The sequence below is a fragment of the Rhinopithecus roxellana genome, chromosome 14 (assembly GCF_007565055.1).
Source record: "Rhinopithecus roxellana isolate Shanxi Qingling chromosome 14, ASM756505v1, whole genome shotgun sequence".
NCBI lineage: Eukaryota > Metazoa > Chordata > Mammalia > Primates > Cercopithecidae > Rhinopithecus > Rhinopithecus roxellana.
This window is the reverse complement of record NC_044562.1, coordinates 86,081,724-86,333,510: the sequence shown is the minus strand read 5'-3', so window position 1 is coordinate 86,333,510 and position 251,787 is coordinate 86,081,724. Positions and strand designations below refer to the sequence as shown.

At 39.1% G+C, this 251,787-nt stretch overlaps 1 protein-coding gene and 1 pseudogene across 3 annotated transcripts; one reads left to right on the top strand and one right to left on the bottom strand.

Moving 5' to 3' along the window:
* The first annotated feature begins 25,769 nt into the window (after nucleotides 1-25,769).
* Nucleotides 25,770-227,904, top strand: SATB2 (SATB homeobox 2). Of its 3 annotated transcripts, none has more exons than XM_010373689.2 (12): nucleotides 25,770-26,022; nucleotides 36,644-36,724; nucleotides 41,068-41,295; nucleotides 63,482-63,658; nucleotides 115,072-115,198; nucleotides 116,400-116,523; nucleotides 128,188-128,290; nucleotides 147,892-148,364; nucleotides 167,905-168,117; nucleotides 172,738-172,893; nucleotides 189,317-189,514; nucleotides 224,696-227,904. In XM_010373689.2, exons 3-12 carry the CDS (start codon nucleotides 41,127-41,129, stop codon nucleotides 225,155-225,157), a joined length of 2,202 nt encoding a protein of 733 aa, XP_010371991.1. In that variant the 5' UTR covers nucleotides 25,770-26,022; nucleotides 36,644-36,724; nucleotides 41,068-41,126; the 3' UTR covers nucleotides 225,158-227,904. The 3 variants fall into 3 exon arrangements, with proteins under 3 accessions (XP_010371991.1, XP_010371999.1, XP_030772884.1); XM_010373697.2 differs by lacking the exon at nucleotides 25,770-26,022 and adding an exon at nucleotides 32,053-32,325; XM_030917024.1 differs by lacking the exons at nucleotides 25,770-26,022; nucleotides 36,644-36,724 and adding an exon at nucleotides 39,072-39,827.
* LOC104670468 lies at nucleotides 25,992-27,199 on the bottom strand (annotated as a pseudogene).
* Nucleotides 227,905-251,787: the final 23,883 nt, after the last annotated feature.

Genomic DNA, 251,787 nt, shown 5'->3' with positions numbered 1-251,787 from the left:
TATTGGCTTGTTGGGAGCATCTCCTCTCTGCTTCACAGCATCTGGGGCCTCAACTGGGATGACTCCAGTAGATGAGAACTGGAACATCTGGGGGCTGGCTAGGTTTCTCTTTTCTCTTCTCTTTTCTCTCTCCTGTCTTCCCCTCCCATCCCCCATCTCTGTACCTCTAATTCTCTCCTGCTTTCTACCCCCCATGTAGATAGCTCAGGCTTCCTCACAATATGTTGATCTCAGGGTGATTGAACTTCTTTTACATGGCAGTTGGCTTCTCCCAATGCCAGCATTCTCAGAGTCCATGGTGGAAACTCCAAACCTTCTTATGATCTAATCTCTAGAAGTCCTAGAATATCATTTTTGCTGCATTCTACTCAAGTAAGTTACAAAGGTCAGCTCGGATTAGAAGAAAATGGTACTAGATTCTACCTCTCCATGCCAAGAATAGCAAAGAACTTGTAGCCATCCATTATCCATCTAAAACCCCTTTCATCAAACAATGTTGCCTTTTAAAAAAAAGTTTGTTAGGCCGGATGTGGTGGTTCATGCCTGTAATCCCAGCATTTTGAGAGGCCAAGGCAGGGGAATCGTTTGAGATCAGGAGTTCCAGACGAGCCTGGCCAACATGGTGAAACCCCATCTCTACTGAAAATACAAAAATTAGCTGGGCATGGTGGCTTGTGCCTGTAGTTCCAGTTACTCAGGGGTCTAAGGCAGGAGAATAGCTTGAACCCAGGGGGCAGAACTTGCAGTGAGCCAAAATCGCCCCACTGCATTCAAGCTTGGGTGAAAAAGCGAGACTCCAACTCAAAAAAGAAAAATAAATAAAGTTTGTTAACTTAAGAATCACACAATCTATAAAATTGGAAAAGAGACTTTATTTCTTACAAAAGGTTACAACCTGAGAAGTGGTCATTCCGACAGGTTGGAAAGTGTAGCCTCCATTTGAAGCCAAAAGGCAGGCACTTTGAGGGAGAGAGGGATAAGACAGTAATTTAAGCTGAATGGATTGGCCAAAATACACATTCAATACGTTACAGCGGAGCTATGAGTATTCATGAGGGTGGTCCTGACACATGCATATTGAACAAACATGTATGTTACATATGATCCATGTTCACCTTCAGGTGGAGACTTAGCATTTATTTTATTTTATTTATTTATTTTTGAGACAGAGTCTTGCTCTGTCACCCAGGTTGAAGTGCATTAGAGCAATCTTGGCTCACTGCAACCTCCACCTCCTGGGTTCAAGCAGTTCTCCTGCCTCAGCCTCCTGAGCAGCTGGGACTGCAGGTGTGAGCCACCACACCTGGATAATTTTTGTATTTTTAGTAGAGATGGGGTTTCACTGTATTGGCCAGGCTGGTCTTGAACTCCTGACCTAAGGTGATCCACCCGTCTTGGCCTCCCAAAGTGCTGGGATTACAGGTGTGAGCCACCATGCCCAGCTGAGTCTTAGCATTTAAATGTGTTACAATTAGGTCCTACACATCAAAAGGTCTTTTCAGTACTTAAAAGCATTGAAGTGTACAGCCTCTGTAAACCAGCCAGAACCAGTCCATGGTTGGTGATCTTCCTATCATGGGAAAGTTACTGAAATTTGTCTCTTGTCCAATCATAGTTATGGCTTGTGGAACAGAGGGGTGGGGTCAGCATCTGGTGGTGGATGAGGTGCAAATTGTTTTCATATTACTTATCTTGAGGCTAGTGCTTATCTGGCTGCTAAAGAAAAAGAAAAGCTTTGTGTCAGTTAAAACATAAGTTTATTCACCCTTGCCTGGCATGGCCTTAGGTCCTGTTTATAATTTGGCATCTGGCCAGGTATGATGGCTCATGCCTGTAATTCCAGCAGTTTGGGAGGCTGAGGTGGGTGGATTGCATGAGCCCAGGAGTTTGAGATCAGCCTGGGCAACATGGTAAAACCCTGTCTCTACAAAAAATTTTAAAATCAGCTGGGCATGGTGGTGCATTCCTATAGTCTCAGCTACTTGGGAGGCTGAAGACAGGAGGATCACTTGAGCCCAGGAGGTGGAGGTTGCAGTGAGTGAAGATCATACCACTGCACTCTAGTCTGGGTGACAGAGCGAGACCCTCTCTCAAAAATAAAAATGAAAAATAATAATTTGGTATCTTATTGCCACAAAGAGCCCATTTTATCACTCTTATAACCTCTAGTTTAACAATAATGCTGGTTAGTTGTGTCTAAACCACAAAAGGGAAGGGTCATAATAAGGCGCGTCTGACCTCCCATCCATCGTGGCTGGGAATTCAGTTTTTAAGGTTTCTGTGGAGTCCCCTTGGCCAATAGGGGGTCCATTTAGTCAGTTTGGGGGCCTCAGATTTAATTTTTAGTTTATAAGTTTAAATGCTGTATTAATTATAATACTTATATTTATTAGTAATTTAGCACATCTTTTTGAATTGTGCTGGTATATTCATCTTAAATTGTGATAGCTGTTAGTAATTTAGCTACTTCTCTAATGATTAAGTTCCACAGATTTTGAGTGGTTTGCTTCAACTATATATTCTCCACGAGCTTGTGGTTTGGCATGCAAGATTTCACAAAACTCATCATTTTCAGGAATATGTATGTCACGTATACACCATTTCAGCAGTAACACTTGTAAATACACGTGTTTACAGTTCTAGTACCTTCCCTGAGTGTTTCAGGCCTCTGCTTACATCCACCAATTTTTAAGAAGCCCCAATCTCTTCTTTTACTCGTTGATCTCGATACAGAAGTACATAGTTATCTCAACAACACTCATTCATTGAGCAGAAACTGCCAGAATGAGGCAGTAATAAAATCAATCTGCTGTGATGAAGATGGAGGTTTACTTCGAGGTAAAATTGAGAAAATGATTCAGATTATTGTTGTTCCTGTTCTTTTTTTAATTTGGCACATTGTTACATGTGTGTCATGAAAGATAATTGGATGTAAGGTTAGATGGAGACATGTAAGGCATTTCAGCTGGCATAATGCTGGAGGAGTGCAAGTGTGTGTGCGTGCGTGTATGTGTGTGTGTGTGTGTGTCTGGCTCATCTGTCATTCAGAAGCTCTGCTGAATTTTTTCCATGCCTTCTTATGTTCTTACTACCCCTTTGTTAAGTACTTTCCAAAACACAGGGACACTGGAAAGAAACCAAACACCATGTATAACTAAAGCTAAGACACTGACTTTTCTTCTAGTCACATTCTCTGTGGACATAAAAACATGTGCACACACACGTGTGTAGAGGTGTACCCATGCACAGACACAGCTTAACACAGAACTTGAGCCCCACTGCTGAGGGGTGGATCCTAGCACCAGATTTCTGACCTAAAATTCTATGTCAACATAAACACATTCATAAAAAAATACAATACTGGAAAAATTAGTAGCACCATTGAAATGAAAATTATGAAACCTTATAGTCACAGGTCAAATTTCAATAAAAATTTCTTGACAGGCTGCTGTATATGAGAAGGCTGTATGAAAAAAAGCAATTAATTTCCTATCACTCAGTTGCTTGGACCAAAAATCTAAACTGCACTCTGTCTTCTCTCTTTTTCAAGCCCTCAGTAACTGCTCTAGAATCTGCTGTCCCAAATAATGTTTAATCCAGACTCTGCTTACCACTTCCCTGCCACCCTCCTAGTCCAGGCCATCATCTCTTCCACGGACAATGGCAGGAGCCTCCTGACTGTTCTCTGTTTTTCTACCTCCAGCCCCAGATCCATGCTATCTCTTCTCCACACAGCAGCCAGGATGACCTTCTTAAAAATTAAATCATGGCTGGGCACGGTGGCTCACGCCTGTAATCCCAGCACCTTGGGAGGCCGAGGCGGGTGGATCACTTGAGTTCAGGAGTTCGAGACCAGCCTGGCCAACATGGTGAAACCCTGTCTCTACTAAAACTACAAAAATTAGCTGGGTGTGATGGCCTGTACTTGTAATCCTAGCTACTTGGGAGGCTGAGGTGGGAGAATTGCTTGAACCCAGGAGGTGGAGGTTGCAGTGAGCCGAGATCATGCCGTTGCACTCCAGCCTGGGTGATGGAGTGAGACTCCATCTCAAAAAAAAAAAAAAAAAAAAAAAAAAAAAAAAATTAGATTCTCCAATATCTCTCCAGCACGGCTCAAAATAAAATCCAAACTCCTTACCATGCCTTCAGGCCCCTGCCCCTCTCTCCTACCTCGTCATCCACACTCTCCTCCCTGCTCACGCTACTCCAGGCATGCTGACCTGCTCATGATACTTGGATCACAACTAGTTCATGTCCAGCTCAGGTCCTTTGCACTTGCTGTTTCTTCTGCTTGGATTCCTCCTCCTCCCACAACCCTCAATCTTTCCTTCTGAAATTCAGTTGATTTGGGTCTCTACTCAAACATCACTTCCTCAGAGAGGCCTTCCTTGACCTAAAATATCATAGCTAGAATAGCAGAGATTCCCAACTCCTCACTTTGTTCCCTTGCCTATTTTTTGCGTGTGTGTTCACAGCCCTTTTCAGTAACCAACATTATGTTATTTATTCATTTATTTTTTAGAGACAGGATCTTGCTCTGTTACCTAGGCTGGAGTGCAGAGGCAAGATCATAGCTCACTGTAATCCCAAACTCTTTGGCTCAAGTGGCTGGAACTACAGGCATGAACTGCCATGCCTGGCTAATTTTTTAAATTATTTTGTAGAAACAGGGCCATGTTGCACAGGCTGGTCTTGAACTCCTGTGCTTAAGCTATTCTCCCACCTTGACCTCCCTAAGTGCTGGGATTACAGGCATTAGCCACCACACCAGCCTATGTATCTTGTTAACGGCTATTATCCTGATGCCAAGAACAGTGCCTGTCACATAGTGAATGCTGAATAAAAACTTATGCTGGAAGCGCTCCCGATCTATACTGAGAGGCAAGCTTGGAAACTATCATGATCATACAATATGATTGTGTTGTGATAGATGTGTATACAAGGTGTTTGAGGAACTCAAGAGGATAGAGTCACTGGCGGAGTGGTTTCAGCTAGGTCTTGAAGGACGAGTAAGAATTTACCAGATAGAGGAGTCTACAGAGGACATTTCAAGCAGAAGAAATAGTGAATGCAAAGGCTCAGATGTAAAAATATTAAATTGGGGAAAAGCATGTCATATTATTGTTCCTGGATAGCAGGATGTACTCAGCTCAGGCCCAGTAATGACTTTCCAAGGAATTTGGAAGAGCCATTGGATTTTAATAAGGTAAAATAATCTTCAATGTTTCAGAAAGATTCTGCTGGCAGCTGTATGGTGGTTAGTTTGAGGCAGAGAGGCTTTGTTTTCCTCCTGGACAGAAAGAAGTGGGAATGGTGAGAAGATAATGGATGGGAGTTGCATTTTGAGAGCAGATTAAGAAGGCTTAGTGACCTATCTGTGAGGGACAACAGAAAGGGAGACAGAGGCCTGAAGATTTTTAAACTTGTGTGATTTGATGGCATTTATCCTGATAGGAAAGCAGGAGAAAAAAAAGCACTCATTGAGAGAGTAAGGAAGAGGAACAGCGGTCCTTCACATCTGCCAGTTTCCTTCTTCACTGTGCCCTTGAGTAGCTGTTTCCTAATTCCTAGCCATTAGTTAACAAAATCACACAGGGCTGGATTCACACCTGTTCTGCTTCCACCCACTGAGCCTTGGTTAGTAGGCCACACATGAGTGCCGGCTTCTCTCTTCTCTTGGGACTAAACCTCTCCCAGGTGACTCTTTATCTGTCTTGAAAATAGATTCCTAGCAATTCTACCCCAGAAGGCATGCTCAGACTCACCAAGTCCCAAGGGGAGACAAGACTTAAGATCGAGCCTGGACCTACCCCAAGCACACATGTAACGTGATCAGGTTTCTGGTCTGATTTGCATGTAATTTTTAAATTATTCCAATAAATACTTTCCCATTATTTTAAAAAAAATGCAGACAATACAGAAAGACACAAAGTAGACTTGAAAGACTCCTTGAAAAATAAAGGAAAGGCACAAAGTAGCCTTTCAAGTCTACTTGGTATCCTTCTGTATTGTCTTTTTCAAGCCCCCTCCTTGAAAAATAAAAAAAGTCCATTCTTTCTATCTTTTTGGCCAGGCACAGTGGCTCACACCTGTAATCCAAGCACTTTGGGAGGCCGAGGTGGGTGGATCACCTGAGGTCAGGAGTTCGAGACCAGCCTGGCCAACATGGTGAAACCCCATCTCTATGAAATATATAAAAATTAGCTGGGCATGATGGTGGGCACCTGTAATCCCAGCTAGTCGGGAGGCTGAGGTGGGAGAATTGCTTGAATTCGGGAGGCAGAGGTTGCAGTGAGCCAAGATTGCGCCACTGCACTCCAGCCTGGGGGATAAAGCGAGACTCCATCTCAAAAAAAAAAAAAAAAAAAGTATCTTTTTCTTTTTTTCAGTCTTCATTCTATGTAGTTACAAATAAATATATTATAAAATATTATATATATTCATATAGAAACAAGATATGGTTTTATAGGTTATCATCTTTGGGCTCAGCTCAGAGTATTTTGAAACATTTTTTCCACTTAAAAATCTGTCTTCAGGCCAGGCTAGGGGGCTCACGCCTATAATCCCAGCACTTTGGGAGGCTGAGGCAGGCAGATCACTTTAGGTCAAGAGTTTGAGATCAGCCTGGCCAACATGGTAAAACCATGTCTCTACTGAAAATACAAAAATTAGCCAGGTGTGATGGTGCATGCCTGTAGTCCCAGATACTCAGGAGGCTGAGGCACAAGGATCGCTTGAACCCAAGAGACAGAGGTTGCAGTGAGCCGAGATCACGCCACTGCACTCCAACCTGGGCAACAGAGTGAGACTCGTCTCAAAAAAAAAAAAAAAAATCTGTCTCCAAAGATTTTCACATTAGTGAATATAAATCCACTTCTTTCTTTTCAAACTTCTGAATGATATTGCATGGCAGAGAGACATATTTATCATTTAATCATTCCCCTCCTGACAGATACTTGGGATGCTTCCAAGTTTTCGAGATTATAAACAGTGCTGCGGTGAATATCCTTGCACACCTTTTTTGGTATACATTTATTGAGACAGATCCTTGAAAGTAGAACTGGTGGGCAGCCCTAAAGTTTAATTTTGCTAGAAGCTGCCAGTTTTCTAGTCTATTTTATTAGGTGCTTCTAGATAACAAGATTTGTAAAATCGTAAAGTAAGTTATTTCTTGACAGGATCCATCCTAAGGCTAACATTAATCCAGAAACAAACCCACCAGTCCCTCTGATAATTATGCTGTATCTCAGAAAGCTAGGAATACTTGGCCACAGGCACAGTTCTTTAAGCTTTTAAAGCTTTTCTGAGCCAGTTGTGGTGGCTCATGCCTATAGCACTTTGGGAGGCTGAGGCAGGAGTTACTTGAGCCCAGGAGTTGGAGATCAGCCTGGGTAACATAGGGAGACCTCATCTCTACAAAAAATTAAAAAATTAGCCAAGTGTGGTGGTGCATGCCTGTGGTCCCAACTACTCGGGGGACTGAGGTGGAGGGATCACTTGAGCCTGGAATGTCAAGACTGCAGTGAGCCATAACTGTGTCACTGCATTCCAGCCTGGGTGACAGAGTGAGATCCAGTTGAAAGAGAGAGAGAGAGAGAGAGAGAGAGAGAGAGAGAGAGAGAGAGAGAGAAAGCTGTTCAGGAAGCTGTGCAACCTAGCAAGACCCCACCTCTCCAAAAAAATCAAAAATTAGCCAGCACACCACTGCACTCTAGCCTGGGTGACAGAGCAAGGCCCTGTCTCAAAATAAAAACAAACAAACAACAAAAAAAGTAAGTAAAGCTTTTCTGGGGTCTGCTAAAAAGTTCGAGATCTGGAAAAATTGTTCCCTTCAATATATAAAACCTAGAGAACGCTGAAGTTAGCACAGATTTGTTAAATCTCTACAAAATTTATAATTGTGTTAATGTCATTAATATTACATTTAGTATTCATAAATATTTCATTGTTGGAATTCTCTTTAATTTTTTCCCCAATCTGCTTTCCTGCCTAGGTTGAGGGACCAACACCAACCCTCTTGGTTTCTCCTTAGTGTATTCAGAGAAAAGATTCGCCTAAAAATAACTTAAGGTCTTTCTTTTTCTCCTCTTTAGTTTGGGTGTCTTTCTAAGGGTGATTGCCTTCTCATTCAGGAAGAAGGCAGCTTTAACCAGGACAACAGTTTGGGGATGGAGCTTCCTTCCCCAGGAGGGGGCAGTATTGGGGAGAGAACTGCATGTGTCCAGTGACAAAAACTAGGGGAGAAATTCTTCAGTCTTCTGAGAGAGCCCATGGAAGACAGTGAGACCTTAGAGGGCAACAGACCCAATTCATTTGGTGGGTTGATAGGGCAGGGGCTGTGGGTCACAGACTCCCTGTTGAGGGGGTTAGGTGGCAGGCAATGTAGAGGATCTCCCTCTCAATTCAGCTTTCATTCTGAGTATCAAGCTCTTTTTTAATGTACTTGTTTTCCTCTAGTGCTTAATTCTTAGCAATGACGCATCCTGCTACATTTCATCATAAAAATATTGTGTTTCAGCAGCACTTTGAGTTAATCAGTCCTGTCAGGATAGGCTGGGAGCCTAATCAACAACAGTGTTTCTATGGGAAAATGCATTCAGAGTTTCCAATAATGGACTTACACAGGAACCTTTGGAACACCATCCATCCCTGACTGGGCACTCTTCACACGGGCCATGTATGAGAGGACCAGACGTTTCTGTTTTCCAAAGAAGTTTGTGATTCCCTGGGAAATGTCCCAGGCCAGGGAGTTTTTTGTTCAAGTTTTCTCTGTAATAAGTACTGTGTGGGATACTTTATGGATTGACCTGGCTAAATTATGTTGTTTTTGTAAGCTGGTGATTTTGTAGTTTACAAAGTGATCCGCAGAGTTTGGCAGTTTGCAAACATTAAAAGCTTGAGATGCATTTCTAAGAGTACAAATGTTCCCTTTGGCCATTTGGGCCACAAAACCCTGAAGGTTCCCTTGCTAGGAGATTGTTGGTGGTCTTCCTTTTCTCCAGCCTGGAGCTCTGCCTGGAGCATTTAAATGTGAAGTGGACTAAACTCTGTTAAAATTATATGAATTGCCTGACTACTCCTTACCCTTATCCCCATGAAAAGTACCTGATTATAAACATCTCTTTATAGATATATCCAAGATCTGGTGACTTCAGTTTCCCCCTTTGCCAGACAATGATTTTTCCTGTTGACTTGTGTTCTTCATCCTATAGTTCTCACCTACACATCCAGGAGAGCTCCAAGGGAGCCATAAAGGTTCACCAGTGGATTTCAGTGTTTGAGAAAGTATCTCAAATGTCATATGTTTACTTCTCTGAAATAAAACTGCACAGAAAAAGAAAACATCAACTGTCTTTTGCTTTTGGCTGAAATTGTATAAACTCACCAGTTGAGACATTGGCCATACGGAGATGAGGAAGAGCTGGTCCCTATTTTCAGGGTTTTCTATGTCTAGCAGGATACTTGGTAAGTACTCAACACATGCTTGTTGAATTAAATTCAGAGCCAAGAAACACTTGAGGTGATTACATTCACTAACTCTGTCATCCTTAAATGGCCAGATCCTGAGGTTATCCCTTATCTTGGCCACTGCACTGTCCCTATTCAAGAGGATGCAGGCTGGGCATGGTGGCTCATGCCTGTAATCCCAGCACTTTGGGATGCTGATGCAGGCAGATCACTTGAGGTCAGGAGTTTGAGACCAGCCTGGCCAACATGGTGAAACCCCGTCTCTACTAAAAAATACAAAAATTAACTGGGCATGGTGGCACACGTCTGTAGTCACAGCTACTCGGGAGGCTGAGGCAAGAGAATCACTTGAACCTGGGAGGCGGCGGAGGTTGCAGTGAGCAAAGATTATGCCATTGCCTGCACTCCTGCCTGGGTGACAGAGCAAGGCTCTGTTAAAAAAAAAAAAAAAAAAAAAAAAAAAAAAAAAAGTTTAAGTTCCCATTGAAATACAAAAGTTTCTAGGAGAAGTGGGAGGAACTTGTGTATTTCAAACATAGTGTGCGGGGTTGTGTGTGGTGTTTGGCAGTTAATAAAGGGAAGAGTGGAGAGGCTTAATTCTTCTAATTCCCTCTTATTACCATGGAGCCTCCGGTTATCTTGTTAGCAGTTTGGAAACCTTGGAAACCTGGCTTTGAGGATCTAGGAAACAAAATGGCACTCAGCAAAGTCTCTTGCGCATGGCAGTGACTGACTTTAGTGCTACACTGTCCAATCCAGTAGCCCCCAGCCACATGTGGCGCTGGAGCCCTTGGAATTCAGCTAGTCCAAAACTGAGATGTATTATGAATATAAAATACATACCAGTTTTCAGAGTTAGTGTGGGTAAAAAAAGAACATGAGATATCTCAACAGTGTTTTGTATTGATTACATGTTGAAAATATTTTAGATATGTTGGGCTAAATAAAATACATTATTAAAATTAATTCTACTATTTTATTTTTAAAAGATGGCTACTAGAGCATTTAAAATTACACGTGTCGTATTATATTTGTATTGGACAGCATGGCACTAGTGGCTAGGAGGACAGACCCCCACCTAGAGGGCGCTGAAGTCCAGTGTATGGGCAGAGGTGCCACCGAATGAGACTGCAAAGGCAGAAATGTCACTAGTAGAAAAGGGTGGCCTCAAAGCAGGGGGAGTAACAAAAACTCCCCAACGTGTTTGGTTTGCAGCCTGGCTAAACACACAGGAATTTCCACCCTGTCTTCCCATCCCAAGCACTTTGATTTCCTTTGTGTGGGCTCCTGTCCTAGAGAATGGTGTGGGGATGAGGTGCAGTTCTCTATGACTCTAACTAGATTTGACTTGGGGTTAGCTTCTGAGATGATACCAGGTTCTACATGTGGAATCTACGTTTGTAGATTACTGAGATTTTGGATAAGAGCATGTTACCACATCAAGCTTAGGAAAGCTGATAATTCTGTTTATTTGGTTGATATAAAAATTTCAGATAATACATTTTATGTGTAAGAACTTGCTTTATTGTTTTTCTAAACTGACATTGTGGTTTGACTCATAGACATTGATATCAAAGCAGGAATAACTGAATTTTGCATAGTACTTTACAGTTTTCAAAGTCCTTTTCAGCAAATTATCACTTTTTATTGTCACAACATCTTGTGAGGCAGACAAGGCATGTATAGATTTTTATCCATATGTTATAGCTAAGAAACCAAAAAAAGGTTGCCTTGACCAGCATTTAAAAGCTGTTAAGTGACAGAACTGGTGATGGATCATGGAAGATCTGATTAGATACCTTGGCTTGGTCTTTGGTGGCTTCTACTGGTGCATAGAGGATGACCGAGGTGGGGCAGGGAATGAGTGGTCCACAGCTGTCTGAATTCAAGCAATTATGTCCCTTTAAGGGTGAGGAAAATAATTTATAGGATTTGGATGTCAAGATTTGGAAAGCTGCCTTTAGGAAATGGAGGGAAGGAGCCTAATTGGAGTACTGCCTTCACTCAGCATGAATGGCTTTGTTTGATCCCTGTCTCTGTTTGATTCCTTCAGTGACCTCCCTGCTCTGAAAGGCCCTGCTGGTTCCTCTGCTTTAGGCAGAGCCCAGCAGAGGGTGCTGGGAGCCTACTTCAGGGTAGGATGGGTGCAAGACCTGTCCATTTTGCAGAGATGGATCACTGGAAGAGGAGGAAACCTAAGAAAGGAATGGTTGTTAGAGCTTTCCCATCAGCAGAGTGATGATGATGGTGACCATGATAGAAGTAGAAGCCTGGATACACCTGGGGGTGTGGTGTGGTCTGGAAATGTTAGATGGTCTGGAGCAAGTTTCCTCAGTTTCCATTATTTGTTTAAGTCCTGAAATGGCAGCCATGAACAAGCAGGGAATGTGAGACAGAGAAGTTAGGAAATCAAAGGGCTGGGGAAAATGGTAGCAATGATCTCTACATCAATGCCACAGATGCTAATTGTTCTTAGCCACACTTTTGTGTTGTATTTAGAAATTACCATGATTTCTGACATGAATGTGTTATAAAAATAGGTTCAACAACTTGCCTAGCTCCCAGCAAATCATTGCACAGACAAACTTAGAACCATAGTCATTTGACAGAGTGACAGAGTCAAAGTGGACCCAAGGGATGGTTCCATCAAGTGCTTTCACTTCCTAAAGAAGGAAAATGAGATCCAGGGAAGGGAGAATACTTATCAAAGGTCACACAGCTAGTAGGGACATGTCAATATAATTGGTCAAGAATACAGGTGATGGGGCTGGGCACGGTGACTCACGCCTGTAGTCCCAGCAGTTTGGGAGGCTGAGATGGGCAGATTGCCTGAGGTCAGATGTTTGAGACCAGCCTGGCCAACATTGTGAAACACCATGCCTACTAAAAATACAAAAATTAGCTGGGTGTGATGGTGGGCACCTGTAATCCCAGACACTCAGGAGGCTGAGGCAGGAAAATTGCTTGAACCTGGGAGGCGGAAGATGCAGTGAACTGAGATTGCGCCACTGCACTCTAGCCTGGGTGACAAGGCGAGACTCTGTCTCTAATAATAATAATAATAATAATAATAATAATAAAGGAGATGACTGGACCTGGTGGCTCACACCTGGAATCCCAGCACTTTGGGACGCTGAGGTGGGTAGATCACCTGAACTCGGGAGTTCGAGACCAGCCTGGCCAACATGATGAAACCCCATCTCTACTAAAAATAAAAAAACTAGCCAGGTCTGGTGGCACATGCCTGTAGTCACAGCTACTCCGCAGGCTGAGACAGGAGAATCACTTGCGATCAGAAGGTAGAGGTTGCAGTGAGCTGACATTATACCACCACACCCCAGCTTGAGTAACAGAGCAAGACTGTCTCAAAAAAAAAATGTTTTTAAAGGCCAGGCGCAGTGGCTCATGCCTGTAATTCCAGCACTTTGGGAGGCCAAGGCAGGTGGATCATGAGGTCAGGAGATTGAGACCATCCTGGCTAACACGGTGAAACCCCGTCTCTACTAAAAATACAAAAAATTAGCCGGGCGTCGTGGCGGGTGCCTGTAGTCCCAGCTACTCAGGAGGCTGAGGCAGGAGAATGGCGTGAACCCGGGGGGCAGAGGTTGCAGTGAGCAGAGATCACACCACTTGCACTCCAGCCTGGGTGACAGAGTGAGACCTCGTCCACCCCCCCCCCCCCAAAAAAGAAAAAAAGAATACAAGTGATGAAATCAGATCTGGCTTCAAATCTGGGTTCTGACAATTATTTATCCTGTGACTTTGGGTAAGTTATTTAACTTTTCTGATATCATTTTCCTCATCTGTAAAATGGGATAAGAAAATATATCTCTCTAAAGGTTGCTGTGAGGATTTAGTGGGATAATAAATGTGAAACATTTACAAATTACCTACTAATAGTAAACATTCAGTAAATGATAACTACTATTATAATTAGAACTCAGCTTTTCTGATTTCCAGATCACAATTCATTTTTTAGACCATGTGGCCTCCCTCAATCCCACTCAAGTCTCTGCATACCTATTATTACTTCTGCTATAATATCTTCAGGAAAGATTGTATCAATTATATAATGACTGAATGAATGACAGTAGGTTTATTTGACTTCACAATTGCCTTACATATAAAATATGATAAAACTAGTTGGGCTACAGAAGGACTCCTAAGCAGAGTGACTTAAGCAGGATAGGAGCTTATTTTTCTGGTGGGACAGTCTGCCTTCTTCAATGATTGAGTCTTGGCCAGGCGCAGTGGCTCATGCCTATAACCCCAGCACTTTGGGAGGCCAAGGAATGTGGATCACTTGAGGTCAGGAGTTCGAGACCAGCTTGGCCAACATGGTGAAACCCCGTCTCTACTAAAAATACAAAAATTAGCCAGGCATGGTGGCAGGCACCTGTAGTCCCAGCTACTCGGGAGACTGAGGTAGGAGAATCGCTTGAACCTGGAGGCAGAGGTTGCAGTGAGCTGAGATCGTGACACTGCACCCCAGCCTGAGTGACACAGTGAGACTCCATCTCAAAAAAAAAAAAAAAAAAAATCCAAAAAACCAAACAAAAGAAAACAATTAAGTCTCATCGTATGTTCAAGGTGGCTTCTTAAATTCTTATTTTTTTTTCAGGCATACAAATAGTTCGAGAAGGCTACAAATGCCTGATTTTTATTTTATTTTATTTTATTTTTTAGATGAAGTCTTGCTCTGTTGCCAGGCTGGAGTACAGTGGCGCAATCGTGGCTCACTGCAACCTCTGTCTCCTGGGTTCAAGTGATTCTCCTGCGTCAGCCTCCCGAGTAGCTGGGATTACAGTTGCCTGCCACCATGCCCAGCTAATTTTTGTATTTTTAGTAGAGATGGGATTTCACCATGTTAGCCAGGATGGTCTCGATCTCCTGACCTCATGATCCACCAACCTCAGCCTCCCAAAGTGCTGGTCTGATTATTTTAAAAATAAGACCAAGATTAGCACCCATCACTTACATCATTTAATTGGCCAAAACTTGTCACATAGCTGCAAGAGGAGCTGGGAAATGTAGGCTTCCTCCACTGGGAAGTCATGTGACCTGATGAAGACCTGAGAACAATATTGGGAACCTGAAGTCAGTAACAAGCTTCTTACTATTATAGCAATGAGAGCTACTCTTAATGTAAGTGGTGTTATGTATTTCTGAAGATCTATCCACCTCACTTTTCACCACACCAAAAAAATGCATTGCCTAGAAAAGTATCTTCTCTTTAAACAGTTTGGTTATTTGTTGTGATTCAAAAGTAATGTAGAGGCTGGGCACAGTGGCTCACGCCTGTAATCCCAGCACTTTGAGAGGCCGAGGCAGGAGGATCACCTGAGGTCAGGAGTTCGAGACCAGCTTGGCCAACATGGCGAAACCCCATCTCTATAAAAATACAAAAATTAGCCGGGTATGGTGGCACATGCCTGTAGTCGCAGCTACTCGGGGAGGCTGAGGCAGGAGAATTGGCTTGAATCCAGGAGGCAGCAGTTGCAGTGAGCCGAGATCGCATCACTGCACTCCAGCCTGGGTGACAGAGTGAGGCTCCATCTCAAAAAAAAAAAAAAAAAGGATAATTTAGAGGCAGAGAAGTTGCTGGTGGTTATAGAGAGCCATCCCCTTCTTCTGCTCCTTTTCCCTTTCCTAGGACTGAAAATATCCACAGAAGTGATAAAAAACATATAGCTGTTTTGTAGGAGGGGAGGGAAAGAGCAAGAAAGTTGCTACCTCAGGCTCCTTGGTTCTGCTTTAGTTTATAATAGCCCAGTTGGCTGAAGTGGGACAAGGGTTCCCAGCATAGCATCTCACCTTAAGCTGCCAAAGAGTATGATAAAGAATTGCTAGTGCAAAACAGAGCTGGAAAATGAGTGCGAGAAGCATGAAGCAACTGAGAAAAGTGATTTGCTGGTGGAGATGGAGAGAGCAAACATTGAAGTGCTGTGGTGAATTATGAAATGTGGATGCTGTTTTGACCATATGGGGGTTACATTCTCTTCCCTGAAGGAGATGACTATCCAGCATATAGCTAACCCAGGAGCACCATCTACACTTGCTCAGTTTGTAAAGACTTCAGGAGGTCACTCCAAGAGTCTGAATCTATGAAAGTGTTTCTGAAAAGCTGAAAAACAGTTTCCAGAATCTCTCATGCAGATAGTAATTTCTAGAACTTTAGTACTCTCTTGACCCACTTTGGGAATATTTTACTGGGATCAGAACAGTTTCTGAGACAGTAGGTAATTCAGGCTCTGAAAGAAAACAAATGGAAGAGGTAAACCCAGGCAAAGATTCTGATTGCTATGCCCAGGGGCAAGGACTCCAAAAGGCTGGGAGGACTCTGTGCAATGCAGTTATCAGAAGAGAATGCCTGGTGGTGCCGTCCTCTTGAAGATCTCTCAGATCTAGCCTTTCCTTCCTGTTCCCACTGCTACTGGGCCTGGCTCTCAGGATTCTCACAGGCTTATCTTGCTGCCTATCTTGCTGGTAACTTGTCTCCTTGCCACTCACCTTTTGTTCCTCAAAGCTGCATATTATTGCCACAATAATTCCCCAAATCCTTTTCATTGTGAGCCGTCTTTACTTCAGAATGCACCAAGTAGACTTACTAAAGTTGTATTATATTTCTTTTTTCATTTTTTGTTGGAGCTGATGTTTTTATTTTTCTTACTGTATTAAATGCTTATACAGTAAGTATGTATGACTTTTGGAAGAATGAAAAAATGAAGTCAGTTTTCAATGCCTCAAAATTTGGGGGATGGGAGACACAGTCAGGAGCTACTTTGGCTTTAGGTTCTTTTCTGACAAGTCTAAATGTTTTGGGCAGCATTTGAAGCCTCCATAAATAGTCCTACTCTAACTCTCAAATATACTGTTCCCCAGCCCTTCAGCCTGGACTCTGAAGGAAAGCCTGCATAGTTTGCTTATAGCATCCAGCTTCTGCTCTTGTCAATCCTGGCCCTCACAGCTTACTTAAGTCACAGCCATTTTTCCGGATCTCACCTTTCTGGACCAAATTAATTTTTTTTTTTTTTTTTTTTGAGACAGAGTCTTGCTCTGTTGCCCAACCTGGAGTACACTGGCATGTTCTCGGCTCCCTGCAACCTCCACCTCACAGGTTCAAAAGATTCTCCTGTCTCAGCCTCCTGAGTGGCTGGGATTACAAGTGCCTGCCACAATACCTGGATAATTTTTGTATTTTTAGTAGAGATGGGGTTTCACCATGTTGGTCAGGCTGGTCTTGAACTCCCGACCTCAAGTGATCTGCCTGCATGGGCCTCCCAAATTGCTGGGATTACAGGTGTGAGCCACCGTGCCCAGTCTGGAGCATATGAATTCTTAAGCTTATCTGTCATGTCTATGACATTTTATTTATGTCTGTACCACATCCCTTGGAAAATTGATTATGTCATTTTAGTTGTTGCCAACTATTTTACGGGTGTGATTCTTGTATCCTAAATAAATTCCAAGTTATTTGAGGACAAGGGTGAGATCTTGCAAATTCCCTGCTTTCCTCACACCATCTGGCATAGTTCTAAACATGTAATAGATATTCCATTGATAATTATATTTTGAGAACTTTATTTACAACTTTGCTATATGACTTAATATGTGTCAGACCACTGTGTCATCCTTCTCACAAATATTTGTAGGAAGATTTTATAGGGATGGTGATCATAAATACAGAGGAATAGAAAACTAATGGGGGGACTTGGGGTGTCAGTAACAAGCTGATTGTATAACCTTGGGAAACATGAACTTTGCCCTGACTTGCCAATCAACCACTCTCCCTGTGACTCTTGTTGACTATTCTCATCACTGCTCCATCTTTTGTCCTTAGCAAACTGTGAACCTCATTGTCTACACCAAGTTTCTTCCCTTATTATTGTGGACAGCTCTGTTCATTTGTCTTATTTTCATCAGCGTTGGAGGTACCTTTTTCTCCGTGGAACAGGCTTCATATTTCTTTCTTTCTTCCTTTCTTCCTTCCTTCCTTCCTTCCTTCCTTCCTTCCTTCCTTCCTTCCTTTCTTCCTTCCTTCCTCTCTTTCCTTCCTTCTTTTCTTTTCTTTTCTTTTCTCCTTTCCTTTCCTTTCCTTTCCTTTCCTTTCCTTTCCTTTCCTTTCCTTTCCTTTCCTTTCCTTTCCTTTCCTTTCCTTTCCTTCCTTTCCTTTTCCTTTCCTTTCCTTTCCTGTCCTTTCCTTTCCTTTCCTTTCCTTTCCTTTCCTTTCCTTTCCTTTCCTTTCCTTTCCTTTCCTTTCCTTTCCTTTCCTTTCCTTTCCTTCCTTTCCTTTCCTTTCCTTTCCTTCCTTTCCTTTCCTTTCCTTTCCTTTCCTTTCCCTTTTCCTTTCCTTTCCTTCCTTTCCTTTCCTTTCCTTTCCTTTCCTTTCCTTTCCTTCTTCCTTTCCTTTCCTTTCCTTTCCTTTCCTTTCCTTTCCTTTCCTTTCCTTTCCTTTCCTTTCCTTTCCTTTCCTTTCCTTTCTTACAGAGTTTTGCTCTTGTTTCCCAGGCTGGAGTGCAATGGCGCAATCTTGGCTCACCACAACCTCCACCTCCTGGGTTCAAGCAATTCTCCTGTCTCAGTCTCCCAAATAGCTGGGACTACAGGCACATGCTGCTCTTGAACTCCTGACTTCAGGTGACCCACCCACGTTGGTCTCCCAAAGTGCTGGGATTGCTGGCTTGAGCCATGGTGCCCAGCCTCCCAAATTTCATCAGTGGGTTAGAAAGCCCACCTCCTCTATGGCCTGGACTTTCAAATATGCTAATTCTCTGCAATTGTCACTAAAAAATAGGAACTTTTGTCATTGTACATATGGCTATAAAACCTCTGTTTAGTTTACTCATGTATTTTGTCCATTATCTGTGTGATCCAGCAGGATGTGATCCAAATAATAGTTGATCATAGATTGTAAACTGTGAGAGGGTGCAATGTTGTATTTTTTTAATGTGCCTAGGGCAGCTCCTGGCTGGCAAAGGTATTTCAAAATGATTACTAAATGGTGCCTTTAGAAAAGGCCATGAACTTAAAAACCCATCTCTGACTTCTCACTGTTATGCTAATGACAGAACTAGATAGAAAGAAAGTATGAGTAGCTCTGATCTTAGTTAAGCCCCATTCCTGATTAGCAGTGTGACCTTGTGCTAATTATCTAACCTCTCTAAACTCACTTTTAGAAGGAAAATGTGGATAATAATAGTACCTAACTCATAGTATTGTTGTGAGGATTAAGTGAGATAACACATGTAAAGTGCCTAGAAAAATTCATAGCTATCACTTTTGTAGTTGTTTTCATTATTTCTTAAGATAAAAGACAAGCTGGGTGCGGTGGTTCATGTCTGTTATCCCAACACTTTGGGAGGCTGAGGCGGGCAGATCACTTGAGGTCAGGAGTTCGAGACCAGTATGGCCAACATGGTGAAACCCCGTCTCTACTAAAAATACAAAAATTAGCCGGGCATGGTGGTGGGTGCCTGTAATCCCAGCTACTTGGGAGGCTGAGGCAGGAGAATCGCTTGAACCCGGGAGGCAGAGGTTGCAGTGAGCCAGGATAGCACCACTGCACTCCAGCCTGGGTGACAAAGCGAGACTCTATCTCAAAAAAAAAAAAAAAAAGATAAAAGACAGCTGAGTAATAAATGAATAAACCAGTAGCTTCTCAGTATAGCTGTTGGATTAAATGGGATCTGTGAGGTCTCTAATATCAGCAGAAGCCTGAACCTTTCAGTCAATTCAGTTGGGTGGCTATTATCCTGAGCCATCCCCTTTTTCTGTCCTGTGTCCCTTTCCTAGGACGGAAAATATCCACGAAAGTGATAAAAATGAATGGCTGTTTTGTAGGAGGGGAGAGAAAGAGCAAGAAAGTTGCTACCTCAGGCTCCTTGGTTCTGCTTTGGTTTATAACAGCCCAGTTGGCTGAAGTGGGACAAGGGTTCCCAGCATGGCATCTCCCTTTAAGCTGCCAAAGAGTATTGATTGCTAAAAGGCAATCAATTTTTGTTTGGTTTGTGGGAGGGAACACAGTCTGCAAGGTCACTGAAATTTTATTGTCGGAATGTTTCAAACCAATGTCAATGTGGAGGCAGAGTTCACAAAGAACACAACATTGAATCAAAAAGAAAACCAGACAGAGCAGCATCTTGAGTGCTTTTCTTCTGACCTTCTCTTTTTGGGCCTGACAACTCTTTGCATTTTAATAATTTACCTCTCAAGTCAAAGGCAGTGGTAGGCCTGCCGACGGAAGACTTGACTTAGTGTGTGGACTTTGAGAAATCATCTGAAAAGAGACACGGAGGACGGAGGCAGTGGGCCTTTAGCTGTTCCTTCCTACAATCTGTTTTGCTTTTGTGAAAAGTTGGAGGGGCAGCTCTTTTGAGTCTTCATGCAGAACCGCCTGGATTTTCATGTGGTCTTGCAGGTAAGTGGACAGAATGAGTTGGTGTTGTCATTCCTGGACGTCTCAGCTTTGTCACTGCCGCCTCCTGGGGCTACTTGTGCTCTCAGTGTAGCAAAAAGAACACAGTGCAGAGAAAAAGCTGACCACAGTAAGAACAGCATAGGAATTTATAAACTGGATGGAGAATATTGCCCAATTCAACAAGGTGAAACCAGTTTCTTTCATAAAATCACATCATTGTAGAGAAAGAGAAATGGGAATGTCTTACTACTTTGTCAACACCAAACAAAACACTATTAGCCACTGTGCAAGTTTAATTCTGAAGACAGAGATGTTTCTCAGAGTAAGCCTGGGATCTTTTCACCCATTTGGTACGACACCATTTGTTCCTGAATGAAAGACTAGAGAACACAGTTTCTCTGAGTCTCTTTTTCTCTTCTCTGACCTTGATAATTTCACATCTCTGGGACTATATGATGAAAAGTTCTACTTGCCCAAGCACAGCCTTCTATGAAAGACTTTGAAATGGCCTGTCAGCCTGTAGTCCTGGTAATGTTGGCTCACCTTACCCAGCTGAGGAGCCTCTGGTGTACAGGAAGATAGGGTGCCATACAGCTGAAGAAAAGGTACTAGTGAGATGCTTAATAAAATCCAGAGACAGTTCATTGCTAGTGAAGTAACAGGGTTGTTTGAGTTATTTTGTCTAAAAGAAAATGGATCAAAGAGAACAATGTGACTCAATCTTCACCTCCTTGTTCAAATCCAGTAATTTGCAGTGTAAATTGAGTCAACTGGATCAGCAATTCCCACACCACAATAATATACTGAACATTTTGCTGAACACTTTCTGAGTTTTTACTATGTTCTGGGAACTGTTCTAAACAACTTACAGGTAACATTTCATTTAATCCTCACAGTTTTCTGAGATACCTATTGGTATAATACCTATTTGACAGATTTAAAAAATGAGGCTCAGAGAGTCTCAAGCTGATCTTTGCAAGTTTACACAGCTAGTAAATGGCAAAGAAAGAATTAACTTACTCTGTAGGTTTAAAATCCTAAAGCATAATTTGTTTCCTTCAATATTTACAGAAATTTTAATAATCTTTAATAATCATTGCGAAGATGGATACTATTGCGTAAATAATTGTTTTTTTTTTTTTTTTTTTTTTTTTGAGACAGAGTCTCGCTCTGTCACCCAGACTGGAGTGCAGTGGCATAATCTTGGCTCTCTGCAACCTCTGTCTCCCGGGTAAAGTGATTCTCGTGCCTCAGCCTCCCAAGTAGCTGGAATGCTACTACACCCGGCTAATTTTGTATTTTTAGTGGAGATGGGGTCTCACCAGGCTGGTCTGAAACTTCTGGCCTCAAGTGATCCTCCTACCTTGGCCTCCCAAAGTGCTGGGATTATACGTATGAGCCACTGCACCCGGCCTAAATAAAAGCAGTCTTTTAAAAAGAGAATCATTTCCTTCATCAGCTCCACATAACCTTCTTAAAAGTGATCGTAATTCTTCTTTCTCCATCACACTTCCCTATCCAACATTTTCAACACCAGCCTGAGAAGGGAGGATTGGGCAGTGGAGAGGGGCGGGGAGGGATGTATGGGGGGGTAGGTAGGCAGTGTTCCAGATCCTTCTTCCAGGGCATTCTCCATCTAGTTTCTCCTGGGATAGCGAGAGCCTGTAATCCAGGCTCAAGAGTGGGCAAAATGAACCATATGCTCTGAGGAGGGGAGAACCTCTCTTCACCATACTCTTCCCCCTACTCCAGCACACACAGGCATAGAAAAGTCAAGCATTGTTGGTGAGCAGGGATTTTCTTTTTTTCTTTTTTTGAATTGAGACAGAGTTTCACTCTTGGTGCCCAGGCTGGAGTGCAATGGTGTGATCTTAGCTCACTGCAACCTCTGCCTCCTGGGTTCAAGAGATTCTCCCAAGTAGCTGGGATTACAGTCACCCACCACCACGCCTGGCTAATTTTTTGTATTTTTAGTAGAGACGGGGTTTCACTAGGTTGACCAGACTGTTCTCGAACTCCTGACCTTAGGTGATCCACCCGCCTCAGCTCCCAAAGTGCTAGAGTTACAGGCATGAACCCCCGCACCTGGCTGAGCAGGGATTTTCTAAATGATGGTGCTAAGCCTAGAGGATTGAGATAAATGAATAGAAAGCTGGGAAGACAAAAATATTTCATTCTTCTTGAAGTGGGGAAAGGGAGCGGGAAAAACAAAGTAGCTAGCATGCAATTGTGTTTCAAATGTATTACGGTAAATCTTTGCTGGTACTCAAGGCAGCTCACCTATACAAGGGAGAGGAAGTCCGAGGTTTGTTTTTATTCATATATTTTCAGCTTCACTGTAGATACTGTTGTGTATGGTAATTCCTAGGCAGAATGTGGAGCTTCTCTGGGCGGTTTAGTTGGCATTTATAACAGGACTTGGATTAAAAGTCTTTCTTCTCAAAAACTGGTTCAGTGATTGAGGCTGAAAGGAGCCCTGCTTTGAAACTCTCTCCTAAAAAACCTAAGACAATCACAGCAGCCTTACTTTCCTTATTGTCATGGGTCTGCTGTGAACCATCACAAGTTTAGCCCACAGGACACTCTCAGAGACCCCCCACTCCACCCAAGGTGGGAAGTCACACCAGTCCATGGACCACAGAAGACCCCTCGTGAGATTCCCAGCAAGTGTCAGTATTAGAGATATTACTGTGCTTATAGGACCCCAGAGCAGAGTTTATGGGGTCTTGTGTTTGAAAGCAACAGTACATACACCATTTCCTTTCCTGTGATGTTCCTCTTTTCCTCACGCTCCCCTTGTAGGTTAATTGAAAACCTGGTGCTTTTTGACTTCTAAAAGGCTGAAATTGGAAGAGTAAATAAAATGATAAGGAGAAGAAAAGGCAAGTTGATCAGCTGAGTGGCCTCAATATCATCTCGTTATGAATTTCTGTAAGCAATGCTTCTGAATTGTCAATTTTATCAGCCAAATGTAATTTTTTGTGTGTCTGTGTGTGATAGAATAAGTATTGCACATCTCAGCCAGCCTATGCCTTTCATTCTTCTCCTCAATTCCCAAACGACTTTGAAGAAGGGAAATCAATAAATCAATTGGTACTTTGTCCAATACCCATTTCAATGACATCACAGCACCATTTGCTAAAGATTGGACATCAGTTACGGAAAAAGACTGAGACACTTTCATTTGATAATGTATCTCTGCCTTTGTGAACAAGAATATGAAAAGGAATAGTGAATTGACCTTGTAAATAGTAAATTTTGGGTTGATCCTATGAAAAAACAAAAAGGGGATAATTATAGAAAGGATGATAAAATATCATTTATATCCCAGGATGTATGATAAAGTCAGTGGTATATTTTGGGCTTATCCTTTAATATTTCATTCAAAAAAATTTCCCTACTTTTGCCAAATCAATTTTTTATTAGATTTTTTTCAAATCTTATTTTAGAAATTCCTGCCCGTTGGTTCTTAAAAATGACACCAAAATCTAACACTTAAAATCTATAAACAAACACTTAAATTAAAGACTAAGTTAGGTCTGGTTTTTGGAGAAAAAATACACAACTTGGAAGAATGCTTTTATAATACCAACAATCCCACCTTTTTCATTCTTTTGTTTGTATATTCGTTCATTTATCCACATATTTGCATGTGGCCAATATTCTTTGTTTTGCTTGGAGACAGGATCTCACTCTATCCCCTAGACTGGAGTGCAGTGGCACAATCTAATTGCAACCTCCCTCTTCAAGCGATTCTTCTGCCACAACCTCCTGAGTTGCTGGGATTGCAGGTGCCCCACACCATGCCTGGTTAATTTTTGTATTTTTGACAGAGACAGAGATGGGGTTTCACCATGTTGGCCAGCTTGTCTTGAACTCCTGGCCTCAAGTGATCCACCTGCCTTGGCCTCCCAAAGTGCAGGGATTATAGGCGTGAGCCACTGTGCCCGGTCTCATATATCCAACATTATTAAACAGGGATAAAACAATAAAACTGGCCAGGTCTGGCGGCTCATGCCTCTAATCCCAGCACTTTGGGAGGCTGAGACAGGTGGATCACCTGAGGTCAGGAGTTTGAGACCAGCCTGGCCAATATGGTGAAACTCCATCTCTACTAAAAATACAAAAAGGAGCTGGGCATGGTGGCAGGCATCTGCAGTCCCAGCTACTTGGGAGGCTGAGGCAGGAGAATCGCTTGAACCCGGGAGGCAGAGGTTGCAGTGAGCCAAGATAGCACCATTGCACTCCAGCCTGGGTGACAGAGTGACACTCTGTCTCAAACAAAAACAAAAACACACAAAAAAGCAATGAAACTATATTTTTCCAGTCTTTCCCCCAGATATGTCAATGTTATATGTAATGCCATTTCTAAGATTCAGCCTCCCTTGGAAGCAACTGTTACACTCTTTTAAAGATCTTCCAGATTTTGCTATCATTACAATAGTGTTAAAGGAGTATGCCTAACTAAGAAGGCCAAAATATGTGGGAACATAATCACAATGATAATGAGTGCTCTGTAGTCAAACTCACTGGACTGAGAGTAAGAAGAGGAGAGTTCCAGTCTCAGCTCAGTGCATGGGGCCTTTCTCACCTGGAGTGTGATTCCTTGCCTCTACTCAGTTCAAGCTCCTCACCAATAAACTTTAGGTTTCCTTCCAAGTTTGAAATTCTTTGTTTTTATGATTCTCTTTCAAGAGGCCTTGATGACTTGGCATTAGGAGAGTTGTTATGAGTTGTGGGTCCCCAGCCAAAGATGGATTTGTGTATAAGGAGAGCCTTCAGTCTTTTATCTGTGGGAGTGTTGACCAGGAAGTCTCTGGCCGTTCAGCACAGGTGTACTGCCACACTGGGTGCAGTTGAGGGTCTGCAGATTCACAGTCTAACTGGTTTCCCTTTGACCTTGGCTTAGTTTTGTTCTCTAAACATTAGTCATACCTTAAAATGAAAGCCTTTAAACCCTTATTAAGTCTATGGAGTCAGAAAAAGAGAGACTCTTTTGATGACATTACTGCAGCAAAACCGGCAAGTGTCTTCTGAGCGCCTATTTTGTGCTGGGATCACCTAAAACTCTTGGAAATAAGTGACTTGGAAAATACAGTGAGAAGGGATTATGCCACCTAAAATATTAAAAGGGATTAAAATTTGTGGAACTGAGACTAGTTCTAAACCACTGCTATACACATACATACACACAGGTACATATTTATATATGGCATATACATATATATGGGCAAACACATGTAATGGATATATTATATATGGATATGGGCAAAGGAGGTGATCTCACCCACAAATTTTTCAACAATATTTAGACCTAGAGAATATAATTAGTTCTCCCCCAACTTTGCTCTGCAACAACAGGGAATTAGGAGGGAGCTTGGCCCTGTGTTCCCTTCTCTGCTCATGGCGCCTTATCTGGAGGGCAGGTGAGGAGTCCTCCCGCGCTCTGCTGGGAGTCCCGGCCGTTGGCAGCAGGGCCCACCAGAGGCCAGAACACAAGCCGGCCTGGCGCCCGCGGCGGCTCCCCCTACCGGGAGTCCGGAGCAGCGCCGATGGCTTGGTCCCGGGTGGCACAACCGCTTCCCAGCCGCCCGCTCCACGGAGGCCCTGCGGGAGGGATCAGCAAGCTGCAGCCCGCCTGGGCTGACCGCGCAGAGCGGAAGCGCTCCGCGCGGGTAACAAGCATTTTCCAGCACAGGCAATTAGTTGCAAATAAACATCTGAAACGCCGGTTCTGTAAACCGAGTGCCCAACGCACGCCTCTAAACGGGCGGGGCCGTGGGGGTAGTAGGGGTGAGAATGATAGGAAAGATGCTGGGCCTGGGAAGGAGCCAGGGGTAGGGGTGGGGGCAGGGAGGCGCCCCATCAAGCGCTCCCCGAGTTCAGAGGCACTTAGGTTACCAATGGATCAGGGCTGATCTCAGGAGAGGTAAACGACCATCCTTGGAACACGGAGCCCTTCTTCCCTGCCTGGTATCTGCGCGTGCTTTGGGTAGTTCGCACAACCCACCCCAGCTCCGGATGCCCTGGGATACCCGGACCCGGGAGAGAGAGCGTCAGCGGGGCGCAGCTACTTTGCACTCGCCGATTCTGACACAACAGATAGTTAATTGGGGCCTTCGAAATCAAGGACTAAGGTGAGCAGAGGATTCCCCCAGCCCCTGGCTCTAGACTTTGGGACCTCCCTCCCGCGTCTTGGGTCAGAGCAGCGTCCGCAGCAAACTCCTTTGGGGTGAAAGACGCGGGTGCGAATTAGTTTCAAAGTGGAAGGTTGCTTACACGTGAGCGGGGTCGCCAGCTCTTTGAAGGGCGCACGTGCGGAGGCTCCGGCAAGGATGCAGTTCCGTGCGCGTGTTAGCGCAATGCGCACTCCGCTGGGCCCAAACAGTAATCAGTTCTGCCAAGTGGGTGCTGTCCGGGTTCCCACTGGTGTGGTGGCTAAGTCGGGAGCAGAATAATGGAGCGCATTACCTGGGAAGCCAAATTTGCAAAGCTTAACCCAGTCCTCCTCGGGGGCACTTCCTGTAGAATAAGCCGTTGGTGTATAGCAGCCATACACTTAACAAAGATGTGGGCATAAAAAATGATAGAAAATAATGGGGTGAAGGTTTGACCCGCCACCAGGCTTCTTTTCCTCGCCTGTTCCGCAGGCCGAGGTCAGTTTTGAATCAAGTGCAATACGCAGTGGGTGTCACCCGACCCTCTCCTGGCTCTGCTGAGGTCGTGATCCCTCTGACCCAAGCAGAAACCCTCCAGCTTCGGAGCAGCTTGGGACCTCCGTGCCCCAAGTTGGCATCCCCAGACCAAGCTCCAGGGAGTCGGAGGTAAAGGAAGGCCGACGCTCAGAGCGTCCCCAGCGTCTTCCTGGGGATCCTCCGGCAGGGGCTGCGACCTGTGTGCGGAAGAGTCGTCTCAGCCCTTTCCAGTATGGGGCTCTCAGGCATCAAGATTCCACGGGAGACTGTGACGACCTTCTCCAGCTGCCCACTCTTTCTTGCCCAACTGGGCTGAACCCGATCACAGAGACTGGTGTCTTCCCAGCCACACACTCCTGATTCCCAGCCGGGTGACCAGACCGGTCTAGAGAGTAAAGGAAGGGGGTAAAGGGGAGAGGAGGAAGGGATTCGTTTCCTGCCTGCTTTCTTCTTATCTCCGCGTTCTCAGAAGTTGGGCTGTTACAAAGAAAAACTTTCTAAGCTACCTCCCCATTTTTGTGGAAGGTGTTGTACACATCTCCCCTCCCCCCAAATACACATACCTTTCTCTACCCCCTGCTCCTCCCACTTTCCGGGAAAGTGTAATAGGTGTGAACATCGACTAAGCCCAGTGTCTGCAGCACTGCAACAAGCTAAATGTGGGAAGGGGTTTCGCTAGTGTTTATTTCTGAAGTTGCTGATGTACTCGTGGCAAGGGAACTCGGCTTGTTGGCGAGTACGAAGCCGAGCCCGGGGCGCCTAGGCTGTGAACACCTCGTGCGAACTTGGTCCGGCCTCTAGGTCCCTGGCCTCCGGCCCTTAGGCTCTGCCGGGGGCCAGGATCAGGTTCCTGAGAAAACAGAAGAGTCAAACAAGTGATCTCGCTACTTTACCCTCCCTGCCCAACCTCCCCCCGCCCCCGCCGCCCCACCCCCACCCCCCGCCACCACCACCACTTTTCTTTTCTTCTTTTCTTTTTTGGTTGATGGTCTGTCTGTACTGGGCGGGTATCCCAGAGCTGAGGTGCAGGAGTAATCAGTGATGCCGGGGCTGGCTCTCCTAAACTTAGGAACCGCCGGGGGGCGGAGGAGAGTCGAAGGGGCATCCACTTATTTGGAGCAAGGACGCAGTTTACTTCCCGCAGACTACGGGCGGGAAGACCTCGGAGCTGAGGGCTTCTTGGGATGGCTCTTTGAGCAGGTAATTCTGCGGCGAAATCGAGAGCGGGTGACTGACACGCTTGGTGACGACGGCCAGGCGGGGCAGCACCCTTTCCGGTTATCAAGATGATTAAGCTTCCGGCCTTGCCTGTAGTGGGATCTCCCCTCCTCCTTCACCCACCCTTCCTCCGGGATTAGGGGGTGCTCTTTTCAAGGAGAGACTGGAGACTCGAGATGTGGGCCCTTCCTCGCCTCTGCGCGGCCTTTCCTCGGAGCCGGGCTGGGGAACCCGGTGAGGCACGCAGACCAGTCCCTTCGCGACGCCCGCCTCGCGGAATCGGGTTCACCGGCCCGGTTCCTCACGGTCCCCTGGGTCGTCTCCCCCAGCAACCACTTGTCTGAAACTTACCAGATTCCAACCTTAAGGCAGGAAAAAAAGTGTTTCATATACAAACCGATCAGGGTATTTGCAGATAATTGCGAATGTCAAATACTCGGGCGTGATGACAAAGTGCAGAGATTGCCAGGGCCTGAGCTCGGCCTGAGGGGCGGGGGCTGCTGGCGGGGCTCCAGGGCCACCTCAGGCCTGCCCAGAGGCGGGCCTGCGAGGGGGTAGGGCAGTCAGCCGCAACTGCCAACAGCCCATTTAACGAAGACGGCTGCTTCTTCTACCCCTCCGCTGTGGAGCTGATTCATAGATTCATTCACTTAGTCTGGAGCTCCACTCAGGGAGGAGGTGCGAGAGTGGATACTGCACCAGCCTAGGTCTCTCCCCGTCACTGCCCGCCCCAGATGCACAAATACCTCACTGCAAGATGCCCCACAGGTGGGATTGCTGGGCCTCAGCTGGACGCCTAGGCCCAAAGCGAAGGCCCTGCCAGGAGGCGCTCCCGGGGTTAATGTCCTGTGGCAGAGTAGGAGCAACTTACAGGCCACTTTAGGACAAACAACTGCACCCTTCTTATACTGAGGATAGTCTTCAACAGAAATAAAGAGGGACATTAAAAAAAAAAAAAAAAAAGGAAGAGGAAGAAATGAAATACTGGACCCACCCACCCCAGTCCTCCTACCGGGTTGCAGGAAGCCATCTTGGTGCCACCAGAGCCTGGGTGCACACAGCCCACCAGAGCTGACCCTGCCAAGGTCTCAGTGACAGCGAAGGTGGCTGCTCTCAACAGCTTTCAGCAACTCCACCAAGACCCTACTGCAGGCACACTCAGAATGTTTCAAGTGCCTTGGATTCTTAAAAAAGAGAGAGAAAAGAAAGAAAAGAAAGAAAAGAAAGAAAGAAAGAAAGAAAGAAAGAAAGAAAGAAAGAAAGAAAGAAAGAAAGAAAGAAAGAAAGAAGAAAGAAAGAAAGGAAGGAAGGAAGGAAGAAAGAAAGGGAAGGAAGGAAGAGAGGGTGGAGTGTGGAGGGTGGTGTTACACTTGTTAGATTCCACATCTACTGAAAACTGAGTGGATCAACTATAGGTGATACCATGATGTTGGTGGCAAGTCTGGCTTCCCAGGCCAGAATCGCAGGGGTTTCAGGGCCTGGATTCTGAGACCCAGAGAAGCAGTGGGAGGCGGGGACACTCCATTCTGTATTAGGTGGCATAAGCCGCAGTCACTGAGGCCCTGGCCCCGGGGTCCTCTGTCCTAGGCCAATGTGGTGGTGGTGAGGGGGCTGGTAAGGTTATACTGGGGTAGGGATGCTGAAAGACCTTGACCTGACTGCTCTCTCCTTTCTGAGAGCTAAAGAATGTGGTGGGAATTCTTCCGAAGCCGGAGGAAGGGAAGACTAGGGTGTGCTAGTGGGTGCAACTGGGCTGCAGAGGGAGGGAAGTCAAGCAGACTACAGACAGCCCTCTGTGCGCGTCTCTCTCCCCCGCCCTCAGCTCCCTTCCCCTTTCATTGAATGCCTGAAGTCAGAGCCTACCTAGAAACCCTTAAAATTTTACTCTCCACTTGTCCGAGGTTTCCAATGATGACAAACTTGAAAAACGCTTCGGCTGAAGCCCAGCACCTAAGGCTGAGAGTTGGGGGGAGGGGAGGCTGTTGGATAAAAGCTCCCTAGAAAAGAGAGTCTTGCCTCGCCCCTTTTTCGCCACGCAGAAACTGGCCGGTCTGGACAAGGGAGAGCGCCGAGCTAAGGCCTCGGGCTGGGGAGAGCTCCAGCAGCCTGAAAGCGGAATCCTCAGAAGTTAAACACCTGGCTCCTTAGCCACCCAGCCAACAGGAGCGCTTTGGGCGTCCCGCCCTTCAGGCCCGAATCAGGAAGGCCTGAGTCTGGCCGGGAGACCTGACTTGAGGTCTCTTGGGAGGAGCAGGGGCGCCAGTTCTGCAGGGGACTTGCCCAGGTTCAGTGAGGCTGATGTAGAAAACAACAGCTCTGTCCTCAGCCTGGGCGGCCAGCTGGGGCGGCACGTGTAAGATGTGATTCTATCTGACTTTCCAAATCCAAGTGCATTGATTGAGGCCCAAAGAGTTCACGGCGCATAACTGTCTTAATTAAACCTGTTATAAACAGACACATCACTTTTTGTTCTTGTAAATAGAGCTTGGGGAGATGGCACAGGGTCTGGCAAAACTTGGGGGACATTCTTTAAAAAGGAAAAGAGTACTGAGACACAGAAAAAGAATAAAAGTGGAGTTTCCACATCTTCAGAAAATAGCTCAACTGAAACCAAAATATGCCATAGCAGGGAGGTAATGGGAGACACTCTAAGTTCCCAGAGCAGCTCAGTGGAGGCTGGTAGCCCGGGATGGGACCAATAGTGGAAAATCAGGGAGCGGGAGAGACCACAGGTTGTTTAGGGGAGGTCAGGTGCCCATTGCTGAGGCTCTGAGCTACTCTACTTGGCCCTGCACTTTCCTTGCCAATCCTTGATCTTTCCCTGCCACTGATCTCAACTTCCTGGTACTGAGAGACAGCGCTGGGAGGACAAGTCCTCTCTCAACTTGGCCAGCTTGGGGACAAGAGCTGGTCACCAAGAGTTCAGAGATGGCAACAACTGGGGATGATGGGTGATCATAGGAGTCCAGCAGGGAGCAGATGGGAAGAAAAGTTGTATGTGATCCTCTGGGAAAGCAAAAAATGGGGAGTATGTATACCCACAGCTCAGATCCTGCTGCAGCTAAGTGCGGGCAAGAGCTGGGGAATGATCTTGAGAAGGGTCAGGTGCTCCAGTGCCCCAGCTCTTGGGTGTCCAGAAGAGGTTAGATGGGTGGTGGCTCCGGGAAGAATGGGCGAGATGTCCTTCACTTGAAATGTGCAAAGGGCCAGGTCCGTCTCCAAGTAACTCTGGGTTTCCGGAAGTTACCTGGCAGGGGCAACCCTCAGCGGACGTTGGGTCTTACAGCATAAAACCAAGTGAACTAAGGGAAGCCCATTAATTTTCTAGCTAAAAGTGGAAAGGAAAAGTTGTCTATAATATGTAAATACAGGAGATAAGAGTGCACAGATTTGGGTGGGTTCCTGGTAACTTATGGAGCCGGCTTTTCCCTGGTCTTGGTTTGCAAACTTTAATTCCCATGTATTTTCCTTTACTATTTAGCGTATGACTCTAACAATAATCTGATTCAGAAATACTCTTGATTTCGTTAGGCTAACATTGATAAGGAATTTAAGTTCAGGTAAATTTTAGCACAACACTTTTCTAAAAAGTACCTTTAAACGTGTTTTTAACTTCCACACAACAAAAACGAAAAGAGTATATATCACTATGGTTGGAGAGGAACATTCTTAGATTGCCTTATATTTCAGAGATGTTGTATAGGTGCCAGCAACTCCGCAGACACTAACAAATGGGTTATTTGCAGTTATTGTTCATGAAAGGTCTTTTATATTTTTAAATTACAGCATGGTTCCCAGGTGGAAAAATTCCTTACAATTAAGAACTGTTTTTCAAGAAGATTGGAAAACCAAAACAAAAATTTCAATGTTTTATTATATAGAAGTCTTTACTAAAAACAACGGATATTGAGTTGAAGTCAGAATGTAATGAAAGTTAATTAAAATGCAAACTATTAGGGAAACACTGCAGATGTCTTTCTGTCATATCCAACGGGACAATCTTTAGAAACTCCACCCTCCCTTATATTATATTTGTATTGTGAGACTTGAATGGTTGTCAACAGTTTTCTGTTGACAGAAATAACAACAGTTCACCTTTGAAAACTCTTCACTCAAAGCTACAATGATGATTGCTCTCGAGACGAAGGACTTCTGAAACAAATAACTTTCACACATCCACACTCACACTTGCACATCCCAAACGCACACGCAATTGCCGGTTTTTGAAAACGTTGCCTCTAAATGAAAGAGAGAGAGAGAGAGAGAGAGAGACTGAGAAAGTCGAACTCGGGCATAGGTAACCAACAAACCAAATTACTAGGCTTTATTGATACTAAAAGGAAAAGTTCCCCTCGTAAAATTTCTCTGAGCTTATTAGTTATTTAAATCAGCCCCAGGGCTGGACGCGCGACGCCGCAGGCACCTTCTGTCTGCTCCTGGAGGTGAGCAGCCAGCGTCCCCACGCCGACCCACAGCCCCTCGCTCGGTCCTGGGCACCTGGGGCGAAGGCGGGCGCAGCGAGCCGAGGTGAGCCACTGGGCAGGGGCGCAGGGCCCGGCACGCCGGGAGAGAGCTCCGCGTGGCCTAGGGTAGGACACTGGGCACCAGACTTTGGAAAGAAACAGGTCCCAGCCAATAATAAGGGAGTAGGCGAGTAGACCACGCGGCCGCAGGGCGCCGGAGCTCAGCCGGCCCGCTGCGTGGCTCCCCAGACCCCGGCCCGCTGGGCACCGGCCCCTGCGACCCGGCCGGAGCGCTGGTGTTCGCGCCGAGTCGGGCGCGGGGCAGCTCAGACCTCCAGGTTTCGCTAATGTTTTGTGTGGATCCGGGAGCTTTGCAATTGGGTGGGCACCAGGTGAATTTACACCTTTCTGGATAGCTGTCTCAATAGTTGACAAGTCCCTCTGTGTGTGTGTGTGTGTGTGTGTGTGTGTGTGTGTGTGTATGTGTGTGTGCGCGCGGGCGTGCGATTGGTGGTGGGGGTGTGTATGAACGCCTGAATTTATTGAAAATAAACCCCAACCTGCCCACTGAAGTCCTCTAAGCCCGACTCGGGGTTCCCAAGTCCAGATGTGGCGCCGGGACCGCGCGAGGTGATGCCTTGTTCCTCTGGGCTTGGCTGTAGGGCGGGAGGGAAGGCACCACGGGTGGGGGAGCACTAAGCCCGAGTCACAGCCGTCACAGCCACCTGGGCCTTTCCCGGAGGCCAAGGTCTTGACTGACTGAAAGGGTGTCCGAGGGGATTCGTGATACCGAGAAAACAGGCGAAGCGCCAGCTCGGGAAGCCCTCTAAGTTGGCCCCCACTCCGTACGAGTTTGGGCCGGCGGATACACTGCCCCCCCCTCGTCCCTCGTAGGTTTCTGGGACCTTGGGTCCGGCAGCGGGCTCTTTCGCCCTCTCCGCTTGGTTCAAGACCCGCGTGGGCCCACAGCCGCAAAGCGTTCGGGAGGCAACTGCGGTTTGGGCCCCCTTGCACCCGGCTACCTGAGCTTGCCCGCCCCTATGAGAGGTGGGAGCTGATTTCTGGACGCTGGCCCGCCTGCCTGAAATTTGGGATGCGGACGGGGTGCTATGGGTTGGGCTTTCCAGGTGTGCTTTTCATTTCAAGGGGTTGGGGCAAACTGTTCGTATTTTGCACGCGCCAGAGCGTTTTTGTGTTGAGTGGCCGGGTGGTACCCTGGGCCAGGGACCTGCCCATCCCCCGCCACATCCTTAACCCGTGGACTGTAGGCGACGCGGAAGGGTTGGCTCCAGGACGCGACGGGCAGAGCCGGCGCCGAAGGTTTCGGCCTCAGCCCACGCGGTGGCGCTGTCGGGAGAGGACGCCGGGGCTCGGGGCCGGGACCCCGGCAGTGACCCGGGCTCGAGGGTGGCGGGACCTTGACGCCAAGCCGAGGCATCGGGGCTCTTAGCAGCCACCTTGGGCCTGAGATCCTCTGCCTCATTCGGTGTTTCCCTAAGGAAAACGCAGCGGGTCGGGAGCGCCACACCGGGCCCCAACCCCAACAGCTCCGAGGTGGGGGCGGGACGCAGCGGCGGCTCCTTGGGCGCTTCCTTTTCTTCCCCCACCCTTGCCTTGTTGCCCCGGTTTACAGTCGATTTCTACAAGTAAACTAGATTAGCAGGGCAGTCATTCGCTCGCAGCGCGGTTGCAGAAGGGGACCCACCTATTACACTCCGGGCTCTGCAAAACAATAAAGGGCGCCCCGGGGGGCGTTGCCCGGTGTGGCTATGTTGGTGCTCCAGGCCGCAGGACCCTCCGTCCTGCCCGGTCCCCCTGCCCGCAGCCGCCGAAGGGATACCAGATCTCCCACCAACGACTCCCCCAGCTCTGAAACCTATTTCCTCGCTTTCTTCCCCCAGGGCAGGCAGCGCCCACACCCGAGGCCCATCTCCTACCCCGGGGAGCCCAGTGCAGAAAGCTCTCCGTCCTCGCCCGAGGCAGCTCCTGGGCCGACCTTGGCACCTCCCTTCCCGCCCACCCAGCCCCTGCACGGTCGGCCCCACTAGCCCCAGACCCTCGGGCCTCTGGGGTGCTAGGCTCATCGCCTAGCGCGGATTGTTGCCCACCATCCTTCCCCATCAGTCGTCCCGGTGAGGCGTATCTCTCTGCTCGGGCCGCAGAGGCTCATTCGTTTGGGGCCGGGAGGAGGACCTCCACCGTCTCTACCTCCGGCGGTCGACGGCTTCCTCCCCTCTCCTCCCCCGCCCAGGCCCCCTGAGCCGCCGGGGGAGCCAGGAGTCATCTATCTTTGCCTGGCGCGGGTTGGGATTTGTCCGGCTCTGATGCCAGCGAGGAAGGCGTGCGGATAACGAAGTAAGTGTCCCCCGCCCTGCGCTCGGGTCAGTCCCCAGACGCCCGGAGCACTCTGGGAAAGGGCTCAAGCCCACCCTGGGCGAAGCGTCCTCCAAGGCGCATCCCCCATTGGGGTATTCTGGCCCCTGGCTCTTGTCTTCTTGGCGCATCCGATTTCCAATCTAAGCCCCTCGCGGTTATGCCGTCCGAGAAAGTGTTGGTCGCCAACTCCCCACGGACAGTCCGCGGCGGAAATTGGCTTCAGAGCTGGCGTGGGCTTCATTTGAAAGAAATGATTCCCTCCCGCCCTCCTCCCGCCCCCAGCAGGGCAAGCTCCGGAGGAAGAGGCAGGCCCGCTTGGGTTCCTAGAAGCCGTCGAAAGCTTTTGACGCGGGCGATTCCCATAGTTTTCCCTGCGTGTTCCAGGGTTGAGGGAAAACGCGGCACAACTTTCCAGGGCTCTTTAAGAGGCAGGATCTCTCTGCTTGGGTGACCGAACTTGAAAGCCTTGGAGCTTGGGGATGGATGCCGGGCCCTCGGAGCTCGGGATGGCCCAGGCAAGAGCCGAAGTCCCGCGCCTGGCACCCTGCACCCTCCACCCCGGCGACCAGGCCTACGCTGTCCGGAGTGGGCCTCTAGGAGGGAAGGTTGACCAGGGTGGAAAGCACGCACAACAAAAACTTGGTGTCGACAAAGAGAAATCAAGAAACATCATTAGACTGCAGGCCATAAAAGAAGGCCTGACAGAGAGAAAAGGAGAGAAGATGGAAATAAGAAAAACCATACACCTTTAACACCAGCATATAAAGATCTATTGATTTTTAAAATAACAAATCCGTGTTTGTGAAAGACAGGCGGCCTTTTACTAAATGACATAAGAAAAATTGGGGAGGTGTGAAGAAAAGGGGAAAAGTATGAGCAGATTCCCGACAAAAAAGTCAGTTAGAAGGAAACTGAGGGATAAAAATGTCCCCCAGATGTGAACTCCATGTTTTGAGCACGGAAGCAAACTATCTCCTAATGCACAAAATCGGTTTTAGATAAAAGTATTTTAAAAAATCAAACGTAAATAAAACAACTCTTTTCTTGTTATTTTGTTTTAAAAATGTTTGGAAATAAACCTTTTGAGGGATACAAAACGAAACCAAACAAATATTCTTGAATCATCATCAAATTTATTTATTTACTGTTTTAAACACTAGAAAATTCTAGAGAAGGTAAAAATATTATTTAAAATATATCTTATTGTCGAAATTAAATCTGCTGGAAATAATCGCTTCAGTTGAAATAAAGTCAACACAAAAATTGTGCAGTAAAAAGCGTATGTAATTTGAAACAGAAAAGGCCTTTATTAGAGACAAAACTCGAGAGGAAAAAAACCCACACCGGACATACATCACAAAACTTCCTAGAACTCTCCTTTAAATCGAAAGAAATTTGTAAAATGTGACATGAAATACAACTCTACAAACATTCAAAATACATTTCTGGTCATAATTAATCGTATTTGACATTTTCCTCTAAGTTTAATGCAACTTTAAATAATTTAGGTTTTTTCCTAACATGATAGATTTTTTTCAGTATCAGAAATGGACAAGAGGAAACTCCAATGAAGAGAAAAGCAATGGATATGAAAGGGTGCAGAATCTGAAAACAAACTAGTCACAATGTACATTTAATTGTACTTAAATGTGTATTTCATTTAAATAGTCCTTCTCAGGGGTTTAATAATTTAGAATCAATAGTTCCCTTCAAAACATAATAAAATATTTACACTTTATAAAATATTAACCGATTAACAATACAGCCGTGTTGTTTATAAGAGTGTAACTGAAGTCCTGCAAATCATGTTGTTGACACAAGCCTGTGAGGTTAGCGAAGTGATCCTTAGCAAAATGTAAATGAAGATCTTCAGACAGTGGTGTTTATAAAATAGCTCATTAATGACTTAGGATTGAATCGCTCCAACCATTCGCATCATCAGATATAATAATAGTGACGAATCAGACAGGAAAGATCCTGGCTAAACCATTTGCATTTTTTTCCAGAAGTACTCAACTCCTAATATCACCAATTCTTCTAAGTTCCTGGACATTGATCCGGAGGAGGATTCGCAGTTCAACATCAAGGTAAGGAAGGATACAGCATTGTTACCGTTGTTGAGATATTAGTAAGAAATAACGCCTCTCCCCATGTTGTAAACGGGCTAAGTTTGACAGTGGTAGTTGGCTTTTGCAACACCCCCTTCCCATTTCGACATATTACAGATTGAAGAAAAAGTTTGTTGCTCAAACTTACAGCTTGTTTCTTTGCAGCCCCAAACCTTTTAGCTACCACCACGGGTTGATTTACTAGACCCACTTTGCTCTCACCGACTTCGAACTGTGCATTTTCTCCCACCCGTTTGACTGGGGGTGGGATGCAGGAGGAGGATGGGGCTTGGTGAAGAAAACCAGGGAAAGGCAAACGCTGCCTAAAACTCCCAGGGTGGCTCCCCTAAGATTTGCTATCCTGCTTGTTTCTTTTCTCGGCCGGGATCCGACCGACTCCCGGGTCGCCTCGGACTTCTTTGGAACTTGGTGGGCGGCGTCTGGGTGCCGGGTTCGTGGTGATCTGGGCGCCGACACTTAGGCCGGGGGCAGGTTTCCTTCCTGGGACCCTCTCTCTTCCAGAGGCTCTCAAGCCTCTAAGCCCGCGCGCATGCCGCCTACCAAGGAGATGCGGCTAGTGGAAGGCGGTCTTGTCCCGGGCACAATCGGCGGACTCAGCTTTCCGCAGTCTGTGCACCCAGCCGGGATTTCCAGAACTGCTCCCGAGAGCGTTTCCCGAAACCGAACTTAGTTTGGCCCTCTGGCGCCGCCGTACAGTCAACGCTTCTTAAGGGGGATCGGTGGCTCTTGCTGCGGGAGCTGTGGGAGAGCCCTCGGGGTCTTGGGGATTAGGAGGGAGAGTCAACATGTGCGGGAGGGACAGGAGGCGCAACCAGTTGAGGGGGATTCTCTGGCCTCAGGGCCGGCGGGGATGCGTCCACATTTTCTCGCCTAAGGTCCTAGCGGCTAATGTCCGCCGACGCCCCTGGCATCTCGCGGGGGCAGCGGCCCTTGCCCACGTGCTTTTCCTTAAGGAGGCACTGCGCCCAAGCAGAATCGCAGGGACAAAAGCGCGGCCAGAGGCCAGCCTGCTCGGCTAGTGCCCGCGCCACCTTAAATGAGCACCGCGGCCGGAGTCGGGCTGCCGCGGCCGCGGCCGCGGGAGTCGGCAAAAGTTTGTGGCTGTGTTACGCCTTCGCGGGACCTGCTGGGGACGCTCCTGTGCGGCCTCCCCCAGGGCGGGGAGGCTGGGTCCTCACGGCACAGCTCTGCAGGCGCCAGCAGCCCTGGGCTCGAGCAGCTTGGGGTCCCCAGGAGCCCCAGTCCTGTAGCCCGAGGACAGGCAGCCCCACCGCCCTCGCCGCCACCGCGTCACGGGCTCCAGGCGGCCCGGTTTGCGCCGCTCGCGATGTCGCCGGAGCGGCGAGCGCTCCAGGGATGCCATCCAGGGATGCACCCTACTCTGCACCCACCACGCAACCCCCATTCCTGTGCCACCCACAGCCCGGCGGGCAGTGGCCGTGCTCCTGCCATTCGGGACACCCGGGCTATTGTTCCGGACTCGCGGCCGTGCCAGCTCTGAAGGAGAAGCGGCCTTCCCTGCGCGCGCGGCGGCACGAAGCGCGGCGGGCCGGGACGTTCGGCTCGGCGCGGAGGGGGAGCTCGCAGGCACCGGGAAAAGTTGCTCGGAGGGGCGGAGGCGGTGGGTGGTGGGCGGAGGCGGTGGGTGGGGGAGGCGATCGCCCTCCTATCTCCAAAGTCGAAAGTACTCCGCGCAGTTAACAGAGCTGGGAGCCGAGGCAGCCGCGGTCGCCTCTTGCGCGTCGGTCTGCGTCTCCGCCGGCAGACACGGCACCCAGCGACTGCCTTGTCGCCGCCGCCTCCGCGCCGGGACGAGTGCGCCTAGGGGCTGAGCGAGGCGACCGCGCCCTGGACCCGCCACAAGGAGGAGGACCAGACCCTGGGCCCCGGTGCCCGCCTGCGCCCAGACGCACCCACCCGCTGGCCGCGGCCACCACCTCGCGCCGCACTCGGTCCTCTGCCATCGGTTCTTCGCCGCCTCGTGCACGAGGTCCTCGTCACCCCGCTCCGACCGCCGACTCCGCTTCCTCCTCCTCCCTCCTCCCTGCCTCCCACCCTCCCCTCGCCTGTCCCTCTGCCTCCTCCGCAGCCCAGCCGCCGTTGGGTCGCCGTGCTCACAGCGATTGATTGATTGATGTTTAATTTCCTGCCAGGCGGGGCCCCCCTCCCCCCGCAACCTCCCCAGCCCTCCTCCCCGCCCCCCACTCCCCTCTTTTCTTGCGGTGGACCAGTCTGGCTTGGGTTTAGATCCATTCCCCCCACCCCCATCCCGAAATAATCCAGAGACTTCCCCTACCCCCACCCCAAATTATTATTTTGAAGGCGCTAGATCTGGGGACCGAAAGGGGGAGGGGGAGAAATCGGAAACCGAGGACAACCCAAAAGGACTCACTTTGCCTGATGACTCAACGCAACTAATAATCATCTCCCTCTCAGTGTGTCTCTCTTTGCGGCTTGTCAGTGAGTCCGGCTCTGGCTGCTGGCAGAGGCGGCCGAGAGGGGAGAGGCTGGAGGTGACAGCTTGGGCGGCCGCCGCGTTTCCTCCCGCGCGCGGTCCCGGGTCCCTGCGTCTTCTCGGCTCTTGGTGTCACCGGTCCCACCGCTCTGGCCGCGCCTCCTCGCGAGCTAGCTGCCCTGCCAACCGGCAGCCCCGGCCCGGCGCCGCTGCCTCCAGGTTCTCAGCCCTTTCTCTCCCGAACGGGTCTCCTTCCCGAAGGTGTGAAAAGGCTCTTTCAGCCTCCTTCTCTTTCCCCCTCCTCCGCCGTCCCCTCCCCCGCTCGCTCGGGTGTCCCTTTGGAGGAGTCCTTTCCTTCTCCTCCTCCTCCCCCTCCTCCCTCCCCCCCATCATCATCATAACAACCATCTCCGCACCAGAAGAAGACACCCTGACCCAGGACCTTAAACGTTAGGACCTGGGGAAGAGGGAAAGGGAAGGAGTAAAGAGAGAGAAGACTAGGAGAACACCGCAAAGCCAAGCACCAGAAACTTTCCACCCTGGATTCTCTACTTTTGCTCCATGGACAGAGCGCCAGCCAGCCAAGTTTCAGACAGACCGTGAGCAGTAAGTACGCAGGGCGAGGGCTCCCGCGCTGCGCTCGTGAGTTCGGGGAAGCCCAGGGCCAATGAAGTTCCCTCCCCGCCGCTCTCGGCCTCTCGGACCGCGGAGTCGGGGAATGCAGGCGGAACCCTCGTCCGCAGCCCTCCTGCTCGGTGTCTTCATCTCGCATCCTTCCTTTCACCTCCCCCTGCCACCTCCACCTAGTCTCCTTGACCCGTGGCGCCGACGCTGCTCGCGCAGCGAGAGCGCCCACCAGGATTCCCAGCGCGCACGCAGTACGGTGCCGGGGTCCTGCTTCTTGCGGGTGTCAGTGACAAAGCGAGCGCCGTTTCATCAGGTGTTTCCCCTCCTTCCCTGCCCCCCCCCCCAATCCAGGGGTGTTGAGACCTGCGGCTTCCGTGGGGAGCGCACTGCCAACCTAGTGACCCAGAGGAAAACTTTCTGGAGTGATGTTAAAATTGGGGCGGATGAAGGCTGCTCTTGCACTAAGAATTAAAATGCTTTTTGCTTTTGTGTTTTCTATTGAAGAGCTTTAAAAAAGCACTCGGAATCAGATGAAGATAAGAACGCTCCAAAATAATAACGATTGTAGCGCCCGCCTTTGTGATGGAGGTTATTCTGATAAATACCTCCAAGTGTTTTCGGATGCTTATTAATGTGGAATTAGGGTTGATTTTATGCAGGTGTGTGCTTACCTCAGGACTTGCTCCGTATAGGTAAAAGGCGGGTTTTATTCAAGGGGTTCTTTCGCCCGGCCTTTTGCTCCTGCCTTGCTATTCACAGCGCATTTACCGGGTGGTTAATTCGGTTATGGACTTGAGCACAGCCCCCACTCCCTTCCCATGTGGGTGGAACGTCTTTTTATGAAGTTCACTTATTCCACAACCCTGACCCCGGGACGGACTAGGCTGTCGCACCCAGGAACGGTTTATGCCAACCCCGTCCCAATGAATGGACCACTTCTAGGCTCCCCTGGGTGCCAACCCCGGCCGCGACCCCGAGGGCTGACTTCTGGGGAGCTGCGACTGGGCAGAGGCGCCGAACCGAGGCGCTGGGCTTCCTGGGGGCCTCGCAGTGTAAGGTTGGGACCGGCTTCCCGGCTTGGGCCCCTCGGGCAGCGTGGGAGGAAGTTTGTGTGGCTGTGGTGCAGCGCTCTGCCACTGGCCTGAACGTCTATCACGTGTGTGAGCGGTTTTCCCTCTTTTTTCTCCCTCCCCCTTTCCTCCCCCCACCCCCTCCCTAGGTCCCTGTGCGTTTTATTGCGACCTGCCGGTGGGAACTTTGTCTCCGAGTCGGAGCAGCATGGAGCGGCGGAGCGAGAGCCCGTGTCTGCGGGACAGCCCCGACCGGCGGAGCGGCAGCCCGGACGTCAAGGGGCCTCCCCCGGTGAAGGTGGCCCGGCTGGAGCAGAACGGCAGCCCCATGGGAGCCCGCGGGAGGCCCAACGGCGCCGTGGCCAAGGCCGTGGGAGGTAACAGCCCGAAGCAGGGAGGCGCGCAGCCCGCGGCCCAGTGATAATGGCCTGGGTGTCAGGGTTCAGGTTGATTAGGCGCTGTCGCGGTGTAGGATTACAGGAAGTGAATTCCAGGTTGCCAAATAATGCCCCCGTCGCCTCTCATCTGCAACTGGTAGCTTCATCTTGAGTTAAAACAAGAAAGTGGTTTTTACCCAGAGGGTGGCATTTTTTGGGCATTTTGCCACTGTGTGCTGAGGTGTTGGCAGGTTTATGTCACAGCCAGCTAACTGTTTCTAGATTTTCCTAGAGAGCTTTTTAGTGATTTAACTCTTTTGCCTTGCCTCAGAGTGTGTGTTGTAGGGATGAAGTTCACGTGCGTTCGCTTTTAGGGAATAAAATAGTTGTTAATGCTCAGGCGAGTACAGGGACAAGGAGAGTTGATGTTACTTTGTAGTGAGGACAGTGCTTCAAGACAGATGAGTAACAACTGGGAATATTTCCTGCCACGTGAAATGTGGGAAATAAAGAATCACCATGAATCCATCAGGCCCTTAGAAGCTTAAATGCTGCAGTTGTCTATAGTTTAGTCATATGCATTTGTAACTTTGTTATAGGACAACAGATAAAAATAGGAAAGTAGCCTTATCAACTACATGCAGTTTCCCCTCCCAAGAATTTAGTAATCATTTTATTTAAAGAAAATCTTTTGTAGTTTTTACTACTTAAGCAACTACTTTCTTTTAAAGTGGTCAGGAAAAGCAATCATACAAAATAAAGATATGGGAGAAATTTAAACATTGAAATATTTTGGAGTTTGTATGCCGTTTGCTTAGTTGTCTTTTACATGTAAAATCCACAATTCTACATGGCATGCAGGTTTTCTGTGTGTTTGGGATAAATCAGTAGTTTAATTTTTTTTTTCTAATGTTTTTTCTCTAATAATTTCAACAATAGGCCATTTAATATAATTATATTAACTTGCCTTAAATGATATAAAACCTTGGCAAACCTTAATGATAAGCTCCTACCCCCTTGTTATAAGAGTCTATTTTGTATGTATTTCAAAATAGTTACTTACCTCTAAAAATGTTCATTTCACTTTAAAGAGTTAAACACATATGTTTTATAAAATCGTAGTTTTTTCTTTTACTTATTTGCTGTTTATATTTCTTCATGGTAAATACTCAGGATGGTTTGTCTCAGTTTTTCATATTAATCATCTCACTTGAGATGCATTCATCCTTTCAATGTTGTAAGTTAAAAAATTTGGTGATGGATCCTTTTTGGGACTTGAAAATATACTTTATTGAGGCAAAAGAAAACTTAACAGTTCTGTGACCCACTTTTAAAAAGAGAGGTTTATTAATTTGTCCTGATACTGGAGCAAATAATGTCAGGCTTTTGGCATAATCATTTAATATATGCATATAAGAAATAAAAATTCATAGAGAGTATGATGGTACCAATTATGAGGTATGCTAAGTGCTCAAAATGTTTGAAAAAGTTCTGGAAATCCTTGGAGACAGTGTGTTCCAAAGTGGCCTTTGTGGACAGAAAAGGCTTGGACTTAAAATTTTGGTATCTTTCTGAAGATCTAATAAAATTCACTAAATTGAAAGGAGTCTGTAAACATTTTAGAATGTAATTGTTAATAATTGTGCTTCCCTAAAACAAGTTTTTTTCCCCCCCCTCCTTCTGTATCATGTTGAACTATGAAAGTGCCTCGCTCTGTTGACCAGGGATACATTTAGTGTTAGTGATTGCTTTTCAAATTTTCTGAGAATATAGTTCACATTTGATCCATTATATGTTTAATATAAACTAAAATTATTATCTTGGTGAAGAATAATAGATTTGTTTCAACCAGCTGCCTTAGACACTTTCTCTTAATCAACTTAATTTAGTAATAGCAGAGGTCTTATTAGCTGCTTCCCAAGTTGAAAATAAAAATGACATTATTTTGTCTCAATACATATCGTTTATAATACGTGATAGTAAAGTGGTTAAAATTGTTTAGTGGAATTTAAATTTTTTAAAAAAGAAAGATTTTACTCTATATAGCATAATTATAAAGAGATTAATTTAGACAACTTTAGAATATAACAACTTAGAAGATAAGATTTTGATAGTACAAAGGTTTCTAATTGAATGTTAACAAAATTATTTTATGAGTTTAAGTTTATATAATTTCCAAATGTATGTTAAGATGTTAATAATTTATTTGTAACTTTTAACCATGTATATAGTTTGGAGCAAAGCCAAGCCTTTTGAAAAATGCGCATTCTAAATTTTTTTAAATGTTTAAAATAAATTTTTAGTTAGTTTTTTTATAATTAAAGGATTTTTTGAACATAGAGTAAATATAGATATTTCTACCATTCTATGTTCTTTTGTTTAAATTTTCTTTATAAAGCAATATAATAAGCATAGATAACTACACAAGTATTTATAGCTCTTTATCATTTATTAGCATTTTCAGATATATTGCAGTCTTGTCAATGTTTTAAAGATGGATACAATAAGATTTGCCTTAAAAGTGGAGCCAAAAATTTGGGAGTACATATTTGTTAATCTTTAGTGTTCTCTTTCTTAAAAGCTGTTCTTTTAAAAATAAGGGAGATCAAGTTAATTGGTTGTCTAATCAAATAGCAATTTATCTTACTGTTTTTGATAAGCAGTGAGGTAAATATATTTTAAATATATTTCTGAATGCATTGATTGCAATAGTAAATTCTGCTATTATTCCACTTATTTAGGTAGAGGGAATTTACTGTGTTTTTCGATGAGAACTAAGTATTCATAAAAAAGGGGGCATTATTTTAGTGTCTGAATTTAAATAGTAGAGAGGGTAGATACACTGTCACTAGTCTTTAAGGTTGTGTTTTAACAGGGGACTTAAAAGTGTGTTGTTTACTATGTGGTTAACTTTAGAAGACTCTATTAAAAACTAGATCAGTTTTGCTTTGTCTTTCCAACACTTTCTAGGATATTTTTGCTCTTATCTGAGCAGTGTGTTTTAAAGCATGTATGTAATAAAATGTAAGTGCTCAGATGTGTATGTCAGTCAGCTTTTATAGAAGGTCCTTAGAAAAAAAAAAAGGCTAATATCTCTTTAAAAAACATATGAAGGCTAGGAGAGAGTTTAGAGCTAGCAAGAGCACGATGGTGTTGACAGCTTTATATCCCTGCTGGGTAACATTCACTTACTAGAATTGGCGTCCCCTCTCAGCTAGTAATTCACTCCATAAGGATTTTGAAAAAGGATGATTAATGGTGAGGAAATTTATATTTGTGAAATTGTTGATTAAAACTTACAGATCTATTTGAAGATTAGGAAAAGAAGAGATTATTAAGGATGATGAAAATAAAAATCAGATGATCCTTTTTACCACTATTAGCATAAGTACCTAAAATGTTCTGTTGTATGGAATGCTTGCTTCAGCCATGCAACTTACAGCATAAAATGAAAGTGATGCCAATCAAGTTACCAGAGGAAGCAAGGCATTCTGCTTTTTTCCTGGACTGCTGAAAGGTGCTGGCCAGTTGTGCTTTAATAGCAATAAATTGTTGTGCTTCATTCATTGTTAACACAAGCATTTTCGTTTTTTAATGTTTGGCTTAAAGAAGAACTTTCAGACAGCTTTATTTAAACTGAATGAACAGCGCTTGAATATACCAGATGGTGTATTTGCTGATAGGAGGCATTAAACATCAGAAATCTTTTTGATACTTTTCATTTTCCCATGAATTTTTATGATTTTTTTGGTGTTAAATGTTCTAGATTTTAGGGAAAAATATTTAAACATTGAAAATATCTTTTAGAGAGATTTGCTTTTTATTTTTTTGAAAAAAACTTGCTTATTTCTGAAAAATAATTTATGTTTTATAAATAACAATGTAATTTTGTTGGCATACTGTCTGTGGAAGTTATCTTATAACTAGTCTACCTGAAGTAGACCTGTTTGTGCTACCAGGCAGCCCTTTCAAGAACATAACTGTCTTGTTGCAAAGGGAAAAAAATCATTATGAAGTACACACTGATGTATTCAAATAGGGAAGCAAATGTGATCAAGATTGTTAGTCAGGGCCTCATTTAAAACTGAACATTGTCTACAACAACAGTTAGTTTAATTGTCTACATGCGGAACACTTCCTTTTAGATGAAAAGAAATGCAGTTCGGGTCAGGTGTAGTTACCATATCAGTGACAGTAGAGAGACATTTAACTTTTTGAAAGGAGTGCAGATATGACAGTATAGATAGGTGTATATTGAGATTATATACTACTTAAAAATTTAGAAATATATTGTTAACATGGGCAAAATGGAGAAAACTCCATTTCCAAGGATGAATATCATAATACTTGTAGGAAGTATTCATTACTTCAAAAGAGAAAAGATTGTATTTTCCCCTCCCACTCCCCCCCCCTTTTTTTTTTTTTTTTTAGGTTTTAAGATCTTTTAAATAGAATGAACTTAAGCTTTGGGGTCATCCAACAATCTAGCATGTCCTCTGTAGTTTTGCTGAGGTAGAAAAATAACTCTTCTCTAAAGTGTTTTTAGTTCTTGGCCTGTTATTAAAATAAAGATATACTTGGTTAAAAAAATATATGCAATGGAACATACACATTAAACAGAACATAGGGTATCCGCCCCTCAAAGTCCTGAGCATAATTTGATGTTTCAAGTAATTTTGGAAGCCTTATGTTCCATCAGCAGAAACCCACTGACCATTGTATACTCAAGATCATCTGTAGTGTAGTGTGTGTGTGTGTGTGTGTGTGTGTGAACTACACAGATGTCCCTTAAGGCATCTGTTTTTTAACCCCTGTAGAAAATAAGCAATATCATCCTTTCCCAGAGGGTTGTAACCAGCAAAGTCTGTACATATGAGATATCCTGTTTGAATTCTTCTTTTCTTTCTTGAATTTTGTTTTAACCAATCTGTCTCTGTAGAGAGGGGAAAACAGACTAATCATCATTTATTAGATAGCTAAGAATATGAATTTGAGTCATTTTAAGTATATGGAAATCAGTTTTATTCTAGGCAAGACTACAATAATTATTTGGTATATCTGGCAAAGTAATAAGCAGTGAAGTTTGGTAATTATAATTTAAAACCCTTATTTTTCTTTCTTTTTAAAAAGTATTATAGAATTAGCATATATGTATATATTTAAAAAGACATGTTAAATTTACAGGGCTAGATGAATTACAAATAGTATTATTTTCTTGGGTTATACTTATCTTTTAAAGCTTTTTAGGTTTCTGTTGGAATAAAATTTCTCACCATTAAAATGTTTCTTATGACTAAGAATCCCACATTAGGTGTGTAAAATATGTACATAGTTTGTTTCATTTCAGAAAGCCAGACTTTATCCTACATAGCATGTAAATTAATAAAGAATTCTTTATATTCTTTTATCGGTAGGCTTTTAAAAAACCTATATAACTAATATATGGTAACATAGTAATTTTTACTATCTTTCTTACATGAATACTTAGATACAATGGCATTTTGGAACATATTTAAAGATGGAGCATTTGACAAAAGTTGTATGTGTAACAGTTTGTCAGTGAAAAGTGACAAGTGGGAAATGACAAATGAAATGTTGGCATCATCACTCTTTATTTTGATAAAAATGTCTCAATTTGCAGTGATATAATACTGTTTCATATTATTTCATGAGTTGTGTGAGAATGCATAAGGGGAATTTAGATTTTGTGAACGAAAAATTAGCAGCCCAAACTCTCTTTTCAGAAGCTTTGGCAGCAAGTTCCCCGTCTCCCCCACTCCCCAAGAATAAGAACAGCAGTGAAATGTTGGATCTAACCCATACATTTTAACTCATTATTTTTTGGGAAAAAAAAAGAGAAATAACCTAAAACGGTTTCAAGTAGGAGACCTTTATGCTTAGCTCAAAAAAATGAAAAAAAGAGTTTGCCTTTTAGTTTCTATTCTTTTCTTTGTGGCAATTTTTAAATGAATGATTTGCCTCTACTGACTTTGATTGTATGGGTCTTTTTTCACTTCCAATCAACACTGCTCTCCATCATTAACTTAGGGTGCCAGTAAGGAGAGCTGTGAATTCCTGTTATTTTAAAATGCAATAGAGGTTTTGAAAATGTCTGTGGTAAAAATGGATTTTTATATACAAAAGATTCATCATCCTACTACTGAAATGTAATGTGATAAATATTTCAAAGTCAAAGTAGCTGCCCCGGGTGGAACTGAGGTATGACTAAAACAAAAACCAATTGAGGACTTACAGAGTTGGAAAAATGCACAGTTGTAGCCACTATAGTGTGCTATTTTCCGTTCCTCTTTATTGTTAGCAATTAACCAAACATTATTTTTCTTCTTTTACGTAGAAACAAGCCCCGTAAGCATAACATGCTATAGTGTTTTTGTAAAAATGTTCCATGGTGGAGTTTTCCGAATTATGGAACTCTAGCTATATATATTTGTTTCAATTAACAGAATTATTTTGCTTCTTAATAGCAAGTGATTTAAGAATTGTGGTAAAATCAGTATAATTAAGTGGCACTGAAAGGCTACATCAGAAATTGCATTCTACAACTTGCGTATCTTTTGCTGCTCAATTAAAAGTTTTACTTATTTTAGATTTTTAAAAAACTAGATGAAAAGACATAATATGGAACAAGTGTGCTTTAGATATATAATTATGACAACAGGATTTATGGCATGCATTTTTCCCCCTTTTAATTGATGTCCTTTAACTTAAGTGGATGTTATGGTTATTAGTTTGACACATGCCTAAAATGCAGATCAAAGCATTAATAGAAATTTTGAGTATTTGAAACTTGCAATAAAGTTATCAGCAAACTATGTCAGTCTTATAGTAAGCATATTCTTTATTAATGGTTATGACATATAGGACAGGAAAACCTTCTGGGGAAATGTGTTTCAATTTTAGTTGCTCCTGGTACTATTACTCATTAATAGCATGTGGGCAAATTCAGTTCTGCTCTTATCTAGTAGCCTTATCATTGGAATGGAGTTCTGTCGTAGCACAGTTGGTTATTAAACTGTAAAATAACAGCAAAGATCAAAAAAGGGGAAGCACTGCAAGCTACCATTTATCAAAAGGGATCTATTTCAAACCAGGGTAACTGGTGCCCACTGATGGTTGCACAGTTACTGAAATGTGCACAGCAGCTCAGTGTCTTTCTTTTGTTTATTTGACTGAAGACTTACACAGATATTTATGTATATAATATATAAAATAAGAGACTCTAGTTAGAGCAAATGCTTTCCAAAGTACTAAGATCTGACAGAGGTGATTTGCAGGTATTTGTTGTAGAAACAGCTTGAATTTCATCATGTTAACCACATATATCTTCTTCCTTCTTTAAAAAATACCTTTTACTTGTTTTTGCATTTGGCTGGAAAGCAAGTATATCGGTTCTTTCATAACTGATTGTGACTGATTTTTTTTTTTAAACACAAGAAAATATTTTCTTTGCAAAGAGAGCAAATTTGATGGAATACCATGCCCAAGCTTCCTAGGAAAGGACCAAAGGCCCAAAGGCATAAAGTAAAAATAACTGTATTTTTAGGTTTCCCAATTATGTCCTATATTAAAATTGAGTACTTTTATTGCATTTGTTTCAGTTATTATTACATATAAGGAAAGGCAGCATTGATATATTTAATAGCTTACTGAGAAGATGCATTCATATCAAAACACTTGAAATAGCAATAGCATTTTTGAAATATTATTTTTTGGGGGTTAACAGAATAAGAACTTTCTTTTGTCATAATCCAAAGATGCTAACAGAGCAGCATGATAAATGTCTCTTTAAGTGTCGTAGTAAAAGAAAATGGCTTGTCTTCTGAGGCAGTGGAGAGTTTATGTTGTTTTGGACCCATTTCCCAAGCAGTGATCGAAAACAGATTACAATAACAATTATACAGTCAGAAGATGCAATATCCATTTCTGCTTTAATTGAGTGAAAGAATAATAAAAACATCATTAAGAAAAATGAGGTGGACCTGTCACACAATGTACAAATTTTTAGTCTTGGAGAAGATGCAGAAAAACTGAAGTGCTTTTTGCTTACTTTGTTGTGTTTATTAGCTAAAATCTGTTTTGGGGAGAGACCATTTGGCTCTCATTCTTCCCTGAGAAGTTCAGAGAGGAGCCCATGGGAAGTGGTTGCCCAGGAGACATTACAAATGACCATTGACTTTGTCTTCATACACAATTTGACCAGGAAAATCCCATTTTCTTAAATTCTACCTGAGGTGGAACTACTCTCCCCCTCCTTTTTTTGTCTCTGTAAATGGAAATCAGAAGTAATGAATGTTCCTCTTGTTACAAAGCCCAGCCAAGTAAGAGTTAGGTGTGGTTCCTAGGCCTGCTGTTCTTCCTCTTCCCAAAGTCCAAACCAGGCTGAAGGGGAGAGAGAGAGTGGAGGCCGAATAGTGAGCACCCTCATTTCTTCTCGGCACACATGGGAGTAACCTGAGTTGCTCTGTGGTCACATCACCTGAGGTGTACTCACTTGACTGTCATCCGAAATGCAGAGGCTTTTGCTTCGACCTGCAATCCTCTGAATCATGAAATCGATGTCCTTCACGTTGCTGAGACTCCAGATCTCATTCCACAGAGCTACGCTTTCAGCAACTCCGAATGAACTGCCAGGCAGCAGCCAAGAATCAGGCTCGTTTCCCCTCATTCTGAGCTGTGTTTGTTACTCTATTCATAGAAACTGTGAGCTCCTGAAGAAACCTAGGTGGTGATGGTGGAGTTCACCCGGGAACCCTGGCTTAGGGTGGGGATACCTGAGGTGGGGATAACTCGGGTTACCCCCCGTGTGTGGTGGGGATACTAAAACTACAAATAATGTCGGCCATCAGAGTAGTCGGAGCTCCAGGTTTTACTCAGTTGACAGACTTAGAGGGGAATATTTCTTTCATCTGTCCCTGAGTTTCTTGGGTTTAATATTTAAAAACCTTCCTGAGGTGACAAAATGAAAGAAACAAGATAAGCAGTACATCCTCCTGATGGAGGTCTCATAATTTCCGAACGCTCCCAAGCATTTATCATCCCTTTTAGAGTGGGATGTATATCAAACAGCCCCAAAAAAGCTTTTTTAAAAAAGTTTTTTAATCCATAGAGTCTAGTTAATAGCGCCTTCATTAAAATGCTTTTGTCAGCAAAGGGTTTTCAGTTTTAACATTTACATAACCTAACAGTGTTGATGAAGACCATGAGCTTTAAGGGTCTATTAGTGGTTCCGTTTCTTCTGGACTTTATAATTTAAACCTAAACATTAATTCTGGGTGGAACTTGGCATAATGTCTTTTTGCCTTGGAGGGAATTTTTGTTGTACAATTAAAAGAAAGTGTTTTGGTTTTTTTTTTTTTTTTTTCATACGATCACCTTCTCCATGTCCCTCTTCCGCAAGTAAACAGCAATTAAATAGTCAAGGTTTTGAAAGGGCTTCTTTAGTTTAAAAAAAGGAGTGGTTATTTTAGGTGAATTTAACAATTTTCCATTAGTTCACATTGCAAACTAGTGCTTTGGTATTAACAAGGAAGTTCTGTGAGGCTGATAATGCAGTGGAAATATTTTTCTTTTCTGTCTCTCTCCCCTGTATACAAGAAAGCCCTGTAGTAAAATTTTTTAATAAAACCATTTTGCATGACAGTTGAAACTTATAAATCAGTTGCTGCTATTCTTCATTAGAAGCTGAGAGACAAACACTTTTTAAATTTTTTGTCACCTGTGATTGTAACATTGACTAGAAAGAAAGAAATTGGAATCTTAAGTCATTATGTGACTGAAAGTATTATTTTGGAAAATAAACTGTGATCCTTAATATGATCTTTTTGATGTATTAATACTATGTTAAAGTTGAGTTATTGTAGTAATCTAATTATATGTTAAGTGGGAAATTAGAAAGCACTAAAGAAACCTTGAATGATAAATTGTCTTCATCTGAAAACCAGAAGGTATTCAGAATGTGAGTGAAGGTGCCTGTCAGGAGAGAAGCATTCCTAGAGGCTCCATTCAGACAAGATGTTGTCCTTTAGATTTGGGAAATGTGGTATTAGAACACCCCAGACCCTTCAGTATCGAGGGAGTATAAGAAGAGCAAATTGTTCTCTGAATAGGAAGTTATTACACTTTTAATACCCAGGTAAAGCCACTTTACAAGGGTAAATAAGGTGATCCTGACTTTTTTCCTTCTCAAATGAATCTCTAGGTAATATTCAGCAAAACTACCTCTATTTACAGCCTCATTCATATGGCAAGTTTGAGCCTTAAGCACGTTTTTACAGCTAACTTATAAACTCCTCCAAAACTGGGGCTTACCATTGAAAGTCGGCCAACACTGTTACAAATGGTCATTAGTTCCCAAGAAACTTTGAGGAGAAAAAGAACTGTAGGAAAATGCCATGGCTTTAGTAAGAACCGTTTTGTTTCATGTGTATTTTTGCCGCCATGGCAGAACTGGGGGCTGACATGCATGTTCAGGATTGATACTGAACATTCTCCTGTGGAAATGTATAGGATTCCAATTAGTGCAGGGTCAGAGCATAAATGTACCTCTTTTTTCACACTGTTCCAAGTGGTTAGTGGGAAACAAGCTGCAAAGTAATTCCCTTGGCCCCCCAATAAAAAGATTTATAGCAAAATAATTCTCAGCTCCATAATGGGACTGTTGTAGGTTTGTGTTTGATATTTGTAGGACTGAAATACAGTCCATGTACCCAAACTAAGCATTTATTGTAAACAAGTTAACTGCCAAGAGCTTATATTCTGTCAAACATAATTATATTGAAGATTGATGTATAGCTTGAAAGTGAGTTTGAGGGAGACAGTTCTTTTTAACCAAGGCAGGCTTCTCAGATGCAGCTCTCTTCTTCCTTTGCTAGAATGACACGGTAAAGCCATCTCTCGCCGCCAGCCTCTCATATATAGAATAAACACAGGCTTGCTCTTTGAAAACATAGCTGTTTGTCGATCCTATTTGTGTTAACAAAATAAATGAACTTATATTCATAGAAACTGTCATGTATAGTTTCTTCTATCATCTCCATCTAGATCTAGCAGTGATGGTGCCAAGATAAAATAGCAGCTCTTACCTCTTGGGTGATACTGAAGTTCACTCACAAACTTAAACGTATACTGTTAAGTTAACCCCAGATGAAATTCTTTTCTCCTTCAATATGGAGTTTGAAATAATGTTTGACTTGTGTTTCTGTTATTTTGTATTGGACTTGTCGGAATAGAACTGTTTTGAAACTGGCCTTCTAGGGGAAGGGGGACAACACCAATACCTTTATTTCGTGGCTCAGAAATTATATTTTATGCTTAAATAATTTACGAACCAAGGACTCTAGGGAAAATGAAATCTTTTTGAGATTAAGGTGTTCATACCTGGAATTACTCCCCATTTAAAATGCTGCAGTAGTCTACCAGGGTTTTTCTTTGAGGAAAGTAGAATCTTACATTTTATTTAGGGTAAATATTTCTCACTTTTTTGTCCAGGAGACAAATCACTTTAGGCTTTGATAACACTTCTCAAAGGCAGTAAAAAGTGGAATAACTCTTTCTTTGGCTGGGTGATAGCCTTTGGATAAACATATTCAGGATGAACCTAAGGTTTCCAGGAGATTTGTATGCAGAGACTTAAATAGTCTCTTTCATTTTTAAAATATTAATTTTAATATTTTATTTTGGAAATTATATGAATTATAAAGAGGATATATTAGAACCATAAGGTAAAAAAAATACTAGTTTTCTCTGTTCTGTTTTTCTGATTAATTTCTATAAATTACACAGGCACTACATATATACTTAAAATATTTTGTCTGGGAAGTATTCCATCAGACCCTGGTTTCCCTGGTCTGTAGGCTGGGTTTTATTAAGTTGATCTGAGTCACAATAATAATATCCTATGTATTGCAAACCAGAGGTCTCAGTCATATCCCCTAAGGGGACTGGAGAATATACACTATGATTTTGACTTTCTTGCTCTTTCTCCCTCCTGTTTTTTTCTCTTTTTCCTTTCAGTGTTAGCCCTTTCACCAGTTTGGTTATTATTGCGCCTTGATGGATGCATTTGTTGAATATAAGAATGAGAGTGGCTTTTAATGACTGGGAAATGAAGGTGGTAGTTGCCTGTCTGCTTAAGCTCGGCTTTGTGAAATCTGCATTCATTGCACAGTGTTACTTTCTACACATCTATTAAATATCCATAAATGTTTTGCTGTTTGAACTCTAAACATAGACAGTAGGATTTTCTTTTTGTGAGGGAGAAAGCCTTTTATTTTTTTGCTATAAAAACTTTACTTTTCAGTTTTTTATTTGATAAAAATCTCTCCATTCTAGTATGATTTCCTTTGAGGCTCTGCACCAGTGTTTGATCTCAATTTTTAATAATTTTTGTGAGTTAAACTCCCCAAAGAAAACATGCTTGTGCTATGAAATATTCCCACTAGAAATCCGGGTAGTCTTGTCTTATTGAGAGCTGAACACTTGATTCCTTTATTAATTCCTTTCAAGAGGACCTCAGTACAGTTAACCTTTCCTTAACACTACACTGGAGAAATTAATCAAGCTTTTTTTTTTTTTTTAATTGTTTGAATTAGATAAAATAACATTTAGGCAGAGCTCAAAACCTGAAGTAAATGTTAGTATAAGGACAATTTTCATTGACTCTTTTTTTGACGCATGGGACTCTGAGTTGCAAATAGCTTTTCCAGAGAGGATGATGAGAATAAGGTGGGGAGATGAATCGAGCTCCGCTTAAATACTATTTTCAACAGAGTAAGACTCTGTCTCAAAAAAAAAAAAAAAAAAAAAAAAAATCTTCTCAGAAACCTCCAGAATGAAATTTTACTTAATGAAGGACAGAAACCCTGGCATTCATAAATTATGGTAGTCATTTTTAACATGTGGTTGAGTCTCAGGACTTATACATATATGTATTTTTAACCTATTGTGAAAAGAACCTGAAGAATTTAGGCTTGAACTAAGGATACTTCGACAATATGCCATACACTTGAACTTTTCTGTTATATTCAAACTTGTATATCCTACTTTTTTCCTTTCTATTTTTTAAAAATTATTTAATTATTTATTTTAGAGATGGGTCTGGCTCCGTAACTCCGGCTGGAGTGCAGTGGTAAGATCATTGCTCACTGTAGCCTCGAACTCCTAAGCTCAAGTGATCCTCCCACTTCAGCCTTCCAAGTAGCTGGGATTAACAGGCTCCGGCCACTGTGCCCAGCTCTTTTGTCCTTAAATTTTTTTTTTTTTTTTAATTCTAGGATTATTAAACATTTTGTCTTTCTGTAGTTACTAAATTTAGAAAAGATACTGTAGTCCTTCAGTGCAGGACATGGGTAGGACTGCCAACAAGACCCCCGTGGCTCTAGGGTGTGTACAGAGCACGGTGCAGCACGCCACTTTGTTGCACACCCATCCATGCGATGCCCGTGGTGATACACCGACAAGTTCTGTTAATAGTGGTCATGCACAGTGCTGTGATCTGGCCAATTTCCCCTGGACAAACATGGAGCAAGCTCCTGAATCCACTTGTGTGGATCATTTCCTAGAAAGCTTTCCTTGTCTGCTGATGCTGAGTGCAGTGCAATGGGGCCAGAGTGATATGGACAAGTTTGACAGCTAGGCAGACACTGCCTATTAATGGTGGTGATTAATATCTCAGTGGAATTGCCATTTTGTTAAACTAAACCAACATTTATTTTGGGCCTACTATATAGGTCAGGCTCGGGTGGGAGGGGCATGAGGGAGCTAAGTCCAGTCCATGTTTGAGGAGGAAAATGGTGGGCCTCTCCTCTACACCCACTAGAGCCTCGGCATTCCTGACATCGGAGAATTTAGTTCTGTGGGTCAGGCTTGCTGTGGCAGAGTTCCCAGGTGTGGCTCAGGCTTCTTTTGTTTAGATAAGCTTCCACAAATTGCCTCCTATGTGCCTGTGAAATACTGTTTTGCAAACTGCCTGGCCAGTTTGATCTTGCCACTTAATTTCTATAACAGAAGGATGTTTAGAGACCTGGAGTTTCTCCTTCAGCTTTCGGACCTGACTTCAGGTTGACTTGTGGTTGCTTTGCCTGGAGTCAGTCCTGAAATCAGAGATGTGAAAGGCCAGAACTCATTTCCCTTCCCTACCATTTTAGGCTCAGTTTGATCCTTTGGGGTCGTCAGTGAGAGAGGACTAGCGTCCACCCTCCCATCCTCACCCCCACCTATTTTTGTTCTTATTGTCCAAAGTTAAGATTGGCTTCAGGGGTTGCAAAATAGTGTCTGGTTTTCCTAGAGAGAATTCTGAGAATAAGCTGTTTCTTGATATTCTCAACCCCACTGCCCCCACAAATAGTGGGAGAGCCATCAAGACGATTTATTATTGAATAAATCAATATTAAATATTATTTATTATAAAATTGAGTAATAAATAATATTCGATATATTGTAAACTACACATTCTCTGAAGAATTCACTTGTTTTTCTAGTTGGTTTTTTTCTTAACATGTATTCAATATTTCTTAACTCTTACTCAATTTCTTACTCTTATTCAATATTATTGAATATTATTTAGTTGGAGGTCTAATCCTGAGTTGCACCTGGGTCATGGGTAAATATGAAATTGAGTTATTGTATGTTTGGCTCAGTTTGTACCTAAGAATAATTATGATGTCTGGGCGAGATGGCTCACACCTATAATCCCAGCACTTTGGGAGGCCGAGGCAGGCGGATCATCTGAGGTTAGGAGTTCAAGACCAGCGTGACCAACATGGAGAAACCCTGTCTCTACTAAAAATACAAAATTAGCCGGGTGTGGTGGCGCATGCCTGTAATCCCAGCTACTCGGGAGGCTGAGACAGGAGAGGTAGAGGTTGCGGTGAGCCGAGATCGCGCCATTGCACTCCAGCCTGGGCAATAAGAGTGAAATTCCATCAAAAAAAGTAATTATGATGTAGAGTTTGCCTTTCTCATAATTGGAAAATTGACTGATCTCTACCTGTAAACGACTTAGAACTTGCTGCTGTCCCACCTCTGTCTTGGCTTCTGCTTCCTTTACAATAAGAGTAAGAAAAAGCCAATTAGAAAAACAAGTGAATTAATGTTTCAGGGAATGTGTAGTTTACAAGCAAAGGACAAAGAGGAGCGTTGAAAACTGGAGCAGTTGGGGGAGCCTAGAGGGCCTCTGGTCCACCTGTGGACCTGTGGGGGACTCCCTTTGCATCCAAATGATTGCTCTTCCCTCTCCTTTAAAATTGGTGAGATTTTTTTTCTACTGTTTCTTATTATACTACCTGAAATTTCTTCCATGAGAAGTTTATTTGAAATAAAATATATATTTTACAGTGAAGATCTAGCTGAGGAGATTAAGGAGAACACTAAACCATTCAAACAGTATAGCAAGCATCTTTTTATCTATTAATCTCTGGAATTTTTGAGATTAGCCCCTGGGGGGAGTAGGAGGCTGGAGTGGAATGTAGAGCCTGCGGCTGCCTTAGCCCAAGAGGTTGGGTGCCCAGTAGAGGACAGCAGGGCCGCAAAGAGGAGACTAGGAAGGACGCATTGCATCCCTTTTCGAAATTTTTCCTGGGACCCCAACAGGGAGGTGAGAAACACCCTATTCTTTCTTTCTGTTTACGGTTGCAATTTTAGGTGCTCAGGCTTTTCTTTATTATTATTATTATTATTATTTGAGGCAGAGTCTCTTTCTGTTGCCCAGGCTGGAATGCAGTGGCATGGTCTCGGCTCACTGCAACCCTTGTCTCCCAGGTTCAAGCCATTCTCCTGCCCTTAGCCTCCCAAGTAGCTGGGATTATAGGTGCCTGCCACCACGCCGGGCTAGGGTCTCACCATGTTGGTCAGACTGGTCTCGAACTCCTGACCTCAGGTAATCTGCCCGCCTTGGCCTCCCAAAGTGCTGGGATTACAGGCGTGAGCCACTGCACCCAGCTTCTTTATTATTTTAGGATGGAAAGAAGGAGCTAGAGGTTAATGTTGGCAAGTTACTTCTCTTCTTGTCTGTGACTCATTATGTATGTATATGATTGTGTCAGTGAGAGAGAGAGAGAGAAAATGAGAGTATAAGGTTATAGAACAAGTAAATCGTTATTTTGATTTTCTGATAAATTTACAATAAGAAAAATTAGTAGCCATGCCTCACTTTTTCTCTCTGTCCTCTTGAAGACGGTTATTCACTCAGTTTATGTGATAAAGTTTGTTTCAGTATTTCAAACAGCTTGTTCTTTGGTACTTCAGGTTCAGTTTTATACAAAGAAAAGATAGCAATCTTTATAATCTCCAGGTAGCCCTGGGACCTTCTCAGGTGATAGAACTAGATATGCTGCAGGCCCCAGGGAAGGGAGTGGGCTCTGTCTGCTGCCTTCCTTCAAGAGACAGATGGGCTTCTGGAGTCCTTTGAAAGAGGGGAGGCAAAAGCCTGGCCTCCTCTCATCTCAAACTGGCTCCTGTCATTCAGGAGTGCTGGTGGACCAAGGAGACAGGGCTAGGGAGGAGGCTGGAGACGATGCCGAGTTACACTAGAGTATGACCATTCATGTGAGCCTTTCTTTCTTTCTTTCTTTGTCTGTGAATAATGGAAGGGCAGGAGCCGTCTTTGATTCCCCCTCCATGCCTAGCATGGTGCCGGACACCTGGTAGGCAGGCAAAAGGTGAATTCACTTAGGAGTAGCACAGGTTGCCCATTGGACATAGCAAGTGGTAAAGGGTCCTTTTTATTAAGAGGCCAAGCCCTTAGATTTCAATGGGTGTGGATTCTGGAGTGTTGTTTCAACTCTTGGGAAAGCAGCCTGCTTAGGATTTAGAGCTGGATAACCTGAACTACTCTGCCCTTGCCTCACTGTGTTTCTTAGGGCATGTTACTTCTCCCATAGTTTCAGTTTCCTAATTTATCAGCTGAAAATAATGCTAACCCTGTTACAGGGTAAATGTGAGAAGATAAAGGTGTGTATAGTAGACTACATGATGATCTAGGAAGTGCAGTGCAAAGCAGGAGTTTATTTCATGTCCCAACTTTGGCACAAGGCTCTTGAATCCTGTCACCTAGATGCCCTGCTGCAGCTGCACCATCTTTCGTCTTTCATTGTTGAGTTAAACGTTTAGAGTCTTCGAGAATATGCATTCCTCAGGTCACTTTCATAGCCAGTATTGTGACATTTCCTGAAGTCTGTTCTTTAGAATGAAGGGAAGGGGGAAAGAGCTGTTTCCTAATAAAAGAAGTTCGATTAATATAGTTAGTAATAAAACAGCAGCCTGCAATTGCAGATAAGGTAACACATTGGATTTTGGAATTTAACCAAGAGTGCTTCTGTCTTCAGGACTCCTAAACTCTGGAACACAGAGGAAAGACAGCTAAAGGGCTCATGACAGTCACACTATTGGCCTAGTATCAGTTTGTGATAAATGTATCCTGTGTGAGAAAAAATCGTATATTGTTATTGGGCAGATTCATTAGAACAGTGCTCTCTGATATTAGTACAAATATAAGCCACATGTATAATTTTAAATTTTCTAGTAGCTACACTAAAAGTTAAACAGATGAAGTTAATTTTAATAATATATTTTATTTAACTCAGTATGTTCAAGATATTCTACACGCAATTACTGTTAAAAAATCATTTATGTTTATTTTTATTTCTTTTTGTTATTAAGTCATTAAAATCTAGTATGTATTTTATACTTACGGCACATCTCAATTTGAGACCAGCTATGTTTCAAGTACTCAATTGCTACATGAAGTTAGAGGCTACTGTAATGGACAGGTAGTTTTATTGTGCTTTTAAGCACTTTCACCTTTTTTGCATGGGACATGTTAAACACTTTAAGCCGTTGCCATTTGCATAATAGGCCATTCAATGATTATTAGTATCATCTTTATTCTGAAGAAATGCCTTTTAGTTAGTATCCTAAGCATTGATTACAGACCTTGAAAAAAATTACTGGTTAACTTTTTTTCCTCTGTAAAATGGTATTAATACTGATTTTGAAAAAAGGAAAACAAATAGATTCCATTGTTTGAGAGCTATCTGTCAGACAATTTAAATATGTAATATTGTTTAATCTTCACCACAGATCTATGATGTAGATATTGTTTGTGTTTTGGCTAGGAGGAATTTGAGCTTCAGAGAGGTCAGATGAACTACTCAAGGTCACACACACAGGTAAAGAGGGGCAGTGCCGGGACTTGACCTTGACCTGGTGCTGTTCATCACCACATCTCACCATTTTCGCACGTGTCTCAGTTCTCACAGCTGTTGCCGTGAACAGTGACAGTAACAATAGTTAACGCTTTATAAATTATACACACTTCTTCAGAAAATTAATGTCAGAATGAAAATGACAGTTTCAGTATCATCACTAATGACAGTTGGAAGAATGCATTTTTCTCATGTAGAGAGGGTACCAGGCTTATTTTGCCTCTTTGACGACAGAATTCATCATTTATCCCAATTACCAGAACAACTCTTAATTTTTAGCAAATGGCTGAGGCCAAGCGCCTGTCCTCTAGATTAAACTACCTGCTTACCTGCTGTGATTGTAAAAGACTTAGTAAGGCTTATGATCAGAAGGTTCAAAGTTCTCTACTAGATCATCTGAAAATGGGTCTGTGCTACAATAAAAGAAAAATAATGTTAGAAGCTCAAGATACAGGGCTAGAGCAAGATTTTCTTTTTTCTTCACCATTTCTAAATTTTGTTGAAAATGGATTTCAGTTTACATTTTTATTCTTTTATTGGAACTTTTAAATTCCCCCCATTCTTAATTTATTTTGTGAAGTGCTTTTCAAGCACCTCCCTGTCTTTCTATCCATTGTCACTTTTCTCTCTCTTTTTTTTTTCTTTCTTTTTCCCTTTTTTTGCCTGGGACGAGTTGTGAATAAGATGGACAAATCTCTCTCTCTCGGCATATGTTTTTACTCATCCTTTTGTAGTGTGCTTCCCTTAGGGATTTTCAGTTTTTAAAGGACTTTTAAACCTATGCCTTAATTTTCTTCTTTCTACACTTGACCTCAATTATACTATTTTACTATTTTTTTATTTCTCTTGTTATTGTCACTAGAAATTGCATCCATTTTTCCTCCTTTATTCTTCTTTTGTAAAACTTACATTTCATTATAAAAACCGTAATTGTTTAGATGGGTCAAATTCTAGTAAGAAGGTAAATTTTTCTAAGTATAAGCCTTTTATGATATTCTCCAGTATCTCATGTATATGTGCTGCAGAACAAACCCTATTATCATACATTCCTGGTTAATACTCTTTTATTTTGTAAATGACCACAAAGGTTTTTTTGTTTTGTTTTGTTTTGTTTTTAATAGGTGATGCCAGTAGGGGATTGGTGCGTGCTTTTTGTAAGAAGTTATTACTGTTGTGTCAGTTAACAATTGCTTCCTTCAATCACTGAACCAAAATGTTTAGGAACTATTTCAGTAATTGACAGTTATAAAACTTAAGTCCCTACATGTTATAGATCCCTGTGCTTTCATGTTATATTTCATATCTAACTGAACAGTTAATATTATTTTTAAAAGTTAATAGGATCTTAAGTTTTTTCAGTTGACCATAGACTTGAGAAAGATTTATAGTTTCTAAGTAATGGAGACATGATAGCTTATGGAGCAGTTGGATTCATTTAAAGATCTTATCTGTGATTCCCAGATGTGTGACATTCAGATGTTGACATTAGGAACTGCACATGGATTTTCAGCATCGAAACTTATGTACACACAGGTATTAGTGGTGAAGTAGCTTATGGCACCATGGACTATATGGCCTTATGTGTGCATATGCTTTAATCATTAGAAATAAAAATCTACCTACTTCCTTGGGCAAAGATTATATGCCAGCATGTAAGAGGTAAAAGCTCTAAATGGGGGCTATTCCTTGCTGGTATGGACTGTCATGAATTAGTCCTATAAAATGTCATTATGCTTGCTTAGGAAGGTTTTACAACTCCTTTAACTACATTGAGGGCAGGAGGGATATCAGACTTGTTCTTACTTGTATCCCTGGAGCCACTGGTGGTGATACCTGGCACGTAGTAGGTGTTCAGGGAATAAATTCTGGATATATGAATGACTACAAAGATAATTTGGAGCCAGGTGTGATGGCTCATGCCTGTAATCCCAGCACTTTGGGAGGCCAAGACAGGTGGATCACCTGAGGTTAGGAGTTCGAGACTAGCCTAGCCAACATGGAGAAACCTCATCTCTATTAAAGGTACAAAAATTAGCCAGGCGTGGTGGCGGGCACCTATAATCCCAGCTACTCAGGAGGCTGAGGCAGGAGAATCGCTTGAACCCGAGAGGTGGAGGTTGCAGTGAGCCGAGATCTCGCCATTGTATACCAGCCTGGGCAACAAAAGCGAGAGAGAGAGAGAGAGAGGAAAAAAAAAAGATAATTTGGAGGATATCTAATTTATGTTATTCACTACATGTCCTATATATATTTGGGAATGAACTTGGTAGAAATAAATAAATAAGCATTTCATGTACCAGTAATGGTCACAATTAAAAAATATATCTTGCAAGGCATTGTGTAGCTATCCTAAATCTTCTTGTTTAAAAAATCAGTCTGCTCCACCCATATTGTATATTTTTAAATAAATCTACACTATGGAGAGTGTATCTGCAATGGACAGTAATACTGCTTTCTTGTTCTCAGGAGTGAACACTGAGTTGTCTTGTGTATGATATGGTTTGACTTGTTAGACTGTTGTGCTGTCTTAATAATAATTACCATGATCTTTAATGATAACAATTCTTAATGAGTATTATTATTGTTAATAAGGATTATATTTAATAATTACACCTAATACTTATTATCTTTAATAATAATAATTAGCACATGGGAACCAGTTGCACCATTGTATTATCTTGAGAACAAATACCTCAATCTGTAACCCAGTAGTTTGCAGAGTATCTGCTCCCACCCTTGGCTTTCCAGATCAGAGTGAGTCAGGAGGCTTCTAGGGTTGAAGCCACAGGGAGGGTTCTGGAAAACTCCTGTGCATTCTATGTGTCAGGGGCCATACTCCCATCTAGTCATTTCACACAGAGGTCTTCTTTTTGTTGTGAAGTACCTTCACCATGACCATGTAACTTACTACCTCCCCCGTCTGCCTGCTCACCCATTCTTCATAAGTTTTAATTTTTCTTGCATAAAAAGAAGACCTGTAACATACTAATTTGTGTGAATTGCATTAGGCAGGGTCCATGTTTCTTACTCGTACGTTGGTAAAACTTTGATCTTCTTCTGCGTTGGTTATGTTTAGATTTAAGTGCCTGTATGACTTTTTTAAAAATAAAAAACAGTTTAAAAAAATCTTTGGTGAATTAAACATTTTTTAGCTTTTCACACTTTGATACAAAGCAGAGAAATATTTCAGTGACAACAGATTTCAACAGATTTTCAACTAGACTAATTTGCCTTATTCTTTAGGGTAGTTTACTTATTTTCTCTGAAAACACAAGAAAAGATACTCCCTTTCCAGTAACTGATGTTAATGTATAAAATAATTTTACATAGGCAAACTTTTGTATTTGGATGTATATTTTGACGTAAATGTAAATTAAGACGTTTATGGTCATGTTATTTTCAGGCTGGTTGATGACCTATTTACTAGGATTTAAAAAAACAACAACATGTAAGAGGGACTTATTTTAAATTTCTATTGACTTTCTTGTATTCACATAACAGCTTAGGCCTTAGAATCAAACATACCTCCTTAGTAGGAAGGAGCTGGAAGCTTTGAAATATCTTTCTAGACAAGAAAATAGATTACTTTTACATGTAATATATTTCTAGACGAGCATATCTGATCTGAAAATACTAGTGGTAATAGTTAATGATAAAACTATAGACATTAAAGATTCGAGTGTCTGTATAGTCACCTTCATCTCACCTATGTACCAGGACACCTCTGGTTGGTGAAAATGACAGAAATCTAAGGGCTTCTGCCACTGCCCCGGGCAATTCTGTAATAATAGAGGGGGAAAACTCACAGCTTTCCATTAGGCCTATATAACTGAGAGGCTTGTTTAATCTAAACCACTGTCGATCACAGATGAGTGACTTTTATAACTGTCGCTTCCCTTCTCATTGCAGTGACTGAGATTTGCTTTTTAATGTTTGTGTTTTGCTCTTGAATTTTGTCCCTTCAGGTTTGATGATTCCTGTCTTTTGTGTCGTGGAGCAGTTGGACGGCTCTCTTGAGTATGACAACAGAGAAGAACACGCTGAGTTTGTCCTGGTGCGGAAAGATGTGCTTTTTAGCCAGCTGGTGGAGACTGCGCTCCTGGCCCTGGGGTATTCTCACAGTTCTGCGGCTCAGGCCCAAGGTATTAATGCCTCTCCCCTCTCCTCCCAAGTCTCTTGTGTGTCATAATTTGAGGAGGAATATGTTTTCTGAAATAGTTCTCCAAACAAAGGTTGAAGGATAATTGTTAGACTTAGCATTTCCTAGTGAGCAGTAGAATATTTCTTGTAGAAGGACTTGTTTCTTGTTTTCTTGTTGTTTTGGGAAGCATTTGACCAGCACTTCTGGAGCCACAAAATCAACTTGCATTTCAAACTGATCATAGGTTTCTGCATTCATAACACTGTTATTTTCTCTAATTAGGGCCAGTGCTGAGATATTTAACTCCTGAGTTATCCAAACTTACAATACATGACTTATAAAACATTCAGTTTTCCAAAATTTATTTATTGCTTTGGGCCTGTGGCTTCTGCACTTTGTGATAAGCTTTTAATTAAACAGAAAAAAATGAATGCCTCTTATCCTTTTGTATCTTTGAAAACTTTTGTAGTTTTGATGCGGTCCATTCAGTTAAAAAATATTGCAGTGTCTTTATGATCAATTCCTTTCACTTATTTAATTAAATATTAAAATTGCATCATTATTTCAGTGTGTATTGTACAATACTGGGGAGCCCATTGTGAGCTATACTTGCCCATTGTTCTTTCATGCCAAATAATTGACAAAACAAATAACAAAAATTCCCCCCAAACCTTGAGTAATGGAAAAAAAAATTGATCTGATGGAATTTATTGTTCTTGTTTTTCAGCTGAAATGATTGAATTATATTGTTTGTGATTATGGTTAAAACCAAAGGAGAGAAATCCGTAACTTCCAGATCTTAGTTTATATATTAGTGTCCTGGATTACTATCTTTAGTTAACATTTGTGAATATGCCAAGGATGTTTTTTATTTTTTAAAATGAGTTTCTCTTCATATCATTCCTAAGAACTATCAGTCAGAGCTTCATTTGTAACAATAAGGATACTATGAGAGATTAAACATTGATATAAAGTTACAGATGTGGTGACCAATGGATTTAAATTCCCAAGCTCTTGAATTTGATTCTGTAAGTAGATAATTGCTTTTTAGGAAATATTTTAAGCATTTAAGTTATACTTTAGTTCAATCAAGAAAGCAACCTGATTGAAATTAGGAATGTTTTCCCAGGGCAGGTAGTACCCTACTAGTTATTGTGAATCCCAGCGCAGTCTGAATCTGAGCGCTGGCCAGGCTGGGTGCAGTGATAATAGCTGAATCCTAGAGTCCAGTGCTTTCAAAGCAGCCTGATAAAGGATGATTCATTTCCTTTTTTCTGACGACTTTCCTTCTTGTGTGAGGGATTCACGATTTGATCGTGAGCAAATTGCATACTGGGCACCATTGCTTTTATGTCATGCTATGTACCTAAATGAAATAAAATAATCTCCCTTCCCTTCCCCCTACAAACTTTTCATGCCACTTTAGGGATATTTTTCTCTGAATGTAAAGGTCATTGTATCCCACTGCTTGCACCCTGGTGTGCCAGCTTCCTGTTTGACAGGGCCATCCATCTCAGTTAGCACAGCCGTTCAGCGCGTCGAGAGCTCACATGTGGAACATAGAGCACTAAGTGGCCAAGATTTGATTCTTGGCACATGCTGAGGGAAGGGGCTCTCAGGAAATTTGCACTAGGGAGCCACACTATTCCTTTCAGGGATTTGGACTAAGAATTCTACTCACCAAGGTGAGAAATATGAGCAGATAAATGTCATCTACCGTGGAGGATTATTAAACAGGGGACAAGTCAAAAGTGATTATTTGCCTCCTCAAAGTTTTTGAATATTAAGGTTAAAATGCTAAATATTATACTATTTATAAGTTGAATCAATATTCCTGTGGTACTCTAGAGTACAGATACACTTTATAGGTAAGCAAAGATTTTATCACTTGGTCTTATACTGTAATCTCACAAAGGAAAAAAAATCAGTTTATTTTAAATTAGGCTGCTGATCTGTGTTTTGGGGAAATGGAAAAATCTTAGAATTGTTTACTTTGAAATAAATGTATTAGATCGTCGTCTTCATTCAGATCATTAAAAGTATGCTGTTTGCTGCATGTTTATTATAGACCAAATAGTATGCATGATAAGACAGGTAATTCATATGCTGGACAAACAGCAGCGTGTAAGAAAGATAGAAAAGGAAGTAGAACAAAATATGACTTTTGATGACTGAAGGCATGACGTTTTATGGGGGTAGTTTTTTGTTCATTTTTGTTTGGCTTTGTTGTTTGTTTCATGTTTATGTAATTCCTCTAAGATGAGGACCTGCGGGACTTCCTGGCAAATCCATTTAAAGCAAAGAAATGGCAGTGTTCTTGAATCTCTTTTTCATATGCTGAAAAAGTTGGGCAGAACTAAACTGCAAGGATAGTGGGTTGCTTTAGCCATTTTAAAAATCAAGACTCTTGAAATACAACTTTTCATTTTGATGTGACCAGAAAAGAGTTTCGGTAATTGAATTGGAAGAATATTTCAGATTGCCTGTTAAGGAGGAAATACATTAGCAATGTCATTATTTGGAATGGTCCTCAAGTCCCAATGACAGGGCAGCAGGTCCATGATCTTGTAAACATAGGATAGTCAGTTTCTTTTTCTCAGAGGGTATTCCCTCCAGGTGAGTTGAATTTTTATTAAGAAAGAATATTTTCTTCTAAAGAATGATAGAAATTCTACTAAAATGGAGTTTAGGGATTTCTTTCCCTGTGTTAAAATAACCTTTATTTGAAGGCTAGATATTAGGACCTAAGAGAGAATAATGTAAAAAGATACTGTCATAAACCATGGTAACTGTGTTTCTAGCTGACTCATAACCTCCATTTCCCAATGCACATACTGTTAACTCTGATTCTCAAGGATATGAAATGCAAGATTCATCAGACTTGCTGTTTTGCATATGTAGAAAGCCGAAAACTGGCAGGCCCTTTGCTTGTACCAGAATAGCTGGACTAAGGTCTAATGAATGGCAAGCACACTTTATGCTATATGTATGGTGGGCCGTGAGTACATGTCTCTGCATTAAAAGGCTTTTGGAAGAGGCATGTTAATCCAGGGTACTGCTGCTACTCTGGGAACTGCCCCACTCTCCCAACTTAAAACTCACCACTTCCTTTACTATTCTTTCTTCTTTCCTTTTCATCCTTTCAGTTCTTCCCCATAAGGCTTTTGGCAGTAGCCATGGAGCTCCCCACACTGTCCAGAGAGTTCTGGAGCCAGTGCACTGGTTGAGTAGTTATTCATTCACGTTGGCAGTGTGAATGGTGGGCTTTGGGAGGCAGCCGTGATGGCAAGGTGATGCCTCACTGTGCTTGTTTGATTTAATTTTTAAGTGAGCATTTTCTCTCTCCCCTACTTTGTTAATTTTAAAATGCATTTTAAAATTAACTGTTGATTAATTTAATTAATTAATTTATTTTGAGACGGACTGTCACTTTGTCACCCAGGCTGGAGTGCAGGGGCGCAGTCTTGGCTCACTGCAACCTCTGCCTGCTGGTTTCAAGCAATTCTCCTGCCTCAGGCTCCCAAATAGCTGGGATTACAGGCGCCTGCCACCATGCCTGGCTAAGTTTTGTATTTTTAGTAAAGATGGGGTTTCACCATATTGGCCAGGCTGGTCTTGAACTCCTGACCTCAGGTGATCCGCCCACCTTGGCCTCCCAAAGTGTTGGGATTATAGGCATGAGCCACTGTGCCCAGCCGACAGTTTTATTTTAAAACAAATGTGCTTAACAAGTAAAGAAGCAAAAATCCTTTCTGACTGGATTTTTTTAAGGTCAAAATTATATGTTTAAGAAGGGGTATATTGTCACTGTTTCTTATTTATATTGGAGTAATTACATTCATACAGTCATTTTAAATGATGTTTCTAAAACACAGAAAAAGTGTCTTTAATAAATGTTATGTGAATCAAGCGGGGTGCCAAGTACATTCTCAATGATATAAAATTCCAAACATATATGCATGGAAGAAAGACAAAGGCAATGTATTAAAATAATCAACAGAGTAGGTGATGGGATTATGTGGGATTTTCTTCTTTTTCTAATAAAAAAGTAAATATCAAATTTTACTTCTTTCATGAATTAATTGAATAAATGAGAAGATAATTATGTCTATCTTATTCCCCAATTTTGATAAGCTGTTCACTTTGTCCCTAATTTATCCATAAATGTGAAAATTTATACATGATACAGATGCATTTCTATTTTTTCAGTGGAAGTTTAAAAAAAGAATCAATAAATCATTAATGAGCCCCTGTGATGTATAAACCAAGGGATTTCTTAGAGTTGGTTTTTTACTTTTTGAGACAGGGTCTTGATGTATATCCCAGGCTGCAGTGCAGTGGCACAATCATGGTTCACTGCAGCCTTAAACTTTTGGGCTCAAGCAATCTTCCTGCCTCAGCCTCCTGAGTAGCTGAGTGGCCATGCCACCATGCCCAGCCTAATTTTTACTTTATTTTTTGTAGAGAGAAAGTATCCTTATGTTGCCTTAGGTGATTCTCCTGCTTCAGACTCCCAAAGTGTTGGGATTAAAGGTATGAGCCATGATGCCCAGGCAATTCTTAGAGCTTTAATATAATGCATGGTAACAATTGAGCAGTTACTATATGTTGGGCACTGTTCTAAGAGATTTATATGTACTGACTCATTTAATTCTCATAACAGACTTTTGAAGTAAGTTATACATTTCCCATTTCACAGAAGAGGAAACTGAGGCAAAGAAGAGTAGGGGAGTCACTTTCCCAGAGGCACAGGCTGGTGGGTGGAAGAACTGAAATCTGAAGTCCATTGATCTATCTCTAGATTCAAGGTCCTTAACCACACAGCTGTCCTGTGAACAGTCTGATTGCCAGCACTTGCTCTTTACTTTTGGACATAAGCCCTAAAAGGTAGGACTTTTTGGATTAGGTGGTTACTAAATACATGCTGATTATATATATTTGATAATGATGTTTATATATTTCATTTCGTGATAAAATATATAGATACTTTTTCAAAATAATAGAGACAGACTTCATTAAAACTTAAAAGCAAACAAAAAGCCAAACGTCATAGAACTGTCATGTACTGAAGCTAACTTCTAAAACTAAATACTTGTGGAGGGCCTATAGTAGGTTGAGCATTTCAAATACATAATACGTGCTTATGTGACCAAAATGAGTCCTGATACAAAAATAGAACATATTCCTAATCTAGAAGTTTCTTATCAAGCTTACAAATGTTTTGTCAGTGTTGATCTGAACCTCATCTGCTTGAAGGCATTGTATGTAGAAAGCAGAATTTCCATCTATGAACTGGAAACAATGACAAGAATAAAAAAGATTTAAAACCAAAATACCAAGGATATTTTTATAAAAAATGAATGCCTTTATTATCTCTTATTCATTTATTTATTATATATATTTTTCAATGTACTATCTCTTTACAGTGTACTATTGGGAAGATCTTTACCTAGAAGCTAATTTCAAGGCAAATTTTACTGTTAGAAATAAATATTCTTTCAGTTTAAATTGTTCAGTGTTTGAAATGCTCTGCTCTTAAATTCTCTAAAATCAATTTTTATGGAAACATGCAACATATACAAATTTGAGAGACTTGGTATTAAATATTCATGAACTCCTCATCTAGGATCAACAATTAGAAATTCATGGCCAATCCTGTCTTGTCTCTGTCCCTACCTGCTTCTCACCCGCTCCCCTACTGGATTATTTCAAAGTATATGCTATATATTATATTTTGTTCATAAATATTTTAATAAATATCTCTGAAAGATAAAGACTATCATAGAAGGCCGGGCGCGGTGGCTCAAGCCTGTAATCCCAGCACTTTGGGAGGCCGAGGCGGGCGGATCACGAGGTCAGGAGATCGAGACCATCCTGGCTAACACGGTGAAACCCTGTCTCTACTAAAAATACAAAAAAAAATTAGCCGGGCGTGGTGGTGGGCGCCTGTAGTCCCAGCTACTTGGAGGCTGAGACGGGAGAATGGCGTGAACCCAGGAGGCGGAGCTTGCAGTGAGCCGACATCGCGCCACTGCACTCCAGCCTGGGCGACAGAGCGAGACTCCGTCTCAAAAAAAAAAAAAAAAAAAAAGACTATCATAGAAAACGTAAACCACAATACTATCATAACTCCTAAAAAAAGGTAATTCTTTAATTTCACATTTAGTAAAGATTCAAATTTTCTTAATCATTTTGTAATTTTTTTTAGTGTTGCTTTATTCAGATTAGGAGCCATACAAATCTATAAATTGCACTTGGTTGATGTGTCCCTTAATTTTTTTTTGAATCTATAGGTTATTCTTTTACACTTAAAAACATTCTTTTCTGAAACTTAGGTTTGTTGCTTTAATTCAGAATTTTTGTTTGCTAAACTTAATGAGAGTCCTAGTCCTATAAATGCCTTCAAATACTATGATTTTAAATAAACAATTAGTGGCTGTGCATGATGACTCATTGCTGTAATCCCAGCACTTTTGGGAGGTTGAGGCGGACAGATCCCTTGAGGTCAGGGGTTTGAGGCCAGCCTGGTCAACATGGTGAAACCCCATCTCTACTAAAACTACAAAAATTAGCTAGGCATGGTGGCAGGTACCTGTAACCAATTCCAGCTACTCAGGAGGCTGACGCACGAGAATCACTTGAAACCAGGAGGTGGAGGTTGCAGTGAGCCAAGATTGAGATAGTGCCATTGCACTTCATCCTGGGCGACAAAGAGAGACTCTGTCTCTAAATAAATAAATAGGTAGATAGATAGACAAACAGATAGATAATTAGTAAGCGCAGTCATAATCTTGGAAAGGAATTCAGAAATTCACTTTGTTTCCTTTTTTCTTTTTCTTTTTCTTTGAGGGGAGGGAGGGGGGGGGAGGGGGTGGGGGGAGGAGGAGGGAGGGTCGGGATGGAGGGAGGGTGGAGGGAGGTAGGGAGGGAGGGCGGGAGGGGGAGGGAGGGCGGCAGTGGGGAGTTGGCGGAGGGAGGGAGGGAGGGAGGGAGGGCGTGATTGCGGGAGGTAGGTGGGGTCGGTTAGGGTCGGAGGGAGGGGGAGGATGGAGGGTTCGGGGTTCGGGGAGGGAGGAGGGTCTTTCTTTTTTTCGTTCTTTCTTTCTTTCGTTTTCTGTCTTTCTGTGGGGGTCTGATTATTTCTTTCTTTCTTTTGGATTTCTTATTCTTTCTTTCTTGTCTTTCTTCTTTTTTTTCTTTCTTTCTTTCTTTCTTTCTTTCTTTCTTTCTTTCTTTCTTTCTTTCTTTCTTTCTTTCTTTCTTCTTCTTTCTTTCTTTCTTTCTTTCTTTCTTTCTTTCTTTCTTTCTTTCTTCTTTCTTTCTTTCTTTCTTTCTTTTGAGAGAGAATGATTAAAAGATATATGTTGTCTGGAACCAAAAGGTTTTTCATGCTCTGAAAGTTTGACATTTTCCCTAGTGAAAATATTTAAAATGGTCCAGGCACGGTGGGTTCACGCCTGTAATCCCAGCACTTTGGGAGGCCAAGGTTCCACCTGAGCACCTGAGGTCAGGAATTTGAGACCAGCCTGGCCAACATGACCAGATGGCCAAACCCTGTCTCTACTAAAAATACAAAAATTAGCCAGGCGTGGTGGCACACACCTTTAATCCCAGCTACTCTGGAGGCTGAGGCAGGAGAATCACTTGAACCCAGGAGGAGGAGGTTACTTGAACTGAGATCATGCCACTGCACTACAGTCTGGGCAACAGAGCAAGACTGCATCTCAAAAAAAAAAAAAAAAAAAAGGAAATTTAAAATGGTTTAATCTTGTCTCGCTTTCTCTATTTCTTCCTTTCACTCTCTCTCTTTTCCCTACTTTTTCTTTAAACATTAAATGTTTGGGAGACTTTCAGCAGTTTTTTCTTTATAAGGGCAGTGTTGAAAAAAGATACATATTTAGAAATTTTAGGCCTTGGAGCTAACATTTAACAGACAAGTTGCTTTTTAAAAAATTCTGTGGCTCCCTAAAGAGAGCTGAAAATGCTACCCCAAATTGCTGTGAACCGTGTCTCAGCCTTCATTAGAGCTGGATAGGCCGCAATGTAAAACACTATTTGGAGGACACAATTTTTCAAAAGACCCCATGCTTTCTCCTCCTCTGCTATATAAAATTAAATATTCATACATATGTATGTGTGTACATATACATGTTCATATGCACACAGTGAAACCTGAAATACTAATTAAATGCCAGCGGTAAAATAATGCTCACCTTATTTCCTCATCCCAATACATAGTTAAGATTGAATATCTAATATAATATTTATAGTTCCATATTTCTTATATTTGTTTATGTTGGCATAAATATGTAACATATATAGATATATAATAATGGCTCACATGACGGTCAAGTGATGGAAATATTGTTTATATGTAAATTTGTAGAGGGTGAAGACTCTATCTGACTTGATTTTCGGGATGCCTAGCAGTTGACTAGGTAGTGCTTGATAAAAGCTGTTGAGGGCAAGAAATGAATGCATGATCTCACTTTACCTCTGACCTTGCAATTTCTACTTGAATGCCCACTAAAAAAAAATCCTATCAGTGGAAATAATTCATTTAAAAGTGTAGCTCATTATTTCCTCCACAGTGTGGGAAGTATTTAGCCGTGTTTTCAGTCATCTGTTTTGTTTGGGATGATAGGCCATGGTAGCAATTAACTTTGATATATTTTTTAAACTGCCCAAAGTCCTTCTTCTCCAGAGTTTAGGCATTAATGCCCATGACCTGGAGGGGACTGGTCATCTGAGACATTCATGTAAAATGATCCAGGTTAAACCGACTAACCCACAGATATATGCAACCTTTATTTAATAATTAAGGTATGTCTCATTAAAATATATAGCTTCTAGGAGTTTCAAGTGTGAAACCTACAAGCCTAAAATTGGTGGTACTGTGATATGATATATATCATGTTTAATTTTTTATTCTGCTCCCCTTTAAAGCATAACTATCTTTTACGAATTTATAGATTTTAAATGCAAAATAGAGTTGTTTGCTGGATACGTAGGTTTGTTTGTGTTTTAAGAAGATGTAGTACAGATTTCATTCAAGGAACTCATTTGGTAAAAAACACATTCTTTAAAGCACTTAAATTTTTCAATAGTGCTGTTACTTTTTTGGTACATTCTTTACATTTAAACTTCTCCATTGATATAACTCCTAGTTTTGATGCTGTACCATTATTTTCCAACTCTAAGTAAAGTCTATTTTGGCATTCATAATGGACAGTAAAAAGTCTTGGCCACAGAGCATTTTGTAATATTAAAATGCTTTGTAAGAAATTCCCTGCTTCCTGTTTTGTCTTTTTTTCCTTTGGAAAAGATTTCTCATCCTGTGAATCTTATAATTTCAGTTAATTATTTACAAAATTGTGAAATTTCAGAATTGTAGGTCTTTCACTTAATATGTTAGTGTATATTTTACGTTTTAATACTTTGTTCAAATTTTCTTAGATACATTGTTACTGTATTTTTACATTCCTATGGGATCCCAGTTCCATAACTATTCATTTATCTCTGTGGTATCAGTAAGTATTCAATTTATTTATTACTTAGTTCAAATAGCTTGGCACATAAGTGGGACCCAGAGCTGTTAGGGACTTCCTCTGCAGTATGACAGAAGAAGAGCTCAGTGGTGGTTTTGAGAGGCAGGGGTGAAAAGTGAGCATTCTGCTGGCTGTTTGGTCACAGTTGGGCACCTTGGTTTGGTTTCCTAGGTGCCAATAGATTTTGCGATGACTGTGATGAGCATTTAAAACCCAGCACTTTGAAATGTAGGTTTCTTTTGATGGCAGCTTGGAGAGCTCTAAAGGGTCTTAAGTCAGGGCTCTAGAGCACATGCCACTTGCTTGCTCAAAAGCAGTAATTGGCAAAATTATTTTTGTGTCAGTGAGAGAAAACACAAAGGTTCTTCCTCTATCCGTCTGCCTCTTTTTGGTTTGAAGAAATATCACTCAGGACAGAACAGCAAATCTGTACTGCTATTTTACAAGCTCCTTACTCAGGTTGGAAAAGATCGCTGTAGGCTATATGCAAATCAGACAGCGCTGAGGTACCCCTTAGCTTCCAGGTTGAGCTCAGCAGAGAGATGCTTCCGAGGTACTCTTTCTGTCAGTTTTATAAATCAGAGAATAGGATGCTGAAAATCTCCTAGAACATTTAAAACCTCTGCCCTCAATGATTTGGCTGCTCAGGTCTAATAATCTCCCTGGTAAAAGCCTACCGTCATGGGAGCTGAGCTCAGAGGGCAGCATGTTCTTGATTGAAAGGTCTCACCAGCCTTACCGACTTCCAGTGGTGGTTCTTCTTGAGAATCTGTGCCCCAGAGCCGTGGTAAGAAATAACAATTCTAAATGTCTTGTTTCATTACTATGAATACAGTGATTCCTTAAGGGGGTGAAGAGACTTCTTTAAAGGGGGCCTATGTTAGATTATCTGCAATGAAAGATATATCAGAATTGCATGAAAAAATCTTTCCATTCATAGATTTTTCCATGCCATTCTGATATATCTTTCTTTAAAGATCTTAAAATTAAGATCTTTTGCACTATTGAAAGATAGGTGGTTGAGTTTTACTACTCTCACTTTGCAGAAAGGAAAACTATTAAGAAACTTTAAAAGAGCACACCTAGAGGCTCTGGTTCTCTAGCATCATATCATTTTATTCACTCATTTAACAAATATTTTTCGAGTGTCTATTATGTGTTAGATGTTCTAGGTGTTGAGACACAGCAAAGAGCCAAATACATAATGTCTTTGCCCTCAAGATACTTACATTCTTGTATGTAGGGGAGATAGAATATAAGCAATTCAATATGTAATAAAATGTTAGGTAGGACCTGACGTTATATTATGCTTATTTTGATCTTGTTCTCTCCATTTTGTCTAGAAATAGGGTTTTGGAAAACTTAGGCTTCTGGAAAGAAGCTACTTAACCAGAACAAAATGACAGGTTTTGAATATGTTTTGAGGATTAAAACTAAAATGATATGACACTAAAAGGGTTAAGGTTCAGCTCTCTGAATTATCTGAAAAAATTACTTACATGACTAACTCATGTTTGGAATAGGATAAATGTAACATTGTTAGAATTAGCTTATATTAAGTCATGGTTTCGCTTTTGTGAGGGAAACTGAAGCTTTTACATAACAGACCTATTATGGATATAATAAAATTTGTTAATATATTTATTGAGTGCTTCTTATGTACCAGGCACTGTCCTAGGGCTTAACATTTACTAACTCATTCAAGCTTATAGTAACCCCGTGAAGTACGTAATATTATTGTCCATATTTTACCAATGAAGAGGCTGAGGCTCAGAGAGGTAAATAGCTTAACCAACACCACAAACTGGCTTCAGAAAATGTATACTTAACCAGTATCCTGTTTAGTGGCATTGTATTTCTAATCTGTCAATTGAGTCCAGAATGCAGGCGAATAGTAATTATACCTTACAGGCATAAACCAAAGATTGACATTTTCAAATTGATAACTTAATGAATATATGTATTTTTAAATTGAGTAGGGAGCTTGTTTTGAACTTAAATAACAAAATTGAACTTGCTATCATGGATGGTATTTTATAAGAACCTGTTAGACCCTATTTTTGTATATTTGTATATATAAGCTCCTTATAAACTTAGAAAGTTTAAATTTTTTTTCTATTTATAAAGTGTAATACTTGTTAATTACAAAAACCAAAAATTTTAAAAGTAGAAACAAGACAAAATTCTCTCATAAACCAACCATTCTAGAGATAAAAATAGGTAATATTTGAGTTACTTCCCTTTGGTTATAGTTCTATACATACTTTTACATAGTGGAGGTCAGATGTATGCAATATTTTCACTTCTAGTTCTTACTTAACATTATAATGTATAACTTCCATAGTCTATATTATTAATTTTAATACTACGTAACAGCGAAGCTTTGGATTTTCAAATCAAATGAGAAACATTAGTTTTCTCTTGATTATCTATTAATGGAAGGATTTAGTAATGGTCAGTAAATTAGGAAGTGTTAAGTGCAGATACTATACCCAGCACATGCTGGGCAATCAGAGTAATTTATGTCAACATTTGTGTGCATTTACAGTTGTTCTTTGAAAATAAATTTATTTTCATTTTTTCATTGCAGGTGCAAGGCCAGATTTTTTTTTTTTTTAAACTTTTCTGACATTAATGTTCATTTGGCTTGCTTTCTTATCTTTGCCTGTAAAGAATTAAGTGTTTGTTTTTAATGTGGAAGAAGGCTATAAAGACACTGTGTCATTTAAGAAACTTCAGTTAATTGATTTCATATTTTGTTTTTGTAATAGTCTTGTTCTTACCCACATTTTGTTCATTTTCTTCTTTACAAAACATATACACAGTATTGTGCTTACTAGTTTTACGATGACAGTCCTGTGTTAAGATGTTTGCCCAGGAATTAGTAACTGATGACAGTTTGTCCATTTGTTAGCCTCTGTTTTTTGCTGTGTGCAGTAGGATGGAGATTTTATGAAATAATCTTTGGGGAAACTCTGAAGGAAGGTTTTTTCTATGTTTGAATTGCTTGAGAACAGCCCATTATTGGAGGTAGGGAGTTTGTCTGACAAATCATGAAATCTCCCATGTTCGCTGGAGCAATGGGTTGCAATCCTTTTTGGTTGTTTGTTTCTATGGAACCTCAGGTCCTGCTGGGCATGGAAGAGAGATAAGCATCCCTCTATCTCCCTTCTGCATTATATAATTCTAACGTGACCCAACTTCTTTTCATAGTCTGTCTTATAGCGTAGCAAGTATGAGATGGTCCTAGCTGGAACCTATTTGAGCACCTACTCTGAACCTTTTTCTAATAGTGTCATTGGCTCCATTCTGATTGTTTCCCTTCTGAGTGTATGTCTGGAGTCATGCGGCTCATACTGAGGCCTATCCTCAGATATTGGGATCGTTCTCTTCCTATGTGAGTATGTTGGTAGTCCCAAGATAGAAGTATTTGTTTTCAGTAAATATTTACCTGGGTTTTCATAATAGATATAATTGGCTAGCATTTATATAACTCAAATTATCTGTTAAAATATATTCATGTAACCACAAATATCAATTTATATGAAAAACATTAGTTATGAAACCAATGTTTCATAATTAAATAAGTATACAATAAGTGTACAAATCAGATATCTATGTAATATATTACATTATAATTTGCTATGTTCCTTTTTTACTTGTGACTCCCACTAGGTATTAAAATGCACCCATTTGCACTTTAAACTAATGCAATTAAGATCATTAGTTGCTTTTCCATCTTACTTATTAAGGGGGAATTTCCTGTTGTGACTAATGACAAGATTATGAATTTGTCTGAGTCTCTTGGCATATATTAATTTAACCAGGTAAATTAAAAGGAATAGACCCAACCCTGCTGTAAATCAGGGGATTAAAACATTTGGGGTGGCACGTTCTACCAGGAGAATGAGGTGTCACTTAGTACTCAATAAGGGATGCTGGCCACATTGTCTTGGAGTTCCCTAAAATAACCAATTTGTCATCCAAACAAGCACCCACCAGTAGGATGTTTTTTTCTCGTCTCCTGTTGGAATGCCTTAAGACATAGTCTTACTAGATTTTTATGTCCATTTAGTTCTAAAAACAACAAAAAAAGAGTGGTATGGGTGTTGTTGCTAATGATAATGCTGGGAAACGTAGAGCTTACTATGTGTGAGGCACTGTTCTAAGTGTGTTACACATGTTAAATAATTTAATGTTCGCAAACTTCGTATGGCATAAGTATAATTATCTTCATTTAACAGCTGAGGAAACTGAGGCACAGATGGGCTAAGTGACATACCCCAGGGTACACAGCAAGTAAGTGATGGAGCCAGGACCTAAATGTTCAAACCCAGGCATTCTATTTCTTGAGACAGTGGCTTAGCCACCACACTCCTCTGCCTCTAGTCTAGGGCATGATTAAGACATTGTTGTAATAGTGGGTTATCATTAAGAATATGAATAAAAGTCCCTGTAAGGCCTGACCTAATATAACTAGATTAATTCATTAAAATGCTAAATATTTCTCTCTCTTTTCCTTTATTTATTTATTTTTTCTTCAGGGGGGTGGATTGGGAGGAAGGGAGAGAGGAAGAGAACTTCAAAGACATTACAAATGCATTCTACTTAATCTGAAATACTTTGATGCTTCTGGAAAAGTGAGATGATTTAATTTCGTATATAATTGCATGAGGAATTATAAATTATGTTTTCTGAAATACCTATGACATGAAACCACAAAATGAACAGATAAAACTGATTTGTTCTCTGACAAATCAAGATATATGGCAGTGTTTTCATTACAAGTGCCGTTTGTGCGGAGGGAGCAGCTGAGTATGCTACAAGATGACAGGAACCGTTCCCAGGCGGCACTGCTTTCACATGGACATCCCGAGGTAATTTATAACCCATGCTAAAATTTTTAAAAAACGTGCTGTCAGGCAAAGCCAAGGTTGAACTTCTAAAGTCATGGAATGTAGATACATCTTTCTAATTGACCATCTTTAGCATAAACTTACTCCTTAGAAATAAGTTGTTTTATTCTGTGGGGAGAATGGACTATTTTCAAGGCACTAGGAGTGCCATTTAGAAAATTATCTCTCTTAGTGCATTTAATAGTTTCCTGGAAGATATGTGTTGACTTCTGCTGGAGGGTAATATATTCATAGTAAAACTGACTAAGGATTCTTTTTACTTCCCACTGGCCTAAAAACAGTGTGTTCTAGGCCTCCGTGGTGGTGGAAGGTGAAGACTCAAAATATGGATGTTGTGAGTTGAAGCACTTCTCAAAGGACCTGTGTCCCTAAGCTGCCACAGTCATTTGTTTGTCTTGAATTTTAAAAGGGCTTTGAAATGTGTGGAACCAAAATAGTTCTGTTTGTAGTACTGGTGATTCTGGGAAAATGAGAGCAAGGTCGTCTGTGTGAGAGAGAGCTGATGTGGGTCGATTACCAGTGGCACTGTATTGTGTTGGTTTTGCTCTGCAGTGATGGGTTTCTCACTGAGCTGCCCAGAATCACTCACTGGATGCTTTGCGGGATTGATGACATTTGATTTGTAATGAGTGGGCAGGAACAGGAGTGGAGACCAGATCTTTGGGTCAAAGAGGGAGAGCAGGAACTCCATACAGCAGATGATAGTCTGTTTTGCATCTGATTCCAGCCTGGTGAATTCCCACACACAGGGGTCATTATTCTATATAACTAAGACTTGTATTAGATGCTTTATGTAATGCTTTCTTTTTGGGTACATTTTCTAGTATGTGTAACAAAACATTGGCTAAAAGTGTTTATTTAATAAGAGTTAGAATTTACTAAACCAGATCAAACAAATTGAATTGTACAAAAATGTTTGGCTGTAGAAGCAAACCAGGTTAAGATTTGAAAATAAATTCACACTTTACATTAGTTTTTAAAATAAAATTAATAAACTAATAAAATGTGAAAAACTTCACATTTTACATTAGTTTTTAATATAATTTAATTTTAAATATAGTGAAGCGTAGATGGTGAAGAACAAATTGATTGACTAGTTTCTTTCCCCTAAGAAGTGGATAAGCAATTGATCACGGTGGCTTCGCTCACTTAGCAGACCATTGGCCCTCTAGTTCTGTGTCTTTTACAATCTGGCTCTGATTGAGGGCATTGTTGTATAGTGCAGTGGTTAGGTGTTGTGGGCTCTGACTGCTGGGCTTTTCATCGTGGTACTCCCCACTTCGCAGGTCTATGATTCTCTGCCTCAGTTTCCTCTTCTATAAAATCAGGGTAGTAATTATAATTCCTCCCTTGTAGAGTTGTTAGGAAGATTAAATGAAACAGTCCAAATAAAGTGCTTTACATTGCCCTTGACACAGGGTAAGGGCTGAATCATGTTAGTTGCTGCTATGATTCCTGTTGTTATTATTATTACTTTGCAATGCAGAAGCCAGATACAGTGTGTTAATTTCTTTTGTTTTCTGTAGCTTTAATTCATATGAGCCCTCATTCTGAGATACCGGATGTGAAGTACCAATATTAAATTTTCTTAAGGTATAGAAAAACTAGGTCTTCTGGTATTCATGTTTTTAAATCGACAATATCCTATTCCATGACTGTGTCAACTTAGAAGAATGTTATTTTCTTTTTCGTGGATAAATGGTTCTGTACTACATTGCTTCTTTCCCCTTTTCTTCAGAGTACTTAAGATATTTGCACAGGCTGACAATATAATAAAACTTCTACCCCCATCATCTGGTTAAAATTGTGTATTTTAAAAAATGAAATATCCTTAACTAATGACAAATGAAACTTTAAATATTCACTGATAGTTTTGTAATTAGTGAGTTATGGTCTCAGGACAAATGTTTTTTCTGTTCCTTTGTTTTTCTTCTTAAAGTTCTAAATATTGAGTTACCTCAGTACAAATGCAGCTTGACTACAGTGAAGCCATTTTATTTAATCCAACTCTTCCCGCAGTCATGTTGAGAAAACAGATGATTTTGCCTTCCATTCCTCCTCTGAAATAGTTGCTCATATCTTTTCTCTTCTTCTCAAGTGGTTCCACTTGTAGAACTGCCTCAAAGCAAATCTGGGGCTACGTGGAGCAGAAGGGATGTAAATGATTTCCTCTGGGGAGGCGTTGTCAGTGGGTATTTGTATGCTGGAAAATGTGAATGTAATGAGAACTGAACTTGTCACCCTTGAATCATGGTTCCTTTTTATCCTCTCTCCTAGAGCATTTCACAGGAGGTAGCTTCATGCTGAATTCTATTATTTTGGTGTACTTTTACCTGGCCTAAATGATCATGGCTTAAAAAGAAAAGTAAATGGTGATATTTGTATGACTTAAGCGCCCAGCACACCTAAAGACAGCAGGTCTTGTTATGTTATAGTCAGTTGTGTTACAGCATAATGAAATTAGCCTGTAAACAAGGCAGTGAGAAATGAAATGGAGGGGAATTCAAAAGTGGTAGTTTAATTTATTCTGTTTTATTGACTTTTTCTTCACCTCTCCAGTCTTCTACTTGACTGTTTCTCTCCCTTTTCTTAGTATTTAAACCCCTCCTGTCTTCCTTGATTTTTGAGCAAATTCTATTCTTAAAAAAAAATTACACATGAATTACCTGTGGTAAAACATAGCATTTGAAGAAGACCTCTCTCCTGCCAACTAGTAGATGTGTGGTCCCACTGTGTTTTTGGTGTGTTTATTTTAATATTAGAATTACCAACTGAAAGCTAATAATACTCTAAGAAAAGTATAATTACGAAGGTAAATCTGTATCAAAAATTGTGTGGTGTACCTCAAGGTCAAATATAATTATTAGTGGATAGTCTGTTTGATAATTACCCATTCATAGATTTGTACATAATGTTTTCAAAATTGTACATTTTAAAAATTCATTCAGTTTCCCACAAAGTGTAATCCACTAGATCATAAGCAAAATAACCTCCTTTGGTATAATAGAACCACACCTATATGGAAATAACTGAAACACACCAAAATAGAAATATAATAGTCCTTGTGCAAAATATTGTAATGTAACTTCTGCTGAGTCCTGGGTCCAGTGGTTCTACTTTTCCTTTCCTTAGTACTCACCCCTGCTGAGGCCTATGCATTTGACAGCTACCTCTGTACCCTGTGGCCCTTGGCAGCGGCAGTGAGGCAATGATGATGCTACAAGTTGGCACACAGGCTTGGTGGGGCTGAGGACAACTTTACAGAGAAGGACAGCTCACATAGAGTGGTACTGGCCCTGGAGGATACCCGCAGAAGTCTCGGAGAGCAGGGTGGAGCATCATGCCAGGAAAGAGAAGGGCTGGACCAGGAGGGTCACAGTGCAGGTGCCCCAGATCTAGCTTCTCATCATAGAGCTTTGTGTGGCCACAGTAGACCCTTGTGGGAAGGCATTAGAGAGACTGTGGGCCAGGGGTCACTCACCAGGCACAAACTCATTGGATAAATCAGGGATTTAATCATTTAATCAAACTTCTGATGAGTGAAGTATCCCCTTTCCCATCAAATTAAATAACTCATCTGCAGTATTCTAATGTAATTTGGATATCCATATATATTATCTTAATGTAAACTTAGTTATGTTTTACCCAGGATGCATTATTGGTATTAAATTCTTCTTACAGCAATACAATTTTAAACATGATATTATACATAGCAGCTAATAAGTTAAAACAATACTATATAGCACTTTAAATGATTCATATGGCTAATGATTAGTGACTTATTCTTGGAGAGTTATACTAATTTATGACTTGGTCTCCATTTCAATTAATTGTGTACAACAGTTAACTTTGTTTTAGTCATTTTAAATGGTTATTTCTTTGAGACTGTGGCCACTGGTCAGATAACAGGCTTACAGCTATTCTCTTCCTGAAGATAACTTCTTCCTTTGGGACTGTAGTCACACATATGTGAAGTATGTGTTATAAGCCTGTACTGTGGAGGACCGAGTGTTTCTTGCTTCAGGTCCTATATTTTAATACGCACATTATTATGACGCTCATTCTTATGTTGTTTTGTTTTTTAGGTTGTATTTAAATTACATAGTCTCTGTTGCGCTCATTGTGTAAACTTTTCCTGCTTTTATTTTCCCCGATGTTTTGCAACCTGAACTTCATGCTGCTTCAGTGCTGCATGTGGGGTGGCCTTTGCTTTATGGGAAGACTGCCGTTTTGCCTTGTCTTGGCTGTCTGTCACGGCCTGCTGCCCGTTCACCCCCTCTTGCACATGTGCCAGGGATCATTCCTGGTGGCACAAGTATTGCTGTCAGATCCCAGTGAGACCTTGCTCCCAGTCATTGTTTTGTCTGTGATCCTTGGGGAGAAGAGTGACCGGCTATAGGCTTTTCTGAAGGAGAAGCCACATGGTGCTTCGAAAGGAAAGTCTTTTGCAGACTGGGGTCCGTGACAAGCAGGAGAGGCTGGCACTGGAGTCTTGAGTGAGCGCTTTGACACACCGAGTCACAGCCCATTATCACTTGTTCTGGTGTCAAAACAATACAGCAGTTTGAACTGCAGCTCAGCTCACTCCTGCTGTCACACAAGCTCCCTCCTAAGTCATTAGAGTGCTGGCATGGACTCTTTCCGGATCAGTCAGAGATGCATTAGGAGAGGGGGAAGTATTTATTAATTCAATTTAATAAGTGACTATTAATCATCTGCTGTGTATCGGGCATTGCCCTGGTTGGGGGGTGGATGGGGAAAGAGGAGGGTTCCTGTACTAGTACAACAAGATCCCTGACCTGAAGGTGCCCTTGCCCATGAGAGCACACAAGTACAGTGGCTATCGTGGAGACAAAATTGCTTTGAAAATTCAAAAGAGGGAGAAATCTCATCAGATTGGAAGGATCAGTTTAGATGGATGAGGGAGGTGATGTGTGAGGGGGCCTTGACAAGACTGCAAGATTTTGATGGGCAGAGAGAAGGTGAGACAGACAGTTGGCAGTGAGTTCTGCTTGGCTGGCATGCAGGATATGTTTAAGAGGTATCGGGACTCAAGAATCTATTGTAAAGTACCTTGGATGCCACACTAAAAAGTTAATGTTTTATTTAGTGGTCTCTTGCTTGAGACCACCACTGAAAGGATTTGAGTCAGTGGAGTGACATGTTAGGAATATGTCAGTCCTTATTAAAATGTTAGCTTAGGTATTAATCAGTTAAGATTGCAAGTGACTATATGTAGCAGAAACTCTTCAACAGTTGCTTAACCAAACAGGGGTTTTATTTGTCTCATGTAGGTGACCAGTGCAGCATCTTCGCAATGCCGCCAGGGGCCTGGACTCTGGCTGTCTCCTTGGCCTCTCCAGATATCTAGTTGAGATTCCAGGCAGGAAGAGGGTAGGGAAAGAAGAGCAGAAGGTCAAATGCCTCTTGCGAAGCTCCGCCTTTATTATTCTGGAATGGACAGGCCTTCCTTAAGACTTTGTCTTTATCTCAGTCTCAGGACTAGAGAGCCTGGGAAATCAAGTTTTTTATTTGACACAATGCTGCTCAGGAAAAAAAAAAAAAGGGATTCTCTAGTAGGAAAAGTGGATATTGGGTAGGTAAGGAGCACTGTTGGCCACTGCTTGTTTGTGAATCTATCGTGGGAAATCAGAGAAGGCAGAGAGCAGAGGGGCAGAAAGCTAACAGTGCCAGCAAGGAGTCCTGATGAGATTCAGAGAAAATAATCTCAGAGAGCAGTTTCCATTTTAGGTTTGTTTGATGAAAGAATATGGGACAATGAGTTAGGAAAACCAGGCTTTAGCTCTGGCATCATTATTAAACATGGATGTGTTGAGAGAAGCTACTTCTTTGAACCTCAGTTTTCTTATCTATAAAATTGGGGACTTCAAATCCTGTAAGCCAAAAGCTGTGATGCTAAGAAAAGATTACATATGTGCCTTGGAGTACTATTTTCAGATTAAACACTGAGTAAGTTATAAAATAAACATATAGATTATGAGAAGATATACATTTTATTAAAAAATGTTTTCTCCTAATTTGAGGAACTAAAGAACTAGCAAACATATTTCATGTATTAATTTGAAATATATTAGCTAAAAAAACATTCTGTAATATTCCTTGGCACTGGTGTTTTCTGTTACCAACTAAACAGTACTTGTATTTATTTACTGTAAAAGAAGTAAGAGATAACAGATTCATCCCTAAGCCCCTGCTCTAACAGGATTATTTATAATGTGACAACTTATTATACTCCATTCCTGATAAATAGCTCAGCTACATTCTCCATGTATTTTACAGTTTCATCTGGGGCAGTTTGTCCCCTACAAAGTGAAGATACACAGTTTTTATTTATTTCTCATCTGTGACTTGTCCCCATTAGGGAGGCATTTTGTTTTTTTTTCTACTCTATGCCTGATTTTCTTCTCAAATCATTGTGATAAAAGACTGACTCATATGTGTCCACATTGTTTTAATATGGAGGGAGATACAAAGAAATAGAAAATATGACCACTACCTTTGGGGGACTTATTGCCTAGTTGGGGAGAGAAGACAAAGACACATAGAACAAATAAGAGCACAGAAGACAAAGTAATGCCGTGCCGAAGCAGGTGCTTTAGTCTTTGTGTGCTGTGCATTCAGTAGCGGTGTGTGGCAAGGGGTTCCTTCCCCTGCCCAAGGGCAGCCTCTCTCCTTGCTCCTTCCATTGCTGACTCTCTCACCCTTTTTTTTTTGGGATTATGCTTTATTGTTTGTCCCCAGAATTCTTGTATCTTTTATTTCTCATACTTCATTGGCTTCTTCTGTTTGTAATACAGAAGTGCTCGGTGAAGACTCCTGCAGACAAAACCAGGAATTCTTAATACTTGCTTCCTGACTCAGGCTACCACCATATTTTATATCCTCCTTGTTAAATACTTTCTAAGTATGCATCACTCTGACCTTACAATCTAGCTCTCAATTGCCTCAGATAGCTTCACACTCCCCAGTCAGTAGTGCTTTTCTGTTCATCAGATTTTGGGCCTGGCAGTCAGGCTCCGATCTTCCTTTTCATTCCCTTTAACCATGTGACTCCTCACATTCCCCACCCTCATTCAGAGCTGAATTTGCCATAGTTTGTCAAATACTCCATATTTTTTTCTTGAATCTCTGTCCTTACACATTTTCTGAAATGCTTCCCCCTCTTCAATTCACCTGAGAAACGTAAGATACAATTACAATTAAGGTTATCAGCCTGGGAGGATCATCCCCTATCCCACTGTTCACCAAATAGCATTAGTTACTTTCTTCTTTATGCCCCTATAACACTTATCTTTGTAACAGTAGTTAACACAGTGGGTTATCATTTATCTGTTTACTTATCTCTTTTCTCCCTGTTCTGTGAGTTATTCTAGTCTAGGGACTAGTCCTGTCCACACCTACGACTTGCCCTACAGTCCAGACTGCACTATAACCATTATAGTGATGAAAGCACTGGCTTTGGAGTCACACGGTAGGGATTCATACATTGATTCTGTCACTTGCTTGTTTTGTGACATTGGGTGTATATGTTGACCTCCATGAACTTCAGTTTATCTGTAAATAAAAATAACATCTACCCTCATAATGTTGTGAGGAGAAAATGACTTCCAAACAATGTTCATAGCATAGTTCCTAGAACATGGTAGGTATTCATATTAAAATAGTATTTGTTGAAAAAATGTTAATAAATAGAGCAATATTCATTTGTTGGTAATACTCTCTCCCTCTTTTTCACTTCTTGTTTGAAGGTAGATATAAGCAAGGAAAGTTAAGGGGGATCGTCATGCATAGATAGATGCACTTGGTGAGTTTCTGGATGGTACATTCTACTTGTAAGGATGGAGTTAAGTTTTAAGTGAGAGTGGGAGGACAAAGATAAGAGGTGAGTTTTTTTTTTTTTTTTTTTTTTTTCCTGGACATAGTGACTTGGAGAGAACACGTCACAGGTGGCAAAGGAAGCTTTGTTAGAGAATGAAAAAGGAATGTATGTGGCAGAGGAGAGTAAATGATTCAGTGTGATTTGTATTTGATACATAGTAGCATTGTCCAAATGAGATTCTTATCATAAGAAAGAAACTACCCAAGATTAATGAATGCCATGTATTAGCAATTACTACTTGGGCTTCTTTAATTAGGAAAAAAATTTCAGGTGTCTGTGATCACTAATGGAGCTTTAGAAGTAGAGGCAAAAGGGAATTTTATGACTTTTTAAAAAAACTTTATTTTTATATTTACAAAGGTGAATGTAAATGTTTTACCAGACCATAAGTGTATGTTTTGATCTACTTTTACACTTATTAACTGCTTAGTTATAGTAGGAAAATTCATCATGGGTTTTAACACTTGCTTTTATGATACCCTTATGATGTCATTCCTGTGTAGTACATTGCATTAAAAAATAGAGTGACCACCTGAGCAGACTGTTAAAATAATGGAGCATTCATTCTTCTTGAACTGAAGTCTAAATATTCTATAAAGTTATAGTAGCATGCACTGGGAGGGCAATGTTTCAGAGTTGTGGTCTCACCTCAAGATTGGAGATTGGTAAAGACATTAATTACCAGCATTCTTTGTCCAATTTTTTGTGAAGAAGCAAGGTTTGCAGATGGTACTGGAAAATATGGAGTTCTGATAAACGAGGCACAAATATAGTCCTGTTCTGATTGTGAAGTCATCTGTACTGAGGAATAGGCGATCAGTAATATCAGTTTAACTCAAATACCAATTGAGACAAGAAGACTCTCCCCGAGGAACAATGACGCATTTTACAATGTGACCACAGAATTTAGCACGGTTGATCCCAGCTGTCTCAAATATCATTAAACTAATCTCAGAGTCTCGGATTAGATGTGGCTGACCCAAGTGTCCTTTCAGGTCAGAGTTCAAGGAGTTCTGCTTAACTTTCTGGGAGGAGGAGCAGGGAGAAGAATCTGTGCCCGATATTCCTTTAAACAAAGGTTTTATTCTGTAGTGCTTTTAAGATCCCTCAAATAGCCTGAACTGCTAAACTAACACACACAGAAAAAGGCAGTTTGTGATCTCTAGAATAGTCTGTTTGCACAGGTTATTAATCACTCTGGGCTGTGATGTATACAGACCAAAAGAAAAAAAAAAGTCAGTGATGGTGGGGGGCAGTGATGGAGTGATGGGGAGCCATGTTGAACTTCCTCCCTTCCTCGTTCTTTGTTGATTTATAATTAAATCCAGACTTAGCAGGAGTATCATTACATTGTGAAGATGAGCTAGAAACTCTTTTCAAGTTAAATTTCTTAACATTACCCCCTGCAGTAGAAAGGGCATTCACATTGTGACCAATCTTTAAAAACAAAACAATGATAAATAGTGCTTACATATTCCAAGCAAAGATTCCTCCTTCAGAAAGACTTGGCATTTGTTGTGAGTGGTGTTATGACACCATGGTTTAGAAAAAAAAAAAAAAAAAAAAAACTTGGTTTTTTTTAAAGTAAGGTGTTGAAAATACAAAGTAGGCAGTATACTTTAGCCATGATAAAATGTTAATTCACCATCTTGTCCATGGAAAAAGCTGTTCCTTCAGTAAAGTCGTATTAACTATGCAATATCTTGCAGACAAATATTGCTCTAGAAAATGTTGGAGGTTTGCGGCTGGACGTGGTGGCTTATGCCTGTAATCCCAGCACTTTGGGAGGCTGAGGCAGGCGGATCACCTGAGGTTGGGAGTTCAAGACCAGCCTGGCCAACATGGCAAAACCCCGTCTCTACTAAAAATACGAAAACAAATTAACCAGGCGCGGTGGCACATGCCTGTAATTCCAGCTACTCAGGAGGCTGAGGCAGGAGAATCACTGGAAACTGGAAGGTGGAGGTTCCAATGAGCTGAGACCAGCCTGACTAACATGGAGAAACCCTATCTCTACTAAAAATACAAAATTAGCCGGGAGTGGTGGCGCATGCCTGTAATTCCAGCTACTGAGGAAGACTGAGGCAGGAGAATTGCTTGAACCCAGGAGGCAGAGGTTGTGGTGAGCCGAGATGGCGCCATTGTACTGTAGCCTGGGCAAGAAGAGCGAAACTCCACCTCAAAAAAAAAAAAAGAAAAAAGAAAATGTTGGAGGTTTGCACATGATCTAAATTCAGCTTTCTAATTATTATTTTCTTTAATTTCTGTTTTATATCATCATGCCCTCCTCTCTACTGAAGTATAAATCACCATTAATATGACATAGCTGAGTAGTGTATAGGAGTGTCTGTGAAAATAGAAAAACTAGATGGCTGTTGGGATTATTGTTGAGCCATAAAACATAATTAAAGATATCTTTTCCCACTCCCTCATTGTGTTCAGTGCTCTCCTCCATGACTTCCATGGTGGAGCTTGATCCAGCCTTTGCTTGGCTACTTCTAGAGATGAGGAGCTCACTTTTTAGTGAGGCTGTAGACATCACCATTTGCTCTTGTTTTACTATTTCTAGGGATTGTAAAGGAAATCATCTGGAAACTATACTGACACAGTTCTTTTTTTTACAACTCGGGTATTTGGAAACTAAGATCATGCCCTCCCTCTTTTTTTTTTTTTTTTTTTTTTTGGTAGACTAAACAACCACAGGGGTCTTTGTATACATTTGGTCTCTTTTCTCTCCTTTCATGTTGTATTAGGTTGGTGCAAAAGTAATTGCGGTTTTCAATGCCTTTCAATGGCAAAAACCGCAGTTACTTTTGCACCAAGCTAATATATCACCCTTCTATCTGGTTGCTCATGGTCCCTCTGAAACTAACTTATCTCATCACCTCATTGTGGTCTTGACTTTCTATAAATGCATTAACTTGTTTTAGCAGATGTTCACAATAGTGGCTTATATTAAGTGATCTCGATGTAATCGTTTGTTTTTTTTTTCCTATTTCACATAAATTTATGCAAGGTCAAAAATTATATGTATACATATATAATTTAAAAAATAATTTAATATATTCTTATTAAGTTCTGTTTTATTTTATATAGTCAAGGGTTAGAGCCCATCGTTTTGAATCTAAATCATATTATCAACTATATTAACCTTGCAAAATCTACAGATTTTATAAGCATCTTCATCCAACTCATTGGTAAAATGTTGAATAGGCAGGGCCCAAGATAGTACTCACTGTGTAACCCTGAAGACCATCTTTCAGGCTGTTAATTTTAAGACTAGTTATTCAACAAGGCACGAACTATGGAACTACCCTGTCAGGTCCACAAAGTCATCGTGGAAGACTTTCTCACGTATTTTTGCTGTTCCTGTAAGTCTGATAAAAGGACAAGATCATGGTTTGGCGTTACATATGTGGACTGAACTTTTTTACTTTTTAATTTTTGAACTTTGAGTGAAAGTTTTACTTGTTCTGGAATTTCTATTCGTTCATGATTTTATTTATTTATTTATTTTTACCATCAGATATCGCTTCTGTGCATTCCCCCTGTACCCTGGAATGTGAATCTCTAGGTCAAGAGGTTTACACTCATTTACTGCAGCCAGATATTCTTTTAAGATTTTATTTTCTGTATTAGCTCCCAGGGCTTTCTTAGCCATTGTTCTAGCATTTCCAGTTTGAAACTTCTTTTGGTCTAGCAGATAAAATAGAAATAGGTGGGTAATTGGGTAGTTTTGCCTCCACTTTCTTTATATTTTTACATGACATCATCTCCCACAAGCAGTTGTCCTATGTTTTTCTAGATCATCATTAAGTTCCTGGCTTCACTTAATAACTTTGTCGAAGTTAGCAGGTTTCACATATCTTAGATCTCCTGGGCTGTAACCTCTTTGATAAGGTTCTTAGAGATTCCTGCTTGTTTCTCTGCTTCATTTTCAATAATAGTTACCTAGTCTTAATAATTTAAGATCATGAGATAACTTTCAGATCCTGGCCTCACCTCTTATTAGGGCATCTGACCTCAGGGAGTTGCTTAACTTTTCTATGTTTCTTTCTTTTCTTTTTTCTTTTTCTTTTTATTTATTTTTTTGAGACAGAGTCTCGCTCTGTCACTCAGGCTGGAGCACAGTGGTGCCATTTCAGTTCACTGCAACCTCTGCCTCCCGGGTTCAAACGATTCTCCTGCCTCAGCCTCCTGATAATTTTTTTGTATTTTTGGTAGAGATGAGGTTTCACCATGTTGGCCAGGCTGGTCCTGAACTCCTGACCTTAAGTGATCTGCCCACCTCGGTCTCCCAAAATGCTGGGATTACAAGTGTGAGCCGTTGTGCCCAGCCAACTTTTCTATACTTCATGTGTAAAATAAGATAAGAACCCTCCTTACTTTAAAGCAGTTTTAAGGATTAATTGAGATATTATTTTAATGATAAGTGGCATTGTATACAATTAATGTTACTCTTATTACTACTATTTCTCATGATGATGCCCACTCATCTTCTTTTTCGTAATTGTGATCATACGAATATTTCCACAGCTTCACAACTCTTTTAAAACATCTCCCCTAACATGATTTCATCCATGGAATCACACCCATTTTTTTTTTCAGCTTTTCAATGCCATTTCCTAAACTATAAAATATATACCTTCTCTCAGAATGCCCTTTTTGTACCCTTCAGAAGAAGTGGTCTTTGGTACCTCAGAGACTCTTATGGCTTCATGTCTCTTAAAAGTCTATTCTTCTGATTTAAGCCCAGCATAGTTCACCTTCATAAAGGTATTTATTATATTATGCCTTCCATGATGAGTACTATAAGCCAAATGACTATGGGGCAGCCTCCAGCACTTAGAAGGCTCTGTTGAAACCTCTGTTTTTCTGGTGGGATAGATTCTCCATGGAAAATGCTGATATTTCACTGGATTTTCTCACAAAGGACTGCATATTGTACAAAAGAAACATATTAACATATAGGGCTTGGAATTTAATAGATTTAGGGAAAAATAAATAAAAATTGTAGAAACAAAATTATAAAACTATAAGGTTTCACAGTGTTTCCATTTTAACTTTCTACCATGTTTAGGTGTGTTACTTATAAAGATTCTGCCTGGTTTTTATCTATGGTAAGCAGAGAATAATAATAATAGAATCATCTTTTGGTATCTAGGGGTATTGGTTCCAGGACTCATTTGAATACCAACATTATCAAGGATGCTCAAGTCCATCTTACATAAAAGGGTATATAGTGTTTGCTTATTACCTCCTCCTGTATACTTTAAATAATCATCTCTAGATTGCTTATAATACCTAATACAGTGTAAATGCTATGTAAGTGATACACTGTTTTTATTTTTTTATTGTTGCATTATTATTATTTACTTAAAATTTTTAATCCAGGGTTGGTTGAAGCTGTGGGTCTAGAACCCATGATCTGAATGAAGACCCATTCCACTTACCTTGGACCATGCAATATTCATATAATCAAGCATTCCTAAATTTTTGGAATTTCTAAATAAAAATGGATTTGAGAGAGTTTGTCCCTGAAGGTTTTTTATTTCTTTTTTTTTTTTTTCCTTTTAAAAAGCTATGTATAACCAGAAATAAGCATGTGGAGTTTGATTTCTTTACCATGAATAATTGTACTAAAATATTTCTAGGACATGTTCTAAGTTTACAGTTATATGTGTGAAGGTTCAGAGAACACTTTTGAGGAAACTGCTTTCCTTTTCCTTGAAAAAGTATAGTGGTGGAGTATTCCCCATACACCCTCCCAAAAAATGTAGCTCCCTTTTCTCCACCCATCATTTGCATTTGCCCTCCAGCCTTTCTCTATTCCCTCCAGGGCACACACCCTATTCTTGTATTTCCTTGGGTCAGCCTGCTTGGCTGGAGGGTGCTTCTTTAAGTACAGATTCCTGGACTCATATAAACCTAGTGAATTGGGTCCCCTGGTGGCAGACCCCAGAATCTTCATTTTTCTCAATTTCTTTATGGGGGAGTCTCATGTCCCCAGGTTTTGAGAGCCACTGCTCAAGTCCATTTGTCATTGGCTTCTATTATGTCTGATGAAACCAATATTATGCAGAGCTCTTTCTGAAGTGCTTTGTTGTTGAACAGGCTGCTGGTGGGCCAGAACAGATTGTCATCATGTAAATGAGGAGTCAAGGGACATAATTTTATGGGCTCACACCTATCTCTTAGCCAAAGACATTTCAGGTTAGTTGTTTGCCTGTACTGGTAAAGGAATATAGTCTCATTTGAACTGGGACAACCCTAGTTCTGGGTACATTCTGTGGTATTATATTTGCCAACTCATATTCAGCCCATGCATTTATAATTACTCAACTGTTTCCATGCATTGAGTCATTGCAGAAAAGCCTCTTCTTTGTAGAACCTCATTAAGATTTCAGCTGCTAACAGATTTTATTTTACAGTTCCAGCTTTCATGATATTAAGATATGGAGATTTGGGCTTCTGGGAGGGGTTATTTACAAGTTTAAAGCTCTTAGGAGCATCACAGTGTTTTTAAGGGCATAACCAGAAAGGAAAATAAAAAGAGTAGTCTGGTGTTCTGATTGATGTGATATAATACTTTGGAAGCAAAAATTTTAAATGTCGAATTGCTTTTAAAAAATTGTTACTTATTTGTGATCTATATGCTTTTTTTTTTTTTTTAAATCAGCCTTTGGTTTAAAACAATGTTTTTATAAACGTTGTTTATTTTTGGGATCTAAAAAGACACATAACCTTAAAGCAATACTCATTGGGTTCATACTTTTTAAATGAATATACTTTCCTTATGCTAAGAATATATGGTAAATGAATAATCTCTGATTTAAATGATACCTTTTTTTTGCATGGCTGCACTCAGAATTATACTGTGCCATTTTATATCTTTTATTGTTCTTCCCCATGGTATGTTAAAACTTTTAAATAATGTGCACTATTTTAATTACAGTAAGAAATCATTAACTGAGAGTTATTGGTTATGTCAGTTAGAGGTGCCACTTGTATTTTGTCTTCTATCTGTTAACATAATAATCATTCATTAGGCATGCTACAAAGAGAACTTAAGCTAAATGAGAAAGAGTAGGTCCACATCGGGAGTCAGGAGTGCTGGCCCCCGTGATGGCTGCTTTCATGTGAAAGGCCTTGCCTCTTTTCTTGACATGATATTACCATTGCTTTCACTGAGGAAGCATTGGCTACATGTCCCCTTTGGCAGTCATCTTGGGTATCTGAGAGTCTTCCTCATCCAGTGAAGTCCTCCGTACAGCGTTTAGAGGCCTTTCCTCTTGCTTTGCCTTTCTTCAGCATCTGCACGTGGATTATTTACTTGCTCATTTGTTCCTGGTGTCTTTGCATTACCTGATCTTTTTCCAGCCAGGAATAATAAACACCTTATTGACAGATTGACTTCTGATTCTCTGTGTCCTCCTTGTCAGGTTGGTATCCTGCCATCCCAGAAGGCACTGTGTAGATGTTTGCTAAATAGACGGTTGAATAGAGGAGGACTTAATTTTTGCTAACCGACCAGATTGATTTAATTTGTTGGTGTTCCAATCCAGCCACTTTGAATATCAAGGCTTTCTTGCTTAATATCCTTTTAGGCAACATTATAACTGTTCATGTTTCTATATAAAGATTTCTAAATTGGAGGGTTTCTCATCCGAAAATAGTCAAGAATTTATTTAAAAAACTGGGATTTTTGAATGCAGATAGCTTCCTTTTTGCGTGTAGGTTGCTTTGCTTTATTTGCAAGGAAAGCACAGCGATTTAAAAGTAATAAACATACCCATTGTAGGAAATATAAAAAAATACAAAATGGTGTGAAGGATAAAATAAAATTCCCCCTTGGTGTTACCTGTGACCCAAGATATTTCTTATGTTGAAAATTTTGCTGATAAAGTTAAAATCCACTTTATGCCCCTCATAGTCTCTTTTCCTTCTTTCCTTATAGGCAGTTGGCTATCTATATATGTCTTAGTTTTTCACTTAATATTACAAACATTTTATCATGGCATTAATTTTTAATCCTTTTGTAATGACTGATGGTGTGAGTATAACATAATTTACAGAACCATTCTGTTGGTTTTACACGGGTTGTTTAGAGTTTTAAAAATATTATCAATGACTCTTTAATAAACATTTGTGGGTGTCATTCTATGTTTTTGATTTATTAACTAGGATAATGGACAATCATTTTAAAAGTCTGCATTCTATGCCCAGTTGACAAATTTGTGATTGATCTTCACTGACATTTAAGGTATTAACACTGTCAAATTTCAGGTTTTAAATGTAACTTAGTTTTCTTGTTATTACACTTAACCTGGACTTAGAGTATACCCGTTTCATTAGAATTTGAGCTGGTGAAGAGCTTCATTGTCCTGATTGAATGGTCAGACTGAGGGATTTATAAAGCCTGCCTGAAATGACAAGACTGTTAGATCTGAGTATTCTAAGATATTCATCATTTAAAACTCATAGCATTGATATTTTTAAATGTCTTGTGAAATATGTTCTGCTTACAAAAGAATATAAGTAATATATAATGTATATGTTTAGTATTAAATAGTAAGTAATAAAACAAAAACCTTTGTACCTACCACTCTGCTCTGGAAAGAGAACATTATTAGTACCTTTGAAACTTTCATGTTCCTTCAATGCAATTGAATTTTTAATGCCAAGGAGCTCAGTGATAATGGATCAAATTTTTTATTTTATTTTATTTTGAGACGGAGTCTTGCTCTCACGCCTAGGCTGGAGTCCAGTGGTGCAATCTTGATCTCTATCTTAGCTCAATGCAACCTCCACCTCCTGGGTTCATGCGATTCTCCCGCCTCAGCCTTTCAGGTAGCTGAGATTACAGGTACCCGCCACCATGCCTGGCTAGATAATGTATCAAATCTTTTTTTTTTTTTTTTTTTTTTTTTGAGATGGAGTCTCGCTGTGTCGCCCAGGCTGGAGTGCAGTGACGTGATCTCAGCTCACTGCAACCTCCGCCTTCTGGGTTCAAGTGATTCTCCTGCCTCCGCCTCCCGAGTAGCTGGGACTACAGGTGGGTGCCACTATACCCAGCTAATTTTCGTATTTTCAGTAGAGATGGGGTTTCATCATGTTGGCCAGGATGGTCTCGATCTCTTGACCTCATGATCCACCCGCCTCGGCCTCCCAAAGTGCTGAGATTATGGGTGTGAGCCACCGTGCCCAGCTGATAATGTACCAAATCTTCAGGAAGATTTGGAAGTGTCTGATTTTTTTCACCTGTACTGCTTCTACCTGGTCCAGGCGGCCCTCCCTTATCACCTGGCTCACTGCAACAGCCTCCTAGCTGGTATCTCTGCCTTTCGCTTCTGATCCACTTCAGGGCAGACTCCCCCAGTAACCTGAATGATGACTTAAATACAGAAACTAAATAATGCCATTTATCTGCCTAAAACCCTTCCTGGGTTTTTTGTTTAATTTAGAGTGAAATACAAATAACTTGCCGTGATCTGCAAAGCTCTTTCTAATCTGTTCTGATCAGCATCTGCAGCACTTACTCTCCAAGCTTACTCCCAGTCATGCTGGCCCTCTTAGAATTTCTCAGCCCAGCCCAGCCTTTCTTGTTTTATGATCATCATACTTTTTTTCCCCCATATTTCTGCCCAGCACCCTCTTTTTACCACTCTTTGCAAGGGAGGTTATTTATTTATTTATTTTTTATCCCTTGGGCCATTTTCCCTGACTACCTGATTATTCTTTCTCATAACATCCTATTATTTTCTTTCTTTCTTTTTTTTTTTTGTTTTTTTTTTGTTTTTTTTTGAGACAGAGTCTTGCTCTGTTGCCCAGGCTGGAGTGCAGTGGCACCATCTTGGCTCACTGCAACCTCCACCTCCCAGGTTCAAGTGATTCTCCTGCCTCAGGCTCCCTAGTAGCTGGGATTACAGGTGCCTGCCACCACGCCTGGCTAATTTTTTTTTTTTTTTTTGTATTTTAGTAGACACTGGATTTCACCATGTTGACCAGGCTGGTCTTGAACTCCTGACCTCGTGATCCGCCTGCCTTGGCCTTCCAAAGTGCTGGGATTACAGGCGTGAGCCACCGTGCCCAGCCTCATCCTATTATTTTCATTTCTAGCACTTGTTACATTTTTAATTATATCTTTTCTTATTGGTGAGACTAAGTAGATCTAAGTTTCACGAGTATAGTCACCATGTCGATCTTTTTCACCATGTCTGGGTAAATACCCCAGAAATATTAAAATGAATGAATGAATGAGAAAGTTTAGTGATAGAGAATATTAGCATGACACAGCTTTTTATGTTCAAAAGATATATGTAGGATTTTGGGTCCAACAAAATACACCTGATTGAATTAGTTGAATCAGGCCTACATCCCTGGACCTCCTTTAGCCTACCGCACTTGTTACTTTTAATTCTTACTGACTCATTTGTTAAATATAACCAATGTAGGTTAATCAATTGGAGATTTCTCAGGTATTTAAGACAGAAAGACTTAAGCAGCCTAATGTAGAAGAGATCTTGGTATAGTGAAAAGAATGTGGGCTTTGGAGTCAAAAATACGAATTTAAATAGTTATTGTGCCTGTTAGCTGTGTAATCTCGAAAAACTGTCCCCTGGTGTTCTCATCTGCAAAATGTGATGATAACACCTACCTCATTGGTTTGTTGTGAAAATTAAAGGATGTTAAGCCCTAGCTCTGTGTTTGCCACAAATAGACTCTTCATTCATGATATTATTATCATTGTCTTATCGTTATTATGTAAGTGCAAATAGCAAATAGTTCCATCATTTTTTTGCTTTTGGTTTTTGCTTCATCTCTAAAATGGGGATCTGACTTTAAAGGAATAATGTGAAGATTAAATGGCGTAATGTATAAATGTGTTGATGGCACAACACCTAGTGCAACTCTACCTGGCTCATAGTTGACCCTCAATAAATATACATGGCTAATAACAATAACAGCATAAAAGAATTGGTATCATATTACTTGGTGGCAATTTGGAGACTTTAAATTCTAGGTATTCATTTGCCAAATATTTATTGGATGTCTGTTTTATGCCAGGTGCTCAGTTCAGTGCTAGAGCAACAAGGAGGTCTAAGATGGAGCTCTACTGAGTAGCCTACATTTTAATGAGGAAAGGAGATTTCACATGAATTATATAGTTATTCACCCCATGAGTAAATACAAAGTGCGGTGAGATTAATTCTCTTGGAGGGAATAGGAAAAGTGCTATTCTCTCAGGAAGTACTGTTTGAGTTGGGTCTCAAAGGCTAAGCAGCATTCTCCAGAGGATAAGAAGTACCTTGTTCTGAGGAAGATAATATGAGTTTTGGAGTCAGGTAGACTTGGATCCCAGTGTCTGCCGTTTAACATCCTTGTAACCTTAGGCAAGTCATCTATTCTAACCTAAAATGGAGATGTTAATATCTATATTGATGTAGTTTCAGTGTTTTCCCTGCCTAAAACTCACATGGAGATGTAATCACCAGTGTTGGAGGTCGGGCCTGGTAGAGGGTGATTGGATCGTGGGGTAGATTTCCGACTTCTGTTCTCTCAATAGTGAGTGAGTGAGTAACCATGAGATCTGGTTGTTTGAAAGTGTGTGGCACCTCCCTGCTTCTCTTGCTCCTGCTCCCACCATGTGAGCTGCCTCACTCCTCCTTTGCTGTCCACCATGAATGTAAGTTTCCTGAGGCTTTCCTAGAAGCTGAGCAGATGCCAGCATCATGCTTCTTCCTGTACAGTCTATGGAACGGTGAGCCAATTAAACTTTTTTCTTTATAAATTACCCAGTCTCAGGTATTTCTTTGTAGCATTGTGAGAGCAGACTAATATATATATATCATAGGATTTTTGTGAAAATTAATACAATGACAAAGTGTCTGGCATGCAGCAAGAATTTACAAATGCAGGGTCTTTGCAATCACCTGGAAAACACTTCTCTCCACACTAGGAAATTACAAAATGACTTTCACTCCCAAGAATTCATAGTTCTATGTCTTTACCTGATCAAACATGAATTTCTTCTACTCTGTAAAATCTTTTTAATTTAATTTAATTTAATTTAATTTATTTATTTTTCTGAGACAGGGTCTGGCTCTGTCACCCAGGCTGGAGTGCAGTGGCAGGATCTTGGCCCACTGCAACCTCTGCCTCCTGCGCTCAGGCCACCCTCCCACCTCAGTCTCCCGAGTAAATGGTACTATAGGTACACACCACCATTCCTGGCTAGTGTTTGTATTATTTTGTAGAGATGGTATTTTTTCATATTGCTCAGGCTGGTCTTGACCTTGTGAGCTTAAGGGACCTGCCCACCTTGGCCTTCCAAAGTGCTGGGATTACAGGCATGAGCTACTGTGCCCGGCCTAAATCTTACCTGTATCTTTATCTTTAAAAGTTCAAAGATCGGCTGTTCATCACCACTTCAAATTCAATTTATTAGAAGATTTACGTAGCTCATAGGAGTTACTCTTTTACCTACTGTTAGAAAAAATAGTCTTCATTCTGTGAGTCTTTATTTTATTTTTTTATTTCCATACTGGTCAAACCTGTTGAATCTTCTAAGATTCTAAACAAGAAATCAGTCATTTTAGCTCTTTATTATTGTGTTTACTCTTTATAACATCAACAATAATAGTAGTTTACATTTGGTTAAATGTTTAAAACTTATAGTGAACCTGAATTCATATTACCTAATTTAATGTCCTCAAAAATCCTTTGAGGTGGAGGCCATCATCATCTTGTTTACAGATGAGGAGAACGAGAGGCACTGAGTGTGGGTGACTTGGTCCTGTGATTCTAATTCAAAACTTTATACTGTAGGGGAGGAAAAACTTAATGTTTTCTTCTACCCCCTAGAGCTCTTCTCCACCCAGGACCCTGTAAATTGAATGACAAAAGGCAGATTCAGAAGAGGAAACAAATAGAAGTTTGTTAATGTGTGCATCTGTATCTGCTTCTCAATTGTCTTCAACTCAGAATAATCAATATGAGAAATAGCGTATTTTTGGGGGTTGTATTCTGCTACCTGCTTTTCTGTTTTTCACATCTGCAGATTCTGTTGTTTTCTCCAAGGTTACCAGTGCTCATCCTCTTTTTGTTTTTTCTCTTTACTGCAGTAGTCTTTAGTTCCTGTGTGGCCCAGGTTATTCAGCAGTTCCCTATGACTCAGATTCTCTTGTCTAGAAAACATGTCTGTTTTTTTATTGATAGATTGGTATTTCTTAATCATGTATTAATAGTCTACATTGGCTTCCCATTGCCCTGAGAAGCAACTTCAGGATCCTCTTACCTTCTTCCCCCAAACCACTAGTCACTCTTTATTTCCTATTGTTAATTCTATCATCCTGATAAGGTGAATGAAATGTACTTAAAATATAACTTCTTTAAGGTGGAACCATTTCACTTGCAACATTCTTTTGTCCCATAGCACTCAGCTAAACTACTAGCTTTCATATATCTTTCTGTTTTGTTTGTTTGTTTGTTTTTGAGACAGTTTGTCTTTGTCGCCCAGGCTGGAGAGCAGTGGTCTCGACTCACAGTAAACCCTGCCTCTGGATTTAAGTGATCCTCCCACCTCAACCTTTGGAGTAGCTGGAAATCCAGCAGCACGCCACCATGCCTGGTTCATTTTTGTATTTTTAGTAGTTGTGGGATTTCACTATAGTGACCAGGCTGGTCTGGAACTCCTAACCTCAACTGATCTGCCCGCCTCAGCCTCCCAAAAGTACTGGGATTACAGGTGTGAGCCTCCGCACCCGGCCGTCTTTCATATATCTTTCTAAAGCAAAAAAGCCAAATGCTTCAATTATGGTTTCCTTTGGGACTTCTAGACCTACATTATTTTTAAAAATTACCTGATACACTTAGCTTTGTGTGTTTATTCTTTTTCCCCAAATTTTGTGTGGCTTATATTAGTTACTATTCATTACTGTTGAGTTATTTTTCAGATTCACCCATACTTGAACTTTGATTATAAATTCTTTGGATGTAAAGAACGCTGTCACTTTAAATTATTCTATGACCAGCAGAAGCCAGTGTTGAGATGATAATGGTGATATTTAATATACTGTTTTTCTCTATTAGGCATATCATAGATTTAACAATAATTATTAGATTTGGAGTGTCTGCTAGCTGCAGCCTTTTCCCAAATTCAAGGTATATATCTGTGTAGCATGTCTTCACAAAACATAAAAACACTAAACTGAAATTAAAACTGATTTGAAAGTATACTAGAGAGGATTGTGAAGATCTATGAAAATACATGACTTTTTTTAAACATTTGTGATCACTACCTACTCCATTTCCTAGCACCTTTTATTTTGTTATTCTTCTTTAGGTAAACAGCCATTCAGGAAGATGGCTTGTGCAAAAAGAATGAAAATAAAGGCATGAAGGAAAATGTATGCATTAGCATCTCCTGTCTCTCCCTCTGAGATTTTATGTATGCTCCGATTCAAAAACCAGTTTAAAAATAAAAAAGATGAGGGCGGTTGCAATCTGCTTCATTTTATGCAGATTAGGTATGGCCCTCAGGCACCTGCCAAATTGCTAATATGGCCTTCCGTTGGGTCTGATTAGTGTGAACCCAGACCTTTTCCATTACAGTAGAAATGAATTTGTTGGGAATAAGCTAACAACAAAAGTGATATTTTCACTAATAACCATGGGTCAGGTTGCATTAGAGCAGTTTCTCAGTGCGTACCGGAGGCAGACTACCCTCAGTATTTATGATTTCCTCCATCCTCACTTGGATCCTCCCTGAGGACATCATGGCTTTTAGAGACCAGGGGACTGTGACCTCCTTTTATACTGAAGCTACTTTGAGAGGTAATTTTCTTCTATATTCCAAATGCAAAATGTTACTCTCATTTTTGTAAAACACATCTGTAGGACTTACACTTGTAATAACAAATATCTTAAATTATCCAGAGTGAATGTTTATATAAGGATATTCATCTGGGCAATTGAATTTTTGGATAATTCCAATAGGCATTTTGAGTGCCCCTGGGTGAAGCATTAATTATCTTCCAAAAAGATAATGGAGAAAAAAATATGGAACTATCAAGCATCTCTTATGACTCTATTAGAACACATTTTTAAGAAAATATTTTGATACCAATGATTGCATTTTGTGGGAAAATAATTAGAGGTTTGTGTGAACTAAGTAGCAACTAGAAGTTCAAAAAAACAAATTGGGCCCTATCTGCAGATTTGGGTGCATAAAGACTTATACAAAGTAAAGTCAGCTTTGTCAGTTACCTAATTTCCCATATTGAAAATTACTGGATCTTTAGCATGAGCAGTGTTTCATGTGAAGTTATTTTGTAACCCAAATTATTTCTTGTCCATGGAGGAGTAAGAAACACATTTAACAGTTGACATTCTGCATCATCATGGACAGACCAGAGAGAGAAGTAGCTACACCCAAAATACATATGAAAGTATTTTATGTGGGTTTGCTTCACATTGAGTGGTTTATGGATGAATAACAGATTTATTTTTAAAGGCTTTATTCTGATTTATTATAAGCATTATTGAATGTACTACCCCAACCCAGTATTTTGTGTCTTCAAGTAATTTGATAGCAAGGTCAAGAATTGCAAAGCTTTTGTTTCTTATTTCTTAATTTTATTTGGCAAAGTACAAATTAAATGCTAAAATTATCTGTCACGTAGATGTGATTGGGGAAGAAATTTATAATTATTTTTGGACTCTTACAGTTCTTAGAACATAATCATATTTCAATATTATTATACAAGCATTTTTTTTTGAGTGTCTACTAAGTGTCAGACACCAGACTAGCTTAGATGAATGAGGTGGTTTCTGGTTGATTATGACCAGTTTTGAGATGTATCCAAGTGTGCAAGAACCACAAACGGATAAAGAAATGTTCATGGGCATTTTAACTTAACAAAGATTTAACTTACCTTGACTCATACAGGAAACTGTTATCAGAATTTAAAAATTAATGACTTGCTCTTTATTTCTGGTACAAATTAATTTTAATGTAACATTGGGTAACTTGGTCAACTACTTTCTTCTAGTGTAGCAACATAATAATACCATGATAAACTTAAATGCCCAATTTCTTGATGGATTATTATAAGGTGCTTATGATAAAACAAGATTGAACAATTAAAAATGAGTAGAGGTAAACTGGGGCCCACTAAGGTATCATCAGTATCCAAAGGCTCATCTGTATTCAGAAAATTAGACATGAAGGAAATCAGTCTTATCGTAGTGAATATTTTCATGCTTTTCTCCCCACATGTTATAGAATGTGTATGTTAACAATGAAAGCAAAACAAAATAAAACAACATGAAATGAGATTAAATGGATCTTTTTTTTTTCTCATTTAAGTTAGTGGCCTAAGTGACTAAATATATTTTGATTTGTGATTTTCCTTCCTTTTAGGGGTGGGAAATTGATGGTAATATATTAGAATCAAAATGAAACACCACTTAAGTTATTTTAAGGATGGTTGAATTTAAAAAAATCCACATGACACTTTAGCCCTTGGGGCCCCTTTGCAGGGTTTTATCTATTTTTATTTTTATTTTTATTTATTTATTTATTCATTTATTTACTTATTTTAGAGGCAGGGTCTCACTCTGTCAGCCCTCCGAGTAGTTGGGACTACAGACACGTGCCACTACGCCTGTTTTTTGTTTTTTTTTTTTTTTTTTTTGCAGAGACAGGGTTTCTCTTTATGTTGTCCAGGCTGGTTTCCAACTCCTGGGCTCAAGCAATTCTCCCACCTCAGCCTCCCAAAGTGCTGGGATTACAGGCATGAGCTATAGAGCCTGGCCCACAGCCTTTTTTCTAAGAGAATGTAATAGAAATCTACAGTATTAGCTCTCATACAGTTCTTGCCACCTTCTTATCTTTCTTACTGGGTTTTATATCTTAAGCTCTGAATAAAAGTAAGTCTTGTCTACATGTGGAGGATCTTCATATATCAGTGATTTCTAGAGAATTTATTAATATTTATAATCAGATAATTTTGGGATTTTTATACCTTGCTCCCAATTTTCAGCATCATAGTTCCTGAGCAAATTTAATTTATTTACTTATGTGGTTTATGCTAGGGGCTTCATTGGTCATGTGCAAATATATCTTTAAGCAGAGGGGATTACTTATTTGTGGAGGTATGTAAGCAATTTATTCTATTGGGTATACGCAAATGCAAAATTGATCTGAGAGTGTCTTGTCCTAATAATTGTGTTATTGTCTTTCATTAACATGAAAGTGCCCTGGGGAAAGTTACTCTTTAATAATTTTAACAGAAAGAACTAATGAACAAAATTATATTTGTATAGATAGAGAAGTCCATTAGTAGTCGGTAAGCAGCAGCTTCTGTTATATTAGGAAGAAGTACAGTCGACAGAATGATATTCAGTTTAAAAAAACCTGATTGAGCCATATTTTTTTTTTCAGTTGATATGAAAGCCATTGTTGTTTTGCTCACCAACTGGCAGACCTTCAATTATCCTGAATTTAGAAGTTGTTCACTATACTTTGAAAGTTTAAAAATGAGCCCTTCCTGAGAAACAAAAAGCTGGATGCTTGCCATTTTGTTTTTTTAAGAAAAGTAGAACTTTAATGGCAGAAAAATCAATCTACCAATTCAATGCTGACTTTATTTTCGGTTTTGAAGGCTTTGTGTGTTTTTAAAATGACAGTAATCAAGGCTACCATTATTAATCCCCAAAGTTTTGGGGCATCATTTTGATCTAGAATGTCAGAACTGCAAGGGGCCATGGAGATTATCAATAAGTCTCTGGGACTGTAGTGGATTCCACAAGGTTTAGTTGAGGGTTTCAGCTGTTGAGGCTTTTCTCTGTGCCTTTATCAGGTGTCTAGAACATCTCTTGGGCTAGTCTTCCTGGATATCCAGGGTACCAAGAGTAAGGGCACTCACTTTTCCGTATGTTGGGAGTTGGCAGAATGCTGGGGAAGGGTCTGAGAGCACAAGGTAAACCTGCAAAGAAAACTGGCACTGCCCACGGGCCATGGCACAGTGACCCTTCCAGCTTCATCCCCCTACTCTCCTTCCCTCCCTCCCTCCCTCCCTCCCTCCCTCCCTCCCTCCCTCCCTCCCTTCCTTCCTTCCTTCCTTCCTTCCTTCCTTCCTTCCTTCCTTCCTTATCTCTGAGCCTCTACCATCTGCCAGGCACCGAGTTATCTGTGGAACTTACAGTCTGGTGAAGAATAAAGGTGCCAAATATTTTTAAGTGCAGAGGCTCTCTGGGATCATTTGTAACAGGGTGGGTGGTCCCTGATGCCTTCTCTGATTGCGGACACTCCTACAGATGGCAAAATGGAGGTTCAATGAGAGTAAGTGGCCCCAGTCAGTAAGCTCGGACAAATTTCCTATCCTAGGGTCTTTGGACTATATCAGATGACTTGCTGTGTCAGCAGGTGACATTTTAGAAGATCCAAGTTTTTGCTTCTTTAAGTAAAGGCAACTTTCCCTTAAAAACATCCTAAAAAATGTAATGCTTACCTCTTTTATGTTGACTTACAATTCATTAATGCCAACATATGTTTATACAGCACTTTATAATTTTCAGTGCACTGTAACTCATGTTATTTTATTGTAATTACCATCTTGTGAGTCAGGCAGGGGAGTTTGTTTGTTTCTTGTTTTAGCTTTTAACTCCCCATTTTATAGAAGAGAAAATAGGGGCCCAGAGAGGGTAAGCAAGTTATCTACAGATGCAGAGCTGCATCCAACAGAGGGCAGATCCAGGATCTGGGATCTGTTGATTGCTAGGTTGTTGCTTTTCAAACAAAGGTGGGTATGCGACATACATACACACACACTGTGTTTTAGGCATCCTCATTTTATGGGGCTGTAGCCAGAGTTGTTAGAACAAGTTAAATTGACATGACCTTTGCCTTTTGGTGGTTTATAGTCTAAATATGTTAAAAGAAAAAAGTTTCAAGTTTATTAATATACAAGAAACTTTTTTTTTTTCTGGGTATTGTCTATTCAGCCTATGCCAAGTCCTTCACACTTAAAAGGAACTAAAACACAGTTAGAGTGCACCTTAGCCCTACTTTCCTACTTGTATGTCATAATGTTCCTCTTTCTCTTCAACAGTAATGAGATTTGCCAGTGAATTGAGGAATTGAAGGAAAAAAAAAAGGAATCTGGGAATTTTGGTTTTCTGCTCTTTTGAGGAGAATTAGTGGATTATTCTAGATGCTCCCAGTCCTTGCTTTTTACTGGGCACCCTGGGCAGTGAGGTCCAAATTTGGCTTGTCACCAGCATCTCCTGGGATCTACCCCTGGAGCTTTTGTTTCAGAAGCCAGGATGAGGCTTATGACTGCTCTAAAGATGAACTTGGAATCCATTTACTTCATCTGACCACTCCAGACACCACAGTTCTTACTAATCTGCAAATTCCTGGGAATTAAGATAATAACAACCCATCAGTGACCTCTTCTACCCTCCAGATTATCTCTGTGTAATCCAGCTGCCACAGGGTAACTAGACGTGCAAAGGGAATAGCTTCTAACTCTACCACAGTTCCGTTGCCCATCAATTTATATGGCATATTTCTGACGTTGCTGAATTTTTTTTGGGCTCAAATAGGCCATTGTCATTATTTATCACCATGTATGTTGTGGCTGTAAGTCTACTTTTGATTCAATTAGAGAAATATTTGCCTACTGAGAGAACACCTCCTGTATTGGACTCTTGGCTTTTCTTTTGGTCATTAAAATGGTAGTGGCATATTTTAAAATTCGGTTTGCAGCCTTTAAATATGACATTTCCAAAAAATGTAAATCAAGGAATATCTTTAAATGTAAAACATCTGAAACCATGTGCATTATTAGGTTTAATAGAGTGTATATGAAAATGTCCCTGATATGTATATGAACATTGAAAGTAAAATTTATTAAAATATTCTTAAGGGAACAAAAATAAACCCCCCAAATCTTCAAACCAAAAGTAGTTGCCACTTCTACCAGTTATAGCCGTAGTTGCTTCTATGTATTGTAGTTTTTTAGCAAATTACTGTGAAATCAGGTTGGTTGGAACATGAATAAAAATGTACAACAAAAATGAATATACATTTGCCTTCATATTATTAATATATGGCAATGTTTTCTTTGATAATCCTCGTGCCATCATAATATTGCCCTTAAGATTAGGTATTATGTAACCCTAAATTGCAGGAAACACAATATGCCTGGAGGACAATTCTAGAATATGTAACTGGGAGAGTGCAATTGATAGAGAGTTTCCAGGGGTATTGAACCCAGAGATGGAGTACTTGGAAAGCCAGGTCCTCAAGAAAACCTATTGCAACATTTTAGTTCCCATCTAAAAAGAACATAATTAATTAGGATGTGAAATATGTGAGGCAACTGTATTCTTAGACCTTCAGTGGGTCCCTAGAGGATGCAGAAACACTGGCTAAACATAAGTTATGAATAGCATCTGCTAGAATGTAGCAAAGTATGTTTAAAAGAGTATACTTTTTCCCTTGTGTCTTTGATTATTGAAGACATTTTGGGGGGACAAATACTAGGGGGAAGTCTCTTTATGCAAATGTATTTCTGAATATAAAGGAGGAAAAAAGAGAGAAGCTTGTGTTACCTGCCAAAATTAGTTTTTAAATTTAAAACTCTTTTAGAAAATGATTAAACTTAGAACAACAGTAAGAAAATATGTACTGGATGAAATAGTTTTTAACCAGTGACATAAGTTTAGAACCAACCCCAAATAAGTTCTCATCACACTTTTCTTTCTCATTTGTCTTACTGCTCCATGTAATAGTTTTAAATGGCACTCTTATGAAATAAATAAATAAACACCAACCACATTTTTTTTCATATCCTGACCAATATTTTGGCTGTTTTACAGAAGAACTGGAATTCTGAAAATTAAATAAAGATTTCTGAAATGCTAACTTCAGAAAGTTTTATTTAATTTGTGGAATAATTTTGTTCTCTCCCTCTCCATTTTTTTTTCAATAAGGTCTTTATTAATTTAGTCTAGTTACTTAGTGCTTATATTAAATAATCTAATAAAAGCAGGGTTGTAACATAACATTTCCCAAATGTGAAGCAGCATCTATTACATGAGACAAAATCTTTATGCCGCAAAATTGTAAAAGCCATGTATAGAATTACAAGGCACCAAATGATACTGTAAATATTTCTAAAATAGAATGTTTCTGTAGTGTAAGGGGGTAGTCAGCTCAAAAAAAAAAAAAAAAAGTGACAGACAGCTGTATCACTATAGTTTATTCAGAAAGTACTCAAATTAATTTTGATTTTTAAATAATAATCTTCTTGATAATTTCTTCTGAAAGATAGAAATACGATTTAAATATAAAGGTTAGTATTTTTAAAGAGTAAAAAACTACTTTCTTTGTGTTTGTCAACGTTACCGGAATTCTTGCAAATAGAGAAGTTATCTGTGGGGATGGGAAACAGTGCGTTGTGTGTGTGTGTGTGCACACACTTGCATCTCTCGATTTTCAGATCAATTCATATGACAGTATATCTTCAGTGTTTATTTTGAATCATTGAATTATTTATTTTTGTCTGGCATTTCCTTTTGTATTGTTATAAATGTAGGATTAAATCCATTGTAGGCTCCCAGACAAGTATGTGGTGAGGTTTCATTAATTTGTGTAAGTTATAAAGGCACTTGAATAATATAAGATGACTCAAAAAGGCTGTTTCATTTTCCACTTACTTTTACCCCAATGCAAACCATTTGAAATATATATAGAGAGAGTCCTTAAAATCAAAGCAGAAGGTGTAGAAGAGTTAGGTTTATTCCAATAAGTTGTATTGGGGTACTGCTAAACTATGCATTAAAAAGGAAAATATGTGTACTTCAAAAACCATTTTTGTTTTGCCTTTTTTTCTTTTTCCTTATTGAAAAGTCATTTGCACCACAGGTTAAGCAATAATAACTAAAATTTATGTGTTTTTGCTGCTACAATTTGGTGATATACCACAGTCAGGCCACAGGTTAGAAATACTGGCTGAATTATTATATATTGCTGGGTCGTGATTTCCCATGAACTGATTTATGGATAAATAATTCTATGTTCTTATTATATAGGATAGACAGTTTTTCATTTCTTTAACAAAGCATAGCTGAACAACAGAAAATTATATGCTGTAGCATAAGAACACAACCACTCTGAGGAGGATAAACAGATGCAATCAATGTCATGAGTTCGCCTATTTTTACAAGGAGCCTCATCAGCAGTTGGTATTGTGGAAATAATACCAAGAACCAGAAGCCCCAAGGCTTAGTTCTTCTAAGGCTGGGGTTTTTATTGACACTCTTTTGCGGAGATCTTTTCCAGGGAGTTATGAGATATACAAACACCAGCCTTTTGATATTAAAGCTAATGTCTCACTTTTTTCTCAGGCTGAGTTTTCATTTTGCTTTAAAAATTAATGTTAAAATGCACCTGGAATAAAAGAAAATTATCCATCCTGCTGAATTATAAGAATACTGCTGCTATCTTGCTGGGTTGCTTATATCTGTTTCTCAGATTGGTTTGTGGGCTTTATTGTGCAGTATACCAAATCTGTATCTATTTTATCAGCATCTATCTACATACCACTGCAAACTGTGAGAATTGTTCTCATGTGCTTCACAGGCGGCCTGTTGTAGGCCTTCATGAAGTAAATATTTCTCACATTTGAGGTACAGGGGTAAAAGCTATCATCTTGGTTTATTTTAGGAGTAGTTTCTCTTAGCTATGTGTTTAGCAATAATACACTTCTCTGCTCAATTGTGAGCTCCATAATTACAGGGACAGTATATATTGAGGTTATCTTTGCATCTTAGTGACTTATGCTGGAGACACACAAGAAAAAATTGTTGAATGAATGCTTCATGCTTAATACAAACCCTTCTAATGGCTTAATACAAACCCTTCTAATGGCCCATTGATTATATTGTGTTATCATATTTTATTTTATTCTCAGATGTGATTGACTTTCTAAAAGCTTGAATCAAATATTGATCAACTATAATGTGTATTATCACCATTCTTTTGTTTTTATATAATTAGAGGCAAATAATACTAAAAATATGAATTATGCATTTACTGAGAATAGTAACTGTTTTCTTTGAGATAAATACCAAAAACATATGAACACAAACAACTATTGATATTTCTTTGGTGAAATGTCAGCTCTTTAACTCTGGCAGAATACTGCATTGAGAAAATAAAAAACTGGTTTCCATTATTGCATCTTTTTAATTTTAGACAAAAATTGCCTCCAGTCCCAATCTAATTTTATATCACTAATGGGAAATTTACCTACAATTGCATTTTGTTATTTGGTCTGTACACATTACACATTGAGTGGATTGGTACTCTATATTTTAGTGAACAGATTTGTCTGGATATAAACAGTTTTATTTATACTGTGCTCAATTCAATCATGTTAACATTTGTATGAATTTCAACCCCAAAATAAAGGCCCATAATTTGTGACTCAAAGACCTTGAAACAGCATCTGTAATAGTCTTCAACACCAAGCATTTTCTAAATGTTTGCAGATGATAAATTCCTTGTAAATAATAAAGATGATTGGAAAACAGTGTTTATGTCTCAAATGGCACTGTTGTGGGAAACTATTTTTTCCAGAGAAGTCCCAAGTGTAGCTGGCTTTTCAGTCTTCTGTGCCTATGATGTCACCTGTTTGCTCATTGGTCTCATTTATTCCTTGGTTTAACATTAAATGTCCAGACACTGCCTGATATGTGACTGTGGATGCACTCTGGCCCTCCTCTCCAGGGGCCCATTGTGTCGTTGGGCACTTTGACGTGGGTACATCCTCAGGGCAGAGGTAGCAGAGCTGAGCAGAAAGGATATTGCTCCAGTAGTTCAAAAACTTGCAAAATGAAGCCTAGGTTTTAGTCCTGGTTTTCATCCACTTAGGTCCTGAAAAGTCATTCTTCTTGGATCTTCAGCTTACTTCCAGGTAGAATGCTGAGTCCAGGCTGTTTTCATAAGGATAAACTAATGGTTATACAAAACGCTGTGCAAACTGTAAAGTAATGTAAAGGGATATTGTGATTAAATAAGTTTCTTATAAAATATACCAACCAAACAAGAATATTTATTGTACAGTGTTATAGAGAAAGGATTACTTCAGGTGGGTTATCAGGGTTGGAATTATTCGTATGGCAGAATTTCAAGAATAATATAGACAATTTCTAGAAGTGAATATTGGGGGTCAGTACTCTAGAGAGAGTGAGAATGTGATAAATTTTCAGACAAAAAATGGAAATTGCCACGCATTTAGCATCTACTATGTGCCTGGCTGAACTCAAGGGGGGGGTGTATGTGTGTGTGTGTGTGTGTGTGTGCATGCACATGCATGTGCACATGTATGAAATATTTCCTAATTTAATCATCACTAGTTTTTCTCATTTTTCAGATTGGGGTTACAAAACTTACTCATAGAATGTGAATGTTGGGAATAACATCTGTATGCTTGAGTTATGCCGTCATTATTGGCATTTCTCTAGTGCTGCAATATTATCCTCAGTGGCCACATGACTTGTTCTTTCTTCTTTGTCCTTGTTCACTACAATGGAGTGATTAGTGGGGTCCACATCCCTCCTTAGAAGCTGGGAAGAGGCTGTTATAATTGTAACTAGACATACCTACCTGAATTATTTCAGTTCTTTTTTTTCCCCTTGGAATGCATGCCGTTTTTAATCTACTTGCAGTCCAGTATCAGTTGAGCATCTCAAATCTGAAAATCCAAAATATTAAATGTTCCAAAATCTGAGATCTTTTGAGTGTCAACATGATGCTCAAAGGAAGTGCTCATTCAAGCATTTCAGATTTTGGATTTTTGGATTTGGGATGCTTATCTGGTAGGTATAATGCAACTATTTCAAAATCTGAAAAAATCAGAAATATGAATTGCTTCTGGTTCTCCAAGGATTTTGGATAAGGAATAGTCAACCTGTATAAATTAATCTCTGGAAGCTTTGCTTTATTGTTCTTATGTCTACACTAAGAAACTTACAAGGATCTATTTTCCCTCTGACCTATACAGTGTGCTACTGAGTCAGGCATTCATGGCCTCCCGAAACTTGGAACCAGTCTTTTCTTCTAGTTTGCCTCTCAGTTGAGCCAGTGTGATAACAAGAAGAATGAGAGCCTGGTCTTTGAAGTGAATCTGAGCTCTGCTACTTGCTAGTAATATTACCTAGGCTAGTTAAGATAACCCATCCCTTCTGAATCTCCGTGTCCTCATGGAGGGAGTTGAAACTAGATATTCGTGGGTAAAGAACTGATAGAGAAATTGGAGGTACACCTATACTAGGTTTGGTGGTGCAGAAAATAAGAGACTGAGGGAACAGAGAGATTGTCATAGTGTTTTTGTTTTAAAGTAGGGAAGGGCTAGGTGCAGTGGCTCATGCCTGTAATCCCAGCACTTTCAGAGGCTGAAGTGGGTAGATTGCTTGAGCCCAGGAGTTCGAGACCAGTCTGGCCAACATGGTGCAACTCTGTCTCTATAAAAATACAAAAATTAGTCAGGTGTGGTGGCACATACCTGTAGTCCCAACTACTCGGGAGGCTGAGGTGGGCAGTTGACTTGAGGCTGGGAGACAGAGGTTGCAGTGAGCTGAGATCTCACCACTACACTTCAGCTTGGGTGACAGAGCCAGACCCTGTGTCAGAAAAAAAAAAAAAAGTAGAGGAAATCTCAATCTACTTATAGGTCAAAGGAAAGAAGTCACTGAGGAGCAAGGATGGAAGAAATGAATGGGGAAGTGGTGGGAATAGAAGATGGGACATATTGATGTATACTCCTCCTTTGTGATTTAAAACAAAAGTCTTTTATAGACACATGACTGAAAGCTAATATGATAAAAAATCTTTTGAGTCAATATATTTTGAAATAAACTGACTATATCTTTAAGACACATTAAAAAGGTCAAAAGGATGACTAAATTATTGAGATTAAATTACATTCAGGCTCTTTACTAATTTTTACATTTAATGTGCACAATACTCTTGTAAGATCGGTACTTTTATTGTTCCGATTTACAGATGAGAGGATTGAGGTATGGAGAATTTTAAGTAACTTGCTAGGGTTACATAATTAGTAGGTGGCAGAGCCAGGATGTGAACAGAGGCAATTTAACTTGGAAGCCTGCATTCTTAGTCACTATGGTATACTGCTTCCCAATTTGATTTCCTCAATTAACACTTGAGTACTATTCCAAGTAATATTTTTGTCTATTTTATATCAGGGAAGGAAGACTGTTCTAAGGAATGATTTTCCAAAGAGGATTAATACAGTGCATTAGACAGAGATCCTGTTTGGAGGAAAGGCTCATTAAGAGTTACTCCAAGCCCCTACCTGGCTGGAACAGAGAGGGCTTCCAGCGATAGCTCTCCAGCAGATCTTGTACCTGCAGACCCTGGTAAATAGCTGAGCAGAGACCATGACTTCTAGGACTAGAAGGTTAGTTAATAAGGTGCAAAAAAGGAAAAGCATGCACTTCCCATTGCCTGGGAGAATAGCGTGTGCCAACAGCTCTCTTCCAAGATATAGAAACCAACCTGTAGCAGCTGCTCTATGTGGAGGTATTAAGTGTTGTTAAAACACCTGTGTGTGTCTAATTCTAGCCCAAACAAGTCGTCTTCCAGCTCATCGGGGGAGGGGGTAAGAATTTACCTATATGGAGATTCTATTTCCAGTAGAATGAGTTGTCTATTATATCCTGTAGAGATTTCTCTCCCTCCCCTCTCTAAAAAATCGAGGTATAATTTACATACCAAAATGTATGGATGTTAAGTGATTAGTCTGATAAATTTTGACAATTTGTATAACCATGCAACACCATGCCAAACAAGAAAATCCTCATATGTCCCTGTCTATGCAGTGCCCCTTTCTGTCCCTCTGACTTCTATCCCCATTAGATTAGTCTTGCCTGTTCTTATATTTCATATAAATGAAATCATACAGATATATTCTGTTGTGTCTGGCTGTAGTGTGGTGTGTATTCTTACAATGGCATACTTCTTTACAATAAAAAGGAATCAACTACTGACACCACAACAGCTTGAATGAATCTCCTGTGGAGTTGTGCATTGAAGCTTGTAGGGTCCTTTTTGTTATATTACTTGCATAGTCTTAGTAACCAAAATGACCCACAAAATCTCCTTCTTTTACTTGCCTATCATAGTGCACAGTTGTCAGCTTCATTCCCCGCCCCATTCTCTCATATATTATCTGTGTGACTTTAGAACACAGCCAATTTATGTTCAACTTATGGGTGATCATGATAATGACTTTTGAAAGGAATTTAAAATTGTAGAATGATTTTTTTTAAAAGGAAATATGTTAGACATGTTACATGGTTTCTTTTTAGTATTTGCAAATGTCAGGAGTAAAAGAAGCAAGGAAGCAGACCCACTCTCTCGTGGGTGGCTGTCCAGTGGGCCCTGGATGTTCATTTCATGACTACTACATGCTGCGTGCTGTGCACTTTTCATTGTCATGAGAGAGAATGTTAAGAAAACTATCCCCGCAAGAAAACAGCTTTTCTTGGCAAGTGAAATATGACTTAAGGAGCCAGAACTGGAGACATACGGTACTATGAATGAGAGCTGTGTTACTTTATTGGATCTGAGTCCAGGCACTATTTATACTGCAGCATATTCAGCACCAGATTGTTAAATCTTAATACTGAAACAGTGTATCATTTTAATATTTTTGTTCTGTTTATTCCCTGTTTTCAAGCATTATGTCAAGCATTGCGCATTCATTTATTTCATGTTGGACAGGACGTGCCCTGACCAGAAAGTTCATTTCCTATTGTTGGAGTTTTGCCCCGTAGCTATCATTTTGTGAAGCTTTTAAACGTTCACTTGGGTACACAGGTGTTCTCTCTTTGATGACAATATATATTTTTAAAGAACAGTGTAGTTGGACTCACCTGTATTGTCAAAAATAAAAATGCTGTTTTTCTTTGATCACTAAAGTATCACTGCTTTTTATGTGTGGCAATTTCTGACATCCTGGAGACCGTGGGATTTTTCATTGCATACAAATAAAATTTTTGTTACCGTGTGTCATATGTGAAATGGGTTTCTCTATTTTTCTTCATCAATGTTATGTGTGCCCTGTGTCCCAGATAAAATGGGCCTATCTTATGAATAAGTTAGCATTTTCACCATATGTTGCTGAAACCATCCCATGAATCTTCCTCTAACAAGGGTATTCCTAAAATTGCTGCTGTACGTAGCCCCAGCTTAAAAAGGATTTTTATTATTTCTTCATTGTTATGCATGTTTACCATATGCAGCAGGAAATCCACAGGGAAAAAGTACTATTATCACTGTCTAAAGAGCTGAGGAATTAATTAAAAAAAGAGGAAGTTGAGGGCATCTTTGCCATTTCTGATCTGTGGTCAGTCACCGTGGTATTGCATTTGGCCTGGGAAAGCAGCCCCACTGCCTGCTGAAACGCAGACATGGGAGCGAACTCTGACTGCTTCATGAGCTCCAAATGCTGTTCGCACTGGGAATCGCACCACAGTCAGGATGTAACTGCGTACTGAGCCCACACACAGGAATTTTCTTGTACAATTCAAAACTGAATCTTATATTTACTTAAGGCTTACTTTTTTTTTTTTTTTTTTTTTTTTTTTTTTTTTTTTTTGTCTATGAAATCAGCAGTCCTGTATATTTAGCATCAGCCTTAAGTTAGAATGTGAAACAATTCTGGGGGGAAGGAAGTATCCGTATGGTTTTCTAAGTAATTTAAGAAACAGGAAAACATAAAAGAACTGATTGTCTGTGATTAAACCTCATTCTTTCCTTCCCATCTTCCTGTATAGTTAACTAACTCAATTGTCAGCCAGAAAGAAATAGCTTATTGCTCTGGGTTGTAAAATATCTGAGTGGGCCTTGGATGTTGATGATTGAATGACCTTCTTAACATTGAACAAACAATGGGAAGGTTTAATAAATAGCAGATATGTGTTTATTATGTTTTTCTTCCCTGTGCAGGAATAATCAAGCTGGGAAGGTGGAACCCTCTCCCCCTCAGTTATGTGACAGATGCACCCGACGCGACAGTGGCCGACATGCTACAAGATGTCTATCATGTTGTGACGTTGAAAATCCAATTACAAAGGTGGGTGTTTCTGAACATCTGCTTTTCCTTACTCTCAGAGCTGTTCCATCAATCATAGATTCACTGCAAAGATTAGCATGTCCTGTCTTTATTAATTTCTGGACGTTGGACAAAATGAAAAGAAGGAGAGAGAAGGAGAGAAGGAGAAGGAGGGCCCTTCCCCAGGTGTCTTTATAGTCACATTCTAATTACTTTATGCTTTGTTTTCAGAAGCAGTGAAGTGGTAACCTAGGGGCAGCTTGACAAATCATTAAAAATCTATAGCCCTTAGGAGGAACTTTACACAGTCCCTTATTCGATGGGTCCTTTAGGCCTGGTTAAATGTGTAGCACATAGTATTTGAAGAATAAACACCTCTGCTGTTTTCAGGTTTGTGTTATGCGGGGAGAGTTTTGTTCTTGTAGGAGGTTTAGCAAGAATGTCCTGACATAGGAGATCTTTTTCTTCCCTTTCTGAGGCCACATCAAAACAAACAAACAAACAAACAAACAAAAAAGAACACTTTGTGGCCTGCAGAGATTCTGGGGATGATTTCTTTATTTTTTCAAATATGGCATCCAGAGCAAGATATCCCTCTAAAGAACTGGAGGTTCTTTGCAGTCTTTTATTGTAAAGTGCCTGCTAGGTGTGATTTAAGGAGTGTTGTCCCTTAGTGTAAGTGTTTTGGATCTCCCCTTTTTCGGGAATTTATACTTTAAAAATGGACCCCCGGCATCCCCATCTGTGTCTATGAATGGGTGAGGATCTTAAAAGTCATTTTTTGGTTCAGAAAGCAACTCTGAGCCATTCTATGAGGGTGAGGGTGGGCCTTCCGACTGCAAATCTGACGGGGAATGTTTGTTTACAGTTAACCTTAGGCATGCTCAATAATTACATTTGTATTGGGGAAGTTTATAACCACACTGCCATGCCATCTCCATCAACACATTGGAAAAATCATATTTTATAAAAATAGCATTTCTTGTATCGGAAGTGACTAGTTTTCTTGGATGAGTGGGAGGACAAACTTAAAAGAGACCCCTTGGGCTCTAGCAAAGTCTTGGAGAAGCAGTTTTACTTCTCTTCCTTCACTTAGACCCCATTCTTCAGCATATCTTCTGCAGCTCCCACAAGACCCAAGAATAGCTGCTGCACTGTCTCCTCTTTGGTCAAGGGCCCTGGGTGAGGTGTGTGTATTGTTCATTCTTGATCTGTTTTGCAGTTGTTCAAAGTTGGAAGACTTGCCTGCGGAGCAGTGGAACCATGCCACAGTCCGCAATGCCTTAAAGGAACTGCTCAAAGAGATGAACCAGAGCACATTAGCCAAAGAATGCCCTCTCTCCCAGGTCAGTATCTTCAGGTGGGGGTCTGGGAAACAGAAGAAGCCATTGGTAGACTCTCCAGCAGTGGGGTTCCTTCTTCTTAAACAACTGTCTTCTCTTTTATTTATAGACTTACACTGCATTTGAGGTATAAAAGATTATGTTGCTTCTGGTTGTAGAACAGAAGTTATAACTTATTGGCTGGGCATGGGGTAGCTCATGACTGCAGTCCCAGCACTTTGGGAGGCTGAGGCAGGCTGATTGCTTGAGCTCAGGAGTTCGAAACCAGCCTGGGCAACATGGCGAAACCCCATCTCTACAAAGAATACGAAAATTAGCTGGGCGCGGTGGCATGTGCCTGTAGTCCCAGCTACTTGGGAGGCTGAGGTGGGAGAATTGCTTGAGACTGGGAGGGAGAGATTGCAGTGAGCCAAGATCACACCACTGTACTCTAGCCTGATTGACAGAGTGAGACCCTGGATCTCAAAAAAATAAAAAATAAAAAATAAAAATTAGCATTTATTGAGACTTCAGGGTAAGGAGAGAGTATTAAAACATTTTATGTATACAGGCTGGGCATGGTGGCTCACACCTGTAATCCCAGCACTTTGGGAGGCTGAGGCCAGAGGATTCCTTGAGCCCTGGAGTTCGAGACCAGCCTGGGTAACATAGCGAGATAGCGAGACCCTGTCTCAAAAAAAAAAAAAAAAAAAAAAGGAAAATAAACGTTTTACATATACAGTCATTAACTTCTCACGTATTTCATCGGCGATAGGGACCAGTGTCTCCATTTTATAGATCAAGAAATAGGAGCTTAGAGAAGCACTTACATTCACTGCCTAAGCATACTAGCTGGCTAAGTGGTAGGTTGAGATGCTACTTCCCACAGCCCCCTTTCAAAGTGGATGTTCCAGATTGTTGTTTTACTTGATCAGCTGGATGAGTCAGCCATGCTAAACCCATCTATGCGTGATTTATTGGACCTTTTGCTTGTCTGGTGTAGAGAGATGATCTTTACATCATATGCATTTGTAGCGGTTTTACAGTGAATTCACTGCAAGAAAATGCATCTTGAGGAAAAGTGATACTCCATTTTTTAGGGAACGTAGCATACACTAATACAAGCCATGAAAATGAGATTGAGAGGATCAAAAGAAGAGCAGTGGACGAAAGGGCTGCCTTTTCCATTTGTGTTCATGAACTGGGACCCCATTTTTTTCTACGGTTGAGATAATATTTTGATTCTGGTGGATTAGGGCTGCTGTAGAAATGAACACAGTTGACAAATTATTTAAAGCTTTGAATGGAAATCTGTTTCCTGGTGTGAGCTGCTACACATGATTTAAGACAATGTCTGTTAAGTTCAAGGGAAAATGATGAGAAACCTATTACAGAAACTTGCTCTGCCATGAGCTTTGTTCCAGGGTAAGGGAGTCTCTGAAAGATAGGAAGGCTATTGGTTAAGAGCATGTATCCTGGAATCAGAGCTGGATTCATGTCCTGGTTGACAAACCTCTATAACCTTACCTTTATGAGCCCCGCTTGTTTGGTTAGTAAAACTGAGTAGTAATGGTTCTGAGTTATATAAAGAGGATTAAATGATTGGAAATTACATAAAATGCTTGGCCTAATGCGTGGCATGCAATGATGCACTATAAACAGTATCACCTATTATTATTGAGATATTATGTGAACTGAATATGTGTGTGTGTGTGTGTGTGTGTGTGTGTGTCTTTGAGGGTGTTTTGGAATTTGGATCCTCTGAAGCAAAGTATGCTGTTAATATTTTTGCTTCCAAAAAAAATTAAGAAGGCATGTATAGGCAGCTAGATAGAAAAGGACATTATTCTGACCTTATGTTTAGGACTTTTCATGCACGCCATTTTAAAACCTACCTGTAGATATGTTTGTAGATGTTAAAGCCTTGTTGCATACAAAGTTGTCAAATGCATATTTTGATTATGTTAGTGATACAGAGGAACTGGATAAAGAACGAGTTAGGAAAAGCTGTCAATAATTTTTCCCAAATTTCACAATCATTCACAATTAATTTTCTCTTGCATTCACATAGAAGTCAAAATGGGCTTTGCCTGAAAGTGTACAAGCCTCTAACTTTATATTACCAATTCAGAAATTTATCCAGAGCTTCTGAGGCAAGTGGAAGTTTAGTCCAAACTGTTGTATCATGACAATCATGTTTGGTTATGATTACAAATATGACTAGAGAGGCAACATGAGTGAGGAGAATCCAGATCAGGACCTGAGAGCCCTGGGCTCTAATCTCAGTTCTTTTATGGCAGATATGTGATCCTGGGCAAGTCCATTCACTTCTCAGAGCCTCATTAAACTCTTCTATAAGCTGGGCATCATTGTATTTGCATGTTTCATATAATTCGGAGGGTTGTCTTGTGATGTCCAAATGAGATCATCTTTACTCCTATTATAGAAACCTCTTTCTCCCTCCACTCTCTGCTGTCATGGTTTGCCCATGTAGTTGCCTGACCTAAACAGTTCCTTCTCCTTCACCCTTCTGTTTGATCCTTTGGGTTCCATCACTTCTCCATCTAAAATCTTTTTCGCTTGTGCCACTGCTTTGTTCATTCTTTTATCACCTGTCATCTAAAATGTTTCAGGTTTTCTTGCCTCATGACTTTTCTCCTGCTACCTGATTCTCCTGTGTTCCTTGTTTATAATTCCCCAGTCACTCCCCCTACCCACCCTATGGGAAGTACAGACTCCATAGCATAAGGACCATCAAGATGACACTGTTCAGCCTTATATTTCACTAGAGCTGCCTTCTTCCCTCTTCCTGCACTCATCCTATATCCAGAACACATTAAATTAATTATTTTGAAATGTTTACCATTGCTCAAAATATCTCTTGAGAGTGGGAGCAACCTAACTAGTATAGCATTACAAATCTAACAAAGCCACCTTCTGTATTATCTTAAAAATTGATGCCGAGTTTATATTCTAGTCCATATACCTATTTTGCTGTTTTTTGTTTTTGTTTTTTTGAGATGGAGTCTCATTCTGTCACCAGGGCTAAAGTGCAGTGGCGTGATCTCAGCTCAGTGCAACCTCCGCCTCCCTGTTCAAGCGATTCTCCTGAGTCAGTCTCCTGAGTAGCTGGGACCATAGGTGGCCGCCACCACGCCTGGCTAATTTTTTGTATTTTTAGTAGAGACACGATTTCACCGTGTTAGCCAGAATGGTCTCGATCTTCTGACCTCGTGATCCACCTGCCTCAGGTTCCTAAAGTGCTGGGATTACAGGCGTGAACCACTGCGCCTGGCCCCTATGTTTTAAATATTTTTTAAATGCCATATAATCATTTTGCCTGTTAAGTTAGGAATCTCCTGTCCACATGATACCAGTTCTTCAGGGAGATGTACCTTATTAATCTCTGGCTTTGGAAGCCCCTGCACACAATCCTGGTGACTCTAGAGTCCTTCAGTTTGACATTTGCTTGCCTTTGCATACATGATTTCACCTGGCTAGAATGCACTACTCTTTTCTACTTGATGAAATTATCTTTCAGATTCCAGCTGGAGAGTCACTGCTAGTGAGGTGCCTCAACCTCCTGGTTGAAGTAGTTGCTACTTCTGCTCTTAGTAGCCTTTGTAAATACCCCTGTCACAGCACTTATCTCAGCCTGTTGTCATTGTTACCTGCCAATTTCCATCACTAGATGAGCTGTCCACAATAACAGGGGCCATCTCTTATTGATCTTTGTGTCCACAGCATTCAGCATAATGTATACTTTGTATGTAGCTATTACTATAATGCAGGAGTTTAACCTTTTAGCAGGATAATTCTTTGTGGTGGGGGGGCCACCCTGTGCATTGCAGCATCCCTGTCCATTACCCACTAGATGCCACTAGCATGCCACTATACCCCTTCCCCCAGTTGTGACGACCAAAATGTCTCCAGATGTTGCCAAAGGTCCCATGACAGGAGCAATACCACTCTCACTCAACCAATTCTCTGATGTGCTTAATGAATTAAGTTTAAAAATGTTTCAGAAAGTGTAGTTTTATTAGTATGTAAAGTTAAAGTTTTATTATTATTACAGTGTTCTTGGCAGCTCCAAAACATTTTGAACTAGAAACAGTGAATAGAATAATTTGGTGATTGATGCCCAGCACATTTCAGTTAAACAGGGGCTCATTTCTATTGTTTAGATTTGGGGGAGATTTGATTTAGGCTTCTGATATGTTGTGTGATTATGGAAAATCTCACTGAGATAGCTTGTTTCAGCTAGCATGGATATGTAATGTGGACCGTGGCATTCATCCTACGGCCATTATCCTTAAACATTCCAGATTATTCACTTAAATTGCATAGCTAGATTGTAATTTAGTGTGGAGATAAGCACGCCCATTTTGTTGGTGGTTGTCACAGAACAGATGCATGCAGTTTTTGTAGTTCAGCCTATGTAAAGTGAAACAGAATGCATTTTTGTTCTAAGCAAGGTGAAACAGTAATTCAGCAGTATATTTCCACTGGCATTCCTGGAGTCCTGATTAAGAATCAGGTACTTTGCGATGGGTTGGGGATACAACAGTGAATATGAGGGAGGAACTAAAATCCTTTCAATATAGGAAGAAGAGAGTGAGGCAGCCAGTACTACTCACCTTAGGTGAGAAAGGTGGCTTGTTGGGTTTTTCAAAAATAGACTCAACTCATGAGTAAAAGATTCCTGTTATTGAAATAATTTTTCCTTATTCCCTTAAAAGCTAAACCATTTTAGGTGATTCTTCACTCGAGTTTGGCAATTACATAAGGGAATGATTCAGTGGATAGTTCATACTTTATTGAACACCCCAGTAGTCTGCAGTTCAAAAGAGCAGCCTTGAAGGCAGAAGAAAGGTATGGAGAAGTCCATAAAAGTGCAACAATTGTAGCCTGAGGTATATATATTTAAAACAGGGAAGTAATGATTTAGCCGTTCTCTGTCTGGCCAGATGCTTGGAAAGTACAGATTGTGGTTGTGTGTCTGCATATTTATTTTTGATTTCACCTTTCAAAGTGTGTTTAAGTGCTGGCACCTCTTCCTTTCCCTCCAATGTCTCTGTGAGTAACCACTCGCAGCCTCTTTCCTCTGCCACTGGCTGTCCTGAGCATCCTAATTTAGCAGATCTTAGGCGTAGTCCTCCCTTATTAAATAGTCCTTAGCTGTTCCAATTTGAAAACATTATGATTGCATCTTTCTGTGGCTTACTTATTCTTACTTGAGGAAGAGTTGAAAGACCTAAGGTTGGCTTTTGATTGCAAAACCCCAGGTGCTCAGGGTTTTGACCCATTTAAGTAAGTAGAGGTACCAGTACCTGCCTTGTGCATCTCATAGGCGATCTTGATGTTCAGATGGGATGACTAAAGAGACAGTCTTGTTAACTGAAAATTGTGGGTTTTTTTTTTTTTTCTTTTTGAGACGGAGTCTCGCTGTGTTGCCCAGGCTGGAGTACAGTGGCATGATCTCAGCTCACTGCAGCCTCTGCCTCCCGGGCTGAAGCAATTCTCCCCCCCTCAGCCTCCCAAGTAGCTGGCATTACAGGTGAGCGCCACCATGCCCGGCTAATTTTTGTGTTTTTAGTAGAGATGAGGTTTCACCACGTTAGCCAGGCTAGTCTTGAACTCCTGACCCCAAGTGACCCTGCTGACTCGGACTCCCAAAGTGCTGGGATTATAGGCATGAGCTACTGCACCCAGCCTGAAAATTGTGATGAAAAAAACAATTTGCAAGTGCATGCAACTTCCAATGTGCTCCACTCCTACACGTTCTCTGTGACTCTAGACATGTTAAAATATTTTTTATGGTAAAATATACATAACATGAAGTTTGCCATTCTAAACATTTTTAAGCTTACAATTGAGTAGCATTAATTACATTCACAGTGTTGTGCAACCATCACCCCTGTCTCTTTCCAGAATTTTTTCATCACTCCAAATGGAAAGTCTAACCTTTAAGCAACAATTCCCTATTCACCTCTCATCCTGACCCCTGGTAGCCTCTATTCTGTATTCTGCCTCTGTGAATTTGCCTATTCTACCTACCTTGTGTAAGTGGAATCATAGAACATTTATTTTGTGCTGATTTATTTTACTTAGCATGTAGACATGTTTTTGAAGCAGCTCTGTCCCGTGGTGCTGGTTGAGACTTTATTGCTAAATATTTGAGGAACAAAATGACTGACTAAAGTTATTGAACTGCAAAGAAGTTACTAGATTTCCAGTGTGACAATGATGTGGCACTCATATAGTTTGCCTTTAGAAATAGACTGTAGGATAATTATTTCTGTCATCCTAAGCAAGCCTTACCCATTTGGACTTAACTCATATGTACAACATGCCAAAACAGTTGAGCAGTGAAATCGAGCAGCCAATTGGGTCAGCAGAAAAAAAAAAAATTGAGCATGTGTTCATCATATATAGTGACTGATCAACTGCATGGACCAGAATCATGTTAACCGGTTGTCAACTGTCCATTTAATTTAACCTAAGTTCATGTATGTAGTGGGGATGCATCATGTCTCGTGTTAACCAGTTGCTAACTGTCTGTTTTAGTTATTTTCATGTGAGGTTGTTTTAGTTTGTGTCCCAATCTCATGAACTCATGTTGAAGAAGGTTCACAAATGACAGCTTGAAAATAATTCCTAACCAGGGGATTGCAGTGACCATAAGAAGTGATTGCACAGTGGGGAGAAAGATGACATTTGTTGATTCCACATCTTGTGCTAGGCCTTTTACACAAATCATCTCAGAGAATCCTTACACTCTCTGATGCAGGAGACAGTATCCCCAGTCACAGGTGAGGGTGCTGACGTTAGACAAGCGAGCCATTCAGTGACAGCTTAGGGGAAGAGCTCTCAAATGTAGTGTTTTCATACTCCGAAGTTCAGAGGAAGTGTTTCTTTCCCTTAAAATGGCAACAGTTTTCAATTCTGATGTTATAGCTCAGAAGTGGGGATAGAGTGGGATAGTAGAAGGCTGCCAAATGACATTAAATGAATTTTTTTCATGACAAAGCAATTCCTCCAAATCACTTTTTTTCCCTTTACCTAATTGAGGTATCATTATATTCTCATGTTTAATATGTTATTTAGCATATCACCAAGCAGATTGAAAAGGCCGAAAATGAGCACAGAATGCACACATCACTCATTGCCTGTCTTTGCTCTCTCCTTCATGCAGACATAGAAGAGGAGGCTAGGGGATGCCCCTCCTCCACCCCCAAACAGGGAATTCTCACTGACAGAAAATGTAATTCTTCACATTGGTTTAAAAATATTCTTCTTCATAGCAAGTGTATTATGTGTTTTCAGCTTAGCTACTCTTAGTACCACACTGCTTTTCAAACAAATAAATCCCACCAAGCCAAGCAGAATGTAGTGAAGGATATCCAGTTATTTTATCTTTTGTTTTATTTTGGGAAAAGGGGATGCTCAGATCTCTGTTTTTCTAAGTGTATCGTACAAATCATTTTAACCTGTGTTTATTACTTTGCTTTTTCCTATTAAGTTTTAAATTCCCTTTAGGTTCCATAGTTTTCTTTGATTCTAAACTTCTTAATTAACTTATATAGGGGACCTGAGATCACAAACTTCATGTTTTCCTTTTTTTTTTTTTTTTGCTGTTGTTACCTTGTTTTTTGTTTTGTCTAAAGTACTGGTTGCAGCATCAGCTGTTGATCTTGTGGTCGCTGATGGAGGTGGTGGTGAATGTTTCCTTCCATTCATTCGTTAGTCTCCCTTCTTAAAAGACCCATGAAATACTGGTCCACTAACAGAGTGTCTTCATGGTGCCTCCCAGTGCTATTCGACTATGGGAAAGATGTTTTTCATTCTGAGCTTCTGGGGCCTCAGTTTGAAAATGGAACCATGCTTATAATCATATGTAACATCTATTCTCTGGGCTAGTTGAAAAACAAACAAGTGAGTTAAAAATTTGTTTCAGGAACCTAAAAGAAAATTTATTTTTAGATAGATCAATCTAGCTATCATAAGTATTTAAATAACAATATTATAAAATTTATTCTCTTATAGTTTGGCTTACAGCAAATTCAAGTCTGCCTAGTAAACTTTGGAATAAGTAAAGAAAAATCTAATATAGTTTGATTTCTTAAATACCTTATTTTTTAAAAATTCCAGATATTAATGGCAAACTAAATGTCAAATTGACTACAAACAAGGACACCTAGACTTCATCTCCCATCCAAAAATCTTTGTACTTAAAATTTCATAATTAACTACAAAGAAGTCAGAAATTTTCAAGTTTCTGTAGTTGGAAAGACATTTTAACCCTTTTAATTTATCTTAGAATATAATATTATTCATAAAATAGCTTTGTCTGCGGCCACTGTTTATGTGGTGGTTTGTGGCTGTGTCTCAGTATCTGAGTGGGAACTGCCTCACTTGCCCATTATACATGTACCCTCATCCTTTCTTTTTCACAGCCCGGCACCGTGCAAAGCGATACATGCTTAGTAAATGCAAAATCATTTTAATATTGGCCTTAGTAAATCATAGTTCCTCGGTTTAAGTGTTAAAAATAGCAATACACATGTTTTCTGGATTATTTGTATTAGTATTGCTTTGTATAAACAGGGATATTCAAGTTGGTAGCATTCTGGATTGAAAAAGTTGACTCAGATCTTGTTCCTTTATCAAAAAGATGTGGATTCTAAAAGTCCAACTGTATGGTTGCTTTAGAATGATTGGAAAACAAAGAGCAACATAAACTGCAAAATTATACATATTTTAAAAGGAAAAAATTGAATTAGATCTTTTTTGGCAAGGTGGTAGGTGGGAAAGATTTTAATTATTACTTATGCCATTCTGCATCAACTGTATCTTATCAGGTTTATGATGCTATTGATTGTAAGATGGATCTCTATTTCAGTGATGTTCAAGTATAAAAAGTGGATGAAATATGGTAAATACAGATTCTGTGTGTCCCAGTATCTTTGGAGAACATTGTTTCCTGTAGAGTAATAGCACATGCTGGGTTCATGTTAGCCCCTTTCAACTTTACATATCATTAATTAAGTTTTGATGTTCTAGATATTTAATGGACACTAACATCGAGATGTGTAGTATGTGTCCAGAGCATGCTAGTGAAGCCTAGTGATTTAGATTCAGATTATGAGAATTTAACAGTCTAATTTAGGGTTAAAAAATATTCATGAAACTGTAATAATCAGACATAACATGGCTTTGCTTTTAAAATATTCCCAAGGTATTCTTTTTATCTTCTGATTTTAAAGTCTTCTGAGGATGGACTATAACAATTCTTATCATTAAAAACTATTTTGGGTATTAGATCTGTATAAAGACCTGCAGGGAATTGTCATAAACTCAAACAGACTTTTCTGGTGATTAAAGATTCTCATCTAGGAAATTTGTTCGCTACTTATTATTATTTTTTTGTTTTGTTTTGTTTTTTGCCCAGTTCATAGTTCAAACCTGTTTATGTTTTTGTTCTGTAATCAGTAGAGGTAACAACTTATTTATGATTATCTGGGACAGAAAACAAATCTGATTCAATCAGGGTAGCCCACATCTCCTTTATAAATGAGTTGTATGAAATATAAGACCTGCTGATGGATCCAGTAGAAGCCCAGATATTCATTTCCTTGCCACTCTGCCTTGTGCAGGGTCAATTGAAGATACAGCAGGAGGAAGGACAAAGTAAAGAGGGTAGAGAGTGAGGGGAATTTGGATTATCTGGGGCCAAAGCGATGCAGGCTTCTGGGCTTGTGGCCTCCTATTATGGGCCAGGAAGAATTGAGGAACAGTGCCAGTAATTAGACACTGTTTGTTTTAGTCCACTTCCTAGGCCATTTGGCAATACAGGGTTTAACTCTGACTCCTGCCATGGCTATGTATCCTATGCCTTTCCAGAGGATAAAATCATACAAACAAGATAGAGAGATGACAAGTACATTTGTGATTATTCACATACACCAGTGTGGCTGATGCATCTATTATTAAGCTACTTTCATGTTAAAAAAATTTTATTATTATGACATTTCAGTTTGGCACTTTTAAATTTCATATCTGTCCCTTTTCCTGTGTTAAATTTCAGTGACTCAGATATCCCACATCAGAACTATGTGAGACACGAGGTAGAAAAAAAAAAAAAATGAAACAGACATAGTCACTGTCCTCAAGGGTCTCACAGTCTAGGAACAGAGAGAATCTCTGCCCAGAGCGGGAGCTAGCTCAGCTGGTTAGGGAAGAGTCCTACTTGGTCGTTAATAGCACAAAGCCTGAAGCCCGCCTCCAGGAGATTAGGATTCCAGTGGTCATCCTATAAGGCAGCAGACAAGGCCCCATAGATTCTGTGATACACTCCTGTGATATTAACTCTTTGGGTTCCCATTGCTGTGTTCAGACCTTCAGATGAAAAGAGTTATCCTTACTATCTCCCCTTAGAGAAAGGAATTGTCATGGATAGATCAGCAACTGGGGAGGGCTAACCATCTGCGAAAGAGGTTTCTGTGAATTGAATTAGGAACCCCTCCCCCACCAGTACTGCATTAGTGATTAAAAAAGAGGAGTCTGATGTTTCAAATGGGAGTCTATGAAGGCCTGTCTGCTGGCATTTTAACCTCCTGTTAAATAACTTGATTTATTGTTACCCTTTTTATCTCTACTGCTTTGTAGAAATGTCATTAGAAGTTCTAAGATTTCTCTGAACTGTTCTGTGTCTGGGGCTAACTTTTTTTGAGAAAGATGAGATTTCAAGGCAAGATATAAAACCTTACACAGTCATTTGGATCTCTTGAATTGTTTATGCCCAGGACAAAATAAAAATAAGAAATAAAATCTGTGTATAAAACATACACAGTCAGTTCAGGTATATGTTAACATCTGCCACAAATGTTGGCCCAAACATAATACTGTATTAACTGCAAGCATTATCTCTGTAGGAAGTTCAATTCAAGGTGTGCAATTATAATTTTAACTTTTCAGTGCTATGTCAGGCTATGCTCCCCTTCTCTTTTAACCCCAATTATTAATACAAACAAATCAGCTGAGCAGTTGGGCTGAGGAGGATGAGAGCAAGGAAGAATCATGCACTTAAGCACTCGGAAAGTTTGAGCTTTGGTTCATTTTTGATTGAAACACAGTACAAGTGTTATGTTTAGTTTCCCTTGCCCTAAAATAGCACTGTTAATTTTTTCATTTGGTGAATTTTCACACAAGTTCTAATCACACGTTTCTATAAATTATATTAATTTAACTTATTTCCCTAAATGTTGTTCTGCAGTGTGTAGCACGGATGTTCTCAGATTCTTGGCTGTGTAAGCTTGTTGCAGTTGGAAGCGGAACAGAAACATCTGAAAGGCATTATTTGGATTACGGATGCTGGAGCATCTGATCTCACCTTTTGCTCTGGTTCCTAAATCACAACTGTTCTTCCTCTTTGCATTTAATCTGCATGTTCTGTCCCCTCCATTGTTGACATTGCCCCAGGGTTGACTTTTTGGAGAAAGCACTATCATTGTTGTAATTAAAGGGATGGAAAATTCAGGTAATCGTGTTTGATGTTAATAGTTCAGTTTACAGGAGAGTGACTGTTTTAAGTTTAAAAGAGGTTAGTGCAGGTTATAAAGTGCAGTTTCTTGTCCCTAAAAAGAAGTAGTCATATTTTGAAAAAATAACTATATATTTTTTTTTCAGAGTATGATTTCATCCATTGTAAATAGCACATATTATGCCAATGTGTCAGCAACCAAGTGCCAGGAGTTTGGGAGATGGTATAAAAAGTACAAGAAGATTAAAGGTAAACGGACTTTTTTGTTTGTAAAGCCTGTTTTCAGTTTCTGAGGTTCATGAGTTGTTGATTGTTTGGAATTTATGCTCATTTTAGATACAATTTATCTAATTTTTTTACAAAGGTGAGATCTTTAATATTCCTGTCATGAGATCCGAATTGGCTCACTTAAAACCAAGAAGATATTTGAAGTAAAAGTAAAATGAGTAGCACAATATGTTAAGTTTATAGTTTTCATAAGTGATACCTACAAAGACCAAAATCCTTTAGAATGAAAACTTAAAAGCTGTCATTCTTGGTTGAATCAGCACTTACAGTTTGGATACTGATTAACAGATACTCTTGGGGTATCAGGATGGCTTTGGTCAGAAATAGAGTTTGATGTTGTGACCCTTTGTCGACGATTCCAGAGCTGTGGTGAAAGCACGGGCGGGCTCTGCGTTCAGGCAGACTTGGGATCAAATCTTTGGCTTCTACATTCTAGCTGTGGGAACTTCAGCAAATTATTTAACGTCACCAGGACTCAATTTCCTCATCTGAAAATGGGGAATAAAGTACTTAGGTCACTGGGTAGATGCGAGGACGAAATAAGACAATACTGGCACAAAGTAACCTATTGATAAATAATAGTATACTACTAATAATAATTAATAGTAGTAGTCATACTAGCAGTAGTATATTACATATGGAATTATGTTTGGTCCTGAAAATAAAGTTCCTTTATGTAGTAAATAGCATGCTATTTGGATCACCTAGACCTTTAAACATGTCAGGACCATTTCAAATATGTCAGTGGTGGAAAAATTCTTTTGTTTTCATTCCATTCAGATAAATGTTACCTACTAGGGTCCCTGAGGGGATTTGGGGAATTTTTTGTAACATTGGTTTTGATGGTCCTTTCAGTCCATATTTTGCATAATTATGCCATATTTATCACACTTTATAATATGTATACATAGCTTTGCTTACTCTGACCCCATCTGAAGGGCAAATGACAATTTATGATGGGTAAGTAAAAGTAAAGGATGAATTTATTTGTTTTACTACTTGCAGGTTTTCTCAGGGGAGACAGGATGTCAAAGTAGTGCTTGTTGGCTATTGAGTGTTTGAGAGATTTTTTACAGGGTTATCTTTTGAAGAAATTAAGTGTACAAACATTGGTAGCACATTTCTGATCACAAAGGAATGAGAGTGTTTTATGCTAAATATACATTTTATAAGGCAAGCCAAAATATTGAGCTACCCAGGAGAAATTAAGTATACTGAAAACTGAATTAAGATCTGTTTCTTTTCAACAGATTCTAAAATTCTTAGAACACTTTAGATCCTGGTTTGGGCAAATGCTTTAGGATATTAATATTCACCTTTGTACATTATAAGATGAATAACTCCTTCTCATTATAAGACATTGTTGTGTGGCTCAGAAGGGTTTCTTTTCTGTAAGTGTTGCCTCCAAGTTTTTCTTTTAAAATAGGATTGTTAAAGTGCTTCAGCATATCCTCTTCGGCTAAAAATCAAAAGAATCATGCAGCTTCAAGGTCATTTGTTAGATCCCATTTACTTGCTGTTATAAGAAAAAGTAAGAGAGTGTCCTCTTAATAGGCTGGAGTATAATTCCAGATTCAGAAAGATTGGAAACTCTTCATTCTAGTGTTTTCAGAATTGCCACTACAGAATGTGTGTGTGTGTGTGTGCGCATTCACACATTAACACTCATGTCTTCTACTTTTCTTTTTTCTTCCTGGAGCTTTAATTCTTCAAGCTGTATCTTCTTTTTTTTTTGTTTTTTTTTTTAAGATAGTAAATGCACAGTTAAATCTTTAAGTGCCATAAAAGCAGACTGAGACCTTGATTTCATTCAGTTGGTCAAGGATCCACACCTGAAGAGGCTGTCAGACACTGTGTACACATACTATTCAAAGAGATGGAGCTAGTCATTGCTGTTGAAAAGTGTGTGTGTGTCTGTGTGTGTGTCAGTAGGAGGAGAAAAGGGAAGGTTAAGGTATGTGTGAAGTAAACACAAGCTGCCATAAAACAGTTCAAGTGGTGTTGATTCATCAACCAAGGGAGTGGGAGGAAAAACAAAGAATTCATGACAGGTATAATGGTGCACAGAAAATAAACATCCAGAGAAGTGCGTTTTATTAACTTTCGACCCTCAGAAAAAAGGAAGTGTTGGACTGAGGCAGGCACATTTTATTTGGTAGAAGCCTTTTTCTATGAATAGATGTTGCTGTGGGAGTTTCTACCTAGTAGGACCCATTTCTCATGGGAAAGTAATGATTTGATTTGTAAAATTTGTTTGTGTCCCTGCTTTCAACATGAAAAAAAAGGCAATGAATTCCAAAATTGGAAACCATTAGTAGTGAAACCAGAATTCCACCATAGGGCTTTTTCTGAGAACCCAGAAATCAGAGTTCCATGTCCCTCTCAGCCTCCCTACCTTCCATTTCTACTTCAAAGTTACCAATTTACATGCACTTCTATGCACTATTCAGCATAGAAGAAAATCTCAAGTCAACTTACTGACGTCCCAAACTAAATGCAGGCTACATTGTTAAATATGTTTCCTATTATCTGCTAATGTCTGTTTTAATAAAACAGTGGGAACTAAGTGGTTGCTTCTTAATCAAAAACATGATTTCCTAAACATAAGCTATCTGATTCTGTTACAAATTGCCACATATAGATCTCCTAGGTCAAAATTTTTTTCTCTTCTCATAGAAATAAATAAACAGTAAAATAATGATATACTCTGAAAGATCAAAGTAAATATGACTAAAACCTGGCAAAAATAAAAGTCTACTGGAAGGTTAAAAAAAAGATCAGATTGCAAATTCTATAGTTAATGCTTAAATAAATATGAGAAAAATGAACAATCAATAATTTGATATCATTAAAAACAGATGTGAAAACTATATACAAATGGAATTGTCTAAATTTTGAAGTAAACATTTTAATGTGCATTTTTTGAATTTGTTGTTATTATAGCTAAACTATTTACACTTATTCTTTAGAAAGTCCTAAATTGGTTTGGCTTAGCATGTTAACTTTATTTTCCCCAGTGATCACAGCAAAGCACATTCTGTTTACCTTTTTTCTTTAATTTCAAAGACAATCATGGTTGACACAGACATATTTGAGTTAACATGAGCATTACTTCAGGATAGATAGGGAGACAGTGTGTATGCTCTGGTTTCAAGGTCTAAGACCATGATTCTGTTTCCCAGGAGTATTTGACGTTGAAGAAAACGAAGTGGGTAGGTAGGGTAGGGTGGTAGGTTGGTTTAGACAGCATTTTTTTTAATTGCCGATCATCACATACTATAATTGCTTCTGGACCAGATTTTACAATATAGAGCTCATAAGCTCCAAAGTATAAGAAAAAAAAAAAAAAGTACATTTTATCTAAAAGAAAAACAAACAAAAAAAAACCAAAAAGTTTAATATTTAGGAATTTTAGTATTGTACATGAGGAGAATCCATAGACACCTAGAAACATTCATGCTATTCCAAAATATTTGTAAGGTCTTGGGATTATGAGGGATTTACCAAAGTAGTTTTTTAGTAAATTCTACACATTTTAGCAAAATTTTAATTTTTTTACACAACTTTTTTTGTCCGAACTCCTGATGTGAACTTTCCCCATCATTGTTATGAAACGAAGGGGCAATCATATATGTAGTACCACCATCAGTTTTACTCTCATGGCAGTCTACTTTTGCAGGGGATATAATAAAAATAAGAAAATGCCTTAATAAAGAATCTTTTATATATGTTAAATGTGTCCTAATTGATAAGTTACAAGAAAATAATTTTATATCTAAAGTGTTTGTCATCTGGTACCAAGAGCACAATAAGCAGTTATCTTAGGTGAAGTCAATCCCAATGATTTAATATGCCTCAAGAATGGAAGGGTCATTGAAAGTTTACACAAATACGGGTGGCTATTATAAAATTATTTGTGTTATAAAATAATACCATTAGAATGGGCGGACCTAACCAAACCCTGTTTTTTGGCCAGAGTGCAAAATTATCCCCATCACTTTTCTTTTCTCAGTCATTGGCCAAGAACCCTCTGATTGTTAATTGTCTTAATTTTATTTGTTTATTTGAACTTCTTTTGCCAGATATTAAAAAGCTGAGAGAAAAGAGGATTTTAAAAAGCAGTGTTACTTCCCCAAGCCTGGTTTATTCTAGTAATCAGTATTTTATCTGACCCTGTCTGATCTAGTCTTGCAAGATCAAACGTCCAGGCCAGCAGGCAGACAGTAAACAAAGCCCATGAAGGGTTTCGGTAAACACAAAGATTAGATGTTGAATGAAAATTAAACTCCTTGAACTAGTCCTGTGTACTAAAGTGGTTAAGTGGGTTGTGATTAAAAGAAATAAGTAATTACGATCATTATAGCTGAAATGATATAATGTTACCACATTTAAAGCACCTCTTGTACTCAAAAATGATTGTGTCATTTACAAAGTGGTGCCTTGGAGTTGAATAGAGAAATCAATGTCCCCTGACCTGGTTCCATAAGGCAGCCCTTGCTTAGCCATGGTGGTATCAGTGGTCAGGACAATGCCTTTAATCAACTCCTGGTCCTTCTGCCTCTGCTGTTGTTTAATTCTGATGAGATAAAAGTAACTTACTTTTGTCTACCTAATTTTTCTGTCATGAAAGAAATTTGTTTTCAGCTTCAGATCTAAATGAAGTGTTCTGCAAGGAAGTTTGTCTGCCCTCTGCCTATGTTGTATCTTGTTGGAAGTAATGGCAACATAAAATCCTTTGAACATTGTATGCATATTTACTTATGTATTTTATCCTGACAAATTATAGCTGTTTATATTTATGGGGTACAAAGTGATGGTATGATTTTTAATACAACGTGAAATGATTAAATCAAGTGAATTAACCTATTCATCACCTCAAATATTTGACATTTTTGTGATGAGAATATCTGAGACTTACTCTGTGATATTAAAATGCACAGTACTCAATTATTAGCTATATTCACCATGCTGTACAGTAGATCTCAAAAAAAAAACCAAACTTGTTTCTCCTCACTGAGACTTTGTACCCTTTGATTATCATCTCACTGCTCCCACCTCCCAACCTGTGTTAAACACCATTCTACTCTCTACTTCTATGAATGCAATTGTTTTAGATTCCGCATATAAGTGAGAACATGCAGCATTTGTCTTTCTGTGTTTAACTTATTTCACTTAGCACAGTGTTCTCTAGTTCTACTCTTGTCATTGCAAATATTGGATTCATGGAAATAGAAACATCACTTCTACTGTCAACCACCTTTTATCTCACCAGTTTTTCAACACATGGAAGAGCCTTGCACATTTTCATTGTGACAGTCACTGATAGTATGCATAGATCACCTATGCTTGCTCGGCCCTCCAGTGGAAAGCTTATTGGTAGTTTAAGTGGAAAAATGGTGCGTGGGGAATGTCTTGAGCACTCATCTTAGACGTGGACTAATTCCTTGCATGGATCTTAAGAAGCTCATTCCAGCCGTACTGTAACTGCTTTGTTGGGCTGAATATATTTATTCATACATGTTTAAAGATGTAAAAACATTTGTTTGTTAATAATGTAGTTTGTAGATTAAAAGAAATGAACTTGCTATCTACTCATTTATACTATTTATGATGTTATTTTAAATAGACATTAATATGATGCAAAGGGAAAAATGAACTACTTTCCTTATGCCCCTCCCTACTTCTCTTACATCTATTCATTCATCCAGCCATCATGTATACCTACTCTTTGGAAGAAACATGAGACATAATTCCTGCTTTCCAAAAGCCTACAATCTGTGCGAAATGCTTAATTCATAATGTAACACATACCTTGTCATTCAAAAACAAATTCTAGCTTCTATTTTATATATAATAGCTGGCAGGATTCTAAGGGCTGGGAATACAGTGGAGACCATTACCTTTTTCTTTCTCACAAGATAATTGCAATCATAATTAAATAAATAATTTTAACTAAATGTTTAGTGAGCACTTCTGCTATGGGCCGTAATTAGTTCCAGAAGCAGTGAGAAACATCTGTATGCACATAAGATATGCTTCCTGCCTCTAGTTGTGTTGCCCTTAACCTGGCAAGAGAAGCAGCTGTATAAATGGATCTGGTAAATATGTAGTGGTGATATAAACTAGTTTGGTGGTGGCATAGAGGAAGGTCCGAAAACTCTTCTTGCTAGGTTTGACATGGGGTGGAGGGTGGGCAGTTAGGGAGAGGCAGCGCATGAATTATACCTTAAGGACAAGTGGAGTTACTGCGGCAAGGAGGAAAAGAGAAGGAGGAATGTTTTGGGCAACCAGATGATCATGAGTACAGTGGAGAAGTACAAAAGAGCATTGCATGTTTAGAAAATTACAAGTGACTGTCCAGTATGTCTAGAATGGTGGTACGTTTATACTGATACTATAATATAACAGGTGCCCAGAATGGCTAAGCTTTTGATCAGTGAAAAGGCAAAGGTAAAACATAGCTGGATGTAGGAAGGGTAGTGACACCAAATGTTGATAGAAATGACTGGGACCTGGCTGGGCGCAGTGGCTCATGCCTGTAATCCTAGCACTTTGGGAGGCCGAGGTGGGTGGATCACGAGGTCAGGAGGTTGAGAGCATCCTGGCTAACACAGTGAAACCACATCTTTACTAAAAATACAAAAAATTAGCTGGGCGTGGTGGCACATGCCTGTAATCGCAGCTACTCAGGAGGCTGAGGCAGGAGAATCACTTGAACCCAAGAGTTGGAGGTTGCAGTGAGCTGAGATCGCGCCATTGCACTCCAGTCTGAGTGACAGAGTGAGACTCTTGTCTCACAAAAAAAAAAAAAAGAAAAGAAAAGAAAAGAAATGGTTGGGACCTGGCTGGGAGATCATATGTGTTGTAACAATGAAAAATAAGGCTGAGAAGGTAGAGAACACACCTTAGGGGTCTTTGAAAGCCCAGTTGAGGTATTTTGAGGATTGTTGAAGGTTTTTCAGCAAGAGAGTGACATATTGAAAATGATGGTTTTAAGAATGATTCCTCTAGACACCATCTAAAGATGTATGAGGGTGTGAGTGGGTGTATGGCAGGAAGGGAGGTGGGTGGGAGGGGGAAGGTTGGTATGTACACCTGGTGGAAGTAGGCAAAGTCAAATCTATTGCAGTAATTGATGGAAGTGGAGTGGTGAGGGAAGTGAAGCCCTGGCTTTGAGTGGCAGAAGTGAGAAAGACAGGAAGCCGCCAATGGAAGAGGTTCAAGCAGAGGAGAGCCATGAGACTTGGTGAGAGTAAATAGGGGTATGGGAATGAGAAGGAGACATGCAAGCAAAATCCAGGTTTTGAGCTTAGTGACTCTTGATGGTTGTGACAGAAATAGGACAATACCAACGGAGATGAAATTGCTGATACCTCAGTGAGAATTGACAACTCGGTACAAATGTCCATTAGGCTGTTTGAGATGTGGAACCAGCCGACTAAAGGACAGGATGGAGAATAAATTTTCGGGCCACTTTATTGGATGACAATTGAAATGGTACCAAACGAACATTCCTTAAAGTGGAGAGCAAGAGCAGGAGAGGGCTGGAAGCTTTGAGAAGATAAAGGCCAGGAGTTAAGAAGATGCAACTAGAGAGAGTGAGGTGTCACCGAAGCCAAGGGAAGATGAGTTACCAGCGGAGGAGTGTTATCAAAGGTGCAGTGGCGGGGCAGGGGAGAGGAGAGGGAATTGGAGGCTCTTGGCTTTGGCAGAAAGGATACCAAAATGACATTGGAGGGAGCTGTCTCTGCAGTGTGAGAACAGGGAAAGCCTATGCATCTACTAAGGGAGGGGTGTCAAGGACATGAGAGGAAAGAGTCTAAACGTGGCTAAGTGAAGCATGAGGGCTAAGTGTAATTAGCAGAAAGAGGATGGAGCCAGCAGTTTTGAAGAGGAAGAGGAGTGATAAGCAAGAGCCCATCAACTAGGAGGGAATGGATCTGAGGCGCAGATAACACGGTGCCTTTGAAAGAAAGAAAAATAGTGATGTTTTCTTCAAAATCTGGGAGAAGGGCAAGGAGATGTGTAAGGAGGGAAGGTTCTGGAGATGGAGTGGACGGTGAGGATGGGCAGCTCATACCATGGGGTGTGAGACTGGGCTGGCATGACCTTCTAGCAGTGAAGGAGAGAATGGTTGGCATGGGGGGCTTGGTGGTGAGAACACCTGAAATAGGATCTGGACAGGCCATGTCTGGGGAACAAGGAGGGTGTGTGCTTTAGATTGCTCCTAGTTTCATATTTCCATTTGTCCTGCCCAGAAACAGAATAAAAAACTAGAAAACATATATAGATGTGATGGTGGCTGACAAAGAATCTACAGAGTGTGAAATGTAGACCACAAAATGCCCAGTTTATTTAAAATCTGATGATTGTGGGGACATCCTCTTCTACTGGGGAGACCAGCAGGTGAAAATCAGGGAACACTTCTGGTTTCTTGATCAATTAAATAAAGATTATTACCTGATTTTCCTTAGACACTTAGAAGGTTCAAAGCTGAAAAGCACCTAAGCTCATAAGGTGCTTGAAGCACTTAACTATAAATGCTGTGTAAGATGCTAGGACTGAAATCACATTGCCTAATGGGAGACAGTTATGTAACTATTTGCCTGACTGATGAGTGGCCTTCATTCCACCATTTGCAAGAATTTGAGATTATTTGACCTTAGAGTCCTGAACTCCCAAGGGAATGGACATGAATCTATAATCATCTAGAGTACAAATCAGACTGTGAGTTCTAACATTGGGCCTTTCAGGGTATCACCTTTTTAAGTTCTATGTAGCATAGAAATTTTGATTTTTGACTAATCCCCCTTCTGGACCAAAAGCTCCTTGAGAGAACTTCAGAGGCAGAGGTTTTGGGAACACAGGAACGTATCAATTTTCTGTCCTCCCCAGAGTCCTGTGAGCATGAGGCCTTCAACACTGTGAATACTTAGTAAATATTAATAGAATTGAATGTAATATAGATGAACTTATTTGAATATATGCATTTAGAGCAGCTTTATTTTTACACATATTATGTAGTGCACTAATCTTATTTGCTACCTGATCTGTCATTTGAGAGAAAAAAAGAAAGAAAAATCTTTGCTTGTTTAATTCATATTGCAAATGTCCTTAGCAAATGTAATTGGTTACAATCGTTCTATTTTTCTACTAATTATTGAGCTAAAGACTTAACAATAGTCAATTCAGTTGAATGGGACAGTAATACCTTTAAAAAGTACAAATTAGAGACCATTTGTGTAGCCTAAGATAAATGTGCCTTTGAGGTTTTCACAGCTAGTCTATTGAGTATTTTCCTTAATATAATGGCTTAAAACATTAAAGTCCTATAAAATCACAGAGACTGGTCAGAGGAAAAGAATGAATCATGAATTGATTGTTTTCTTTGATTAACTTTTCTTCAGGTAGGTTGAATTAAAGAATTAATACACATGGAATGCCAACTGACAAAGGCAGAATTTTCCTAAGCAGTAATGTTAAGTTTCAACAATATGATTTCTTTTACTATCATGTGCTGAATTCACCTTAGAAATTATAGTTTTAGATTAAAATAAAAAGTAAAAATAAAGATATTATTAGATATAAGCAGTTTTAGCCTATATAGAATGTTATAAGAATACTTGAAATGATCAGTGATATCAGACTGTGATAAAGCATTGTTTGAAACCAAAAGGGACAATAGTGTTCTGGTACAGAGAGGGTGGAGACTAGGAAAGGTGGATAATGCTCACTTTTTCCATGGAACATAATGGGTCCTAGGAGCTTTTATTACCAAAGAAACAGAGTTGTCCACATTTGAGTTACTTTATGGTGGATATATACATTTCTGTGGAGGTTAATGTGATGGAAAAAGGAAGTTGATAATAAGGGGAAAATACACCTAAGAAAACCAGTCATATGGTATTATCACAGTGCTGGCTGGTAGACTTTGCTTATGGGCTGTTTTATTAGGAGTTAACAAGTTGGCTCTGAATATCTTGCTCTAGGCAGGGACTTTGCAAGCAAGTTCTCAAACCAGAGACAAATTCTCTTCAACAAATTTAGAGAAAAACAAAATCTTTGGGTTTGGTAGCTAGTCTTTTTCTTTCTTTTGCTCTTTAGCTCTTTCAAGCTCAATAATTTTTAAAAATTATATTTGGTGAACTCTTCTGGTAGTAGTTTTATTTGTTTGTTTTAATGGTATGGGATTTATATCAGAGATCTATTAGCTTTGGCTGCTGCAATCATGTCTGACTGTGTTTGTATTAACAGAAATTTTTTTTTGTAGAGTAAATTGACCTTATACCTCCAGTTATTGACTAGGAGAAAATAAACCAGAAGTATTTTCAGTGACTAGGCATATTCAATGTTGGCAGACGGGATGCTATTCTGGTTTGTTGGGGGAAATTAGTGTTATGTTTACCTTTTAAAAAGATTTTAACCCAATGAAAGACTTTGGGTGGACAATGGGGATGTTGACCGTTAATGTGTAGCCCGGCTGAGTGCAAGGAGACAAAATAAGTATCAGGTGGAAGCATATGGAATTGCTGTTTTTGTAGGTCAAAGTTGTTACATATCACCCATTTCATATAGTTCAATTATATATGAATTTGTGATTGCCCAAGATTCTCAAGCTGTTATATTGTGTGAGTGTGCATACCCAATTTCACTTCTTGTTGGTTACTTGTTTCAAAGAAATACTTTCTATTTATAGAATTTGTAGGGTACTTGAGAAAGCTCTCTGCTGTGTGATTCATATCCTTCATCAGTCAGGTGGGAGTCTATGCTGATGACACTCATTTTGGGTCAAAAGCTTTCACCTCAAGAAAAATAAGATAATGGGAGGAGATTTATAAAAATAAATATAATCACTGTATATGTATATATGTGTGTGTGTGTCTTACAGTTAACTAGAATGAATTGCTAATAAACTGACAAAATAGGAATTTAAAGGAGCTATCTTTTATCATCAAGTAGAAATGCACGTTAAATCATAGGCAGATGTTATGGGCCCATCTACGTGTAGCAGACAGTTAAATTGTCTGAAGCAAATATATTGATGGAATTTTTTAAAGTTAATATTATTCAGTACTGTATCTCTAGGGGCTGCCATCATTCCTGGCACATGATAGTTGATTAATAAATGTTTATTATATGAATTTTAATGCAAATAATTCTATTTAAGTGGTTAGCTGATTCAACTGTTGAGGAATCAGTGATTTCATCACTTTTTGAGTTGACAGTCTTTTCAGTCTATGTTACACAAAGCATACAGTGGAGGCTCAGGTTGAGCTTTTACCATTCAGATGACTTATCCATCCTTCATGTCACATACATGTGCCATGTGCACTTATGCACACACACATGCAAATACAAAGTGAAACTTATCAGTAAAAAAGTTGATTGCTCCTGACCCAAATCCTGAAACTATTAATAACCACATACTCCAAACTGGGCAGTTCACTTTAAGCAGCAGAATACAGACTGCAGGGTCCTAAAGGCATAGGTTTGAATTCAGAATCTTCCATTAACAGGTTTGTAACATCAAACAATTATGACATTAAAGTCAAATAATGACATTAAAGAAGCTGACTGAGCTTCAGCTTCTTTAATAAAGTAGGCATCTTAATATCAATGCCATAGAATTATTGTGAGAGTTAAATGATAATGATGTGTAAGGGATTTAGCTCAGTGCTTCAGCTACTATATAAATGGTAGGGCTTGGTGTTACCTGAAATGCCAGTACAGTTTGAAAAAGGTATGTTAGCAGTAAAAATATGAAAATTCTTAAACTTATAATACATATATTTTTTCTAAAGAAAACCCATTAAAAAGCACTTGTGAAACATTTAGGCCTTAGAACTTGACTTTGAGTTATGCACAAAAAGAGGAAAAAGTGGCCATGTGGTTTGCGTTTTCTTATTATGAGGCTAGAGCCAGCAGCCTTAATCATTTTGAATACTCCTAAATATTTATCTGAATTTGGATAGTTATTTGACCTAGAGCACATTTTTTAATTTCTCTGGTATTAGACAAGATCATTATCTTTAAAACTGGGCATCAAGGTTTTAGAGCATAAGGTGGGGAAGCAGAGAACCTGGAGAGGAGGTTTGTAAATTTAAGGCATTCATATGCTCTAGTATCTTTTTTCTGTGCTCTAATGTTTGGGTACCAATCTGAAATTGTTGGTTTGACTGGCAACTTTTTTACCAAGAGTGCCAAAAGCAAACCAATGTCTTTTTTTGCATTCGTAGAATCACTTCCAGAGTACTTTCTAAGGTTGAAAGAGTCATAGAGAAATTCTGCCATCTTCTTTTCTTTCTTTCTTTTTTTTTTTTTTTGGCTTACGTTCTTCTACCCAGGGTTTCTAGGAGAGGTTCTGGGGAATACTAGAGTGTTATCTTATTAAGGAATCCATTAGCACTCATTCATGCTAATCCATTTACATTTGCATAAGCATCTTAATGGCTTAAAGAAAAATCCATAGGCCAGAGATTCTGGGAAATTTCTCGGTGCAAAGCCTTTTACCCAATTCATTACTTTCTACCCATTATAAGTATGGACAAACCCCAGGGGCTATGTCACAAAAGCAACTGTGTTAAGGTTTGCAGCATGAAAATACTACCATAATAGCTCTAGAAATATTATCTATCTTTTTAGCAGTATTGATAAACTTGCAAGAGCTATACTCTAATTACTATCGCTATTGCTGCTATGTTTTTCTGTTTTCTATTCTATTTCTATTTCTAATTCTATTACAAGTCCCCAAAGTTAATGTCATAATTGTTTGATGTTACAAACCTGTTAATGGAAGACTCTGAATTCAAACCTATGCCTTTAGGACCCTGCAGTCTATATTCTGCTGCTTAAGGTGAACTGCCCAGTTTGGGGCATGTGGTTGTTAATAGTTTTAGGATTTGGGTCAGAAGCAATCAACTTTCCTACTGGTAAGTTTCACTTTGTATTGCATGTGTGTGTGCATAAGTGCACATGGCACATGTATGTGACATGAAAGACGGAAAACAGCTATTTTTCTCGTAATAGAAATTAATTGTCTTAAAATGGTACTTGTAAAGATGCTCTTAGATAAGTAACCTGCAAGGTTACTTTAAGACCACTTTACAGGTAATCCTTCCCATTTTACAGATAATCCCCAGAGCACTCATCTAGTTATGACCCAGGCCTTTGAAATTTCAGTTTGCTTTTCTTTCTACCTTTCCTATGCCACCTTGCTGTTATTGGCAGGCATCTGTGCCAATCAGATGCTTCATCTTTTGCTCAAAAACCTTCAGAAACTATATTTTAGGGCACTAAGTCATTGGATTATATTTTGAGCATTGAAATTTTATTATATTTACTTTACATAATTGCAAAAGAAATAACAGGAATTAAGTGCCATAATATAGGAGTGAAAGACTATATACATATATACACACACACATACATACATACATATATATGTATATATATACACAAACATATATATACGTATATATACTTGTGTATATATATGTGTGTGTGTATGTGTGTATTATTTTATTTTTTGAGTTTTGAAAATGTTCTTGTAACAACCTAAAATATATGAATATATATATCAGGGATTTATAATATTTAAAATAAATACTTGGCTTCCTGGATGTACTATAAAAAGTATCCTAAATAAAATAAGATTTTTGGACCAAATACCTTTTCATTCTAATGCAGGTAAATTCCTGAGGGAGAAGTGTAACTTTCTCATCTGTGAACAACCAGCCACAGGCAGCAATTGTGAGCATCTGACTAGCTAATGGTCATAGGGTGCTCTTGGTTAGAGCAACATCGCTGTGAACTTGGTGAGATTTTAGGAGTTTCTGAAATTCTAATATAGGGCTACAAAGGCCTTATCTGCTTTAGACTTAAATAGAATCCCAGAAGCTTAGAGAGTGGTTAGAAAATGGCTGCCCATTCCCTGCAGTTTTCGCTCAGTCTCCCTGCAGTTTTCGCTCAGTCCCAGGAAATTTGAAGGAATCTGCAATATCCTCTTAGAACTCTGAGTTTTTCAGAGACCTGAACAGACTCCAGATCTGAACTGTTTATCTGGAAGGTCTCTGGACTGGTACCTTTCCCCAGATGTTGGAATAGCTACCAAAAGCCTCACAGCTACTGGACACAGAAGCATTTGAGCCCCCCTTGCCTTGACGGTTTCTTAAACCATGTTCTGTTTGGGAACTTACATTAGAAGCTGGGGACATCATTCCTTTCCAGGTGATTCCCTCTCTGGTACTCACCCTCAAGGCTTCAGCCACAGTAGAATCAAGTTCATTGTGAATTAAATTGAAGCTCTGATTTAAAGCTCTGGGAGCAGTTGTGAGTTACTTATTTATTTATGAGACAGCGTTTCACTCTGTCGCCCAAGCTGGAGTGCAGTGGCATAATCTCGGCTCACTGCAACCTCTGGATTCAAGTGAATCCAACCTCCTGGATTCAAGCGATTCTCCTGCCTCAGTCTCCTAAGTAGTTGGGATTACAGGCATGAGCCACCACACCTGGCTAATTTTTGTATTTTAGTAGAGACCAGTTTTCACCATGTTGGCCAGGCTGGTCTCGAACTCCTGACCTCAAGTGATCCGGCCTCCTCGGCCTTCCAAAATGCTGGAATTGCAAGCGTGAGCCACTGCGCCAGGCCAGCAGTTGTGTTTTTACTGTCTCTTTAATAAGTAAGCATGTTGCCTTTGTCAGAATATTTTCTGTTGTGAATGTGAACATTGCTTTCACCGTCAGAAACAGCACTACCATTTACCCTTCATTTTTTCCAGGATTTCTGATCTTCTGCTAAATACTGCAGGCATAAGATGGCCCTTAGGGCCAAGGTGATGTCTTTGGTCTTAGTTTAGTTTAAGACAGACTTAACATGATGTTTTCCGTTATACAGTGAGAAAGCAAGAACACAAAACCAGGCACTGCTGTTAGGTCTGTGTTTCACACATTGTGATTACTTTCTAGTTATTTTAAAAGAAAGAAGAGAAAGGAAGGGAGAGATGGAAGGAGGGAGTAAAGGGAAGAAGAGAAAGAGAATCAGGAAAGCAGGAAGGGAGGGAGGGAGGAAAGAAAGAGAAAAAGAAAGTTCAGGCTCAATTTTCTGATACAGTCTGGCACATCCTGATGCTCCCTCTCTTTTTTAAGCATCTGTACTTCACTTGCTGTGACTTAAGAGGCTAAAAACGTTATTCTGATATTATTTTTATAAGAGTGGCAGCAAGAACTAAATTAAAATGTTTTCAATTTAGGCAAAATCAGCCAGGCACGGTGGCTCATGCCTGTAATCCCAGCACTTTGGGAGGCTGAGGCGGGCGAATCACTTGAGTTCAGGAGTTGGAGACCAACCTGGCCAACATGGTGAAACCCCCGGTCTACTAAAAATATAAAAATTAGCTGGGCACCGTAGCACATGCTTGTAATCCCAGCTACTTAGGAGGCTGAGGTACGAGAATCACTTGAACCTGGGAGGTGGAGGTTGCAGTGAACTGAGATTGCACTACTGCACTCCAGCCTAGGTGATGGAGTGAGACTCTGTCCCCCCCCCAAAAAAAAAAAAAAAAGGCAAAACCTGTGTAAATGGTTTCTGAATTCGTGTTCTGCCTTGGTCATTGGAGATGCATCCTTTTGAGAGCATTTGATCCTTAGTCATTCTTAAAGTCGAGATCATAATTTTTTCTTCTTCTTCTTTCATTCTTGGGAGTAAAGAATTTGGCTTTTATTGGTAGAACTGTTAGGAACTGAAAAACATAAAGGGTGGCTAGTCTCAGAGAAAGAATTTAAAAACTGGTAGCCCATGGGCAGATCTGGTTTTCAGAAATGTTTTGTTTGGCTTTTATTGTATTTTGAAATGGAATTAGTTGCTAACACTTAAAAATTAGGAGATATCATGTAAAATCCAGATTTTTTGTTTTCTCAAAAAAAAAGCAAAAAACAAAAAAAAAAAACAAAAAAGAGGATAATGTAAGAAAGACAGAAACTGGCTGAGGTTAGGTAGTGGTTGCTACCTTTGAACTGGTTAGACTTTCTCTCCTCCACCTAGTTCTTCTGCAGCTGGCTTTTCTGGCTGTTATCTACCTGAACAGGTAGGTATTTGCATTTGTAGTTTCTTCGTTAATATTTACTAAGTGGTTAGTACTTCACGGTGTTACTACGGATGTAATATGTTGCTATGTCTTTATAAGATACTTCCATAGTTACTGTTCTTAACTGTAAGAATTTATAAGGATCCACCTGGAAACTCATAAGGATAGAAAGAATGATTATATATAACCTCACAGAATATGGACTGACATTATTCAGACTCTTATTGCACCAATTCATATAAGTTTCATGGAGCTCTGATGTTTATGCTTCATTGTGAACAAGATTTTAGCTAGATCTATGAATGAAGTATTTTTAAATTATGTGATTTAGATATATCTCAAGAAAGTAAACTCACTCAAATGTAATTAAATTGTTGAAACGTGAAAATATCAAAATTTTGGAAAATTAACATTTGGTCAAATAATGCATTCTATAGGAGGATGGTTCTGTGTTTTTTCAGCAGAAAATGAAATAGATGGCCAGGCACAGTGGCTCATGCCTGTAATCCCAGCACTTTGGGAAGCTAAGGCAGGTGGATCACCTGAGGTCAGGAGTTTAAGAGCAACCTGGCCAAGATGGGTGAAACCCCATCTCTACTAAAAACACAAAAATTAGTTGAGTGTGGTGGTGGGGCATATACCTATAATCCCAGTTACTCGGTAGGCTGAGCACAAGAATCACCTGAACCCGGGACGCAGAGGTTGTGGTGAGCAGAGATCGAACCACTACACTCTAGCTTGGATAACAGAGTGAGACTCGGTCTCAAACCCCTCTCCCCACCAAGAAATGAAATAGATAAAATATTTCCTTATTAAGAATCTGAAAACATAATTTAATGTCTGAATTTATCTTCACTTTGACTGAATTAAAAGAAAATAAACAAAAGTGAATCCAATATTTAACTGAGACCAAATATTTCTGTCTCTAAGATTTTACTTTGGAATCAGTTCATGGTCTCTTTACCTTTTTTTTTTTTTTTTTTTTTTTTCAGTGAGGAAATTATGATGGTAATTCCTGTTCTATGGAAACTGTTAGATTATATTATCTGGAGGCTCCTAACCGTTTGCTTGGTTTGGTTTTAAGGCTATGTACTTTAAAGTTTAATTAATATAATAATTGAAAAAGGTTTGCCTTTAGAAGATGAATAATTTGTTTTCTTAACCTTATGAGGGAAAGGTGACTTGTAAAACAAATGAATTACACTGTGAGGATTAGGTGGGGTGCAGTGGCTCACCTGTAATCCCAGAACTTTGGGAGGCCGAGGCGGGTAGATCACATGAGGCTAGAGTTCGAGAGCAGCCTGGCGAACATGTTGAAACCCCGTCTCTACTAAAAATACAAAACATTAGCTGGGTGTGGTGGCACGTGCCAGTAATCCCAGCTACTTGGGAGGCTGAGACAGAAGAATCACTTGAACCTGAGAGGTGGAGGCTGCAGTGAGCCGAGATTGCGCCATCGCACTACACCCTGGACAACAAGAGTGAAACTCTGTCTTTAAAAAAACAAACAAACAAACAAACATTGTAAGGATTAAGTTAGAAATTGAGCCCTAAAAGAAGTTTGAAGTAAACTCTTGACTTACTTGGGAGTTTATAGGAATGTTAAGCAAGAAATCAGGCTTTTTTTTTTTTGAGACAGAGTCTCACTCTGTCACCCAGGCTGGAGTGCAGTAGTGTGAGTTCCACTCACTGCAGTCTTCACCTCTGCCTCCTGGGTTCAAGCAATTCTCCCGACTCAACCTCCCGAATATCTGGGATTACAGGAGCATGCCACCATGCCTGGCTAAATTTTGTATTTTCAGTAGAGATGGGGTTTTGCTATGTTGACCAGGCTGGTCTCGAACTCCTGACCCCAGGTGATCCACCAGCCTTGGCCTCCCAAAGTGCTGGGATTGCAGGCATGAGCCACCATGCCCAGCCGAACTGAGTTTCTTTAAAAAGCAGGAGAAAGCACTGTACTGTACATGTCTAAATATAAGGTGATACAAAGACTTGGATGTTCACATGTTTTCCTAATGGGATATTTTGCATGCATAAAACTTGTAGACATGGATATAAAATAGTTAAATATCTACCCACATTTTAATGTATTAATTTACTTCCACACATACCTTTTTAAAGTCACATATTGCATAAAGTATTAATTTAGAAATACTACTTCGTTCCACGCTTACAGTTCATTGGCTTTATTCAGATGCTTCACATGTGATTTGGCATCAGTGTCTGTCATCACCAACTCCCCTGTTTTGAGTCATCTCACCCAGTTGTCCAGCACACATCATTTCTGCCTAAATTTCTTAAGACTCAGTATTTTTTTTAATAAAACCATGATTCTGTCACTGTTAACTATATGCCAAGCCACACATGCCATTTGTATAATAGGGAGACAATTTTTTTTATATGTGTTCTATAGGTGAATATGTTTGATCTCTAGCTTCTTAAAGTTATCTTTAATGGACTTTTACATAGTCATATCCAGCATTTGCAATCATAAGAAATAATTGCTAAATTTGTATGGATTTTTTGCTTTTAAAAAGAGATCTTGTTATATTATGTTACACCTGTAAGCATTTAACACTAATAATGATGGGATTGTTTCAGCCCCATTTCTTTTCTCCAAACCAAACTTTGTTTTTCATGACTGAATAATACAGAGACGTGGATAAGGATTTGGCTATGAGGTGACTGTCTTTCCTGAGACATTATCTTAGGGAAAGAAAAAGACTTGCCTTGTGCTTGTAGATATGTGATACTTACTTTCTTTTCCCTTTCAAAGTTATTCTTTAAATCTTTATTAAAGCGCAATATAATGTAATAAAGCAGATAACCTGGAGAGAGGGTGAACTTCATTTAATGGCAAGTTGAGGTGATGTTATTAATTTTGTTATTTTTTTTCTTATCTGAGTGCATAGCACAATGTTTAAAATATCAATTTCTTAAAGAAACATTTCTATAAAAATAGCAAGTGAGTCAATAAATGGATATACTATGTGGTAGACATTTTTTAATGAACATTTCCATAGTTGTATAATAATATTTATGTGAGCTTTTTACTAGAAGGTAGCACTTAATTTGTCAGGAGATGTTGTCCTTGTCATTTCCTGATAACCATTAACTACATACTACAGAAGATAAGAACAGCTGGTGCTTTTATAACAAAGGGTGATTGGGGAGATGATAGAGCTTGGGGATCTAAGAGGATTTAGAATGGGCAGTGGTTTCTGTCTTGGCTATTTAATGAAATGCTTACTTTTAAGAATTTTAACAAATTGAAGTGGCAAATATTTTTACTTTCATATGTTCCATGAGAAAAACCTATTGTAACATTTTGCAGAAAAGAATATCGCTTTTATGCTGGAACTTCCATCATTGTATGAAAAAATGTTTATATTATTAACATACCAAAAGTTATAATTCAGTTCTACATATAAATTGTACCAATGAAAATAATGATGAATTATCACTTTTATCTCTTAACAGTGGAAAGAGTGGAACGAGAAAACCTTTCAGACTATTGTGTTCTGGGCCAGCGTCCAATGCATTTACCAAATATGAACCAGCTGGCATCCCTGGGGAAAACCAACGAACAGTCTCCTCACAGCCAAATTCACCACAGTACTCCAATCCGAAACCAAGTGCCCGCATTACAGCCCATCATGAGCCCTGGTCTTCTTTCTCCCCAGCTTAGTCCACAACTTGTAAGGCAACAAATAGCCATGGCCCATCTGATAAACCAACAGATTGCCGTTAGCCGGCTCCTGGCTCACCAGCATCCTCAAGCCATCAACCAGCAGTTCCTGAACCATCCACCCATCCCCAGAGCAGTTAAGCCAGAGCCAACCAACTCTTCCGTGGAAGTCTCTCCAGATATCTACCAGCAAGTCAGAGATGAGCTGAAGAGGGCCAGTGTGTCCCAAGCTGTCTTTGCAAGAGTGGCATTCAACCGCACACAGGTACAATTAGCATTGAACACTGTAATTAACAATAATACCGGGGACAGAATTGAGATAGGTCATAATTATTTTTATCTGTTTAAAAAGTTTTATGGAGCTCATCACATAGAATTAGATTAATTAATAATCCTTAGTTAATGAAACACTGTTACCATTGATCCATGCATGAACATGATTAATTTACTAATTGTTTAATTTTAATGATGTAATGGACATCTTTGAACCCAATGTGCAACTCAGGACCCCAAATGTTACTAATGACTTGGGTATGTACTCTCGTCCTCTCCATTTACTGTTTCCAGATGTAACCCTGATCTTGAATTTTGTGATTATCACTCTCTTGCCATTTTTTTTTAAACAAATTATAAAACTATGCATGCCCAATCCATTTTTTCCCTTGGTTTTGAACTTTATAAAAGAAATAAAATTATGTTTTATAATTTTATAAGTAAAGTTTTATTTAAAAATTTATAAAAGTCCTTCAAAACATACAAGTTAGATTTAAGATATTGATAAAAATGATACTGGATAGTTTACTCTTACTTTTAATGTTTGAGGGAATATAACATTACATGTTGAAAATGTAAACAGTTAATTCACACATGTCTTATTTTTATTGAGGGTGCTTATATGTAAGACATTGTTTTCCACCAGTAGTTCTTAAACTGGAGTGTGCATCAGAATCACCTGGAGGGCTGTGAAAACACAGACTGCTGGGCCTCATCCCATAGTTTCTGATTGAGTAAGTCTGAGGTTGGACTCAGAAATGAACCTTTCTAACAAGATCCCAGGTGATTATGATGGTAATGATCCAGGGCCACATGTTGAGAAACACTTACGTAGCCCTTATATGAGTAAGAACAAAGCAAATGTGCATAACCTCAGGGAGCTAACGATCTAGTGGTGAAAACCAGGTAACCAGATAACTAGAGTAAAATGTGAAGTGTGATGAGTAATGTTGGAGAGTGTAAGCAGTGGTGGAGGTTCATGGCGAGGTGGAGGTGAGGAATACTTCCAGGAGAATGAATACCGTAAGCCTTCAAGACAATAATAGGTTGAAGTTTCAGCACCCTGGTAAATGCAAGGCAGGAAGCTAAGCTCTGTGTAGATGCAAAAAGGAGAAAAATAATGGGCAAGCACATATGTAAACAACACGCTAGAGTATTAGGTTGTCAAGGGGTTAGACCTTGAAGGATAAATAAAGTACAGCAGGCAAAGATGATGAAGAAGAAGAGTATTATTTTAAACTAAAGAAATTCATAGGAAAAATGTTGAGTTAAAAAATGCAGGAATAATTTGAAGACATAAAACAACTCATTTCTGAGAAAAACTGTATGAATGTACAGAATGTAGGAATGCCTTCATTTATCTGATATCTGTTCAGAGACACATGATAACATACACTATAAATGGACCTTACAAATAAAAAAAGCATGCCAGATTGAAACCCCAGTAGTTTGGAAAATACAGTAATGTTTCCAAATTTAATTACTTCAGAAGTTAAGGGGCTGGGCATGGTGGCTCATGTCTGTAGTCCCAGCACTTTGGGAGGCTGAGATGGACAGATCACTTGAGGTCAGGAGTTCAAGACCAGCCTGGCCAACATGATAAAACCCCATCTCTGTTAAAAGAAAGCAAAAAAATTAGCCGGGCATGGTGGTGTGTGCCTGTAGTCTCAGCTACTCAGGAGGCTGATGCAGGAGAATCACTTGAACCCAGGAGGCAGAGGTTGCAATGAGCCGAGATCGTGCCACTGCACTCCAGCCTGGGTGACAGAGTGAGACTCCATCTCAAAAAAAAAAAAAAAAAAAAGAAGTGAAAACTCTCACTGGAAAGAAATCTGATAAATGTTGGTAAATTGGATTGCCTGATGCAAGTTAACACTCAAAAAAATGCACCTAAATGAAATGTTATACCAGTTATAAATATTTTACATTTATCAGTGGTTCATTGTTAAAAAGGGTCATCTGCTTACTTTTGGTTTCCACTTCTTTTGCAAGAAAAGGTAAGGTAAGAATTTTGTAGATACTGTTTAAGCAATCCTGCATGAGTTAAATAGATCGTGTTTTTGTTAAGTCAGTTAATACGGTTTTTCTCTCTTGTTTGAAAGTGTGTTGGATCTCTGGTTGAATTGAAGTGTATTTCTGTTATATAGGCAATTGTAATTTTTATTAGTTTTGAAATTGTCCTATGATTAATGAGTCATTGAAAAATGAGTTTTTGTGCCGAGTGCGGTGGCTCATGCCTATAACCCCAGCACTTTGGGAGGCTGCGGCTGGCAGATCACGATGTCAAGAGAGCGAGACCATCCTGGCCAACATGGTGAAACCCCATCTCTACTAAGAATACAAAAATTAGCTGGGTGTGGTGGCTTGTGCTTGTAATCCCAGCTACTTGGGAGGCTGAGGTAGGAGAATCACTTGAACCAGGAGGTAGAGGTTGCAGTGAGCCGAGATTGCACCACTGCACTCCAGCCTGGCAACAGAGCGAGACTCCATCTCAAAAAAAAAAAAAAAAAGAAAAAGAAAAAGGAGTTTTTGTTAATGGTTGGGATTTTCTTACTAGCCTCATGTGGCAAGTTTTGGTTATCTCTCATTATATATATTTTACCTTTTTATGGGAAAAACTACTCTTTTTGGTGTAAAGATATTTTTTATATTTTCTTTGCTTGTAAAGAGTTATTATCAATTTGCAAGTATAAAAACTGCAAGTATAGTTGGTAGTTCATAAAAAAGGTAGATAATAAAACTTAAAAGGGATGGCACAGATTGAAAAAGGCCTTGAGTGCCAAGACAAGAGCTCTGAACTTTAACAGGCGCTGGAAACCATCAAAGGTCTTATGTAGGAATATGCTGTGCTCCCACCATCTTAATTAGATCTTATGGAGGTTTGACAGCAAGGAGGTAGGAATATCATTTAGGAGGCTGCTGCTAGTATCCAAGGAAATGTATGGAGGTTTTGAACTAGGCTGGTGGGGAGGGTACAGAGAAGAAACATTTTGGAAATAAAATGGACAGAAAGTGTATAAATGGATAAAGAGAGGAGTAGAACTGACACCAAGCTCCAAGCCCGATGACTGAGAATAAAGGTGTAATTATGAAGGGAATCCAGGAAGACGTGGGAAGAGTGGTTGGAGTAAGGTTAAAGTGATAGTTTTAGATTGGGTTATTTTGATGTTGAAGTGTTGGCCGACTTCAACACTTCACGACATGTGAAAATGTGCAACAGTCATTGAAAATACGAGTTTGGTGCAAGGAAGAGTTATCAGGGCTAGAGCAAGAGATTAGAAATGTTGTCACAGAGCCTGGGACAGGAAATGGAAGAGTCAGGGGATAGAAGGGGAGAAACGACCACTATCACCACCACCACCACCAGTGGCAGCACTAGCCCCAGGAAAGAGAAACAGAAGAAATGCCAGGAGATGGGAGCAGGTAGAGATGGAAGAATAGGGAGACAGTAGTGAGAGTACAGAGGATATGTGTGGAAAGTTTCCAGAAGAAGACTTGTCTACTTGTGGAAAGCTGAGAAGTTAAGAGTGAGAGGCCTAAAACCATGTTATGAGATTTTGCAATTGGTTGGGAGAAGACTGGCAAAGTTTAGAGTATAATTTTCATTAGAGTGGTGGGGACAGGAGCCAGAATTCAGGAGTTAAGGAGTGATTAACTGTTGAGGATGCAGAAGTAAGTACATGACACTTTCCAAAATTTGGTGTTGAAAGGGAGGCCAGAGTGGGTGGTGGACAGTTTGGACATGATAGGAGGTCAATTTGAGATCACAGGATTTGGGAAGTTCACAGCATGAACTGGTGATGGTACCAATCATTGTGGTTTGGTAATGGTCTTCAGCGGTGCTGGAACTTCAGGACTGGGAGCAAGGAAGAAACACAGTGGGATTGTTTGAGGTTTGGTGCTGACATTTTAGGTATGGCAGGAGGCCAAGAGAGGTAAAGTCTCTTGTTCCCTTGACTCTTAGCTAATTTATACATTCTAATATTGACAGAGTCTGTTAGCATCACTTGAAAATGAGTTTAGAGGTCCTGAGAGACTCTTACATGTTCCAGACATCACTCTTCCACTTTGTCTCGTGATTCAAAGTACTCGGGCAATATTTGTGTGTCCATAGTTATCTGGACTGGGGTTATAAAAGGCTCTGGTCCTTTTGAGCAAGTCTGTTACATACTACTGCAAAATGAAAATTAGGAAAATTAGAAGGATCTGTCTTTTGGCTCTGTATTTTGCAGTTCTCTGTGTGTATGTGTGTGTGTGTGTGTGTTTGTGTGTGTTCGTTCATCTATCATTCATGTGTATGAACCGGCATTTCATGGCTAGCCAACATTTTATTGCCTGGTTATGTATACAGCTCCTTGGGCTAAGGATAAAATTGAAAGCATGGTTGTATTACTTTGGATTTTAGAAGCACATACAGTATACATTTTATCCAAGTAGCATGAAGCATGAGCGAAGACTCACAATGCGGCAAAACAAAGACAGATCATATTGGTGAGAGTGTATACTTTGCCAAGGTCCTAGACTCCTGGAGGTCTGTCTTCTCCCGTATAATCCTTTTTGTCTATTTTTATGGATTAATGATTTTTCTTTGGCATTGCCATCTTTCAAGTGCCAAGTTATAAAAGGTCTAATTGAAGCATGGAACACATTTTATTATTTTCCTGCTGCCATTAAATTTGTAAGATGGCTACACCCAGAAAGAAACATTCACTTTCAATCAACATGAGCTTGAGTTCATGGGCCAGCCTTGAGGATATCAAATGGAAACTGCATAGGAATGTATGAGTATTTCCTTTTAAAATTCTGCTTTTAATTTAGGAAAGCTTTTCATCCCTCTGGGATCATAACCTGTTGTGTATAAAGCCCAACCTAATCAAGGTAGATGGTATTGACAGAATGACATAGTTTGAACTTAAGCAGGAGGTCAGCGGGCAGATTGTTTTTTGCTGTATGTACTGTAGTCACTAACAGCAGGACTGGGCAGCTGGTTTTACCAGCGGTATTGTTAAATGGAAAATATGGTATATTATGCCTCATGAAACCAGCCATAGATTTTCCAAATGTTTAGACTTTTTTGAGTGGAGTCAGACATTTATGAATAATATAATGACTTGCCAGCTACAATAAACAAAAATAAACATTGTAGCATATCCTCAGTCTATTGAATATTTTCCAGAAATAGTTCATGATCTCCATTATTCATATATTATCAAATTCAATAAAAAGCATTTTAATACATTTTGTCACCTTATATTTTGTGTTCCTGGATTTGTGCTTCATGGTTATACCAAGAACAAATTGTGTGTGTGTGTATGTGTGTGTATAATAAAATAATATGCAAACATTTACAAATAAAGCTGGAACTGTTTAAAAAAAAAAAAAAAAAAAAAACTCTACCCAGCTTTTCATGTTTAAGGCTTCCAGATGAAAAACTTAAATTCATAATAAATAACATTTCAAATGTCAGTTCTCCAAAGAGAAAGTATTAATTACCTTGTTATGTCTGATTCATTGTCATCATATCATTTGATGATGTAAAATAACATAATTAAGAGAATAGAACCATATTTTCAAGAGCTTCTTTTTAGTTTATTTTTATGTTAATAAATATGTCTTTTAAGAACATAAAATGTATTTGTTTAATAAAATGATGCCCTATCCACACTTTATGACAAGGTCATGGCGTCTGCTGGAGTCAGAGATAGACAGCCTTTTGCCAATATGATTTTATTTTTTATTATTATTTTTTTAATCTTTACATTTCTCTTTTGGGTTGCTAACAAAAACATACACGGTCTAAACTAGGAACATAAACTTGAGTCACTTGTTCTGGGCTAGGAATATAGCACATTAGAGGTCATGCAATGCCAGGATATGGGATCTCCAGCATGGGCCTGAGACTAACATGTTTCTAGACACAGGGTGTGGCAGAGCCTTGTGTCCTGAGCCATTAGGTCATTATGACCTTATATAAAATACATTCTGAGTATCACCACTCTTTTTTTTTTTTTTTTTTACTAGTCTGTTGAAAGATAAGATTAGCCCTGCTTTCTGTGTCTCTGAAGACTTTTATGGCAAATGAGACCCAGTGAAAACAGTAAGGTGAAAGTGATAAGGCATTTTCTGACCTGGTCATTAATATTCAGGCAATCCCATGATACATTTCTAAGCACTTTAACCTGTGGCCACAAATTGAGATGGGTGGTTATACACTGGAGGAGGCTGAGGCAGATAACATCCCTGCTCTGTTTTTGATGTTCCCTCGCCCCCACCCCACCCACGGTTTTACTTCGGAAAGCCTGTGTCTGCTGTTAGGCTTTTCCATTAACAGCTCTCCAGTTTGGGCTACTGATTTTCTTTGCTCGTCCTGGCAGAGATAGAAATGCTTACCACTGTCTTATGGGTACAGGAGGATGACAACAGGGCAGCTCCCAGCCTCCTATAAGTAGCGACAGCTCTGAAGCATAACTTCCACTCCAGAGCGCTCTGCAGGCCCAGGCTGAAGCTGGGACTTTGCTTGCATTTCTTCTCTTCCCTGTCCTGCTCCTCACACTCCCTCAGCAGTTTCCCTTGGAAGTCCATCTTAATAAATCACTTGTGTGGTAGTCGCAGATCTGAGGATCTGCATTTTATCCCAGATTATAGATCCATGCCATTTCTAGCCTAATTGATCATGCCATGGGGTAGTAGTTTGAGTAAAACCTATCCATAGTTTTATGTCCACTTTCTCTGCAAATCAAAAGCCATATGATACTATGGAACTAGTATAGAATTTTTACTCCTTTCTTTTGAAAATATTATCAGTATTATTGTTGAAAACCTATGCCCCCTATAGCTCTGCAATTCAATGGATCAATATTGATATTGCCCAGGCTGACTTAAGGATATTGAATGTGGGGAGAGAGAGAGAGAGTGAATAAAAATGAGACAGAAACAGACGTTGGATGTAAGGCCTTAGGAGATTTACCAAACTTGACTTAAATGAAAACTGTACTTGCTGGGTCTAAATGGTGAATTACATGATTCTGTGGGTTTGAGAGTGGCTTTGCCCCTTGGCCCTACTTCTCCTGTGCTCCTGCAGTGATGCAGATAGTGTCTGTGGGAATAAGCAGCTCTATCAGGTTCCTTTTTTTTTTTCCATATTCGTTCTTGCTTATATCGTGAATTTATTTTAATGCTGACATAATTTGACTTACTAGGCCTGTGTATGTAAAATATGTTGCTTGACTATTTAATTTGTTTATATCTTTGCCTTTTGACAGTGTGATTATGAATTCCAACCTTAAGCATTCTTTTGCCCTTTGTTACTTTGTGGACTTTAAAAAATTAATCAGGGATTTATGCCAGTATGGAAAGGTTTGTGACAGTATTTTAAAAGACTTTATATTACTGAGGGATGGTTGTAGAATGCCCACTGACCTATAATAAGCATGGTTTCATAAAATATGCACAGTGAATCTTCCTTAATAGATAAACTATTCTCTAATTTATTTAAAAATCCAATGACCTACATATTCGTATGTTCAGAAATCCCCCTTTTACTAACATTGTTTCTCCTCTGAGACCTTCCATCTGAGCAAATCTGTTAAATGAAGTAGAGGAAGCTTTGATCCAAACTAGGCTAAATCCAGTGGAACGGATGCCCTGTCACATGTGAATGGCAGCATTAGAATGCTAGAAAAGGGAAATTAGGTGTGATCCTCATATCTTCTCTATACCACTGTCTCCTTACCTTGGTGACAGAGTTCAGGAAACATCCTTATGCAAGGAATTAGCAATAAGAAGACTGTATCATTTGAAAATGAAACATTTGACATACTCATTATGTTGTATGGTTCTCCCCCCCACCCCCCACCTAGCAGATCATGCCATAATTAAGAAAGTTTCAGGTTCATTTTGTGTCTCAGGTAGTTCTTCTGAGCCAGGTCTTGAAAACATGTTTTCAGTTGCAAGTACAGATGTGTTTTGCAAAATGTGCTATTCTTTTGTAACAGTAAGTCTCTAATTTGGTGTCTCGCTCCTTCAGTTCATTGAAAAAGTCACAGAGTTACGCAATTTGCAACCTTACATCAAAGGCCTTGCTTGGGAAAGCCGTGCATCCTGGTTTTATGTGATAGAGAACAGGATTTTAAAAATCCTCTGGGAACTCATTTTGTTGTCTTGCCCTCATTTGACTACTTTTAGTTTTTATGAGACTTTGCAAGAAAATCTGCAGTTTACTCATCAAAGCCACATCATTTGAAGAAACTTAAGACAAGGATCATAAATACAATTTATGAAGTCACTCAGCAACTGGAGAATGTTTTCAATGGATTGGAAAATTAGATTGAATGATGTATCAGGAAAGCTGACAGTAAGGTCAACTGCTAAAATGTAAACATTCGTGTGAAATGGCATGGCTTTTGCTTTTATTCTTTTTTGACACAGTGTTTATAGTATATTCATGCCCCGAATTATTAAGGTTAAAATGACTCAGGACTTGCTAAACATTATATTTTGAAGTGGCACAGTTAGGAAGGGATACGTAGCAATAACATGAAAATCCTGGCAACCAAAATATTTAGGAGTCTGAGCTTCAGTGTGTTACCAGTCAGTTTTTTGGAGTAGAAACTTCTCCTTTAACTCCTTTGTTTGAGTTATACATATTGTTAGCCAAAGGTTGGCACAATTTAATCATATATACAGTTTATATTTCTAGAAAATTTGACCTTTAAGGTGTTCAGAATTCTGTCAGCCTACGTCTAGTCTCAGTCATCATTATTTCTCACTCTCCAATAGAGATACAAGCACCCAGCAAGTCATAGAGTAATAGAACACAATGTAAATCCAGGGGTCTTGACTCCATGGTCCAGTGAGCTGGTTATAAAATGACAAGGAAACCTGTGAAAAAAAGGAAGTCCACCTACTGAAAGATGAGCTGTAAATATGAAATGCCGCAGATCAAGCATGAACCCATTATTGAGTTTTGAAGTAAATAATATACCCTCTTTTGATTTCAGAACATTAAATTAATAAAGTGGGAAGAGATGGCCCTGGTTGCTTCACAAAATAAACAGTCTTTCATTCCAGGATCACTGGCTTGAATTCATAGATTTACAGATTATAATAATATTAATATCTCCCAGGATAGCAGTGTCTCAAAGTTATTAGATTGCTTGAGGCTAGCCCTGTAGGTAGCAGGTTTCCTTTAGTTTCCCTTACACATATAAGACTATCTGTTGTTAATTGGCACCTTTTTAAGGCACTCTCAACCACAAAACATGGATTCATAGGTCAAAGGGCTCATCTAAACAGACTTGGGGAGATGATGGCTTTGCTTGTACTCTGAATACAGAGAAGGCTAGTTTAGCAGCTGTCAAACATATGCAACTCTCCTCTCACTTCTAAATCCACCTGAAATAGAGACTTGTATGTAAAGGAAGACCTTTCTTTTCTCCCTCCTTCACAAAACTCAATGCAAGAGAATCAGAAGAAGCAAACATGATGACATACTGGTCTGTCTTGTTCTTTCTTTTTTTCAGGACAGAGTCTCGCTCTGTCACCCAGGCCCGGAGTTCAGTGGTGCCATCTCTGCTCACTGCAACCTCCGCCTCCTAGGTTCGAGCGATTCTCCCACCTCAGCCTCCTGAGTAGCTGGGACTACAGGCATGCACCGCCATGCCTGGTCAATTTTTTGTATTTTAGTAGAGATGGGGTTTCACCATGTTGCCCAGGCTAGTCTAGAATTCCTGAGCTCAGGCAATCACCCACCTCAGCCTCTGAAAGTGCTGGGATTACAGGCGTGAGCAATCACACCCAGCCTATCTTTTCCTTTCATCCCTGACCAATGTGCAAAGTCCTTAAAAATTAGTTACCAGACTTATTTTAGAGAATTCAGGCTTCTCTGTTTTTACTGAAGGAAACTCTCTTTTGGTAAGTTTTATAAGCTTGTTTCACAATTCTCTAACAGGGAATGATTGACTCATTTCACATAGATAGAGGTCTCTATCCTCAATGAAGACTTTCACCTCTAGTGAGTATGTTTCAGCAGAAACTTGCACTTTTTGTTGTTGTTGTTGTTTGTTTTCTTTTAAATGGGAGTCTTGCTCTGTCATCCAGGTTGGAGTACAGTGGCATAATCTTGGCTCCCTGCAACCTCTGCCTCCCGAGTTCAAGTGATCCTTCCACCTCAGCCTTCCGAGTAGCTGGGATTACAGGCATGCGTCACCATGCCTGGCTAATTTTCTTTTGTATTTTTAATAGAGACAGGGTTTCCCCATGTTGGCTGGTCTGGAACTCCTGACCTCAAGTGACCTGCCTGCCTTGTCCTTCTAAAGTGCCGGGATTATAGGCGTGCACCACCACATCCGGCCGAAACTTGCACTTTTAATGTGAAAGTCCGCTGTTGTATTATTTAACTAGTCTCCCAAAATTCTGAGTGATGTTGTATTTACAGTATAATTTTTATTAAAAATATACAAGGAAACACTAGCTTTAAATCCCATTATTTGTATATTTTTCACCATTGCTCAATTAAAGCAATTTAAAAAATATATACAAGAAGTTTTCCTTTCATGGTCATTTATTGAAATTATGACCATTTGGCCTTGGGTTAATTGCATATTTGCTCAAATAAAGTGAAGTAAGTTTAAAGGCCAGAAATGCTGAGAGAAAAATATAATTGTTATCAATTTGAAATTACTAGGTCGTTTCAATTCTATATACAGTTCTGTGTCTAAAATTGTCAGTATAGACTATAGAATTTACTTCCAAAATTCTCTGACTGCAGTACCTATAAGAAATACTTTTTACATCATGAGCTGGTACGCACCCACAGATGAACACGTGCACACACATCTGTGTGTCTGTCTCTAGTTTTATCTCATTTCTATCTGTATATTTCTAAAGCAAAGGCTTCATGAAAGAAAAAAATCCTTCATGGAACAATGCTCTTACCATGTATTAAACACTTTGGTACTTTCTAAGGTTTTTAATTCCAATTCATAATAGAAAGTTAGCTATGATACGTTAAATTATGATCCACTAATAATTATGACCCATGTTTGAACAGTGATACAGATTAAAGCTGATTTTTGAAGATAGCAAAGTTACTTAGAGAAAAAAAGTTGTTTTACTTTTCTGAAGTATAAATTGACTATCCTAAGTTAGTGTTATCTAGAATATTCATGTGGTCATTTTGCATCATATAATTTATTACATTTTTCTTTATACTCTTCTCTGTCAAATAGTTTTAATTATTCCACTTCCTAAAAGTTATTATATTTTCTGCCTTCTCTATGAGAAGACATTTAGCAAAATATAACAAGAGTATCTTGAATATTTAAAGTTGTAGGTGTAAAATAAAAATTGTACTGTGATGTTTATGTATTTATTTATTCATCAAATATTAAGTATTCAGAAACTATACTAGGCATCCTACTGATGGCTAACATTGATTAAACTCTTAGTATGTATCACATACAGTTAGAAGCTCTCTAGAGGACCCCATAAGGGAAGCAGAATTATTTTGGTTTTACAGGTGAGGAAACTATGCCATAGGGAGATTAATTGATCCTTGTCCAATTAGAGCCCAATTTCGAATCCAGCGAGTCTGATTTCATGACTCACACTCATAACTACTTTATTCTCAATCATTTCTGCTACCACAGAGTGGAAGATGAAGGACATAATCTCTTCTTCAAAGAGATACAAGGGGTAAACAGACTTTCAAACCAGTAACCCTTTTGTGAAATCATTAGGACTGTGAAGTGTCCCATGTGCTATGTGAGAACAGATGCTTTTGACCCTGAAGGTAATTAAAACAAATGCAGAAATATTTCAGCAGGAAAGAACATTTTATAACTGTTTCAGAAAGAGTCAACTCAAGTGTTAATAGACTGCTTTGCTTATATCTGAAGGCATCTGATACATTTGAGATATAAATATTCAATAAATGTATTTGTTTTGTTTTGTTTTAAGAAAGTACTATTTTTGCCAATGTTTTGACAAAGTAGCCAAAGCTAGTAAATTTTGGGGGCAGGTTGCCAACAGTTGTTTTATAGAACACTCATGGAAAGTAGGAATAAGAAGGGCCCAGAACTTTGTGAATGAAATAGTGGTAGTGCCAGGTACTTGAGGTGTGAGTAGAAACCATGTATGTGCCCAGAGCTGAAGAACACTACTAGTAAAACGTTTCCAAAGGGAACCTGTTCAGTTCTGTTTGCTTTCACTTTTTAGTGCTAATGTGTTTTATAAATTTTGACTTGGATTGTGTGTAGCCTCTTATTCCAGTACCTAAGACTTCCTAGAGACACCAAGAAGGAAGGGATAATCATTATATAGATTAAGTAGGCAAAAACAAACAAACAAACAAAAAACAGTAAATTTGTCAGGAATCTGGTTTTGGCTAAGTTCCTCTATTGTATGTGCTCCAATGTGGCTTGGTCAAAGGTATTGCAGTTAAGGGAACACAGACCGTTCTGGCTTCAAGAATGCTCTGTTGTATCTACTCACTTTGTGCTACGTGGGTCCTGTATTCTGATGTGAAAGTTGGCACAAGTGAAATTGTATTGTATCCACAAAAAACAAATCTGTGAGACAAGTGTTTTACTTAATACATTACAGACTTGGGATACCTAAAATATTTGCTCTAAAGTGAAGTTTGCATGACCCAAAATTTCAGTTTCAATTATCTTGTTTTTAGCAGGAAAGATCTTGAGTATAATGTGAGTCATGTTTTCAATATGTAGCCTGCCAGGGCCTGCTGCTAGCTATTCAGCAAAGATAGGACTCCCACTCCCAGAAATTTAAAAAATATGCATTTGGTGCCTTCTTAAACCATTCCTATATATTACCAACTAGCCGCTAAGTACAAAGTATGCAGATTCTGCCCCCAAGGAGTTTACTGTATCATGGCACGAAGGTTTTATAGTAGCACAGTGCAAAAGATGTCACATAAATGTGAAGTAGAACTCTTGCTGTTTTGGTTCAAAGGAGGGAGAAAGTATTTCCAACTACAGTGTACATACATATACACATGTATACCTAGTCTTTTAGTGCTTTGCTGAATATATCTCTATAGTAACAACGTTTGTCTGCAAACATTACTTTTGTATATGCATTTATATTTGCAGAATACATTAATTCCCTTTAGATGCTCGATTCTATCCACCCCATCCTACAAAAATGCCATATGCATAGGCTGTCTTTCCTAATAAAGAAATATTGTAATAAAAAGAGAGGTTTTATTAAACTAATGCAATAACGACATTTTCTTTGAGGATTTGACACATCATTTTTAATAATAAAAATCAAATTGTCGTTGTTGTGCCCTGTATACCTTTTATTCAAATCAGACTAAGTACTCTGACTTCATGGCTAAGCAATGCTCTGGGGTGCGGGGGAAGGGGTGAGTATTTTTAGCAGTACACAAATGAATTTCAGCAGCTAGATTCATAGTGGTGTTGTAGATTATGAATACAGAACCCAGGGAAACCTGTTAATATTTGTGAACAGAGGGGGAAATGCTTCTCATGAGTATCTAGAAGGAAATGAGAGACTGGAGGTTAGGAGAGAAACGATTTTGTTAGGTCAGCTTTCAGGTAGTAGGATACCGGTACTCTCTACAGCCATGCCACTGAGTTAGCCGCTTTGGTTAACTCTGAATTGACCACTGAAATTTAAGAGTTCATTTTGTGTGATTAGACTAGGTTTGATATTATATAGTTTTCTTAAAAGGCTACCAGTTTTTTGCTTCCCTGTCAGCTGGACACAGATATTTCAGAATTATGTGAAAATTAAGGCTAGCAAGCATACAAAAGGGGTGAAACATGAGGAGTAAGGGATCTTATTTGGAAGGAACTTTTTTTTTTTTTTTTTTTTTGACATTTCAAGGGAAACGTGATAGGTTTTCCAGGGGCAGGGTGGATGGTTGACCCATATGAGTGCCAAGGCTCCTTCCACCTCTAGCCTTCTGTAATTTTAATCTGTAAAATGGGAGGATGTGATTTTTTTTAACCTTACTGAGTGGTTATGACACTATTTGTTTAAAGCAGTATATAATTATGAACTAAAATACATTTTCACTAATAAGTGTTCTGAATCATATACCTTTAAAGAGATGTAACTTGATTTCTGAAGACGAGTGTCATACCAGAATTAATAATTATAATATAATATGAGGGGATAGGGCTTATTTTCTCTGTCTAGTTCAAATATTTCTAAAGAAGTGCTCAGCATATTATTTTACTTTTAGCATAGGAATCAGAAGTACATCTAAGCTGTCTTTGGGATTTACGTGACGTTTGAATGTTTATCTTTGTTCACATTGGAACCTAACACTTTCCTGTTATATGCTTCCTATGATAAATGAATATTTTTTGGATTGAGTTACTTCAAAAGGTACATGTTTTAGTAAATAGATGAACATTGCAAGTTACCATTTCTACCTCTCATTTCAACTGCCACAAACAGAAACAAAATTTCCAGAAAGGAAAACAGTCTCTAGCTAGCTTGAGACTTTTTCCAAAGGGAAGTACTAGGGTTTGGCTGGGCCAGTTTCCTCAGTACACACCTGGTGTATATCACTTTAAAAAATAAATTATGCCTCATTAAGTTACAATTAAATGGAATCGTGATCATTTGTTTTTCTGGAAGGAAGATGTTTTGCATATTGAAAGCCTAATTTGTTGCAGGTGACAAAAAGGCTGAACAGATTATCTAATATCACTTCATTTTGGGGGTTAATGTTTGCTGGTTAGCTTGTATATACTCCAGTAGTTCAGAATCGTATTAATGTGGACTCTTATTATATTTTTGTTTCAAAATATCTTCTACCACTTTATTAGTTTTTGCACTTTATTTTACAGCTTTTAAGGAAACAGAGGTTGTCTTGGTATTCTGGAGTAAGCATGTGGTTTCTCTTTCTTCAAATGTTCTAAAACTCCCCAGTTTCACAGTCTGCCCAATATTCATCGTAACTTTATATCCATGTACTATCTATATTTAAAGTTCCAGCTAGATTAAGTCTTACCTCTTCCAATTATTTTTCCCTGAATCCTGCAGTTGATAATACTTTCTCCCTCCTTTGAGCGAAGGTGACACTAGTTCTGGCTTGCATTGATGATGCTTGACATCTTTAACATTGTGCTGCTATAATACCTTCTCCTTCCCATCATGTGGCAAACTCCTGGGAAGCAGAATCTGTCTCTCATTAAATCTATTCATCTCTCTCAGAACTTTGTATTCAATCATAAATAAGAAATGAATTAATAGACTGATCTGTTATTTTTTTTGAGACAAGGTATATTGAATTTGGGGGTTCCCTAGATAATCAATGGGAGATATTGGATTTAGGGGCTCCCGAGGTAATCCATGAGAGATATAGCCTAATCCTAGAGAGTTGCCTATGGTCTGAGAGCCATGAAGAGCAGATATCTGTTAAAATCTAGTCAGTAAGGACTTTAACTGTTGCTGTCAGGAGTGGCATGGCAGGCTCAGCATTCCTAAACCTGGCCCAGGTGTGGATTCTCTTATTGCTCTCTTACAGGGTTAAAGGCCCATCGAAGGTAATTTCTCACCTGTCCCAGACAAGCTGTCAAAGGCTAGTGCAAAAACTTGGAAGTAAATTTGATAGAACCCGTCATGATAGCGTTTCCCAGACTTCTGTGAATATCAGCATATATCATACACGTTAACAATTTGGGACCAACTATATAAATTGTTAAGGAAGTATGGAAATCAAAAGCTCATTGACAGAAAGTACAGACTCAGAATCTGTAAAGGTCATTTAATTTGTTATAAAGAGATATTTTAAAATATTAGGAAAAATAAGGGCATTAAGTTTTCATCAAACAATTAGCCCCAATTATTTGTTGTCTCTGTAGAGGTAGCAAGCAGGCCAAATTATGAGCAAGCTAGATGGCATTATGATAAGTTATTGCTCATTTCGTACTTTGAATTATTTTGCTTTTAGTGAATATTTTGCCAAACTCATGTATTCTTTGGTGGTCCTGGAAATTATATGAAGTCTACAAAATGTTAATTAGGCTATGGAAAAAGCCAATTTGAGGTTCTCTTTACCTGACTTCCTTCTTTTTCCACTGACTTGTAACCCAAGAATTATTTTGGAGGGTATCTCTTCTACTTCGTGCAGATACTCGTTCTGCTCCTTTTAGTCAACATGTTTCCTGGTCTTACATAATCTTGGCTAACACTGTGGAGGAAATTGTTTTAATGTGTCCCTGGAGAAGGTTCTGTTGCCTACGATGAGGAAAATACTTAATGATCACTTTACTCAATACTTGCAATATATTTTAATATGATTACTGATATGAAAGTTTAATAAGCTATATCCTGGTTAATTTATTAATTTCCCTCCATTTGCACATTCTCAATATTCATGACCTTTCTATTCATAAAAGTGCATCTTTTTTTCAGTGCCCAGGTGCCGTGCCACATTTTCTATATCCCAGGCTGCATAATGGGAATGTCCAAGTGACACCTCCAGCTTGGCTGGTTGATAATTAAAATGCCAGATGACATAGTGGCAAGGGCTTTAGAAATATTTATATGAGATAAATTATTAATTTATGTTCTATTCAAGACAGTTTCAATATGATAAACATTTACTTATCTTGATAATTAGGTGGGGTGATGTGTGGTGTATGAAAGTTATGCTGTCTATTTTCTTCTGATCTTTTTCTCCTCTGATGATTTTCAACTCATGAAATAGACTCACTTTCCATTTATGAGCCTGAAGAATTTGGACTACATTTTTTGAAAATCCCAGTTTAAATAGTTAAAAGCACATAAATAACTCAAGTGAAAAAGACTCAACAAAACAACTAAAACTCTTCTTGTGCCCACCAGTGAGCCACTTGTTATTGAAAATGTCTGAGGAGAAAAGAATACGCTTTGGGACTATACCTACATGAATGAGAGTTTTAGTAAATAATTTAAAGCAGTGTTCTGATTCTCTGGGGTTAATATATGGAGGTGACACTGGCTACCTTGTTGGTTTGAGACTTTATCTTCAATTAGGCAAATGAAACAGAGGAAACAGTATATTCCACCACCCTTTAAAAATACAAATATTGTATCTCTTTCACCTCAGAAATGGGTGAGCAGTCATTCTCAAGGATTCTTCGTAATAATTTTCCTTGGAGATGGATTAGTTTCCCTGCAAGGTTGTCCAGTATGTAAAAAATGTAGGAGAAGGAGCTATACAGTTTCAAAATGGAAAGAAACAAACAAGAAACAAATTAAAACACTCTGTGTTTTTAATGCTTTTTATTGATTAAGAATGAACAAACATAATTTTGAGCCATGGTTCGTTAGAACAATAGTTTGTTATGTCACTATTTTGTATCCAAAATCTTTGCTATAATAAACTCTACAACTTGTTAAAATAATTTCACAGGGGAAGAATAGGTTTATAAACTTTGCCTTTGAGATCTCTTGAGTATAATCATAACTAAAAAATTTTTTCGTGTTGACCCTAAAACTCCTTCAAGTTTTAGTAATTTGAAATTTATTGAAATACCAAATTTATGAGAGTGAAAGGGAGAGGAAGGAGGGGGAGAGAGGAAAAAGACCAACTCATCCTTTATATGCAGAATTTATCATTGAAGAAAACTCAAAAAATATCAATCTTAGTGTTTTTTTTACTGGTATTGAAAGTTGAAATCCACTTTGCTCTTGCTTCTCTGCATATTCATTTGAAGATTTTTATCTTCAAAACAAATTCATTATGAATATTTCAGGTTGCTTAGTGCAAGTGGAAAGTAGGATAGCTTTAGGCAGAACTGACTTTTAATTTCAGAGAGTTGATACCTAGATTGTATCACGTTTTCTGGAAGATAAGTGTCTCACTCATTGCTTCTAAAAGCATGACAAGAAATCTGGATTAAGAATCATGTGCCAGTCAGTTATTTTTACATACGCATCCTACCTTTTCCCCTTCTTTGGGCATGCATGCATGCACACACAGACACAGACACACACACAAGACACCGATCTGTAGCTTTTCTACCAAGTATTACTTAGAATTTCTCTAATCAAAGTAACATGACACTGAAATTGTGAAACTGTCGGATGACATAGTGCTTGTAAGTTCCTTGTAGTAAAATTGACTATGTGATGTTCTGAGTGGTGATTGCTTCCTTGGAGTGCTATGTGATGCACTTCCTATAGCTGGCATTTGCTTCACTATATTATAATGCATTGCTTTATTTTAAAACATTAGCTACCTTTCCTTGAAGATTTTTGGACAACCAGAGATAGCATATTCCTCTTACATTCATTGCCTTTTCATATTTAAGCCACATATTAGAAATCTGATAGTGTTTCCTTTGCATTAATTTTCACCTGAGTGGAAACGTCTTTGGCATCTGTTCTACTTTACTACAGTTAAAGAAGTGACTTTTCATGATTTGAGTTGGCCCATCTGTTCTAAGACATGGGATTAACATCTCAGCTCTTCCCGGGGGGATAATCCTGAACTCTGTTCTTATACTGCTCTGAGAAGCAATATATTAGTTTGGAATATAAAGTGATGTCTCTGTGTGATAATCCAACAAGTGTGCAGAATGGAAATGGATCTGCACCTACCCACAATACTACAATGTCCCACCTTAGATCTCCAGCCTTTTTCTGGAGTCCATACTACTCTTCTCTAGACTTGGCAGCATTTTCCTTTTCTTTGTGAATTCTCTGTCGTCAGAGCACATGAAAACACTGATTTCCTATTTAAATCTTTCTATTTGGGTGAGTCACACATTCAGAAAGTATCTGGACCCATTCATAGCATTCCATGCACACTGTTGTTATGGTGTGCTCAGCCCCTAGCCAGAGGTGACTTCATTTTCATTGCTTTAATGGTGAGATTAGGGTTTCCCCCATGAAGACATCTCATAAAAGATTTGGGTGCCCTTTGTACATATGTAAGGAAAACTATTGTGTGTATGGATTGGGAAATTATCAGAGGGTTAACACAATTTAGCCATTTGCTTTGTGTCTTTTTTTTTTTTTTTTTTTTGCCATAAGAAATTTCTATATTGAAAACAGTGGCCGGTCATACAGAAATTCAGCCAATTTTTAAAAAAATTGATGTAAATCTACCATGCTGTTTAAATGTCGAAACTAAATTTACCAAACTTGGCAGATTTGTAAAGCTAAGCAGGACTGCCAAGTGTTCCCAGTTTCAAGCAGAGAGAGTTCTAACAGTTCCTGAAATACTTGTAGGAGGCACCTGGTGGTAATTGCAGTTTCATAATTCTTCCCGAGTGCCTACCTTGCTAGCTGGCATGTCTGTACACCGATGATTATTACAGTGATGATAAAGTGTCAGAATAGAACAGTCCTAAAATAATGTATATCCCCCGGAAGGCAAGCACATTACCTTCATATCGGAGAACCCTAAGGAATTAGTGTGAGGTTCTTGACATCACAGCGAGCTGGTTAAACCAAACAAAGGGGGAGAGGGGCAGAAGACAGAAACTACACGTGTATACCTGCAAATGTGACTCGGTCTATTTTTTCCCCCATTTAATCAGGGATTATTGTCTGAGATTCTGCGTAAGGAAGAAGACCCTCGGACAGCCTCTCAGTCTCTTCTAGTAAACCTGAGGGCCATGCAGAATTTCCTCAATCTGCCAGAAGTGGAGCGAGATCGCATCTACCAAGACGAGAGGGAGCGGAGCATGAATCCCAATGTGAGCATGGTCTCCTCGGCCTCCAGCAGTCCCAGCTCCTCCCGAACCCCTCAGGTGAGAAACTTGCTCTCTGGATTTTTCACTCTTTGTCTTGGAAATATCTTGCCTTCACTAGTTACTGTGTTTTCCCTCGAATACTGAGAGACATAATTCAAGGATTTCTTTCCTTTTTTTCTTTTCTTATTTTTTTATTTTTTTGAGATGGAGTCTTGTTCTGTTGCACAGACTGGGGTACAGTAGTGTGATCTTGGCTTACTGCAGCCTCTGCTTCCTGGGTTCAAGCAATTCTCCTGCCCCAGCCTCCCAAGTAGCTGACATTACAGGCACCCACCACCATGCCCGGCTAATTTTTGTATTTTTAGTAGAGATGGGGTTTCACCATGTTGGCCAGGCTAGTCTCGAACTCCTGACCTCAGGTGATCCACTTGCCTCGGTCTCCCAAAGTGCTGGGATTATAGGCGTGAGCCACCGCGCCTGGCCAATTCAAAGACTTCTTAATCCGCTAAACGTGTTGGTCAAAGGATATGAACCTCTGACCATTATATGATCCCATACTCTGTTTCTGTCCCTTTAGGAAGTTCCATTCTTCCATAGTGGTATGTGAGGGGTGGGAAGGTAGGAGTGGGCACAGGGGCTGGCTCTAGGATGTTTATATGTAGCTGCTCAGTTGCCGAAGAAGGAGTTAGGACATTTGTGTTGAAGCCGAGTTTGCATAGCAAGCACACTGCTTTCCCTTAAATTGTATGTTTATTTGGTTGGGCTGGATGGGGTGTAGGGTGGCTGAGGGCAGGGGCAGAGGGTAGTTTAAGCTCTGTTTTGTGTAATCTGAAAAAGACAAAATGGAGGAACACTTGCAGTGGAAGCATGCATATGCAGTGTCTAGATCAGAATGACTGAGATGTCACTCAATGATCCTTTAGAAAATGATGGTGGAAAGGTAGGCCTTAATTATTTTCCATCCTAGGATCATCTCCCCACAGAATTTGGTGACTTCCATTCTTCCTCTCCACACACTTGGAAAGTATTCTTTTCTTAGGCCCTCGTGCAAGTGTATACATCTAGTAATGTGTGCTTCAGAGCTCCTAACTCAAGGCAGTCAGGGGTCATTTCTAGTTCACATCCAAGCCTACTCATTTCTGGCCTATCTCCTACTTCCCCTAAACTTTTACTACTCGATAGATTTATGATAAGGCCAGTCCATTCACTGTTGCTGTGATAGTTGCAGGTTCTGTCTGAGTGATAATTCTCAAAACCAATATTTAATGGGTATACATTTTTGTTTGTTTGTTTTTGAGAAGGAGTCTCACTTTGTTGCCCAGGCTGAAGTGCAGTGGTGTGATCATGGCTTACTGCAACCTCTGCTTCTCAGGTTTGAGTGATTCTCCTGCCTCGACCTCCCGAGTAGCTGGGATTACAGGCACATGCCACCACACCAGGCTGATTTTTTTGTATTTTTAGTAGAGGCGGTGTTTCACCATGTTGGCCATGCTGGTCTCAAACTCCTGACCTCAAGTAATCCGCCCACCTTGGCCTTGCAAAGTGCTGGGATTACAGGCGTGAGCCACCATACCCGACCTAATGGATATACATTTATACAAATCTGAAAAATGGGCGGTCCAAAACCAAAGGTTGTTTTGCTTAGATATTATAGCTTTGGTTTTGTGTTTTCTGATAAATTCTAAGGAACTGATTAAGCATAGAAGCACAATTGTATTCTGGTAGAAATATTTGAGCTTTTTCAAGTATATCCATTTTTTTCACACATTTTAACTCTTTTTATATTTTTATACTCTGCAATAAACTTTTAATTGAAGATTACTTTCTATCATGCACTGCCAAATTGTGTTACTTACACTTCAATCTTTAGTGAATTATGAGTTTTAGTTACTGTTTAAACCAAAAATAAGTCTCTTGACTGCTTACTTTGGATGAGTATAACCAAGCATTTTTATTTATTTAAAAAAAATTCTGAGGGCATACATACTGAGCTAGTAAGTTGGGCAAGTTGTTAATGTGCACTAATATTTACTTCTGCTAAATTCATCAATATGTTTGCCACTTTCGAAGTTCATTAAACCATTATAGAAGAGCCCAGCCATACTTCATGGCCATTTAACAAGGCAGTTCTTCTTAGAAAGTTACTTCTACTTGTTAGAAATTAACAGAGGTCTGTGTGTTTGTTTTCAGCTCTTTTGTACTATTTTCCTAACAAGATTATACATCGTAGGCACCTTTTCAAAGACATAATAGCTTTCAGTGCCAGACCGACTTACAAGGCCACACAGTTAGGGTCAGTATTTTGCTTATTTTGACCAGAATGCCATCTAGAAAATTCATTAAGATGCCCTTTAGGGATAGGTGTAGCAGGGAAATCTCTTATTTAATTTCACAGTTTTGATATTTTAAAAAATAAATATTTAAACATGTTTTTGAGAATACAGTCATGGCATTGCATTTGTACATTCTCTAGAATTGTCTTCTTTTTCTCTTGGGTAAAAATTGAGAAAGGAGAGTTTATTAAAGTCTTTTAAAACATTTCATGATTACCGACTTAAAATTCTTTACAGGCATATCTCAACAGTAAAGATCATAGTACGGTACAGATTTTATTGTGAGAACAAGTATTAGAGGAGTACTCACTGACTCAGCCTTTTAGTTGGAGTCAGCAATTTAGTGTACACAGGCAGCTTGACATTGATGCAGGGAGATTATTTTCCAGACCCCATCTATACTTTATTAGTAGCTGAAAAACAAATTGGAGAAATTTCAGTTTTGAAATTATACCTGCAGTCTCTTTTTATTTATTCAGTTCAGCATTCCGTGCTGTACTTAATAATGACAAAGCAATACTAAGATAAGAATGATCATTTTTTAAAATGCTTACTGTGTATTAGGTATTGTGAACATTTTGCATGAATTCAATTGTCACCATTTTTTGGTATTACACCCATTTTACAGATGAGGGAACTGAGGTTTAGATGGATTCGGTAACTTGTGTAAGGTCACATGGCTGAGGGGTTTCATCTTAGCCCTCATGGTTCTAGAGAAGACTTGACCAGTCAGGTGGGATGAGATAGTCAGTGAGGCAAATTAAGAAAACTGAATTAAGAAAGGGCAGACATGCTATGCTAAAACATTCTCTTAACAGGGAAAGCACTGTGGGTTAACTAGAAATTTTGAGCAGAACAAAGAGTTTTTTTAAAAAAATTACAGAGAATTGGATTTTTAATGGGAAAGTCCCAACCTAGCAAGGAAATTCTTATAACAGCACCTGGCATAAATTGGAGATTTTGGAGGCAGTGTATAGTGCAGTGTCCTGACCCCATGCTTTTGAGCCTGAAAGAGTTGCATTCAGATCATGGTCCCTTCACTGGCTGCTGGGTGTCCTAGGTTAAAATCCTCTTTTATTTCAGTTTCTTAATTTGTAAGATGAAAATAATAATGTCTAACTCATTGGAATCTTAAAAGAATTAAATGTGAAAACAGAAGTTAAAATGCTTTCTGGAGTACCTGGCCCATAAAAAGCACACCATAAATTATAGTAATTATTGCTTTGTGGTAATCAGAAAATAGTATAAGAGAAGGAGGTAGAAGAAAAATGGCAGAAGTCACTGAGCACTGTTAGGAAGCAAAGCCTTTATGGAAACGTAGGGCCTTAAAGTGCTGCCTCTAGACACCATTTGTCACGGAGTCCACACTGCCTGTTACATCTTTCTCTGGACAAGGAGAAAAAACCCAGGTTAGGTCAGTTCAGCTGGTAGTGCACAAGGATCAAGGATGTCTTTTCCTGAAGTCTTGCTGCCGGAGGTTCCAACAAAATGTCTCAGCCCTCTCTTATTAGACACCAGCAATGCATTCTAGGGCCCACACCAAGTAAATGTTATGACCATCTTTTGGATTAAGTAGATTCAGACATTTTAGGGTTATCCTAACCCCAAGAAGTACAGATACCTTCTATATTGTCCTTCATTTGTCTCTGAAGCTGATGGGAAATCATTCAATTAAAACGAGCACTGCAGAATACATAAAACCACAATATGAGTTTAAGAAAATGAAAACGGCACATCAAAGGCATTCTGAAGCCTAGTTTTATGAAATGAAATTTTGTTTCATTTCCACTGATTTCCTAGGTGAAATTAGGTGACTGTCTGGGTAGCATAATGATGATAATGATGGGAAACCATACATACTCGAATGACATACGTAAAGCTTTAATAAAGAATGAGAGAGACTCGGGAGTGCATTAAATTGAGTAATAATTTATTATTTAGAGACCTCTACCCATTTACTCATTTTTTTTCTGGAAGAATTGGCTCTTCTTCCAAGGTGTGCCATTTTTAGAAAGAAAAGGTTAACTGTGTGTGTGTTCTGCATGTTTGTTTTGTTGTTAGATGGTTGCTTACAGTTTGGTGTCTAGGAGAGCCATCCTACCTGTGAACCTTCGTCTGAGATACTGTGAGAAAACAGGGTTGACAGGATTCTGCATGTCCTATAGGAATGCACTGCAATTATTTCCAATCACAATTAACCTGATTAGAATAATGGACAGGAAGTGTCCCTCTGTAGCTAATGCAGTTTGGCATCAGCTGACTGAAATCCTTTGATAATTTCTGCACAGATGGCTGGGCTGAATGCAGCACTTTTTAAATTATTATTTTCATGGTCTCTTGGTAGGCCAAAACCTCGACACCGACAACAGACCTCCCTATTAAGGTGGACGGCGCCAACGTCAACATCACAGCTGCCATTTATGACGAGATCCAACAGGAGATGAAAAGGGCCAAGGTGTCTCAAGCCCTGTTTGCCAAAGTGGCTGCAAATAAAAGTCAGGTGAGTGGTTTTTAAAAGAGCAAAATCGAGGGCTGGAATTAGACCCTTCTCCTTCCCCCACCAATAAAAATACATCTGTTCCTATAATAATAATAACAATAATAACCCCCAAGAAACCTGTCATGTTCTGCCTTTTACTCTAGTTTGCTTTTATCCCCATTGGAGTTCAAAATAGAGATGAAGCCAAAACCCGATCTTTTTTTTTTTTTTAAAGATTAAAAAAAATTAGCCTCGAATGATTTCTCTCCTTTTTCTAAACACTGCAGTGTACTCTTTTGTTTCTCTCCCTTTATATATATATATATACACACACACACACACATATATGAACAAAACTTAGAATGTATATAACGGTACCTTTCTGAGACCAAGTTTTAGCCAAGTCTCATCACCTCTCCTGTTCCCACAAGGGGAGTGGCTGACTCTGTTATAATAACCACTTTTCCCCAGGCCCAGAGACACCTTTTGATGTCAGGTGTTTCTTTTATGTACAGAATACAGTTGCTTTTTTTCAGGAGAAAACACACGTGGGGAGTGCAGGGTAAGTGCTAAAATCTTTTAACAGAAAAACATAGAAGCTTATCCAGTAAAAATTTTCAGAGTGCTGGGATTGCGGAGAATGTAATGCTCTGGGGAAAAGAGCAGACAGATGCTTAGGTTTTTTGTTTCTGAAAGCAGCAACAGTTGATGGGATCTACTATCTGCTTCAATTCTTCATTTAAAGGGACAATTTCTGCCCAGACCTAGAATCCTAGGTTAGTTTGAGTTGCATGCTTACTTATTTATACCTAGGGCGAACATCTAATGCAGAGTGGAGGAAACAAAAGTTAGTTAAAGCGTAATTTTGAGAGTCTTTGGATTCTGAGCTTGATTTCCACTGTGTCCTTGTATGACAAATGTTTTCATCCCTACATATGTAAATAATAAAATGATTGATCATCTCCCTAACAAATCTTCCGTTGTGTGCTATAAAGAAAGGAAGTGACTGAGTATTGTATTTCTATTAAGCAAGAAGGTTTTCAATAAAAATTAAGTTTTTGAAACTGAAAAAAATCAAACTATAGTTAAATGTTATGTTTAGATTAATTATAGAGTATAGGGTTAGCCTTTTTTACCTGCAGTTTTAACCTGATGTAGGTTATTTTCAGATGTTGATAAAAGGAGGAGAGTAGAATATCAAAGAACTTGGAAAGGGATTAAAATGTTTGTTTCCCTTTTCAATTTCAGTGTAGTAATTTTTCCAGATTACTCTGACTTTCTCTCATCAATGAAATCAGTGAAATACAGTTTGCTAAGACATGATGTCCAACCATACTATGAAATACATGAAAAGAAAATACCATAGAGCTGTCTTAAACTGTTAAATGCATAAAATCCCATGTACCACATGGCAAAATATAATGAGAGTTGGAGCTGTTAAACGAATAAAGCTGTTAAATGCATAATGCCACTTGGCAAAACTACTGTGCATTTAATGGTTTTCCACTGTGTAATAAAGGACATATGTGGTAAATGTGCAGTGAGTATAAAAGCTGCACAATTGATTTTGCAAACCTGCCCCTTAGTTGTGACTTGATGTAAATATCAAAGTTTCACACAGTCCTTCTTCTATAAGCAGCTTTCAAGAAAAACTGAAGACCGCAGTCTGAGAACTTGATTCCGAATGCCTGTAATCTTCCTGTTGATTTAGCACTATGGCTTTTGGAAATAGTGATGCTTCCAACCTCCCAAAAGAATTCAGGTAGCTGATTGAAAGCTGCTTTTGCCAATTGGAAGAAGCTTAGCTCTCCAAATTTTTGATGTCTCCTGAAGAAACCAGTAGCCCTGATTTCGTAGAATTTAGAGGAGAACATAGTTCTGGGAATTAATATGCTGAAGATAAGATTGAACTTAAGTGAGGATAAGAGGCTTTGAGGTTGTTCTTTTTTCACTGGGACAATGATCTCATTTTCATCTATGAGTAGGGAACCTTATTGTAAATAGCTGACTAGATAGGCAATTCAGACATTATGTTTATTATGTTTTTTTAAAAAAAATGATACTGCCAAACAAAATGAATTTAATTGGTGGTTTCAAAGGCAATTTAACAAAAGATATTCACTCCCATTTTATTAGTATCAGTATTCACTTGATAAAAAGTATATTTAGTAAAATCAGTTGCATGATTTGGTACATGGCACATATATTTGGTGGCTATCCATAAGGTGTATCTGTGTGTATGTGTGTGTACATGTATGTGTGTATATATAGACATATATACATGCATACATACATATACATATATACATGCATGCACATGTATATATGTACACATGTATGTATATGCACACACATATGTATACATGTATATACATGTTTGTACATATACATATGTGTACATGTATGTATATATAATATATTTATATAGGTATACATGTTTGCATACATATAGGTGTGTGCATGTATGCATGCACATGTATGTATATACATGTATACGTGCACATGTATGTGTATGCATGTGTGCGTGCACACATATGTATATGTATACATGTATAAGCTGTATATATATATGACTAAGATATATATCCACAAGGTGTGTCTATGTGTGTATATATAGACATACATGTATATACATAAACATACATGTATATACATATATGTATATATGTATGTATATATATCCATAGACACATGTATATATACGTCTATACATATACATACACGCACATAGATATACCTTATGGACATATATATCTTAGTCATATATATTACACCTTACAGATTTATATATCTCTCTTAGTCATGACTAATCATAGGACTTAACCTCTCCAAGATGCAATGGGGAGTGGCCACACCCACTCCATTGTGTGGTGAGAACTGAGAGGAACAAAGGATTTTCTCTTTTCTTGCATTTTCTTCCCTCCTTTTATTTTTCTTTGGAGGGATCTTAAGTTCTTGCAGTGACTGAAGAGCCACATGCAAGGGCTTTCCCTTCTCCTGAAGGTGAAATTAGGGCAACAATTAATTAGGTACTCTTGTGAACTGGAGTTGCCTTGAATCCCTGAAGGCCCAGTTCAAATATGCATAGCAACCCTCTCCTTCCATTTGAAATTTCTATGACCCCTCCATTAACACTCCTTGGTGTTGTTTGCTGTAATCAGCTGTTAAGAATAATGTCTAACACTGCCCTGTGTGTTAGGGAAGCCTTGAATGGGGACTAGGAAGAGGGAGGGGAGTTTTAGAGAGAGTAGGAATGATGGGCCAAGAGGGTCCTTGAGGACTGTAAGTGTTTAGGAACCAGGCACAATGCAAGGAAAGGGGTTCAGAAAAGGAGTTGAAAGGTTGGCAAACTGGTTCATTGTGAAAGTCCGTTACTGGGAAGTGTGTATATGTTTCCCTAGTGCATGGGTTACATGAGGATGCATTTGTAGGGTCCCAGACCACCTCCTGCAGCTCAGCCCCAGTCCCTTGGTAATGGCCAGGCCAGTCCATCATCCACTTCCATTAGGTATCTTCTATCAGGCCGTTGCCCCTTTCTTCAGGGGAAAGGAGTCCAAGAAGAGTAAGACCAGAAATGTGTTTATGCACATTTCACATTTGTACATTTCCTTCATTTTCCTTTTTTTTTATTTTTATTTATTTTTATTTATTTATTTATTTATTTATTTTTTATTATACTGTAAGTTCTAGGGTACATGTGCATAACGTGCAGGTTTGTTACATATGTATATTTGTGCCATGTTGGTGTGCTGCACCCATCAACTCGTCAGCACCCATCAATTCATCATTTATATCATGTATAACTCCCCAATGCAATCCCTCCCCCCTCCCCCCTCCCCATGATAGGCCCCGGTGTGTGATGTTCCCCTTCCCGAGTCCAAGTGATCTCATTGTTCAGTTCCCACCTATGAGTGAGAACATGCGGTGTTTGGTTTTCTGTTCTTGTGATAGTTTGCTAAGAATGATGGTTTCCAGCTGCATCCATGTCCCTACAAAGGACGCAAACTCATCCTTTTTTATGGCTGCATAGTATTCCATGGTGTATATGTGCCACATTTTCTTAATCCAGTCTGTCACAGATGGACATTTGGGTTGATTCCAAGTCTTTGCTATTGTGAATAGTGCCGCAATAAACATACGTGTGCATGTGTCTTTGTAGTAGAATAATTTATAATCCTTTGGGTATATACCCAGTAGTGGGATGGCTGGGTCATATGGTACATCTAGTTCTAGATCCTTGAGGAATCGCCATACTGTTTTCCATAATGGTTGAACTAGTTTACAATCCCACCAACAGTGTAAAAGTGTTCCTATTTCTCCACATCCTCTCCAACAACTGTTGTTTCCTGATTTTTTAATGATTGCCATTCTAACTGGTGTGAGATGGTATCTCATTGTGGTTTTGATTTGCATTTCTCTGATGGCGAGTGATGATGAGCATTTTTTCATGTGTCTGTTGGCTGTATGAATGTCTTCTTTGAGAAATGTCTGTTCATATCCTTTGCCCACTTTTTGATGGGGTTGTTTGTTTTTTTTCTTGTATATTTGTTTGAGTTCTTTGTAGATTCTGGATATTAGCCCTTTGTCAGATGAGTAGATTGCAAAAATGTTCTCCCATTCTGTAGGTTGCCTGTTCACCCTGATGGTAGTTTCTTTTGCTGTGCAGAAGCTCTTTAGTTTAATTAGATCCCATTTGTCAATTTTGGCTTTTGCTGCCGTTGCTTTTGGTGTTTTAGACCAATGGAACAGAACAGAGTCCTCAGAAATAATACCACACATCTACAGCCATCTGATCTTTGACAAACCTGAGAGAAACAAGAAATGGGGAAAGGATTCCCTATTTAATAAATGGTGCTGGGAAAATTGGCTAGCCATAAGTAGAAAGCTGAAACTGGATCCTTTCCTTACTCCTTATACGAAGATTAATTCAAGATGGATTAGAGACTTAAATGTTAGACCTAATACCATAAAAACCCTAGAAGAAAATCTAGGTAGTACCATTCACGACATAGGCATTTCCTTCATTTTCTAGTTAGGACAGTTTAGTGGTTTAAAATAATTTTCTGTGTGTGAATTCTGAGGATTACCTTGCTTTTCTGTCTGCAGAATACTCAGATCATGGAATAGAATGACAGTGGTAATTCTCTGTGAATTAGGAGTTAGTGGTCCTTAGTAGAAGCCATAATGTAAAGGCATATGGAGCGTTTTCTGTATAACTCCAGTCTGACCCTCACATACAAAGGGCCACCAGGGAGCGAACGCCCCACATTCAGTCCGCATGGCCACAGGAATGCCTTGTTCCTCAAAAGCTTCTGCTAATCTTCCTGGCTGTCTTCTGCAGATTCTGTGGGGCTGCTTTCCCCTTTTCTTCCCAATTTTACCCAATCAGCTGTGATCTGGGATATAGAAATCTAGAGGAGAGAAAGCATAGTAACTTGTGGGCACATCTTCTGCAGTTCTCTGGGGACGGTTGTGTACTTTGACAGCATCCTCAGCCACATTTCTCTCCCTTGACGTCAATTACCCCATTTCCCAGACACTGATTAATTGTTTTTTTTCTTCTCACATCCTGCTATCTTCTCCCTTTTATAGACTGCGATAGGTTAGCTCATAGAATGCTAAGAATCATCTGATGTTGTTGTTTTTTTTTTTCTTTGAGAGGAGAGTGAATCTTTATTATTTATTATTATTATTTGCATACCCAAAGACCCAACACTACGTATGTGATTGTTTTTTCCTACTAGGTTTGGGTAAAAATAGAGTAGGGAGAGAAATGGAAAGGGGCTTATTTTTAATCTCTATTTCCCCTTCCCTTCATTGAAAAGATAAACCAATGAACAAAAACTTCAGAAGGGCTGTGGACTTGCCTTTTGTATCAGGAAGATGGAGAGAAACTAACACACCCTGTTCTGTTCCATACAGACAAGGGGAAAAAGACGGCCTGGTTGTAAACCCCAGATGCTGGTAATGAAAGGGGCAGCCCCAGAGCCTGCTGGGATAAAAGAAAAAGGGTGATTTTGGAACCAACACGGACCCAGGGGGGTCTCTGGTGAGATGATATTAGTAAGATGTCCTCATGTTTACAAAGGTTTAAAGACCTCTGCCAATCCTCCATGCTACCTATGCCTTTGCAGGCCCACTGGCTACCGGAACTGCCACTAAAGTCAAGAATGAGAGAGATCTTCCTACTACACACTTTAGAATGGGAGGCATAATTGTGATCTCATTGTAGCTAGAAGAGATGGATTTCTGGCTTTTAATACACAATTCTAAAATCATTTTCCCCATAGAAACTATGACCTACATGGTGATTGGGTTTCAGTATGTTCTGTGCTTCATGTACATTAGGATTAAGTGGATTTTGTGTACTGACCTTTATGCCTTATCACTATGTTTCTACAAAAAAAAAATGTTTCAAGTTCTCAACTACTTAACAAATTGTATTCCTAAGTGATAGTGTACTTATGTTTTAGATGTAGTTTACAAGCTCAGATTTTATGAAAAATTTTTTTTTCTTAAAATCTCTCCTTATAGGTGGTCTAATTTGCTTGACAGGCTAAATAATTTAAAACATGTAGGTCTCCATAGAAGATTCTTTATATAAAAGAAAAAGGAAAGAAAGACTAATTAATTTTTGTTTTTGCATCTCTTCTTAAAATGTCTCAGGCGTATATTTATACATTTTTTAAAGAAATAATTTATATTTTGTGATTACATAAGTAATTTAACAACCTCATTTTAAAAAATTCAGAAAGTGACGAAGAGTATAAAAATAAAAACATGGATCAGCCATGATTTCATGACCCAGATATAGTTACTATTAACATTTTAGAATCTTTTCTTTCAATGTGTATATGTTTGCATGGGAGTGTATGTCCATGTTTATATCCTAATTGATATCATAACTGTGTAACAAATAATTATAAGACAAGTTAAAACTATAATTTTTAAGACAACTTTTTTATGTAGGAGACTAAATTTATAAAATATAAAATATTATCTTGTCTCATTACTTAGTTTCCTAGCCTTTAAAAAATGTTGCACAAAGATCAAAGGTTTGCCATTTTGCACAAAAAGTACTCTAATGTTGATCTTACATTGTGAAGTTTCCATGTTGAGGACACCTTTACTGGGGTTGGGATAACCCAGGGCACTGGAAGTAGACATGTTGCTGCCCTGGCCTCTCTGTTATAAAGAGTAACAGAAACTGTAGGCCATAGGATACCCTGTGTAAAGTGAGTTGGTGGTCTGTCTCCTAATGATTTTGATTTTGCCATTTATATTCTGCACGTAAGGTAGGCTAAAATGAGGTGTGCAGCCTTGACTGAGTAGCTGCCAGGTAGGTTTCTTCAGAACGCAGTCATTCTGAGACCTATCATGGACCAGTTTCCACTCTTGTCAACTGGATCGAGTATACTAAAATTTAGGGATGGTGTTCCAAATTCAAATTCAAAAAAGTTTAATATATGTACACTAAAATTACCATTTGAAAAATGTTATGCCTAGTGAAGGAATTTCTCAGATTCCCAAATGCCGAACTAAGTGGATGTGAACATAGTGATGCATGAGCGTCAAGTTGAGCCCTTCAGTCTCCCCTCTTTTTTCTCTTGGTAGAATCTCAAGAAATCAGATTCTAGTGAAGCAGTCTCCTCAGACATTCCTATAAGATCTCTGTTTTAATATCAACCTCATGATCAAGAATTGGGTTCTTTTTACCACCCTCACAATTAATTATGTTAATGTTTCATGCCTTAAAATTAGTCTTTATAGGAGTCCTTAGGCAATCAATAATGATGATGATGATAATGAAGATTAATCAGACTACATATGCAGTTCTTAAAATGTCAAATACTTTTAACTCATCACTAAAGTTTTAAACTCATTTTTAAGTTCATTTTATCCTTTGCAGAAACCTTTGAGTTCATTATTTTGCCTGTTCATGACTTGGTAACTTTGGAAACTTGCATGTGTCTTTGAAGCAAATTAGGTTGCCATATTAAAACCTCCTCTCTGATTTCTCCCCAGCCCATTGGGGAAGAGGACATTGAGTTAAACTGTGGTTCTTATAGTCAGAGAATGTTGGTGTCTATGAATGGTTGCTACCACTTTGCTGTTGAGACTATTTAATCTTCTTTTCCCAGGGCCAAGACTAGGGTAAGGCAAGCTAGCTGCCTAGGGTGCAAGATGTAAGAAGGCAGGCACACACTTGTCAAACCATACTGTTTACATTTCATGCACTAGTCGCTTGCTCACCTCTTTCTAGTCCCACCCTGATCTTTCAAAAGAGTCTTAACTCCTGGTTGTCTTCCCTGTCTGGTTTCCCCAACTACTACCCTGCCCGACCCCCAACCCCCACCACCACCCATTATGATAAGTTCTTTAGGAAGTTTGCAATATACATTGATATGTCACAGGTGTGCTGACATTTGGACCTAAAGGGAGGCATTGGAAGCATTTTTATTGTTTTCTGTTAGATATTTTAGCCTAGTGCATTTTGCTGTTAATATCTTTCTACTGTTGAAGTGAAGAAGTCCAAAATTCTAGATTCATTCTTCTTTTTTGACAAACACAAATGGCTTTTTCAGGTGCATGTACCCATGTATGCTTGTATGTATGTTTGTACATATTTATACGTGTAAAGGCATACCAAATCTCCATGCTATTAAATAGCTGTGTATATTCCATGTGTGCTAAGGAGGGCAACAACATTTTGTGTAATCCCATCTTGACTTGAGCACAGTCTATCAGAGGTTTAAAGGGCTCTTCTGAAGTAAAATTTTCCTTACTCTCAATTACAGACTCAATCTTTACAGACACATCCATAGAAATGTCAGTGACATGCATAAGATAACCCAGAGATAGCTACAAATTAGTCCCCATAAAAATACAGTTTAGAATTTAGTATACAATTTTGAAAAGTAAAGAAGCAGATCATTTTTACTTATCATATTTAAAGTATAAAATAATTAACCTTGAACTTTAACCAAACAGCCAGCACAGTTTTTTCAGGTTTAGATAACCTCCTTGTCAGGGATTCATTGAAGCCTTTGACAAGCCTTCCTTGTAGTTAGGCTTTTATCCATTTCAGTTTTCTTGATTAGGTTATCTTGAGTCATTAGGGGGTTTATTTATTTTAATAGACACTTATTGGATTCATGAAAAGAGAATTTGGTGACGAAGAAACAAGAGCTGAATATTATGTGGCTCATTTCACACTTCAGAAGAGTCTCAACCATCTGAAGAGAAATCCTTTCACAGTTACAAAAGTTTGTTTGGGGACTTTATGTGCTTCCATGTAGAAAGCGAACTGTCTGTAGTTAATAATATGAATTTCCTTTTGCGATACTCAGAAAACATTTCCCTTTGGTTACATATGCTGACATTTTCTGTATTGAAGATGTGGGTGAGTAAATGGCCTTTTGCATTTCTGCTGCAAGAATCTATGAGTCATTCTCCTGAAGAACTGTTCATTTGCTGAGTTATTCATTCATTAGAGTTCCTAAAGGGCAAAGGGAGTGGGGGCTACTTACTAATTAGTAGGTGAATTAACTCATTAGCTTTGTGTTAGGCATATCAAGGGGAGTAATCACTGTGACAAGGCCCTGCCTTCAAGGAGCATATACAGCTTTATTCAACAAGGGCAAAGTTACTAACTCTCTTGTGGGAGATTAGAGAAGGCTATGGACTTGTGTTTAGTGCTGGGCAAGTTCTAGTTTGTATTTGTTTGAAATATTGTAAAAACTGGAAAATTGGTCATAAACATAGACCAATGTTTTTAAAGGAAAAAATCATGGAGGCTGTGAGAAGTTGGGGTCCAAACCAAGTGTCCTGGGGAAGAGAAAGCAAGCCACTTTGTATGCAGAGGCATTTCAGTACCATGGACAGGAACCCCACTCTTTTCAGCTGTGGTGTGTCCCTCCCCTCCTTATCACTTACACATAAGATTTACAGCTAAGATTCAAACTTATGTCTGATAGGCTCCCAGCTCGAACACTGGGCCATATTATTGTTTTGTGAAAGGCCTCCCTGGTCATTTGAACATTCTCAGCCTTTGGTATGTGGTTTGGAGGATGTGTCACTCATTGATTGTCGACTTGGAATATTTTAATCTTTGAAAATATTTTCTAAGTGAAATAGATATTTCCATACCTCATTCATTTTCAATTGAAGAGAGCTTTAAAAACTGTGGTATTAACAACAGCAACAACAAATACACACATACATACACACACAGAGAGAAAAGAAAGTGGTTAAAATGATAACAGATTGTTTAAATGATAGATGTAGTGTGGTTCTTTATGATATATGTCATGTCTTTTTAGAATGAATACTCCTCGAGGGTAGAACTTATGAAGCGTGCACTTTATGAGTACCCGACCATTGTGGGTCCCAGTTAATACCAAGCCACACAAGTTCACTATGAAAAAAGATATCTAGGCTAGGATAAGTCATGCTCTTGACTTTATCATAGCCTTTTCCCCAAGAACGTCTTAAAAAGGAAGAAGTTGGGGGAAAGAGGAAAATAAAGATAAGTTAATTCTTCATCATATCAGTTAAAAAGCCATCAATGACTCCTAGAGACCATAAGATTAAGATAAAAATTGGCTTTTTTGCTTGACATTCTTTATAATCTAAGCCCTACCTTCATTTCTAGACTTTCATTCCTCTCCCCACCTGGTGAAATCTGTCTTTATCTTCCAAAATTCACCTTGTATGCCATTTTCTCAATGATGACACTTTTCCTGAACTGCTTCATGGTCAGAATTAATTACTCACTTTGTTGTTGGCAATCTCAATTAACCTTTCAAGTAAAAAGTAACAATGACAATTAGATAATATATGTAATGTACTAGCCCATTGCATGGCATGCAGGAAATGTATGCTCAACAGAAAATTGTTAACAGAATCAATGTCCTGAGAGACTACTATTACTTTTTGCAATGTATATAATGGACCATTTTCCCTATCATATTCATGCATTAGAGATGGGGAAACAAACCTCAGAACATTGACAAGGTTGCTTCTGAGAATTAGTGCTTCTCTCCAACAATAACTCTCTGAATTTGAGTCCGTAAAACATTCCTCTAGGCTAATTTCTATGTACTCTAATAATTTTGGTTCAATCTAATGACTGTTTATTGAGAAGCTACTATGTGCAAGAAACCATACTCTGCTCTTAAAATGCTAAAATGAGTAAGAAACCAACCCTTGCCCTCCACTCCCATCAAGGAGCTAACTGTTCTGATAGGAATCCAGACATACCCATCCCTAAAAATAATAATGATCAAGTTGTGAAAAGGTATAAACAAAATGCTTCAGGGGTATACAAGAGTGGGCAACAAATGAGACCACATCAGCTGAGACTTGAAGTATAGCTTCTCATGGGCAAAAGAAGTTTGAGTATGAGACATTCCATTTAAGAGAGTAACATGGCAGAAGCATGAAAGTGAGAATGTACCTGTGAGTAATTCACAGTGACTGGAGCACAAGGTCAATATGGGAATTGGTGGGAGACGAGGTCATGAGAGAAAAATGGGGGCAAATTGTGGTTATTATTGTTGCCTCTTAGTAATGTTCTTGAATTGTGAACTAGAGGTTCTTCCCTTTATGCAACTCATTAATGAAACTATCAACTTAATAAAAGATAAACTATGAATTTATTATTCATCTTCCAGAAAGAATTAATGGCACATTTCTTCAAATAGTAAGCATGTCTAATACATTTACAATGTGATTTGCTTTGTAAATGTAGATTGATATGCAACTTTTCAGGAACACGTGGATTGTAAACAAACTATGTCTTGACTGGTAGGAGTGTCACCTCACCTGCATAGTTGGAAGGGCAGTCAGAGTTGTTTTTTCTACTGAGGGAAATATATTTGTTTAAGAGGCTGATGAGATGGCTAAAATGAGATATGAATAAATATTATTTGCTTATGCACCCTAATGCTTGGGAACTTTTTAACCATTGATTGCAAGGAAGCAGTCTTTGAACTTATTAATGCATTCCTTCTCTGGATTCAGATTTTGGAGGTAAAATAAAGTTTTAATTGCAAACCTCTTGGTATTATTACACTTGGGCTCCATGTATATTTTTCTGTATAAGTTCCAGGAATTTCCTGTATCTAAAAAAGCTTTTTATGTTGAACTAATTTTAGACTCACAAAAATGTTGCCAAACTAGTATGGAAGGGATCATTGCACTGTATTGTATATCCCTCACCTATCTTCCCCTAATGTTGACACCTTATGTCACCATAGTGCAATTACTGATGATAGTACAATTATCAAAACCAGGAAATTGACATTGTTTCTATACTGTTAACTAAACAAAAGCCTTATTCTAATTTCAGCAGTTTCTCTACTAATGTCTATTTTCTGTGCCAGGATCCTATCCAGCAACCACATTGCGTTTAGTTGTTATTATTTCTCCTGAATCTTCTGCAGTCTGTGACAGTTCTTAAGTATTTCCTTTTCTTTTATGACCTTGCCATTTTTGGTTATTTTGTTGAACACTTCTCAGTTTGGGATTGTTTGATATTTTCTCATGTTTTGACTGAGGTTATGCATTTTGGGCAAGACTACCTCAGATACGATGTTGTAACCTTTGCAGTATATCATTTCAGGACATTCGTGGTGTCAGTATATCATCACTATTTGACCTTGACTACTTTGTCACGGTTATTTTTTATTTGTACCTTTAACCCTGATGGTTTATCACTGTCTGCTATTTCTGACAGATAACAAGGTAACAGATCATGGAATGTAGAACAGAAAAGGAACTTAGAGACCATCTTTTGTTAACCCACCCTTTAACAGTTAAGCACCCAGGAGCTTGGAAAGGGTAACTATTTGCCCAACGGCCACCCGGTTATGTAATGACAGACCAGGAACTTAGCAGTTAGGTCTTAGAGATCCAGGTTTGATACTCTCTACACTTCCTAGCTATGCTCAAACATTTGTAATTCACTCAGTCCTAGTTTTACCAGACTGTGAAAGTTAAATGAACTATATGAATATCCAGCCAACCTTTGGTCAAAACTTAAAACCAGGCTAAGAGAGAAATCCCAGGGAAGTATATACTCCACAGTTCATGGTGCCCACTCACAGAGCTGGCCAAGGCTGGAAACCAGATGAACTTCTGTGTCAGCATTTCTGAAATGAAAATTATTCTCATGGAATGCTCCACATAACACAGAGAAAACAACAAAAACCTACTTGAGATTTTTAACAGAAAAAGGAGATTTGTTTATTAATAATTCATGAGTTCCCATTGAACATGCACGACAGAAACAGTGCTATTCAATAGAGAATACTGTCATCTGTCACTGTTTTATTTGACATTTACACTTTTTTTTTTTTTTTTGCCTGATACTGCAGAACTTTCTTGGATGGCATGCAAAAATTATATAAATGAAAAAAATCCCAATGTGGGGGGACCCTTTATCTCTTCTGTGATGGGTTCACTCACAATTACATACGTGTGTGTTCGTGCAACTGCGTGGCACTTTCTCACACATTCATTAGCCAGCAAACAGGCTAATAAGAGACCCTATTGAGAAAACAGAGATAAGCATCCCAAATGGGCTGGTGAAAAGATGATATGAATAAAATGATGGTGCATGAGATGGGAAGTGAGGTGGAAGAATAGATTTCCTGAAGATAGGCATACAAATACGTGGAATGAGCAAGCGAGCCAGAGCAAGGGGAAGGCAAATCATGGCTGCCATGAAGAAAACTAACACAAAAATACATTGCCAGTTCAGATACAAAATAAATACCTACAAATGGCATCACAGGAGTGCCCGTATTACGGAATAATGACTTTTAGGAGAAGAGCAAGGTAGAGTTAGGGTCACCTTCCGATTTTGTGCTACTATAAGACTCTTTACAATCTTTCTGCTCTGTAGGTTAGTTATTATTTATAAAAATCACAGAACCAGCTGATACATTCATAAGCTAATTATTGAGGCAGCTGGGTACACATGGTGCAATATGTCCAAGGCTGTGAAGTATCACAGATTTCTTGGGACCTGCTGTGGTGGGGGTGCGCTATTGAAGGCTCCATCCCTTAATCTGATCAGCCAAGCAAACACTTTGTGGGGAAACTAGATTAATAACCCTCTAAATACCATGAATGTGCTTCATCTTCAAAACCGGGTTCCCTTAAGCATGCTATTAGCTCAGCTCCATGAGGGATTTGAGGAAGTTCTCTGGTGCCTTAAGAACAGGGTCTTGTTGGCTACCTCCCTGTGCCAGAAATTAATTTGGTTTGCTTATGTCTGCACACATGATCACACTTGTGTCTAATCTGCTCCCTAATAGCTTCAAGGTCAAGACCTTGCATGTCAGTGGGCAAATTGAGCACTACACTTCTTAAAGACTGATGGCAGACAGCACACAGTCCATAACGAGGCCTGTAGTGTTGTTCTAAGTGATTGTAATGAGTGCAGATTATAACAGCGCATATAAATCAAATGCAGCAATGAATGTTGTGCGAGACATTCCCAGTGTCATAAGTGGAGATACCACTCAGCTGTCACCTGTCTCCTTTCAAGCTGCAGCTTCCCACAATGCAGTTCACTCCTCAAGCGGAACAGCAGGTGCTGTCTTCCTTAAGGTCTGGGTATCTCAGATCTTCATCTTTTAACAGATGCAGGTTTTTGTTTGTATTTTCCATTGAATGATTGGTCTCCATGTTCTTGCCTCCCCTGGGAGATGTTAAACATACCTGTTTGAAACATTTGAAAGAATTCAGTTGGATACTTACTCAGATCTGTGAAAAGGTAGAGAAGTAGGAGCTTGTTTTTCCACTTATTTTCCATTTCAAGAATTTTTCCTTTAAGCAAAGAAACCCTTGAGGAAACACTTGGAGATTTTTAAAAATATAATTTATTTTCTGGTAGGGATAAAAAAATTTGTCTTTATTTTTTATATACCTTGCACCTTGAAAATCAACCATTATCTGCCTTTCAACTGAGTTGAAAAAGAAATCTGTGAAAATACTTGGAAAAATATTTCCAAGCAAATGATAAGATATCTTGTTTTCATTCTTCCTAACCTTCTAACTCTCCCAAGCTTCCAGTTTATTGCAAGAAAAGATCAGGTCTGCGCAAATGTGGCCTCTCACTTGTAAAAACAAGGCAGTGTTGTGTTACAGATTAGTTTATAAATCCCCGGTGGCTTCACAGTTCAGTGCCTACAGCTGCTGCAGATGGGCCTGGGTTTTTGTCTCTTCGCGGTGCTGCAGCCGGCAGTTGAAGGAGAAAATGGAATGATCAGGTTATTAACATGGAGGCCGTGAGGAAGAGGCTGCACAATGAGAACAGCTGGTGTTGCTGTCTTGGCTGATGCAGCGGAGATAATCAAATCTTGCCTTTTTTTTGGGTAAAGGCAGAAGACACAGTGGAGAGTTAGATAAACAACAGCTTATGATATTATATGGGGTTTTTATAATGCATGTCAGGAAATTTCATTGGCTTACAAGTGATGATATAGAATTTGTTGAGGTTTGGAAATTATTTTTCACAAAGTCATTCATGTTTATGCACCTTTTAAGATAAATTTTTTACTCTTTTGCAAGAGATATGATGTGGGACAGTTCTTGTTTTTAAAATTAGCGATGTAGCTTGGAAATGATGGGTTAGAAAACTACTGGGTAAAATATTTTGACATGAGTCAGTGAGCGATGTTGACAGCATCCTCTGTATTATTTTCATATAATCCATCATTATTTGCATTACATTTTCTTTCTTGTGCAGTTGAAAGAGAGAGAACATCCGGATGCCAGAGTTTGGAAGCAGACATTTGCAGGTGTGACCCGACCAACTGCCTACCTTCCTGCAGGTGTGGCTGTGGCGGGAAGGTGATGGTTAAGAGGGCCTAGAGCCTGAGGTATTCAGAGATTGAGCAAATATGCATTTCTTTTCATTCTAGCCAAGGTTATTGCTTCTATTTTACGGAGTTATTGATAATTGTAAGAATATTTCCTCCCTAGAGAATTCAGTGTTGTTTACACCTAGACAATTTTTCTTTTTTAGAATTTGCTGTCCTGTAATGCATATTTATTTATCTTCACTCTTAGCATGAAATGCTGCCCAGTTGGGTAATTTTAAAAAATTGTAGCTGACTGACACAAATGACTTTTTCTGAGAACAGGTAACTATAATCTTGCTTATCTTTTACAGAGAAACTGCAATTGAGAATATATTCTATAGGCAGAGTGATACGATATCTAACAAGAGGACAGATTCTTGGGCAGTGGTATAACCACCTATGTGGTCAGGGGTTGGTTTTTAGAGTCAGATTGTTCCAGTGTCTCCCCAGGTTGGTGGAAACAATTTTGACAGAAAAAGATGTACTGTGATGGCACTGGACCACAGTCAAGGCCCCCTCAGCTCCTCTGCACTCTGCAGGTTAATGCAAGCGACCTCCTCTCTCTCCAGGGCTGGCTGTGTGAACTGCTCCGCTGGAAGGAGAACCCAAGCCCAGAAAACCGCACCCTCTGGGAAAACCTCTGTACCATCCGTCGCTTCCTGAACCTTCCCCAGCATGAGAGGGACGTGATCTACGAGGAGGAGTCAAGGCATCACCACAGTGAACGCATGCAACATGTGGTCCAGCTTCCACCTGAGCCAGTGCAGGTCAGTGTCTCCGACTCCCGCATCCCACCTGAGCAGGGCTCTCTGTGCCAGCAGTAGCTGCTGAGGGTTTGAGTAGCACACACCACACCAACTTCTGTTAGAGGGTGTCACATGCCAGGTCCCAAGTACGGAAGATGCTGTTGTCACAGTGGGTACTGTGTGTATATTTGTGTGTGTACATGCGCGCATGTGTGTGTACGTACACACAAAGAAAAATGACTGAGAAGTTGAATGCCAAAGACAACTGCTTTCCTGAGAGCATTTTACTTGTGGGATTATAAAGCCAGAGCATTCACGGAGAATTAAATCTCTTGATCGGAAAACATCATTTCCATCAGTTCATTTTCTATAAAAAACCTGTGAAGTAGTTTTGCATCCAAAATCCCTCAAAGAATGTTTGATTAGACTGAGGAAAAGAAATAGCCACATGACCTAGGGAATACCATTGAACTCATCTGAACCTTGAGAGACAGATTGTGACAGATTCTTAGAATTTTAAGATGAGATTTTGCTGTCCTTGGTTACGTCTCATTTAGAAATCTGCCTTCCTTTGGATTGCATGTTTTGTTGGCTTAGGTTTTGCTCTCATTGAGAGAAATAATATTGCTTTGCCATAGTAATTGAGTTTAACTACTGACACTTTCCATAATCTAAAATTAATTGCTTTCAAGAAGAAATATTGATTGAGATTTCCAACATTTGGCCCCCTAGAGTTTGGCCCACAAATTGTTGTGGTAGGTTATAAGATGGGCCTGCTGCCCAGTACCCTCAATTTCAGCTGCCACCAAAGAGGACCCTTCGGCCTCTCTCTCAATCTCCTGAAGTAAGAAAAAGAAAGTTGACATGGAGTGCATGTGTGCACATGTGTGTGCAGAATGGAAGAGGAGAAGACAAAGGGAGAGTGAGGCACGGTTTCTTGATAAAAATAGAGAGGAGTGGTGAGGGGTGCAATAAAACACCCCACCCTGAGGTTCCTGTCTCCTTTCCCCTCGCTCCCCCTCACACACTTGGGAGAGAAGCCAGAAGTTAACACATCTTTATGTCACTTTTCATCTAAATGTCGTCATCTCTGCCAATGATTTTGTGCTATGCTTTTGTGTTATTGTTGGTCAGTTTCCAGGGACAAAGTCACAGAGTGAATTGCCCAAACTTAATAGTAGAGGCAGTCTCTTGCAATATCCACAGTGATCCCAGAGTTGGGGATGGGGATGGGGGTGATGAGGGTGCGCAGCACATACTCACCCTTCGGGACTCACCCTCCCCCTTTCCTCCTTGGTCCTTTTCTGACCAAGGCCTCATCCACCACCAGGGCACCTCCCTTTAGATAATTAAACCCATGTACTGAGCCACACAGAGCAGTGGCTTTCAGACTTTGAGATTTAATTGAAATTAAAATTAAAGAGGGGCCCATTATAGGCTTTCCAACCTTTTATTTTAGAAAACAAATTTATTTGAAAAGTTTTAGGGAAGCTCTTATTTACTATCAATATCATTTCATAACATACTCTTTGATAGCAGACAGATTAATGAAATGGATAGCCTCAGACAAAAGATCATGTAAACGGTACAGTTCAGCCGTGTGAAAATCTATCACTCCCCCAGCATCCCCACCGCTTTTTTTTTTTTTCTCATTTTGATGTGAACTGTATTAGATTTCTGTCTTGAACCAACACAAGGCCAAGGACTTGCTTCAGGGAACCACTGACTTTGCGTGGAATTTTTATTCAGGGCCTATCTTAGTTCAGTACAAGTTAAATAGAAATAAAGCAGCAAGGAAAAAGCAATTTATTCCACATATTAATCACAGCTCATTTTAATCATAAGATGGTGATAAAGTTGCAAACTTAGAGAAATTTGAGATAAAAGTAATAAAATGCATTGTTTGTTATAATTGAGGGCCTCCCTTCATCTGGATGACAGCTCTTATACCATACCTGTCTGATTTTTATCCATAAATTATCATCTTGTTGGGCCCTTTGTTTATTGGTAGCTAAAAGTTTATTTAACATAATATTTTGTCTTACAGTTGACCAGTTTGAGTACAGGAAATCTCAGAAGCAGACAGTCAATTGATTTATGAGTTTTATTATCTTTTCTATTAATATGTCAGAACTAGAGTATGCTGACAATATTTAATGGCTAAGCATGAATCTATAATTTTTCTTTTCAGTTTTAAGCATCTTGTGGCTATTAACATTAACTTCTGATATCACTAAGAGAGATGCACTTATTTTATAAAAGGTTATTCCCATCACTCAGATCTTAGCTAAAGAGTTTACAAATTAGGTAATTTTCTCTAAAGTGAATTTGCCTCAGCCATTGACCTTGAGCCCATAACTACTGTGAAACTCATCAGCACATCATTTTTTTTTAACATTATGCCTATATCTGAGTGACACTGCTTTGCAATGTTGAATTTATGTCTGTCAGCAAAATACAAAGCTGTGGATTGTTTATTACAGTCATAATATGAAAAGTGAAGAAAAATAACTGACACTAGACAGCAGAACTCTTGAGACTAGAGAATACAGTTGGCACAGCCTCAGTGACTTGGGGAGGGCTGTATTTAAAAACATACTAAGCTACTACAAAAAGGTCTGTAATTGTCCAAAAGTCAAGGACTCGGGGTTGGTTGGAATTCACTTGGGGCTTTCATATCAACTAAATTTTTAGTGAGATACAGTTACTTACCTGTTTTAGAAATCTTAAAAATTCATATGTAGGGTAATATTAGTTTGGTGATGTTACATTTTTGTCTAATTAGATAGGAAATGTGCCATTATTAAATTGTTAACTATAGGTGAAATCAGTGATTATTAAGAGCTTCTGATATAGCAGCATATTAAAAAACACGTAAGTCCTCTTCACTTGTGGTCATGGAAGTGTGCCATTTAAATTTCTTTAGGTAATTAGGGTACACTATTCCCAAATTTTTCATAAATGGTAAAGATATGAGGCAGTGATTTCCGTGCGTAATTACCCACCAGATTAATCTGTTGTATTAGGGTCCCACAGAGGTACTGGAATAAAAAGAGAGAACTTTGCATGGCTCCTCCTCCATTTGGTGCTTTCTGTGATATTGAGAAGTCCCTTAGAGTCACAGCCTCTCTTCTTACAGAAGTGAGGAACTTTTTCTTACTGTTTGTGTGCAAATGGAGTTGACAAATGGATAGTTTTTTATTGTCTGCAGATGTGTTTCTGTTAAGCCCACAAAAGGTTTAGAAATTGTAAGCCCTTGTTTTTTAAGTTCAGGGGCACATGTACAGGTTCATTACATAGGTAAACTTGTATCATGGGGACCTCTTGCACAGATATTTCATCACCTAGGCATTAAGCCTAGTACCCATTAGTTATTTTTTGGACCCTCCCCATCCTCCCACCTTTTACTCCTCTATGGGTCCCTCAAATCCACACTTAAAAATTAGAAGATATCCGGCCAGGCGCAGTGGCTCACGCCTGTAATCCCAGCACTTTGGGAGGCCGAGGCAGGAGGATCAGGAGGTCAGGAGATTGAGACCATCCTGGCTAACACGGTGAAACCCCATCTCTAGTAAAAATACAAAAAATTAGACGGGCGTGGCGTCTAATACAGGGGGCACCTGTAGTCCCAGTTACTCGGGAGGCTGAGGCAGGAGAATGATGTGAACCCAGGAGGCGGAGCTTACAGTGAGCCGAGATTGTGCCACTGCACTGCAGCCTGGGCGACAGAGTGAGACTCCGTCTCAAAAAAAAAAAAAAAAAAAAAAAAAAAATTAGAAGATATCACATAAAATCTAGAAAGTCAGAAGATGTGATCTAAGCTCAGAGTTTTATGTGGCTGGAGTCAATGTCCTTTCTGCAGGGCACACACTTGCTGTCCTGCTGCCCTGGTCCCTGTCTCCCCTCCTTTGAGTGCACATGCATATATAGCTGTCATTTGATTTCTTGAGGCATGTATCCTGTCGGGTCACCTGACCACCTCATCAAAGCCACAAGTAAGTGCCTTTGCCGCATGGCTCCAATTTCTTTGATGGTAGCTATTATATGCCATTTCTTTTTATATTAATTTATTATAATTTTATAATCCCAACACAATTTTTTGCGTGCTGAAGTTCATGTTTGATGGCGTTTCTCTTCAGAGATGAAGCAAGGTTATAGTTGAGATCACGCTGGGCCTGAGCCACTGAGGGACGTCGTCAGCCCCAGAGATTCATCAGCCCTGGGAGAATGAGGCGGTTCTTCCTTGGGAATTTGGATTTCTCCAGGTGTTGTGTAGCTTTGATGTCATATTGAATTATCTGGTTTATCCAGCTTTCTCTTTAGTATTCTCAGTCTATTCAGAAACCCTGATTTAAGCCCCTGCTTTTGGAAGCTAGTTCTTCAGGATCTGAACACACTTTGTGAGCTAGATCCTGTCACATCATGAATCCAGAGTTGGACCAGCATTGCCCCAGAGGGGTGAGAATTGGTTCCTGGGGAGCATAAATGTCTTAGATTCACAGTGGTTTGTGACCTTCCAAAGGAACTTAGTACATAAAGAGATAATATCTCTCTGGTATTAAAATTTCATAAAGAGGGGCCATGATTAGACAGAAATGCCCCGAAAGCCTTCTGAGGGGACAGTAGTGAAACACAAGTTGAGAAATACTAATCTACATAATGTTTCTAGTCCATATGTAGATAGCACAGAGGAGAGACCTTGTAAGGCAAACCAAACCAAAGCATTTCATGAAAAAGAGGAAATAAATTCTGTTTTTCACCTTGAAAGTTTGAAGACAAAAGTATTCCTGTGGTTGTAGCGATTTTTCTCGCAATGGTTATTATAACCCAAGGCCCTGTGCTGAATGGATATTCTCAGCTTAGAATAAAACACTGGTTAGTTTAGGTTCATTACTACCAACTCTATTTTACAATTGGAAAAACTGGAACAGAGATGTCAAGCCTTGCCTGAAGCCAGGGTTGCCAGTGGAATGAAAACACAGATGATTTTGGCATCCAGTCTTTCCTCTGACCACACTTCCCTCCTCATGCAGGAGAGAAGAGAGGACATTGCTCATGCTATGACTAGGTCACTGAGTGAGGGTGATTAGGGAGCACTTGCCAAATTGTTCCTGTCTGTGTCATTTGTGCTTTATTGTGTTTCCACCACACTGTTTCCATGGGTTATTTTGTAAGTTCAGGAATTCTGAGCTTGCTGCTGTGTGGTTTCCTGAGAAGTACTTGTTTTAAAATTCCATGCCGTACATTGAATAAGAATGTGAGACCCGGTTAGTGACAGTCAGACACCAGCATTATCCCTTGACTTGTCTGGGTTATTTCTCAGGCTATTTTCAACATTTTCTAAGCCACAGACTCCCTATCATTGGTAGCGACCAATAATTCTCAACCAGGGGAGATTTTGCTTCCATGGGATATTTTGGCAATATCTGGAGTCATTTTTGGTGATTATAATTTTGGGGGTGCTACTGGCATCTAGTGGATAAAGGTCAGGGATGCTGCCAAATATCCCACCATGCACAGGGCAGCCCCCCAAAACAAAGACTTATATGATCTACAATGCCAAGAATGAAGGCTTGTACCAGTAATTGCCTGACAGTGAAAGATAAAAAATCGTTAGTATTTCTGAGGCTGATTCTGAGTTTTTTCTATTAAAAAACTCAGTAATAATAACAATGGTGACACTGCTGCTGCCTCTCCTTCATCTTCCTTCCTCTTCCTCCTCCCTTCTTCCTCCTCCCCTGCCTCCTCCTTTTCCTTCTTCTCTGGCAGTAAGTAGCCTTTTTTAGAGCCAGGTTTTCAAAATGTGAGATTTTCACATGTCTTATCTTCTTCAGTTATTGTGAACAACCAAAGGGGTGGTTGGTTTTTATCTATTAATACTTTCACAGATGAGAAATTGAAGCTTAAAGAAGTTAAAGTAACTCGCTCAAAGTGAGAACTTAAATTCACATCTGTCTACCTTCAGAGTCTGACTTTTATCGTGTGCTGGAAAGCACTGCTAACGTGCGACAGCCAGCATTCCCTGAATACTTACTATTAGCTGTCTGCTGTAATGCAGAGCTGTTTATGAGATCTTCATTTTTAACCATTCACTGAGTAGATCTAGTTCTGTGAGTTTTCTTATTTACAGGACACCTAATGCACTGAAACCCACAAACCATTGGTGTGATGTCAAAGAACTGATGTGACTGAAATTTTTACCTTTCATAACTGCTTTGGCATTTTTGAGGTGGCTTCAGAATGTGCCTCTTACATCGCTAATGTTCAAGGGCACTTCAGATTTACCTCTCAGCCCTGGGAATCTGACCCTGATTTTCTACTCCAGCTGCACAGACTGTATCTTGATTTGTAAACTTGCTTCCTGAAGGACATCTTCCAGGAAAATAAATAAACTAATTAATCCATTAAGAATGTTTGCAAATTTTCTCACCAGGTTACTGGAATTTTTCTTTCACCTTGGATTCATTCCAAGCTCCTATTCAAAGCCTACTGTGTGAATGTGGCTGCAGAGTTTTGAGTCCCCATGCTAGTCCTGAGGAGAGATGCAAATGAATACTTGCATTTGTAATGAAATATTGTAGCAGTTGGGTAGAAGTAGGCCCTCACTTGGGAAAATGTTGGGAGCTCCTGCCTGTCAGTGAGGCCACACTAGCATTTTTCATGTTGATATTATGTTATCCTGTATGTATTTATTCAACTTGAAGAGCATCCTTGATGTTTTATATTACTAGTTTTTCAACAGGTCAAAAATTTAAAATTTGTCATTCAGGAATATAAAGAAATTTGGAAGTCATTTGTTATCAATTCTTTTTACTCTAAGAGACAGACATTTTCATCTTGGTTTTACCTTCCAAAGTGTACTGAACAGGTTTCCTTTAGTGATAATCAGAAAGCTGAAAAAGTTCACAGTCAGTAGATTAGATATTAGCTATGCCTTTGTTTTACCTAGAGATTTTTTAAAACTCTAAGAAACTGTAAAATTTAGAAAGTAGGCAGGCAAAGTAGGCCAAAGAAAATTACAGTTTCTTAAAGTTGTCAACTTATTTTCTTTTACAAGACAAATTCCAGCTTAATAATTGGAGATGTATTAAAAGAAATTGAGGATGCTAGAACTTCATGAAAATCCAGGTATAGGACTCTGAGTACAGTTAGGTTTCTCTGAACCTGGAACTGGGAATTCAGCAGCTGCCATTTATGGATTCACCTTCTCCTTTGCCATCCTGAACATAGCATTACCTCTTTCTTGTGTCAGCTTCTTTCCACTGCAAGCTTTTCTTCCAAGCATCATCTGATTTACCATCTTCTGTATATCTCTGTCTACCTTGTAACTTCTGCATACTACTCATAGTGTCTCTGCATTATAATTCTGCCTCCTCCACACCCTGGCCTGCCCACAGTTCATTCTGTACCTTATGACTTTTTCCCATGTCTTTGTCAAACTCACTTTCTCTTGCATACTCCATATTTACTACTTTAAGTTCATCTAAGAGGAAAGTTGACCCCTCCTGAAGGTTGATTTTCTTGGCATTCAATTTCCAATCAGTCATCTGAATGCCTAATTTGGAAGGCATTGCATTTTAAAGAGAGAGCTTTGTTGGGCAAAATATTAGAATGACCTGAAGAAGAAGAGGAAGTAGAAAGCCATCTGGCCATAACGCACTTATAGGTAACCTGTGAATGAGCTGTCTTTGGGCTGGAAAGTTAGGGCCTTTTAGTGGAACGTGGGTTCTAGGACCCTGCAGTTACCAGGGTAAAAGAATACAGGTATGATTATCAAGTCTAGAACAAACCTTTCATTATCAAGGGAGATTCATATGACTTCTTGTTTAATGTTTAAAGTTGGTGCTGTGGGCATGCAAGTAGTAGGAAACCAGTGCCTAAAGGTGATTTTCAGTTCCGTGTGTGTCCAGAGTATTCTACCTTTTTATTCTATTACAGCTCTTCTAACATTTGTCATGTAGTCACATATGTTTAGTGAGTGTCCTGTAGAAGCTAATAAATATTAAATATAAATTTTTATAGTAGTCTCTTCTGGTTCTGCTTATGTTTTTTTTAAAGTCAGTTCAACATTTTACTAGGCTTATCATTTTAATTACTGGAGTTAGCTTTTCATTCATCATGGAGTAGTTCTATTATTTTTGCAAAGCAGAACTCCTCCTATGAGTGACTGGACCTCCATAACACACCGCCTTCCAAATTCAACATTCAGAGTTAGTTGCTGGTTGGAAGCGAAATGTCAAACAGCTGAGTTCCACTTCCTTCAGTCTTTTCCTGCCTTCTGGGAACATAGAGAACTCTGGTTTCTTGAGTAGCTTGTTCTTCCATAATTGCTATGTTTCTTTAAATAATAGTCTATTTTTTAAAATAATAGTCTAATTTTTATATTCTGCATTTTTGAAAGGCAATACAATTCCTACACCTTACCCTCTTGGTTTTTAGATCCTAAAATTGAATAGAAGACACTTTGTCTAGTGCTTCCCTATAGGTAAAGGGAAGAATCACAGTCAGTTGTGTCATTGATATCGGTACAAAAAGTCCTCATGAATACAAGCCCAGTCTCAGAAACCACTAAAATTACTAATATATATTGTCTTTCTACTTTAATAGGATATTGAGATTTTTAAAGTTTTTAAGTTTTGGGATAGCAAGGTACTCCTTAGACATGTTTTCATATCTTTTTCCTTCTGGTGATAGTAAATGAAACCAGGTATAATATTAAACCTTTAGTGCCTTGACTTTTTTTTTTTTTTGGACATTTTGGTAGGAAAATAAAACTAAACAGAATGCTTTTGAATATAAAGCTTCATTGGCTTTCTTTTCTAATATTGCTTTAGAATTTGTTAGGTGCTGGTTTTGCTGTTGTCCTATTGGTCAACTCAATGTTGCTATTTATCCCCTTCCCCTTCCCCTTCCCCTTCCCCTTCCTTCTCCCTCCCTCCCTGCCTCCCTCCCTCCTTCCCTGCCTCCTTTTACTTACTTTAAAAAAATATATGAAACACTCTTTAAACCTAAAAGAAGGCAGTGGCTAGTACATTTTGTGAAAGGGCAAACTGATTAAATTGAGTAGCATGGAGCAACAAGAAAATAGATAGAGACTAAGATAGAAAGTGCATTAAAATGCATCCTTCTTTCCCTTCCCACCCACAAAAAAACAACAACAATAAATCTAAACTAAAATTGAGGCACTTGTAAATATTGATGTGTCATAGTTCTAAGTCAAGTGCCTTGTCACATTTCATCTGTGAGAGGGCAAACCACATTCCTTTATACTTGTGTAGATAGCTAGCAAAGTCTGGCTTTTGGAAAAAAATGATTCAATTTCATTGATAAGCCTGTTCTTAGGCTTCAGGTTATAGACCTGATTGAGAAGATGGGCCATTTTTATTCTCACATTTTTACTTATTCATTCAATAAATATTTGTGGAGTTTCTTGAATATGCCAAGTTCCAGGTACCACATACCTAACAGTGGAAAAAAAAAACAAAATTTCACATGTACATTGAGCAGTTTTCTCTTTTATTCAGAATGTATTTTTAAATAGACTTCCATTTTCCCTCTGGCTACCTTGCATTATTCTAGAATTCAGACTGTAAATTAGTGGAATTCACAGGTTCTATTTCTTCCTCTGATCTTGACCCTGGGTGACATCTTTCTGCTTCTGTTTTTCTAGCTGTTTCTAGAATAGACAGGCAGTATCTCTGAAACATGTAAGCTTCTCAGTGATGAGATTACTTTAAAAGAACAAAGTGTGGCTATTTGAAGGTATCAAACCAAACAGACCTTCTGAGTCTATTCTGTAGAGTCCAAAGTGATTTACATAGCTCTACAAAGAATGGCATCTGTTGATTAATGATCAAGTTGGCATTTTTAAAAACAGTTTGGATGGAAAACAGATAGATAATAAACATGTCCACTCCAACCCTTATTTCTCCCTGACCACACAGATACTTCTCTTTTTTTGTCCTGCTCATATTTATTCTGTCCAGCCAGAATGACTTCTCCAAGTTAGCCACCTTATTTACTTGGCACTGAGGTATGGGTTAATTCATTGTTAGCACCTGAACCAAGCCACCTGGCTCATTTGGTGTGCCTTTAATAAAGCTGTGGTCCTTGGAAAGTTAGGTGTGTGAACTAGTCCCTCTTAACAATGAGCTGTTATGGCAGAAAGTCACATGCTGTTCTACGAAGATGGAAGCCTTCTTCACATTTTCTATTTCAATTTCTACCAGAGTACTTCTCATTGATAATTTTTGATTTCAAAGGTATTCATCATCATTGCAGAAAAACAGAAAAGAACATCTGCAGAGAAGGGCTTCCCCACCTGGGTCAATGAAGTTCTCATTATTTCACTCTGTTTGGTCAGTGTACTTGTTTCACATACTTTGATTTGGGCCCAATCACTCACACAAGGTCATAAATCTAGGAGGTAATTAACAGTTGAAATAGGGGATGAGGGTAGCTTAAGAAGCTCAGTCTCAGTTGCTTTTCTGAGAATACAAGGCTACATGCTGGGGATCTGGACTCAACAAACTCGATCTGCAAATACGTACTAATATAGTCATGGTTAAAGCATTTTGGACTGTCTGACAAAAAAAAATATTTCAGTACAAAGTAAAACATCCAAATGGAAATATAAGTTATTTTAACCTCCATTTTTTCTTTTTTAAAAAATACTTAAGTAGTATAAGTTGTCAAAGAGCTTATTCAAGTGGACTGAAATATTATCTCTGCTGGAAGCATGGCGAGGTTTTTGGATAGAGAGGAAAGGCCACTGGACCTTCAGATCTGGGTTTGAATTCTAGGACTATCACTGAAACTGGAGCTCTGATGTTGTAGAGGCTGCTTAAAATTTCTGAAACTAATTTGTGAGAATAATCCCAAATTGATAGGGTTATTTGAAGTTTATATGAGATGGTGATTGCATAGAAGGCACCTGAGAAATGTTAGTAGGTTCTGAGCATTATTAGTAGTAATCTTAAGGATAAAGGGAATAATTCTTACTCAAAAGAGCCCAGAATTGAATCAAGGATGGTGTCAGCCTAGAATTTTATATTCAGCAAGATACAGGAGCATGCCTCGCCTCTATCGTTTGCATATAGTACAATTGTTTTAAGACAGATTTAGAGACTCAGCTGTCTGGTTTCATATGGCCTTCTTACATTTTAAGCTCTTTTAAAAGTCATTGTAACTTACTTAAAAGTTAAGTGAGAACTTTTCTTCTCAGCTCTGAATGAAATCCTTCTGTAGAGCATAATAAAATGCCATTGGGTATGACAAAAGTTGGTTAGTGCTTTTTTTTTTTTTTTAATGTTTTTAAGCTTAAAAAGCAAAAAGGCTACTTCAGCCGCTGCATCATCTCTGAGACTTCTGCTGTCCTTGCTACCCATTAGTATTCACAAAGCTGTGAAAGAGCCATGTAGTGATGATGTTTGAGACTCTTTGGTGCGGTATTAAATAGGCATCTCCCACATTAGCAGCTCTGTGCTGGTCTTGATGGATTCAAACAAGGGAAAATAAATATTCTCTGGTGTTGAGTTCCTTAGAGGCTACCAGGAAGATGAATTCAGGCTACCAGAAGATGAATTAGGATATGAAGTGACAAGTAGAGTGAAGATGCAGAACTTGCTGTGACCTCAGGACTCTCTTCAGTGGGACCTCTGTGCTGAGAATAATAATGGCCTATTTTCACATGTATGACTCTTTCGGGCATGACCACCTGGAATTCTACCTCTTTCTCTCCCATGTATGCAGGTAAACAGGAGTGGACTTACGTACACTAGTGTCACTGTAGAAGGAACATAGGATCAGCTCTAATTTACTCAAACCAAACGAATACAAAAGAGTAAAACATTTGCAAATTTTACTATTTTAACTATTGATGGCAACAAATTATTTGAAGTGTAGTTCACAGCAAATACATAACCAGTCATGGCTTTATAAATGAAAGCCACAGGGCAATGAATATAACCATTTGATTTTAATTTTAAAAAATTGTATCTTGCTTGTATAATAGTAAAAACAAACAAATGCTTCTTTTGAAATTACAGTTTTCTGTTTATAAACTTCGAAGTGCATTTAAAATAGATGAGTGGGATTTACTTAAGGCTAAGTATAGTATGGCTTTCAGGTTAAAAAGTTTCCAAATACTTAAAATTTTTCTATATGATTATTGCCCCCACACTCAGGATTTCTGTGTGTTGTTTCGGAGACCAGAGCATCTTAAAAAGAATAAATATTACTCTCTATCTCTAGTTTCAATGAAACTTTGACTCCATAGGAGAAAAGATGACATGGTAAAGGAAAGGGTACTGTAAGTGACATGAAGTATAGTCCTAGGGGTGAGTGTGTGACCTTGGATGAGGCATTTCACTCTGAATTTCCATCAACCATTTTGTTTTCTTTTGTTTGTTTGTTTGAGACAGGGTCTTACTCTGGTTGCTCAGGCTGGAGTGCAGTGGCATAATCATGGCTCATAGCAGCCTCTACCTCCTGGGCTTGGGGGTTTCTCTCTTCTCCCACCTCAGCCTCCAAAGTAGCTGGGACTACAGGTGCACACTACCATGCCTGGCTAATTTCTTCTATTTTTAGTAGAGATGTGGTTTCACCATGTTGCCCAGGCTGGTCTCGAACTCCTGGACTCAAGCAGTCTACCTGCCTCAGCCTCCCAAAGTGCTGGGATTACAGGTGTGAGCCACTGCGCCTGGCCTTCATCTACTGTTTTCTAAATTATTGCAACATGAGTTAGGTGATTGCAGAGACCCCTTGTATCTAAAACACTCATCCTGTGAGTTGGCTCATCCATTTCTAATTCCATTTGCGTATTTTAATGAGGGTATAAAATACAACAACAACAAAACAAAACAAAAACACTTTGCTCGTGGGAGGTTCAAATGCATTTTGGAGAAACAAATTAGCAACACTATAACAGATTATGAACATCTTATATTGGACTCAGAGACCCAGTTGATTTTCTTATGACTGATAGTTTTGGCAATTGCAAGAGAAAGCCAGCCACTGAGTTTTAAACTGTCGTAACCAAACCTACCTACTGTGGCTTCTCAGCTGTTTCTGTTTAGTGTGGAAATCTAATGTAGCTGAAAACTACTGCTGATTTTTATTAAGTTGAAGTCTGGAACTTCCCCTTGTAATGATAGAAAAGCACACTTTCAATTAAAGGAAAACTGCCAAAGTTCTGAAATTCATTTATTTTATTATTACTTGGTTTGACCCTAGAAATGGGAGATCAAGCAAACTAGATAGGTTTGACAGTTCTAAGGTCACAAGTTCAATTTCCTCACAAGTTGTTTCTAGATCAAATTCACTGCAAATCATATAACCCTTCACCTTTTGATGTAGAATATTTTATGGAATTGTAGATCACATTGGGGTCATCCTAATAATCACTTTGGGCCTGAGAAAATGACAGGTAAGTCAGGCCAGGCAAAGGAATTCAGTGAGCAAGTCTGAGAAGCAGTATGTGGCTTGTCAGAGGAGACCAGCACAGTGGTCTCACTTCTTCATAGTAGAGTCAGAGTATGCTGGAGAAAGCCTACTCTGGCTCGCAGAAGCCAATTGTTAATTTTTTAGGAATTTCAAAAGCTGGTTGTTACACCATTGGCAGCATGAAACTGGCTGTGGTGGGATTATTCGCACTACAAAAACTGGTGGATTATCCAATTGGGGCTTTTTTTTTTTTTCTTTAGAGACCCAGTTGTTAAATATTTGCCAGCGCAACACTGAGTAGACTCCAGTTAACTTTTTTATTTCAAGCTCTGTGGCCATCCGTGTATTATTTATTTTTTATAAACAAAACTTGCTGAAAACAATTGTATGAAAGAAAAGTCAGGTGTTTCCAGAACTGATTGTCTGATTGGTAATACAGCTCATTACCACCCAGATAATAAAAAGAGTTTATTTAAATAGCAGTTTTTTCTACTCTTTCCTTGTTATGCTTTCCTTTAGTTTAAATTTATTTCTTCATGTTCAAACATATTTATCTTTGTATTTCTTTCTTATGTAGTGTACAAAGCTCACTTGAGTATCTGCTTGAATCAACTTTGTAGAATCTTGTAGCATAATGGGTCCATAATTTGTGATTTCCTAGTGCCAAACACCCAAGATATTTGAGGACTCCAGGTAGAAAACAGGAACAAATTAACAGTTATTTTTTTAGATATGACAGACTCAAACAGTACACCTCAAAATTGAGTCCATTATTTTTTAAAAAAGTAAATTAGGGGCCGGGCACAGTGGCTCAAGCCTGTAATCCCAGCACTTTGGGAGGCCGAGACGGGCGAATCACGAGGTCAGGAGATCGAGACCATCCTGGCTAACATGGTGAAACCCCGTCTCTACTAAAAAAAATACAAAAAACTAGCCGGGTGCGGTGGCGGGTGCCTGTAGTCCCAGCTACTCGGGAGGCTGAGGCAGGAGAATGGCCTAAACCCGGGAGGCAGTGCTTGCAGTGAGCTGAGATCTGGCCACTGCAGTCCAGCCTGGGTGATAGAGCGAGACTCCGTCTCAAAAAAAAAAAAAAAAAAAAGCGTAGGGAGCTAAAATCTATGATGTGAACTCTTAAAGATAAATATATGTGAATATGGAAAGGTATTCCTGTTTCTGTTATGATCAAAATGAGTAGAAGTTGCTAAAGTGAACATGTACCACACATAAGTGCAGTATTCACATGCAAGGATTTTTTTTAGTATAGTGTTTTGCATTTCATTTTTTTAACAATGCATGTCAATAGTGTACTCAAAAATGTGGTAAGAGAAGAGTGGCAAGGAATTTTGGTGGGCCAATGCCAAATATTTCCATGTGGTGTAATTTAGGGCTATACTTTTGAGAGGAACTCTTATTTGGGTGCATCATGGGAAATGAAAACCTCCCAAGGAGATAGGAGCTAAAATAGTTAAACAGCATACCTAGTAAGTTAACATAGTAATGAAAGGAAAGAACCAAATTAACTGATTCTTTGGTTGTAAAACATAACCTGGATCAAATGCATCAGGATATTCTGTCAGTTGACAATTCTTCAATAGATCTTCGTATTAGAACTACCAATTTACCAGGAGAGAAGAAATTTTCTTGTCATTTTGTTGATAAGAAATCAACCAATTTGAGTCCCTAATACAGATGTAATAGAGGTGGCATGCTGTACTTTGATGATCTCTATATATTTGCATATATGAAGCAGAGCAGTACTTTCTACCATATGAACATGTAACTGTCATCTGTGTTCTGGGTTGCCATTCCTCACATATAGAAAGTGTATGTAATCAGTTCCTATTTCATGTCATATTCATCTGCATTTGCCACATTTCAAAGATTAGTCGGAAACATCTTGGCAGAGATGGGAAACGCAGAGTTACTTATAAATTCCAGAGCTACAAAGACACAGACCAAACATACGATATTAATAACTAGTTTGGGGGGAGCATTAAAAATTAGATTAATTATTTAGAAAGTTGAAAGTATTTGTGATAATTTTTCTCTTCTTGAAAGGAAATAGATGCTGAGTTTTGTGTTTTGTTTTCTCCCACCCTCAGACGTTTCCTTTCTCCCCCCTTTTCATGTTTTGAATTAAAAGCTAAAGACAGGCTGAAAGGGTGTATATATAACTGCAAGAAGGATGTGGTACGTCATGGCAGTGGTTTGTGATCTCACAGACATGGTGTCAGAGACTGAATACCAAAAGCGAATCCTCAGCTTCCAATGGATTTACTTGAAATCCTTCACCCTTGTAGCATATCATGGGTAATAGCATATCATGGATAATTACATTTTTACAGATGGTAGAGAAAATCATTTTGACACACACATAGTATTTTCCAGCCAGACCAACTTTTCAATCTTTTACATTTTTCATGCATTAAGGCCCATATTTTCTTTGTTTATTAAAAAAATGTTATCATCAATAATAGGTTTGGTGTGTGGTCAACTTCTGAATAGAAAATACTAAGAAAGACCCCTTTTTTTCCTGTTGCCCCCAAGTCAAACATTTGATACCTTTTCCTTTGTAGAAGTTTGGGCTACTCATGTTTTCGATTAAGAAAGTTATGGCAACCAAATTTTCATGGAGATTTTTAAGAGCTTTGGTCATTTTTCAGCTTATTGCTATGTATAATAGAATGAATTATGTTTGGTGGCAAATCACTAGGAAAAAAAAAAAACAGGAGAAAAACTCACAGGAGAAATACTATCATTGATTTCTTTGCTACTATACTACTGTCCAATAAAGTGAATGCTGGCTGCATGAACCTAGAAAAGGCTGTCCTCACTAGCCATTCACCTGCATCAAAATTCCAGGGAACAGGAAAAAATTGGGGAACAGTATTCTCTCTTCTTAACCTTTTGTGATCAAATGTGGTATTTCATTTTGAAAATGAGATTAATTCCCCTAAGGCTTTTGAAACTTTAATAATACACAATAAATAAAATCATATCTAATAACTCAACAGTTTCATTTGACACCATCATCTAGCTGTACTGCAACTGCAGAAACATAAATACTTGCAGGCTTCAAAAGCCCTGTTTCTATTTGCTAAATAAACTTGGCTGGCTTAAAATTCCTCTGTGTACCGTCATTAATACAATCTACTTTGACAGCATTTAATTAAAGTGCTTTTTCTCTATTAAATTCATTAAAAGTTCTCCTCCACTCCCCAATGTATAACTGCTTTCCAGATGCTGAGTGGCAAGGACCTATAAGCCTCGCTTTAAATAACTTCTCATTTCTCTTTGTAAAGTGTTTATTACATTCAATTTAGAAACTGTTAAATATGGCTTAGAAAGGAAGTCAGATTCCAAGACATGTTCTCTATCCCTTTAGCCATCTCTTTAAAAACAAATGTTAGTTTAACTCATCTGAATAAGCATTTATTATCTGCATATTTTTCTTATATTCTGTCAACACTGTTAGACATTTAAACTGATAGATAATAAAGATATGATTTCCACATCAGGGTTGGGGGATTTGCATTAGTTCTAATGCATTGGTACATGGCTTGAATACGTTTGCCTGCCCAGATTCAGGGAGAGTAAGCGTAGCAGTCTCATATTAATAGATTATTGACAGTTTAATGTCTTGGCACCTACTTAGCCCATGAAGTATAATAACCAGGAAGCTGTCTGATATGAAAGCCGTCAATAGCATTTTCAATCAAAACCTTTCAGTTAATTGCTGGTTGACCTTAGAGATTTCCTTTAGGCAATAGCATTCTTGATGTAGACCAAAAGGACCATATTGATTTGTAGAGTTTATTCAGAGATGATTATTTAATACCCATTGCTCCACTATATATGGTAAATTTTGCCTTTTCTGTTTCTGCCATATGAAGTGGTTTTATTTTAGCATTGCTTTTCACAAATATTCTTTTTACCTGCTCTTCTTTCAAAATATCCCATTAAATCTGTTCTAGTCTCAGAAATAGAAAGTTTGGAATTTTGAGGGTACCCTTGATCAAGTGGTTTTTGGTTTTTTTTTTGTTTTTGCTTTTCGTTGTTGGTTTTGTTTTGTTTTGTTTTGTTTTGATTGAGTCTTGCTCTATCCCCCAGGCTGGAGTGCAGTGGCGTGATCTTGGCTCACTGCAACCTCCGCCTCCCAGGCTCAAGCAATTCTCCTGCCTCGGCCTCCCGAGTAGCTGGGATTTAGGCGTGTGCCACCATACCTGGCTAATTTTTGTATTTTTAATAGTGACTGGGTTTTGCCATGCTGGCCAGGCTGGTCTCAAACTCCTGACCTCGGGTGATCCACCCACCTCGGCCTCCCAAAGTGCTGGGATTACAGATGTGAGCCCCCGCACCTGGCCTACTCAAGTGTTTTAATATGATAATAGAGTTTTGATAGAACTCTGCTCGGCATGGAATTACAATTCCAATAGCGACCCTGACAAAGCTAAAAACTGTACTCTCAATAAAGGTAATTATATAATGCCCTGAAGGCACTGTACCCTAAAAACAATGTTGTTTGATGCCAAAATGCTTTTTGATTTCTGTAAGTATAAATGAAATGGCTTATATTTGGCCTCTAGATTTTCTTAACTTCCATTATTTATTTAGTTTCAGTTGCATATTTTTAGAAGCAAATTTTGATAAAGTCGAAGTAAGCTACAGAGATAGGCAAAAAGCAGTAAAGACAGTTTGTGGCTCTAACTTGAAACCATTCTCTTTGCTCACTTTGGAATATGTGGTGTTGGAACTATAGAAGTTACATCAAAGTGTAGGCAAAAAAATATATACATTGAATTAATTGTGTTACTTTTTTTCTTTGTTGTTTCTTCACAAAGGCTCTCTTTGTTCATTCCATTCCAAAGAAAATCATTTTGGCATTTAATATGTGTTTTGGACAGGACATTCAGTGTTTTCTATAGTATTTTGTATATAAGCAATATTCTTTCATATTTTGCTCAGTTGAGAGCCATTGACATTTCAGAATCTTATTGTGATACATATGATCCATTTTTAAACAAATACTTCTGGCTTTTATAAATTCTGTGTTGTTTTTAAAGGTTCCCTTTGTTTGTCTTATATGGATTCTCTCATTTTTATTTGTTGTTTTGCTGTTTTGCCAGCAGCAACTTTTCTTGTCATGGAAGCTGTCTGCTGCAGGCCCTTTAAGTTCTGGTGATAGTAGAAATATTTCTGCAGATTGGGGAGGGAGAGAGAGAAGCAAACTGATGAATATGTCAGTTTTTATCCCTGAGAATAGGAATACCTTAAATGTCTCTTGAGTGTTAATAATTTTCAATCAGTTTTTTTTGGGAAATTAAAGAACTATGTGAGTCAGTATGGCATTTATTAACCTATACAAAGTGTATGTGTACATGTATCAAATTATTATAAACTATGATAATTCAGCTCTTTTCGGTAATAAGTGTATTTTCAGTGAGTGCCTACGTAGACTTAATACTTTATTTCCCCTTAAGACTATTAGATGTGTTCTAAATTTTAGGGTGTCTTTCAGTCTGTATAATATGGCTATTGCCCGTGTAGATGTATATATTCATTCAAAGCACAGTGCCTTGACATTGTGCTAAGTTTAGAGTATGTGGAGGTGAATATAACACAGAATCTATCCTTAAGGAGCCCAGAGATCAGTGGAGAGGCAGATATGAGAGCAGATAGCTATAATACAGCGTGTAAATAAGAGAAAGAAAAGCACAAAAGGGTCACACCTGCCCCAAACCTGGTGAGTTGGAGAACTCAGAAGGCTTCCAGGAAGTAGTGCTGCTCATGGCCCTTACAGATTCATCAGAGGTTTCCAAGAAAGGGTGACACAGCATGAGTCTGGGGGCTCCAGTGTAGAGTTGTTGGAGCACAGCCTGCAAGGCAGGGGCTGGGGAGCAAGGACGGGCAGGGGCTCAGGCTGCAGTCAGGTTACGGGGCCTTCTTGGACACAGAAGAGACCTAGACCACCTGAAGGCCACTGGGCCTTTAGCAAGATGTTCGGTTGGCTGTGACAGGGAGGCCTGTTGGGAGGAAGTCAGAGTAATTCAGGCAAGAGATTATGGGAGTCTGAATTACAGCAATGGAAGTACATCTGGAGATGGGAAAATTAATCCAAGAACTGTTTAAAAGGAATAATCAGCAACATGTGGGATCAACTAGATGTAGAGTTTCAGATGAGGGGAAAGAGTTAGTGAGAACTCTCAGATCTTGGCTGGAGCAACCTGGGGGTTAGTCTTGGAGCACCAATTGAGAGCGTTAATGATTAATTCCCTGCTAATGTCATTTGTAAGAATGTTTGTTTTGTACTGAGTTCCCAGCTATTAAATTAAATCCACCCTGAAGCATATCCACATTTGAAAGTATAATAACTTGACAGTTCCAGTTTCTGAGGACGACCTACACAGGGTAAGCAAATATGCTGAGAAAAGCCAAGGAGATGTGGTATGGAGACACAATTGGACTTGTTTGGTGAATCTGAGTAGATAAGAATGCTGAATGGTCTTGTGGGAGTAGCATGGTCCTCTGCTGCTCGGAGACTGGAATCTTGCTTGTGGGAAAAGGAGTCACCAGTCCAGTTACTTTGCCCCAGGGAATTGGGAACTGAGATTTCTCTTCCCAGTGACCATCCTTGGCTCCCTGGGAAAAGGAGACTTATTTTCTTGAGAAAGCCGTGATCTAAACAAGAGTGCCTGTCCTTGTTGGCTTTTCACTTCTCCCCCGATACACCTACCACAAAGTTGAGAAGGAAAAGTCTATCCATACCTGGTTTCAGGTAGTAAGATCATTAATGTGGAGGATACAAAACCAATATTCCCATAACAAATTAAAAGTGCTTTAAAATGGAAAAGCATACCCTAGAATTAAGAGCCCAAACTTTTGGGAAGTTTCTACCTCACATCATTTAATTTTTCCATATTATTTTTCTCTTGAAAGAAAGTAATACCAAGAAAGCCAGTCTCTGATGAAATTAAATGAAGTTGAAAACTAAAGACTAGGTTTGATAAGCTCTCACTTGATACCTTTTAAGAGCTAAGCCACCAGGAATCTTTGCTGCCTCTCCCTAGAGATCAATGGCCTCTGCCTCATGGTTTGAGGCGAAAACCCTTCTTTGATCATTTGACTTTGTTTACCCAGTTTGGACTTTTGGGTATAATAAACTGTAATATGTCAGTGGTGTGGTAATGCTAGATATTTTTTTTCTTTTACCAGAGTGGTTGATTATAATGCACTGTTTAAGATTTGCTTTCTATAAAAGGCATATTTGTACTTTTATGTGTTTGATTCACACAGTGCAGTTTTCTCAAGTCCTGTTATTAAGTGGTTACATTCAGAAAGCAAAAAATATGCTGAGGTAGTATTTTCTTGGTGAACATCTAATATTTTCACTAACCATAACTGTCAGATTGTTCTGACTTCTGAGTACCCCAACTGTAAAAATTATATAGAAAATGTGGCCTAATATGGGATTCTAAACAGCCTCATGTGAGGCTTTAAACACATGGATTACCTTCTTTCATCTCTTTCCCCTGAAGTAAAGCATCTCATCCAAATACCCTTTCTCCTTAAATAATTGAAGTCCTCTCTTTTAAGAAGCTGTAAAACACTTCAGTTGTGATGTCACTAGTGCCATTGCAGTTATGGGGATTTTAAATCCTAAACTGGTTCTTGGCTGAGGTTTGTCAGGAAGAGTCTCTCTTTTTGAGCTAGCAAATTTTGATGAAATTGGGTATCTGCTTTGTAAAAATGGTACACAGAGATAGAAATGTAAAAATCCCTTTATAATCCACTCTAAACGGACATTTGGGAGAGAAACTTCCCCATAAGGTATTCTAATTTTTGCTAACATTTTTGTTGTTTTCACTTTTAATTCCAAACTTGAAATATTGAATAATAGCCTCTATCATTTATAGTGTTATTCTTAGAGTTTAGTAGATTTTAGTTGAAAGTGTTTATTCACACTGAAAGAAATTTGTGCTAAAAACTTCGATTGAAACAACATAATTTTGTATTTTTCTCCATTAACTAGCTAAACAGCAGTAAGCATATATTTGTTACATGTTAGACTCAGGGGTATGTCATTTTGGAGTCAGAGCTCAATTTTGTATATTTGTTTCTTCTTCTGAAGAATAAATACAATAGTACCTGCCAATATTGTGAGATTATTTCATTCTTTTTAAGAAATAAGAAATACAAAAGATGATAAAGAGCTTTGAAAATAATTACAGGATTTAAATAATTACAGAAATTTGATATATGACCACGGAGTCATAGTAAATAATCTGTGTGTAAATCAGTAATAGTAATGCTTTATTTCAATGAAACTTACATAATTTATTGAGATCCTATGACTGAAAGTATACACAGATAATCTCCCCCCACCACACGCCTCCATATTATCCTTGTTTCTAAATCATCCTATTCCAAATAGGATGATTTCAATTTATATTTTTCATCACTAGATTTATAAATACTATAAAGGGATTTGGAAATGGTTTGAATTCTGATTCTTTGGTGCTTTACCTTAGGAATCATTATTTAAGTCTTCATTGACACTTCTTGACTGACTAGGTGATGTCTCTTCTTACTCAATGTATCTATTCTTTTCCTTCATGTGTCTTAAAGCATTTTCTTTTAAAAAGAATCAAAACTCTGCTTTGGTTAAATTTACTGGATGAAATGTATTTATCTGAAGTGGTCTCTGTATTCTATTATTTTAAGCTTACCTTGAATCTGTTTTAAAACAAGCTTCAGAGCTCACAAATCATGTGTCACTGGCATTGATGAAGTTATTTTCATTTGGGTCACATTTTTACTTCACTTGATAATTATTTAGCCAGCTGGATTAACTGTTTAAGCATTCTGATGGATCATGCTTAATCTGAACCCTTTGCACATCTTTCTTCCTTAGCCTTTTTCCGTTGCTGAAGTATTACAAATTTCCAGGTTGGTTCTTTTAATATCATTGGGATTGTGGTACCAAGTCATCATAACCTTTCATCTTCCTCATTTAGTTACCTGGTTATGTTTAACTTAAGAGCATCTTCTTTCATGTATGCTGCTGCTAAAGACACTTTTTTTCTCAATCATACCCATGAAGCAAGTCACACATTTATTTAAAAATCAGAATCCTAGAGGTAACTGTTACCCTGCTCATTTCCATCTTACTCTTTATTCATTTTTACCAAATGTAAGGTCTTTAAAGACACTTTAGTCTGTGCCTTGAATTGGGTCTTCAAAAGATAGGCCTTTCCTGTGAATTTTTAGGCTAGGCTTTGTGTTCTGAGAATACTTTGTGAAGAGTGGTGGAGGAGTGTCAGAACAGGGAGAAATTAGTGCTTATGGATGTCAGGCAAGTGAGAATGTGGCAGGTGGGCTGGGGATGGCGTCTCCCAGGCATAGGGACACATGGTCACAGCCTGGGCTGTCCTAAAGGGTCCGGTCTTCCTCAGTCTTCTCATGGATTGTGTTCATTGTTTTTGTGGAATCGTTTTGGTCATGTTAGCCCTAGATGATCAAATAAACCCATTTCTCAGATGGTACTGATGAAGGGAAAGGAATAATTGCCATTAGATACATTATGTGTCCATGCTTTTCCCCAAGTTCTAACTGGAGAGTAGATTGTTTTCTATACTCTCTTCATATCTATTTGATATAGTTACTCATCTCCTTATATTGAAGAATCAGTTCACTCAGCCACCTACCTCTTCAGTGTTTGCAGATTCTGGCCACTCTCAGCAATCAGATTAATGACTGTGCCATTCCCCGCCCTGCCCAACAAACTATACCAAAGCTGTTGGTATAGTTGTTCTCAATTTATAACCAAAGAGGAAATGATATAAGCCAAAGGCTGTTTTAAGAACCATGCTTCCTCTAAAACCCAAGTTTAACAGCTGATTGTGTCACAATATTTTTATGCTTTTATCTTTGACCAAAGTGTTTATTTTGAGAAACAATTATTAAACTGCATTAAAAACATACACAGTGTTCCCATAGTATCTTGGTTACAATATTTAAAAAAAAAAAAAAAACAGACTAAGGCTGGATGAAATTGAACACATATTTCCATGTCAGACTTCCTACCATTTTGCTTGTTTGTATTGATTTCTCTTGACATGGTCTTCTTTTATTGACCACCACTTTTTTTTTCTTATTCTGTCTCTCTCTCTCTCTCTCTTTTTTTAAAATCCCCCTCCTATAGCTGTATGTGCTAAGAGCAATTGTAAAAGAGAACCAACTTATATTAAATCTGCCTGGAGTCAAAATGTAATCTAACACCTGTAGTCTGCAATTTGTCATCACTTCATGGATACTTTTTTTTTTTTTTTAATAACAGATTTCCTGAGTTTTGACCTTAGGATACTGTGTAATCCAAAAAAAGCAACAAAGCTAAACCATGGTTTTTTAATAAGTCCTGTAATGTTAGGATGTGAAATTACAATCATAAGAGCCAACTTAAGTAACATCATTTGAAGTTAGAAATAGTGCTGAGTTGTGTATCTAGGAGAATATGTTTTGCCTGTGAAAATGTCTTTGTGTGATAAAGTCAAGAGACAAATCATAATGCATGTGTAATTTCTCCTACACTCTTTCCCTAAGGCTTTCCTAAGTGATTTTCTCCTACACTCTTTCTCTAAGGCTTTCCTAAGTGATTTGACTCAAGTAAGGATGTTTTTACTATTGAGCGTGATTCATGTCTTCCAAAGTTTTCAAACTTTTTAGTCTCAGAATCTCTTTTCACTGTTACTATTGAGGACCCCAATAATGTGTTATATTTACCAATATTACCATATTAGAAATTAATTCTGAGGAATTTTTTAAATGCTTACTAATTTAAAAATCATTATAGATAATACACAGTCATCCCTTTGTATTCAGGGGGGATTGATTTCAGGACCTCTTGCAAATAACAAAATTGATGGATGTTCCAGCCCCTTATGTAAAATGGTGTAGTATTTGCATATAATGTACATACATCCTTCCATATACTTTGAATTATATCAGTTTACTTCTGATACCTCATACAGTATAAATGCTACGTAAATAGTTATTATACTGTATTGTTTGGGGAATAATGACAAAAAATAGTTGGTACATGTTAGGTACAGACACAACCGTCCTTTTTTTCCTAAATATTTTTGATTGTGGTTTGTTGAATCCATAGATATGGAACCCATGGATGTGGTAGGCCAACTATATATGCATATATGTAAATGTTATATTGACAATAAATATATTTTAAAAGCAGAAAAATAATAAGAGAATGCCATTGTTTTATATACTTTTGCAAGTATTTTAAAGTCTGACTTAATGAAAGACAATTGGATTTTCATAGTTGCTTCAGCATTTAGTCTAATACAATATGTGGTTTTGGTTGACGCTGATAAGGCAAATCCAGCCTCAGGTAGACATGTAACTGCAATAGGAAGAAATATTTTAATCTGCATTTCACATCATTGTGATATTCTTCTTTGATACTAGAGCAACATTCTACAAGTGGTAGTTTCTTAATGGTTAGTTGCAAAGTGGAATTGAATCTAAAACTATATTGAACTTTTTACACTTTCTCTTTTACCTATTCATAACTTTATAACACCTTGCAGGTTTACTGTATTTTGTAAGGTCATGCAGCCCTTAAAAATTTTGGCACAGAGGCCGGGCGCGGTGGCTCAAGCCTGTAATCCCAGCACTTTGGGAGGCCGAGACGGGCGGATCACGAGGTCAGGAGATCGAGACCATCCTGGCTAACACAGTGAAACCCCGTCTCTACTAAAAATACAAAAAAAAAAAAAAACTAGCCGGGCGAGGTGGCGGGCGCCTGTAGTCCCAGCTACTCGGGAGGCTGAGGCGGGAGAATGGCGCAAACCCGGGAGGCGGAGCTTGCAGTGAGCTGAGATCCGGCCACTGCACTCCAGTCCGGGCGACAGAGCAAGACTCCGCCTCAAAAAAAAAAAAAAAAAAAAAAAAAAAAAAAAAATTTTGGCACATTTTATTATATGACATATTTAAAAGGAAAACCAAACATATTTGTTAAATTGCCACTAATATTAAAAAAGTTAAGTACTGGGAAACTATTAAGTATATGGTGACCACTACAAGTTTTCCCAGAATTCTAAGTTTTGCTTGAAAGGTTAAAAGGTATCATTGGCAACAAATGCTGTCAGATATTCTTCCTGGAGTGATAGCCTCACTTTATTTTTAAAACAATGTCAAATATGCAGATCTGAGTAACCATAGTCTGTCTATTAGTTCTTTGAAGTCAAATTGATACTCCATGACAAAGATGGGTGGCTCAGCTTTCAAGTCCAACAATCACACAAGTGCTGTTTCTCAAGACAACCATCTTCCCTCAGTATGCTACAGAAGTACTTCATATGCACTTCCCATTTCTTCACACAGAACATTATAAAGAAGTATACTCGAGGATTGAGACTTAAGTAATACAATTTTACTGCTTCATCAAAGATGCTCTTAAATGAAAGTGGCATCATTTTTGCCATGAGCTTGTGGCAGTGAAAAATACAACTGCCTGGACCATTTTGTGCTGCTGCTTTGATTGTTGCAGGCCAGTATTTCCCACCAATGCTTTTGTACCATCTGCAAATTTTGAAGTGTGGTCTATGCAATAGGCCCATGACATCGAAACTATTTTCACAGCAAATTCAAGATATTATTTACCTTTTTGACTTTGCTGAAATTTGCAGATGGTACAAAAGCACTGGTGGGAAATGCTGGCCTGCAACAATCAAGGCAGCAGCACCAAATGGTCCAGGCAGTTGTATTTTTCACAGCCACGAGCTCACGGCAAATTTCAGCAAGGTCAAAAAGTTTATGTTTATGTTCTAAATAATGTCTTGGATTTGCTATGAAAATAGTTTTGATGGCATGGGCCTCTTGCATGGACCACACTTTGAGAACCGTTGATAAAGAATGTCTTCCTAACAGGATGTCAGGCTGTATGTATAGAAGGTGTCAACCTAAACGGACTATAACTTGAGGCTCAATTTCATGTAATATATGCTTCAGAGGCAACTTTCCTATGCTAGGTGCCATTTTAAGTACAAAGATGTATGTAGTATTTGAGTGAAAGAAATAAGAAAAGTTATCGGTAGATGTGCCTATTTGTAGATCTGTGGGGTGAAAAAGATTTCTGAATTTGATGCTTTTATAATAAGCATGTCGATAGAAAAAATGAGTGACACATTATACTCCTGATTCTTAAGTCCTCCTCACATTTCATAATAGCTAGTACTAATTGAAACCCTACTTATGACTTCAAAACTTTGCTGCTACATACTTAGCATATATTATCTCACTTTCCCCCTTATCACTACAAGCACTACAAGGAAGATTTTACAGATTAACAGACACTGTGGCTCAGAGAGAGTAAGTAATGTGCTCAGAGTTACAAGGCTAGTAACTAAGCAGTTGTGGTTTTGCAGTCAAAACTGGATTTGAAACCAGAACTTTGTGACCTCAAAACTTCTCCTTACCACGTGTATACAATGCCATCTTACAGTTATACAGTGCCCTAGGAAGTTTTTTTTCTTTTTACACAGCAAAGAATGTTTTGCTAAAAGGGAATAATAGCAAGGAAAGTAATAACTAGTTTTGCTGAACAATAATAACTGATCTGAAAGTAAAGAAGAGAGAATACGGAATGCAGTGCCACAGAACAAAGATACTGAGCACTAATTGTGTCCCAGGCATATGGTATGCCAATATGTAGCTCACAGTCCAATAGTGACAGAGACATAAAATAATTACATTAATATTTACATTAGTTATTAATCATTAAAGTTCTCCTCACTGAATTCTGGGCCAAAATTAATTGTCCCCAATGCTGATTTTGAAAAAAGGGGAATATTAGAGGGTAGAGTTAGGTTTTTGAAACTTCCAATTACATGATATTTTATATATAGTCCATTTAAAAAATAACAGCATGTATTCATTCATCTGTTCAACAAATTCTAATTGAGTTATGCATAAGGACTTTCAACCAATTGTTACTTTTAAGTAAAAAAAAAAGTGTGTGTATGTGTGTGTGTGTGTGTGTGTGTATATATAAAATCTTGTTTGTGTTCTCATCTCCTGTTAATGTACCTTACCTTATAGGATCTGAAGCTTTGGGTTAGACTTATCATAGAGAGAGAGACAGATGTGACCACCTGGGAAGCTGTTTTAACCCATTACTACACTGGATCAACCACCTTATTCAGTCACCTCCTTAATGATTTCTCATACACACACACACACACACACACACATACATACACACACACACACACACTTTTTTTTTTTTTTTTTGAGACAGGGTCTTGCTCTGTCACCCAGTCTGGAGTGCAGTGGTGTGATCTCGGCTCACTGCAGCCTCCCCGTCCTGGGTTCAAGCAATTTTCCTGTCTCAGCCTCCCAAGTAGCTGGGATTTCAGGCATGTGCCACCATGTCCGGCTAATTTTTGTATTTTTAGTAGAGACAGGATTTTACCATGTTGTCCAGGCTGGTCTTGAACTCCTGAACTCAAGTGATCTGCCCACCTTGGCCTCCCAAAGTGCTGGGATTATAGGCATGAGTCACCATGACTGGCCTTAAGTATTTTTTTCTTAGAACTTTTAGTAGAAGAATGCTTTCCTTTTTTGGATCACCTAGTTTATGTTCTGTTCTGAAAAATGAGGTAAAATTAAACAACAAATCAAAATAATTCTAATACTAACCCAAAATAAACGTGGATAAAAGTCATCTTGTTTGTGTTCTCATCTCCTATTAATGTACATTACCCTACAGGACCTGAAGCTTTGGGTGAGACTTGTCATAGAGAGACAGATGTGACCACCTGGGAAACTGTTTTAACCTGTTACTGCACTGGATCAACCACCTTATACAGTCACCTCCTTAATAGTTTCTCATTTTCTCTATAAAAGAAGACCACAAAGTGTTGGCATATTATAAGTAATGCAGCTCACCCCATAATGATACAGTGAATTATATACTTTCCTAAACTTAATCATTCAAGATCTCACTTCCTTCCCTACAGGCAAAAAGCATTATATTTTACACATGGCTCCCAGCTGGTTTTCATTGAGGCCTTCAATATCCATTTGAACACTGAGAGCTTTAAGAAGAGCTGCTTTATCTTTCTCAGTCAACTTTGGTCATGGTACCATTAGGTCTTTTTGTTTTCAAATTTTTCGGTTTTGAAGGCAGAGAAACAACATGTGTCCATATTATAATTGTGCTTTATGACTGGGCAAGGAACTTTTGGGTTTCATTTGCAGTTAATGTCTCTTTTGAGTATATTTACAACTTCTCATTCTTCATTGCTATCTTCATGTCCATTTGTAGACATAGGTGTCATATTTCAACCCAGAGAGATTACAGCAAATAAATAAGGAATTTACTCGACTTTTAACTTTCTATTTGTTTATTCCTACCCATAACTTATTCATCAGCCCTTAATTGTTAGAAATAGGACTTCTTATTAAAAAGCTGTATAAATTAATAGGTCCAATTATTGTAGATGCTCCATACATGTTTGATACATGGATACACTTTTTAAAAAATTCTTTTAACCCAGGGCTGTTTTTACATCGTTTCTTTGGCATATGATGAACACCCCTGATGAAGAAGACAGCAATCAGTTAAGTGTAAAGTGACACTTCTTTGGGGGGTAGAAGTGCCAATGCATACTTCTGGCTGTTTTTATGATAATGTTGCTATTTGTAATACTCCAATAAAAATCCAGTAATATATTACAACCTGAAATTTCCTTGCAAAGTAATTATATAAATATTTTCCCATCTTTCTAGTAATAGTAGTAGTTTTCAGGTCTTACTGTATTTTTGGTTATCTCAGATTTTATGAATGAAGTTCACTATGAGGGCTTTCCATTACCCTGACGGTGGAATGCCAAGCACTCCATGCTCTGGCCGTGGCTCTCTCAGGTGTCATTTTGCTGGAGCATGGTACTATCCAACAGTACTTTCTGTGCTAAGGGAAATGCTCTGTGTTGTGCTGTCCATCATGGCATCGCACAAGTGATACAATGGAGCACTTGAAATGTGGCTGATGTGACTGAGGAACTGAGTGTTTGTCTGTCTGTTTAATTAATTTAAATGTAAATACCCACATGTGGTTAGTGGCTATTGTATTGGGCAGCACAGCTCTAACATGCTGACTTTCTTGCGGTTTTGCAAACGTACCAAGTATATTCTTGCCTTGCAGCCTTTTTGCTTGCCTTTCTATTATCTAGAATGCTTTTCCACATGGCTGGGCTTCACATCCTTCAGGCCTGGGCTCCAATGCTGCCTCTGTAGGGAGCCTTCTCTGAGTCACCTTATCTCAAATAACTTCCCCTCCCCACAGTCTTCCTCCTTATGCATTGCCCTGTGTATTTATTACTACCTGACATTTTATTTACGATCTGTCTCCTCTACTCTAAAGATTTTGTTCAATTTTTCTCTATATTTTACTCACAGAAGTCAGGAGACTATAATGTTTAAGGGCACGGGCTTTAACATATCCTTGAATAAGATATGCTTGATAAGCCTAGTTCTACTGCTTACAAACTCTGCACCTTAAGCAAATTATCTACACTTTTGGAACACCAGTTTTCCCATCATAAAATGAGGGTAAAAATGCCTGCCTCTAAGAGTACTGTAAAAATTAAGTAACATTAAATATATTTATAGCATTTAGGTCAATGGGTAGCTCATGAGTAAGCTTTATATGAATGGTAACACCTATTATTACTATTATTATTGTTATTAAATCTACTTAGATATTTCATTAATTTCATTACTGTGAACCCTGCTTGTCATACTGAAAAATCAACAGCAGAAGTTATGAATAAGAAAGGTTTTTAAATAAACCATTTAGGACTCTTTTTACAGAAATGAATTTGTTGTCTAGATTAACTTTAATTTTGATGGAGAAAAATCCAAACCAAAAAAAGAAGTAGGATGAGTTGGTAGGCTTCAGTGTGCAAAGATCAAGAGTAAAAAGGAGTGGATAGTCACCCTTACGGAATTAAATATTCCATTATTTGGGAAAATCACATGAAGAGGGGTGTTTGCCTTAGGGATAAATAAAGGTCAACTTCTAAGCCCATTTCTTAAAACTTTTATATTGAAATATGGTATAGTTTGCTTACAGTAAAATGCATAGATTTTAATTGTACAGCTTGATAATCTTTAGACATACACACATCCTTTTAATAAACGCACAAGTCAATATAGAGAATATTTGCAACATCCCAGAAGGCTATCTTCCACCCCCTTCCACTCAGTAAACCTCAGTGGGAACCTGTTATGCTGGGATCTGTCAATGCAGGCTTTTCCTACTTTTTTCTATTCTTATATATTAATTTGTTTTTCCTGTTCTTTCATATAAGTGGAATCATACAGTTTTTAGTCTTTCATATCTGACTTCTTTCACTCAACAGTAAGTCTGTGGTATTTATCTGTGTTTGTATATATAGCAGTAGTTCATTTTTCCTACTGCTCTGTTATGTAAGTATACCACAACTTATTTCTCAGTCTTATTATTGGTAGACACTTGGGTTGTTTCCAGTGATGACTAAAACTGCTATGAGCATGCCTTTCAGAGGACATAGGCACTCATTTCTGGTTTTATGCAGTGTTTGTATGCTTGGCGTTAGTAGGTACTGTCAATGGGGATTTTTTTGCCCCTCCACTGGGCCCATTTTGAAAAAGGGAAAAAAGGTAATGCTGGCAAGTCCTTGGTCCTGCCAGCTTTTCATAAATAGTTTGAAAGATGCTCAGTTAAACTTAATATGAAGAAAATCTCAGAAAACTATAATCTGATAGCACAAAGGACTAGTTTGGAAAGAAAATTTTATTCATTTTGCAGGGCATTCTATTAGTTGGAGTAATTGTGAATTTTGTGACTTAAAATACTAATTAACAAAAACATTATGCCCAAACTGTCAAATGAGCCTGGGAATGAAACCGCTTATAGGTCTCTCCATCAGCAACCAATGGCATGACTCTCAGGGCACTTGCTTGGGACAGAGACCAAATTTGATTCATTCTAGTTCACTAACAAGGAATTTAGAAGATGTTCTGAGAAATTCAGACCAAAAAAAAAAAACAAACCTAAATATCAGTTAAGTGAGAGTTCAGAAAATTTTCCTGTGAAGAAATGGCTAAAAGAGTTGACATTATTTAGTCAAGATGTGAGAAAGTGAAGAAAAGATGACTTGATTCTGCCCTTTAGATGGGAGGATTTTAGAAGAGGATTTGGATTGGTTTTCGTGCCTAGAGAAGACCATCTTAGAGGTATTAGGCACTGCTCTGCTTGCATTCAGAATACTTATGCCACTAGAATAAAGTACTACATGGTATTAAGAAGGATTCTTAGCAGTTGGCTAGAGAGGAAATTATGTTGTTCTTTTGCTAGGAATTGTCTAAAGACAATAACTTTCTGCCTGGAGTAATTAGAACATTTTAGGGGAATACAGATAGTTAGGACAGATAACTTTGGGAATCTTTTAATCTCAGATATTATGTATATTGTGGTTGAAAGGGACTTATAGCCAAAGAACAGTGTCAGTATAATAGAAAAAGCTCCTTTGGTAACTTTTAAGACAGTTTCACTTAAGGGATGCCCATTTGGGCATTCAGGGTTTTGACTGCTCTTTCCTTACCTGTTAGAAGATGCTAGAAGATATAACTTAACCATCTTCATGTAGGTGTCACCATGCTGCCCAACTCACTATGGTACATTGTCTGACCAGAAACTATATATTTCACTTTGTAGATAATTTCTCTAACTATTACTTCTCTTGAGAAACATCTTCCTAGTCTATCATGGGCAATTGCCTTGTCATTGTTCCCTGGAATCCTTTATCAGACCGACAACTCCCCATGTTTGTTAATTCCAATCCTCCAAATCGGAATTAAGAGGAGATGCTACATGTTTCCAGTTCAATCTTGATCCACGTGGCACCTTTGTGAGGAACTTGTCAGGATTCAGTTAATTAATCCATGTAAAGTTCTTAGAACTGCCTGGCACAGAATAAACATTCAGTGAAGGGTAGCTATTCTTACTGTTCTTTCTCTGTTTCATGTTTGGCTTCTCTGTATATATATATTACTAGTGCTCAGTTCTAGGAAATAAAGGGGAGTGAAGCAGGCCAGTTGGTTGGACCTAAGAAGAAGAACAAATGCAATCATGCAGAAAGATTATAGTAACTTCAAAGTATAGTTTTGGAAAATCTCTTTAAATCTAACCAATGCACAGTGGAAAATCCCTGAAGAACCAATCTAATTATTCAATTAAATGGAACTGTTATGCTGACTTTTACTACAGAAGGCAAGCATAATTTAGAAAATGGGGCATTTTAATTCTCTTTTGTTTTCCAATTAGCACAATTACTCTAATGGGGAGTACTCATGCTTGAGTCTATGTTCTTCTAGTATGTACTTTGCACATAATTTCAGTCTCTCTTTCCCCCAAAACTGGAATCCTCACCTGTTGACATAGAGGTTTACTTATTACAGTGCTCATACTGCCCAGATCATGGCCTCAGAGCAAATATCCTTCTGCCATGAAAGCTGACCTGACCAGCACCAGTCCCCCAACCCCTACTCCTGGAGCTCTGCTTTTCCTGCTGGGTATAATTAGGATGCTGAAGTAACAGAGCTCTCACTTTTTTTGCTGATGCCAGCTTACCACAACAGACCACATGAGTTTACTCTTAGTTGAAAGTGGTGAGGAAAATGCTAAGAACATTCATTTTAATTGGTCAACATTGTACGGACTTTAGTGCCACTGTTTTATAGTCCTGCGCTTAGGATTTCTTTCTGCCACTAGCCATCGGCTTATTATAGCAGATAGTCTTATTTGCTTCTGATTATCCTTTTTATTATTATTTGATTATTACTTGAAAAATTTAAACCTCTTTTGTTTATTGTTACCTTATTTAGGTAACAGTTTCATCTGCCCTAATATTTGTTAAGTTCTACATAAAAGACTGACATTTTCACATTGATGGGAAAGTATTTTTTCATCATATGGCCCTCAAGACTAGGATGAATGGCAGAGTGTTTTGTTTTTTTTTTTTCTTAAATACTTGCTTTGATGCTGTTTCGTAGCTAAAAGACTATGGGTAGTGTGTGGTGGTGGCAGGAAAGGTGGCAGGGATGGTGGTGTGAGTGGTCCTTTAATGTAACTAGATGTGTTTTCTTTGCATTGGTTGGATTTATTCTTCTGAACTCTGGAAAATGTTTAATTTGTTATTCTAATATGAAAAAGATCCATAAAATATGAGAGAATAGTAAAAGGAGAATTTTTTTTTTTTTTTTTTTTTTTTAAGTGAACTCACTCTTCTTAAAAGTTTTGGGAGGATTTAGGAAGTTAGACCCAAGTATAGGAAATGTGGTCTTTGCCTTTGGAACCAACATGACACATTTTAGTGGGGAAGAGCACAGTAACCTTGTAATTCTGTCATACAGCTGAAGCTGTAAGGTGTGGGCGATGGCTGCAGTTCCTCATCAGGACTTCATGCTCCATCTCCCCCTCCACAAAGTCCTTCTCACATAGGCCTGTGGGGAGAGCTGGGACTGAGTTCCTTTGAGTAAGTTTACCTAAGATTTTGCTTTTTTTATTAAATGAGTGGGAAATAGGTAGAAATAAAAGAAAAATTATTTAAATTACAACTAGAAAGCTTTAACATTAGAAGAAAAAAAATCCAGAAATTAGAAGGTATATGCAAAACAGAGGATTAGTTTATAGTGATATTGAGAAGGTCCATCTATGTAAGTATAAAATGGTCATTTAAATTCATAATTCAAGAAACAGTTATGTCTTTAAATTAGTTTGAACATTTTCACATTCTAAAAAAAACATTTAAAATCAAAAGAATCAAAATTAGAACTAAAAGAATATAAAGTCATTTCTAATTTTACAAAGGATTGATTTCCTGTCTTAAGTACCAATTATTCCTCTATAACACTGTAAGAGTCATTATGAGGCTGATAATAATTACTGTCATTTATTGGATGTTTGCTCTAAGCCAGAGATGAGGCAAACTATGGCTCATAGGCCAAATCTAGTCTTATTGGAACACAGCCATGTTCCTTTATTTTTGCAATAGAATAGAACTGAGTAGTTGTGGCAAAGATCGACCCTCCAGAGCCTCAGATATTTACTCTCTTGCCCTTTCCTGACGAAGTTTGCCCATCCATGATTTAAGACAAGCACTGTTCTTTGTAACAATTATGTCATTCAATCCTTACAACATCTCTAGGATGTTAGTTTCTTATCCTGTTTTATAGATGATGAAATAGAGCCTTAAAGATGTTAAGTGACTTGTCCAGGGTTACTCAGCTAAGTGGAAGAATATGAACTTGAAGCCATGATGGTAGAGTCCATACTTTCCCCTTTGTGCCCAGTTTCTTTGTCGTTAGCCTTCAGAGAGGTGGCATATCTTGGTGGTTAAAGGTATGGAAGACTCTGAAGCCAGGTTGCTTAAAGTGAGATGACCTTAGGCAACAAATGACTTGACTTTGTGTCTTAGAATATAAATGTTGGCAAATACTACTATTATCAACCTCGTGTTTTGTAGGTGAGATACTAAATCTCCAGAAATGCTTTTACGCTTTCCAAAGACCTGACTTTACAAATGACGATAGCTTACCTCCAGTGCTAGATAGATAACACATATTTCAGAGGGCTGATGGTTTTGGAAGGGTAAAATCATGAGTCCAATGTTCATTTTTTTCTCTCTTAATTATCAGGTGCTTCATAGACAGCAGTCTCAGCCAGCCAAGGAGAGTTCCCCTCCCAGAGAAGAAGCGCCTCCCCCACCTCCTCCGACTGAAGACAGTTGTGCCAAAAAGCCCCGGTCTCGCACAAAGATCTCCTTAGAAGCCCTGGGGATCCTCCAAAGCTTTATTCATGATGTAGGCCTGTACCCCGACCAGGAAGCCATCCACACTCTTTCGGCCCAGCTGGATCTCCCCAAACACACCATCATCAAGTTCTTCCAGAACCAGCGGTACCACGTGAAGCACCACGGGAAGCTGAAAGAGCACCTGGGCTCAGCGGTGGATGTGGCCGAGTATAAGGACGAGGAGCTGCTGACCGAGTCAGAGGAGAACGACAGCGAGGAAGGCTCCGAGGAGATGTACAAAGTGGAGGCCGAGGAGGAAAATGCTGACAAAAGCAAGGCAGCACCTGCTGAAATTGACCAGAGATAATGTGAACTTCTACTAGGCAAAGCAATACATCGGTCCAAGGATTTTCTGCTTTCATTTCTTTAAAAGTTTGTTTTTTGTTTTTTGTTTTTGTTTTTGTTTTTTTGCTTTATTTTTGTCTTTTTATGTCTGTTTGTTTTGGTTTTCTTACCCTTTTGGACATTTCTTTGTTGCAGAGGATACACCTATAGACTGAATAAGTTCAGTATTTCCGAATCAGACATCGCCTTGGCAAAGACACTAAAGCGTTACACTTTATCCCGTCTCTATGACTGGATCATAGTCATTATAATCACAGGAGACTCTGCCTTCATTATCCTTGCACTTAACGGAAGTTAAATCAGGCAAATTCCAGGATGAAAAGAACTACGACATAAATGGAGGAAGCTACAAGTGTGTGTGTATATGTATATGTATATATCTCTATATTTACATATATATATTAAAATTGCATGGGACAGAGACTTTACAATCCGAAAGAATAGACTGTGAAATGAGTTCTTAAAGAAAAGACTTGTTTATGTATTAAAAAAAAACCACTTCACAGTGAGTCGCTTTGGCTTTTTGATAAACTGCGGCCTGCTCTCAGGGTGGGGTGACTATTTTTGAATTCCTATTTATTTTTTGTGTTTGTCCCTGATTTTTTTTTTTTTTTTTTTTAATTCTTTGGCTTCCTATCTGGCAGCTTAATGGGTAATTTTTGAGGTATGTATTTAACAAAATAAACCAACACTGCCAAAAAAAAAAAAGAAAAAAGAAAAAAAAAAGTAAAGTGAAAAAAATCAGGGCACATTAAAATGATACAAGTCAAATTACTCTTAAAGACACAATGCACACTTAAAATGACTCAATAAAATGACTCGCTACGTTCCGTTATTCAATTTGTCATTAATGTAGTGAACAGATGCATTTCTGTGGAATTCCAAATAAGTAAAACTGAAATTCAGTGCAGAGAAAACTTTGTCCATTAGTGCAAGTCTTGATCAAATGACATTTTGACATTGGACATATGGAATTCATAGTATGAGCCACATTTTGTTGTGAAATTTATTTACCTGCTTGTGGCTTCAAATCTGAAAATTAATAAGCCTGCTCGTTTAAAAGTTGTTTGTTGTTGCTGTTTTTTTGTCTTTTTGTTTTTTACTAGAAAATAGTTCAGTGTAATATTAAGTTAGAAAAGAAGTTGCTGCCCAGTTAAAGGGGCTCCCTCTCAAATAAATCTCCATCCTTCCCTCTCCCAAAAGACATTTCTGATTTCTGTTTCACTTTGGGCTTCCCCTTCTTCGCACACATTCCATCTACCTAATCAAACATTTCCAGTCCCTAATCTCTCCTGTCCCTTTTCCTGGGATGACAGCCCTAACAAGAACTGTTTCTGAATCGTTGTGCAGCTCCGGGCAATAGAGTATGTGAAGCGATTTCAGTAGAATCACTTACTCATCCTAAAAGAAAACATTATCCCAGTTACCTACATCGCAATTACCTTATGTAAAGCAGAACTAATGCTGACTGGATGTTTAGCATTAAAGCTGCAATCTACTATAGTACTCCAGATCTCTTTCAGCTTCCTATGAAAAACACCAGAAGCATTACTTTCCACTTCTACTTACAGTAATTGCAAGAGGAGACCTCACATTCAGGACTGGCCTAGTGAACGTAATCCATGCTTTAAACTGGTCATTAAACAGTCCCACATGGTTGGATTTTTTTTTTTTTTTTTTTTTTTTTTTTTTTTTTTTTTTGTGCTCTCACGAAACCTTGTCAAAGACCTCATGCAATATCACTTTGAAAGTTATTTTCTGTTTACTACACAAACATTGTAATATAACTGTTAATACTATTTATATATTTGAAAGGTATAAAAGGTAGGAGTTAAAAAAAAAAAAACCTCTATGTGTAGATATTAACTCAGAACTTACAATATACAGGGAGAAGACATGTTGCAATACAAGCTAATTCTAGCTGCTCAGTAACCTCTGGAGTTTTTAAAGGGACATTTTCCTGTACTTTTTCAAATAATGATGTTTAAAAATTATCTTGACATGAGCGTCATATACCTTTGCAAAAGGATGGTTGTTTGCAGTTCGCCCTGGCCCCATCCTTCCTATTTCTGTAGTATGCTGCAGCTTTAATCAGAAAGTCCATGGTTGCTGCTTCCTGATCTCCGAGTTACTCTTTCCAAATTGTCTTCTTACACTGTTGCTGAAGGTCACTCTATACACGTAATGGAAACTGATTTTGCCAAGCTCTTACAAGGTGGTTCATCTATCGATGGCATCCGCATTTGGTATCTTTTACACTTCAACCAAAAATTTATTAGGTATTTTTCAATGCTAAGTCTTGCCTTTTATTTTTTAATTTCACTGCCAAGTTTGCAGTGGTTCTAAGTGAATCTGTGGGCATTTTAGCCTGTGGTCTTGCCAGATCTTTGCGAATTACAATGCATATATGTCTATTTATTCAATATCTGTCATATAATATCTATTTGGAAGAAGAAACTTTCTCTTGTAGTGCCTCTTGACAAAGCACAATTTCCCGCCTTTTTTTTTTTTTTTGTGAAATGAAAAAAACAAATTGTGTTTTATTGCGGTATCAACAATGTGAATAAGGATTAACATATTGTAAATGTTCTTTTTTCCATGTAAATCAACTATCTTTGTTATCACTAAGTGATAATTAATTTTTAACTTATGTGCATTGTTAGGCTGTTAGAATTTTTTGGTTGTTAAAATAAACGCATTCAATAAATATGACTTTGTTTGTCAAGTATTTTACTGGGCATTATCTGATTCCCCACTTAATTTTTTATGCAGAGCGAGACCTGGTGAGTCTTAGGAAAATTTGTACCCTTATTTTAGAAGCAAGACAGTGGTACCTGCTATTACAGATATGTGAGTCCTGTACAGTGCATGGATTTCATTGCACATGTGAATATGTGTGTGTCTCTGTATGTATATAAACACATGCATGCTCACTTCCTGGAGCTGGCAACTGGGAGAGTCATTTATCCAATCTTTTGTTATATACAAACAAAACTCAAATGTAAAAAGATATATTTATAGGCTGCTGTTTTATTTTTCTAGTGAATATTTTCTGTTTATAATTTAAAAACCACAAATGACTGCATGTCAGGAAACTTTTGGAGCACATATGTCCATGGTTAATGGACATAATAAAAGTCTTTTATATTTAGAGCTGGGGTACCATAATGTGTGCATGGAGGAATGCTGAAAGGATTGATGTATCTGAGAAATGTGTGAAAATGATTTTTTAGAAAGTGCTTACAATGGAAAAAATTGCTCAAAAGACTAATGTTAATAAGGAAAGAGCAAGTGCTTCGCTTCAGAACTGGCAAAGAGAAAGTAAATTAAAAAATGATTTTGTTTTCTTTTGATATTGTAAATGTTTTTCCTGTTTATTTTTTTTTCCATTTTTCTGTATTTGATTGACATACAGATGTAACTTCTCTTTCTTCCTCAGTTTCCCTTACCTTTTTTTCTATGATAGTTAACAGCCCATGAACCATGTAGACATGTTTTAAGGATAATTTATGAAAACCAAGTGTTTGCAAAAAGGCAGACAGCTTCAGGTTGCTGAAGGTTTTTAAAAACAGCTAGAGGCTCAACACAGGGTGAAACGTTATTTACACAAATGTAAATGAACTCTATATTTAGACTAAAGACAAGGAAAGCATTTGTGAAATAATGACTTTTAGTGCAAGCAGCTTCCACATTCATGAGATTGTGTTTTAGGGGTCAAACTTCATCAGTGGGAGACTCTACACACAGATGAATTGGTGTGCCTAGAAGGTGCCTCTGTGCTGGTGACTTCTATTTTCAAGAAAGCAAAGTAGGAATTTCTCAAGTAAACAAAGTCATAGCATCTCAGAGCGATCACTTCATGGGTTGAGTTTTGTCGTGTGTGTGTGTGTGTGTGTGTGTGTGTGTCTAGAGGACATATGTTTCTTTACACTGTTATTTCCCTTTGTGAAGAGTCTTAAAGACTAAATTCCCCACATTCTTTCTAAAGGACAATCATGCTGTAATCAAGACAGTAAACATTTATTAAACATGTACTCTATGCCAGACAATTTGCTAGAAATTGCAGTGACGAAGAAGGTACAACTTTGTGCTTTCTCCTCAGGAAGCTTATAACTTGTTGGAAAGGCAAAATATAAATCCAGAAAAAATGAAACAGTCACAAAAAGTTGTCTTCAGACAGAAATATATTTGCTTAATGGGTGCTACAAACACATGCTATGAATTAAATTATTGCTTGTAAGCTAGAATAACCTTAGAAGGTGGATCATTTATGATTAGGTTTAGCTGCATACAAAGAAAAAAAAAAGCACAAAGTAATTATGACCCAACAAGAGTTTCTTAAATAAATTGCTGAGATAAGCCAGCTTCATGAATTCAGAGACTCACACTTTTCCAGCTCACAGCTCCACTTTCTCCTGTGTTCATTCCTGTGTTCCCTCTTCATAGTCCAGGATAATCACTAGAGCTCTTGCTGTCACACCTAACTTCCAGGCATCAGAAGGGACAAATGAGTAAAGAATGACACGCAATCTTCCCTTGGTACTGTAGGGGATTGGTTCCAGGACCAATCCATGGATACCAAAATTCACTAATGCTCAAGTGCCTTATATAATGGTGCATAGTATTTGCACATAACCTTTGTGTATCCTCCCTTATAGTTTAAATCATCTTTAGATTATTTATAATATCTAATACTATTAGAATACACAGTAATAGAATTAGTATAATGTAAGTGCTATGTTAATAGTTGTACTGTTTAGGGAAGAATGACAAAACTGTACATGTTCAGTAGAGAAAAAACCGTTCATTTTAAAAAGCAGATATTTTTGATTTGCAGTTAGTTGAATCCACAGATACAAAAGAGTGACTATACTCTCTTTCTTCAAGCCCTATACTTAAATGCAAGGGAGACCAGTAAATGTTTCTAGCTGTTCCGTGAATTCCAGAGAAAGGGGGAGAGTTGATAATTGGTAGGCAGCTAACAGCCTCTGCCATAGAAGGTATTAAGGAGAATATTGAAAATAATAGATAAGAGAAGGGTAAGTGAAGAGGCACATTTGCCCTGCTGCTACTTCCTGCACCTTACCTCTCTTCCTTCTCCTCACCCTGAGTTCAAGTTCATTCCTGGCTAACTTGAAGGATCAGTCCAAGCAGCACTTCTTCCAGGAAGCCCTTCCCCATCTGCTTTGTCAGTGTGATACAAATTCTTCCATGCTCATGCCGCTTCCAGGGTATTCCACTGCACAGAGTTTGTGACATGTTGAGGTTACTGTGCTAAATGTTTATTTCCCATGAGCCCTTGAGACCTACAGCTGGATCCCAGACATGGAGTTCCTCAGTACCTAGAACAGTGCACTCAAAAATGTTGATTGAATGATTGTGTATTAAATATGTGAAAAAACAGTGCATTCAAAGACATAGAGTCAGAGAAGAAGACACACTGTAGGACAGCGAGCAGATCAGCAGGAGAAAGGAACCTGGCACTGGCAGAGCTCTCCCAGGCTAATTGTTCCTTTATGCCCTTACAGCAATTCCTCACAAATACTATTATCCTCAGTTAACAGGGAGAAAGGAGCTCTGCCTAACACAAGGTCTCAAAATGGGTTTATGGCTCTTTTTCATATATGTCTAGTCAATTATTCAAGACACACGCTTTAGGGTTTATGCAATCTTTTATGATTTCTAGATCTTTCCAAATTGTAAAAATTGGGCAATTGATAAAAAATGATGGAACAGAATAACAAATATTGGCAGAAGTTAAAAATTTTTTCCAAACTGTCATGTTCTTGATAGACTTGTAAAATAAAGCAGAAAAAGCCAAACCTATTTCTAAAATGATCTGCCTTTAAGACCATTATAACTTACAGGTAACTGCTATTTCCTCTTCCAAATTCATGGCACTTGTCTGTACCACTCATTAAAAATAATAGAGCAGTGTTTGAAGACAGCCTTCCTGAGGTTATTTCACATCTCCTGGGTTTATGTTACGGACTTTGGTGACTGAACGTGTCAGATGATATTGATAAACAAAAGCCCTCAACTTCGAAGGGAATTGGGATCCAGAATATTTGAGTTCTGAGGATGGCACTACCATTCCCTGGTTGTGTAATGTTGGGCAAATTACGTCTTTGAGCCTAATGTTCCTCATCTAAAAATTGAGCATAGTGACTCTCACAGGGTTATGGAGAATCCAGTGGTATAAGATGCTTTGAAAGTGGTAAAGTTTATGAAAATACTGCGTTTGTCATCTGAAATTGCCAAGTAGTGATCTAACTTTGATTAATTTTATTTATTAACTTTCAGAGGTCCTGATGAAATAAAGCAACATTTAAGCTTTTATATAGTTATTACATATTTAATTAAGGCTTGTGGTACGACCACAGGAATGCCATGACCAACTCAATCTATTCAGCAAATATATTTATTGAGTACGATTAGTGGCCTTGATATTTAATGCAGAATCAAAGCAGTTCTGGATACATTTAAATTGATTAGCATATAGGATTTTTGTTTTCTATCACCCCAGAGAATGCCACTTCAAGGATCCCTGAGAGTGAAGCTAAATACATTAATTTGTGTCTGAAATGCTTACCATTGAAAAGTGGACATTTATGAATTGGGTACATTTTGCTTTACTTCTACCTTCCACCTCCTTTCAAAGTGAATGGAGAAAGATAAATTCTAGGGGACTACATCAAAAGTAATTAAGAAAGATTTGGGCAATAACTCAGCAGGCGGGGTGGGTGTGATTCTTTAAAGACAGCACGGCCTGAGGTCTTTGCATTTGGCCATGCAGAGAACAGGGGTGGGTGGGCAGGTGGAGGGCTGTGTGGGGATAGGCATGACAGTGTGTCTTCTGAATGAGCATGTCTAGGACTGGCATACTGAATTGGAGACAGGAACAATGAATGAAGGGTGCAATGAAGGGAGGTGATTTGGCACCTTGCAAATTCAATATTGCTGGGAAATAATAGAGTCGGGTTCTAAAGCAAGGTCTGCATTTTCTCCCCAGTATCACACCACCTCTATTTTTGTATCCTAGAATGTACTAGGAAGAATGTATAAACTGAGCATTAATTCGTTGACCAGCATGGTTTATATGCCATGACCATCTGCCATCTCTTAACACACTTTTTCATAATTTTGTTCAAGTATGACATTTCTGATTGACTGTTGTTCTGAGGGAAAGCTTATTTTTTAGAAAACACTATGATCTGCTAGTACAACTGTCCCAAAGAATCTAGAAGTAGCTTCTTTGGTGACATTTAAACAGGCTTAAAGTGTTACCTTCACATATGGGAAAATAATTACAAAAATATTCCATTAGCAATGTAATAAATAGTGCAGAGCAATGATTAATTAAAGAGATAACTATAATTTATTCAGTATCCATTACCAAGTATAATCCCATTTAAACACACAATAACACAGGCTGAGGAAATCAAGGGAGACTCAGTGTCAACTCTGAACTGAGCAATCCTAGGAATCTACCCTTAAGGAAAAGATAAGGAAAAAATAAAATCTTTACAACTTTAATTTGTTTGTAGTTGATTGTGTGGAGGCAATGAGTTGTTCTAGTTTCTATTTTTTACTAATATTGCAGCTTGAAAAAGTTACTTTTCAATCCTTAGTTTCTTCATCCATAAAACAGGTCCAGGAACAGTGGCTCACACATATAACCTCAGCAGTTTGGGAGGCCAAGGCAAGAGGATCACTTGAGGCCAGGAGTTCAAGACCAGCCTGGGCAACATAGTGAGAACCTGTCTCTTCCAAAACAAACAAAAGTATAAAATAGGGTTAATGACTTACGTATTTCAAGGTTGTCATGATTAAATAAAATAACTATGTAAAATTATCTAGCGTAATTCCTTCCTTCCCTTCCTCCCTCTTTCTCAGGGAGAAAAAAAGCAGGATATAATCAAATGTTACAGAGGACTTAAAAATAGTTCAAATGAGTTTCAGAGTAGGATTAAGTCTTATGTTTTAATTTTTTTTTTGCATGATTTAAAATCTTTAAGGATAAAGGGCTGTTATGCTACACTTTCTTCTGTTCTCTTTCTCCCACGTTTTCTTCGATTCTCTTTCATTGCAGTCCCTTTCTCTCCATCTCTCCCTTCCTCCTGTTCCTTCTTCCTGGCAAGAGCTATAATATGATTTTCTTTCTTAATTGCAAACAAAATGAATGAGGTGTTTTAGTAGCCTTCTGAGGTCTTCAAAATTAGGTATTTAAACATTAATGACACCACACTTGCTCATTTTTCTGCTGCCTTATTCTTGTTCTTTTTTAGTGTATTTTGCTGATTATCTTCTCTCCAAGCCTTTATGCCTAAGATGATCCAGGGTTTTTGTCCTCCTTTTCCCAAATCTACTCTCCTTCCTCGTCCAGCATCATGACACTAAATGCACCCAAATGCTGACCACACTATGATTTCTCTCTGTAGCCTAGACCTTTCCTACATCTCCAGACTAGTAGGTTCCACTGCCTATTCAACTCCTCCACATGCCTGGCACACTTCACATGGCCCCAGATGACCTCCTCTTCTTCCCTGAACTGTTCCTCCCACCTGTTGGCAACTCCAGCTTTCCAGTTGCTTAAGCCTAAAGCCTTAGATTTGCCCTTATTTTTTTTCTTTAACACAATGGCATTTAATATTGTCAGGAAAGTCCTATCGGGGGAACCCCCCCAATATTTCAATGTAGGTTCTTTCTATTTTCCATAAGTGTTAGCCAGCTGAGAAATAAAGACAAAGAGTATGAAGACAGGAATTTTACAGCTGGGCCTCCAGGGGTGACATCACATATCAGTAGGTCCATAATGCCCACCTGAGCCGCAAAGCCAGCAAGTTTTTATTAGGAATTTGAAAAGGGGAGGAGGTGTACGAACAGGGAGTAGGTCACAAAGATCACATGCTTCAAGGGGCAAAAAGGAGAACAAAGATCACATGTTTCTGAGAAAATAGGACCAGGGCAAAATCAGAAACTCCTGATAAGGGTCTATGTTCAGCAGTGCACGTATTGTCTTGATAAACATCTTAAACAACAGAAAACAGGGTTCGAGAGCAGAGAACTGGTCTCACCTCAAATTTACCAGAGCTGGGGTTTCCCAATCCTAGTAAGCCTGGGGGTACTGCAGGAGACCAGGGCATATTTCAGTCCTTATCTCAACTGCATAAGACAGACACTCCCAGAGCTGCCATTTATAGACCTCCCCCTAGGAATGCAATTCTTTTTCTAGGGTCTTAATATTAATATTCCTTGCTAGGATATCTCTCGTACTTGCATGTCTATTTATAGGCTCTCTGCAAGAAGGAAAATATGGCTCTATTCTGCCTGACCCTGCAGGCAATTAGACCTTACAGTTGTCTTCCCTTGTTCCCTAAAATCGCTGTTATTCTCTTCTTTTTCAAGGTGCACTGATTTCATATCGTTCAAACACACGTTTTACAATCAATTTGTACGGTTAACACAATAGTGGTCCTGAGGTGATGTACATCTTCAGCTTATGAAGAAAACAGGGTTAAGAGATTAAAGACAGACAGGCATAAGAAATTATAAAAGTATTACTTTTGGGAACTGATAAATGTCCATATTAAAATGAAATCTTCACAATTTATGTTCCTCTGCTGTGGCTCCAGCTGGTCCCTCCATTCGGGGTCCTTGACTTCCTGCAACAAAGTAGTGTTAGCTTTACCTTCTAACTAGATTCACAATCTCACAACCTCTCACCGCCAACATTGCTACCAGCTTGATAACAGCCACCATCATTGCTTACCTGGAATGTAGCAACAGCCCCCACACAACTCTCCTGCTTGACCCTGTCACCTCTTCAGGATTAAACCAATGTCCTTACAATGACCTGCAAGGCCTTACATGATCTGACCCTTTTCTGACCTCCTCTCCTTAATTCTCTCTCCTCTGTTTACTGGGTTCCAGATATGCTGGCTCCCTGCTGTCCCTGGAATACACTAGGCCACTCTTGCCTCAGGCCTTTGTTCTCCTAGCTCTTCTCTCTGCCAGGAAAGCTCTTTTCCCAGACAGCCACATGGCTGGCTTCCTCAATTCCCTCCAGTCTGCCCAAAAATCATCTTCTCAATGAGAACTATGCTGATCACTTCATTTAAAATTGTAAACTTACCTGCCTTCTGGATTCTTTTTATTCTGTTCTGTCCTACATTTTCTTTTTCATAGCTTGTAACATACTCTATAGTTTACTTATGTTTCATGCTTTTATTTATTGTCAGCTTCCTCACCTCATTGAAAACACCAAGAGGGTACAAAGCCCTTCCCTCCCTTTTAACAAATATTTGATGAATGGGTTACATTTCACAGCAGTTTCCCTCTGTTGGATTTTGAAAATTTCCCAACTTCAGCCATGATTGAATATTTAAATTGCCTTACAGAGATAAACTTCATCTGAATACTTCTGTAATGCATAATCAAGGTACTTGAGTTACAAGTGCCTTGACCTCAAGAACCTCCACAACTGACATTTGTAAGCCCCACATTCAGGTAATTCATAGTCTGTGATTCTGTGCTGTCTTGGAAGATAGAATCACCGAACCATGGGCTTTGTCATTCTGCACATCCTCTTATTCAAAGCAGAAATTCCTTTTCAGGCATCCTTGGCTGCAGGCCATGCAGTCTTTGTTCCTTCATGACTAGGAACTTATGAGTTTGGAACTCAGCCTATTCCACTTTTGGTTAGTTCTCTTTTCCCCTGTTATTGGTGCCATCTAATGCTGAATTTACTCTTCTAGTAACCACCTCACATATTTAGGATCATTTTGAATATTGATTACTAAATCCTATAAGTTCCCAGGCTTTCTTTCTTAATCATGTGATACAGCTACTAAGAGAGCTTATGTCATTTCAGACTGCATGAATAGAGATATACAGCTTAAACCAAGAAAGGTGATCATCCTATACTCTTCAATACTAATCAGGCCACACTGCAACATTGTTTTCAGTTCTGGATGACATATTTTGGAAAGATGTTGATAAACTGAGATTTATTCAAAAAACATAGGGTGACAAGGATATATAAGGGTCTACAGAGTTTATCTTCTATTGATTTATTCTGTTAAATCATTTTTTTCACTTATCAATCAACAAAGTAGATTTATGAAATTTCTATTATATTGAAGCCATTGTGAGGGAAATAAAGTCAGGACCTTTAGTTGACAACAGTAGAACTAAATTTAACCAGTTAAACAGAAAAAAAAATCACTAAAAGTTATTAGAAGACCCAGAGAATTTCTGGGGAAGTCAGAAAATCTGGGTTAGAGATTAGGATCAATATCTAAGATGACTCCAGGGGAGACTGCTGCTGCAGCACGGAGCACAAGCACCATATCCTGGTCCCGTGCTCCTGGGCACTGAATGCCACCTGCAAAACTTCTGCCCCTGCTGCCTCTGAAACCTGGATGGCTCTGCTACTGCCCTTAGTGAAATGGAATTCACATGATGCATGGTTTTTTTTGTTTTTTTTTTTCCATTCCCTTCCAAATAAAAGTCTCATGCGTTAGCTACTGATTGAAGGAGCCTAAGTCATATGCAAGGAAGGCTGGGAGAGTGCATTTCTGTCTTCTGTCTTGGACTCATAGGTAGGAAATTCTTCAAACATAGAAAAAGCAGTCAGAGGTGCTTAGGGCCCAAAAAGTATGCCAAATGCACTAGACTTCAAACTCTTTGAGGAAAGATATTATGTCTTATTAGAACAACATAGTGTTGCTTTGAAATCAGAAAGGGCTGGTATCTATCTAGAAATAGATCTACTCTACTTCCTAGCTTTCTGTAATTTGGAGCTATATATATATATATAGGAAAATAATACCTCCCTTGCAGTGTGTGTGTGTGTGTGTGTGTGTGTGTGTTAGCCCATATAAAGTACAGTGCCTGCCTATAAATGATAGTTTTCCGGCAATATCTTTGTATTCCCATTATCAAGGATGATTCCTGGTACAAAGTGTTCATTTCTTAAAAATGGGAGAATGTTCATTGAAGTCATGGTATTTGCCTTGAGAAAAATATGTCAGTAGGTAGGTAATTTGTAAACCAAAAAATACTAAAATCCAAGGTGAAATAATGTCGATCCACCGTGGATGGGGAAGTAAGTGTCCTCTGAGGTAGTGATGCCTGCTCTTACTAGGAGAAACTAGGGGTAACATCAAATAATACTTAGTCCTATTTGACTAAGAGTGAGTGTAAGAGTGACTCAGTGTGAACTTGATCAAGGGCAAATCACCTCCATCAATCATTCCTCTATATTCAGTTGGACACTACTAAATATTTCCAGATGGCAGACCAACTCATTAGATTATGTGGGAGAATACATTTTGTAACTAATTCCACCATGGACCAGCATTCAGTTGGGGTGTTTAATATCAGAAAGATTGTAAAACTGTAAGTAAAACTTGTCTACATCACAGACAGTTTACATGTAACATTGCTTTGAAAACCTCTGCACTCAGATAGTAGAACAATGGGGTTTTAGCCATTATATCTGCAAACTTGTACATCTGAAGTTGATACATGAAGATATCCTTGAGACCCATTCTGGTGGCAATGAGGAAGCTTACTGTTTTGGGAATATTGGGGAGGCCTTGCTATCTTAAGCACCATCATAGGATAAGGGTACTCCTGCCAAGGTCCCGTCTACAAATATGACTCTCACCTCTATTACTTTGGGAAATGCTATTTTGGGAATATAGTCCATGGCTGTCCTTGCCAGACTTTGGAACTTCTTGAACCAGTAATAGCCACACCTCAGGCTTGGAGGCCAATAAGCACTTGTCAAGTTCATATTGGCAAATAAAGACACTCAATAAGCAATACAAAATATAAAACTACCATCTTTTCTACCATTATTACATCAAAGAAAGCACTTTTAACCCCCTTCAAAGTTCATGCCTGTAAGTAATCCCAGCACCTTGGGGAGGCTGAGGCTGGGAGGATTGCTTGAGGCCAGGAGTTCAAGGTTACCATGAGCTATGATTGTGCTACTGGATTCCAGCCTGAGTGACAAAGCAAGGCTCTGTGTCTAAAAAAATACAATAAAATAAAGCATAATCCTATTCAAGTAAGGAAAGTGAACCAATTTGCTGTGAAATATGTATGTCTTACCCTTTTTTCCCCTCCTTTTTTGGGGAGCAGAAAAAACTCTGTCGCCACCTAGAAGCTGACTGCAGGTGACATCTAGAAACTGCCAGTCTGAGGACTAGGCTGAGTATTTACTCTCCCAGAAATTCCGTCCTTTGATTAAGTCAGGCACCAAAAGATCCACACCTAAACCCAAATTTGCTTGGCCTTCTCAGAGTTAGCTCAATTGGGCTTTGCTTTTTTTTGAAGGATTTTGCAGGAAGGTGCTGCCACATATTGCCATTGAATTTACTATAAACTATTGGTGCAATGGTTGTCTATGATGCCTCAGTGGCTCTCAGGTGAAATTTCATACAATAAATTTCTTCTAGATTTGAAAGTAAAAGAGATGATCATTGTTTCCCCAGTGGAATTTGGGTTTGCTACTTTCTCTATCTGATAATGAGAACAACAGAATTTCTTGAGTGTCCCTTTCTTGCCTTGGCCACTAGGAAGCTCAGCATCAACTCTGATGTCTACTCATAACTACTGAATTAATCCTGTACTTTTAAATGAGAAAAAGGTGACAACCTCAAGTCACCCAGAAAGCTACATTTGGAGAGTATAGGAATTTCAGTAGCAAGTCATTAAAAGTTAAACCGAATACAATTTCTTCACACAGACAAATACATCCTTCTGGATAAATCAAAAATTTCCCCAAGTTCATATCTGGGACCATGTCATCTGATTATGTAGGTTGTTCACAGCATGGGTGTCCAGGTAAAGAGAAAAGTGGCAGCTCACCAAATCACATGTTCCGGTATAGGGTCTGCTTTTATCCAGAGGAGGTGACCTTTTTTTTCTGATTAGTACCAAAGTGCAGAATGGGCAAGGAGTGGCTTGGCCCACACTTGTGCACAAGTCCATTTGCCTGTACATATCCCCTTTCAGCATCTGCTTCTCTGATGTCACAATGCCACACCTAAGGATCTCATGATTTGTGAGCATGGAGGTCTCTGTGGCTACTTGGAGCCTTGCATGCGGGTAGGGCTGAGCTACATCGCTGCTTCAGTGAACTTTGGCCAAACATAGCCTTCCCTGAGTAAAACTGCCATCTCCCCACTACCCGCCACACACATCTAGGCTTTAATAGAGAGCCCAAGACAAGAAACAAGAGAACTACCAGAAGCAATGAAAAATTGTTAGTCAGAACTTTTGACTGATTGGTGCCTCCAGTCTCCCCCAACATGCCAGATGTACAGCTTTTTACTGTACATAGTTACATATGTGTCCTTTGCATAAAGCCTCTCTGGCTAAACTTCAATCCCTAACTATTATATATTCTGAATAAAAGTGAAACATCTCAGCATTTGCAAAAATTCAAGATTTATCAACATATTGAGCTTTTACTAAGTCATGAATTCTTGATTTGTATTCACAGTGCTTTTACATATTCATAGCCCTCTTTAGCCAAAGATCTTCAATATTCATTTACTATGGAGTGGTAAGTATATATTATTCAACTCCATTTACCAATGGGTAAACTGATGCCCAACTAAAGGCCTCATCAGAGAAACCGAATAAAGAGCAAGATGCTCTTAGCCCCGCAGAGAGAGCTTGCTCCAGCTGTCTCCCTCCAGAAATAAAGGCCCGTTGCCTGCTTGTGAGTCTCACTTCTCAAGCATTAGGGGAATCAGGATTTTTCCTTCTGGATTTGTTGGAATGTCTTGAATTGAGTTTCCTCTTAAAGCACAGGGGACAAGGGACAAAAGAATTGCCCAGGGCGGGGGGCGGGTGGGGGGGAAACTAGCCTTCTTCCAAATTGCTTCAAACCCGTGATGCCAAAGGTTAATTGACCAGATTAGTTCCTCCTAAACTTGGAGGAGAGCAAGTAGAAAGAATCATTCATTTGCTCCAATAACCAATTAATGACATTGATTGGGATGGAAGGGTCGTACCTCTCCCACTTTTATTAGAGAAACAGAGGTCAATTTTCTTAATACCTTTTTTTTTTTAAATGAAATCTATTCCTTTAGTTTCTAAGTAATTTACTGAGGATTCCAGCTATATATTTACCAGGTGCTGATTGATGGGGTGTTTAAATATAAAAACAAAATATTTCTGGCCAGACCTAGAAAATTACAAGGGACGAACTCTGAGTGATCCCATGAGAGCAACCAGCCTGTAATACATATCACAAAGGAATGTCAAGCCTTATGGTTATTTTAGAAACTGTACAAATGTATATTAAGCATATTTCTGCATGGAGATTACATTTTGCAGTAAATATAATTCTTTTTTTAAAGAATGTCATTACGGGGTATTCAAAGGAAGACTATCTCAAAGGGTTAATTATTGGGAAAATGACTATCCAGCTCCCTAAAGTGTTCATTTGAAAGCTGGTGGTCACAAGTCAGTCGCTATTTCACCTCCAAAGTAAATAAAATAAATGTAATTTTTTCAGGATTTTAACTAAACAAATGTCTATTTTTGTCAAAATGTGTTGCTCCCTAGATAGCAAGATGATGATACACAGCATTATTTTTTTTTATTAACACTAAGCACTAATATAAACAGCTCATGATATGATAAAACAGAGCTCTCCAATAGAATTTTCTGCAATAATGAAAATGTTGTCCATCTATGTTGCTCAGTCTGGTAGACATTCACACATGTGTAGGGTTGCCTTCTTTAGCAAAACAAAGCAAAACAAAATTTTAAAAAGCAGGACACCTAGTTAAATTTGAATTTCTGATAAACAACATAATGTTTAGTATACATGTGCCCCGTGCAATATTTAGCTCAATAAATATTAGCTATTATTACTGTTATTGATAGTAATTAACTCATTTTATCAGTGTTTTACTGGAAAGGAATCTACAAAATAGAACCCTTTGACATGATAATGCAAAACTGTGTAATCCACTTCCTATAACTTGGAATAGAATGGATTGTATTTTCTTCTGGACTTTGCCCACTTTCAATATTTAATAGTCAAAACCTTGGTTACAGACCAAGATGCACCTTTAAACAGTTATTTTCTTCAGCATTAAACTGCAATCTGCATTTCCAGGATACCTCAATGTATGCAACAGGTGTGTTGCCTGAAAAGTTGCTTTAATTCAGTTTTACCTGAATATAAATAATCTAAAGGAATATGGAGAGGGGAAAATATATAGATATACACATGGACATACAAATGACAAGTTACCATATATAACAAATAATATATAACATTTAGAACATTTTTGATATCTGTATTTAACTTATTTGGAGAATGGTGTTTCGATGCATGTCTTGGTAGGGAATAGAAGGCCCATGATAAGTGTGTAGCCAAAGTGAGTTTAACAAAGGCCCTGTTTATAGAGGTGTAGTCAAAATTAAGGGAACCAAGAGGGATGATGAGCTGGCACATGCTGTTACCACAGGGCAAAAGGGCCAGGGAGTGGAAGGGTAAGAGGGACTGCATGGCAGGATCCATGGCCTTAGAATATTGGTGGAGTTATAAAACCCTTGTTCCATTTCTTAATGTTTTAAACTCCTGCCAGTTTCTCCTATTGGCCCAAACCAACCTGAAGCCAGAGTGCAAAGGGGCCCGCGAGCTTAAAACAATAGAAGTCACCCTCCTGGGTGCAGAACAGGGCAGTGGAGGGTGAGAAATAATTGTGAGAGGCAAACAGAGAATAAGCAGCACACAGGATGCAAACACTTTACCTTTCTTAAAACAGTCAAATCACATGTTCATGTGCATTATGGAAGTGGTCACACTAACTCCCTATTATTCTCGTGTATGGGTTTTCATCATTGAGTTAGTTTGGGAAATTTTATGCAGAATTAAGTCAGTCTTAGAATGTCTAGTCAGCCTTGTACATATAAGGAGAGTTGAATGTTGGAGTCAAATTATTTATATGGAACACAGACAAGAATTTTGCCCTACAGTTGTATTGTGTGTGATAGGAGTATTAGCCACACTAAAAGCAATTATTTTCACATGTTGCAATGTATCAAGATAACAACAGTTCTCTGTCTTATGTCTCAGGCTCATGTGCAAACACTCTTTCTATTCAGAAGGGCCAGATGGTTAAAATGAAGATAATTCTTACAATAATTGGTGGTTTCTTATAAGATTTTATTGGGGGGTAACGGAATATCTAATTTATTTATGGAAATTTGCGTTACTGAATTCTGCTATCCTTCTCATTGTAGAGTATAGGAGTATTTTTAAAAATTAAAAAAGAATTCTTTCCTTTGTCAAGAACTGCTGTAGATATTAGATAACAAAGGAAATGACCATGAATCATGGTCACAAAACTTTTAAAATTTGATCCACTTAAAAACATTTACCCTGGAAACACTAAGGAAATTTCTTTGTCTTATCTACTCCCTGATACACACTTCTTATTTCATCAGATTTTCTTTTAAAAATCATAACTCTATATAGTCCTAAAAATGTCCCCTCCATAATGAAAATGGTATGGTTTATTTATTTAGAGTGCCATGATTAAGTGCACAGAGGCCAGGGTGTGAGACCTTCAGCAATTTATTTAACTTCTCTCTGCATTCATGTACTCATTGTTGAAATGGTTATAATCATAGCATCAATCTCATAGAGTTATGCAGATTTAATAAGTTAAGATTCCTGGCACTGGTACATCCTCAATAAACGTTACCTATTATTATTATCGAAAAAATATTATTAGTTCATTTCATTTGTGTTTGAGCAGAAAGAATACTGTAAATGCAAAGGGCAATAGAATCCAGTTATTTGAGGTGGTACTGGAAGATTGTGAAATCACAGAATCCTTGAAGAGGATGGTTCTTAAGAGATTGCCTACTCTTGCCTCTAAAGCAAGAAAACTTCAGTAGGTCACCAATGGTCTTTTAGCTAAAATTCAGGGCCCTTCTTTCTACGATGCTGTTTCCATTCCTCCACCATGCTTCCTTTTAAGAGTGTGCTAGATCTCACTCAAACCAGCTTGCTGATTGTTAAAATTTTAGGAATGTTGTGAGATAATTGCTAAATACAGCCATTATTAAACGTTAAATTATACAAATTTACAACTAAATAAATTTCCAGCTCCACGTTTGGTGGTATCATCTTGGCAGCTTAACATTGGCTGTGGTGGTGGTATTCAGAAATTGGCAAATGCTACAAATCAGTCCCCTTCATTTTTTTTTTTTTTTTTTTGTAGAGCTGATTGTTAAACATTTACCAGTACAGCACTGGTTGAACATTGATCCCTTTTTTTTAGTGTGGAAGTGAGATATTAGGTATTAAAATTAGGCCAAAAACTGTTAGAAAGCTATGCTGAACAGATGATTTCAGGGCAGTGAAATGCACAGAATGGGAAATTGATTTTAGCCCCTAATGAATTCTAATGAACAGCAATGCTAGAATACTGATCTCCTGATGTTCATTGATCCCTCATGAAGGACTGTTTAGATCAATGGATGAGATGCTGATGGGAAATCAAGGTTTTTGTTTTGTTTTTGACCAGTCCTCTTGCTGAAAACAGCAAGCACTAGAGAGAACTAACAAGGAATATTTGGACTGACCACAAAAGGAGTTTATTTTCTTGTGGATCCCATGAAAGAATAACTCACAGAAGGCACATGTCATCTACAATGAGAAAAGCAGGACAAAAAGTTATTTTTGCTGAAGCCATGAGGTCTACAGGCCCAGAGCAGCAGGTCTCAGGAGAGGCCTTGCAATATCTCTCAGCCTCACTGGGTGCTTCTTTCTGGATATGAGTATCTTCTCCTTCATCATGGAGAGCAGAGCAGGTTTTAAATAGCAGGAACATTGACACCTTTAATGCTACATCGAATGAACTGCCTTGTTTATCTTTATTCACATTCTATCATTTGCTCCCAAAAGAGCTGTGGTTGGACAATCTTCACAAATACTCCCCTAGGAAGGGCAGGATATCGGAGAACCACTCACAGGTGATTAAGAGTGTGTGTGTGTGTGTATGTGTGTGTGTATGTGTGTGCATGCACACACGTGTACAAGTGCATTTCTATTAAGATTCATTTTTTTTGTTAGTCCTCATCCTTTAAATATCTTTTTTCAAATTTTCTGTCTATAATCTGAGTGAAGTTAGAATGGGAACTACAGAGAATCAGTCAAGAGTGTGAGATAGATGAAGGAACAGATATGCCTGGTGGATGGATCTAGAAAGACTTGTGACTCAAAACAATTGAGTGACTCCAGAGCCAGTGTATCACTGAAGGGATACACAGAGCCAGGGAGATCTGGCTGTAGCAGTGGGACTTCAGCCACGAGATGGGTGCAGAGGCAGGATTCCAGTCCCTGGGAGAACTGGTCAGGACAAGGCAGGTTCTAGTGTTGGTGGGATGGGATTGGGGTGATTCATTATGGCAGCCTGTGCCCTGAAATCTGACTCTCCAGTTAGAATCCTCTATTAGGCATAACAGCTCTCTGTACCTCAGTTTCCACATGTGTGAAATGGGACTAATAACTTGTACCTACATTGTAGGATTTTTGGGAGAATTAATACATGTAAACTTGTGAAAGTGATTGGCTATTATAATTATTACTTGCTATTTGGGGCACCATGCCAGCATTTTACATGTATGATGACCTCTAGTTTTCCAACAATTTTATGAATTTAGAAATGTGTTCAACTCTGAAATAGAAAAAGTTTGAGTCAGCAGACCAATGTTTCAGAGCCATAACAAAGCTAAATGCACTAAAATATTAATGACTTTTCTTAGGTCCACCAGAAAATTGAGGTTACAGGGCAAACCTGGGAAGTGCAAACAGCAACAGAATCCAGTTATTTTAGGTGATATTGGAAGATTGTGAAATCACAGAATCCTTGAAGAGGATGGATCATAACTGGGAAGAGGAGAATACAGAGAATCATAGACCAGATGAAGTTACTGAGAGCAGAAGGCACTGGAGCCAGTAGCTGGGAGGGACATTTTAATAATGTCACCAGTTACTGAAGGCTGAGTGTAGACTAGTCTGAGAGTTATACATTCCTGGAGGCCCAGCCTTGGGGTGGGGGTGAGGCATTTGGGTGGGAGGAGAGGATCCACTTTTGTGAGTTTTACTTTTAAGAGTTTCAGCAGGTTCTCATAATGAAGATGGGGAAAATTTTTCCTCATACTTCCAGCAGAAAGAGAGGATAAATAACTGTTTGAAATTTGCCCAGGGCATTCTTCATAACACAGGCCTGCCCTTCAAGGTATTATTTTACTAGAGCCTTGTCTGCCCTGCAGAAGGGCAATTAGACAACTCCAGCCCACTATAGCCTTTCTGGCTCACATAACTGTAGGAAAAAAATAAAGCTAAGAAATGCTTCTGAATATCACAGCTTAGGAACTCAGGACCACTAAGATAATTGAGATTTCATCAAAAAACTATAGGATGTTTCCCCTCTCCAACAACTTGCAATTATATCACTGTGACACTGGTATAACAGTAGTTTACAACTGAGAGAGCTATAAGAGGTAGGCTCTAAGAACGAGTTCTTAGGGACCATTCCAAGATGGCCGAATAGGAACAGCTCCCGTTGGCAGCTCCCAGCGTGATCAACACAGTAGACAGGTGATTTCTACATTTCCAACTGAGGTACCTGGTTCATCTCACTGGGACTGATTGGAAAGTGGGTGCAGCCCACGGACAGTGAGCCGAAGCAGGGTGGGGCAAAGGGTCAGGGGAGTTCCCTTCCCTAGCCAAGGGAAGACTTGACAGACTGTACCGGGAAAATTGGGACACTGCCACCTAAACACTGTGCTTTTCCAACGGTCTTAGCAAATGGCACACCAGGAGATTATATCTCGCTCCTGGCTCAGCGAGTCCCACACCCAAGGAGACTTGCTCACTACTAATCCAAGATGGAACTGTGAGGTGGCAAGCCTGGCCAGGGGAGGGACGTCCACCATTGCTGAGGCTTGAGTAGGTAAACAAAGTCACTGGGAAGCTCGAACTGGGTGGAGTCCACTGCAGCTCAACGAGGCCCGTCTGCCTCTGTAGATTCCACCTCTGGGGGCAGGGCATAGCTGAACAAAAAGCAACAGAAACTTCTGTAGACTTAAACGTCCCTGTCTGACAGCTCTGAAGAGAGCAGTGGTTCTCCCAGCACGGTGTTTGAACTCTGAAAATGTACAGACTGCCCCCTCAAGTGGGTCTCTGACCCCCGTGTAGCCTAACTTGGAGACATCTCCCAATAGGGGCTGACTGACACCTCATACAGCTGGGTGCCCCTCTGAGACGAAGTTTCCAGAGGAAGGATCAGGCAGCAATATTCGCTGTTCTGCAGCCTCTGGTGGTGATACCCAGGAAAACAGGGGCTGGATTGTACCTCCAGCAAACTCCAACAGACCTGCAGCTGAGGGACCTGACTGTTAGAAGGAAAACTAACAAACAGAAAGGGATAACATCGACACCAACATAAAGGACATCCACACCAAAACCCCATCTGTAGGTCACCATCATTAAAGACCAAAGGTAGATAAAACCACAAAGATGGGGAGAAACCAGAGCAGAAAAGCTGAAAATTCTAAAAACCAGAGCGCCCCTTCTCCTCCAAAGGATCGCAGCTCCTTGCCAGCAATGGAACAAAGCTGGACAGAGAATGACTTTGATGAGTTGACAGAAGTATGCTTCAGAAAGTCGGTAATAACAAGCTTCTCTGAGCTAAAGGATGATGTTCAAACCCATCGCAAGGAAGCTAAAAACCATGAACAAATATTAGACAAATGTCTAACTAGAATAAACAGCATAGAGAAGACTTTAAATGACCTGATGGAGCTGAAAACCATGGCACGATAACTACGTGACGCATGCACAAGCTTCAGTAGCCTATTCATTCAAGTGGAAGAAAGGGTATCAGTGATTGAAGATCAAATTAATGAAATGAAGTGAGAAGAGAAGTTTAGGGAAAAAAGAGTAAATAGAAATGAACAAAGCCACCAAGAAATATGGGATTAAGTGAAAAGACCAAATCTACATTTGATTGGTGTACCTGAAAGTGACGGGGAGAATGGAACCAAGCTGGAAAACAGTCTTCAGGATATTATTCAGGAGAACTTCCCCAACCTAGCAAGGCAGGCCAGCATTCAAATTCATTCAAATTCAGGAAATACAGAGAACACCACAACGATACTCCTTGAGAAGAGCCCCAAGACGTATAATTGTCAGATTCACCAAGGTTGAAATGAAGGAAAAACTGCTAAGCACAGCCAGAGAGAAAGGTCGGGTTACCCACAAAGGGAAGCCCATCAGAGTAACATTGGATCTCTCAGCAGAAATCCTACAAGCCAGAAGAGAGTGGGGACCAATATTCAACATTCTTTTTTTTTTTTTTTTTGTGAGACAGAGTCTCGCTCTGTGGCCCAGGCTGGAGTGCAGTGGCCGGATCTCAGCTCACTACAAGCTCTGCCTCCCGGGTTTACGCCATTCTCTAGCCTCAGCCTCCCGAATAGCTGGGACTACAGGCGCCCGCCACCTCGCCCGGCTAGTTTTTTGTATTTTTTAGTAGAGACGGGGTTTCACCGTGTTAGCCAGGATGGTCTCGATCTCCTGACCTCGTGATCCGCCTGTCTTGGCCTCCCAAAGTGCTGGGATTATAGGCTTGAGCCACCGCGCCCGGCTCAACATTCTTAAAGAAAAGAATTTTCAACCCAGAATTTCATATCCAGCCAAACTAAGCTTCACAAGTGAAGGATAAATAAAATCCTTTACAGATAAGCAAATGCTGAGAGATTTTGTCACCACCAGGCCTGCCTTACAAGAGTTCCCAAAGGAAGCACTAAACTTGGAAAGGAACAATTGGTACCAGCCACTGCAAAAACATGCCAAATTGTAAACACCATAGATGCTAGAAAGATACTGCATCAACTAATGGGCAAAATAACTAGCTAACATCATAATGACAGGATAAAATTCACACATAACAATATTAACCTTAAATGTAAATGGGCTAAATGACCCAATTAAAAGACACAAACTAGCAAATTGGATAAAAAGTCAAGACCCATCAGTTTGCTGTATTCAGGAAACCCATCTCATGTGCAGACACACACAGGGGCTCAAAATAAAGGGATGGAGGAAGATCTACCAAGCAAATGGAAAGCAAAAAGAAAAGCAGGGGTTGCAGTCCTAGTCTCTGATAAAACAGACTTTAAACCAACAAAGATCAAAAGAGACAAAGAAGGCTATTGCATAATGGTAAAAGGGATCAATTCAACAAGGAGGGTTAACTATCCTAAATATATATATGCACCCAATACAGGAACAACCAGATTCATAAAGCAAGTCCTTAGAGACTTACAAAGAGACTTAGACTCCCACACAATAATAATGGGAGGCTTTAACACCCCACTGTCAATATTAGACAGAGGTTAACAAGGATATCCAGGACTTGAACTCAGCTCTGCACCAAGCAGACCTAATAGACATCTATAGAACTCTCTACCCCAAATCAACAGAATATACATTCTTCTTAGTACCACATCGCACTTATTCCAAAATTGACCACATAGTTGGAAGTAAAGCACTCCTCAGCAAATGTAAAAGAATAGAAATCAAAACAAACTGTCTTTCAGATCACAGTGCAATCAAATTATAACTCAGGATTAAGAAACTCACTAAAAACCGCACAACTACATGGAAACTGAACAACTTGCTCCTGAATGACTACTGGGTACATAATGAAATGAAGGCAGAAATAAAGATGTTCTTCGAAACCAATGAGAACAAAGACACAATGTACCAGAATATCTGGAACACATTTAAAGCAGTGTGTAGAGGGAAATTTATAGCACTAAATGCCCACAAGAGAAAGCAGGAAAGATCTAAAATTGACACTCTAACATCACAATTAAAAGAACTAGAGAAGCAAGAGCAAACAAATTCAAAAGCTAGTAGAAAGCAAGAAATAACTAAGATCAGAGCAGAACTGAAGGAGATACAGACACAAAAAAACTTTCAAAAAATCAATGAATCCAGAAGCTGGATTTTTAAAAGATCAACAAAATTGATAGACTGCTAACAAGACTAATAAAGAAGAAAAGAGAGAAGAATCAAATAGATGCAATAAAAAAGATAAAGGGAAATCACCACTTGATGATTTCCTGACTGAGGAAAATGATAAAGTGAAATCACCACCGATCCCACAGAAATACAAACTACCATAAGAGAATACTATAAACACCTCTACACAAATAAACTAGAGAATCTAGAATAAATGGATAAATTCCTGGACACAAACACCCTCCCAAGACTAAACCAAGAAGAAGTTGAATCTCTGAAATTGAGGCAACAATTAATAGCCTACCAACCAAAAAAAGTCCAGGACCAGACAATTCACAGCCAAATTCTACCAGAGGTACAAAGAGGAGCTGGTACCATTCCTTCTGAAACTATTCCAATCAATTGAAAAAGAGGGAATCCTCCCTAACTCATTTTATGAGACCAACATCATCCTGATACCAAAGCCTGGCAGAGACACAACAAAAAAAGGAGAATTTCAGACCAGTATCCTCGATGAACATTGATGTGAAAATCCTCTGTAAAATACTGGCAAATTGAATCCAGCAGCACATCAAAAAGCTTATCCACCAAAATCAAGTGGGCTTCATCCCTGGGACGCAAGGCTGGTTCAACATACACAAATCAGTAAATGTAATCCATCACATAAACAGAACCAAAGACAAAACCACATTATTATCTCAATAGATTCAGAAAAGGCCTTCGACAAAATTCAACACCCTTCATGCTAAAAACTCTCAATAAAATAGGTATTGATGGAATGTATCTCAAAATAATAAGAGCTATTTATGACAAACCCACAGCCAGTATCATACTGAATGGGCAAAAACTGGAAGCATTCCCTTTGAAAACTGGCACAAGACACGGATGCCCTCTCTCACCACTCCTATTCAACATAGTGTTGGAAGTTCTGGCCAGGGCAATCAGGCAAGAGAAAGAAATAAAGGGTATTCAGTTAGGAAAAGAGGAAGTCAAATTGTCTCTGTTTGCAGATGACATGATCGTCTATTTAGAAAACCCCGTCTCAGCCCAAAATCTCCTTAAGCTGATAAGCAACTTAAGCAAAGTCTCAGGATACAAAATCAATGTGCAAAAATCACAAGCATTCCTATACACCATTAACAGACAAACAGAGAGCCAAATCATGAGTGAACTCCCCTTCACAATTGCTATAAAGAGAATAAAATACCTAGGAATCTAACTTACAAGGGATGTGGAGGACCTTTTCAAGGAGAACTAAAAAGCCACTGCTCAAGGAAATAAAAGAGGACACAAACAAATGGAAGAACATTCCATGCTAATGGATACGAAGAAGCAATATTGTGAAAATGGCTATACTGCCAAACGTAATTTATAGATTCAATGCCACCCCCATCAAGGTACCAATGACTTTCTTCACAGAATTGGAAAAAGCTACTTTAAAGTTCATACGGAACCAAAAAAGAGCCCACATTGCCAAGACAATCCTAAGTTAAAAGAACGAATCTGGAGGCATCACGCTACCTGACTTCAAACTATACTACAAGGCTATAGTAACCAAAACAGCATGATACTGGTACAAAAACAGAGATATAGACCAAAGGAACAGAACAGAGGCCTCAGAAATAACACCACACATCTACAACCATCTGATCTTTGGCAAATCTGACAAAAACAAGAAATGGGAAAAAGATTCCGTATTTAATAAATGGTGCTGGGAAAACTGGCTAGCCATATGTAGAAAGGTGAAACTGGATCCCTTACTTACACCTTATACAAAAATTCATTCAAGATGTTCAAGATGTACAAGGTATGTTCTCAAAACACAATGGAATTAAACAAAAATCAACAACAGAAAGATAGCTGGAAACTCCTAAGATATTTCGAAATTAAACAACACATTTCTAAATAACAAATGAATCAGAAGAAATCTCAAAATAAATTTTAAATATTGAGCTAAGTGAAAATGAAAACACAACTTATCAAAATGTGTGGAATGCAGTGGAAGTACTGCTTAAAGGGAAATTTATAGCACGTGGCTGAATATTTCAGAAAATAAGAAAGATATAATTCTAAGCTTCCACTTTAGGAAACCAGAGAAAGAAGAACAATTTAAACTTAAAGCAAGCAGAAGAAAAAAATAACCACAATTACAACACAAATCAATGAAGTTGAAAACAGGAAATCAATAGAGAAAACCAACCAAACCAAAAGCTGTTTTTTTTAAAAGGTCAATAGAGTTGATAGATTTCTTGCCAGGATAGCCATGATAAAAAGAAGATGCAAGTTACTAAAGTTAAGATGAAAGAGGCATAATCATCATTGATCCTATATACATTAAAAGTATGATAAAAGAATATTATGCATATCTCTATGTCCACAAATTTGGTAACTTACATGAAATGGACCAATTTCTCAAAAGACACAAACTACCAAAACTCACACAGAAAAAATAGATAATCTCTATGGCCTAATATCTACTAAACATATTAAGTCAATAATCAATAACCTTC

Excerpts from the sequence above, each read along its gene's own strand:
- SATB2 (XM_010373689.2), top strand. The coding sequence starts at position 41,127 with ATGGAGCGGCGGAGCGAGAGCCCGTGTCTGCGGGACAGCCCCGACCGG. Across the intron at positions 168,118-172,737 it reads GCTCCTCCCGAACCCCTCAG|GCCAAAACCTCGACACCGAC; the intron begins GTGAGAAACTTG and ends GTCTCTTGGTAG. Across the intron at positions 189,515-224,695 it reads TTCCACCTGAGCCAGTGCAG|GTGCTTCATAGACAGCAGTC; the intron begins GTCAGTGTCTCC and ends CTTAATTATCAG.